At 39.3% G+C, this 250085-nt stretch overlaps 2 protein-coding genes and 1 non-coding gene across 10 annotated transcripts; 1 reads left to right on the top strand and 2 right to left on the bottom strand.

The window, feature by feature from the left end:
- Positions 1 to 10153: 10153 nt before the first annotated feature.
- Positions 10154 to 189543, bottom strand: ACYP2 (acylphosphatase 2). Of its 8 annotated transcripts, none has more exons than XM_027555282.1 (6): positions 189298 to 189543; positions 174068 to 174084; positions 172290 to 172399; positions 147413 to 147467; positions 13909 to 14014; positions 10155 to 10780 (listed from the first exon to the last, which is right to left on the bottom strand). In XM_027555282.1, exons 1-6 carry the CDS (start codon positions 189437 to 189439, stop codon positions 10767 to 10769), a joined length of 444 nt encoding a protein of 147 aa, XP_027411083.1. In that variant the 5' UTR covers positions 189440 to 189543; the 3' UTR covers positions 10155 to 10766. The 8 variants fall into 8 exon arrangements, with proteins under 8 accessions (XP_027411082.1, XP_027411083.1, XP_027411085.1 ...); XM_027555283.1 differs by having other exon boundaries at positions 10717 to 10783; positions 13913 to 14014; positions 189298 to 189542; XM_027555281.1 differs by lacking the exon at positions 147413 to 147467 and having other exon boundaries at positions 10154 to 10783; positions 13913 to 14014; positions 189298 to 189534.
- LOC113901979 lies at positions 46116 to 46243 on the bottom strand. The gene has a single exon (XR_003513635.1). It is a non-coding gene; the product is annotated as a U6atac minor spliceosomal RNA (small nuclear RNA).
- On the top strand, positions 62745 to 66496 carry TSPYL6 (TSPY like 6). The gene is made up of 2 exons (XM_027554364.1): positions 62745 to 62835; positions 63145 to 66496. Exons 1-2 carry the CDS (start codon positions 62745 to 62747, stop codon positions 64386 to 64388), a joined length of 1335 nt encoding a protein of 444 aa, XP_027410165.1. The 3' UTR covers positions 64389 to 66496.
- Positions 189544 to 250085: the final 60542 nt, after the last annotated feature.

Genomic DNA, 250085 nt, shown 5'->3' with positions numbered 1-250085 from the left:
CTGATAAAGTGACATTTACCCAGAGAGCAGAAGGAAGTGATGTCTGTGGATGTCTGGGAGAAGAACATTCAGTTCAGAGGAGACAGTAAGTAGAAAGACCTGGGGGCAGAGGGTGCCTGGGCGTTCAAGGAACAGCACAGAATTCCATATGGCTAAAGCAAGGAAACATGGGAGAGAGTAGCACGAGGTAAGGTCAGCCGAACAAGGCGAGGCTGGATTATTTAGGGCCCAGGAATGATTTTGGTTTTTACTGAGGGTAAAGTAGATTACTGTCAGAGAGTTTCGAGCTGAGAAGTGACATGATCTGATTTCCATTTTAATAGTATATCTCAGTGTTGTGTTGAGTTTGGACAGAAGAAGGGAAAAGGTGAAGCAGGAAGTTCAAGGAAGAGGCTACAATATGGTGACTGAAATCAAGGGTATTGCCTTAGAGTTAGAGATACTTGGATTTGAGCTTAAATTGTTAAACTTTTTACTATGTAAAATGTAAACAAAAGGAGAGGGAATGGTCTGAGGATCTCCTATGACTCACTAAAGAGGAACTAAAGAGCCTTTTGATGAAGGTGAAAGAGGAGAGAGGGAAAAGCTGGTTTAAATCTCAGCATTCAAAAAATGAAGATCATGGCATCTGGTTCCATCACTTCATGGCAAATGGATAGGGAAAAAAATGGAAACAGTGACAGATTTTATTTTTATGGGCTTCAAAATCACTGCAGATGGTGACTGCAGTCATAAAATGAAAAGATGCTTGCTCCTTGGAAGAAAAGCTATGACAAACCTAGACAGCACGTTAAAAAGCAGAGACATCACTTTGCCGACAAAGGTCCGTATAGTTAAGGCTATGGTTTTTCCAGTAGTCATGTAGAGATGTGAGAGCTGGACCGTAAAGAAGGCTGAGCACTGAAGAATTGATGCTTTTGAACTGTGGTGCTGAAGACTCTTGAGAGACCCTTGGGCAGTAGGAAGATCAAACCAGTCAATCGTAAAGGAAATCAGTCCTGAATATTCATTGGAAGGACTGATGCTGAAGCTGAAGCGCCAATATTTTGGCTACCTGATGTAAAGAGCCAACTCATTGGAAAAGACCCTGATACTGGGAGAGATTGAAAGCCAGAGAAGGGAGTGACAGAGGATGAGATAGTTGGATGGCATCACTGACTCAATGGACATGAGTTTGAGCGAACTCTGGGCGAAGGTGAAGGACGGGCAATTTTGGTGTGCTGCAGCCCACGGCATTGCAGAGTTGGACATGACTTAGCGACTGAACAACAATGACCCATTTTAGTGGTTGTCAACTCATGTTTAATCTTGTTTTACCTATAGCTCAATCCACTTCCTGGTCCGTCCTTCCTCCCGCTGGATTATTTTTAGGTAGATGATGGACATTTGCAGACAACAACAGAAAGAAGCTGATGATTTTTTTTTTTTTTTTTTGCCCTGAGTTTTTACCTTTAAGCATCTCAAAATAAAGTGTTACCACCATCTACAAAGGTGTAGAGTTTGTAGGAGGAGCCATCGGCTAAGGTGGAATAAGTCGATGGGAGAAGTAAATTTGGAACTCAGTTTGGGACATCAAAATTTGAAATGCCTAATAGAAGTCCAGTCGGAACTGTCGAGTAGGCTCTTGGTTAGATGAACCCTAAGTTGCGAGAATAAGCCTGGGTGTGACATGTCAGTTTTGTAGTTTTCAACATGTACATAATACTTGAATTTATGAGACTGGGTGATATTGCCAAAATGATAAGTACAGATTCAGAGGAGGAGATGTCCAGGGCCTGAGTTCTCAGATTCTCCAAAGTTAAGAGATTGAAGAAATGAGGAAGAATCACACAAAAGAAGACTGAAAGGGTGTGAATACTGAGGTAAAAGGAAAGTCAAGTCAGTGTGTGATGTCCAGGAAGCCAAGTGAAAACAAGTGCTGATAGTTAAAGAGGAAGACAGAGAACTGACCAGTGGGGTTAGAAACTCTGAAATGAAGTCATGAGGAATGTTGGTTGACAGGATGGGGAACCTGGTGGAAACAGATTCAAGAATGGCAGGATTGGATTACAGCAGGTATAGACACTGATTTTCCGGGGGGTTGTCTGTAAATGGAAGAGGTATGTGATTGTAATTCCAAGAGTCAAGAGAGGGAGAAATGACAGCACTGTGTGTCAACTGCTGGGAAAGATACATTCAGTGGGAAACAAAAACTGATGATGCGAAAGTGAGAAGGGCAGGGACAGCATCCTTGAGGTTATGGCATCCAGGTGTCCAGACAGTTCACCTGTGGTAACAGGAAGGAAACTAGAAGTACTTGGGCACTAACGTGAGTAGGTAAGTAAATGCGTAGGTAAGTAGGTAAGTCAAGTGGTAGAAGCTTGTGGAAGTTCTCTTCTGCTGGAAACAGAAATCAAAACCAAGGCTGAGTAAGGAGTGTATGGACAGGTTGTCTAGGAGGGTGGGAGAGTGAATGGATTAGAGACACAGAACAGGTACTGGGCAGCAAATAGGTCCTTTCTGAAGTGAATACTAGAGGGTTTTTCTTAATAATTTTTTACCCAGGCTTTATGTATGGGGCCTCTTTTCAGTAAATTTTGCTTAAAACCTAAGTTGTTCTTAACAGTTTAACTTTATACTGTATAGTTTATAGTTATATATGATAACCCAAGAAAGTTTTCTTCTATCATAACTGATTTTTCCTTTTGTTTCAATTATTCTGGCTTTTTCCCCATGAATTTCTATCATTGACTTTTTGATGGGCTCATTGACCTGCTCTCTTTTTTCTATATTAATAATTTGATTTTTCACATTTTCATCTCTTTTTCCTGATGAACTTTCTAGATTTATTCTCTAGACCAGCGGTTCCTAAAACTGCCAGCTTATCAAAATCACCCGGGTACATTTTTAAACATGCAGATTCAGGGACAAAACCCATAGAAGTCCTAAGTAATTCTGACAAGCAGCCAGGTTTGACGGACACAGGTCTATATCACTATTGAACTTCGCCAGTTACTAATTCCAGGATGTATTACAATTCTCCTGTTCCTTTTTGGGTTTCCTATAGTCTGTTCATGGCTTAGTGTGTGAGTATATGTGTGTTGCTGCCTTTCTTTGGAATATAATTTTTATATTCGATCAGTCGTGTCCAACTCTTTGCGACCCCATGGACTATACAGTCCCTGGAATTCTTCAGTCTGGAGTACTGGAGTGGGTAGCCTTTCCCTTCTCCAAGGGATCTTCCCAACCCAGGGATCGAACCCAGGTCTCCTGCATTGCAGGCGGATTCTTTACCAGCTGAGCCACAAAGGAAGCCCAAGAATACTGGAGTGGGCAGCCTATCCCTTCTCAAGCGGTCAGATTCCTGACCCAGGAATTGAACCGGGGTCTCCTGCATTGCAGGTGGAGTCTTTACCAACTGAGTTATCAGGGAAGCCCTTAGATTCAACTAATTTTCCTTAATCCATATCTTTTATTTTAATTTGAACATATTCTCCCCAATGGCTCCCTGCTCCTCTTGCAAAGATCAACATTCATTATATCCTGTTGAGGACATATGCAGATGTTTCCTTAAATTTTATTTTTTCCTATAGTAACACTGAGATAGGTACTTCCTCTGACTCTAAAGACTGTTATTCCATTTACCTTGGCTATAGTGCTTTTTTGAATTTCAAGGCTGACTTTTTTCCCCATTTATTCATCTTTGAATGAAAAGAGTTTGGTTATACACTGGCATTTGCCAGAAGATGGAGTGAATCCCTCTTGGGTCTAAAACCTGAGAATGGTTGATCTGCCCTAATCCAGTATTTTATTGTTTTGCTAAGAGATTTTTCAGAAACTTTAAATTAAAAAAAAATGATGAGATACATCATAGATACAGGATATATAAAATCATGTATAAAGTCTGAATAATAATAAAAGGAGCCCTTGTAAGGTTACCTTTCCTTGGCTTCCTTGCTTCAAGTAAAGGGACTACCCAGTTAGCTACTACCTGTTCCTTCTCTCCTATGTGTGCTATGATTTAGTTTTGTTATCCTAAATAATGGAGAAGGAATAGTGGTTGGGATGAGAGAAGGGAGAGAGGGGTGCATTCTTTTTTTGCTACCCTGGAAAATAATACCTGAGCAGAAGGATTTCTGTGTCATCTTTTTCTGATTGGTGTAGATGTTGTATCTTGGAAATAATTGTACATACCATCTACCACTTTATACCAATTTCCTGGCTAAATATTGCAGGCATGATTCTTCTTAATCCAGATTCATATGCACTGAATTCAGTGGAAATTCGGCCTTAATGCAAATGATCGAATGACTGACTCTGATCCTGATCTTTAGAATAGTTTTGAAACAGATACTCCATTTCCAATACGATGAATTTCATGCATCTTTTCCTTCTCTATGTGTCCTCTAGTATTAAAAAAAAAAAAAACTAGAAGGAAAAACAAAAAGATGCCACAATTAGAAACTTGTGTTCACTGATTCTTGCATAGTTCATGGTGGCAATATGGAAAATAAAACTAATGAAAGAAAAAGGTAGTTTGAGGATGAAATAAGTATCTTGGGCATTCAACCAAGAATGTTTATCCTCCTTTCAGCAGAGGAGAAGTTGTAAGTCTTGCTCTCTAGAAGGGGCAAGAACCTACCTTATAGAAAAATCTGCTAGTGAGATCACAGAGTAACTAGACTTTTTAATGCTAAAATTTTAAATTTTTATCAGACTTTGGTTTTATTAGAAACCAAAGAAAAGGCAAATTACCTTTTATACATAATTCCAAGTGTTAGCTTGACATCTCCAAGATATCCTTATAAAGTTCGTCCAGTACAGTTCAGTTCAGTTCAGTCCCTCAGTCGTGTCCGACTCTTTGCGACCCCATGAATCGCTGCACGCCGGGCCTCCCTGTCCATCACCAACTCCCAGAGTTCACTCAAACTCATGTCCATCGAGTCGGTGATGCCATCCAGCCATCTCATCCTCTGTCGTCCCCTTCTCCTCCTGCCCCCAACCCCTCCCAGCATCAGAGTCTTTTCCAATGAGTCAACTCTTCACATGAGGTGGCCAAAGTACTGGAGTTTCAGCCTCAGCATCAGTCTTTCCAACGAACAACCAGAACTAATCTCCTTTAGAATGGACTGGTTGGATCTCTTTGCAGTCCAAGGGACTCTCAAGAGTCTTCTCCAACACCACAGTTCAAAAGCATCAATTCTTCGGCACTCAGCTTTCTTCACAGTCCAACTCTCACATCCATACATGACCACTGGAAAAACCATAGCCTTGACTAGACGAACCTTTGTTGGCAAAGTAATGTCTCTGCTTTTGAATATGCTATCTAGATTGCTCATAACTTTCCTTCCAAGGAGTAAGCATCTTTTAATTTCATGGCTGCAATCACCATCTGAAGTGATTTTGGAGCCCAAAAAAGTAAAGTCTGACACTGTTTCCATTGTTTCCCCATCTATTTTCCATGAAGCGATGGGACCAGATGCCATGATCTTCGTTTTCTGAATGTTGAGCTTTAAGCCAACTTTTTCACTCTCCTCTTTCACTTTCATCAAGAGGCTTTTGAGTTCCTCTTCACTTTCTGCCATAAGGGTGGTGTCATCTGCATATCTGAGATTATTGATATTTCTCCCGGCAATCTTGATTCCAGCGTGTGCTTCTTCCAGCCCAGCGTTTCTCATGATGTACTCTGCATAGAAGTTAAATAATCAGGGTGACAATATACAGCCTTTATGTACTACTTTTCCTGTTTGGAACCAGTCTGTTGTCCGTGTCCAGTTCTAACTGTTGCTTCCTGACCTGCATATAGGTTTCTCAAGAGGCAGGTCAGGTGGTCTGGTATGCCCATCTTTTTCAAAATTTTCCACAGTGTATTGTGATCCACACAGTCAAAGGCTTTGACATAGTCAATAAAGCAGAAATAGATGTTTTTCTGGAACTCTCTTGCTTTTTCAATGATCCAGTGGATGTTGGCAATTTGATCTCTGGTTCCTCTGCCTTTTCTAAAACCAGCTTGAACACCTGGAAGTTCACGGTTCATGTATTGCTGAAGCCTGGCTTGGAGAATTTTGAGCATTACTTTACTAGCATGTGAGATGTGTACAATTGTGCGGTAGTTTGAGCATTCTTTGTCATTGCCTTTCTTTGGGATTACATTAAGCCACTAATTATATTTTTGTATTTCCTCTTGCATCTTTTTTTATTTTGGCAACACCAAAATAGAAAAGACAACAGAACATTAATTTCAGAAATATTTTAACTACTTTGGACCTTTATGGAGGCCCCTATGAAAATTAAAAATTTATTTCTAGTACTCACTCGTCACAATAGTGAAAATGTCTGCAGGTCAAGTACACCTACCACACTGACATGACAAGAGTGATCAAGAGAATGGGCAATGCATTTGAGTTTGGCACTTATAAAGATTTAGAAAAGACCCAAGGTACTAGATTTGGTGTCTTTGTTGTTTCTTTGTTTGAGGCAGAATTAATCTCAAACTATGTCTTCTGGAGAATCCTAATATAGGAAAGAAAGTAGAGTAGGGCTGCTCTTCTTGGAGCTCTCAGCTGTCCGGCTTCCTCATTCCCCTTCAGTAGCTTTCCTTCCACCTCCTGGGAGGTCTCTGTCTTAATGGGAATCCTGGGAGAAGTCCCAGTTCAGTCCAACTTCTTGATTTTGTGATTGAGGGCACCTAGGCATACAGTTAATCCCTGGGTGGGCTGAGCCCAGAATGCAGGTCTCCTGATTCCTAGACCAGAATACTCTCTACCATACCATGGTGCCTATTTTCAGTTCCTGAAATGAGTTCCAGACATGAAAATCTTGTCCTCTACTATATGAAAAATATTTCCAAATACAAGCTAATTTTTAAAAATGGATTGTTTGTTGTCTATATGAGTTTAGAGACATGTGCTTCTGAAAGATCCCTTTGATAGAGTTGAAAATGTTTCATTGTAAAAATGGTGACCACCTTCCAGCAAAGTCAAACTACTGAGGGTTGTTGCCATATCCACACCCATCGCTTAGTTTCCCCTTTTAGTGCTCTTTGTTACCACAAGTGCCTACTTTTGAAGCACGAGCCTTCTTCAGGCTGCAAGGAATTCCCCTTTACCTAGAGATTCCCAGTCTTTGATGAAACTTGAATTGCTTTTTCTCAAGCTTAGAAGCCTAATAGCTTTCCTAGTAGAAGAATCTCCCGTTTCTACCACACCCTTATTGCTTCTGTGTGCCCAATTTGCTAAAGGATCCATCTTTCACATCTTCCCTGGTAGCTTAGCTGGTAAAGAATCTGCCCGCAATGCGGGAGACCTGGGTTTGATCCTCGGGTTGGGAAGATCCCCTGGAGAAGAGAAAGGCTACCACTCCAGTATTCTGGCCTGGAGAAATCAATGGCCAGTATAGTCCATGGGGTTGCAGAGTCGGACAGCACTGAGCGACTTCGCTTTTCAGTTTCCAGTCAAGAGCTTTACTTTTCAGATTACCTTTTAAAAAAGGCATTTTTATATAAATATAAAACATAGTTACCTGCTTTAACAAATCATATTCCCCTAATTCCAGTGTGTTGCTTCTTGAGGAGGGTATTGGCATGTGGAGTGTAGAGACTCCCAGGTGACAGTCACTGGAGTAGAAACTCATCTTTTGCTTAGTTGTTTTATTCTTCCTTTAAAAAAAAAAATCCCCAATTTTGGAAAAATTAAAGCTATCAAGGTTTGTTATGAAACAAAATATATGTTTAATATGATAAATTATATAACATATTAAGATAAAATATGGTATGTAAATGTAAAAGTTCCTGCATGAGTTCAGTATGAAATTTGCCATATTAACTTCACTGTTAGGATGTGCTGTCTGGTCTCGATAACACATTTTTAAAATTGCTTTACCTTTTTTCTCTTTCTATCTACTCATAACCACCCATTTTTAATCATTGTCTACAACATTTTTCATCCAGTAATAGAACTTAGTTCTGTATTAATCATTAAGCAGCCTTGACTAATGTGATTCACTTTGTGCAGTCAGAAGATTGTGCTAGCAGAGTGTGATTTTCTTAGGAAGAGAGCAGGGAAGGGAACTACCAGAGGAAATCAGGGTAATAAAAAGTGACATATTGGTGTCACTTCTGAGATTGCATTTTTCTAAAAGCATTTAGCCTTTCTATGTGCAAAGAGATACAGATTTCATTTTCAACTTGACTGTAAGAGATGTCTGTTTTACTTTAAGTCAAATTGAGCCCACTTCAAGCCCCATTCTGGCTGGGAGGTGGGAAGTTGAATCTTTCATCCTCAAAAGGATCATGTAATAAAGAGTCTAAAGTAAACAGAACGTTGAGGAAAGACTTCTCTGGTCTCTTGTCCATACCAGTTCCATGACTGCTTTCCAGGCCACCGTATTCACTTGTAGCCAGGATGTCTTGCAGCACCTGTGGGGTAGCAATCTTGCTAGGGCTGGGAGCCCCTGCGCCTTGCATCCAGCTTCTCTGCGTGGACCATAGCTATTCTCTTCTCGGTTTTGGCCATCCCCTCAGAGGTGCTATTGGGGAGATAGAGGAAGGTCTCCATCTCTTGGGAAATCCATTGCCTTTAAAGTCTTGGACCATCTCCTTGTCCCCTTTGCTTTTGGCACTTCTGCTTCTCTTGTACCTGCTAAAGGGGTAGTGTTTGTCTTTTTCCTCAACTCACAACATAATGCCACCTTTAAAATGAAATCTTGGAAGAAAAGTTGTCTTCAGGGGATCTGGCACCAAAACCCTTCTTGAGACAAAGGAACTCAATGACTTGTCTACCTTCCTTGAACCAGGAGTAGCGAAATAGAGCAAAACCCAAGTGAATAACACAACAGAGTATCCTCTACATGATGAGGATATTAAAATAATAGGAAAGCTCTTTATTCCTTTAAGGGTATTTAGAAAGTTAAAAAAAATCTTTGTCATTCTCTAATGGCATGTTCTCTTATGTACACTTGATATTGGTATTATCATTAAATTAATCATTGTGAGTGAACAAAGGCAGCCCATGCTTCATCTCCTTAATTATAACTTTGCAGCGGATAGAGAAGAGTGGCCTGAAGTCTTTCTCTATGCCATGGAGTGTAGCAATAGAATTTTGCTCCATAGATAGAAGAATGGCTTCTAGTCTGCATTCCCAAGGCATTTGAAATTATTGGACAATTGCAGGTGACAAGATCCAGGAGGCAAAGTGAGACCAAGCGTTCAGGGCTCCACAGAACCCCATTTTTAGTCATAATGGTTGCCCTTTTCCACTTGCTCTATGTATTAAATTCCATGTAAATTGGTTTAATGGATTCCATTGTTACAAAAAATTGGAAATCACTGAAGAAATATGTGAATATGTGTGTTAATCGCTCAGTCATGTCAGATTCTGTGACCCCATGGGCTGTAGCCCGTCAGGCTGCTCTATGGGATTCTCCAAGCGAGAATACCGGAGTGGGTAGCCATGCCCTTCTCCGGGGGATCTTCTTTACCCAGGGATTGAACCAGGTCTCCTGCACTGCAGGCGGATTCTTCACCATCTGAGCCACTAGGGAAGGCCCTATGTAAGTATATATTGTACCTATAACATTTGAAATTCCCCAGTATTTGAGTTAAAGGTCTCCATTTCTCCAGAGTATAATTCTGTGGTGTAGAAATAAAACTTTCCGTTAAAATACTATGTGGCTTAATTATCATCTGTATGTGAGAATCCCCAGATGACAGGCCAAATTTCGGGGATGTACTGTGCTGTGCTAAATCGCTTTAGCGGTGTCCCACTCTGTGTGACCCCATGGACTGTGGCCCACCAGGCTCCTCTGTCCACGGGACTCTCCAGGCAAGAATACTGGAGTGGGTTGCCATGCTCTCCCTCCTCCAGGGGATCTTCCCAACTCAGGGATTGAACCCACGTTTCTTAAAGTCTCCTGCACTGGCAGGCGGGTTCTTTACCACCAGTGCCACCTGGGAAGTCCCCAAATTTGGGGGAACAGTGTGATTTATTTAGACTCTCAGTCCCTTTTCTGGTTCATAGGGCATCCATTATGGGTAGTTGCAAATATAAACCTTGCTGCTTGCTGTATACTACCATTGTCATTTCTTCACTCCTCTGTTCACCATACAGAAGAATATGGTTCCTAGAAAGCATTAAGTAGCTCCGATAGAAGTACTGAATCATGTTCTCATTCAACCAGAGTTTTTAAAGTTAACTCTTTATTGATTTTAAGGCTATGCTGATCATCATATACATTTATATCAAACTACTGGTTATTTTGCTGTTGTTAAACAAAGTACTCAACTTTAACAACAAATTATTATTCAGAGGTTTTAGAACTCAATTCAGATAATACCCCAAAATAATTTTTAAGTGGTTAACTTATTATTTTATGTCCAGCCAAATAACATGTATGTCATAATATTCATTAGAATTAAAGATTCCATGAGACAAGTTTAAATAAAATATTCATATTAAGTATTTTGTAATGACATTTAAAATTTTAGAATGCTAAATTTGGCTTGTTAAAAACATTGTTGAGTAAAACTATTTCATTGGCAAGCATTTTTAGTAACATAATGTTGCAGCTTTTGGAACAGAAAGTTTCTTTTTTTATCCTATTCTGCTACTGTCACTCTAGTATGCAGACTTAAGAATACAGTCTATTCTATTGTACAGTATAAGCATTACAATTTTAATTTAACTCCTATTAGTATCGAATATTAAAACTAGAGTATTCAAGTTTACAGATGGTTTTTTCATTGGAAAAGTTCGTGCGGTCAATGCGAGAACTAGGACTTCCAACCTTGCTCAGCCAGGACTTCCTACAAAAAATAAATAAATAAAAATTAGCATTTTAGTGTATATGGACTAGCTGAAATGATCCCACAATGACGGTGATCCCACATAAACAATGGGAGTGTATGTTTAATAAGCAACTTTTGCATGTAATATAAAAGATATACATGACATCTCTCTCTCAAAGTTGTTCAGTCATGTCTGACTCTTTGTGACCCCATGGACTGTAGCCCACTTGGCTCCTTTGTCCTTGGAATTCTCCTAGTAAGAATACTGGAGTGGGTAGCCATCCCTCCTCCATGGGATCTTCCCAACCCAGGGATGGAACCTGGGTCTCTCACATATACATATATATATGTATAATTATATACACAATATACATTTTATATCAAAATATCATAGAGTTTAACATATAATCAAATGTGGGCAAAGAAGAGCTAATGACCAATTAAGCATAGTCAACTCCTGATGATTTCATTGTGGAGTAATTTCCCTCCTTTTAAAATATCCAAGGTCATTATTACTGAGCTGTTATATGCAGCAACATAAAAATATTTTTTATAAAGAATAAAACAATTCACCATGGGTTTTTCTTACTACCCAGCACATGGTAGATTATATATGCAGGATGAGAGAGAGAATAAAAAATGAATGTGATTTTTCTGTAAATATTTGAACAAAATTAGATGAACATCTTTTCTTAAACCATTTTGAATATATATATATATATATATATGCAGGATGAGAGAGAGAGAATAAAAAATGAATGATTTTTCTGTAAATATTTGAACAAAATTAGATGAACATCTTTTCTTAAACCATTTTGAATATATATATATATATATGCAGGATGAGAGCAAGAGAATAAAAAATAAATGTGATTTTTCTGTAAATATTTGAACAAAATTAGATGAACATCTTATCTATTCAAAAACCATTTCATATCACATATTAGCAAAGTAACTGCATTAAAGAGACAAATGTTCTGAAATTTCCTTTGCTTATATAGTACAATATTTTTTCTTAATTTAGTAGTGATATTGTTTGTCTAATTTATACATTTGAGTACTTACCTGAGATGCTTCATATAAAATAAGATTACTGTAATATTGTTGACACCTTAGATATTTTAAGGATATTCAAGAATCTTTCTACCTATTAATAATTAGTTGGGATGAAAATTAAGTGGGACTACAGGTTAATAATAAGCATTTTTGTACAGTTGATAGCTGTTATCCCAGCTGTTGTAGAAACAGTAAGTTTCCTGATATCCCCAAAGGCCTTTGAGGCTGTGAAACTAGTGATGTGTATAGCTATGCAGTATTGTATGTAACAATCTCAATAACCTTGAATTAAAAATACTTCCTAAGCTACAGTTGTCTGATTAGCTGAAAATTACTCTTAACAGGCTGGAGACGAATTCCAGTGATTCAGATTGCCCTATGCTATTTAGGTATTTTTATCTTTGGGGCTGTACTGGGTTTCCATTGCTGCACGGGCTTTTTTCCAGCTGCAGGGAAAGGGGGCTACTCTCTAGTTGCGGTGCGCTTGCTTCTCACTGCGGCGGCTCCTCTTGTTGCAGAGATGGGCTCTAGGATGCGCGGGCTTCAGTACTGTGGCTCTAGAGCACAGGCTCAGTAGCTGGAGCACACAAGCTTAGGTGCTCCGCAGCATGTGGGATCTTCCTGGACCAGGGATCGAACCTGTGTCTTCTGCATTGGCAGGTGGATTCTTTACCACTGAGCCACCAGGGAAGCTTGCCCTTTTGCTACTTAACTCTTCAATTACTATTGGAGTATAGTTGATTTACAATATTAGTTTCAAGTGTACAACACAGTGACTCAATGTTTTTATAGACTAAAGTTTATTATAAAATATTGGCTATGTTCCCTGTACTGTAGATTAAATCCTTGTATCTTATTTATTTTACAAATAGCAGTTTGTTGTGACCCTCTTTTTGGTTCTTACTGTGACAGTTTTTCTGGGTAAGGTGAATGTTTACTTCTTTTTCAGAAGATAAGCCATCACCACATTTTCTTTTCTTCAACTCATTTAATTGAAATCTCAAAAATCAAAATTGCACATGTTGAAAAATAAAGTTTAGTTATTATGAAAAGGGCCGATGGCTTCAATTTTCCAAAATTTCCTTGAAATCCTCTAGAACAGAAAGACCAGTAACAATAAAAAGCTAACATTAATGAAGCACTGCCTGTTTGCTCAGCACTGCTGAATTCTTTACTGTTTCCTTTAACCCACACATTAACTCTATAAGCTGTAGTCCATTTTCCCTATTAAGTTATTGATAAGGAAAGAGACACAGAGAGTTAAGTAACTTGCTCAGAGTAGGAGCCGTGTTAGTGTTGACAAGGGATCAGATTCTGGATATATTGACTGTGAAGGTATAGTCAATAGATTTGCTGACACACTGAATGTGGGTACCAGAAAAAGAAGACTGAAGGATGATACTTGGGTTATTGGTTTGAAAAGCTACTAGAATAGGATTGTCATGTACTGAAATGGAGAGACTGTGAGAAGGGTAGATTGGGGGGAAAGGTGAGAAGTTCAGTTTTAGAATGTTAAATCTGAGATGTCTATTAAACATCTGAATAAGATGCTGAGTAGGCAGCTGGACCCTGAATCTGGCTGCAGAGATAAAATTTGAATTTGTCTGCAGATACACAGCACTGAAAGCCATAAGAATGGATGAGATCACCAAGAAAAGGAATGTAGATAGAAAAAGAAAGAGGCCCACAAAGTATACCATAGGGCATCCCAATGTTAAGAGCTCAAGAAGAAGAACCAGCAAAGGAAAGAATCCAGTGAGGCAGGAGAAAAACTGGGAGAGCAGCTGTGTCCTGGGAGTCAAATGAAGCCCTCAGGGAGCAGGAGAGATCAGTCTGGGCAATGATTCTGGCAGGTTAAGTGAGGTGAGAACTGAGAGTTGACTATTGTGTCTAGCAACATGCAGGTCACTGATGACCTTGACGAGAACAGTTTTCATGGCATGAAAGCCAGATCTGAATGGACTCAGTAGAGAATAAGAAAGGAACTGGAACCAGCGTGTGTGTGTGTGTATGAGACAGAGAGAAGTGGAGGGGCCCTCTATGCCATGGCTCCACACACGCCATCCATGTTGCCTGACCTGCCTGCTCACCTGAGGAGCGTTCCAGTCGTCTGTTCCTTGGAAAGATGTGCTCTTTATGTGCTGCTCTTGCCCTTGATAGGGGTGGCTCAGATCTGTAAATGGCAGAGGTGTTTTTCTATACAAAAAATAACCAGTCACAAATTTTTATCTAATTAGTGAGGATGAGATTGGAATGTCATAGTTTTGCAATCCCCCTTGATGTGAAAAGGAACCACATAGTCCAACAGTACCCATTAATTCATTTCAATAAATAACACTGCATGAAAGGTATATTCTAGATACTGGGATGCATACGTAGATATTTAAAATGGGGTTCTTTCCTCAACCTACCTTACATCTAAAGCAATTAGAGGAATAAGAACAAACAAAACCCAAAGTTAATAGAAGGAAAGAAAACATAAAAATCAGAGCAGAAATAAGTGAAATAGAGACAAAACAGCAGAAAAGATCAATGCAGCTAAAAGCTGGTTCTTTGGAGGAAAAAAAACAACCCAATAAAAAAAAATATTCAGAAGACCTACATTTTCTCCAGAGAAGACATACAGGTGGCCAAGAGGCATATGAAAAGATGTTCAACATTTCTAGTTATTAGAGAAAGGCAAATAAAAATTACAATGAGATATTATCTTATACCAGTCAGAATGGCCATCATCAAAATGTCTACAAACAATAAATGCTGGAGAGGGTATAAGGAAAAGGGAACCCTCCTGCACTGTCGGTGGGAATGTAAATTGGAAGGAATGATGCTAAAGCTGAAACTCCAGTACTTTGGTCACCTCATGCGAAGAGTTGACTCACTGGAAAAGACTCTGATGCTGGGAGGGATTGGGGGCAAGAGGAGAAGGGGACGACAGAGGATGAGATGGCTGGATGGCATCACTGACTCGATGGACGTGAGTCTGAGTAAACTCTGGGAGTTGGTGATGGACAGGGAGGCCTGGTGTGCTGTGATTCATGGGGTTGCAAAGAGTCGGACATGACTGAGCGACTGAACTGACTGACTGACTATGGAAGTTCCTTAAAAGAGTAAAAATAGAGCTACCATGCTGTGCTTAGTCACTCAGTCACGTCTGACTCTTTGGGACCCCATGGACTGTAGCCCACCAGGCTCCTCTGTCCATGGGATTCTCCAGGAAAGAATATTGGAGTGGGTTGCCATGCCCTCCTCCAGAGGATCTTCCCAACCCAGGGATTGAACCCATGTCTTCCACATTGTAGGCGGATTCTTTACTGTCTGAACCACCAGGGAAGCCGTATGACACATCAATCCCACTCTTGGTTGTATATCAGAGAAAACAATGGTTTGAAAGTATATATGCACCTGTGTTCATTGCACAGTGTTGTCTACAAGAGCCAAGACACCCTAAATGTCAAGCAACCCTAAATGTCCACTGACAGATGAGTGGTATTCCATGTCATGTGTGTGCATCCTCCACACGTGGTTGTACTTTCGTGTACTTTACAGTACTTTGGCTGTGCCACATGAGGAGCTTCCTAATGAAGACCTGATGGAATTGGAAGCCCAGAGAAAGGACAAAGAGGCACAAGGAAGAAGTAACTGAAGAATCAAAGAGACTGAGGGTGCAGTCCAGTGCTTTCATGTCATCCATGGCAGGAAAAGAAGAGCTACTACCCAGACGCCACTGGTTGTTTCTTCAAGAGGACATGTAGAATTGAATCCATCAAGGAACCAGAACCTGTGCCATCAGCATCAGGTGTGAGTGACACTGCAGCTTGCCCTCCAGCTTCTAGTGCTGATGACCCTTCAGCTCTACCATCTCCCACCTCCTCTCTCTCCTCCAATCAGTAACTCTTCTTGCCTGTTCACTTGATGCCAGCCCCTGGATGCCAGCTGTTGTACCATATTACTGTATTTTTCAAGATGCTGTACTGTTAAGATTTAAAAAATTTTTTGTGTTTTATATGTATTATTTGTGTGAAAATTATAGTACAGCATTATATAGCCGATTGTGTTAGTTGGGTACCTAGGCTGTCTTTGTTGGACTTCCGAACAAACTGGACTTACAAATGCCCTCTCGGAATGGAACTCACTCATAGGTAGGGGAAAGTGAAGTCCCTCAGTTGTGTCCAACTCTTTGTGACCCCATGGACTATAGAGTCCATGGAATTCTCCTGGCCAGAGTACTGGAGTGGGTAGCCATTCCCTTCTCTAGGTCTCCCACATTGCGGGTGGATTCTTTACCAGTTGAGCCACCAGGGAAGCCCAGGTAGGGGATCTACTATAATACTATTTCCAGCAACATGGATGGACCTAGAGATTGTTATTCTAAGTGAAAAACAGATGTCATATGATATTGCTTACATGTGGAATCTAAAAAAAAATGATACAAATGAACTTATTTACAAAACAGAAACAGACTCACAGACTTACAGAATGATTTATGATTACCAAAGGGGGACTGTTGGAGGGAGGTAAAGTAAGGAGTTTGGGACTGACATATAAACACTGCTATATTTAAAATAGATAACCAACAAGGATTTACTGTATAGCACAGGGAACTCTGCTCAGTATTCTGTAATAACCTAAATGGGGAAAGAATTTGAAAAAGAATAGATACATTTACATGAATAACTGAATCACTTTGCTGTATACCTGAAACTAACACTGTTAATCAACTATAGTCTAATATAAAATGAAAAATAATTTTTAAAAGTTATATATATTAAAATTATTCAGTATTGACTTTACTTTTCATGAATATTTATGAATAAAGGTGAAGTATTAAAAATGAATAAAGCAAGCAAATTCAATAATTGAATAATTTTTATTTATTTCTCACAAAGAACTGAGTGACTTGACCTCCTCTTTCAAAGATGCAATCTGCTGATCAATGTTTCTCAACTCAGGTCTCCCACATTGCAGGCAGACTCTTTACTCTCTGAGCCACCAGGGAATCCCCCAAAATCTTCATGATACAGTGTTATCTATAATGACTCTTTGCGACCCCGTGGACCCATTGAATTCTCTAGGCCAGAATACTGGAGTGGGTAGACTTTCCCTTCCCCAGGGGATCCTCCCAATCCAGGAATCAAACTGGAGTCTCCTGCATTGCAGGCAAATTCTTTGCCAACTGAACTATCAGGAAAGCCCTTATTTCTCATAAAGCAAGACAAAAAAGAAATCTTTGTAGACTGCTTTTAAAAACACACTTGGAAACCAATTATAGTAAATTAAACCAAATTATGTTTTTATAAAATATGTTCTCTTGACTGATGCTCTTGCATTACTTTGAAAAATTATTAAACTTCAAGAGTCCTGTATAAAAAAATAACTGTTTTGTCTACTTTTGTTCAAGTGTTTATGTTCCTCATTAAAATTTTGTTTGCTTCAATTCATACCCTGTATATTTCTTGGTAAGTTTATACTTAGATATGTACTGTTGTTTTGCTGTTTTGAACAAGATGCTTTTTAATTATCATATTTTTAAACTGGTACATACAGAAACTAGTGATCTCTCATCTTGTAATCAGATACCTTACTGAACTTCCTTGGTGATATAATAGTTTTTTCCTTTTCTTTGGAATGCCTAGGTTAACCACCCCATGTATTTTTAAATTCATTCTGTCAACTTTTAACACATTGACAGGATAATTTCAAATTGCTCTTTATTTTAGTCTCTCTAGCCACATTTTGGTGGCTCAGATGGTAAAGAATCCGCCTGCAATGCAGGAGACACAGATTCAATCCCTCAGTTGGGAAGATCCCCTGGAGAAGAGAATGGCAGCCCACTCCAGTATTCTTGCCTGGAGAATTCCATGGACAGAGGAGCCTGGTGGGCTACAGCCCATGGGTCGTAAAGAGCTGGACACAACTGAACAACTCACACTTTCACTTTTTTTTTAAAAGCCATATTTTGGCTATTTACATGCCATTCAGAGAACTGCTACAGAGAAAAACTGAATTATGAACAGTGCACCCAGCCAAGAGGCCAGCAAGATCATAATATACTAATACATGCTCTAATTCCAGCATATTTTACCTATCAGTTTTGTAGACTACATAAATACTGAATGGATGGTTGGATGTCTGGGTGAGTTATGCTTGCTTGAAAGAGATTGAAGTCCATTATTTCTGCTGTAAATCTGAGTTGGCTTTGTATGCATATATCTTTCAGATATTTTTGTTTAAGCAACATGATCCACTGGCAGGCTTTAAAAAAACAAAACAAAATGAAAGAAAGGATGTAAACTGGAAAATTCTATTGATAAAGTCATGTTACTTGAAAACCATGTCCTCTCTTCACTCTAATACAAGTAAGTGCCTCATATAGAGATTTTGAAAATGAAACTCATTTTTGTGAAGTATAATTCTCTTCCCCAAATCGAGGAAATAATAGAAGGAATTTTATTATGGATACATTTTCTTACATGGTTGATGAGAACCATACACAGTTGTGAAAACAATTTTTTATGAAATAGCAAAGGACGAGGATCTTGTACATATTACATTTAAGTGTTCTGCAGGCCATCTTTGCATTAAAAAGAAATTAATAAAACACAATGCTGATAAATATTAAATGACCAAGGAAAAATCTATTCGTTTAATAAATTAAGAATGCTGTGTTTTTCTGTTCCTGTTCAGAGAGTCGCCAACTCTCAGTCCCCTCCAGGTTTCCACAGCCTTGTCTCTAATTCGTGGGTGCAGATGGCACACACTTAGCCATCAAGTACAGTAAGTGCCACGTATTTATGGCCTTGGCAGCCAGCAAAGAGGCCAGCTGTGGCCTTCTAAAATGCACTTAGGTGTCTGCCCTCCCAGAGACCTTTCTTTGATGGTCTGTAGCTAAAAAGGGCCCCACTCCCATGCTGTTGTGAGCATCACGGGAATTAGCACATTCTATAATTGCTATGTTTATATGTTTATGTATTCACTACCTGCCTCCTCCGCAGTAGAATGCAAATTCTAGGAAGGGAGGATTCCCACCCTCTAGCAGGATGCCCAATGAGAGTGGGCCCTCAATATGTATTTACTGAATGAATTGAGTCTCTGTCACCTTTCTGCCCTCCTCAGGTCTGCCTTCCATGCATGAGAGGAAGGGGCATTCCTAGGGTCTGTGGACTCCACACACAGAAAGGAACCTTGAGCATGACCTGTTAACGCTTTGATTTTTATCTCACACAAAACAAAACCCTCGTGTATTTTTTTTAAAAACTCTTTGAAAGGTAAAGACATAGTTGCTTTTATTACAGAAAGTGAATAAATATTTTGCCTGTGGCCGTCTCCTATGAAATAACTCAAATAATGATGATATTCAGTCTCTTAAAGGAAGTTAAAGGCCTATGAAAGTGAAGTCGCTCAGTCGTGTCCGACTCTTTGCAGCCCCATGGACTCTAGCCTACCAGGCTCCTCTGTCCATAGAATTTTCCAGGCAAGAGCACTGGAGTGGGTTGCCATTTCCTTCTCCAGGGGATCTTCCCAACCCAGGGATCGAACCCAGGTCTCCCACATTGCTGGCAGACACTTTACCATCTGAGCCACCTAGGAACTGACCTAATAACCTGAATATAAGCCTGTGAACAAAGTTTATTCGTGCAATCTGTCCATGTATTTTTGCCAGTCCCTAAATTTTACGGTATTTCTTGTGACTGTGAGTTTACTCACTATATAAATAAACATAGTCACTGAACTTCACTCAGAGTTCACTGACCTTCACTCAAACTCTGAGTGAAGTCAGTTACTATTTGAACACCACAGGAGGGCCAAGTCCATCCTGCAAACCCACTCACGTAACATGCCACCACATTAGTCAGATTCAGCGCACAGCTGGTTGTATATGCTCATACATACTGTGATGATCCTTAGACATTTTCTTTATATCCCAAGTATGTACACACCTACTATTTATGTGCCGTATTAATTTTAAAAACTTATGCTTCTTTTTTTAAAAAAAAAAAGAATCTTCCCAACATAACCTTGCCCCAAAGCTTAATGCTTATAGCAGGAGTGAAGTGCTTCTTTGAACAAGGGAACAGTTGGGGTGGGGGTGGGTGGTGCAGAACCCCGCCCGTCACCCCAGGCCTTTTTTTCCACCAACTGCACCTCAGGCACCACTGGGAAATCCTAAGAGCTCTGAAGAGTACCGTTTGAAAACTTCCCTATCAACCTATCACTGAGCAAGGATACAGAAGCATGGCATGGAGGGAACTCCATCACAGGTAGAGGTGGAAATCAACAGAGGACCATCTGTTCTGCAACTCAAGCCAGTTAGTGCTTCCTGCAAAACATAGTAAGCTTCTGGGGTGGGGGGGGAAAATCCCGTCTAACAAATATCCTCTGAAACAAAGAGGTGAATGATCAATAAAGCATTAGAAAGCCAATACTATTAATAATTCATAGCAGTTCTATTTCCTAGGACTAAAGTGGGGCAGCATAATCCTTTCGCATATCTCTGCAGCACCAGTATAAAATGTAGACCATAGCAAGAAAGCAGACAGTAGGAAAAGACAGCTAATGAATTAAAAGCTAACGTGATACATGCTGGAAAATATTGAGTTGTCTGCTCATTTGAAGCTTTCAAACTAACATTAATAATGGAAAGACAGCATATAATATTTTTGCTATTCTCCTTATTTAGCAAGTTTCATTATTCAGTTACATGTGGACAAATACTACATATTTATTATCAATACAAGCATTTTGAAGGCATTTTGATATAATGTCTAGAGTTTCTGTTAGGTATTAGTTAGTTCAGTGATTATCAGGGGAATCCTAGAATATCCATAATTAAGCTGAGACCAGATTCTTCATCTTTAAAACAGGATAATACCACTTCTCTGCTAGTGAAAGGATTAAAGAGAATGTATATAAATTGCCTAAGGCAATGTCTGACACCCGGCAGGCCCTTAAGAGCAGTTATGTTACTGTTCTCTGCCTTTGCTAAAGACCATGGACAGCCTGCTTGGCAAACTGTGACCCTCCAGGGCACACACTGCAGTGCAGCTCCACTAGTAAAAACTCTTGTTCTTGGTGGAGCTGCTTCTCAGCTGCAGTGGGAAATGGCATGTCACTCAACCTCCTCATTTTGAGGAGAGTCTGCAAGAACTACCCAATATGAGCTATGCCCAGGACACTGAGAACCAGCCAGCTGAATCAAGGGCCTAGATGCAGAGAAGGCAAGAGTGAAGGCATGATCGAAACCTCCAGTTTTTCTGCCACACCACAGTTTCCAGGTCCACAAAGTGATAGATGTGCTCATGTGTTTCATTTAGTGGCAAGAAAATCATTGCTGGAGCACAGTGGTGATGGAGTGGACTTTAGGATCATTCTGCTTGGATGTGAATCCATCTACCATTTCCCAGCTGGTCATCCTGGGTAGGTTTCTTAAACTCTCAGTGCTTCATCTGTGAAAAGGAGAGCATGTAGCCTACCTCAGAGAACCGTTGTGAAGGTTAAACAAGAGAATCTGTGTAAATCGTTTGAAAGGCTATCTAGAGAATACTCTTCCCTGGTGACTCACTGGTAAAAAAATCTACCTGAAATGTGGGAGACGTGGGTTTGATCTCTAGGTTGGGAAGATGCCCTGGAGGAGGAAATGGCAACCCATTCAGGTATTCTTACTTGGAAAATTCCATGGATAGCGAACCCTGGCGGGGCTACAACCCATGGGGTCACAAAAGAATCAGACATGACAGCAACTAAAGAACAAACGACAACAGAAGCACTTAATAACTTTTAGCTATTGTATCAGTCAGGTAATGAAAACCACCTTAGCTAGTTTACATGGAGTTTAATATAGGGAATTAACTCCTTACAAAACCACTGAAGGGCTAGAAGAACAGATCTAAATGGGCCTGTTGGAGCAACTCATAGAATTGGCTGCTAAAGTATAAGCTGTTAAAACTGTGATTCTCATGCAAATACAATATGATGTGTCAAAGATTTCTATTCAATACATTAATGAGGGAACCTGGAAGATTCTGATTCAAAGGAGAATTTACATTTACAATACACATACATGTATATATTCATGCATACAATCAGGAATGCTGAATGTAACTTGCTAATAGATGCAGAACTTGTTAAAATTATACAAGGTGGCACTGTCCAACAGCTTCGTAATGTGAGCCTCATGTATAATTAAACATGTTCTAGGATCCACGTTAAAAGTAAAATAGGTGAAATTAATTTTAGCAATGTTTTATTTAGTCCAGTATATCCAAAATAAAGAGATATAATCTATATAAGTAATAAATGAACAAGCTATTTTACATACTTTTATGTCAAGTCTTTGAAATCTATTTTACATTTACAATTCATCTCAATGCCACATTAAAGTGCTCAACAGCCACATGCGGCTAGTGGTTTCTGTATTAGTGTAGTCCTAGAGGCTTTCCAGGGGGCTCAACGGTAAAGAGTCCACCTGTCAATGCAGGGGACTTAAGAAATGCAAATTTGATCCCTGAGTTGGGAGGATCCTTCTGGAGGAGGGCATGGCAACCCACTCCAGTATTCTTTCCTGGGAAATCCCATGGACAGAGGAGTCTGGTGGGCTACAGTTTATGGGATCACAAAGAGCTGGACACAACTGAGTGAGTATGCAGGCACTGCTGATATTCAGTTAACAAGAACTTCATGTACCCTACACTATGGGGTACAAAAGATTAGAAATATATATATTTGTTTCCCTTGTCCTGTATGATAACAGTTTTGTAAACTCTCTCTGACCCGGAGTTCTTCTTACCACTAGAACAGAATCCCAAGGAAAACCTTGACGGGCCAAGTGGCCCCTCAGAAGCAGATAGAGTACAGGTAGAAAGAGTTACCAAAGAAGAGGGAGATAACCATGAAGTGTGGTGGTAGTTTAGGGAACTGTTGACCGAAACCTCCTGCCTTGGCCAGGCATGATGAACTGTCTCCTGATAGGAGGTCCCAATAAGGAACATGGTGGTAGAGAAGGATGCCAGCCCATAATATATCCTACCAAATTCCCAGAATCCTTCACACCAGAACCCATCTTGGCTGAGATATGTGGATGCCACCAGGAAGGACCCTGAGTCAGACCAATACTGGGCCAAGATGACTGGCCAGAGACAACCTGCGAACTAACTCCATTACCATAAATCCTGAGCTAGGTGGCTGAGCAGGACTCCTGACTTCCTTTACCTTGTTGTTCTCTGCCCAGATGCCCCTTTCCAATAAAGTCTTTTGCTTTGTCAGCACATGTGTCTCCTCAGACAGTTCATTTCCAAGTGTTAGACAAGAGCCCACTCTTGGACCCTGAAAGGGTTCCACTTCCTGCAATATTGGAAAAGCTAAGTATACAGAATATTTTTAAGGAGAGAGATGTCAACTTCCAAATGCTCCTGAGACCCAAGTGAAAGATGAACTGAAGGATACCTTGCAGACCTCTCCAGGATCAGCTTCAGTCATGTGGTAGTGTAGAATCCTGATGAGAGTGGATTTAGGAGTGAGGGGGAAGTGAAGAAATGAAGATGGCAAGAACAGATCAGTCTCTAGAGCTGTCAGATTATGGAGAAGAAGAGAGACACAACAGCTTCACACAATGTTAAGGTTCTGTTCTTGGCAAGCCAAGCCTGCCTCTTCTCTGAAGTCAGTGTCTTCCGATATTTACAAGCATCTTGCCTCAGAACAATAGTCGAGGAGTGCTTTAAGGACACACAGTCTAGGATGTTTTCTATTCCGGATGTGTTCAAATCTACTCCTACATGGAGCCAAATTAGAAGGGAGTTGGCCAGACTCGCCTGTATTCCACCCCCCCACCCCTCACCCTGACCTCTCCACTCCCCCAAAATGCTCACAAGCAAATTGAGTTGTTGGGGCGATGCCATTGGCTGATAGGCTGATAGTTTAGAGCCAAACTGTGACCCACCCAGCGCAGAGCCCATTATTTAAGACATTTTTAAAAGCTTTGTTGCTGGCTCTGTTTTATGTCCCCACCCTTGTTTTTTATCCTTTCTCACTTGTAAATGTGCACTGTCTTGTTACAGTTTTACATAGCCTTACAAATCACTTCGAGTTGTATTGGGAACAAAGTGAAGTATTAATATAAACACACAAAGCTGTGAGGGTTGTGTTATGTTTTTTTCTTTTTCTCCTTGATGCTGTTCCCTTGATTTTTATGAAGGAAATCTTTGGAAGGGGGTGTGGAGATTTATTTACAGAGTTTTACTTTACAACTGACTTTGCTAGATATGTTTTCCATTACAGTGAGACACACATCGTTCTGAGGTCATAAAAACATATATCTACAGGGCAGCCTTCTCCGAAATTGCCCTCCTGACCCTGGCCTTGAAATTGGGACTGTGGGGGGCAGGGGAGGGCGGAGGGGGGTTCTGGTGCTGCGGTCCTCCACCTCCAGGGAAAGTAGGGCTGATGGAGATTAGAGAATGTCTGGTATTAGAATTAGAATGCAGTTTAATTAATTACATTTCTCTCTTTTGAACTGAAGGGCTTCCCTGGTGGCTCAGATGGTAAAAAATCTGCCTGAAATGTGAGAGACCCAGGTTCAATCCCTGGGTCAGGAAGATGCCCTGGAGTAGAAAATGGCAACCCACTCCAGTATGCTTGCCTGGAGAATCCCATGGACAGTGAATCCTGGTGGGCTATAGTCCACGGGGTCACAAAGAGTCAGACACAACTGAGCAACTTAGCACTTCACTTTCTTTTGAACTGAAAGCAACGTACATAGTAAGCAGCTGTCATATTTCGTTTTCCAAGTGACTTTTAGATGAGGCTATTCAAAGTAGGCATATAAATCCAAGCTCAGAGTGGGATGTTTGCATTTGAATAGCATTAAAAGTTTCTGAGGTCTCAGAAGTTAGAAGCCAGAAGATGGGTCCTGCTGTGAAGGAAACCAGACTCCTTGACACTGGGTCTAGAAAGCACTATTTATCCTGGCAGTCAGCCAGGTGAGGACTCAGGTTTGGGAGCCTCTTCTCTTCACACACTATTTCCTGCTACAGCTAAACCTACATCAAAGACAGCAGCTAGCTTCCTGTAGACTCCTATGAGGCATCATTACATTGGTGGAGACGCCAGTGGTCTTCAGTGGTCTAGGAAATTGATCTTAAAAGCTTTCTCTGAAATGATCAAGTTCAGGGGAACAAATGCATAGTAACCAAATTCATAGGTCAATTTATAAAAATGTAATACCATGTATTCATTTATATTGGGTGCTCTATTTGTCAAATATATCATCTTATCTATACAAGAATTTTCCATTTGGGGAAGCACACTAATGAGATAGAATTACAATAGATTGTTCTTTCTCCAGTTTAGGTGTATTTTGGCCTAGGAAACATATGTTAAAACCTTCTTCCCTAGAAAACACTGAAATGGAAATATTGATCACCTTTTAAAGAACTCTGTACCACCCACTGCTTTTCTCTTAATACCTCATTGCCTCACACAGGTTAATGAGACTGTGGTTTTCTTTACAGTTCCTTTGTTCCTGAGGACACTCTCTCTTCACTTGGACTATACGGAAGCATATCCTAGTAAGTCCTTGTTTCTAGGGCGGAGACAAGAAAAACCTACCACTTACTGTCCCGTGTTTACAAACCCCATCTTAAGGCAGTTCGCTTGGAGAAAGAGGTGATTTGTTCCAATTTTGGAAGGCAAAAGATTTCCTAGATTTAAGAAGGGTAAAGGAAGTGAAGGCCTTTCTAGCCAGTGGCTGCTGGAGTTGTAGGTCCTCGCCACAGAGAGAATTAGCCAGAAAAGGAATGTGCTGAAGGCTCATAATATTCTCCATGGTGATCAACCAATAATAATCGCATAGCAATGTATAGCCAATGTTCTAATTAGGGAATGTTCCCATTACTACAGTGGCTTCCTCGATGAGTCAGCAGTAAAGACTCTGCTGCAGTGCAGGAGACACAAGAGACACAGATTTGATCCCTAGGTGCAGGAAGATCCCCTGGAGGAGGAAATGGCAACCCACTCCAGTATTCTTGCCAGAATCCCAAAGACAGAAGGAGCCTGGTGGGCTATAGTTAATAGGGTTGCAAAGAGTCAGATACACAGCACTTTTTAGTATAGTTGCTACCCTCAAGCCTAGAGACTTAAAAGAATATCCTGCTTACAAGTCTACAGTGTGGATGGAATTTAGCAGGGAGAACTCATTTCTGCCATGCCTGTTGTAGAGGGTGGCTCAAAGCCTGAGGACTGGGATAACTGGATGGCTTACTCACTCACAGGTGTGGCGTGGCATCCTGAGAGAACTCAGTCACCTGGGGTTTGGCACAGCTGAGGCTCCTCAGGCATCTCTCTCCATGCCTGTGTGCCCTTCCCAGAATGGTGCTTCAGGGTAGCTACACTCCTTAAACATCTGTCAGCTTCAGGGGTCCAAAGGCACAGCGTCCAAGAGAACGAGCCAGCCAGGCGCAAGAGAATTGTATTCTAACCCAGACTTACTCCTTGGAAGGAAAGTTATGACCAACCTAGATAGCATATTCAAAAGCAGAGACATTACTTTGCCAACAAAGGTCCATCTAGTCAAGGCTATGGTTTTTCCAGTAGTCATGTATGGATGTGAGAGTTGGACTGTGAAGAAAGCTGAGCGCTAAAGAATTGATGCTTTTGAACTGTGGTGTTGGAGAAGACTCTTGCGAGTCCCTTGGACTGCAAGGAGATCCAACCAGTCCATTCTAGAGATCAGTCCTGGGTGTTCTTTGGAAGGAATGATGCTAAAGCTGAAACTCCAGTACTTTGGCCACCTCATATGAAGAGTTGACTCATTGAAAAAGACTCTGATGCTGGGAGGGATTGGGGGCAGGAGGAGAAGGGGACGACAGAGGATGAGATGGCTGGATGGCATCACCGACTAAAGGGACATGAGTCTGGGTGAACTCCGGGAGTTGGTGATGGATAGGGAGGCGTGGTGTGCTGCAATTCATGGGGTCGCAAAGAGTTGGACATGACTGAGTGACTGAACTGAACTGAACCCAGACTTGGAGGACTCTAGGGGAAGCTCCACTGCATTCTATTAGAATCCAGTCACTAAAGCCAGTCTCTCTTCAGGGTAGAGGGGAATGAGATCCCACTTTTAGTGAGAGGAATGTCAAAGAATTTGTGGACTTGTTTTAAAATTACCACAATATGTAGGTGAAGAATTATAGGAAAATACACCATCTATTTATTTACACATTCATTCAACAAATACTTATTGACTATTACCATACACTAAGTGGAGAAGGAAATGGCAACCCACTCCAGTAATCTTGCCTGGAGAATTCCAGGGACAGAGGAGCCTGGCGGGCTTGAGTCCATGGGGTTGCAAAGAGTTAGACACGATTGAGCGACTAATACACACAAACACACACACTAAGCATTGTTTTTTAACATTTAAAAAATATTTTAGATATTCTAGCTCGAGACAGCTCCCATTTGGACATGATTTTATGCATTGAGAAGCTTTTATTTTATTTTAGGCCTAAAGGACTCAAACCAGCATAAAGTATCAGATGATAACGAATCATACATTTCAAGAGGAGTATCATCTGAATAGCACAAGCAAGTTTTTATTGGAACTCATTAAAAGCCTGAGCTAACTGGTATAAATCCTAATTGATAAACAGACTCTAGAAAAGGTATTTGTGGAGAAAATTTGTATAAAAGCAAATCATCTTTCCTACCAGCTTTATACTTGTAGTGATTGACAGAAGAAGAGTTTTCCTTTACTTCCAAAATATTTCCAGTTGGCTGTGTGTGAATGGATTGGTTGGATAGACAAAGGGTTATCAGAGACCTCCAAATCCAAAGCATATTTTTTTTCCCTCAAAATATTTTCAGTTGGCATTTATCCTCTCCATCTTGGCTTCTAGAACATCATCTGTTGTCTTCCTTCTACCTCTCCAGGGGATCCTTCTCAGTGGGCGTTCTCTTACTTTGTTCAGTCCTTACTTGGTGATCTCTAGTTTTCTGCTCTTAGTCCTCTCCTCTCCTAATCTCCATCTACTCTTTGAATGAGTTCATCCTAGATTTAGCACAAAAGCTCCAGATTCATATAATCCACTGTCTATTCAGTCTCCACACTTGATTGCACCACACCCACCTCCACTTATGCCCTGTATCCCCTTCCCACCCATACCTCTCTCATCCAGTGTGCTCGTCCTCCTCATTCTGAACTTGGACAGAATCTAGAGTTCTAGATGCTCAACATCCATGCACAGTCGACCATAATGTCCCATTGAGTCTAACAGTCTTTCATCTCTTCCATCCTTATTGCTTTTGGTCTACCTCAGGCCCTTTTCCATTTGTCAGGAATATAGGTCAAGGTCAGCTCTGAGGTTTAGGGCCTTTATTTGAAAAATATTTGAGATTTTTGCCTTCTATCAATAGTATTTCACTCTGAACACCTCCAGTTGATGGGTCTCAGTGATTGGGTGCGGGGGTGGGGGTCCTTTGTCAGGAAGAGAAAATTACAGATCATAATGTTTGCATTTTATCTTCACAATAGTTGAAGTTTATCTTAAAACAGCCATGGAAGAAGATGAAGTGACAAAATGAAAAGCCCTGAGCACATGGTTATTAGATATCCGTTGTGTGATCCGGCTACAGAGACAAATGCAGCATGATCCCTGCCCCCAGTGGACTCACAGTCTAGTGGGAGAAGCAAACGATTACAATTCAGGATGATAAATGCAATGATGGAGGAATGTGTGAGGTGTTGTTTAAGGAGAGTTTTCATTGTCTTCATTATCGTAAACCTGAAAGGCAGTGGAGGAGGGAGTGATACCCTAAGAAGATAAATGGGGCTTCCAGAAGATGTAAAACTGCTCCCTCTTACCAAAATCATGACAGCTCTGGATCCTGACATTGGGAATTTGAGGAATTCTGCCAGCTGTTCTCTCAAGTTACTCAACCTATTTCATTCCCAATCTCCACATCTCTAAAATGAAAAGGTTGGTTTAAATCAGAGGTTGGCAAACTTTCTCTATAAAGGGCCAGATAGTAAATGTTTCAGGATTTGTGGTCAGTATAGTCTGTCATAACTATTCAGCTCTGCTCTTGTAGTGCAAAACCAGGCACAGACAATATGTAAACAGATGGACCTGGCTGTAATTACAGTACAACTCTTAATTACAAAAACGGGCAGTGGGCTGTATTTGGCCCATGGGATGTAGTTTGCCAATGCCTGGTCTAAATGATCTCTAGGATGCCTTCCAGACTTAAATCCATTGGTTCATGAAAAGGCAGTTCTCAAATACCTGACATACTTTATGTTGTTTTTTTAATTTATTTTTGTTGTTGGTTAGTTGTTGACTGGTTAGCTCAGTAAAGATGAACATGGGATTTAAAATTTAAGGTTTGGAGTTTGAGTCAGTGTGGGTCAGTTAGCTTCATCTCTGTTCCATGACCACAAACCACACCACAGACTTCAACACATCCATGCTCCTGCTTGGAGCTAGGTAATGGTGCATGCCTGGACACGTGCCATCCTTTCCTACTTCTAACACAGCTCCTGCACTTGCTCCCCTAATGATGGTGCAGCACACCCTTTTTACATATATCCCAACATCATGGAATTGTTTTCAAAAGAGCATCGTATTTTTAAGGAAATTTGTCAATTTAATAGCAAGTGTTAGGGAATCCCCATGAACGGAGAAGCCTAGGAGGCTGCAGTCCATGGGGTCACAAAGAGTTGGGAACACATTGGGAAATCTATAGGTAAACAGAAATGTCTCATCACCTTTTAATAAACCAAATGGGTTTTTATGGCTACTAAGCAAAAGAATCCTACAAAAGCATGCTGCTGTGCTTATAAGCAAAAGCAGAATCAAAAACCCACATAACGCAAATGCCAACAATTCTCCCCACTTTCCCTGTAGTTGACATTGTTTGTCAGTCCTAGCACTTTTCCACACAGATCCTGGATGTGCTCTCGGTATCCCTCCAAGCATACTGAACCAGGAAGCTACACTGAGTTGACCGGCATTCCTGTGCTAGATTAAAACTATTGTCCTATGCAACAAAAGTTACTATGCCTTATTTTTCCCATCACTTTCCGTCCCTACCACCAAGTTGCTGCTGCTGCTGCTAAGTTGCTTCAGTCGTGTCCGACTCTCTGTAACCCCATAGACAGCAGCCCACCAGGCTCCTCTGTCCCTGGGATTCTCCAGGCAAGGATACTGGAGTGGGTTGCCATTTCCTCCTCCAACCACCAAGTTACTCTTATTTTAAAAGATATATTGAGACATATAACACTGGATGCAGCAGCTATAAAATTCATGTGTACAAAAATGAATATAAATCTCATCTAGATGGGAGCATATATCAGTAAACTTTCATAGAGAAAAACTTGGCATTGTTTATTAAAAGCCTACATACTAGGTCGGTACTTGGGGCTTCATTATTCTACTTTTGGGTAGGTTTGAAGCCTTCTATTAAAAAGTCTTGGGAGAACAAGATGGCGGAGGAGTAGGTGGATGTGGAGTACATCTCTCTCCATGGATACATCAGGAATATACCTTCAGACACAGAAGTATATGCAGAACACCAGCTGAGAGTGGACAGGAGTACCTGACCAGAGGAAAAGAATATACAGAACCACGCAAAACTCAGTAGGACAAAGGAACTAGGGGGAAAAACAGGAGTGTTTGTAGGACTGGACCTGCCCTTGGTGGGTCGGGGAACTGAAGCAGGGGTCTGATCCCCACACTGGGGCAATTGTCTGAGTCAGAGGAGAAACATTTAAGGCTGAGAGTGAAACAGCTGATCTGTGCAGCCTAAATGGAATGAGAATCAGAGGGTCCTTGCTGCAGCCATACATACCCTGGACAGGGACGAGGGTCCCTGGAAGGCACAGTGGGCTGGGAGCTGGAGTTTGGGGAGTGTGGAGCAATTCCAGGGTGAGGGCTGCTGTTGACTCCAGAGAAATGGATTGAGAGAAGGTGAGGGAGGTGATTGTGGTGGGAAATGCCTGTGGAGAAAGCCGGGTAGCCATGGAAGCAAGGTGATACTGCTCAGTCAGGTGTAGGGGGTGGAGCCATCACCATAGCCTCTCTCTCCCCACACAGCAGCATCAGCAGCTGAACAATAGAGAAGCTGGCCCATCAAACGCCTGATGCACTGAACTACAGAGGAGGACCCCACCCAGGGTGCCCCTTTAAGTGCCTGATGCATAGATCTACAGAGTAGGACTCCAGCCAGGGGGGCCCCTCTATGTGCCTGACACACTGAACAACAGAGAAGGACCCCAGGCAAGGCAAGGCAAAGTTGCTCAGTCGTGTCCGACTCTTTGCGACCCCATGGACTGTAGCCCACCAGGCTCCTCCATCCATGGAATTTTCTAGGCAAGAGTACTGGAGTGGGTTGCCATTTCCTTTTCCAGGGGATCTTCCCGACCTGGGGATCGAACCCGGGTCTCCCACATTGAAGCCAGACGCTTTACCGTCTGAGCCACCAGGGAATCCCCGGCAAGAGAGCCCTCTAACTGCCTGAATGGGTGAAGCTACGGAGAAAGACTGGCCAAAGAGGCCTTCTGATCGCCAGCTACAAGAGGCTAGAAAAAGACTCTGATAGGGCCAAAACTCCTGTGGTGGAAGCAGTCCCTGTCCCTGCACACCTGGTGCAGCCAGGGTCCCTGTAAGCCAAGCAGCTGCACCACCTTCACGATCAGCTCTCACTGGGGCAGAGCTGCCACAGGCAAAAAGTCTTACATCTATGTATGCAGGGTCGCTTCAGTAGTGTCAGACTCTTTGCGACCCTGTAGACTGTGGCCTTCGAGGGAACTTTGTCAGGGAGGGGGGTTCTCCAGGCAAGAATACTGGAGCGTATTGGCCAACACTAGTTGCTGTTTCCTTCTGCTGCTGCTGCTAAGTCGCTTCAGTCGTCTCTGACTCTGTGCAACCCCATAGATGGCAGTCCACCAGGCTCCCACGTCCCTGGGATTCTCCAGGCAAGAACACTGGAGTGGGTTGCCATTTCCTTCTCCAATGCATGAAAGTGAAAAGTGAAAGTGAAGTCGCTCAGTCGTGTCCAACTCTTCGCGACCCCATGGACTGCAGCCTACCAGGATCCTCTGTCAATGGGATTTTCCAGGCAAGAGTACTGGAGTGGGGTGCCATCGCCTTCTCCCGCTGTTTCCTTCTAGAGCACTGTATTTCCTGGTGCCCTAGTCGCCAACTCCCTGAGTACCTGGTGCTGCCAAAACCCCTGTGACCCAAGCAGCTGCACCACCTCCACACCTGGCCCTCACAGGGGCAAACCCAAGTCCTCCAGGGCAGCCTCAGAAGCAAACCCCAGTGGATGACCCATATGCAGAGGTGGAAATAAAAACACAATTGAAACCCAGGGGCAGTGTGACTAAGCAAGAAGATCCAAAATCTTCCACATGATCAACTAGGCAGACTCTGTGTCTATGGAATATATAAAAGGTCATTGAGAGCTCCCACAAAAGAAAACACACTAGTTTTGATAGCTGTGGACATTGGAGGCAAGAACACACAGGAGTAGGACCAGATTAGAATCTGAGCTGCCCCCATAGCAGGTCCAGAGATCAGCACAGTGTTGGAGGGCATCCTAGGGAGGTGAAGTGGACTATGACTCCCAGCAAGGGAAAGGACTCTGATAGCAGTGACTCAAGAAAAACATTTATTATTCTTATGTCTTGACTTGCTCTGTAGATTCTTTTGGATTTTTTTTCCCTCCCCCACCCCCGCCCCCTGCCCTGTTGTAGTTGTCAGTTTTATTGGCACTATGAAATCTAATTAAGCTTTTGAGCTTTCTTTTTTTTTTCTGTCATATTTTTTACTGCTGTTATAAACCTCTGCCTCTACCTTGGGCCTTTGCAATTCTGTGGAGTTTTGCTTTTTATTTCTCTTTTTTTAATTTTAATTTTTTAAACCTATTATTATTTTTTCTACATTTATTCCTTTGTTTGCTTTTCCTACTATATGTTTCCCTTTGCAGTTAATCTTTAATGTATATAAATCTTTATCTACCTCTATTTAACTTTGCATATCTATTCTCTTTCTTTCCTTTCCTCTCAACGTATTTGTTAGTTTTGCCTTCATTGTTTTATTCCCCACTTTGCACCGTGCTCCAGTTTTGTTTTCCAGTTTGTGTTTTAGTTAGTTTTGTTCTGATAGATGTAATTTTTGGTTTCCTTTGTTTGCCAGGTCAATCTGTTGTACTTTATTTTTGTTAGACTGTTTCGATTTTGCTTATGGGTGTATTTGTGTATATTCGGTCACACTTTTTATTGTTGTTACAAACCTCTGCCTCTGTGTTGGGCTTTTGCAGTTCTGTGGCATTTTCCTGGTTTTTTTTTTTTTTTTTCTTTCTTTCTCTTCCATTTCTTTTTCCTTTTTTCTTTTTATAATTTTAATTTATAATTTTGTTAAACCTATTGTATTTTTTCTACATTTATTCCTTTGTTTGCCTTTCCTACGGTTCTTTTCCCCTTGCAGTTAATCTTTAATGTATATAAATCTTCCTCTACCTCTATTTAAATTTGCATATCTATTCTTTCTTTCTTTTCCTCTCAACATTTTGTTAGCTTTATTTTCATTGCTTTATTCCCCAATTGGCACCTTGCTCCAGTTTTGTTTCCCAGTTTGTGCTTTGGTTAGTTTTGTTCTGGTAGATATAATTTTTGGTTTCCTTTGTTCACCGGTTGATCTATTGTGCTCTATTTTTGCTGGACTGTTTTGATTTTGCTTATGGGTGTATATGAATATGTGTATATTCAGTCACACTTTTTGTTGTTGCTGTAAATCTCTGCCTCTGCATTGGGCTTTTGCAGTTCCGTGTTGTTTTCCTTTTTTCTTTCTTCCATTTTTTTGTCTTTTTTTATAATTTTAATTTGTTAAAAAACCTATTATATTTTTTCTACATTTATTCTATTTATCTATTTATTCCTTTGTTTGCCTTTCCTATTGTTCTTTTCCCCTTGCAGTTAATCTTTAATATATATAAATCTTCATCTACCTCTATTTAAATTTGCATATCTATTCTTTCTTTTCTTTCCTCTTAACATATTTGTTAGTTTTTTTTTTCATTGCTTTATTCCCCACTTGGCACCTTGCTTTAGTTTTGTTTTCCAGATTATGCTTTAGTTAGTTTTGTTCTTAACTGGTAAATATAATCTTTGATTTACTTTGTTTGCCGGGTCAATCTACTTTGTACTTTATTTTGTTGGACTGTTTTCCCTTTGCTCATGGGTATATATGTATATGTGTATATTCCATTATCTTAAATATTATTTGCCTGATTCTGTAACTGCCATTTGTTTCTTGTTTTTGGATATTTGTTTTAATCTCACTTAATGCCATAACAAACCACTTGTGGAATCCTCGTTCCTGACCAGAGATCAAGCACTGAGCCTTTGGAGTGGGAGCACTGACCCCAAGACCCTAGACGACCAGAGAACTAACTTGAGGGGGTATCAAATAGTGAGAACTCACACAAAGGAAACTACTTGCATACAAGACCTGGCATCACCCAACCACCAGTGGCACCCTGTGCAGGATGCCTCATCTAAACAACAAACAAAACAAAATACAAACCCAGTCATCAGCAGACAGGATTACCACCTCACTCAGTCTTGCCAATCAGAGGAAAAACAAACAAACAAAAACTCAGCACAAATCTCACCCTATAGGAAGCTTACACAAACCACTGGACCAACCTGAGGAAGGCAGAAACCAAAAGGAAGAAAGAATTCAACCTTGAAGCCTGGGAAAGGGAGACCCCAAACACAATAAGTTAAAAAAAATAATGAAAAGGCAGAGAAGTACTATGCAAATGAAGGAACAAACTAGAAACACAGAAGTCCAAATAAATGAAGAGGAAATAGACAAACTACCTGAAAAAGAATTCAGACTAATGATAGTAATAAAGATGATCAAAAACTTTGAAAACAAAAAGGAGAAAATGCAAGAATCAGTTAACAAAGTCCTAGAAGAATTAAAGAATAAGCATACAGAGACAAACAACACAATTACTGAAATTAAAAATACTCTAGAAGGAATCAACAGCAGAATATCTGAAGTAGAAGAACAAATCAGTGAGCTGGAAAATAAAATGGTGGAAACAACTTCTGAAGAGCAGAATAAAGTAAAAAGAATGAAAAGAACTGAGGATAGTCTCAGAGACCTCTGGTACAATATCAAATGCACCAACATTTGAATAATAGGGGTCCCAAAAGAAGAGAAAAAGAAAGGGTATGAGAAAATTTTTGAAGAGATTATAGTTGAAAATTTTCCCAACATGGAAAAGGAAATAGTCAGTCAAGCCCAAGAGGCATAGAGTCCCATACAGAATAAACCCAAGGAGAAACACACCAAGACACATACTAATCAAACTAACAAAGAGTAAACCACAAAGAAAGAATATTTAAAGCAGCAAGGGAGAAGCAACAAGTACCATACAAGGGAAATCCCATATGCTTAACAGCTGATCTTTCAGCAGAAACTCTGAAGGCCTGAAGGCAATGGCAGGATATATTTAAAGTATTGAAAGGGAAAAATCTACAACCAAGATTATAGCACCCAGCAAGGATCTCATTCAAAATTGATGGAGACATAAAAAGCTTTTCAGACAAGCAAAAGTTAAGAGAATTCAGTACCATCAAACCAGCTTTACAACAAATGTTAAAGGGACTATTATAGTCAAGAAATACAATAGGAGAAAAAAGATCTACAAAATCAACCCCAAACAATTAAGAAAATGGCAATAGGAACATATATATATCAATAATTACTTTAAATGTAAAATGGATTAAATGCTCCAACCAAAAGACACATACTGGCAGAATGGATACAAAAATAAGACCCATATATATGCTGTCTACAAGAAAACCACTTCAGACCTAAAGACACATATAGACTGAAGGTAAGAGGATGGAAAATATATTCCATGCAAATGGAAAGCAAAAGAAAGTTGGAGTAGCAATCCTCATATCAGACAAAATAAACCTTAAAGAAGATTATAAGAGATAAGGAAGGACACTGCATAATGATCAAGGGATCAATCCAAGAGGAAGACATAACAATTATAAATATCTATGCACCCAACATAGGAGCACCTCAATACATAAGACAAACACTAACAGAAGTAAAAGGAGAAATTGACAGGAACACAATAATAGTAGGAGACTTTAACACCCCACTCACACCAATGGACAGATCATCAAAACAGAAAATTAATAAGGAAACACAAGTCTTAAATGATACATTAGATGAGATGGATCTCATTGATATCTTCAGGACATTACATCCAAATGCAGAAAAATACACCTACTTCTCAAGTGCACATGTAACATTCTCCAGGATAGACCACATCTTGGGTCACAAATCAAACCTCAGTAAATTTAAGAAAATTGAAATTGTATCACGCATCTTCTCCGACCACAACACTATGAGACTAGATATCAATTACAAGAAAAAAACTGAAGAAACATAAACACATGGAGATTAAACAACACATTTCTAAATAACCAACAGGTTACTGAAGAAATCAAAAGGGAAATAAAAAAATTTCTAGAAACAAATGACAATGAAAACACAACTCAAAACCTATGGGATGCAGCAAAAGCAGTTCTAACAGGGAACTTTATAGCAATACAATCCTACTTCAAGAAACAAGAAAAACATTGAATAGACAAAATAACTTTACACCTAAAACAACTAGAAAGAGAAGAACAAAAATCCCCAAAATTAGTATAAGGAAAGAAATCATAAATATCTGAGCAGAAATAAATGAAAAAGAAATCAAAGAAATAATAGTAAAGATTAATGAAACTAAAAGCTGGTTTATCTTTGAGAAGATAAACAAAATTGAGAAGCCTTTAGCCAGACTCATCAAGAAAAAAAGAGAGAAGAATCAAATCAACAAAATTAGAAATGAAAAAGGAGAGGTTACAACAGACAATGCATAAATACAAAGGATTATAAGAGACTATTATGAACAATTATATGGCAATAAAATGGATAAATAACCTGGAAGAAATGGACAGATTCTTAGAAAAGTTCAATCCTCCAAGACTGGAAGAATTTCTCCAGGAAGAAATAGAAATAATGAGTAACACAATTACAAGCACAATTGAAGACATGATCAAAAATTTCCCCCAAAAAACAAAAATCCAGGACCAGATGGCTTCACAGGAGAATTCTATCAAACATTTAGAGAAGAGCTAAAGCCTATCCTAAAACTCCTTCAAAAATTGCAGAGGAAGGAACACTATCAAACTCATTCTACAAGGCCACCATCACCCTGATACCAAAACCAGACGAAGACAACACAAAAAAGAAAACTACAAGCTAATATCACTGATGAACATAGATGCAAAAATGCTCAACAATATTTTAGCAAACAGAATTCAACAACACATCAAAAAGCTCATACACCATGATCAAGTTGGGTTTATTTCAGGAATGCAAGGATTCTTATATATATGCAAATTAATCAATGTGATACACTATATTAACAAATTGAAAGATAGAAACCAAATGATCAGCTCAATAGATGCAGAAAAAGCTTTTGACAAAATTCAGCACCCATTATGATTAAAACTCTTCAAAAAATGGTCATAGAAGGAACCTACCTCAACATAGTAAAGGCTATATATGATAAGTCTATGGCATACATTCTCAATGGTGAAAAACTGAAGCATTACCCCTAATATCAGGAACAAGACAAGGGTGTCCACTTTCACCATTATTATTCAACATAGTTCTGGAAGTCCTAGCTACAGCAATCAGAGAAGAAAATGAAATAAAAGGAATCCTGATTGGAGAAGAAAAAATAAAGCTCTCACTGTTTGCAGATGACATGATACTGTACATAGAAAACCCTAAAGATAGTATCAGAAAATTACTGGAGCCAATCAGTGAATTTAGCAAAGTTGCAGGATACAAATGCAATACACAGAAATCACTTGCATTTCTATATACTCACAATGAAAAATCAGAGAAATTAAGGAATCAATCCCATTCACCATTGCAACAAAAAGAGTTAAATATCTAGGAATAAACTTACCTAAGGAGACAAAAGAACTGTACAGAGAAAATTATAAGACATTAATGAAAGAAATCAAAAACAACATAAACAGATGGAGAGATATTCCATGTTCCTGGGTAGGAAGAATCAATATTGTAAAAATGACTATACCACCAAATGCAATCTGGAGATTCAATGCAATCCCTATCAAATTACCAATGGCATTTTTCACAGAACTAGAACAAAAAATTTCACATTTTATATGGAAACACAAAAGACCCCACACAGCCAAAGCAGTCCTGAGAAAGAAGAATGGAGCTGGAGGAATCAACCTTTCTGACTTCAGATTATACTACAAAGCTACAGTCATCAAGACAGTATGGTACTGGCACCAAAACAGAAATATAGACCAATGGAACAAGGATAGAAAGCCCAGAAATAAACCCATGCACCTATGGGTACCTTGTTTTTGACAAAGGAGGCAAGAATATACAATGGGGCAAAGACAGCCTCTTCAATAAATGGTGCTGGGAAAACTGGACAGATATGTGTAAAAGAATGAAATTAGAACACTTTTTAATACCATACACAAAGATAAATTCAAAATGGATTGAAGACCTAATGTAAGACCAGAAACTATAAGACTCTTAAGAGGAAAACACAGGCAGAACACTCAATGGCATAAATCAAAGCAATATCCTCTATGACCCACCTCCTAGAGTAATGGAAATAAAAGCAAAAATAAACAAGTGGGACCTGATTAAATTTAAAAGCTTTTGCACAGCAAAGGAAACTATAAGCAAGGTGAAAAGACAACCCTCAGAATGTGAGAAAATAATAGCAAATGAAACAACTGACAAAGGATTAATTTCCAAAATATACAAGCAGCTACTATAACTCAATGCCAGAAAAACAAACAACCCAATCAAATAGTGGGGAAAAAGACTTAGACATTTCTCCAAAGAGGACATACAAATGGATAACAAACACATGAAAAGATGCTCAACATCGCTCATTATTAGAGAAATGCAAATCAAAACTATACCAGTCAGAACGGCCATCATCGAAAAGTCTATTAACAGTAAATACTGGAGAGGGTGTGGAGAAAAGGGAACGCTCTTGCACTGTTGGTGGGAATGTAAATTGATACAGCCACTATGGAAGACAATATAGAGATTCCTTAAAAAACTAGGAATAAAACCACCATATGACCCAGCAATCCCACTCCTAGGCATATACCCTGAGGAAACCAAAATCGAAAAAAACACATGTATCCCATTGTTCATTGCAGCACTATTTACAATAGCTAGAACATGGAAGCAACCTAGATGTCCATCAACAGATGAATGGATAAAGAAGTTGTGGTGCATTTACACAATGGAATATTACCCAGCCATAAAAAGGAACGTGTTTGACTCAGTTCTGATGAGGTGGATGAACCCTGGAACCTGTTATACAGAGTAAGTCAGAAAGAGAAAGATAAATAATCGTATTCAAATGCATATATATGGAATCTAGAAAAATGGTACTGAAGAATTTATTTATAGGGCAGCAATGGAGAAACAGACATAGAGAATAGACTTACGGACATGGGGTGAGGGGAGAAGAGGGTGAGATGTATGGAAAGAGAAACATGGAAACTCACATTACCATATGTAAAATAGATAGCCAATAGAAATATGCTGTATGGCTCAGGAAACTCAAATAGGGGCTCTTATCAATCTAGAGGGGTGGGATGGGGCGGGAGATGGGAGGTAGGTTCAAAAGGAAGGGGATATATATATATATATACCTATGGATGATTCATGTTGAGGTTTGACAGAAAACACAACAAAATTCTGCAAAGCAATTCTCCAATAAAAAAAATTTTTTTAAAGTCTTAAGAGTGTCCAATGAAGATAAAACTATTAACAGTAGTTGATAACTGATATTATATATAAGTAGGCTTCCTTGGTGGCTCAGCAGTAAAGAATGCAACTGCCAATGCAGGATACACAGGTTCTATCTCTGGGTTGGGAAGATCCCTTGGAGAAGGAAATGGCAACCAATTCCAGTATTCTTGCCTGGGAAATCCCATGAACAGAGAAGCCTGTTGAGCTACAGTCCATAGGGTCCCAAAGAGTTGGACATGACTTAGCAACTAAACAACAAAAGTTATATAAAAGTATAATCTAAATTAAGTGATAATGTAGAGCTCAAAATTCTCCAAGCCAGGCTTCAGCAATAGGTGAACCGTGAACTCCTAGATGTTCAAGCTGGATTTAGAAAATGTAGAGGAGAGGAACCAGAGATCAAATTACCAATATCCGCTGGATCATGGAAAAAGCAAGAGAGTTCCAGAAAAACATCTACTTCTGCTTTATTGACTATGTCATAAGCCTTTGACTGTGTGGATCACAATAAACTGTGGAAAATTCTGAAGGAGATGGGAACACCAGACCACCTGACCTGCCTCTTGAGAAACCTGTATGCAGGTCAGGAATCAACAGTTGGAACTGGACATGGAACAACAGACTGGTTCCAAATAGGAAAAGGAGTGTGTCAAGGCTGTATATTGTCACCCTGCTTATTTAACTTATATGCAGAGTACATCATGAGAAACACTGGGCTGGAAGAAGCACAAGCTGGAATCAAGATTGCCAGAAGAAATATCAATAACCTCAGATATGCAGACACCACCCTTATGGCGGAAACTGAAGAAGAACTAAAGAGCTTCTTGAGGAAAGTGAAAGAGGAGAGTGAAGAAGTTGGCTTAAAGCTCAACATTCAGAAAACTAAGATCATGGCATCCGGTCCCACCACTTCATGGGAAATAGATGGGGAAACAGTGGAAACAGTGTCAGACTTTATTTTTCTGGGCTCCAAAATCACTGCAGATGGTGACTGCAGCCATGAAATTAAAAGACACTTACTCCTTGGAAGTAAAGTTACGACCAACCTAGATAGCATATTCAAAAGCAGAGACATTACTTTGCCAACAAAGGTTCGTCTAGTCAAGGCTATGGTTTTTCCAGTGGTCATGTATGAATGTGAGAGTTGGACTATGAAGAAAACTTAGTGCTGAAGAATTGATGCTTTTGAACTGTGGTGTTGGAGAAGACTCTTGCAAGTCCCTTGGACTGCAAGGAGATCCAACCAGTCCATCCTAAAGGAGATCAGTCCTGGCTGTTCTTTGGAAGGATGATGTTGAAGCTGAAACTCCAATACTTTGGCCACCTGATGCAAAGAACTGACTCATTTGAAAAGAGCCTGATGCTGGAAAAGATTGAGGGCAGGAGGAGAAGGGGATGACAGAGGATGAGATGGTTGGATGGCATCACCGACTCAATGGACATGGGTTTGGGTAGACTTCGGGAGTTGGTGATGGACAAGCAGGCCTGGAGTGCTGCGATTCATGGGGTTGCAAAGACTTGGACACAACTGAGTGACTGAACTGAACTGATAGAGCTCTAACTCAGGTGGTAAAGAATCTGCCTGCAATGCAGGAGACCCAGGTTCAATTCCTGGGTTGAGAAAATCCCCTGGAGAAAGAAATGGCAACCCACTCCAGTATTCTTGCCTGGAGAATTCCATGGACAGAGAAGCCTGGCAGACTACAGTCATGGGGTTTCAAGAGTTAGTCACACTTAGCAACTAAACCACCACCACAGAACTGAAATCACTCAATGTCACCTTATTGTAGAAGGTTTTGTGCCTATGATTATCTAGCATATATAAAATTATAAAACAAATTTCACTATTGAAACCATTTTACTAACCATTTTACTATGCATACTAGATGATGTAAAAGTTTATAAATGAATGAAATATTTCTGTGAAATAAATGAAGATTACTAAAAGTACTACCCCACAGAAGGGAGAAGAATATCTAGAGGAAAAGCAATAGGGAGACTTATTTTTCACTGAATATCCTATTGTTCCTTTAGAATTTTTTTACATCTAGCATGTATTGTCTAATTAGATAAATAAAATGTGACAGCCTCACACTGGTCAGAATGGCCATCATTAAAAAATCTACAAACAATAAATGCTGGAGAGGGTGTGGAGAAAAGAGAACCCCCTTACAGCGTAAATTGGTACAACCATTATTGAGAACAGTATGGAAATTTCTTAAAAAAATAAATACAGAACTACCATATGACTCAGCAATCCCACTCCTGGGCATATATCCAGAGAAGACCATAATTTGAAAAGATACATGCACTCCACTCTTCATTGCAGCACTATTTTCAATAGGCAAGATATGGATGCAACCTAAATGTCCACTGACAGAGGAATGGATAAAGAAGATATCGTACATATACACAATGGAATATTACTTAGCCATAAAAGGGATGAAATGGGGCTTCCCTGGTGGCTCAGTGGTAAAGAATCTGCCTGCTAGTGCAGGAGACACAGGTTTGATCCTCAGTCTAGGAAGATCCCACATGCTGTGGAGAATCTAAGCCCATGTGCCACAAGCTACTGAGTCTGTGCTCTACAGCCCGGGAGCTGCGGCGCAGGTACTGCAGCTACTGAAGACCGCCTGCCTAGAGCCTGAGCTCTGCAACAAGAGAAGCCATCACGATGAGAAGCCCATCCACTGCAACTAGAGAGTGGTCCCCAGTCGCCACAACTAGAGAAAAAGCCCATGCAGCAACGAAGACCCAGCACAGCCAGAAATAAATAAATAAATAAGGGGCAAAATAATGCCATTTGCATTAACATGGATGGACCTAGAGATTGTCATACTAAGTGAAGTTAGGTAAAGACAAATATGTGATACCATTTTTGTGGAATCTAAAATTTTTAAAAATGTCCAAAAGAATTTACTTACAAAACATAAATACAGTTACAGATGTAGAAAACAAACTTATAGTTACCAGGCAGAAGAGGAAGGGGAGGGATGAACTGGGAGAGTAGTATTGACATACACACTACTATATATAATACTGATAACTAACAAGGATGGGCGGCATCCTATTCTCCTCAGTACTCTATAACAATCCACATGGGAAAAGAATCTTAAAAAGAATGACATATGTATAACTGATTCACTTTGCTGTACAGCAAAAACTAGCACTGTAAATCAACTACACTGTAATAAAAATTACTTTTTAAAATGTGACTCAGTGATTCTCATCCTAAAGTATCATTGAGGATATCAGATCAGATCAGATCAGTCGCTCAGTCGTGACCGACTCTTTGCGACCCCATGAATCGCAGCACACCAGGCCTCCCTGTCCATCACCAACTCCCAGAGTTCACTCAGACTCACGTCCATCGAGTCAGTGATGCCATCCAGCCATCTCATCCTCTGTCGTCCCCTTCTCCTCCTGCCCCCAATCCCTCCCAGCATCAGAGTCTTTTCCAATGAGTCAACTCTTCACATGAGGTGGCCAAAGTACTGGAGTTTCAGCTTTAGTATCATTCCTTCCAAAGAAATCCCAGGGCTGATCTCCTTCAGAATGGACTGATTGGATCTTCTTGCAGTCCAAGGGACTCTCAAGAGTCTTCTCCAACACCACAGTTCAAAAGCATCAATTCTTCGGCGCTCAGCCTTCTTCACAGTCCAACTCTCACATCCATACATGACCACAGGAAAAACCATAGCCTTGACTAGACGAACCTTTGTTGGCAAAGTAATGTCTCTGCTTTTGAATATGCTATCTAGGTTGGTCATAACTTTCCTTCCAAGGAGTAAGCGTCTTTTAATTTCATGGCTGCAGTCACCATCTGCAGTGATTTTGGAGCCCAGAAAAATAAAGTCTGACACTGTTTCCACTGTTTCCCCATCTATTTCCCATGAAGTGGTGGGACCGGATGCCATGATCTTCGTTTTCTGAATGTTGAGCTTTAAGCCAACTTTTTCACTCTCCATTTTCACTTTCATCAAGAGCCGGCTTAGTTCCTCTTCACTTTCTGCCATAAGGGTGGTGTCATCTGCATATCTGAGGTTATTGATATTTCTCCCGGCAATCTTGATTCCAGCTTGTGCTTCTTCCAGCCCAGTGTTTCTCATGATGTACTCTGCATATAAGTTAAATAAGCAGGGTGACAATATACAGCTTTGACGTACTCCTTTTCCTATTTGGAACCAGTCTGTTGTTCCATGTCCAGTTCTAACTGTTGCGTCCTGACCTGCATACAAATTTCTCAAGAGGCAGATCAGGTGGTCTGGTATTCCCCTGTCTTTCAGAATTTTCCACAGTTTATTGTGATCCACACAGTCAAAGGCTTTGCATAGTCAATAAAGCAGAAATAGATGTTTTTCTGGAACTCTCTTGCTTTTTCCATGATCCAGTGGATGTTGGCAATTTGATCTGTGGTTCCTCTGCCTTTTCTAAAACCAGCTTGAACATCAGGAAGTTCATGGTTCACATATTGCTGAAGCCTGGCAAAGAGAATTTTGAGCATTACTTTACTAGCGTGTAAGATGAGTGCAATTGTGCGGTAGTTTGAGCATTCTTTGGCATTGCCTTTCTTTGGGATTGGAATGAAAACTGACCTTTTCCAGTCCTGTGGCCACTGCTGAGTTTTCCAAATTTGCTGGCATATTGAGTGCAGCACTTTCACAGCATCATCTTTCAGGATTTGGAATAGCTCAACTGGAATTCTATCACCTCCACTAGCTTTGTTCACAGTGATGCTTTCTAAGGCCCACTTGACTTCACATTCCAGGATGTGAAGATCCTGGATCACTGGCTCTAGGTCAGTGATCACACCATTGTGATTATCTGGGTCATGAAGATCTTTTTTGTATAGTTCTTCTGTGTATTCTTGCCATCTCTTCTTAATATCTTCTGCTTCTGTTAGGTCCATACCATTTCTGTCCTTTATCGAGCTCATCTTTGCATGAAATGTTCCTTTGGTAAATCTGATTTTCTTGAAGAGATCTCTAGTCTTTCCCATTCTGTTGTTTTCCTCTATTTCTTTGCATTGATCGCTGAAGAAGGCTTTCTTATCTCTTCTTGCTATTCTTTGGAATTCTGCATTCAGATGTTTATATCTTTCCTTTTCTCCTTTGCTTTTCTCTTCTCTTCTTTTCACAGCTATTTGTAAGGCCTCCCCAGACAGCCATTTTGCTTTTTTGCATTTCTTTTCCATGGGGATAGTCTTGATCCCTGTCTCCTGTACAATGTCATGAACCTCATTCCATAGTTCATCAGGCACTCTATCTGTCAGATCAAGGCCCTTAAATCTATTTCTCACTTCCACTGTATAATCATAAGGGATTTGATTTAGGTCATACCTGAATGGTCTAGTGGTTTTCCCTACTTTCTTCAATTTAAGTCTGAATTTGGCAATATAGGTAAAGATTTTGCCTCAAGAATGTTCATTGTATGTAACAAGAAAATAGTTCAAGCAATTTAAATGTCCAATAATTAGGAATGTAAGTACATGACTGTATTTCCATATGAAGGACTACTAGCTGTTACAATTATTAAGATGAATTTTTTGATAAAGATGTTTGTAATATGGAATTGTTTTATAAAAGCAAGTTGCAAAACAAGATGTATAGTATGACCTCACTTTTGTAGGAAAATATACATGGAAAAATATCTGAAAGATGTACAAAGTGGTAATGATATCTCCTGAAATATGGGCAGTTTTTTTTTCTTTTCTCTTTGCTTGTTTTCAAATTATTTTCAAAATTCTCCAATGGATATGTATCAATTTTAAATTAATAAAAAGATTACAAATGTGTTTGAAAAATGCCTAAGAGAATAAAAACTTTTTTTCCCTTTCCTATGGGAAAGAACAATCTGAACACAGATCAAAATATAAATTGTGATTAAATGCTGAAATTTTATTGGCAATGTCTCTTCTTGGGAAGTAATGACATCCAGAGTTAACTACTATGCAATATTTTACCAATGGTGTTGTCTCTCTAAAGGTGTGTTATAGGTAAAGATGTGTGTTAGTCGCTCAGTCACGTCTGCCTCTTTGCGATCCCATGGAATGCAGCCCTACCAGGCTCCTCTGTCCATGGAATTCTCCAGGCAAGCATAGTGGATTAGGTAACCATTCCCTTCTCTGGACATCTTGCCCACCCAGGTGTTGAACCTGGGTCTCCTACATTGCAGGCAGATTCTTTACCATTTGAGCCACCACGGAAGTACCCGTGTTAACTCCAACATGGTAATACGGAGTGATTTCTCCCTGTGTGTAAATAAGTTTTATAATGTTGAAAAACTGTTAGACTAACATATTTATGATGTGTTATTAACAAAGGAAAATAGTAGCTAAAGTACCCAAACTAACAACATGGAGACACCAGACATTTTGAGTAGGAGACTGTTTTTTCTTTAAACAGTGGTTGTTAGATGCCACGAAGTAGGTGGCAATGCCTTAACCATATGGATGCTGTGAGGCCCAAGGGCCTCTTCCATTCTTGTCTAGGAGAGTGTGCTAACCTTCTCTCCTTTCATACAACACAAGTGGGAGATTCTTATAGATTAAAATGGATTAGCGAGGCTGTGGCTAGATGGTGGAGGGTCTTGTACAGCTTGCTGAGGACGTAGAATTTTTTCTGTAAAGATGCGAACCAAATTGTATTTCTGAATGAAGACTCAAGCTGTCTGTAGAAGATAGATTAGAGGGAGTAAATACTAAAAACAGTATACCTAGATATTTATAATTTCTTTAAAAAAATTTCTCCTATGAAGGATAAAAAAGAGCAAACATGTAAGCTATTTAAGTTTCAGCTTCAATTTTTTTTTCCAGAAAAAGATGTATGATATATATAAATACAGAACCCATAGCAACTGCTATGTAAACTGCTATAATGAATATAGCTAGTAATATGCTTAAAGTTGCATTTTACTTTGACTAAATATTAATAAGAAATTACATTAAATTGGAACTGACTTTGTCCTTATAAATACTCTATTAGACAAACCAGGCAGGGCTTGGGTGTTCATTATAAAACAGCACAGGCTGACATGCCAAATTCTCCTAAATGGAATTCACTTAATACACTAGATTCTATAAATCTGCTCAGTCATTTTCCAGAGCTTGGTATCCTTAGAAAGAGGATTGTTATTGTTAAATCCCTACATGGCTGCTCCACACTCTGAGAGCCGTCAGCCTCTCCTGGTCAGAGCCTCAGGAAGCACTTGCCAAAATAAAGCACGAGAAGATGTCCCTTTTCCTATCTTATTCCAAGATTTTTAGGGAAGATGTTTTTAAAATGGTTTTCTTTCCTGATCTAAAATCAGAAGTTAAAAATAGTCAAGTGGTATTAGTTTACTTACAAAATTTAGATCTGTTAAAAATATATTTATGAGAGTGCTACCTCTGTCACACAGTCCCACAAAGCTGATCCTCAGTTTCCTGTGGTTGGGAATGACATGGTGAGATACACGACAGATGATGAAATCCAAGTAGCCAGATGTTACTGAATAAGTAAACTCGGATCCAGGTTCACATTGGCCTGGCTCTCTTTTAGAGAATATAGCTGAGCTCACATAATTCAAGGGCTGGTCTGAAATTTACCTCGAGTAAATAAAGAAGAGCAGCCCCATTCAAGTCAGCCAGTAGAGCTGGATCCTTTTAACTCAAGGTCAAAATAAACTGTGTGTGTGTCCATCGTTCAGTCGTGTCCGACTCTATGCAACCCCATAGACTGTAGCTCTGCCAGGTTCCTCTGTGCATGGGATTTCCCAGGCAAGAATACTGGAGTTGATTGCTATTCCCTTCTCCAGGGCATCTTCCTGACCCAGGAGTTGACCCCTGTCTCCTGCATCTCCTGCGTTGCAGGCAGACTCTTTACCATCTGTAGTGTTTTGTGACTCATAAACCTTCCCACGGTTATATATACACAGTCATGAGCCTCCTTAAAATTTTTTGAAGTGACTTTATCACTTTTGCACAGTATCATCTGGCAGGATTCCAATGGAGAAAGGGTGGGAGGGGGAACTAGACAACCACTCTAGAACTTGGAACAGGAAATCCTGGAGGCCTGGTGGAGTCACGCTGTTCTAGCACAGAGATAAAATTTATCGGTATATTTATTCAGATCAAGGTTGCTTAGATGAGGAGGTTTTTTTTTCTTCTTTCATATCTTACCTTGCACAGAACTTTAATATTAGGAAGCCTGAAAGAAGTCTAAAGAATTCAGGACCATCTCAGTTCAGGTTGCCATGGCATTTTCTATAACTGAGCCCTGTACCTCTTCTTGTTGATGATGAAAAATTATGCATATGATGAATAAGTTACTACCAAAATTTAATTAACTTGATGTTTTCCTTTTCCTGTTCTGGGACAATAAAACTAAACACTATTACAAAGTGTAATATGTAAAAAAAAAAATGAAAGTAAAGTCATTTGTGACTTTATTGCCTGTTTCTCAGGTTACAACTAAATGCAGGTATTTCGATTTAGTTAAAGGATATGGAAAGCACCATCAATGATCTTTACTGTGGCAGCACAAACCTGCTGCTATGACATCATTCTCCTTTGTATCCGTGTTAGAGAAACTGGTCTGGTCTCTGTAATGGTTTCTTTTCCAGCAATACTGAGGCTCATAAAAAACTGACTCCTTATAGCTTTTCCCTCCATATGCTTCCTTTTATTAATATATAAAAGCTTAGTTTAAAAAATTTGACATTTCAGTAATTTTTGACAAAGATATTTCATTTCCCTAGATTTCTCTTTTAGTCTCAGACAACAGTAATTCTATAGTTCAGTATGATGCTGGTCTTTGTGAAGCTCAAGAGACAAAGCCACACACGTGTGCATACTGCAAACTCCTGTTTTTCTTCCACAAATAACCTTTGTAACTATTGGCAGTATAGGTCTCCTCTCCCTCCCCTCTTTGGCTGGGAATGGAGAGGTGGCAAGAAAGTTGTTGGGACATCTGCTCAGAAGTTTTCAGACATAAAGATTTAGAAATATTAACTAATGACTTCAATGAGATTTTAAGTTTAACATCAGTAATTACAAAATCCACAGATTCTATGCCTCCCGAAGGCTGGGTAGCTTCCTTTGGGATTTTTTTTTTGGGGGCATAAAAAGAGAACATGCTATTAATTAATATGCAAGTAATATAATTGTATCTTTTAAGGGTACATCTGAAACACTGTGTTTAAATTACAGGAACATAATATTTAGTAATTTTCTATTGCATGCCCAGAGATATTAAGATTTGTTCCGCATAGTTCATCATTTATTCAAAATTGATTTTGGACAGGCTCTAGTTTGATTACATTTGAATAGTCACAGTTTTGTCATACTGTTGCTAGACAGCAGCACAAAGATAAAAACAGCCAAAACAGCTTTGTCAGAGGACAGTCTACTTACCACAGTTCCCAACCTGAATCCTTTCTAGGCTTTCTGCTTTCCTAACCTCAGTTGTTCTTTTCAGATGAAGATAAGCTGACCCCTGCTAAGCATCTTCTTATAAAGAGGTTCATGACAAATGCTATCCTTATAAAAAAATTCCACAATTGCAGGGTGAAATGACCCTACAGGAACCTATGTTCTAGCACTGAAGATCTCCTGTGAGAAGAGCAATAAGACTCTTGTCTTCAGTTGATTGATCAATGCATTCATTCTGCATCAACAAATATTCATTGAGCATTTGTCATGTGCAAAGTAATAACAGTGATTCAAGAACATGCAAAATATAGTCTGTCCTTGAGGAATTTACAGTCTTGAAGAAGAGTAAAAGATGTATTCAACAACAGTTTGCCTGTCAGAACCAGATCATTATCTGACTTTTGCATTGTACAGATGAAGGAATTATGGCCGAAAGGCGAAATGACCTGCCCAAGCCACACCCCGGGCATAGAATCACTGGGAAAATGGCAAGACCACTGGCTATGGAGCAAGTCACGTATCCATTACTCACTGATGATACTGGACAAATTACTTAACCTAGTGAGCTGAGCCAGACCTCAAAAGGCTGATCTGGGTTGAAAGGCTGGTGAGAAGAGGAACACAGACTTCCTCCAGGACTGTTTTCACTCACGTTTACTGTGTGACCTGGAAGTAGGAAATGCGAAGTGTACGTACAAGATAAGGATGAAAGCAAGCTGATGCAGCTTCTCCATGCCTCCCTAGGGCCTCCCAAGGGCGTCCAACTTCAGGCCCTTGGCTGAAGTTCCGTTGCCAGGGCTCCACAAAGAGTGAAAAACCTGCCAGGTCAAGGACTCCAGAACCACAATCCATGGCCTTTCACACTCAGACTACCATAGACACTTCCATATTCCATTTCTCAATGCTCTTGGGGGCCTAGCGCAGGCCAGCCTTCTATACCTGCTCAACTTGAGCTCCCTAACCTATGATATTTAATAGTATATCTATTCTAAGCCTAAGGCAAGATGGACTATGTAAAGTGCCTAGTATGGTGCCTGACCCACAGAAGGTGCTTGCTAGATGGCTCTATTAGTTGAGGAATTGACAGTAGGATTCAAGTCTGATAGAAGAACTCAAGTCTGTCTCTCAGCCTAATGCTCAGCCATTTAATACACAAATGGAAACTGCTATTTAGGAAACTGTTATTCACTTTCGAATGATACATTAAAGGGAGAGATAAAACTCATTATTTGCAGAAAGCACTACATGTATAGATGTCCTAAGAAATCTGTTTAAATTTATTATCCCATGAGTTTATCAATGTGATCAGGTTTATAATGAATTTATCATAATTAGATGCTTTAAGTTCAATAACTTAACAGCCAGTTCAATAACATAATACAAAGGAAATAAATTCCATTCCAAAAAAAGAAAAAGAGATGGGATGGATAAATTTAACAGAATTGCCTATGACATTTATAAAGAAGATTTAAAGACTTATGAGCCATATATAAAGAAAACTATAAAGGTATATTAGAATGTATAAAACAAGATGAGCAAATTGAGATATATATTATCATAGGCAAACAAATTTTATCAAGTAAAATTTACTATTTGTTAAATGTTAAAATTCTGCACTAACAAGCCATAAGTTATGATGCTGATCTAGTTCCCAGGAAATTCTAAAACAAAGTATAATAATTAAATGATTAAAGTAAAGAAGTGTGGGACATATAGAAATAAATTTAATGTATCATATAACTATCATAATTAAGAAAGATAATATTTATTTAATAATTGCCTAATTCTATTTCATAATTGCCTAATTATGCTTTAATAATTGCCAGGGTAACTGGCAAACAAACAAAACAAAAAGTGATTTAGATAAGCTATTACAACACATTACAAGAGTAAGCCTCTAGTGGATTAAAAAGTAAATATTAGCTTTAATTCTTAGCAGAGCTATGAGGAAAAAAATCAAATATTATTGAAATCTTTAGAGGAATAGTATCTTTGAAAAGCTTAGGGCAGTAAAGAAAATCACAAAGGAAAAAATAAATAGCTCAACAACATCAAGTAAAACAATGGTTCTAACATAAAAAACTAACAAAATTAAAAGAAGAGAAACATAATTGGAAGTATCTGTATTGATCATGATAGAACAGTAGTATATATAATATATAAAGAACTTACTCAAATTTTCAAAAATGTTAAAACCTCAAGAGATAAACAGTCAAAGTATATAAACATACAATTCACTTGTGAAGAAATACAAGTAAACTGTATACATTAATCACTTCTTAGAAGGATATTTATAATAGCAAAATACTAAAAACAAAAAAAATGCCCAATATAAATAACAATTCAATAGACCGTTATATAGTCATTAGAACTGTAATTATGAAAACTTAAAAATTTAATGGTGGAAGGAGTCAAATAAAAATTCTGCTTTATAATACACATCAAAAAAGGCAACAATGGAAATCACTATTGACAAAGAATAGTGGAATCATGGATAATAATTTTTCTGTAAATTGAGAAGGAATAAGGAAACCCCTGTACTAATAGGTGAACAATACTAATTATTAAACATTATAGATTCTAACATTGGTTATATTTTTCAACATACAGATGAAAGCACAGTTAGAAGAAACCAGGAGTATTAGTGTCAAATGGTAAGTTATTAAGCTTCCTACAGTAAGGATCTTCTACTGCTCTAGAACCCTACAGAGAGCACTCATGTTTCCCAAAGGCACTAGAGAACGTGAGGCCACACCTTGAGAATCGATTGTGTGATTCTGCCACACCTTTGTCTGCGGAGCCTTGTTCTGTGCTGTTGATACTGTTTGTCTTCCTTATGCTGTATTTTCACCATAATACTTGCTTTAAAACTTTGCCTGAATTTGGACAAATGTCTCCTTTTTCATGTGAATTTACTTTTTGTAACTTCTAGTATGTTTCTATTTATTTTTATAGTCCTTGATCTTCTCTTTCACAGCCTCCCGTGTATAAGGCATAATTTAGATTTCAGTTCAGTTCAGTCGCTCAGTTATGTCGGACTTTTTGTGACCCCATGGACTGCAGCACACCAGGCTTCCCTGTCCATCACCAACTCCCGGAGTTTACTCAAACTCATGTCCATTGAGTTGGTGATGTCATTCAACCATTTCATCCTCTGTTGTCCCCTTCTCCTTCCACCTTCAATCTTTCCCAGAATCAGGGTCTTTTCAAATGAGTCGGTTCTTCACATCAGCTGGCCAAACTATTGGAGTTTCAGCTTCAGCATCAGTCCTTCCAATGGACTGATCTCCTTTAGGATGGACTGGTTGGATATCCTTGCAGTCCAAGGGACTCTCAAGAATCTTCTCCAACACCACAGTTTAAAAGCATCAATTCTTCGGCACTCAGCTTTCTTTATAGTCCAACTCTCACATACATACATGACTACTGGAAAAACCATAGCCTTGACTAGATGGACCTTTGTTGGCAAAGTAATGTCTCTGCTTTTTAATTTGCTGTCTAGGTCAGTTATAACTTTCCTTCCAAGGAGTAAGTGTCTTTTAATTTCATGGCTGCAGTGACCATCTGCAGTGATTTTGGAGCCCCAAAAAATAAAGTCTGACACTGTTTCCACTGTTTCCCCTGTTTCCCCATCTATTTGCCATGAAGTGATAGGACCAGATATCACGATCTTCGTTTTCTGAATGTTGAGCTTTAAGGCAACTTTTTCACTCTCTTCTTTCACTTTCATCAAGAGGCTTTTTAGTTCTTCTTCACTTTCTGCCATAAGGGTGGTGTCATCTGCATATCTGAGGTTATTGATATTTCTCCCAGCAATCTTGATTCTAGCTTATGCTTCATCCAGCCCAGCATTCTGCATGATGTACTCTGCATGTAAGTTAAATAAGCAGGGTGACAATATACAGCTTTGACGTACTCCTTTCCCGATTTGGAATCAGCCTGTTGTTCCATGTCCAGTTCTAACTGTTGCTTCTTGGCCTGCATACAGATTTCTCAGGAGGTAGGTCAGGTGGTCTGGTAGTCCCATCTCTTGAAGAATTTTCCATAGTTTTTTGAGTTAATAACTCAGAATAACAGACATGGATTTGAATCCTGACTCAGTTATGTGACTTTGGGCAAATTGCTTATTTGTAAACCTTGGAAATTTATTTTATATATTAGATGGAAATAATAATACTTCATAAGGTAATTATGAGGTTTACACTAAAGGAGATAATTCATGTAATATACTTGGGTGTTATACCTACTTGGAACACTGTAAACTCCCATGTAAAGACATATAAATATGGTACCTGAAACACTAATCAAAATTTCAACTTAAAAAAAAAAACTACAACTCACAACCTTAAAATGACTCTATTTCTTTCAATACATTTGATAGGTCAGATCTTGTTATCAGAGAGTCATGGCTTAATTGAAAAAAGGAATTTCCCTTATTTTTCTGTCTTGTGTTTGCCTTTTTAAAGATGCCTTAAATCCCTTATGGATCGGAGTCATGTATAAATTGATAGAGATACCAAGTTTCCTTAATCACAGCACCTAACTGAAATTTTTTATTTACTAAAATTAGAGAGAAGACAGAAAAAAATGCATTCATTCCATCTTGGCTTTATGAGTTTAGTAGTCTAACCACCTCATTTCACTACTGAAGGTTGTGGAATCATCAGAATCAAAATACCAAACTATTTGATACAGTTCATATTTAAACTTCTGCAATGAAAATGAATCTCAGTTGAAAAGTTCAAGTAGGGAAGAAGGGGCATTTTAAAGGAATTAAAATGTGGTGGCGCAGGTTCAAAGTAGCTATGGTTGGCAGAAGACCACAGCTTTCCAAGTTGGGTATTAGTTGTCAGTGACTGGAGTATAGGTTTTCTGTATATGTGTTTTTTAACACTCCTTGAAATTGATAAGTATAGCAAGAACATTACTTGGACTTTATTTGATTTTATTTGAATTTCAACAGCTACCAACAGATGTGCTTAGAATGAATAGGCCCTGATTCCCAAATAGCACAGTATTTCACATCTATTTTAGACTATGAAATGAGAGCCGACTTCAGGAAGACAGCTCTGAACCTTTTTTCCAGCTGCAGAAATAACTCCTCTTGCTGCCCCCTGACCTACACCAAGGGAAGCTGCTTGAGAAGATATTCTTTTGCCAGCGATCATTCCACCATTGCAAGCCACAAATGGAAAAATAAACTAATGTGTTCTCTTCAAAAAACTTATTCTCACGGCCCCCAGAACCAGGTAGATAAATAAGGAAAACCATAGATTTATTTTTAAATTCCCTTCTCATTTTCCAAAATGGTATTTTTATTACCTTAGAAAATGGGGCTTCTTTTCTGTACAATAGAAACTAACACAACATTATAAAGCAACTATACTCCAATAAAAATTAATTAAAAAAAAGAAAATGGGGCCTATCAACTAACAGGTCACTGTTAATCTTCTCCAAAATAAGTTAATTCATCCAAGAACACCCCCCACCCCAGATTCCTTGGGACTTTGCTCCATTGTTAATTCCCACTTGCCTCAACCAACACGCTGTCCCTCCCCTTGGTTCTCAGCCCTTACTTCAAGATGTACAAGCTCTACTCACTGGCAAGTAAAAACCTGTAACCTGAATTCTCCTCCAGCTGTTCCCCTAGCTTATTTCTTCCCTTTGCACCTGAGCTTCTGGAGATGACAAATCCCTATTGAGTTAAATGGAAACTCTGACTTTGCTTTCAGACATAATAATGACTTTATTGGGTGCCTCTCTGTGCCAGACACTCTGATAGGCCTTAACATATTTTTCTTGATTAAAAAATACATGAATAATTCATGCTCATTATAAGAAATTAAACAATTCAGAAACTGATAAAGGCAGTACCAACATCTTCCCTACGCAAGCTCCACATTATAATTGTTACAACCACCACTAGAGAGAAGACTTATTGACCATATTTCATAGATGAGAAAACTGAGGCTGAGAAAAGTTCAGAGTATACCCTGTAGTGTTTAACAGAAAGAGCTTTAGAGTCTGGTTATCTGGGTTCGTTTCTCAACTTTGTAATTTACTATATGTCTACTGATGCTTTCGAACTGTGGTGCTGGAGAAGACTCTTGAGAGTCCCTTAGACTGCAAGGAGATCAAACCAGTCAATCCTAAAGAAAATCAACCCTGAATACTTACTGAAAGGACAGATGCTGAAGCTGAAACTCCAATACTTTGGCTACCTGATGCAAAGAGCTGACTCATTGGAAAAGACCCTGATGCTGGGAAGGATTGAGGGCAGGAGGAGAAGGGGACGACAGAGGATAAGATGGTTGGACAGCTTCACCAACTCAATGAATATGAGTCTGAGCAAACTGTGGAGATAGTGAAGGATAGGGAACCCTGGTGTGCTGCAGTCCATGGGGTCGCAAAGAGCTGGACACAACTGAGTGACTGAACAACAACAACAATGTGTCTGTGAGCGAATTACTTGTTATTTCTGTGCCTCAGTTTGCCTATCTGTAAAATGGGGCTAATAATAGTATCTAGTTCATAGGATGCAGTGAGGATATAATATGCTAAAGCATAAAAATATCGCTGTTCCTTAAGAAAAAAATCAAAAAGAGAAATTATTTTAAAATAACTGCTAAGAAGAAAATGCTAACAGCAATTAGAGCAAAACTCTGTTCACCATTCTGCAACTAGTATAGAGTCTGAGTTTTTAAACCTGATGGAAATTTCAACCCCAAAACTACACTTGTATGGCAGTGATGACACCATCAGTGGACTTTTCTCTTTAAAATCACACTATTTTTTAAAAGATCCAATAAAATTATTTCAATTTTCATGATTAACTAAATTTCATTCATTTGTTATAGTATCAGTTTCATTATTTTTAATTTATCTCAGGCTAGAATGATTATGTATGTTTAACATTTAGATATTATTAATATTTTATATAGTGTTTTGACTCACATTTTAAATTTTTGAAATGGCTCTGTGTGTCCCTGGCTGATTTGGTTCCCCCTGCCATCTAGCTCTACCCGCCACCGTACACAGACCTCAGCCTCTTTACAGTTTCATTAGGCACTGGAATGTATATTTGCTGTCTGTCAGTGCTATAATGGTAGAAAACTACTAAATCATAATAATTAACTTTCCCAGGGTAAATCATTACCCACACCCTGTTAACTCAGATATTTTCTCCCTACTTCTCTATATTTATATGCTGGTTCTAAGAGGCAGCAGAGATGACCGCAGCTACAAAGCTACTTGGTTAATCACTCAAAACTTCTTTTTTACCATGTCCTTTGCAAACACAGTTTAATGGTCTTTCTCTGGGAAACAGAGGAAATTAACAAAGTGTACATCTCCTTCTCTTGTGTACCAACACTCTTTTGAGTCCTTAACATAATGCACTGATGCCCTTGGCTTTCTACACTGGGTGGCCTAGCCTGAAGAACAATATTTCTGTATGTTAAGTCACTAAACAAACACACTTGTTTAAAGAATTTAGGTCAAGAAAGAGATTCCTTTCAAAACAACTAAGAACCAAACAACAATATTTGAGGAGTCAAAGAAAAATAAGACTATACAATTCACAGGCTCTCTTCATTCATCTTGTATTTAGTTTTTTGAAACATCATGCTGTTTCTGTTTCCCAGAAAATTTAAATACTTCACAATTCGATGATCTACAGATTTGTAGCTAAACTGTACTCCCCTCAAAAAGCCACCTTCTTTCTTTACTCATGTTTCTTCTTTTCTGTCCTTTCTCTTTTCCACCCCCCGCCCTTTCCTCTTCCTGTCTCTAGTTAAGATTTTGTCCTAGCTCTCTTTGCTGTTGTTTAGTCGCTCAGTCACGTCCAACTCTTTGCAACGCTATGGACTGTAGCCCGCCAGGCTTCTCTGTCCACGGGATTTCTCAGGCAAGAATACTGGAGTGGGTTGCCATTTCCTTCTACAGGGGAATCTTCCCGACTCAGGGATCAAACCTGTGTCTCCTGCTTTGGCAGGCAGCTTCTTTATGAGCCACCAGGGAAGCCCACTAGCTCTCTTTACTCATCTTAAAAAAAATTTTTATAGTCAGAGTGTTTCAAGCCCCCCCAAAAATCATATTTTGTTCTTTTCAGCAGTTTCTAGTCCATACTGCAAGACACAAGAAAAATAAAAGACCCCCAAAGAGAATAACATTTCACACTGAACTCAAAGAATGTTATCACTACTAATTTTCCAATTAAAAAAACATACACATTTCTTATTTTTGATCAGCTAATACATGTGACTTTCTTCTGAACACTTTAAAGAAATATATATAATATAGGCTCTGTGACATTAATATGAAATTCTAAAGGTACCTGCTTTCTAACTAATATAGCCAAAGGTGGTGATGTTAGATAATTAATCTTAAAATACAGACCCAGCTTTAAATCTCCTGACATCAGTTTAGATCACCTAATGCCCTGCATGCTTGCTGCTCATGTCATTCCCCCTCATTTCTCAAGGATTCTAGCTACTGGCTTATTCTCACTTCTTTCAGTGATTTCAGTATGCACATTGGTGATCCTTCCCACCCAGGCCTCTTGGGTCACTGACGTCCTCCCCTACAATGACCCTGTCCTCAAGGTGCCTCATCAGAGGCCTAGTTGGATGGAGGAGTCAAGTCCTAACCATCTCCTGCAGTCCACTCTCAGACCACTCTCAGACCACTATCTCTCATCCTTGTAGCTTCCTTTGGTACTTGACCCCAGGGACCCTTCGATTCCCTGGGTATGGCGATCCACTGATCAGGCCACCTTTTCACTGCCTCCACCCCTATGTCTTTTATTGCTCTAGCTTAGATTCTCAGATCTATGATTGTAATCATTCTCTTGCCCTTCATGCTTCAGTTCTAAATCCAGCTCTGCTTCTTCATGCTGCACCTGTAAACTGAATGTGGTTGGCAGAAAAATTCACAACTGCACTGATGTGCCTCATTCAAATTCATGATCTTAATGCTGTTTGACAATCACAGCACATGTCATCGTCCTGTCACTCTTTGATCCTCCAGACAACTATTTCCTACTTGTCTCTTCCCAGAATCCTTCTGCCCCTTACCTCATCCCCTCTCTCACTTGAATTGAATCTTGCTTTCTCCTTTACTGAGTACACAGAAGCAATGTGAAGAGAATTTCATCGATTCCGTCATCACTTCTACCCACCAAACAGCATCTACACCCTCATACTTTGCCTTCCTGCTGGTTCCCACAGTGACCTTGTCATGTTCCTACTAAAGGCTGACTTTTCCTCCTCTACTTGGGCACTAGATTCCATCTGCTCTCACCTATTCAAGGACATCCCTCCAGTGATTCTCCTGTCTCTCTCCTACATCATTAATTTTTGCTTGCTGCTGAATTGCTCACATCAGCAGGCACACTTGTTTTTCTCCCATTTTAAAAACCTTTTTTGGAACCACTTTCTCCACCATCCATCATCCCATTTCTTTGGAGCAAAACTTCAAGAGTCATATATACTTGCTATTTTCACTTTCTCCCTTCTGAATTTTCTCTTAAAGACATCACAGGGCATCCCTGGTGGCTCAGTAGTAAAGAATCCACCTGCCAGTGCAGGAGATGCGGGTTCAATCCCTGGTCCAGGAGGGATTCAGACCCACATGCCTCAGATCAACAAAGCCTGTGGGCCACAACTATCGAGCCTGTGCTCCAGAGCCCACGAGCTGCAACTACCACAGCCCGTGCACATGGGAGCTTGTGCTCTACGATAAGAGAAGCCACTGCAATGAGAAGTCTGCGCATCACAACCAGAGAGCAGTCCTTGCTCAGCACGATGAGAGAAAAGCCCATGCAGCAGCAAGACCCAGCACAGCCAAAAAATAAATTAAAAAATGTAAAAGGCCATTACAGCCAAGCTGTCACCCCACCACTCCTCCAAAACAGTTTTTGTCAAGTGATGACTCCATTTATTTCCCTTTTGGGCAAATTCCTCAAAAGAATATCAATATTCACTGTCTCCAATTTCTTTCCTCCCATTCCCCTTAAAATCTATTCTGACCTTCATCACTTTTGTTGTAAAATCCATTGGTCAATTCTCATCTTACTTGACCCATCAGCACCACATCACACAGTTGAACTTTCCTTTACACGTTTGGCTTTCAGCATACTGCACGTTTTCAGAGTCCCTTCTCCTTCATTGGTCTCCCCTTAGTCTCTTTTGCTGGTTCTTCCCCTTCTTCCTGACCTTGTAATTTTGGAGCCCCTAGGGATTGGTCTGGTGGCTCAGAGGTTAAAGCGTCTGCCTGCAATGCAGGAGACCGGGCTTTGATCCCTGGGTCAGGAAGATACCCTGGAGAAGGAAATGGCAACCCACTCCAGTATTCTTGCCTGGAGAATCCCATGGATGGAGGAGGGCTACAGTCCATGGGGTCGCAAAGAGTCGGACACGACTGAGCGACTTCACTTTCATTTTCAGGGCTTGGTCTATTGCTACTCACATCCTTAGTGATTTCATCCTGCTTTAAATATTGCTTTAAATATGTGTGCTGATTACTTCCAAGTATGTATCCCCACCCTAGACCTCTCTTGTGTTCCAGTCTCATAATGCCCACTTGTTATCTCAACTCTCATCCAAAGTCATCTCAAACTTAACATGTCCAAAAGCAACTTCTGATTTTCCTGCAAAGGTCTCTTCTATCATAACATGCCTTATATCTGCGTCTGGCAGCTTCATCCTATCAGTTGCTCAGGTCAAAATTCATGGCATCATCCTTGACTTCTTTGCTTCTCTTATACCCTGTATCCAGTTCACCATGAAATCGTGCCGGCTTTACCATCATACTATATGCGCTACCCAAGTCCACTGTGGAATATCACCTTCACCTTGATTACTTTGATAGCCTTCTAAAACATCTCCCTATATCTATCATTGTCCCCACACAGTCTATTCTTCACTCAGGAGCCAGTGATCCATGCAAAATGCATCCAATTTTGAGTCCTCTGCCCAAAATTCTATAGTGGTTTCCCAAATCACTAAGAATAAAACCAAACTTCTTACAATATTATGTAATATCCTGCTTGATCTGGCCTCTCTCATTCACCCTGCTCCAGTCACACTGATCTCCTTCTGGTTATCCCCTGAATACCCTGAGCATGTTCCTGTCCTAAGGCTTCTGTTTAGCTCCTCTTTCTTCCTAGAATGCTCCTCTCCAGAATATCCACTGAGCTAAATCCTTCCTTCTTTGAATCTTTGCCAAAATCTTTTCAGTGAGGTTTCCTCTGACTGTGCTCAATCACATCCAACTCTTTGTGATCCCATAGACTGTAGCTTCAGATATGCAGATGACACCACCCTTATGACAGAAAGTGAAGAAGAACTAAAGAGCCTCTTGATGAAAGTGAAAGAGGAGAGTGAAAAAGCTGGCTTAAAACTCAACATTCAAGAAACTAAGATCAATGGCATCTGGTCCCATCACTTCATGGCAAATAGATGGGGAAACAATGGAAACAGTGAGAGACTTTTATTTTGGGGGGAGGGGGAGCATCCAAAATCACTGCAGATGGTCACTGCAGCCATGAAATTAAAAGGTGCTTGCTTCTTGAAAGAAAAACTATGACCAATCTAGACAGCATACTAAAAAGCAGAGACATTACTTTGCCAACAAAGGTCCGTCTAGTCAAGGCTATGGTTTTTCCAGTGGTCATGTATGGATATGAGAGTTGGACTATAAAGAAAGCTGAGTGCCAAAGAATTGATGCTTTTGAATTGTGGTGCTGGAGAAGACTCTGAGAGTCCCGTGGACTGCAAAGATATCCAACCAGTCCATCCTAAAGGAAATCAGTCCTGAATATTCATTGGAAGGTCTGATGCTGAAGCTGAAACTCCAATCCTTTGGCCACCTGATGCGAAGAACTGACTCACTGGAAAAGACCCTGATGCTGGGAAAGACTGAAGGCAGGAGAAGCAGGGGACAACAGAGGATGAGATGGTTGGATGGCAACACCGACCCGATGGACATGGATTTGGGTAGACTCCGGGAGTTGGTGGTGGACAGGGAAGCCTGGTGTGCTGCAGTCCAGGGGGTCACAGAGTGTCAGACATGACTGAGCGACTGAACTGAACTGAGACTGTAGCCTGCCAGGCTCCTCTGTCCATGGGATTTCCCAGGCAAGAATACTGAGTGGGTTGCCATTCTCTTCTCGAGGGGATCTTTCTGACTCAGGGATTAAGCCTGTATCTCCTGCGCTGGCAGGCTGATTCTTTACCACTGTGCCACCTGGGAAGCCCTTTTCTCTGACTACCCTCTCAAAACCACAGTCTGCTCCCAGTTCCCTACCCCCACAACTCTCAATCCCCTTACTCAATACTATGTATTGTTTTATCCATAGCACTTATCACTTTCTCATATGTTTTACTTTTTTTAATTTAAATTTATTTTAATTGGAGGCTAATTACTTTACAATATTGTCTACTTTTTTATTATTGTTTTTTCCTCTGCTAGAAACTCCAAGAGTGAAGAAATCTTTGTTCTGTTTAATAATATATATCCTAAGAGCCTAAAATAGTAGTAGGCATGCCACAGGCACACAGTCATGTGTTCCTTGAAGGTTAAGGAAGTATTTGTCTCAAACCATTTAGCCTCATGCTCATTTTGTAGGAAGTTTTTTGTTTTTTTTAACCCTTGATTCTGTTTATTTCTATGTCTATTTAGTTTTTTTCACTGCATTTCAGTGTTGAGTTATATTTCCATAAATTCATATATTTCATCCAAGTTTGAAAATGTACTAGTGTAAGTTTGTCCAACATATTCTCTTATATTTCCTTAAATCAGTACTGTGACTATATTTTCCATTCCAAATATTGTTCACTTATTCTCTCTCCTTTTATTATTAATCTTTGGTTGATACTTTCTATTTATTGTCTTTCATTAATTTCTCCTTTTATATTCATCATTACCTTTTCTCTCCTTTCTTTGGCCTAACTCTGCTGGTCTTGTACACACTACTCACCTTAGAGTCTATGATGAGTGATACAGTGCTCACCAGTATTTTCAGCTTCCTTCTCCTTGCAATCTCAGGCAAGGTTTTACTTCTCTGACCCCTTAAAGTTAGGCAAGGCCATCTGACTAGCTCTGACCAATCACATATGTCACTTTTAATGGAAACATTTAAAACCCTATGCTTGGGGAAAGGATGTTCCCTTCAATAAATACTGCTTGGTCATTCAGTCATATGGGGGGAAAATGAATCTTGACTCCTATCACACCATTGGCAAAAAGCAACTCCAAATGGACTGCAGATATAAATGAGAACAATAATAGAAAGGCAAGATTTCTTAACAGGGCACAAAAAGCACTGATCTAAAGGGGAAAAATGATAAACTGCAATATATGATTAAAGACTTTTGTTCATTAAAAGACATCACTGCTGTTGCTGCTGCTCCTGCTGCTAAGTCGCTTCAGTCATGTCCAACTCTGTGTGACCCCATAGACGGCAGCCCACCAGGCTCTGCTGTCCCTTGGATTCTCCAGGCAAGAACACTGGAGTGGGTTGTCATTTCCTTCTCCAAGATAGTGAAAAAGCAACTCAGAGGGGAAAAGATATTTGCAATACACAGATCTGAAAAATGATTTGTATCTAGCATGTACAATGGATTCCTACAACACAAAAAATACAGAATACGCAATAGAAAACGTGGAGCAAAGACTCTTAGACTTAACACAAAGCGGATATCCAAATGGTAAAATCAAAACCACGTGAAAGATTCTCAATTCCTCAGACATTAGGTACATGCACATTAAAACCACCGTGTGACAATATCACACATGCACCAGAATACTGAGAATAAAAAGGATGGCAGAACCTATAGAACTAGACTAGATGAGATGGAGAGTGAGTGTCTACAGACTGAGGGGTGAGTATCGGGAAGCTGAAGGGTGGGTCTCCTGAGACTGCAGGGTGGGTGGCGCAATCCCCTGGTTTGCATGAGTGAGTCTTTTGTGAGGAAAACAGATGCCAACAAACAGCTGGTCAGGCTGGCCTACATGAGCGTCCCTGTTAGAGCCAAGGGATCCTTCCTCCCTAAGCCCATACCTTCACTACTCCGGACCACGCCCTGGGAGAACCGGACCGCAGCAGTGCCAGAAGCTTCTAGAGGAAACCCAGGTGCTGGTGGAGGTGAGTGAGGGCAGCTTGGAAACTGTTGCGCTCCCACCGCTCCAGCTTCCGGAGGAGGGGGGCGCACGCCAGGCCCCGGTGGACTCCAGCCCTACTCCCCAGCTCCCAAGTGCTGGGGCTCACAGTCGTGGAGTGGCCCGAGTGGGACTAGAGGAGGTCGAGCCACCCAGGGAGGGCAGGGAAGCAACCTCTGCCTCTGGGGCAGCCAACGGCAGCCTGGAAAATGGTTTTCAGTGTGAAACTGGTGGGGAGAAGGCCCTAGAAACCTGTGACACTGGGAGATCAGAGTCTGAGCTGACGGCTGGATGGAAGGCTGCGAAAGCAAAGACCGAAAGGGGCCCCATGTTCTCAGAAGCAGCGAACCAGGAGGAGAAGGTTGAAGTGGAGAAGCAGGTGGGTGAGGAAAGGGAAGCAGTGGAGAAACACAGAGGGGTAAAGGAGGCAAAGGACAACGCAGGGCCCCCAACCCGGAGTGAGAGTCTCCACCTGAAGGCCCTGGACTCCAACCAGCTGGAAGTGGACGCTGGGGACGCTCAGGCTGACCCGGCCTTCCTCCAGGTGGAGCGCAGGTACAGGCGCGTGCATGATCACTACCTCCAGTGGAGGAAGCACGTCATTCGGCACATCCCCGGCTTCTGGGTCACTGCCTTTCGGAACCACCCGCAGCTATCTGCTCTGATTAGAGGCAGAGATGCAGAGATATTCAGCTACTTAGCCAGTTTGGAGGTGAAGGAGCTCAGACATGCTAGGATGGGCTATAAATTCAAGTTCCTTTTTCGAAGAAACCCATACTTCAGAAACAAGTGGCTTGTGAAGGAATACGAGGTCACACCCTCCGGCCAAGTGGTCTCCCTTTCCACTCCAATCATATGGCACCCAGGTCATGAAGCCCAGGTCTTCCTTTATAGGAACCAAGACCTCATGTGTGGCTTTTTTGCTTGGTTTTCAGACAACAGCCTTCCAGAGTCTGACAGGATTGCTGAGATTATCAAAGAGGACCTCTGGCCAAAGGCACTGCAATACTACCTATTGGATGAAGCGCCCCATAGAGCTAGACTTCTCCAGATAAGGGAACCAGTGGAGACCCCCAGGCCCCCTGGGTTCCAATCTGGCTAACCTTTGCTCTTGGGAATACTCCCACACAGGTCCCCTGCCACCTCCTGCCCGACCTGGGCCTTGGCTACAGCAAGGGTATGCCTTTTACTGGTTTTGTGCTGACCTTTCTACACCTTCCGTGGACATTCAGTTCTCTTAGCTTTCACAACTGAGACCTTCGTGGCCATGCTGCTCCACTTCCCCATGGTCTTCTTGATGTCCTGTGTTAACACTACATGCGGTACCATGGTGGCTCACCTTCTTCTAAGTCAAACAAATGTAGATTTCTCTGCCTTTGTCAGCACTGCTTGGACACTGTTCCCAAGGCTTCTGGTCTGGTTACTACCACCTGGATTTTCAGCTATGTTTAAGAGCCTGTTTTACTCATTCTGCTTTGCACATGGCCTGTGGACAACTGCTGGGCATTAAATAAAGTCAAGAGAGAACAGCAGTGGGCTGCTTGGTCTCTGATTTATGCAACCCCATCGCTCTTCCTGCTTCTCTGATCACCTACTGCTGCCTGCAACTGGATGCAACGCCCACCCCCTTAGGCTGCCCCCTGCTGGATGAACATTTTCTAGACCTTGTTAGGTCCACTTTCTAGTTTTTGGTAAACAAGAATCTTCAGAATTGGTGGTAGACCCAGGTTTCTTGCCAGCATGTAAAAGACCTTTCTATTTCTCCTCTGGGCTTTGCTGGTGGCTCAGATGGTAAAGAATCCGCCTACAATGCGGGAGACCTGGGTTTGATCCCTGGATTTGGAAGATCCCCTGGAGAAGGGAACAGCTACCCACTCCAGTATTTCTCCTCTAAAAGAACTCAATTCCTCACCATCACTCAGGAACCCTACTTTTACCGTCAGGCAAGTGGTTGAGGGGATAAGTTAGACTCATTTACATGGCAAGGATAATGATGGTGTCCTTGACAAGTATCAGGTTTTCTCAGCCTCAACCAGTAAAACCATACAAAGGTTAGATACTTTCATTTGTCTCCCTTCTTCATCCTGAACATGATGAAGAGCCAGCAGTGCCAGGGCAAACAGTTCCTCTTCTCTTTCTCCCTCTCTTTCTTATATCTGTCCTATCTCTTTTTTTAAAAATGGTAGCTCAGAAACATCTGCAGAAGCAGGCTTTGCGGTTTAACTTGTGCGCGTGCTTAGTCGCTTCAGTCGTGTCTGACTCTCTGCGACCCCATGGACCATGGCCTGCCAGGTTCCTCTGTCCATGGGATTCTCCAGGCAAGAATACTGGAGTGGGCTGCCATTTCCCTCTCCAAATCTGACCTGAGACAAGCCAAAATGACCACCACAAGGAGGCAGTTTAACTTGGGTCTTTACTATTTCAAGAGGCAGAGAGATGGTCCTGTAAGGAGACTACCAGAGCCCTTACTCCTCTCTGCCGTCTTCCCAGCCATCACCCATCCTAGCAATACCCAGACAGTTGGAAGAAAGGTAGATGTATATGGAATAAATGGATGGGAGAACTGAAGAGACTGGGGCGACTGCCCGCCCTAAGAAAGAAAACTGAACAGACGCCCAGAGGCAGAAATGACCCAGGGAAAATATGGGCCTAGAATGAAAACTGGATTGACTGAGAGCCTGCAAGGAAGGGTATCTTCTCTTGTCAGTGGTGATGGAAGGAGAAATATTTTTCTCAGGATTGGGATGGGAGAACTGAAGGTAGTTGAAATACTATGTTGCTGAAAGATGGGTTCTTTAAAGAAATTCAAACAATGCAATTATGTGGAAGATTAATACTATGTCCTTAATTTCACTAGTATTTAGTAAAACCTATTACTTTCTCTGTTTCTGTTTACTGGGAAGATGCGGCTGTATAGGTTTTCTTTGGCTTTCAGTTGAGAACATTTGAAAGGATGCTAATCTCTTTCTTGTACAATATGGAAATTTTTGTGAATATTCATGATGATTTTCAACTTGTTTCTGTTAAAACTGTATCTTTAGAAGTAAGATTGAATAACTTGGTCTTGCCAGACTCTGAAGACTTTGGAAATGATTGTCTTTATGGAAAAATAACACACAAAAATTTGTGGCTCTGACTGTCTTCACAATTTATCCTGGTAACAACTTAATTATTGATATATCTCTCTCTCTGAATGGCAGAAATACTTGGGAGGTTTCTCTGTAAAATTGGAAGTGTACCACTGGCATATTTTTCTTTCCTTATTTGCATGTTGGTAAAATAAAAGCATGTCAGTATAAAAAAAATAAACTAAAAAGAAAATAGCAAGGGTGGAAAAATACACAGAAAAATCGGGATGCATGAACACTACTCTTGGAAGAGTAGCTTGGTACAAATACTTCAGAAAATTGATTGGCAGCATCTATGCACACCCTCAGATCCAGCTCTGGGAACATACCCAACAGAAATACATACATATATATTCACAAAGACATGCATGGAAGTGTTTATAACAGCACAGTTCTAATAGAGGGAACTGCCCCCAGAATCCATCAACAGCAGAAAAAGTAAGTTTTAAAATAGTCACATGATGGAATGCTATGAGAAAATTTTAAAACTTTGCTTATATGAAATATTACAAAGGGATCTCACAAACATGAGCTTGGATGAAAGAAGCTAGATATAAGACTGCATGGATGCCAAGTTGCTTCAGTCATGGCCAAATCTGTGTGACCGTATGGACTGCAGCCCACCAAGCTCCTCTGTCCATGGGATTCTCCAGACAAGAATACTGGAGTGGGTTGCCATGCCCTCCTCCAGGGGATCTTCCCAACCCAGGGATTGAACCCGGGTCTCTTATATCTACCTGCATTGCCAGGTAGATTCTTTACCACTAGATTTCTTTACTTAAGCCATCTGGAAAGCCCCAGACACAGGAGTACATGCTGTACAATTCCATTTATATATGAATTTTAAAAACAGATAAATCTATGGTGGTAGAAGTTGAAATAGTGATTCTACAAAGAACAGTGAAGAGTCTGAGATTTTATTCTGCTTACAAACTATTATTTTAGTCTGCCTAGTTAATGGATGCTGAGTCATAGACAAAGAACCTTGCAACTCAAAAGTCTATGTCAATAGACTTCTTGACCCCTACTTCCTAATTATGCAATGTGAAGAAAGCCAGGTGACACCTGCACACATACTGGGCGGCATTACAGAAGAGGAACCTGAGTTTAGGTCACCACAGTCTTTCATAATGGGGAGTGAACATGCCTACCCTTTGCACTGAAGGGACACATCTTTAATTCATTAAACAGTATGAAAGTGTTAGTCACTCAGTCATATCCAACTCTTTGTGGTCCCGTTGGACTGTAGCCCACCAGGCTCCTCTGTCCATGCAATTCTACAGCCAATCCTTTCTCCAGGGGATCTTCCTGACCCAGGGATCGAACCCGGATTTCCCACATTGCAGGCAGATTCTTTCCCATCTAAGCCACCACAGAAGTCCCATCAAGCAGTATAATAAAAGACAATAGTAAGAGATACAACTTTTCTATATTTTCAAGACTTAAGCAAAACTGCCCTTTCCTGTAGAGAAAAACATTCTCTGTTGTCTTTCAAGGCTATCTAAATAAGCTTGAAGAGATACTCTGAACAAAGGCAGGCAGTATCTCTGCTCACAAGATAGGCAGAAATATCAGAGACCCATGATCACTGTCTCCCCAACAGCTGCAGAGGATGGGAGGGCTGGTATCCCAATGACTGGAAGGGAGTGTGATGGTAGATTCTGAAGGGCTGGAGATGTCTGTCTGATCTGGATGCTACATACATGGGTATATTCAATTTTCAGTGCTTCTTTGAGTTGTGCACTTGTGAAACGTATTTTTCTATATGCATATTTAATAAAATAAGCCTACTTAAGAAAAACAAAAATTGAAAAGAAACCCAAAGTAAGCAAAGAAAAAAAAAACCCCACCATTTTTCTGGAACTTTAATGTGAGAAGATGATTGGCCAATTTAAAAGTATGTTTCAGATTTTGGGGGGGTAGGCTTTATAGCCTATAGTCCATGTATTAGATTTCTAATAAGATCATTTTCTACACCACAAATGGTTAAAATCCATTTCCTGGGAGTAAATTTTTTATCTTGGTATGCGACATCAACCTTTAGTATTTATATTGCTCCTGCTCATTTTGTCAACTGACTTTTATCAGAGTTGAGTTGTAAACAGTTGATTAATCATGACTTGTGATAGTTCATTTTCAAAGCTTGGTTCTTCCAGCTAAATAAATAAAATTCACATATTACTTAACTCTGTTGTTCAGCAAAGATGATGCTATTTCTGAGACTTGGCCCCTTCATATACTTGCTTCTTAAAATGATCTGTATCAGTTTCATATCCTTTCTTCTAAGCCCTCCCTTTATTTGAGATATAAATATTTCACTGAGTTAAAAACAGAGTTTCAAACTATACCTTTGGCACATGCCATAGAAGACAGCAATATTAATAGCAACAAAATCTTCTGCAAAACTAAAGAAAGCATTTAGTTTGGCTTATTTGAACAAAATCTTTCCATTTCTGTATATTACAAGATATATTGGGACAATAAGGATACTTCAGAGCTTAAAATGGCAGATTTTTTAACATGAAGGATATAAAAACATGTAATAATATATAAGATCAACTAACTGCCTTTGAAACATAAGGTAGATTTAATTAGACTTTTTACAAACTATCAATTCATATCACACATTTTAATTTTAAATGGCATTCACATGGATGGCTCGCCCTGAATTTTCCAATGGCAAAATTTTCTCTTTGCTATTGGTAGCTGGAAGCAAAAGAGACATAGGATTCAATTTCAGAATCCTAAAATTCAAGTTTAGTCTGTCTTACCAAAATAGATGAGTATGGAAGAGGCGGTGGGTCGGATTTTTCAGTTTGGCGTTAAACTAGGGTCTAGAGTGTTAAACGAATAGTGCACTGAGTTGTAAGTCGGACACCTGGTACCTGGGTTCTAAAGGGCTCAGCCATAAACTAGTGCTGTGCTAAGTGCCAGTGCTAAGTCGCTTCAGCCATGTCCTCTGTCCATGGGGACTCTCCAGGCAAGAATACTGGAATGGGCTGCTATGTCCTCCTCCAGCCGAGCTTCCTGACCCAGGGATTGAACCCGGGTCCCCTGCATTGGTAGGCGGGTTCTTTACCACTAAGCCACCTGGGAAGCCCCCAAACTAGGCAAACCAATTAATTCTGAAGACACAATTTTCCTCATCTTTTCAATAAGTTTGAAATATCTTTTATTCTAAATCTGGATTTACTTACCCTTAAATATAAGCCTTCCCCAAGGTTCTGTAGCCTCCCCAGCTTACTTTATCTCTGCTCTCCCTAGGTGACCTTAGCCACTTCCAGAGCTTCTGCCATCACCTTTGAGAAAAGGACTCAAATTGGAATCTCCAACCCTCAGTCCAAGACCAGGGTCTGACCTGTCCATTTGCACAGTGTTTCCAGAATTGCTCTCTTCCTTTCTCTGTTTTTACTTCAACATCTCTTGTCTATATTATTAGAAATCTCCAGGCTTCCCTTCTTGAATCTGATCTTTGTCTTCCCATCATTCACACTACTGACAAAGTGATCTAATCCCTTTTGCACAAATATCTTTGCACCACTGTGGAGGAGACATGGGTTCGATCCCTAATCTGTAAGATCCCACATACCACTGAGTGAGTAAGCCCATGCGCCACAGTGATTGCGCCTGTGCTCTAAAGCCTGGGAACCACAACCCAAGTGCCGCAACTCCTGAGCCTGCGTGCCCTAGAACCTGTGTCCACCACCAGAGAAGCAACTGCAGTAAGGCCATGGACTGCATGCAACTAGAGAGCTGCCTGTGCTCGTGGCAACTAGAGAAAAGCCCACGCAGCAACGCAGACCCAGCACAGTCAGAAATAAAGTTACAAGACAAAAACACCACTGCCTACAGAAGACAGTCTTAACACCTTATAATTGCATTCAAGGGCAGTTCCAGTCAAGCCCCTGCCCAACACTCTTGCCAGAGTCCACTCACATTGGAGTCCGTGCTGTTCCTCAAGCAGCCCATACGCAGTTCTGCCTCTGTGCCTTTGCTCATGATGTTCCCATCGTGGATTCTCTTCCTCACTTTCTTATGTTTGGAAATCCGACCATTCCTTCTGAATTCAATTCAAATGCCATCTCCCCTAAATAGCCTCTGAAACCTCCTACTTCCCATAGAATTTATTTCATACAAGTTTATATCTGTTAGTTCTTTATATGTGTTAGCAGTTTATATGCCCTTTTTCTCAATTTTAAGGGGCAAGATCATGTTTAGCTATTTTTTTTTCTGTAATGAGTAATACATGGTCCCTGTCCTCAAGTAGCCTACAGTATTGCATAGAAGACAATGTACAGCATAAAATACTAAAATAAGGGCAACCATAGGGTTCCACAGGACTGTGCAAGAGCACTACTTCCCACATCAAAAGGTTAGGGGTACTAAGGAAGGCATATATTATATGAAGGTGGCTTTTAAGTGCCTTTCTAGATACCATATGGTAAGCTTCTTCACAGTGTGGAATTTATTTTTTCATCTATATATCCTTAAGGATACATATGTTTAGGAAAAATTACACAGTCCAAAATTACTTAATGATTGTGTAAGCAAAAAATGCCTGAGTCCTTTTTAGCTCTAATGTGTAGAGTATGCATCATATTAATCTTTTGTACTAGTTTATTCCACTGAGTGGACAATGAGAAAAAATTAATTGGCTACTGAAAACCTAATTTTAAAAAGGTAATAACATAATTTTAGGCTTGATGTTTTAGGTTAAGTGTTAATTTCCATACCTGTCCATATAATTCCCAAGAAACAAGAGCCAGGGCAGATTTCAGTCAAATCCTCACAAGTGTCTTAGTTCTAAATCTCAGAAAGGAGGTTATGTTGATAACTGAGCTGTTCTGCAATTATAGATCAGTTGAGTCAAAATTGTTATATTAGTTCCATGACCTGTAATTTCATGTAATTTAAAGAAAAACAGCAGGCTTTATTATAGCCCTTCAGTCCAGTTCATTTCAGTCACTCAGTTGTGTCCAACTATTTGCGACCCCATGGACTGCAGCATGCCAGGCTTCCCTGTCCATCACCAACTCCCAGAGCTTGCTCAAACTCATGTCTATCAAGTCGGTAATGCCATCCAACCATCTCATCCTCTGTCATCCCCTTCTCCTCCCGCCTTCAATCTTTCCCAGCACCAGGGTCTTTTCCAGTGAGTCAGTTCTTTGCATCAGGTGGCCAAAGTATTGAAGTTTCAGCTTCAGCATCAGCCCTTCCAATGAATATTCAGGACTGATTTCCTTTAGGATGGACTGGTTAGATCTCCTTGCAGTCCAAGGGACTCTCAAGAGTCTTCTCCAACACCACAGTTCAAAAGCATCAATTATTTGGTGCTCAGCTTTCTTTATAGTCCAACTCTCACATCCATACATGACTACTGGAAAAACCATAGCTTTGATTAGATGGACCTTTGTAGGCAAAGTAATGTCCCTGCTTTTTAATATGCTGTCTAGGTTGGTCATAGCTTTTCTTCCAAGGAGCAAACGCCTTTTAATTTCATGGCTGCAGTCACCATCTGCAATGATTTTGTAGCCCCAAAATATAAAGTCTTTCACTGTTTTCATTGTTCCCCATCTATTTGCCATGAAGTGATGGAACTGGATGCCATGATCTTAGTTTTCTGAATGTTGAGTTTTAAGCCAAATTTTTCACTCTCCTCTTTCACTTTCATCAAGAGACTCTTTAGTTCTTCTTCACTTTCTGCCATAAGGGTGGTGTCATCTGCATATCTGAGGTTACTGATATTTCTCCCAGCAATCTTGATTCCAGCTTGTGCTTCATCCAGCCCAGTATTTCTCATGATGTACTTTGCATATAAGTTAAATAAGCAGGGTGACAATTTACAGCCTTGATGTACTCCTTTCCCGATTTGGAACCAGTCTGTTGGTCCATGTCCATTATGTTTTTCCATAATGCCCATGTCCATTATAGCCCTTAACAACAGGCTATACTAATAACAGTTCTCATTCATTAAGGGCTACATCATAGTTTCACTTTCCTAAGCACTTCATGTACATTATTCTCTTAATCCTTATAACACTCTACAAGGCATTCCTGATTCCATTTTGCAGATTAGGAAAATGGGACTCATTTAAAGCCAGGATTCAAACCCAAGTGTCTGACTCCAGAATCCAGTAACTATACACAGGTAGAAATGCTACTAATATCTTTTTTACAGTAGAAAATAATTTGCCAAATTGATACGATTTTTCCCATTTGTATACAAATTTTCTTAGCATATAAAATGTTTACTAATTTTGATGTTTATTAATGAAAGTTATGACACATCAAAATCAGAAGTACAATACTTCTGATTGTTTTTTCCTTTAAGGATTGTAAACATGTTATGACCTAATTTCCTCAGCAATATGAATACCACCTACAAATGAATATAAGACACAGTGGCATTTTTTGACATATCTGTTGGTTCACATCTCTTTGCTAAAGCCACTGTCACAGCTGAAGCATATTTTCAGGTGTTCAAGTGGCTCCAACAAGCTTTTAGCCTTAATTCCAGGAGTAACCAGAAGTATTTGGAAGACAACACACTTTGTCCAAGAAGACCAAATAGCAGAGGTCTTCTGAGTAGGGAAGGGATTATGTCACTGTCTAAAAATCCTTAATAAACTTGGCTCCTTGGCAATGGGGAAGAATGCAGAGCCAAAGCACATATGAGATCCCAACAATATGATGGAAATAAAGGGATAAACAGGAAAATCTCAAGCAAAATGTACAACAGAGGAGAAAAATATTTATAAAAATTTTTCAGTGTTAATTTTGTGTATCCAAAAGAACACTGGTGTGAGACCAAAGATAAAATGATTTTTAGTTCCAGCTTGTTTTCTAGTCTAATTTTGTGACTTCTGGAGGAAGTGATTAAAATTTATTACTATGATTCAGTTTATTACTCATGATAGGATTGAGGTAGACTAAAAAGTCTTCAGTTTCCTTTTAGAACTTTGATCTTATCATGCTAGGGAGACTGCAAATACACACCCCTCAATGGCACCCCACTCCAGTACTCTTGCCTGGAAAATCCCATGGATGGAGGAGCCTGGTGGGCTGCAGTCCATGGGGTCGCTAAGAGCCGGGGACACGACTGGGAGACTTCACTTTCACGTTTCACTTTCATGCATTGAAGAAGGAAATGGCAACCCACTCCAGTGTTCTTGCCTGGAGAATCTCAGGGACGGGGGAGCCTGGTGGGCTGTTGTCTATGGGGTCGCATAGAGTCGGACACGACTGAAGTGACTTAGCAGCAGCAGCAGCAAGGCTTTATTATTTAGAGATAGGTTTAAACTTAATAAAGAAATTAGATGGACACTTTCTTATCTTGATAAAATATACCCTGGTCTTAAAGTGATCCATCATGACTACTGGGGCAACAGTAGAAGCATTCCCACTAAAGTCAGGAACAAAGAAGGATGTTCGCTTGTCACCACAATTATTTAACAGACCATATTGTTAATAAGAGAGAGAAACTAAAAGTATAGAAACTCAGAAAAGGAAATAAAATTTATCACAATTTGTGATCATTATGGAAAATCTGACGTAGTCAACTGGAAAAGTACTATAAACAAGGAAATTTAGTTAAGGTAGCATGATACAGAATTACTATATATAGATATCAATACATTTCAGATGAACAAACATAGTGAGTTTAAAAGTGAAATGGGGAAAGACTCCATCTGCAATAGCAACAGTAAAAGATGAAATATCTAAGGAAAAAAATGTAAGAAATATGTAAGATTTACGAATACAATTTTCAAGCATTCCTGGAGGAGACAAAGAGAACAGCATACCAAGTTTTTAGATAGGATGTTTCAACCTCATAAAGTTATCCTTCCTAAACTAATTTAGAAATTTATTGTCATTACACTATGAAGGCCGAAAATTGAGAAAGGAGTGAGGGACAGACAAGCATATTTCAAAATACAGTTTTAAAAAATGGCAAGGAAAGCCCCCAAAATAAATAGAAATGAGGGGTTTACACATTTTAATGTAAAGCTACATACAAGAGTAAACAAACGAATGAATAGGATGGAACAGGAAGTCTAGAAATAGACCCCGTGCATACGGAATATGGTGTATGATAAATACGGCCTCTGAAATCAGGGCAGAAAAGAAAACAGCTCAAAAAACTGTCTTCAGACAGCCGGAGAGTCATCTGTAATACAATTAAGCTGGATTCATGTCTCATGCTACACAACCAGGTAAATTCCCAAAGAGCAAAGACTTAAATCTTAAAAATATAAAATCCTAAAAATACTATAAGAACAAAGGAGACCTTCTTTATTAACTTGGAGTGGGGAGATCTTTCTATTATGTAAAATCTGGAGGCATAAAGGGAAAATATTGATAAATTGAAAAATTAAAAAGTTTTTAATCTACATGGTAAGGATAAAATCCATAAGAAAGTCAAAAGAAAAATCACAAACTAGAAATGCATAAATTCATAACAAGCAGATTTGTAGAATGGTGAGAAAGGATGTATACGAAAGGGCTGCAAATTACTGATTCAGAGATTTGCCAAAGAAGGAAGTTAACTTCAGATTATGCAGTTGGCCATCCGTATCCATCAGTTCTACATCCAAAGATTCAACCAACTGCAGACTGAAATATATATTTAATTCCAGGAAGTTCCAAAAGCAAAACCTGAATTTGCCATGTGCCAGCAACAATTTACATAGCATTTGCATTGTATTAGGTATTGCAGGTAATGTAGAGATGGTCTAAAATATTCAGGAGATTGTGCATAGATTATATGCAAACACTACACCATTTTATATAAGTGCCTTGAGCATCCTCAGATTTTGGTATCCACAGGGAGCCAATCCCACTTGAATACTGAGAGCTGAATGTATACTTTACCGAAAGCACCAAGTATACGTCAGATACAATCCTATTTCCCATATTAATGGAAGAAACCAATAATCACACCACCACTGGGGTAAAATGAGTAGCAAGCTTGCAGCTGTCTCAAGGACATCAGTGATGGGCCGGGTCACCTCAGGATTACTAATTCTGTAAACGTATTCTACTCATCAAAACCTGGTGGTTCCATCCTGTTTGGTACTATGCTGTAATTGCTGCAGACTGCAATGACTGCCCTGCGAAAGTCATTTCTGCAGTAGTATGTGTGCGTTTGCACAGATTAACTCAAATGTTATGAATATGGCCAACCAGCCATTATGTTCCCCAAGCGTGCAATGTCGTCATGGTGTCTGCATTTCTGTTGGGCCTGTTAAAAATACACAGGTAGCTTCTCTCATATACTATTAGCTCATCTGAAATAGCTTCATACTTCTAACAGCAATACATTCGATGAATAAATCGGTACTATATGATTTATCTCTTGAACAGAAATTTTATTTGATCATTCAGGAGAATATAACTACTTCCACTCCTCCTGACTTAAGTCTGTATCTCATAGAAGAAAAAATGTAAAACCGCAGAACTTTTTGCAGTATGTTCCCCCGTGTGACTTCATGTAGAAACAACACAATAATATCAGAGGTTTCAATTAAAGAAATTTGAGGGAAATCCCAGGGTTGTTGCACCTGGAATCTTTTCAGTTAATTTTTTTCAAGCTAGGCCTACCTCTTGAGCACCTGAGAACACATTTCAAATACGTTTTACTAATAGAAGGTTTCTTAGGTTCAATATCACATTTAAAGCAGCTGGAAATTTTAGAACAGTCCAAGTATATACTTGGCTATTTCCATGGAAATTTGGATGAGGGTCAGCTGGCATATGTCATAAATAGTTTCCCATGATATGTCAAAATTACAGATTAATTCAATTTATAATAACTGAATTGACTTAATTAAAAATCTTTCATTGGAAGGTGTTTGCTCAGAGGAGGCAGAGTGCTCCACTTTGGGACTCCTTGCTCCAAGGGTGAAAAGAATATAATCCATGGACCATGTCTATGGCCACTTGTTCTCCAGCTAGCCAAAGGCAAAGAAAAGAACAAAAATAAAGTGAAGTTTTTACCAAGAAAAACAAAAAGTTGTGAAACCTCTTTACTTCATTAAGAATCAAACTCATCCCTTCGGCCTGAATGTTTTCTTTCCAGAATTATTAAAATAAATTGCTAGATCTGGATTCCATGGCAAAGGTAAAAGAGATCTCATTTCGCAGCTTAAGCCGTTGAAGTCAGAAAAACACAGTCAAGGTCAGGCTGTTAGGTAATAAATCCCTAGGTCTAGCCCTCAGGCTTTCTGACTCCTATCTCATTGTGTCCCTCAATCCATTTGTGGAAGGGCTGCTCATTTCACAGAGATGCTCATCTTAACTGCAACCATTGTGAGACTTCCCTGGTGGTCCAGAGGTTAAAACTCCAAGCTCCCACTGCAGGGGGCACAGGTTTAATCCCTGGTCAGGGAACTAAGATCTCGCATGCCATGTAGCACAACCAAACAACGAGAAAAGACTGCATGAATTTGAATGTTCTCTGGAGAAACCCAATGCTCCATAACAACTATAAATTGCACCCTTATAAGCCTCAGTCTTGGGAATTTTTACTTGTTACGGTATTGATGAGGGAGGGAATGCTGAAACGACATTCCCTTATTGCTGAGGTTCACTAAAAATGGGAAAACTAAAAGTTAGAGAATGAGAAAAGTATTTATGTCTTTAAGTGTGCTATAGGAGCTCTGATTAGAGACAACTTTTTCAAGTTCTTAGAAAAAGAAACATCTCAACAGTGGACAAGGGAGTGATTTCTCCAGGCTACAAAAGTTATGAAGTGTTACTTTTTGGGAAAAGGCAATTTTCTTGTATGAGTCTCTGTTTGCCATATCTTGGAATGCATGCAGGTTGACTGCTGAATGAGGTGTGTTTTCCACCATAAATTAATAAACTGATAATCTACTTTTTCACTCTTAGTTCAAAGACTGTGGCTTCATTCCTCATGTAAAATTTAGCTTATAAAAATACACTACTGAGATATGGTGACACACTCCCTACCCGCTACACTTCTGTGGGTGTGCTCAATCCTACCCACCTTCATTACAATAACCCCAGACCCCTCTCAACCATCCTTGGGGTCACTCGGGTAGGAATACAATTTTATCTTCATTCTGAGAAGAAATTCCCACCTCTAATGACAGAACTCTCAGCCCCTGGGCTACTGGGGTTACACTTTCTTCCGGGGAATGCTCGTCATTTTTAATTGGTGAGTAAATGTACAATTTTTTATATAAATGCTTTAAATTTGGGACTTATTTTTAAGGTACATAGTTCTCACAGATCAGATCAGATCAGTCGCTCAGTCGTGTCCGACTCTTATAAGTTCATATGTAAACATATGACTATTTAGAAATATTTCCCAGTTTCTTCTTCCCTCTTCCACCATGAAAACAGCTTTTTGGCTTTCTGGTGAGCCATGACTAAGCTCCTCTATTTAGAGCTTGTCTGCCATCCCACCTTCTTAGGTCACCATGGGTGGTAAAGTAAGAATCATATTAAATTTTAGCTCAGCTGTGATAATGCTGTGTCCCTTTCTAACCCTGGTGGCTTAGACAACCCCCTGGGGTTTCTTAGTCATTATGAGCTCAGTGCTTCTAACAGGGACAGATGGCACAGCCCCAAACACTCCTCTAGAGCAGAGCAGATGCTAACAATCCTACTTCAGAGGTGAGGAATGAGAGGAGCAGTCAGGTGCTGGATGCTTTCCTCCTCAACTTTGCCACGAAGCACTTATTTACCTCATTATTCTAGACTAGAAAATACATGGGCAGTAGGGGAAGTTCTGAGTTGATAACTGTCGGTTCCATTTCTGTGTTGAAACTGACTGAAAGCATAAGCCAGAGGCCATGCTCGCTCTCTTTATAGGCAGCGAATGTGAGAGTGTGGCTTCTTTTCTTTCAGGCAGGATCCCCTTGAGACATTCCTGGAAGAGCAGCATAGGCCGTGAACATCAGGAAGACATGCTGATCTCAGGCTAGAAAAATACTGGAGGTGCCACTGAGGCAAAAATATTACTATTAGAGGAGTCAGTTCTCCAGCCAAGGAGCTTTGACCTACACTACGATTCTAAGTAGCTATAATGACAGCATATGGTGTGTAGGTCTAGGCATGGTAAGTAGATTTGTGATTTATTTAGGGAAATAAATTTACAAAAGATAAGTAGAAGATCAGAGTTAGGTTTTTGGCCTATAAAAAATGATGTGTTCACGTGAGTCCCTAAATAGCTACATAATAAACAGATACCTGGACAAACCACAAAGAAGTAGTAGCCCAGGCATTACCCAGGTGCTGGCCAATTTAGCCTTTGTACTTACAAGCATTCACAATATTTTGCAAAAATAATTAAGTTTTTTATGTGCATTTGCTGTAATTTCACTCTAAGACAAATACTTGAAGAGTTTTGAATGTACCTATTCATTAATTCACTGGAAAATAATGCATATTATTTGGTAGGTGCTATGAACACTCCCGGAGAAGGCAATGACAACCCACTCCAGTGTTCTTGTCTGGAGAATCCCAGGGATGGGGGAGCCTGGTGGGCTGCCGTCTATGGGGTCGCAGAGTCGGAACGACTGAAGCGACTTAGCAGCAGCAGCATGAACACTTCCAAAATTTGTACGTTGAAGCCCTAACTTCACTGTGATGGTATCTGGACATGGGGCCTCTGCGAGATAATTAGGTTGTATGATATCAAGAGCTGGGTCCCTAATGGTGGGATTAGTGCCCTTACAGGAAAAGGAAGAGACACCAGAGCTTGCTCTCTCTGCCACATGAGAACACAGTAAGAAGGCAGCCACCTGCAAGCCAATCCTCACCAGACCATGACCATGCTGGCACCCAGATCTTAGATTTCTAGCCTCCAGAACTTAGAGAAAATAAGTCTCTGTTGTTTAAGCCACCTAGTCTATGATATTTTACTATGACAGTCCAAGCTGCCTAATGCAGTAGGTTTAATTTTCTTTCATTAAAAGCCTTTAAAAATTTACGGAACATACGTCTAAACTAAATGATGAGACACCAGCTAATTTAAACTAATAAAAGCAATATTTCCAAACATGCTTATGTTCCATTTTGCTCTTTTAAGTGAGAATCACAGAAAGAACTGTGATCAATGACACTATCTTCACACACAAAATAACAAAATATGTTAGAATACTTGCTTAGTTTATTTCTCCTTGTCTGCTTTCTTCACTATCATGAGAGAACTCGATCTTCTTATATTCATCATCCATTAGTCATTCATTTGTCCCATAGTTGTTTATTGAGCATTTAACTCTACTTCAGATACTATTCCAAGGATTGCAATATAGCTGGGAACAAAAAAGTCTCCTCTCTCATGGAGTTTATTTTCTAATGAAAGGAGACAGAAAATAAACAAATACATGTTAAATATATACTGTGTCATATTTAATAAGTACTGTGAATAAGCTGAAACCAGGTAAAGGATTAGAGCACAATGTGGGTAGAAGAGGAGGAATCTAGTAATAATTTTGAAAACATGATCAGGGAAAGCCTCTCTGAGAAAACCACATTTTACCAGAGACCTGACTCAGGCAAAGGAATGAATCTCAGAGGGAAACATCAATAACCTCAGATATGCAGATGACACCACCCTTATGGCAGAAACTGAAGAAGAACTAAAGAGCCTCTTGAGGAAAGTGAGAGAAGAGTGAAAAATCTGGCTTATAAGTTCAACATTCAGAAAACTAAGATCATGGCATCTGGTCCTATCACTTCATGGCAAATAGATGGGGAAACAATGGAAACAGAGGCAGACTTTATTTTTTGGGTCTCCAGAATCACTGCAGATGGCGACTGCAGCCATGAAATTAAAAGACGCTTACTCCTTGGAAGAAAAGTTATGAACCTAGGCAGCATATTAAAAAGCAGAGACATTAGTTTGCCAACAAAGGTCCGTCTAGTCAAGGCTATGGTTTTTCCAGTAGTTATGTATGGATGTGACAATTGGACTATAAAGAATGCTGAATGCCGAAGAATTGATGCTTTTGAACTGTGGTGTTGGAGAAGACTCTTGCGAGTCCCTTGGACTGCAAGGAGATCCAACCAGTCCATCCTAAAGGAAATCAGTCCTGAATATTCATTGGAAGGACTGATGCTGAAGCTGAAGCTCCAAGACTTTGGTCACTTGATGCAAAGAGCTGACTCATTTGAAAAGACCCTGATGCTGGGAAAGACTGAGGGCAGGAGGAGAAGGGGATGACAGAGGATGAGACAGTTGGATGGTATCGCCCACTGAATGGACATGACTTTGAGTAACCTCCGGGGTCTGGTGATGGACAGGGAGGCCTGGTGTGCTGCAGTCCTTGGGGTCACAGAGTTGGACATGACTGAGGGACTGAACTGAATAACTAGATCTAGGAAATCTTAACCTTTGGAAAGAATATACAGTTGTATAGTTTTTAGGGCTGTTATAAAATATGGAGGTAGTCGGATAAACACTACTTGCTTTTTATTTTTTTCCTCCATGAAATAAAAGACAGGACTAGCAAATGAGAACTATTTAAATAAATGATTTTCCAAACTGAATATTCACTGTGTCTTCTAAGGATACAAATCTAGAGCTCCTCAAATTACAGATATCCTCCAATAGTTATTATAAACATCAGAAACAAGTAATATGAATAATTAAACAATTTTGTATTCAATTATTCTTCCTAATAATCTTCCAAATGGCTTAGCAAAATCTACAATCAACAAATTACATAACATACTATGGTTTTTAAAAAATAATAAATAAGAGTAACAACTTTGATTATGCCATAAGACATATGTGAAAGGATTCTATTGAATTTTTCAATTATGGTATGAAAATTCATCTCCCTGTTCCACAGTCCTTGAGTATTTCAATGTCATTGCTATATGACCTCCCACCATCTCCCACAGAAGCAGGGGCTGCTGTAGTGGAGAAATAATATTAGTAAAATTAGCCTCTTGCCAGGAACTCTAACCCAGTTGGGTTAATTTGTAATGGCCTACCTGGCTCCCTGCCCCTGCTTCTTTCCGTCTGAGCCGAATCTATTAAATTAACCTGACTCCAAGTTATGCATCTGACTCCAGGGCCAACTCCAGCCCTCAGCAGGGGAGATAACATAAGAAAACCTCTGTCAAGATCTTCCTGCCTCTGCCCTGAATTACTGTTTCTCTGATTTTTACTCCAGTGCACCATGACTGGGTCCTTGTCTTGGATCCCAGTTTCCTGTGGCTGGGTTTCTCACTGCGAAGTCTTAATCTCTTGGTTACAGGTCCCTAATACTTAGTGGGAGACTCCCATACCAAAGTCCTTTGGGATGAACTTTTTTTTAGGATTACCTTGATATTTAAGGTATTTGTGCCACTTCCTAAAGAATCTAGAACTTCGCCTCTGTTGGGGCCATATTCCACCAATCTGCACCAAACCCTCCCCATTAACACTTACGGATGGTCTAGACTTTCAGATTCATGGGAGGCAGTATGGCATTCTGGTTAACGACATGGTTTCTGCAATCAGGTTCCCTGGATCTAAAAGCTAGCAGAGCTGTGAATGACCTTAAATAAGACTCTTAATCTCTTTATACCTTGATTTCTTCATCTCCACAATAGGGATAAAGACAACATCTGCCTTGCAAATGGATATCTAACCAATAGATAATATATATTACTGTATCTAATAAACATTGAGCACTCTTTAAATATTGTTGTTGTTTAGTCATTAAGTCATATCTGACTCTTTGCTACCCCATGGACTGCAGCCCTCCAGGCTCCTCTGTTCATGGGATTTCCCAGACAAGAATACTGGAGTGGGTTGTCATTTCCTTCTTCAGGGAATTTTCCCGACCCAGGTATCAAAGCTAGATCTCCTGTATTACAGGCAGATTCTTTACCGCTGAACCACTTGGGCAACACTCTTTAAATGTTAGCTTGTTGCTATTATTATGGTTCTTATCTACCCATTTATAGAATTATAGTCTGTATTATTATTTTACTCCCTGTTTAATGCTGAAGATCTGCCTGATCCTATATGTCTAATATTTTCTGATCTATTCTGTACTTTATGTAAATTCCTCCTTCCTAATTTATAGCAAATTTGGAAAACTCAGCAGTGGCCACAGGACTGGAAAAGGTCAGTTTTCATTCCAATCCCAAAGAAAGGCAATGACAAGGAATGACCACACAATTGCACTCATCTCACACGCTAGTAAAGTAATGCTCAAAATTCTTCAAGCCAGGCTTCAGCAATATGTGAACCATGAACTTCCAGATGTTCAAGCTGGTTTTAGAAGAGGCAGAGGAACCAGAGATCAAATTGCCAACCTGCGCTGGATCATTGAATAAGCAAGAGAGTTCCAAAAAAACATCTATTTATGCTTTATTGACTATGCCAAAGCCTTTGACTGTGTGGATCACAATAAACTGTGGAAAATTCTGAAAGACAGGGGAATACCAGACCACCTGACCTGCCTCTTGAGAAATCTGTATGCAGGTCAGGAAGCAACAGTTAGAACTGGACATGGAACAGCAGACTGGTTCCAGATAGGAAAAGGAGGATGTCAAGGCTGTATATTGTCACCCTGCTTATTTAACTTATATGCAGAGTACATCATGAGAAACACTGGGCTGGAAGAAACACAAGCTGGAATCAAGATTGCCTGGAGAAATATCAATAACCTCAGATATGCAGATGACACCACCCTTATGGCAGAAAGTGAAGAGGAACTAAAAAGCCTCTTGATGAAGCTCAACATTCAGAAAACGAAGATCATGGCATCTGGTCCCATCACTTCATGGGAAATAGATGGGGAAACAGTGTCAGACTTTATTTTGGGGGGCTCCAAAACCACTGCAGATGGTGACTGCAGCCATGAAATTAAAAGACGCTTACTCCTTGGAAGGAAAGTTATGACCAACCTAGATAGCATATTGAAAAGCAGAGACATTACTTTGCCAACAAAGGTCCATCTAGTCAAGGCTATGGTTTTTCCAGTGGTCATGTATGGATGTGAGAATTGAACTGTGAAGAAAGCTGAGCGCCAAAGAATTGATGCTTTTGAACTGTGGTCCCTTGTCTGCAAGGAGATCCAACCAGTCTGTTCTAAAGGAGATCAGTCCTGGGTGTTCTTCGGAAGCACTGACCAGAGGCTGAAACTTCAATACTTTGGCCACCTGACGCGAAGAGCTGACTCATTGCCAAAGACCCTGATGCTGGGAGGGATTGGAGGCAGGAGGAGAAGGGGACGACAGAGGATGAGATGGCTGGATGGCATCACCAACTTGGTGCACATGAGTTTGGGTGAACTCCAGGAGTTGGTGATGGACAGGGAGGCCTGGCGTGCTGTGATTCATGGGGTTGCAAAGAGTCGGACATGACTGAGCAACTGAACTGGGCTGGATTTATAGTAAATGTGATCTCTTTCCCTAAAGAAAGTAATAAGGCACTGAAATTCATTACTTCCATCTATCTTCCTTTCCTTTAAAAGAGGAAGGGGCTGTTCTATTGTTCAACCAGTCTGAGTCTGTCCATATTTCTCTTTATCTATGAGATTCTACTTTCATAGCCACTCTGGCTTATCTTGAAGAGCAGCTGGGGTTTAGCTTTCTGAGAAGATGATTTGGAAGTTTTGCAAAAATCAAACCATAATGGTGGCAGCTTTGAGTACTGGCCTGTTTCATTCGTATAAGGCCACTTAGATCCTCAGTCCTGGAGATTTTTAGCTCTGAGCTCAGAGGTGGAATCTGAAAACAATCATGTGTGGAACTCTGCACCTCACTTCATAGTCCCAAATATTTGTGGAATTTTTATAAAATATGAAAAAGAATAAGGATTAAATGATACAACACCCATTTACACAATTCTGTTCTTATTCTATGCAATGTTGGTACCAGTATTCATGCACATAACAATACCTTAGGTTAACAAAGTCATAAAATATCACTATTCCAGATATTTTAAAACTGTATCATAAAGAGTGTTACATGTGTGACAGTTTCAGAAGCAGGGGAGCCAGAATAAGTGTGCATATGCTATAAGTCAAGTAAGAGAAATAAGAGATAGAAAAAAGGATTTACTCCAAACTCCTAAAGAAGAATCAAACAAAAACCCCAGTCCCTAAACATCTAGTACTAAGCTAAACTGCCCCAGATTAGGGGGTTGAGGAGGAGATTGTTACTCATTCTTTGAAAAACAGATACTCTAAACACACATAAGTATTAAGGCTGGATTTAAAACTGAATGTATCCTAATACTAAGTCCAATCTGAAACTGTGAAGCATTCAACTTCCAACTCAGTCCTTATTCAGTATTTGTACCTAATGGCTTGCAGATAGATCTTCACATATATGTGCCTTCACCAAAATAACAGGCTCTTACCCAATTTCATAGACATGGGCAGTTTATCATTCTTCCAGCAAAATGTATTGATAAAAATTCTCAATCAGTGTAGAAAAATTGTATTGCATTTCCTTAAGCATCAAAATGAGTGTGCTACAAAGAGTTAGCCGGGGTAGTAGGAATGCTGCATACTTTTCAATGGTCATTTCTGAAACTCTAATGTTGGAGTAATTTTTATCCTGTGCTCTCATAGTTACTGATAAGTGTTGATTCATTATAAGGGAGTGGCAGGGCTTAGAGGAGGGAAGTGGCCTCTGCCAAATCTAAACCTGGGGCAGGAACACAGAATTGTAAAAGACTCTGTGTTCTAACCCAGGGCTGAACTCTGTCACCTCCTTCAGTATTTACTTCTCCTCTCTGTGGTTTCACTTAGGGATCGATTACTCAAACTCATCTTGTGACCTGCAGCCCATGAATTACCCCACTGTTACTTTTCAGGAGGAGATCACAGAAAGTACATTCACAGCTGTTTAAAATTAACACTTCTTCCTTATCAGAAACGGCCCCACTCTTTTCCTGACATCAACACATTATTGAAAATTCTGTACTGTAATTCTTTGTCTTTCCTGACTCTGCCCTTTATTACTGCCTACGGCCAGTAATAGCAACAGATTGTCTGTCAGAGGAAACTGTGGCCTCACCGAGGCACATAAAAATTCCAGGCGCTCAACGTCTTTAAATGATGGGTCCAGACTTAGCTAGGAGAATCCGTTTTTACTCACTTGTATATTAAAATATTTTTGGTTTTGATTATTGAATGTGCAGTTGGCTGCCATCTCCCAAAGCATCCAGGACATCATGTGAATTTACGGTAATGCTGAGTACATGGGTTGCACTGGACTGACTGGGGTTTCTGCATAAATACAAACAACTGAGACCAGTGTGTTTAGACAAGACTTCATTTTCTCACAAACTTTCCTGTATTTTCTCTAAATATTTAAGTTAAAGTAGGCACCAAAGTGGCACTCTACTGGAATAAAACATTAATTAGATACAGTGGAGAACTTAATTCAACACCAGATTCCCCACCCTCCCCTTCCCAGCCTCCAGATTTTCTGCAGTGAGTTTTTAAGCTGAGGTTAGCTTCCCTGTATTACTTGGCATCTTCTGGAGTATGCTCCCCCTCATTGTGCTAGCCTCTGAAAATGTTCTATTGTATTATTTGTCTAAGAAAGAAATAAGTAGGGAAAAATCCTTAAAGCATTCCAGAGCCAAAAATGATTACCACTAATTGGGAGGAATCTATATCACTGGATCCTCACTCATACGAATAATGGAGTATCCACTTGTTTCCTTTTAAAACTGTCAAAGATAAAGATCACTAGCAATTTAACTTTTGAATACAAAATATGAAATTAAAATGATGCCGGAAGACTTGGTGTCCTGTAACAAGAATACAAACAAGCAAAAGAGTAGTACCTCATGGTGAGGACAATGTCCCTGAAACCTAAAAAGAGCATTTAAGAAACCTGAAAGGGGATAACCCTGTACAAAAGCAGTGGTCCTGTCACTCCCCGTCTATTAAAGGAAAAAAGGTGTTACTACAAGATGTTGTTTGTGACCGTTTAAACACCCGTACACTTTTTCTTTTCTGTGTGATTTAAACAGTTAAACATATAAATAATGGAAATATCTAGAAACAAATAATGAAAACATGATGACCTGAACCTATGAGATGCAGCAAGAGCATTTCTAAGAGGAAAGTTTATAGCAACACAATCCTACCTCAAGAAACAAGAAAAATCTCAAATAAGCAACCTAATCTTGCAGATAAAGTAACCAGAGAAAGAACCACAAGCACAACCCAAAGTTACTGTAAGGAAAGAAATTATAAAGGTCAGAGCAAAAATAAATGAAATAGAGACTAAAAATAAATTTTAAAAAAATCAATGAAGCTAATTGCTGCTGCTTTGAAAAGATAAACAAAAGTGATGAACCTTTAGCCAGTCTCATCAAGAAAAAAAAAAAACAGAGAGGACTCAAATCAGTAAAATTAGAAATGAACAAGAAGTTACAACTGACACTACAGAAATACAAAGGATCATAAGAGACTATTAGAAGCAACTATATGCCAATAAAATGGACAACCTATTAGAAATGGACAAATTGTTAAAAAGTATAAATTTCTTGAACGAGGAAGAAATAGAAAATATGAACATATCAATCTCAAGTAATGAAATCAAAATGGTGATTTAAAATCTTCCAACATTATTAATGATTAATAATGGAAAGAGCATGCAAGATGGAGTCACAAGAACTAGCTTCTTCACTGCTCCAGTCACACTCTGCCCATCCTTCTCCTGGCCCAGCCAGAGAGGCAGAGCTGTGTTGTCCACAGAGGGACTGCAAAGTTTTGGAAGGCAAAGGACTTTATCTTGTCATACTGTGTGTCCCTAATAACTAACATGGTGCCCAGCATATGGTAAATACTCAAATATTACCTGAAATGATAGGGAATGATTTCACAAAGGCAGTAAAGAAGCCCTGTCAAGGCTGGGCCTCCGGCTGGTAGTCCCCTTCCTGGCCATCTTTCAACCACTGAGGATTTGAGGACTATCCCTTTTCAAACACACTGCAGGAATACATTCAAGAGCAACCTTCTTTCTCCTCCTCCATCCTGCCAACACTTTTGCCTCACAAACACAATCACTAATGTCTATAGGTTCTTTACAAATCACTTTCACATGCAGTGTTTTATCTAACCCTTACAACAACATTCTGAGTTAAGTAAGGGCTTCCCTGGTAGCTCAGCGGTAAAGAATCCACCTGCAATGCAGGAGACTCGAGTTCTATCCCTGCATCAGGAAGACCCCCTGGAGAAGAAAATGGCAACCTGCTCCAGTATTCTTGCCTGGGAAATCCCATGGACAGAGGAGCCTGGCGGGCTACAGTCCATGGGTTGCAAAGAGTCAGACACGACTTAGCTACTAAATCACCACCACCAAGGCAGACATAGTCCCCAACTAACACATAAGGAATGAAAGGTTTAGGAAGATTAAAGAGTTTGGTCAAGGTCACATAATGATAAAATGCTCTTTTTTGCAACCTCAGTATTAAGACTAGACTAACAGTAACAGACGGAGAAGGCAATGGCACCCCACTCCAGTACTCTAGCCTGGAAAATCCCATGGATGGAGGAGCCTGGTGGGCTGCAGTCCATGGGGTCGCTGAGGGTCAGACATAACTGAGCGACTTCACTTTCACTTTTCACTTTCATGCACTGGAGAAGGAAATGGCAACCCACTCCACTGTTCTTGTCTAGAGAATCCCAGGGATGGGGGAGCCTGGTGGGCTGCCGTCTGTGGGGTCCCACAGAGTCGGATACGACTGAAGCGACTTAGCAGCAGCAGCAGCAACAGTAACAGAACTTAACCCCAGTGTTCGTATGTGGACTCCTGAGACATCCCACTTCCAAAGGCCTCACATTTGGGGTCTGCCCCATCTTTCACTCTCCCTTACAACTGCTTGCATGTTAGAAACACATTCTAATGCAATGCTTTGCTTAATAAAGAAAATAATATTTGCTAAATAAAAAACAGCGCCACTATAACGGAATATAAGGAAACACGAGTTCCTCAAAACACCACTAAGGCAGTATCTTCAGTAAGGTTTGACTTAAAGGAACAAATGCCTACCAAATTACTAGGGAAACTGCTTCCTAAATAAAAGATGAACCAATTAAAATTACATTAGAAATGAGTGAGAATTAAAGTTGTTTTGGTCAGTGGGTTTTCAGCTTTCTCCCCTTTAAAATAATTCTGACAGGAATTAAAACTTTAGTGGCACATTGTGTAAGACAAGACAGTCTGGGCTGGATAGAAGCCGAAAGCAGTTCTTCAACCATTTCTAACATAGGGTTGTACAACCAAGTGCTTCAGACTATTTAAATTTATACCAGCATCTATATTCTGGGCTCATAAACAAACCAAGCTCTCAAACTCCTGAAATTCGCTCTGAATAGCTAATAGGAAAAGTGGTCTGGAAAAAAATCACAGAAAAAGCTTACATCCAGATTTATTCTGTAATTTTTGTAAATCACATTTTTGGAAAGAGGTAGGAAGTAAGTAAAATTCTAAAGATAGCCTGTTTCTTAGTTATGTAAAGTATTTTATTCCTAATCTGAGAAAAATAGCTCTTTCTTGTATTAGATGTTTTCAGTTCTCACCATTTAAGGTTAGTTGAACAAAATTGTTGATGTTGAAATGTCAATGAAATTCAAGTTAAAACAGAGCTAAATGAGGGCTGTCAGACTAATTCCAAATTTTGTTTTTCCAAGAGAAGCTCATCATTTTTGCTTTTAATGAGATAGAGACAAGGAAGGCACACACTAACACTCTAGCTTGGGGGAGAGATGTGACCCCCAGAGTTGTCAGGTACCTGGAGTACCATGGTTTCAAAGGAAAGGGAAACCTATTCTACAAAATAGATGGAGAAGAATCTGGGGGCAGGGGGATGGGGAGGGGAGGCAGGGCATTACAATTAAGGGGCAAGGCTAAGAGGGAAAGGACATCAAATGCTTAGTGAAGGCATGTGCTGTAGAAGCTGGAAAGGATGGCTTTACACCCAGATTGACATGGCAAATGGAGGTGGCCTCCAGACAAATACAGAAGGGGGATCATATGAGTATAAGACATGGGAATTAGATATTGTAGGGAGAGTTTCAGGCTTCCAAAAGCTATAAAACCACTTGGGTCTAAGTTAATTATAGAGAAAAGACTGAGGCAATTTCCAGGTGATATCTGATATAATACAGCAACAGATTATTAGGAATTGCACATCAGTACATATTAGGTATATCAGTTTGTAAATGCTATCTTTTCTTGCACTTCTACTCTTCCAAACACTAAGAACCCAGTGATGATAATCATATCATCTCTCAAGTCAGACAGACAAGTCAAATCCTAGCTCCACCCTTTCCTAGCTGTGAGACTTGACCTAGTCACTTAACTTTTCTGAGCCTCAGATCAACAAAAAATAGGACATTACAAAATAAAGACTTATAAGAGACAAGAAAGGACATCACATAATGATTAAGGATCAATCCAAGAAGAAGATGTGACAGTTGTAAATATTTATGCACCCAACATAGGAGCCCCTCAACACACCAGGCAAATGCTAACAGCTATAAAAGGGGAAATTGACAGTAACCATAATAGTGAGGGACTTTAACACTTCACTTACACCAATGGACAGAAAACTAATAAGGAAACAAAAGCCTTAAATGAAACATTGGACCAGATAGACTGAATTGATATTTATAGGACATTCCATCCAAAAGCAGCAGAATACACTTTCTTCTCAAGAGCACACGGAATCTTCTCCAGGACAGATCACATCTTTGGGTCACAAATAAAGCCTCAGTAAATTTAAGAAGATGGAAATTGTTTTCTGATCACAATTCTATGAGATTATAAATCAATTATAGCAAATAAAAAAAGAAGTTAGTTACAAGAAAAAAAAAACCTGTAAAAAACACAAACACATGGAAGCCAAACAGTAACGCTACTAAATAAGCAATGGATCGCCGAGGAAACAAAAAAATATCTAGAAACAAATACCAACAAAAACATGATGAACTAGAACCTGTGGGATGCAGCAAGAGCACTTCTAAGAGGAAAGTTTATAGCAACACAATCCTACCTCAAGAAACAAGAAAATCTCAAATAAGCAACCTAATCTTGCATATAAAGTAACTAGAGAAAGAACAACAAGCAAAACCCAAAATTAGTGTAAGGAAAGAAATTATAAATGTCAGAGCAGAAATAAATGAAATAGAGACTAAAAAACCAATTTAAAAAAAGATCAATGAAACTAACTGCTGCTTCTTTGAAAAGATACATAAAATTGATGAATCTTTAGCCAGTCTCATCAAGGGAAAAAAAAAAATTGGAGAGGACTCAAATCAGTAAAATTAGAAATGAAAAAGAAGTTACAACTGACACCACAGAAATACAAAGGATCATAAGAGACTACTACAAGCAACTATATGCCAATAAAATGGACAACCTAGAAGAAATGGACAAATTCTGAGAAAAGTACAAACTTCCAAGACTGAACCAGGAAGAAATAGAAAATACAAACATATCAATCTCAAGTAATGAAATCCAAATGGTGATTAAAAATATTCCAACAAAAGTCCAGAAACAGAGAGCTTCACAGGTGAATCCTATCAAACACTTAGAGAACAGCTAATACTTATCCTTCTACAACTCTTCAAAAATCATTCAGAGGGAAGAATACTCCCAAGCTCATTCTACAAGGCCACCATCACCCTGATACCAAAACCAGACAAAGATACCACAGAAAAAGAAAATTACAGGCCAATGTCACTAATGAACATAGACACAAAAGTCCTTAATAAAGTATTAGAAAACAGAACCCAATGACACATTAAAAGGATCAAACACTATAATAAGGGATTCATCCCAGAGATGCAAGGATTCCTCAGTATAAGCAAATCAATCAATGTAACACACCATATCAACAAGTTGAATAAAAACCATATGATCATCTCAATAGCTGCAGAAAAGCTTTTGACAAAATCCAACACCTATTTATGATTAAAACTCTCCAGAAAGTGAGCATAGAGGGAAGCTACCTCACCTAATAAAGGCCATATACAACAAAACCAGAGCAAACACTGTGAAAAATGAAAACATTTCCTCTAAGATCAGGAAGAAGACAAGGATGCTCACTCTCACCACTATTATTCAATACAGTTTTGGAAGTCCTAGTCACTGCAATCAGAGAAGGAAAAGAAAAGGAATCCAAGTTGGAAAAGAAGAAGTAAAATGTCACTGTTTGCAGATGACGTAATATAATGCATAGAAAATTCTAAAGATGCTACCAGAAAACTACTAGAGCTAATCAATGAATTTGGTAAAGTTGCAGGATACAAAATTAGGTATAGAAATCTCTTGCATTCATAACACTAACAACAAAATATCAGAAAGAGAAATTAAAGAAACAATCCCATTTACCTCTGCAACAAAAAGAATAAAACACCCAGGAATAAACCTACCTAAGGAGGCAAAAGACTTGTACTCAGAAAACTATATAATACTGATGAAAAAAAATCAAAGACCACACAGATGGAGAAATATACCATGTTCTTGTATTGGAAGAATAAATATTGTGAAAATGATTATATTATCCCAAAGCAATCTTTACCAATGGCATTTTTAGATTTGAGCAAAAATTTTTACAATTTGTATGGAAACACAAAAGACTCCAAATAGCCAAAGCAATCTTGAAAAAGAAAAAGAGCTGGACAATACAACAAAGCTATAGTAATCAAGACAGCATGCTACTGGAACAAAACAGAAATACAGATCAAAGGAAGAGAATAGAAAGCCCAGCGATAAACCTACACACATATACTCATCTAATCTATGACAAAGGAGGAATGAATATATAGTGGAGAAAAGACTGTCTCTTCAATAAGTGGTGCCGGAAAAAACTGGACAGCTCCAAGTAAAGAATGAAATTAGAACATTCCCTAACACCATATAAAAAAATAAACTCAAAATATATTAAAGACCTAAATGTAAGGCTTGGACACTATAAAACCCTGAAGAGGAAAACAAAGGCAGAACAACCTTTGACATAAGTCACAGCAAGATCCCTTTTGACCCACCTCCTAGAGTAATGAAAATAAGAACAAATGTAAACCAACGGGACCTAATTAAGCTTAAAATTAGACTCTTTTGCACAGCAAAGGAAACCATAAATAAGACAAAAAGACAACCCTCAGAATGGGGAGAAAATATTTGCAAACAAAGCAATTGACAAAGGATTAATCTCCAAAATATACAAATAGGTCTTGCAGTTCAATAAAAAAAAAAAAAAAAAACACCTAACCCAATCAAAAAATGGGCAGAAGTCCTAAATAGGCATTTCTCCAAAGAAGATATGCAGATGGCCAAGAGGCACATGAAAAGATGCTCAAATCAAAACTACAATGAGGCATCACCTCACACTTGGCAGAATGGCCACCATCAAACAATTTATAAACAATAAATGCTGGAGAGGGTGTGCAGAAAAGGAACCCTCTTGCACTGAAGGTGGGAATGCAAATTGATACAGCCACTATGCAGAAGTGTATGGAGGTTCCTTAAAAAACTAATAAAAGAACTGCCATATGACCCAGCAACACTACTCATGGGCATATGCCCAGAGAAAACCATAATTCAAAAAGATACATGCACCCTAATGTTCATTGCAGCACTATTTACAATAGGCAGGACATGGAAGCGACCTAAATGTCCATCAGTGGAGGAGTGGATAAAGAAGATGTGATACATATATACATTGGAATATTACTCAGCCACAAAAAGGAATGAAACGGTGCCACATGCAGAGATGTGGATATGCTTAGAGACTGTTATACAGAGTGAAATGAGTCAGAAAGAGAAATTTGCATAATATTACTTATTATGTGGAATCTAAAAATAGTTAGAGATGAATTTATTTGCAAAGCAAATATAGAGACACAGATGTAGAGAACAAAAGTATGGATACCAAGGTAGGGAATAGAAGGTGAGTGAATTGGGAGATTGGGATTGACATATATACACTGCTATGTATAAAATAGATTAACTAACGAGAACCTACTGTAAAGCACAGGAAAGTCTACTCAATGCTCTATGGTGACCTAAATGGGAAGGAAATCCAACAAAGGGATATATGTATATTTACAGCTGATTCACTTTCTTAACAGCAGAAACACAGCATCATAAAGCAACTCTATTTCAATAAAAATTTTAAAAACCCAAACAAAATAAAATTAAAACTCTTTCAAAAATAAATAAAAGAGTAATACCTTACTTTAAAAAAAAGGACAATGCACCTTGCAACATCTGGCATATGGTAAGTGCTCAATAAATATGTGTTTACTGATTGACAGGTTTGCTATAAAAGAAGATGTGGTATGAATGTCAAGCACATGTCTGGCCAGGCCCACAATAAATGTTAGCTGTCACTCCTATAATCATTCCCTTTAGTGATGACCTGAAGTACCAACCAAGTCTGTAAAAAGGAAAGTCTTCATATCAGGCATTTTACTTAAAATTTGCAATGGCCACTAACCACAAGAAACTCCCAATTGATTAGTATTATATGCTATTATTTTGCAACTAATAAAGTAGGCAACTGATAATCTAATCATATATTATTATGCATTTTCTTAATGAAAAGATAAGGACATATTTTTTATAGACAGTATATATCAGCTACTGCCACAATAATCCTACAGAATAAAGCACCTCAAACAAAATGCTGGTTTATCCTCATGCTCACGGGTCTATGTGTTACTGGAATAAGGCTGGTCCAGGCTGGGCTTGGTTAGGTGGCTCTGCTTCCAGCTGTGGGTTGGGCTCAGGTTCATTCCACCTGTGTTCACTCTGGGACCAGGCTGAAAGGACAGCAATTCCCGGGGAAAGCCCTTCTTATGACAAATTACCAGTGTGAAAAACCAAAGCCCAATCATGAAAGCATACTTAAAAGTTTGTGTCACATCCACTAACATCCCATTGACCAAAGCAAGTCTCAAGGCCAAACCCAACATCAGTGGGTGGGAGCTGAACAACAGTCAAAAAGTATCCAATAATGAATACGGAAATTTTAAGTAGTTGGGTGTAATTGCATTACAGTGATATATCTGTACTTCTACATGGATTTAAATTCATATTAATGGGCTCTAAAAAGAAAGATCTTATGGTAATTAAGGAGGAGATTCTGAAGAGATGAGGTACTAATGATGAAAATTTCTGATATTTCAATTACTAAATAAATGAGGTAATTCAAGCTTCAGATGTTCATTTATAATTACACAGGAAGTATTTCAAGCATGTTTTATGTTTCAATTGAATCAGTCTTTTACTCAAACTGCTATGTCAAACCATTAAAAGTAATTGATATTATTAAAGTAGAAGATAACATATCCTCCTATGTTGTGAGATTTACAGTTGAATAAATACATGTCATTTTTTAGAATTAATATCTGTCATTTAAAAAAATTCATGAGTATATCTAGGGAAAGCTCTAACACACCTCAATTATTCAAAAAAAAAAAACCTTTGCAAAATGTATTAAGATTGATTTTAAAAGGAAAATAAAACATTGAGTCAACATAATTGCTTTGAAGTTTAAGCATTTTCAACAAATTAAACATTTTGGGGTGAAGAAATAGACAACAAAAATACACTTAGCCAAAGGAGCGCCAATCTGTTTTCAATCTACATTTTATAAATTATTCAGTGCAGGCTTAGAGAAATGATTTTAATTAAGAAAGATTACACTTGGGTATTAATATGATAAAATATTCTGACATAATATTTTAAATCCATGTGAAGATAACAGAAACAAAGAATTTCTTGGCAATATAAAAAAATAAGTTTAACAGAAAATTTGAATTTTAGAGCTCCATTGTTCTGTATCTGGGGCTTCAAGTGAAACAGTATTAAATGTCCATTTTAGGTATTGGAGCCTCCTTAGAACCAACTGCTTTGGTAAAAAATGCTATGAGCTATCTCAACTACTGGATAGCAAGTATGGCATTATATATTAATTACTTCTAATTTACTAATCTATGAATTACTCTTTTAAACTCTAACATGTTATCATTTCTATTCTACTTTCCCTTATGATTCCTCTTTTCAGAAATCCCCAATCGATCAGCTGATATGCTGCTGTTGCTGCTGCTAAGTCGCTTCAGTCGTGTCCGACTCTGTGCGACCTCATAGACGGCAGCCCACCAGGCTCTGCTGTCCCTGGGATTCTCCAGGCAAGAACACTGGAGTGGGTTGCCATTGGCTTCTCCATTGTGTGAAAGTGAAAAGTGAAAGTGAAGTCGCTCAGTTGTGTCCGACTCTTAGCGACCCCATGGACTGCAGCCTACCAGGCTCTTCCATCCATGGGATTTTCTAGGCAAGAGTACTGGAGTGGCTTCACATCGGCTGATATGAGCAAGTCTCAAATCCACGCTCCTCATGGTGGCACACATAATCCTCCGTTATGTTGTCCCAACATATTTTCCATTGCCCCTTGGTATATAGGCATTACTCCTGCCAAGCTGGTCTAGTGATTCAAAAGTATTTTAAGTATATAATTCCTCACTTGCATAACAGGCATCTAGTACCTCTGTATAATATTTGACCCATCTTTTACTTCATTCAAGGAGAACCAACCAGTCTATTCTAAAGGAGATCAGTCCTGGGTGTTTTTTGGAGGGACTGATATGAAACTCCAGTACTTTGGCCAACTCATGTGAAAAGCTGACTCATTGGAAAAGACTCTGATTCTGGGAGGGGTTGGGGGCAGGAGGAGAAGGGGACGACAGAGGATGAGATGGCTGAATGGCATCACCGACTCGATGGACATGAGTTTGGGTGAACTCCGGGAGTTGGTGATGGACAGGGAGGCCTGGTGTGCTGCAGTTCATGGGATTGCAAAGAGTCGGACACGACTGAGCAACCGAATGAACTGAACTGAACTTACTTCATTCAAGTTCCACCTCTTATATTAAAGATTTCCTAGTTAACTCCATCTTGCAGGGAGCTCTTCTACCTCTAACCTTTGAAAGCATTTTATTGCCTGATTGTATATATGTAATTTATCACATAGGAGCCTTAAACTGTTGAACTTGTCATATGTATCTTACCATCCTTTTGTAGATTATAATGGCTTTACGTGTAACTTCCATAACCAAGACACAGACCCATCCAAGATTCATTCTCCTTTTTCTACTTATGAATAGAACACTATTTTTCCTTGGATGGCAATGCACTCATTTAAAAATACTCACCTTCCAAAATCCCTGGTAGATGGAAATATGCCCATGTGACCCAAGTGCTGGCTAAAGAAATAAGGCCTCTATTTATAGAGGTCTCCAGTGAAGATACTGTTCATGACAGAAAGGGACATAAACATGAATATGAGGCTTGGAGGTGGAAGAGCCTCATGTGACCACAGGGGCAAGAGCTATACCTAAGGACCAAAAAAACCTGCATCACTGACGACTTCATGACACCACTGTAACAGCCCTAGACTGTCTACCTCTACCCTTCTCATTACTTGAGAAAAACAACTGTTGGGTTCAGTTCAGTTCAGTTGCTCAGTTGTGTCCGACTCTTTGCGACCCCATGAATCGCAGCACACCAGGCCTCCCTGTCCATCACCAACACTTAACTGGATTTTCACTACATATGGCAAAACATGTAGCTTTGTGTAAGAACATTTGAGATATACTCTCTTAGCAACTTTCAAGTGTAGAATATAGTACTGTCAACTATAGAAACTGTATTTTATATTTTTGATGAGAAGATATAAACATGTCAATCTCTCCAAATTAATCTTTACATTTAACACAATTTTAAGAAAAAAATTCAAGTTACAAAAAATGATTGAAACTTGACAGATTATTCTCACATTTGTTGATCTGGAAGATGACCAACTGTCAGACTAGCCAAAAAATTTTAAGAGGTTTGGCTCAACCAGACATCCACTGAAGCATACTATAAACACTCAATAATTAAAACAGTATGGATCTTGCAAAAGAATGGAATAAATCAATGAAACAAAACTTTAAGGCCTAGGAACAGATCCATTTATTTATACAGATCATTGTTTATGACAAAACTGGCAGAGGCATAACTTATTTAAAGGATTTAGAAATAAATAGATTCCTGTCTCATAATATGTAAGATAAATTCTATATTGGTTTTAGTTTTAAAATAGAAAATACCAAAGTACTAAAAGACCACAGAAAAATAAATAAATAAAAGAACACAGGCCTGAATAATTTTAAAATATTTGTATTGTGAAGGAATTACTAAGCATGATCCCAAAGGCAGAAATCATAGTGAAACCAACAGACTGGATTCATAAAGATGTAAGAATTATGTATGGTACAAACTCCAACATAAGCAATTATCAAACAAGTTTTTAATGGCCTAATTTTTAATCATCTAGCTTTGTTAAATTTATTTTATAATCAAAACAACGGCATGTCATAAGCTATTAGTAATAATGATAGGGGTATATATATTTACTGACACAAAGATATTTACAAAATAATTATACCTAATTATGTATGGTATGCTTCCAGTTTTATAAAAAATTGTGTACCTCATCATAAATTTACATATTTTATTATGTAGTTAAAATTCTGGAAGAATACATATCAAAATCTTAATATCAACTATCTCTAGATGGTATTTAATGAGTATTCTTTTTATTTAACCTATATCATCTAATTTTTCTAGAAGTAAATTTATATTACCCAGATAATTTTAAAAAATGTATTTAAAAATTTTTTCGTGGTGAAAATAGCCAAGACATAAAAAAGAGATAGTTTCTATTAAACTGTGGTTATTTCTAGGTGGTAGGATAACAGGTGACTTAAATTTTCCTCTTTACATAAAGTTTTTGAATATTTCTATACAGGAATATATTTATTCATTTAATCAAAATGAAATGAACTTGATTTTTCAAATGCATCTGACTATTGTGCAGCTACAAATTATACAACTATTGTATAAAAGGAAATCTGCTAACCCAACGGGGGAACTGACTAATGAAGAATGCAGCACATGAGCTCCTCAGTTTCACACTTATCACCAGGGTCATATGGAATAAGCTGTGTGTGCCATGTCAGAAATAAAGCCATTTTCTTTGTACTCTTTTAGTGTTTTCACTCCTGTTTTGATGCTGGAAGCAGGGAAGTAGATAGTAAAGGCCTACAATGACAAACCACTATTAACATGATCATAACCGGGTTATTCCAGCCCCAGTAAAGCACAGAGAAATTAATTCAGTCAGCAGTCCAAGGAAAAAAGAGATTACATCTGAGGCTCCAGGATGATGGATGAACTCAAACTAAAATTAAAAAGCAAAACAGTAGAAAGTCTATGCGCAATTTGATGCATTATCTATGACAACTGTTTCCTCTAATATGAAAGGCAACCCATCCACTACAGTTATACAGAGATCATGTTCTCCCTAAGTGTCATTAGCCAGAGGAATTAACAAATTTTCCAAGATTTCAACATCTCCAAAAATAAATAAAAGCTTAGGTAACATGAAGATCAGTTAACAACAACAAAAAAAGTCTCCAGCTTCAAATGGAAAAACAATCTAAACCATGCCCTGCTAAAAATCTAACATGGTTACACCATCGCCCCTCTTACTACACCGAATACCAAATTCATTCATCATTCATTCATTTCTTCATTTGTGTATCTCTTTATTCACCTACAATGAATACCTACTATGTGCCAAGTTCTAAAGCAGGCAGTAGGTGCAGCTTACAACCATCCCTTTACCAAATGTAAACATGTTAACACCCCTGGTTGAAATCCTGCCATATATAAATTAGCTAAAAATAAATTAGAAAACAAAAAAGGACTAAAACAAAATTCCTGGCATCGCGTGAGATACAGGTTTACTCTAACTAAATTTTCAAGCACTGATTGTTCTACCCTTCAGATAAATTAGAGATAGAAATAATGAATTTTAAAGTTGTAGAAGAAAGACAGCACTGTAATGTAGAGAAGTGGTAGATGTAAAGGGTAGGGGAAAAAAACTGGTGAGCCTAGAGTTAAATTTATTCTTTAGTAAGTGAGTCACTTATAATATCTAGGAATTATATATAACCAGTAGAATCTGGAAATTGAACATCATGTCTTCAGAGTAAAATAAAAATTATATTCTCAAACAGAGAAGTAACAGCACTGCCCATAGCCCGGTCTGGTTATAGAAGACATCAAAGACAGTCTTTATAGTCAGTCTTTCACCTCAGCTAAGCAGAGCATAATGCTCACAGCCTCCATAGAGCAAGAACTTCCCCTAGTTAGGCTTGTCTCAAAACCTAGGACATACCTAAATTCTTTGTATTTCATGTCTGGTCCTGGACATCAAATGTAAATAGCAGTGTAATGTTGTACTTTAATAGTGGATCTAGAATTGAGAACCTATTTACCAGCATACGCAGATAGAAATCTGGTTCTCCCCATCAGGAACTGCTGAGTACCCGATAGCAGTATTTCTCAAACTAAGGTCTATGAATATTATTAAAGTCTTATGATATTAAAAAATTTTTTTATTTTTATGACCATTAAAAAAAAAAGAAGTTTTAAGGATAGTCTGCCTTTCTGGGATGACCCTGTGCAACTGCGTATTGCTTTATGATTTTTATGCAGTAGTTTGTATGTGCAACTGAGTTGGTTGATTAACATCTAGGAAAGCTATAACTAGAAGGCTTTATATAAGCAAAGAGGTGGAAGAGACTAGCAACATCTCTGACTGTGTCAACTCATATCAATTTACTAGAAATAAGTATGGTCTTCATTTTCCAAAAAGAGTTTCTGTACCCCTGATCCTTAGCAATAGCTGCATCAGATACTAACATAATGAATGTATCAGTTAGGCTAGCTTTTTTCCCAAGTAATAAAGCTTTACACAGTGGCCAAGTGATACATCTTTAATGTGCTGTTTCAAGACTACTCATTGGCAAAGGTGAGGTTTGGTTTGCCTAAGTTCCAATCAGAGACATAAAGCTTTTAATATTGTTTGAATAACATACTATGTAAACAGGCATTTGCTGAGTAAGTATTATCAAAATCCAAATACAGAAAACAGATGAACCATGGAAGCACAGTTAGGGTGACATCTTTCTGCTAAAATTCTCTATATCAATACTGTTTCAGCAAAGCAGTGTCACCCATCTCACTAAATCCATGTTGATTTAAACTCAATTATAATGTTCATCTGAACTGTAATGGTGTTGTCATATTTAATTTCTACATTTGTTTTGATTTTATGTAGCATAAGTTATAAGCATAAAATACATGTGTGCACGCTAAGTAATATATTCTGTGCATACTAAATAACATAATACAAGAAAAATGAGCAATTTAAGTAATATTGTAATAGTTTCAGTCAATACAAGAAGTCCACAGCAGTTTTATTCTTCAAGAAGATAGGATACGTCCCTCAACTTGAGGAACTCTGCTTCATGACATAGGTTAGCTTTATCTAGGATTTAATAGAAAAATAGCATAGTACCATGGTTCTCTTTTTTATTTCAAATGAAGTTGTTCTGCATCCTTGCATCTGTTTTGTTTCCCAACTTCCAAGCTCAAAGTGGCAGGCCATCTGGAGGTGGCCAGAAACGGACACCATCAGGAAAAGAAACCCTTTTGTAACAGTAACTATACTGAATATAGCTGCTGTCATTTTTGTCTAAACTGTCAATTTCTGTAGAGACAGGATGGCGTCAGAGCCTGTCACAACTGGAAGGCTTAATAAATGTTTGCAAAATGAAGGTCATTTTCTCAGCTCTTTTTACTCCAGTCTGGTTTAAAGAAACTGTGTCAGAACCCTGTCTTAATATAGTTACTTTAGCTGTGTAAGAAATACTCTACAAGAAGAGGATAATTTTGTTGATGGAACATATAGTCACAATCTAATAGCAAGTATTGATATCCTTAGAGACTAACCTCTATAGAAGGCTCTCTGAATGATAAGAAACAATTCTAAAATGATGCAAATAGTACATTCAAATTTTCCAGAGAAAATAAAAACATGAGTAACTTTTACCTCCTTTCCATAAAAACCATTAACTGTGAAATAATAAATTCCCCAAACAAGTCAAATCTTCAATATGGAATGAAAAAAGCAGTATATTCAAAGACAGTATTTAAAATACCTTATTTAAATATATTTTAAAAATCTACTTAGCCAGAATAAATGAAAAAATTCCCTATCTCCCCTACAAAAAAAAGAAATATTTTAAGAAAACAGATTTTTTTAAATTCCTGGGTGGTACTAACCTGGAAGCCAGCACACATTCCTAGCTTCGTTCTTAAGAACTGATGAAATACATCTGCAAAAATAAACAGCTTGAAAAAGCTGAGCTTGCCCAAAGAAATTAATTAAAAAATAAACCCAAAACTTGTTTTTGTCATTTCCTCAATACTTTTCTCTAATAATGGAGAAATCAAAGTATAATCAACATATACAATCACAATAGGGTATAAGGATACAATCTTACAAATGACTAATCCTATAAAATTTGATTTATGAGACAGAGTATTGCTCAATACTATATGAAAGTCACATTTTTTTCTTTTTACTGTTCCCTGTAACTGGGATCTATTGCAAGACCTGGGGAAAAAAAATCTCTTCTTCCTTTCCAAAGTCTAAACATAAATTCTTATCAGCAGGCTTCCTAATGAGTTAAATCAATCACTAAGCCACTATTTCAATTTGTGTTTCTGCAGCAGAGCGGCTTTGGAGCTAAGAAAATCACTTCTGTTGTATCCTGCTATTTTGGACAAAAACTAATTTCCTGCCCAACCCTGGGAGTCACATGATTCCAAGCTAATGGAAAGTCTGCTTTCCATCATAAAATGAAAAGTCATGTAGAGATCAAGCTCCAACAATTAAAAAGATACACACACACGCTTAACTTCCATTCACCATTCTAGGATTTAATAACAACATCGTAGTATTCTCAGGGAAAACAAGACTGTCATATAAGTTGAAAATAAGAAGTCCAAGATTAAGGACAGTATATTATTAATATCAGGATCAGCACTTAAAGAGAAAGAAGAAAGGAGACAGAGAGAGATCCACTCTAGGGCTACAGGGGAAAAAAATAACTAAAATGATTTTTAAGTGAATTAAACTATGTAAGAGAAAGAAAAACTTAGAGACAAAAATAAACAAACAAAAATATTAGAGGATGAATCCAACTAGACGACCTCCAACTGAATCATGCAAGGTCAAACAAAAAGCAAGCTCGACATCTCTCCGAGTTGGAAGCATACACCAACCACAGGAGGAACATAGCCCAGAAGATACATTTTATGGATATGTGTGAGGTCCTGGAACATTTTGTGTTATAATAATTTTAGGATTTCAGAAATTCCACAGGATAGCAAGTTTTTCAACCTTCTTTCTCTAATCCACATTTTGACCACTATTCTAATTATGTGTTCAACAATGCCCAATTCTGAATGCACAGAGAACTTGAAAGCTAAGCTTCAAAGGACAAACTGAAATAACACTATTATAGATTACCTCAAAAAATATTATGGAAAAAGTCCAAACTGAAAAGAAGGATAGTTTATAATCAACAAGGATATATTGTACAGCACATGGAACTTTATTCAATCTTCTATAATAATGTATTTGGGAAAAGAATCTGAAAAAGGGAATGGATGTAGATATGTGTATAACTGAATCATTTTGTTGTATACCTGAAACTAACACAATATTGTAAATCAATTAAACTCCAATAGAAAATAAAATTTTTAAAAAAAAGAAGGATGGCATGACTTGTATGTTTTATGTTCCACCCACTCAACTTTGGAGTACTAAAATATACATTTGAACCTTTATTACTAGAGAGTTGTACTAAATTTTGAGTCTAAGCTACTCCAAAAATCCAGCTACTATTATCTTTAATTGTGATTCATACCTACACTGACAAAAATGTATGCAAGATGCTACTGATAATTAATTTTATGTGTCAACATGGCTAGACTATGGTGCTCAGTTGTTTGGTTAAACACTTGACTAGACGTTGCTGTAAAGATTTTTAAGATTTGATTCATATTTATAATCAGTTAACTTTAAGTAAAGCAGATTATTCTCCATAATGTGGGTGAACCACATTCAATCAGTTGAAGACGTTAGGAACGAAGACTAAAGTTTCTGAGAGAAGGAATTCCGCCTCCAGCCTGTGACTTAACTATTTTACCTGAATTGCCAGTCAGCCTGCCTACCCTACAGATTTCAGATCTGCTAGCTGCTACAATAATAAACCTCTTTCTCTTTTTCCATATATACACACACATATGGATGCCCATGAATGCTGTGTGCATTGTGCGTATATACATACATTAGTATACCACATACACATACTATAGATTCTGCTTCTCTGGAGCACCCTGATTAATGCAATGCCCAAAACCATAATAAAAAGTAAGTTTATTGCATTTACTCTAACATTATGCAGATTTTATAACTTGAGGAAAACACTGGCTATCAAACATACAAGATTTTCAAATCATTTGAATAACCTGTGTTAATATGGAGGAAGCCTCTGAATGTTCCCTCTATAGTGCTAGCTCTCATTACACATACTAAGAGTTTAAAACAGATTGCACCCCCTACAGGGGAACATTTAGTTTGCATTTCCAAATTACATTTCAGAGTAAGTGAATTTCACTTACTCTACAATTGTGGAAAAGATCACAAGAGGATTCAATTGAACTAAAGTAAATGGATTGGTACACCTGTTTCAGGAAACAAAGACACACCAATACTATGGAGAATTTATATAATGCTAATAGGCAGCAGGTATAAATAAAGGATATCATTCGTGAAAACTACGAGTCTGAGGTCTGTCAAAGCACAGAGGATAAACTATCTTGTTTTCAAAGTGCCGTTTAGTATGTTCATTTTGAGCCAGACAGAATAAAGGAAGAATTTACTAATTATACCTTTAGCAAAGTGACAGACAACTTAATTAGATGAAAACATATAATAATATGTTTGGGATATAAACATTTTATAAACATCACAAGTCTTGGGGAAAAAAAACTTTTTAATTAGGTTGGAAAACAATTCAAAGTCACTCTCTAAGCATAGCCAGCAATGATGGTAAATAACAGATCTAAACTGCAATTCATGACATGTGCCTCTAGTTCACAACATTATCCATCATAAATGTTTATGAAAAATATTTGCAAGCAAATTGATTGCAATGACATCTTGAGGCCAAGGTCCCAAACTTAAAAGCCAAATGTGTTCAAGGAGAGGGGATTTGACAAAAATGTGGGAAGTGTCAGGTGTAAGAGAGGTATGGTGGGGGGCAGGGTTTGCATGTCCCATCAAAAGGTAAGCTTATATCTGGGACTTCCTGATGGTCCAGTGGCTAAGACTCAGAGCTCCTAGTGCAGGGTGCCCAGGTTTGTCCCTGGGTCAGGGAATGAGATTCCACATGCTGCAACTAAGTAAGACCTAGCACAGCCAAATAAATACTTTTTTTAAAAAAATGAAAGGTAAGCTTACATTAAAACAACACAACAGCTTTATTCTTTCCCAACAGTATGCATCAGTCCCAGGTAAACTTCAACAAACTGCTGCTACCATGTGATACTTGAACAAGAACAGAAGTAAATTAGAACAGTAAATACATAAATTAGTTAAAGAGAATATGACCGTAAATATCTAGAAAATTATCTTCTAAAAGGGAATTTGCTTGATTAGTACATTACTCATAATTATTTCGGAGAAGGCGATGGCATCCCACTCCGGTACTCTTGCCTGGAAAATCCCACAGACGGAGGAGCCTGCTAGGCTGCAGTCTATGGGGTCTCGAAGAGTCGGACACGACTGAGCGACTTCACTTTCACTTTTCACTTTAATGCATGGGAGAAGGAAATGGCAACCCACTCCAGTGTTCTTGCCTGGAGAATCCCAGGGACGGGGGAGCCTGGCGGGCTGCCATCTATCGGGTCGCATAGAGTCGGACACGACTGAAGCAACTTAGCAGCAGCAGCAGCAAGGACAAGAACGAACAGCAGTCCTCCCTGTCAAGAATGGAGGTTTCTGCCCCTCACATGGCCTATATGCTTCTCTTTAGCGTTACCTCTTCAATGCTGACTAGTTTCCTCCTGGTTCTTCATCTTGCCTTTGACTAAAATAGCCTCTTTACACCCCAATGTGTTTCAGTTTTTGAGCTCAGTTCCTGTGGGTTATTGACAATATCCACTGTGCCCCGACAGACTTCACCACACCTCAGGAGCTGTTAGGAAGAACACACTCCTTTGACCTAAAGAAGCAAAGAAACTTCATAGACATCTGATAGACTACATAACCGCTCAAACTAGGGAAACCAGAATGGACAGAATACGCACCTTCTACCAAGGCCAAGTCAATGCAAAAAACAATAACAGTGTAAGAAGAATGTTTAAGAGGCTACCCAAAGAGAATAACTATAAAAAATTTTGGAGGGGCTTAAAAAAACATGAAAGCTGGGGTTAAAATTCCAGTAGAGGAAGAAAAATGGCTAGTGATGAAAACTAAACTAGTAAACTGGAAAATGAAGTAAAGGAACTATTATATAATAAAGCAAAAAATACAAAGAAATATAAATTACTGGTAAAAATATGAGGCATTCAAGACACATGCAGAAAGCCTAATATGCAAATATTCAGAAAAAGCAAAAAGAACAGAAGCAATGATCAAATAGAAAAACTTCTGTGCTGAAGAAAGAATTGAATTTTCAGATCAAAGGAGTTCACCAAATGCCAGGTATTTATAATTGGGGCAGGGGAAGACACATAACTGACAAATTATGATGAAGTTTTTGTAGTTTAAGAGTAATAATCAAGTCATAAAGAGAGCGAGAAAAGACTACCCACAAAGGTAAAAATAAATACACTGCCACTGGATCTTTCATAAGCCACTCAGGAACCTGAGAGATGTATGTAGGTTTTAAAGAAAAAAGGACTGTATTCCAAGAACCCTATATCCAGGAAAGATATAATCTATAATGCAAATAAAAAAATTTCAGACTTATAAGGAAATTCATAAAACAAATCACTTTTTTTTTTTTTTAAGGAAAAAGCATTGCAAGAGTACTCTAAGCTGATTCATGTTGATGTTTGGCAGAAACCAACACAATTCTGTAAAGCGATTATCCTTCAATTAAAAAATAAATTAATTTTTTTTAAATTTTATTTTATTTTTAAACTTTACAATATTGTATTAGTTTTGCCAAATATCGAAATGAATCTGCTACAGGTATACCTGTGTTCCCCATCCTGAACCCTCCTCCTTCCTTCCTCCCCATACCCTCCCTCTGGGTCATCCCAGTGCACCAGCCCCAAGCATCCAGTATCGTGCATCGAACCTGGACTGGCGACTCGTTTCATACATGATATTTTACATGTTTCAATGCCATTCTCCCAAGTCTCCCCACCCTCTCCCTCTCCCACAGAGTCCATAAGACTGATCTATACATCAGTGTCTCTTTTGCTGTCTCATACACAGGGTTATTGTTACCATCTTTCTAAATTCCATATATATGCGTTAGTATACTGTATTGGTGTTTTTCTTTCTGGCTTACTTCACTCTGTATAATAGGTTCCAGTTTCATCCATCTCATTAGAACTGATTTAAAAAGACAAAACAGAGTACCCTAGGTTCAATGTATTTTTTATTTATTTTTAATTGGAGGATAATTGCTTTACAATATTGTGTTGGTTTCTGCCATACACCAACATGAATTAGCCATAGGTATACATATGTCCCCTCCCTCTTGAACCTCTATCCCACCCCCCACCCCTTCCCACTCCTCTAGGTTCTCCAGAGCACTGGGTTTGAGTGCCCTGTGTCATACAGTAGACTTCCACTGGCTACCTAATTTTACATATGGTGATGTATATGTTTCAGTGCTTCTTTCTCAGTTCATTCCTCTTCTTTCCCTCTGGTGCCCACAAGTCTGTTCTCTACATCTGCATCTCCACTGCTGCTCTGCAGATAAAGGGCATCAGCTGCTGCACTGCTCTGCACTTCCATCTCTCTAGATGCTGTATACATGCATTAATATATGATATTTGCTTTTCTCTTTCTTACTTACTTCACTCTGTATCTAGGTTCATCCACCTCATTAGAACTGAGTCAAGTGCATTCCTTTTTAAGGCCTGGTAATATTCCATTATATACATGTACAACTTCTAAAATCAATGCAATACATTATATCAATAGAAAGAAGGAAAATCAAAACACCTGACCAATTCAACAGACACAGAAAAATGGGTGGACAAAATCTAGCACCCTTTCATGATTAAAAGCCACTCAACAAAATAGGAATAAAAAGGAGTCTTTTCAACCTTCTGAAAGACGTTTATAAGAAACCCATAGCTAACATTATTCTTAATGGTGAAAGATTTCCCCCTAAGATTAAGACGAGATATCTGCCCTCACTACTACTTCTACTCAACCTTGTATTGCAGGTTCTAGTCAGGGCAATTAGGCAAGAAACATAAATATAAGACACCCAGATTGATAGCTCAGTTGGTGAAGAATCTGCCTGCAATGCGGGAGACCCCAGTTCAATTCCTGGGTCAGGATGATCCGCTGGAGAAGGGATAGGCTACTCACTCCAGTATTCTTGGGCTTTCCTTGTGGTTCAGCTGGTAAAGAATCCACCTGCAATATGTGTGACCTGGATTCGATCCCTGGGTTGGGAAGATTCTCTGGAGAAAGGAAAGGCTACCCACTCCAGTATTCTGGCCCAGAGAATTTCATGGACTATATAGTCCACGAGGTCGCAAAGAGTCAGACAGACTGAGCGACAGTCACTTTCACTTTCAGATTGGAAAGGAAGAAGGAAAACTATCTCTATGTGCAGATGACATGATTCTGTAGACAGACAATCCTAAGAAATCCACTGAAAAGCTATCAGAACCAATAATGGGTTCAGCAAGGCTGCACAATACAAGATCAAATCCAAAAACCAATTGTATTTCTGTATATTTGGCAATGAAAAAATCTGAAAATAAAATTAAGAAAACAATCCTATTAACAATAGAATCAAAAGGAATAAAATACTTAGGGATAAATTTAACAAAAGAAGTGCAACACTATGCACTAAAAACTATAAAACATTGTTGAAAGAAATTAAAGAAGACCTAAATAAATGAAAAGAAATCCCATGGTTATTAATTCCAAGACTTAATATTGTTAAGATGTCAATACTCCCAAATTGATCTACAGTTTCGGTAAAATCTGCATTAAAATTTCAACTTCATTTTTTTGCAGAAATGGACAACCTGGTCTTAAAATTTATATAGAGTTGCAAGGAACTACAAATAGCCAAAAACATCTTCAAAAAGAAGACTAAAGTTGGAGGTCTCACAGTTTCCAATTTCAAAACTTACTATAACCAGTAATCAAAACTGTGTGGTCCTGGCATATGAACAAGTTATGGACCAATAGACTAGAACTGAGGGTTCAGAAATGTGTCTATGCACCCATAGTGAATTGATTTTCTACAAGGGTATCAAGATTATTCAGTGGGGAAAGAATAGTCTCTTTAACAAATGTTGCTGGGAAAACTGGATACCTAAGTGCAAAAGGATAAAGTGGGATCCCTAACCATATACCATATGTAAAAATTAACTCAAAGTGAATCAAAGACCTAAATATAAGAGCTCAACATATAAATGCTTAGAAAATAATAGGTATAAATTTTCATGACTTTAGCTTAAGCAAGATTTCTAATATGTGACAACAAGAGCATGAGCAGCAAAAGAAACATGAACATCATCAAAATAAAAGAATAGTGTGCTACAAAGACACCATCAAGAAAAGGAATCCATAGAAGGGGAGAAAATATTTGCAAATTCTATATCTGATAGGGGTCTAGTATGCAGGATGTAAAAAAAAAAAGACAGAAAGAACTCTTACAACTCAACAATTAAAAAGACAAATAACCTAAACGTTTTAAAGACAGTCAAGAGATTTGGACAGAAATTTCTCCTAAGAGTATATACAAATAGCTAATAAACATATGAAAAATGTTCAACATCATTAATCACTGGGGAAAAGCAAATCAAAACCAAATGAGATATCACCACATGCTCACTAGGGTGCCGAAATTAAAAAGACTGGAATAAGCATTAGTGAGGTTGTGGAGAAAACTCTTATATACTGCTTTGTAAAATGGTACAGTCACTTTGGGAACCAGTTTGGCTACTCTTCAAAAAGTTCAACATAGAGTTACCAAAGGACCCAGGAATTTTAAGAGAACTAAAAACATGTCCACATGAAACTATGTCATGAATGTTCATAACAACATTATTCATAATAGCCAAGAAGTGAGAACAATCTAAATGTCCAAGAAGTGATGAATGGGTAAACAAGATGTGGTGTATTCATATGATGGAATATTATTCAGTCACAAAAAAGAATGAAGTATTCATACATGCCACAACGTGGATAAGTCTTGGAAAACATTATGCTAAGTAAAATAAGTCAGTCACAAAGGACTACATATTGTAAGATATCATTTATATGAACAGGCAAATCCATAGAGACAGAAAGTAGGTTAGCATCTGTCAGAATTGAGGTACAAGAGAAGGGGGAGTGACTTATATAATGGATATAAGGATTCTTAATGGGGTGATGAAAATATTCTACAAAAAGATAATGGTTGTACAATATTGTAAATATACTAAAAACCACTAAATTGTTCTCTGTAAATGGCAGAAGAGGACATCAGATTTGAAGCACAAAAAAGGATTCAATGCATAGTTGCTGGCTTAAAGACAGAGAGAGCCACAAGGCTCCTGAGAGTTGAGAGTTAACCCCAGAAAATAGCCAGCATGTAAGCAGAAACCTGGGCTTCCCTGGTGGCCCACACAGTCTACAAAGCAGAATCTGTCTACAGTGCAGGAGACCAGGGTTCAATCCCTGGGTTGGGAAGATTCCTTGGAGAGGGAATAGCAACTCACTTCAGTATTCTTGCCTGGAGAATTCCATGGACAGAGGAGCCTGACAGTCTACAGTCCATGGGGTCACAGAGTTGGACATGACTGAATGACTAACATAGACACACACAGAAGCAGAAACCTCAGTCCTACAACCACAGAAAACTGAATTCTGCCAACAACTCAAAAGTGCTTGGAGGTGGGTTTTTCACCAGTGCCTTCAGATGAGAACTCAGCCCATTCAACATCTTGTTTTCAGCTTTGTTTTGCCCCAGTCAGAGAATCCAGCAATGCCATGTGTATGATCAGGCCACCCAAGATGGCTGTTCTCTTGTTCTCTGCACATCTCCTACTTGACCAGTCCCTGCTCCACCTACATGCTACTCACATGACTGACCTACGTTCCTAACCATAGAGCCTAGTCAGTCAGTGCCTACACACTTGTCCCAGCCCCAGCTATGATTGTTCTAATCTGTAGATGAGAACTTCCCTATGATAGCTTATCAAAGGAGTGGTGAGGGGATGTGTTCCTCTGGTTTCCCTGGTAACTGATGAGCCAGCCTGATGATGTCAATTCCCTCCTCCTTCCCCAATCCCTCACCTGACATCCTGCCCACCATCTGCTACACAGGGTGGGGTATTGCTCTAGGACCTTGCTTCAGACATGTAAGCTCCCCCCATCCATTAGACCACTGATGTCTCTGTTGCTGATTCTGGGCTCTTTCTTTACTCTTGAGGCTGGGCAAGGACATGACTTGAAGGCCTGTGGGGTGCAGTCCAACACCATGTCAAACATCTGACTGCAACACTCAATGAATAAATGGGTGTTTTAACATTAATTTTGTCAGTCAGTTCAGTTCAGTTGCTTAGTCACGTCCAACTCTTTGCGACCCCATGGACTGCAGCATGCCAGGCTTCCCTGTCCATCACCAATATCTAGAGCTTGCTCAAACTCGTGTCCATCTAGTTAGTGATGCCATCCAACCATCTCATCCTCTAGCATCCCCACTCCTCCTGCCTTCAATCTTTCCCAGCATCAGGGTCTTTTCTAATGAGTCAGTAATTAATTAACTTTGTAGTAATTAATGAACAAGTGTTATTTTAAGCTATTAATTTTGTAGTAATTTGTTACATAAGGATAGAAAACTAACACACTCCCCATGGAAAAAGTGGCTGGGTCTTTGTGAACACCGTTCATCACTTTTATCAGTAAAGGCAAGGGAGTTTAATTCCCCTGGAGAAAACCAATGGGACAGTCGGTAGAGAAGTCTCCCAGCTTCTCCCCAGCCTAGGGAATGGGGAGAGGGAAACTGTCCTGGAGATGCATTCTTCATGGTTCTTCAGAGGGTCCTCAGAGACACAGTGCCCCTGGCCCTATGGTAACAGAGCCCAACTCTACAGCAACCCTTCACTGACTTTTCTTGCTTTCCTATTTCACTCTCCCTTCTCTATTATTCTGCTTCCTGGGATCACCTCCCAGATAAATGGTCCACACCCAAGCCTGGATTGCAGACTCTGCTCCCTTGGGAATTAAGTTATGGCAGAAGTCTCTAGATGGCCCATATATACACATTCAGCCCCTTTTCTGCAGTAAGAGAACCCTAGTTTTACTTGACATGGCAATATGCCCAGCTAAAAGCATTTATTTACCACCCTTTCCTGTGACTAATGAAGCACAAGTCACTGAATGGAGCTCCTAAGAAATCGCTTTAAAGGCAGATGACCCAGTCAGGCAGGAAGCAGGTCCCTCTCTTCTTTCGTCTTGCTGCCTGGACTGTGGATGCTAAAGCTGGAGCTGTGGAAGCCACCCTGCAACTATGAGGAGACACAGAGCATGAAGTCTGGGTCCTTGTGACTAGAGAACTGCCACGTGAGCCTTAACTGTATCCTCAGGACATCTCTTACGTAAGAGAAAAACAAATCTGTGTTTTCTTTCAGCCAGTATTACTTGGGTTTTCTGTAACATACAGCTAAACCTATTCCTAACACTTACTCAAGAAATAAAATCTATGAACCACACAAAAGATGACTAAATGTCAAAGAAGATTATGTTAGAAGCACTGAAGGAACTGACAATAGCAACATTCCAAAGGAACTAAGAAAGCTAACAGCAGAGAAATGCCAACTTGTAGAGTGATGCACATACTATTTTTGAAAATAAAAACCTGCCCCTGAAAATTTAATTAAAAACGAGAGAGTTATACAGCTTAGCCACTTTTGAGTTTTGAGGTCTCTAGTCTGATTTAGTTTGAGGTCCCCAAAATAAGCAAATGCATGTGGTTCTCTTCTCCTGCTTCCACTTGAATATTCATTATCAGAAAGCAAAAAAAACCTAAAATAGCTTTTAGAGTTTTCATTGTGATACTGACTGAATATTTATACTTTAAGTAACATCACAGTCAAATGACCACCTACTGCATGGATAGCATTTTAATTAGGTGTAAAGGTGTATAAAAGAAGAAGATAATTCATTCCTAACTCAAACAGTTTTCATATCTAACTAGGGACTGAGTCCTTTACCTGTGGAATCTGATTCTATTCCAGGAGATAGTGTCAGAATTGAGCTGAATTGTCAGACACCCTGCTGGTGTCTTTTCACTGTTATACAGTGTTCCCCAAAGAAAATGCTAATGGGGTGAAGGATAATCTGTCTTGAGGATTATATATATATATATATATATATATATATATATACATATATAATGCCTATTTATTTATTTTAAAATTTTATTTTAATTTTTAAACTTTACAATTTGTATTAGTTTTGCCAAATATCGAAATGAATCTGCCACAGGTATACATGTGTTCCCCATCCTGAACCCTCCTCCCTCCTCCCTCCCCATACCATCCCTCTGGGTCGTCCCAGTGCACTAGCCCCAAGCATCCAGTATCATGCATCGAACCTGGACTGGCAACTCGTTTCATACATGATATTATGCATGTTTCAATGCCATTCTCCCAAATCTTCCCACCCTCTCCCTCTCCACAGAGTCCATAAGACTGTTCTATACATCAGTGTCTCGTTTGCTGTCTCGTACACAGGGTTATTGTTACCATCTTTCTAAATTCCATATATATGCGTTAGTATACTGTATTGGTGTTTTTCTTCTGGCTTACTTCACTCTGTATAATAGGCTCCAATTTCATCCACCTCATTAGAACTGATTCAAACGTATTCTTTTTAATGGCTGAGTAATACTCCATTGTGTATATGTACCACAGCTTTCTTGTCCATTCATGTGCTGATGGGCATCTAGGTTGCTTCCATGTCCTGGCTATTATAAACAGTGCTGCAATGAACATTGGGGTAAACGTGTCTCTTTCCCTTCTGGTTTCCTCAGGGTGTATGCCCAGCAGTGGGATTGCTGGATCATAAGGCAGTTCTATTTCCAGTTTTTTTAAGGAATCTCCACACTGTTCACCATAGTGGCTGTACTAGTTTGCATTCCCACCAACAGTGTAAGAGCGTTCCCTTTTCTCCACACCCTCTCCAGCATTTATTGCTTGTAGACTTTTGGATCGCAGGCCATTCTGACTGGTGTGAAATGGTACCTCATAGTGGTTTTGATTTGCATTTCTCTGATAATGAAGTGATGTTGAGCATCTTTTCATGTGTTTGCTAGCCATCTGTATGTCTTCTTTGGAGAAATGTCTATTTAGTTCTTTGGCCCATTTTTTGATTGGGTCATTTATTTTTCTGGAGTTGAGCTGTAGGAGTTGCTTGTATATTTTTGAGATTAGTTGTTTGTCAGTTGCTTCATTTGCTATTATTTTCTCCCATTCTGAAGGCTGCCTTTTCACCTTGCTAATAGTTTCCTTTGATGTGCAGAAGCTTTTAAGGTTAATTAGGTCCCATTTGTTTATTTTTGCTTTTATTTCCAATATTCTAGGAGGTGGGTCATAGAGGATCCTGCTGTAATGTATGTCAGAGAGTGTTTTGCCTATGTTCTCCTCTAGGAGTTTTATAGTTTCTGGTCTTACGTTGAGATCTTTAATCCATTTTAAGTTTATTTTTGTGTATGGTGTTAGAAAGTGTTCTAGTTTCGTTCTTTTACAAGTGGTTGACCAGATTTCCCAGCACCACTTGTTAAAGAGATTGTCTTTAATCCACTGTATATTCTTGCCTCCTTTGTCAAAGATAAGGTGTCCATATGTGCGTGGATTTATCTCTGGGCTTTCTATTTTGTTCCATTGATCTATATTTCTGTTTTTGTGCCAGTACCATACTGTCTTGATAACTGTGGCTTTGTAGTAGAGCCTGAAGTCAGGTAGGTTGATTCCTCCAGTTCCATTCTTCTTTCTCAAGATAGCTTTGGCTATTCGAGGGTTTTGTATTTCCGTACAAATTGTGAAATTATTTGTTCTAGCTCTGTGAAGAATATCGTTGGTAGCTTGATAGGGATTGCATTGAATCTATAAATTGCTTTGGGTAGTATACTCATTTTCACTATATTGATTCTTCCAATCCATGAACATGGTATATTTCTCCATCTATTAGTGTCCTCTTTGATTTCTTTCACCAGTGTTTTATAGTTTTCTATGTATAGGTCTTTAGTTTCTCTAGGTAGATATATTCCTAAGTATTTTATTCTTTCCGTTGCAGTGGTGAATGGAATTGTTTCCTTAATTTCTCTTTCTGTTTTCTCATTATTAGTGTATAGGAATGCAAGGGATTTCTGTGTGTTGATTGTATATCCTGCAACTTTACTATAATCATTGATTAGTTCTAGTAATTTTCTGGTGGAGTCTTTAGGGTTTTCTATGTAGAGGATCATGTCATCTGAAAATAGTGAGTTTTACTTCTTTTCCAATTTGGATTCCTTTTATTTCTTTTTCTGATCTGATTGCTGTGGCCAAAACTTCCAAAACTATGTTGAATAGTAATGGTGAAAGTGGGCACCCTTGTCTTGTTCCTAACTTTAGAGGAAATGCTTTCAATTTTTCACCATTGAGGATAATGTTTGCTGTGGGTTTGTCATATATAGCTTTTATTATGTTGAGGTATGTTCCTTCTATTCCTGCTTTCTGGAGAGTTTTTATCATAAATGGATGTTGAATTTTGTCAAAGGCTTTCTCTGCATCTATTGAGATAGTCATATGGTTTTTATTTTTCAATTTGTTAATGTGGTGTATTACATTGATTGATTTGCGGATATTGAAGAATCCTTACATCCCTGGGATAAAGCCCACTTGGTCATGGTGTATGATCTTTTTAATGTGTTGTTGGATTCTGATTGCTGGAATTTTGTTAAGGATTTTTGCATCTATGTTCATCAGTGATATTGGCCCGTAGTTTTCTTTTTTTGTGGGATCTTTGTCAGGTTTTGGTATTAGGGTGATGGTGGCCTCATAGAATGAGTTTGGAAGTTTACCTTCCTCTGCAATTTTCTGGAAGAGTTTGAGCAGGATAGGTGTTAGCTCTTCTCTAAATTTTTGGTAGAATTCAGCTGTGAAGCCGTCTGGACCTGGGCTTTTGTTTGCTGGAAGATTTTTGATTACAGTTTCAATTTCCATGCTTGTGATGGGTCTGCTAAGATTTTCTATTTCTTCCTGGTCCAGTTTTGGAAAGTTGTACTTTTCTAAGAATTTGTCCATTTCTTCCACGTTGTCCATTTTATTGGCATATAATTGCTGATAGTAGTCTCTTATGATCCTTTGTATTTCTGTGTTGTCTGTTGTGATCTCTCCAGTTTCATTTCTAATTTTATTGATTTGATTTTTCTCCCTTTGTTTCTTGATGAGTCTGGCTAATGGTTTGTCAATTTTATTTATCCTTTCAAAGAACCAGCTTTTGGTTTTGTTGATTTTTGCTATGGTCTCTCTTGTTTCTTTTGCATTTATTTCTGCCCTAATTTTTAAGATTTCTTTCCTTCTACTAAGCCTGGGGTTCTTCATTTCTTCCTTTTCTAGTTGCTTTAGGTGTAGAGTTAGGTTATTTATTTGACTTTTTTCTTGTTTCTTGAGGTATGCCTGTATTGCTATGAACTTTACCCTTAGGACTGCTTTTACCGTGTCCCACAGGTTTTGGGTTGTTGTGTTTTCATTTTCATTCGTTTCTATGCAAATTTTGATTTCTTTTTTGATTTCTTCTGTGATTTGTTGGTTATTCAGCAGCGTGTTGCTCAGCCTCCATATGTTGGAATTTTTAATAGTTTTTCTTCTGTAATTGAGATCTAATCTTACTGCATTGTGGTCAGAAAAGATGCTTGGAATGATTTCTATTTTTTTGAATTTACCAAGGCTAGCTTTATGGCCCAGGATGTGATCTATCCTGGAGAAGGTTCCATGTGCGCTTGAGAAAAAGGTGAAATTCATTGTTTTGGGATGAAATGTCCTATAGATATCACTTAGGTCTAACTGGTCTATTGTATCGTTTAAAGTTTGTGTTTCCTTGTTAATTTTCTGTTTAGTTGATCTATCCATAGGTGTGATGGGGTATTAAAGTCTCCCACTATTATTGTGTTATTGTTAATTTCTCCTTTCATACTTGTTAGCATTTGTCTTACATACTGTGGTGCTCCCGTGTTGGGTGCATATATATTTATAATTGTTATATCTTCTTCTTGGATTGATCCTTTGATCATTATGTAGTGACCTTCTTTGTCTCTTTTCACAGCCTTTGTTTTAAAGTCTATTTTATCTGATATGAGTATTGCTACTCCTGCTTTCTTTTGGTCCCTATTTGCATGGAAAATCTTTTTCCAGCCCTTCACTTTCAGTCTGTATGTGTCCCCTATTTTGAGGTGGGTCTCTTGTAGACAACATATGTAGGGGTCTTGTTTTTGTATCCATTCAGCCAGTCTTTGTCTTTTGGTTGGGGCATTCAACCCATTTACGTTTAAGGTAATTACTGATAAGTATGATCCCGTTGCCATTTACTTTATTGTTTGGGGTTCAAATTTATACACCATTTTTGTGTTTCCTGTCTAGAGAATATCTTTAGTATTTGTTGGAGAGCTGGTTTGGTGGTGCAGAATTCTCTTAGCTTTTGCTTGTCTGAAAAGCTTTTGATTTCTCCTTCATACTTGAATGAAATCCTTGCTGGGTACAATAATCTGGGCTGTAGGTTATTTTCTTTCATCATTTTAAGTATGTCTTGCCATTCCCTCCTGGCTTGAAGAGTTTCTATTGAAAGGTCAGCTGTTATCCTTATGGGAATTCCCTTGTGTGTTATTTGTTGTGTTTCCCTTGCTGCTTTTAATATTTGTTCTTTGTGTTTGATCTTTGTTAATTTGATTAATATGTGTCTTGGGGTGTTTCGCCTTGGGTTTATCCTGTTTGGGACTCTCTGGGTTTCTTGGACTTGGGTGGTTATTTCCTTCCCCATTTTAGGGAAGTTTTCAACTATTATCTCCTCAAGTATTTTCTCATGGTCTTTCTTTTTGTCTTCTTCTTCTGGGACCCCTATGATTCGAATGTTGTAGCGTTTAATATTGTCCTGGAGGTCTCTGAGATTGTCCTCATTTCTTTTAATTCGTTTTTCTTTTATCCTCTCTGATTCATTTATTTCTGCTGTTCTATCTCCTAATTCACTAATCCTATCTTCTGCCTCTGTTGTTCTACTATTTGTTGCCTCCAGAGTGTTTTTAATTTCATTTATTGCATTATTCATTATATATTGACTCTTTTTTTATTTCTTCTAGGTCCTTGTTAAACCTTTCTTGCATCTTCTCAATCCTTGTCTCCAGGCTATTTATCTGTGATTCCATTTTGATTTCAAGATTTTGGATCAATTTCACTATCATTATTCAGAATTCTTTATCAGGTAGATTCCCTATCTTTTCCTCTTTTGTTTGGTTTGGTGGGCATTTATCCTGTTTCTTTTTCTGCTGGGTATTCCTCTGTCTCTTCATCTTGTTTAAATTGCTGATTTTGGGGTGTCCTTTCTGTATTCTGGCAGTTTGTGGAGTTCTCTTTATTGTGGTGTTTCCTCACTGTGTGTGGGTTTGTACAGGTGGCTTGTCAAGGTTTCCTGGTTAGGCAAGCTTGTGTTGGTGTTCTGGTAGGTGGAGCTGTATTTCCTCTCTCTGGAGTGCAATGAAGTGTCCAGTAATGAGTTATGAGATGTCTATGGTTTTTGGGTGACTTTGGGCAGCTTGTATCTTGAGACTCCGGGCTGTGTTCCTTTGTTGCTGGAGAATTTGCTTGGTATGTCTTGCCCTGGAACTTGTTGGCCCTTGTGTGGTGCTTGGTTTCAGTGTCGGTATGGAGGCGTTTGATGAGCTCCTGTCAATTAATGTTCTTTGGAGTCAGGAGTTCCCTGGAGTCAAGGTTTGGATTTAAGCCTCCTGCTTCCAGTTATTGGTCTTATTTTTACAGTAGTTTCAAAACTTCTCCTTCTATACAGCACCATTGATAAAACATCTACGTTAAAGATGAAAAGTTTCTTTACCGTGAGGGTCACCCAGAGAGGTTCACAGTGTTACATGGAGAAGAGGGAGGAGGGAGTTAGAGGTGACCCGAATGAGATGAGGTGGAATCAATAGTGGAGAGAGTGGGCTAGCCAATAATCACTTCCTTATGTGCACTCCACAACTGGACCGCTCAGAGATGTTCACAGAGTTATACAGAGAAGAGAAGACGGAGGAAGGAGACAGAGGTGGCCAGAAGGATAAAAGTGGGGAATGAAAAGGAGGGAGACAGATCCAGCCAGTAATCAGTTCCCTAAGTGTTCTCCACCGACTGGAACACACAGAAATTCACAGAGTTGGGTAGATTAGAGAGGGGTTAGGGAGGAGACACAGCCGACCTGGTGGAGAAAGAGGAGAGTCCAAAGGGAGAGAGAGCAGTTAAGCCAGTAATCTTGTTCCCTAGTGAAAAATGGGTACTGAAGATTGGGTTCTTAAAGGTACAAAATTGGTAACAAATACATAAAAGCAAAAATTAAAAATCCAGAGTAGAGTTTGGAATTTTAAAAATACGATGTTAAAGAAAAGAAGAAGGAAAAGAAAGAGATAAAAAATGAACAAACAAAAACAAACAAGATCGTGAAAATTATAAAGAAAATATAGGTACAAAATTGATAACTAATACCAAAAAGCAAAAGTTAAAAATCTAGAGTAGAGTTTGGAATTTCAAAAATACAATGTTAAAAAAAAGAAGAAAAAGAAGAGAGAAAAAAAATGAAACAAAAAAAAAAACAATGTCACAAAAATTATAAAGAAAATACAGGTACAAAATTGATATCAAATACCAAAAAGCATAAATTAAAAATCTAGAGTAGAGTTTGGAATTCCAGATATACAATGTTATATAAAAGAAGAAGAAAGAAACAGAGGAAAAAAAAAAGTCACAGAAATTATAAAAAAACTATAGGTACAAAATTGATAACAAATACCAAAAAGCTAAAATTAAAAATCTAGAATAGAGTTTGGAATTTCAAAAATACAATGTTAAAGAAAAGAAGAAAAAAAAAAAAAACCAAGGTCAAAAAATTATTAAAAATATATATATATGAATTTTGCTGAAGAAAAAAAAATAGGGTCTTTTTTTTTTTGCAAAGTAATAGGTTATAAAAGTGAAAATTAAAGGAATAATAGAGGACTTAAATTTTTTTTAAATTTAAAAAAAAAAGAAAGAAAGAATGATCGTAAAAATAGTAAAAATATATCGAGGACTTTCTCTGGTTTTGTTGTGAGTATTGTGGGTTCAGCTCATTTTTGGCTAGTTCCTTGGTCCAACTTTTATTTCTCAAGATCTATAGGCCCCTTCCTATGTAGTCGGTAGTAACCACGGGGTTTTAATCTATTGCCTATAGCTTCCAAGGCGGTTCCTTCTGTTATAGCTTCTTCCGTTTGCTGGTCTCTTCAGTGTCTGGTTTCCGCCCTGACACAAAGGGGACGGTGGAGGACACTTTTCTTTTTTTTTTTTCTTTTTAGGCTCACTTGTTCAGTCGCACTGTGGGGAGGGAGGGAGGGATGCTGCAAACAAATAACACTGGAGTGTGCTCGCAGTGCCTCAGCCTCACTGGGTCTGCCCCAGCTCACGGCGCGTGTAGCCTCCCTGCCCACACTGCTCAGGCTCTAGGTTGTTCTGCCGGGAACCATCCGTGGCCGGCCCTGGGCTGCCTGTACCTCCCAGGTCCAAGCCGCTCAGGATCAGGCACTCGGGTAGTCCTCAGAGGCACAGACTCGGTTGGGCCTGCGTTTTGTGCCCTTCCCAGGTCCGAGCAGCTCAGGTGATGAGGTGTTTAGCGAGCGCGATTGCTGCGACTTATCGCCTCCCCGCCGCTCGGTTATCCGCGTACAACCGGCGCACCTTCTCAGGGAGATGTTGACCGTCCAGACCCCCAAGAAGTTTTAGTTAGCAAAGAAGCCTGCTTACAGTTTTATAGATAATGTCTCTCTGGGGCTGTGATTGCCCCCTTCCGGCTCTGGCTGCGTGTCACTGGAGGGGGAAGGTCTGCAGCCGGCTATCTCTGTTCAGTCCTTTGTTCCGTGCGCGGGCTGGCGGTGTCTTAGGTTAGTGCTGGCTTTTCGCGTGGTAGATATCCCACAGTCTGGTTTGCTAGCCCAAATTATTTCGCTCAGATAGCGCTCAGGGTATTCAGGCCAGGTCCTTACTCTAAGCGATGCAGCCTGAGCCGCGCCTCCCTGCCCAGCCCCCGCTTGCTAATGGCGTGTGCAGGCGTCTGCACTGCTTCTCCGCTGGAGGAGTTACCGTAGGGCTCGCAATCTGAGAGTTTTAATTATTTATTTTTTCTCCCTGTTATGTTCCCTCTGTGCTTCCAAAGCTCAGCACAGATTTGGCAGTGAGAAGGTTTCCTGGTGTTTGGAAACTTCTCTCTTTTTAAGACTCCCTCCCCGGGACGGAACTCCGTCCCTCCCTCTTTTGTCTCTTTTTTTGTCTTTTATATTTTTTCCTACCTCCTTTCGAAGACTTGGGTTGCTTTTCTGGGTGCCTGATGTCCTCTGCTGGCCTTTGGAAGTTGTTTTGTGGAATTTACTCAGCTTTTAAATGCTCTTTTGATGAATTTGTGGGGGAGAAAGTGTTCTCCCCGTCCTACTCCTCTGCCATCTTGGCTCTTCCTCCTATCATGCCTATTTAAAACTCTGATTTTCAAATATTTTTGAACAAAGCACAAATAAAATCAAATGAATGAATTATTTTACTCTATAATTTAAAACAAATTAAGTCAACCATAAATCACAATATTTCTATTTTCTCCGAATTCATAATGTCAACTACTTTCTAACATATTACTTTTGTATTTTTATTGTATTGTATTTTGTAATATTATTTTTGTATTTGCAAATACAAAGAAAATACCCTAATTACAAAACACATAAATTGCTGCCATTACTCCACTAGAATGGACTTTCTGTGAGATAATAGTTGTCAATCATTACAGACTACCTTCCAGACAATATTGTAGGTTAAAAAATATAAGGTTGATTTTTATCATTAGTATAAATCCACATAATTATTAAATGAAAATTTGACCTTTTAAGCAAAACAAGAACACACTTGAAAGAAAGCAAAGAGAAAGAAAAGTTTTGTTTTACTTTGAGCACTAATTGTGACTGTGTGCCAGGTTCAGGAATTATGTACATGATTCAGACTCATGGTGGAGTCAGCCCTGGGAGTACATTTCAGTTCTACAATCTACAAGTGATGCCTGTCTCAAAAGTTTCTTCACCCTCCCTACTCTTCAGTTTCCTCAACAGTTAAACTTTAATAACCACCATTTTAGAGAGTTAGACTTGGAATTAAATGAGATAATAACTGTATTAATGTTTTAACAAATACATAAGCATTCAGCAAATGATACCTATTATTTCTACAGCTCCAATACTTTGGCCACCTGAATCAAAGAGCCCACTCATTGGAAAAGACCCCGATGCTGGGAAAGACTGAAGGCAAAAGGAGAGGGGGCGGCAGAGAATGAGACGGTTAGATAGCATCACGGACTCAATGGACATGAGTTTGCGCAAACTCCAGGAGACAGGGGAGGGCAGAGGAGCCTGGCATGTTGCAGTCCACGGCGTTGCAAAGAGCTAGACATGACTTTGTGACTGAACAACAACAAAAATTATGTTATAATAAAGCTTAAATGCGCATTATTTGATAAATGGAGAATGTGGACCTTATTTTCTTTAAAGGACAGCAAAGACCTCAATAGATTAAAACTTAAACCAAGTCCTTCAACCTGAAACCAAGTGTAGGTTATGGGAAAGGCTTTTTGTTTTCATGCCTAAGTCATATCTCTGATACTTTTATTCATAATATGACCTAGTAATTGAAACCTAGATTTCTTCTTCCATTTAAAAAAAATATTCTAAATCTCTATTTTTTTAAATAACAGGCAAATATAATGAATACAGTGCCAGCAAGGGTTTTTTATTAATAACACAACTTCCCAGGTTTTTGCTGGAGTTAAAACCTGATATCAATAAAACTGGATATGTTATCTACATTTTTATTTGGAGCCATGCTCAGATTTTTGGATTTCACCAGAGGAGTAATATTTTTAAAATTTTGAGAAGCACCATAAGTTGACAACATTTTATATTTCAGAAATATTTTAATTAAATAGAGATAGAAAGGATATTTTAAATTAGAGCAATAAAAACAGGAATACTAGGGGAAATTGTAAACTATAATCTCCTATCTAAAGCATTTAATTAAAAAAAGAATAGTTGGACACTCTAAGAGGAAAAACATACTTTTGGGTTAAGAAAAAATGTTCTTTCCCAAACAAGAATAGCTGGCCTCCCTATACTGATTTATATATGCTCTGTGTGTTTATGCTAATTTGCCTTATTTCTCCAAAGATTAGTTCTTGGATTTAAATTTGAGAATCTTCAAGTACTAACAAGATTTGACAGATTTAAGATCTTGTGTCTTTAACTGCACATGCCAGATACTATTAGCCAGAATGATTCCCAGCTCTCCTTGGAACCTACATTCTAGTGGGTAGAGATCAATATCAAACAAATTAACAAACATGTTCAGATATTGATTGGTTTTAAGAAGAAAAATGAAGCCGGTTAAGACACAGAGACAGAGCGGAAGGAAATGTATTCAGAGAAATCTTCGACTAGGACACATCCAAGTAGAGATTCTAATAAAATGAGGGAGTGAGTCATTTGGAAACCTGTGGGAATAGTGATGGTTAATAGTCATAAAGCATTTTCTCCTGTGCCAGTCAGTATCCTAACTGCTTTACACAGGTAAACTCATTTAATCCTCTTAACAATTGCATACAGGTACTATTATGATCCCTATTTTACAGAGAAGGAAACTGAGGCTCAGAGAATTAAGGTAACTTGTGTAAGTCACACAGCTAGTAAATAGAAGGGTTGAATTGGGAACCCAGGGAGTCTGACTCCAAAATCTTTCTCTTAACCATCATCACTATACTCTGCCTCTCAGGAACACGAGGGGCAAAGACCCCAAGGTGATAATGCATGTGTCTGGCATGCCCCAGAAACAGCAAGGAGAACCCAGAGTGGCTGGAGTTGGGGGTAACAAGAGAGACTGAAACACATCAGATCAGAGAGATGGTTGGTACAGTGGAGGAGGGGACCAGTTTATGTGGGACCTTGAAGTACACCATAAGGACTTTGGGTCTTATTCTGAGTGAGATGACCAGTCATTGAACCATTTTGAGCAGAGGAGAATCAAGACCCACCTTGTGTCTTGTAAGGATCACTTTGGCTGCTATGCAGAGAGGAGACTATATTGACTGTGCTGTGCTGTGCTTAGTTGCTCAGTTGTGTCCGACTGTTTTGTGACCTCATGGACTGTCGCCCGCAGGCTTCTCTGTCCATGGGGATTCTCCAGGAAAGAATACTGGAGTGCGTTGCCATGCCCTCCTCCAGGGGATCTTCCCAACCCAGAGATGGAGCCCAGGTCTCCTGCATTGCAGGTGGATTCTCTACTGTCTGAGCCACCAGGGGACCCCGACTATACTGGGGACATAGATAAAAGCAGGAGCCAAGTCTAACAGCTCTGCAATAATCCCAAAAGATAAGTGGTGGTTTGGACTTATGTGATCACTGAAGTGGGGGGAAGATTATGGATCTATTTTGAAAGAAGAAGAGAATTTAGTGATGGATAGGAGATGGGAAAAGAAAGAAACAGAGGAGTCATGGATGACCAAGGTTGTGACCTGAGCAAGTAACTGTTAAGAAAGGGGCTGGCATTGCTTGTATAGGAAATACTGGCTAAGGAACAGGTTAAAGTGAAGATGCTGATTCAGGAAGTCAGAGTGGAGCCTGAGAATCTGTACTTCTAACATGTTCCCAGGAGATGCGGACGCTGCTGTCCATGGAGCACACTTGTGAACAACAAGGCTCTACACTTTGTTTTGTTAAACAATTTCTTCCTGATTTTAAGAGAAAGAAGTTCATCTTAAAAATATGAAAATTACCATAAAATAATTCTATACACAGAAATACTGTTAATATTTTGAGGTACATCTTTCCAGGTTTTTTGATGTTTACATGTTTATGTACATAATAGGAAATACAATTTAAGAAAATTAAAATCCCATTGTACCCTACCACTTGTTTTTTAAATATAATGAACACCTTCCAGTTTCCTTAAACATTTTAAACTATTATTTCAATCAGATGAAAACATACAAACTAAAAATATTTAACTTTATTGAGTTTCTGTGCCAGACTGTTTCTTGCTCTATAGCTCCCATCTCTAGTAATGGTGAATGGAAAATGTTACTTTTTAAAGTAAGTGGCATTTTAAAAAGAGGCATTTAAATATTTTCAAAATATTTTAAAGACTGTGTTTTGGGTAAACATGCTATCATTTTAAGGCTCAAACTCTACTGGGACTGTGTTTCTCTCTTCCAAAAAGCTCCCTTCCCATTCCTTTTCCCCGCAAGATGGCACCTGACGGCAAGGCAGAGTGTGTCCTGTGCTGGTGACCGAGGTGGAGAGCCTCTGGTCCAAGGGCAGCCCTGTGGGCCCTCACCAGCCTCCACTGAGATGCCCCTTGACCCTCTGGCTCACCAGGCAGTACTGCTTGCTGGGAAGCAGCTGGTTGCAGGACTAGGCGGGCACATGTAGGCCTTGGACCCTGCCTGCTGTTTCTGGTCTTTGGCTTTCTCATCCTTCCTCGGTTCTCTAGCAAGTTACTTATTCCCTCAGCTTTTCTGTAGGCAGCCCCGCCCAGCCTCGTGTGCTCAGGTTGTGGGCCCCCCAAGGCACGTCTCAAGCCTGCCACCCAAACATCTCCCTCCAGCCCTGCATTCCCAGGATTTGGGCTGCATCAGGGAAGTCCAGTACCATTCCTTGCTCCTGATACTCCACGTCCTGCTTCCAGGTTTTTAACAAGAAGGCAATAGACTCTCCCATCTGAACCCCTGCTCCTCTCTGTACCCAGCGCGACCTGAAAGGCTTCCTTCCTTCCTCCTTCCTTCAGATGGGAAGAGCACCTACATTAGATCAAGTGCTCGCCTACTTTCTGGCTTAGAGTAAAACTATTCACTCAGACTGCTGCGTTTTTCTCCTAAGACAAAGAGGCGCTTTTGGAAATTAGAAACAAAGGCTGACTTTAAGATGGTTCCCTATGGATTAAAGAGCAATACTTTGAAATTTAAATAGCCCCTTCGTCTTCCTTTTCCCATGGTGTAGTATCTCAAAAATATTATTTGGTTATATGACTTTTAGTGAGTGAACAATATTTCATTATACAGATACTATAATGTAATCCTCTATGATTGAACACTACAATTGGAATTTTCCCCATTAAAAATAACTTGCTTATACATAAATCCAAGCACATGTAATTATTTCCTAGGTGTATATTCCTATAAGTGGAATTACAGACTGAAAGGAAAAGGTATGATCACTTTCAAGGTCTTTTTTGGTACATACTTCTAATTTATCTTCCAGAAATATTTATACCAAAGCAAACTGAAGTGGCTGAGAAAGGCTATATCTCCACATACTTCCCATACTAGATATTATCATTCTTTTTTTCTCCCCTCTTTCAAAATTGTGTTGAATTTCACAAAAAGTCAATCATTTTACTCTTGCCTGGAAAATCCCATGGATGGAGGAGCCTGGAAGGCTGCAGTCCATGGGGTCGCTAACAGTCGGACACGACTGAGCGACTTCACTTTCACTTTTCACTTTCATGCACTGGAGAAGGAAATGGCAACCCAACCCCAGGGTTCTTGCCTGGAGAATCCCAGGGATTGGGGAGCCTGGTGGGCTGCTGTCTATGGGGTTGCACAGAGTCAAACACGACTGAAGTGACTTAGCAGCAGCAATAATTTTAAAGTGAACAATTCAGTGGCACTTAGAATATTCACAACATTGTGCTGGTATTCTATTTAATCTTTGCCAATTTGATGGTTGAAAAAACTTTAAATTTGTTTACTAGGGATATGAAACATTTTGCATTTATTTGCTAATCAATGCCTTTTCTTTTTTGTGAACTACCTGGCTATTTTTTTCTATTTGTATTTGGGGGTGCTGTGTTTTATGCAAATATTTATTATATATACTTACAACCTATATAATGCAACTATATTGACAATTTACCTTTTGACCATAAATTTTGTTTATGCTGTCCCTTAGCATATAAACTTTTAAATACTTCAAAATCATTCTGCATTTCCTTCACATTTTATTCAACTTTATCTATAAAGCCCTCACTAACTCCAAGATTTGATATCTATATTTTCTTCCTGTTCTTTAACGGTTTCACTTTGACACTGAACTCTTAATCTGGACAGGGTTTATTTGGTAGGAGGGAGGAAAACTTATGTTTCTAAATGGTCTCAACATTGTTTACTAAACAATCCATTTTGATCATAACAGTAATTACATAAATCATAAATTACATAAATCTGAACTTTCTGTTCTATTTCATTGACCTACTTGGCCTGTATTTGAACTATAATGCTAAAATTACTGTACTATTTTAAATTCTCTATTCTTCTAAATACGTTTTAAAACACTCTGCTGTTTCTCTAAGAAACATTGCTGGGAGATGATTAGTGTATTAGCTAAAAAGTGCTAAGCTGCAAAAAGACTAAAAGTCAACTCAAAGAGGCTTAAACAAAAATGAAATTGACTGGCTTTCAGCTGAATCCAAAAGTAGATCAAATATGAGTGTTGCTTGAAACAATGGCTTATCAATGTCATTAATAACCCACGTATTTCCATCTCCCATTTTCCAGCTCTGCTGTCCACTGTCTCAACTTCACCCCATAGCTAGGTCTCCTCATAGTGTAGGATGGCTGCATTGTATCCTCACTCACATGTAGCAGAAGACTGGAAGCCACTAGCAAACTGTTTTTTGTGTGTCCTGTCACCAATTCTTTTTTAACCATTCACAACTAAGAAGGACAAGATTAAAATTATTTGCTTGTATTAATTAGGGGCAACCACAGATCTGGCATGGAATGGTGTTGGAAAGACAACAGTTTTTATTAAAATTAGAATTTCTTTAAATGCATTAATTAATTTGAAATGAACTGGTATCTTTATAAAATGAACTGGTATTTTTATTGGCATATAATTGTTGATAGTAGTCTCTTATGATCCTTTGTATTTCTGTGTTGTCTGTTGTGATCTCTCCATTTTCGTTTCTAATTTTATTGATTTGATTTTTCTCCCTTTGTTTCTTGATGAGTCTGGCTAATGGTTTGTCCATTTTATTTATCCTTTCAAAGAACCAGCTTTTGGTTTTGTTGATTTTTGCTATGGTCTCTTTTGTTTCTTTTGCATTTATTTCTGCTCTAATTTTTAAGATTTCTTTCCTTCTACTAACCCTGGGGTTCTTCATTTCTTCCTTTTCTAGTTGCTTTAGGTGTAGAGTTAGGTTATTTATTTGACTTTTTTCTTGTTTCTTGAGGTGTGCCTGTATTGCTATGAACTTTCCCCTTAGGACTGCTTTTACCGTGTCCCACAGGTTTTGGGTTGTTGTGTTTTCATTTTCATTCGTTTCTATGCAAATTTTGATTTCTTTTTTGATTTCTTCTGTGATTTGTTGGTTATTCAGCAGCGTGTTGCTCAGCCTCCATATGTTGGAATTTTTAATAGTTTTTCTTCTGTAATTGAGATCTAATCTTACTGCATTGTGGTCAGAAAAGATGCTTGGAATGATTTCTATTTTTTTGAATTTACCAAGGCTAGCTTTATGGCCCAGGATGTGATCCATCCTGGAGAAGGTTCCATGTGCGCTTGAGAAAAAGGTGAAATTCATTGTTTTGGGATGAAATGTCCTATAGATATCACTTAGGTCTAACTGGTCTATTGTATCGTTTAAAGTTTGTGTTTCCTTGTTAATTTTCTGTTTAGTTGATCTACCCATAGGTGTGAGTGGGGTATTAAAGTCTCCCACTATTATTGTGTTATTGTTAATTTCTCCTTTCATACTTGTTAGCATTTGTCTTACATACTGCGGTGCTCCCGTGTTGGGTGCATATGTATTTATAATTGTTATATCTTCTTCTTGGATTGATCCTTTGATCATTATGTAGTGACCTTCTTTGTCTCTTTTCACAGCCTTTGTTTTAAAGTCTATTTTATCTGATATGAGTATTGCTACTCCTGCTTTCTTTGGTCCCTATTTGCATGGAAAATCTTTTTCCAGCCCTTCACTTTCAGTCTGTATGTGTCCCCTGTTTTGAGGTGGGTCACCTGTAGACAACATATGTAGGGGTCTTGTTTTTGTATCCATTCAGCCAGTCTTTGTCTTTTGGTTGGGGCATTCAACCCATTTACGTTTAAGGTAATTACTGATAAGTATGATCCCGTTGCCATTTACTTTATTGTTTTGGGTTCGAATTTATACACCGTTTTTGTGTTTCCTGTCTAGAGAATATCCTTTAGTATTTGTTGGAGAGCTGGTTTGGTGGTGCAGAATTCTCTTAGCTTTTGCTTGTCTGAAAAGCTTTTGATTTCTCCTTCATACTTGAATGAGATCCTTGCTGGGTACAATAATCTGGGCTGTAGGTTATTTTCTTTCATCATTTTAAGTATGTCTTGCCATTCCCTCCTGGCTTGAAGAGTTTCTATTGAAAGGTCAGCTGTTATCCTTATGGGAATTCCCTTGTGTGTTATTTGTTGTTTTTCCCTTGGTGCTTTTAATATTTGTTCTTTGTGTTTGATCTTTGTTAATCTGATTAATATGTGTCTTGGGGTGTTTCACCTTGGGTTTATCCTGTTTGGGACTCTCTGGGTTTCTTGGACTTGGGTGATTATTTCTTTCCCCATTTTAGGGAAGTTTTCAACTATTATCTCCTCAAGTATTTTCTCATGGTCTTTCTTTTTGTCTTCTTCTTCTGGGACCCCTATGATTCGAATGTTGTAGTGTTTAATATTGTCCTGGAGGTCTCTGAGATTGTCCTCATTTCTTTTCCCACTGCTGGGCATACACACTGAGGAAACCAGAAGGGAAAGAGACACGTGTACCCCAATGTTCATCGCAGCACTGTTTATAATAGCCAGGGCATGGAAGCAACCTAGATGTCCATCAGATGAATGGATAAGAAAGCTATGGTACATATACACAATGGAGTATTACTCAGCCATTAAAAAGAATACATTTGAATCAGTTCTAATGAGGTGGATGAAACTGGAGCCTATTATACGGAGTGAAGTAAGCCAGAAGGAAAAACACCAATACAGTACACTAACGCATATATGTGGAATTTAGAAAGATGGTAACAATAACCCTGTGTACGAGATAGCAAAAGAGACACTGATATATAGAACAGTCTTATGGACTCTGTTGGAGAGGGAGAGGGTGGGAAGATTTGGGAGAATGGCATTGAAACATGTAAAATATCATGTATGAAATGAGATGCCAGTCCAGGTTCGATGCACAACACTGGATGCTTGGGGCTAGTGCACTGGGACGACCCAGAGGGATGGTATGGGGAGGGAGGAGGGAGGAGGGTTCAGGATGGGGAACATATGTATACCTGTGGTGGATTCATTTTGATATTTGACAAAACTAATACAATTATGTAAAGTTTAAAAATAAAATAAAATTTAAAAAAAATGAACTGGTATTTTTATAATATTAAATCTTTTAATCCAAAGACATTGCATCTCCCCTATTTAATCAAGTTTTCTGCTTTTCTATCATGTATTTAAATAATGGCTTCTTTACATATATTTTATACATGTGTCTATTTATTCCACAAGTCTATTAAATTCTTGAGCATTTTATTTAAGGTTCTATCATGAATATGATCTTATTTTCTATTATATTTTGTACCTAATTGTATGATTTGAGACCTATTTCTTTTTTTAGTTTTAGTTTAGTGTCCTTCCTTCCTTTCAGTTTAAACTAGCTTAAGCGGGAAAGAAAGTTACTGGGTTATATAACTGGGACATCCTAGGCAATACTGCCCTTAGGCCTCAGCAAAAGTCCCCCAGCCCTGGGCTCATATCCTATAGCACCCCCACATACAAAAAGACAAATAGATTTATTGCAGAATGAAAGAGTAGCCTCTGTTACTCAGGATATGGCACTTTAGTACTGCAAATGCAACTTGTAATGTTGAACATTCACTCTCATGACTAACATTGTTCAGGCCCCTGGAATGTTTCTCTCTATTTCTTGCCCTGTGTCCTTAAGAAATGGTTATTTGAAAATACTGTCCCACTGTGACCTTGGAGACAGACCCTGATCCTAATTAAGAACAGTTTCATTGAAAACAAACTTATGGTTACCAAAGGGAAAGAGGGGAAGGGATAAATTAGGAATTTGGGATTAATAGATACATACTACAATATATAAAATAGAGAACAACAAGGACCTACTGTATAGACGGGAACTATACTTAATATCTTGTAATACCCTATAATGGAAAAAAAATGTTTAAAGAATATGTATAACTGAACCTCTGTGCTATACACCTGAAACACAACATTATAAATCAAATACAAGATTAAATTTTCAAAGGATTAAATTTTAAATCTTCAAATTTAAGTGGTTTTCAAAAAAATTTTTGTTTTTTTTCTTTTATTTTCTTTTATTTTTTTTTAATTTTATTTTATTTTTAAACTTTACAATATTGTATTAGTTTTGCCAAATATCAAAATGAATCCGCCACAGGTATACCTGTGTTCCCCATCCTGAACCCTCCTCCCTCCTCCTTCCCCATACCCTCCGTCTGGGTCGTCCCAGTGCACCAGCCCCAAGCATCCATTGGAGGATAACTACTTTACAATATTGTATCGGTTTCTGCCATACATCAACTTGAATCAGCCATAGTTTTATTAAAATTTGGTATTAATTATAATGGTAACTCATCATTTTAAAGATTTTAGAAGTAAGCAGCATTTTGTAAAATATTTTTATAACATTTAGTCTTTCAAATTTTTGCAATTACTTTAACTTACATTTTTGCTGAAATATATTCAAATTAGGTATATTTTTAAATTCTCTTTATAAATTTTTAAATATTTTGTATTACTACTGTGAATAAAGCAAAAATTAAGTGAATAAGTTTATTATAATACTATCAGTGATTTTGCTGAAATGGAAGCAGGGAAATAAATTTTAAGGAATGAATTATGACATTATTCTATATTACCACTTATCCTAAACTTCTGGCCCATCCTCAGAATGCCTAGGTTTATATTGTAAAACTCAACATAAGCGTTCCCTGGTGGTCCAGTGGCTAAGGTCCTGGTGCTCCCAGTCCCGGGTCTGGGCAGGGAGCCCAGGTCTGACCTCTAGTCAGGAAACTAGATCCCACATGCCACAACTAAGAGTTCCCATGCCGCAACTAAAGATGCTGTGTGTGCAACTAACACCCGGCACAGCCAAATAAATAAGTAAAAATAAATATTCTTGAAAAGAAAGAATAAAATTCAACATATAAACATAGAGTTTCTGGACTTTCATTTTTACTCTTACCCAGACCCTGTAATAATTAGGGGAGGACTGACCCTTAGTTTATGTAGCCTATTCATGGGTGGTTCCAAGGATTAAATGACATTGTCAAGGTAGGATGTCTTCTCACAGTCCAGTCATATCCCAGGCCAGTAGAAAGTGGGCTTCTTTCTCTCAGTGTTTGTTGTTAATCCTGCTTGGACCACCTGCTCATCCACCAGATGAACCATGGTACTCAGCCAAGTGGGGCCACGATCACAAGAGCTTCTCAGCTGGTGCTCTGCATCTGGAAGCTGGGGGGCTCATGGAGTGGGAAACAGGTGATTTCTTAAAGATGCTGGCAGTTAAAATTAAGTCCATCACATTGGAACCTAAGGTAGGTACTTAATTTTGCAAATTTATTTTATGGCGTCCCTCTTATCAAACTCTCTTACTAATTCTAACAGCTTTTCTGTTGGTTTTGTTGGTTTTCTAGGTAGATAATGTCATAAAATACAAATAATGATAATCTGTCTCCTGCTTTACAAGATTTTATTTTGCTTTTATTATATTGCCTTAAACTGTCAAAGCAGGGTTCAATGGTGGTGATGGCAAATCAGTTCAGTTGCTCAGTTGTGTCTGACTCTTTGTGACCCCATGGACTGCAGCACGCCCGGCTTCCCTGTTCATCACCAACTCCCAGAGCCTACTCAAACTCATGTCCATCGTGTTGGTGATATCCCTACCTTATTCCTAACCTGAACTGGATTTGCCTTTAGCATTTCAGCATTAATGATGTTTTCTTAAAGATGCTCTTTGTTCTTTCCATGTGGGGTCTTTGCAGAACTTTATGGCCAGGTCCACCTGCCAAGTTTTGGGGATCCCAGGTCTGTGGGCACTGCTACTGTATATAAATAATAAACCAAGAAAAAAGAAACAACTCCCAACTGGATAAAAAAACTGCTCTAAGTTGAGTCATTGCTAGTCATGTAATTTGCATGACTAAATCTCTACTCCTCCAAACCCAAAGCAATCCAAAAGAAAGGCTGTCCAAACACCAAACAGAGATCATAAGCCTCATATTCTATTTTTCTGCTTCCTTTGTTACTGTTAGTAGAGGAATTGTAGAATTTTTTAACAGGCACATAAATAAGCATTTGGGGGGACTTCCCTGGTGGTCCGGTGGCTAAGACTGTGCACTCCCAATGCAGGGGGTCCAGGTTCCATCCCTGGTCAGGGAACTAGATCCTACATGCCACAACTAAGAGTTTGCATGCCGCAGTGAAGATCAGAAGTCCTGCGTGCCACAACTGAGACCCAGAACAGCCAAACAAACAAACAAAAGCATCTGGGGCTCTGTAAGAGAAGGCTCAGATTTTAAGATTTATGACCTATATTTTAAGCACTTTGTACATGTTTATTTTATTTCACAACAAAAATTTAACATAAAATGTCCTTACTAATGGGGTGAAAAGTTGTTACCACTAGTCAGAAAAATCAATGGCAAGAAATGGCTTGTGAGTCACAGCCAAATAAGATCACTAAGTGAACTCTGACAAAGCAGGATGGTGTCCACTTTACTCACTATGTATATTACCAAGGGCTGGCACATAGTAAGTGCTCAGTAAGTATCTCATTAGTTAAATTGATCATTGCATAATGGGCATCATAGAATTCAGGTTATATATAATTTTAAGACAAGAATACTAATTGTATAATTTTAAGACAAGGATACTAATGTGTATTTGTGGCCTGGTAGAAAGTAATGCTTACAAACTAGGAATCTTCTCTGATTCAATTCCACAGTTACTGCAAGTAGTGAGCATTATTGTCATCTATGCTCAATCTGATGAAAGTGAAAGAGGAGAGTGAAAAAGTTGGCCTAAAGCTCAACATTCAGAAAACGAAGATCATGGCATCTGGTCCAATCACTTCATGGGAAATAGATGGGGAAACAGTGGAAACAGTGTCAGACTTTATTTTGGGGGGCTCCAAAATCACTGCAGATGGTGGCTGCAGCCGTGAAATTAAAAGACGCTTACTCCTTGGAAGAAAAGATATGACCAACCTAGATAGCATATTCAAAAGCAGAGACATTACTTTGCCAACAAAGGTTCATCTAGTCAAGGCTATGGTTTTTCCAGTGGTCATGTATGGATGTGAGAGTTGGACTGTGAAGAAGGCTGAGCACCGAAGAATTGATGCTTGTGAACTGTGGTGTTGGAGAAGACTCTTGAGAGTCCCTTGGACTGCAAGGAGATCCAACCAGTCCATTCTAAAGGAGATCAGTCCTGGGTATTCATTGGAAGGACTGATGCTGAAGCTGAAACTCCAATACTTTGGCCACCCCACGCAAAGAGTTGACTCATTGGAAAAGACCCTGAGGCTGGGAGGGATTGGGGGCAGGAAGAGAAGGGGACGACAGAGGATGAGATGGCTGGATGGCATCACCAACTCAATGGACTTGAGTTTGAGTAAAATCTGGGAGTTGGTGATGGACAGGGAAGCCTGGTGTGCTGCGATTCATGGGGTCGCAAAGAGTCGGACACGACCGAACAACTAAACTGAACTGAACTGATGCTCAGTCTGTGCTGGTGTTCAGAGAGGTTAAGGAACTTGTATGAGCTGAGCTTCACATTTACTCCCTCCCTCTACTACAGAAGGCTACCTTCCATATCACACAACATGAGGTGTATATTTACCCCTTACCTTCCAATGTTAAGCGCTCTGCCGCTTTTATTTTCACCATCTTATTTCCTTCTAGTGAGTGAAGTGAAAGTCACTCAGTCTTGTGAGCCCATGGACCATAGCCTGCCAGGTTCCTCTATCCATGGAATTCTCCAGGCCAGAATACTGGACTGGGTAGCCGTTCCCTTTTCCAGAGGATCTTCCCAACCCAGGGATGGAACTCAGATCTCCCACATTGCAGGTGGATTATTATCTGTGCCACCAGTTTGCATGATTATCTTGTTCATTTATTCATTTGTTATTATCTGACTCTCAAGAGACAGTGCTATAAGAGTAGGTAAACTATTCAACTTGTTCCCAGCTATATCCTGGTGCCTGGAGCACACAGTTAAGTGCTCAAAAAATATTGAATGTGTTGAATGAATGAGTGAATGAATGAATTGACTGAAGTACTTATAATTAGAGAAAAGTTAACTTAAGTAAAGAAACCTTACATGAGGCCACCAAATAATGAAGAAATCTAGGAGAAGGCAATGGCACCCCACTCCAGCACTCTTTGCCTGGAAAACCCCATGGATGGAGGAGCCTGGAAGGCTGCAGTCCATGGGGTCGCTAAGAGTCTGACACAACTGAGCGACTTCACTTTCACTTTTCACTTTCATGCATTGGAGAAGGAAATGGCAACCCACTCCAAGGTTCTTGCCTGGAGAATCCCAGGGACGGGGGAGCCTGGTGGGCTGCCGTCTATGGGGTCACACAGAGTCGGACACGACTGAAGCGACTTAGCAGCAGCAGCAGCAGCACCCCAGAGTTTTAGAATTCACAGTTACTTTGTTCCAGTCTCATAGTCCTTGATTAAAACCCTACTGTCACTCTTTTCAACTATGGTGCTATTCTTATGCAAGCTACATGGTGATCAAAACTATATTCTCCTTCCAATTCTTTCCACTAAATGATTTATATTTTTTCTAGAATTATGAGCACATAAGCAACATAAAAGTGTCACCTAGTCTATTTTGCAGTATCCAAGCAAAGCCTGGCCCAGAAAACAGAAAAGTAAAAAAAGTAAGTAAAACTGTTGTTTATACCAGCTGAACTGTTTTAAGAGCCCAGAACTAAGGACACCGAGGTTGTGGATTTGAACCACAACCTTGCTTTAGTCTATGGGAGCTACAGAGCAAAGCCAGCCAACCATCTTGAAAATACATTTCCTTTGTCAGTATAAACACTATATAAAATAAATCAGATGAATTAGAAAAAAAAATCTCCATCACTACTGAATAAACAACTCAAGGAACATGCTCTACCTATACATAATATAGTGGTTATTTAAAAATTTTTTACTGGGAGTTTTTAATGGCATTATAAATGCTTTGATCGGAGAAGGCAATGGCACCCCACTCCAGTACTCTTGCCTGGAAAATCCCATGGACGCAGGAGCCTGGTAGGCTGCAGTCCATGGGGTCGCTAAGAGTTGGACACGACTGAAGCGACTTAGTAGCAGCAGTAGCAAACGCTTTGATATGTTAGGATCAAAAAAATCAATAAAAAATTATATATTTACTCCAACAATAGAGAATTGTTAAAAAAAAAAAAAAAAGCCACTGGTAAGTTTATATGATGGAATTGTATGTGGCAAATAAAAATCACATTTTAAAAGAACACTTACAGGAGGGGAAAATGCTTTCAGTTCATCTTTGTATCGGTCATGGTGCTGCCAGGAAGCAATGGTACATTCAGATGGGGTGATTGAGAAGAGTAGCCATTTACCAAGGATTGGGCAGGGATAAAGGAAACAAATGAGAGATGATGAAGCACCCCAGGGTGCTGGCATCACTGGGGAGTCATCACCATCCAAAGGATGGAAAGGAAGGGAGGGAACCATTACCTGAACACAGTAACACCTGTAGCTGTCCAAGAGGGCTTTGTGGCAGGACCTATGGCTTCAGGTAGAGAAATGATGACCCTTCCAACCCACAGCCTGGCAAAGAGGGACCTAGGGAATAAACACCCAAGTCTTTCTATCCCCTTCCATTTCAGAACCCAACTGGAAGGTAGAGACTAAGGGAGCCCACCGATGGAGTCCACAAAAGTCAGTTTTCCAGAACAGAGCTGGATGGGACAGGGTGAAGCATGGATCTGGAGGAATAAATGGAAAACATCCAGCATAATATTCAGTGAAAAATCAGACTGCAATACAGTATTACAGGGTAATTCCAAAATTGTAATTATATACATAGGTCAGGCTCCCCAGCAAACAGACTATGATTTGCCTGCAAGAAGTCTGCTGTGGAGTGCTCTTGGGAATGGTTGCTGTGAGTGGGGACAGAAGCAGGGTGGGCAGAGGGAAGAGGCTGAACTGTAAGACGGTTACTACAGAGGACTCTGCTGATCATAGAAGGAACGCTGGAGCTGGGATGGCCCTGAAGAGTGGTCCCAGCTGAGGCAAGAAGGCTGGGCTGTGTAGTCCCTCAGCAACTGATATTGAATACAGGCTGCCCTGTGAGGCCAAGGGCAGTGCGTGGACAGAGCCATTAGCTAACCTGCTGCACTGAGCGTGCATCCTCCTCAAGGGGGTGGGGTGGGGGCGGGTAGGGAAGGCCACCATGTCCACTGAGATCGCAGTCAACAGTGACTGACTCTGGGTCAAAGAACTATGGATAGTTTCTTGCTCTGCTTTTTGGGTTTTTTAAGTACTTTTATGCTGTTCCAAATGTTCTAAAATCTATTACAATATGTACTAGTTTGATACTCAGTAAATTTTAGTTTGGAAAAAAAGGAAGTACACGTTATTGCTGTATGATAATCTGCATATTCCTAGAAGATTTAGAACAGAATTTGTCTTCCCTTGTAATTCTTATAATTCCCAGTGTGATGCAGATGTATGTGAGAGAAGGTTGGTACCTGTGGTTACACACTTCATAGCACAGACTAAGCACTGAAGTTAGAGGCGACTGTTACACTGTCTATTAATACTTGGTTGACCAAAAGGTTCCTTTGGTGAGTGAGCATACTGTTTATTAAAGTTCTCAGTGAAAAAGAAAAATGTCTTATTTGTACTTAAAACCAAATGAACTTTTTGGCCAACCCAATACTTCAGTGTCATCAGTGTGATATCAAGTACACGCCAGTCAGTTTAACGTTTAATGCTGGGAATGGTCAGGTAACTTGCTATCAAGAATCACAATTCAGAGTGGTCAGTTGGCATTATATAAAAAAGGCAACATTCCAGAGGCAGCTTCTACAGATCTTTCTGCCGTTCAATGAATAACACTTTGCTATTACGCTATTTTATTAATAGGATTTTATTCTTGGATTAGCGGCGTATTAGCACAATGTGTTCAAAATATATTATTACTGGTGAAATTAAAAATATTCAAAGGACTTCCCTGGTGGTCCAGTGGCTAAGACTCTATGCTCCCAATGCAGGGGGCCAGGTTCAATCCCTGGTCAGGGAACTAGAGCCCATATGCTACAACTAAAAGACCCCGAAGATCTCTCATGCTGCAAGTAAAACTTAGCACAGCCAAATAAATTATTTTTTTTTAAGTATCCAAAATATGTGGATTGGTTTAAATGACTTGGAAACACCCCTCAATCACCCTTGTACAAACATAAGAATCTAGCAATTACAACGTGTGCCATTAGAGACATTAGGGGGTTGATTCTTTAATTGGTCCCATATCTAGCTACTGGCTTCAGAAAGAATTCTGACTGCATGGCTGCCCTGTCTTTCTCCAGTGGATTTTGCATAGAGGATGAAGTGTAAACACTTAAAAGAATCCCACAGAGCAGCAGAATTCCTTTGAGTTTACATAAAGTCTGAATGAACTGCTTTGAGCCATTTGTTAATAAATATTTAGTTAATAAATACCTTTTGTGTCCCTGAGCTTTGCCTGAAGCCTGCTTTTATTATTACCTGGTAGCAAGTGTGCGAGAGAGTAGCTAAACACACCACCTCCTTTACAGTTCTTGCTGCTGCTGCTAAGTCGCTTCAGTTGTGTCTGACTCTGTGCAACCCCAGAGACGGCAGCCCACCAGGCTCCCCCGTCCCTGGGATTCTCCAGGCAAGAACACTGGAGTGGGTTGCCATTTCCTTCTCCAATGCATGAAAGTGAAAAGTGAAAGTGAAGTTGCTCAGTCGTGTCCTACTCCTAGCGACACATGGACTGCAGCCCACCAGGCCCCTCCGTCCATGGGATTTTGCAGGCAAGAGTGCTGGAGTGGGGTGCCATTGCCTTCTCCGTTACAGTTCTTACTATTCACCAAAAAAGCCATGCATGTCTAAATTGGCTTAGGCTTATTTTGCAACATGTACTCTACTAACCAGGCTGAATACAGAGGACATCAAAAGAGGATATTATTATCCTTCTGGAACAATCTACTGATTCAAGAATACTGTCACATTCTGTTTTTAGGAGTAAATATATCGACTTCTTCATGTAATGATTCCTCTCTTTCATTCTATTAATTAACTCATTATAAGCTGTTGGTAAGTTCCAGCCAATCAGTATTCTTAATCAGGAGTTCATGAACTACAGCCCATAGGTCAAATCTGTCCAGCTATCTGTTTTTGTACAGCCCACAAGCTAAGCACAGTTCTGAAGTGCTAAAATGGTTAGAAAAAAATGAAAAGAATAATGTTCAAGTCATGTAAATTATGTGAAATTCAGGTTTCAGCATTCATGAAGAAAGTTTACTGGAACACGGTTTCATTCATTAGTTTACATATCATCCATGGCTGCTTTTATACTACGGTGACAGAGTTTGGTAGTGACTGAGACTATTAGGCCCATGAAACCTAAACTATTTGCTATCTAGTTCTTTACAGAAAAAGTTTGCTGATGGCATACATTGTTGAACAAGTCAGGATATAGGCTCAATTGTCCTATGAGTGCAGGTTCCAGAGGGAGACGGAGGACAAGCACAGAAATACCCAAAGGCAGGAAGTGCTATGGGAAGTAAGAGTGACGTGATAGAGACTGACACGAGGTCCACTGACATGGAGCCCAGCTGAGTCCTCTCCGAGGAAGTGACGTCAGAGAGGAACTGAAGGACAAGAAGACGGCCATGTGAACACGAAGACCCCTCAAGCTTGAACTAGGGAAAGGAAAAAAGGGCAGATGGGCAGGTGTGTGGACAACAAGGGAAGAGTGACCACAGAAGCGTGGTATGTGCTCCTCTTCTTTCTAAAGACTGTCAGCAACAGTAAGAATCTCCCTGGAAGCTGGTGACGACAGCTGAAGAGTCATTCATAACTACTTGGTCAACATAAAAAACTGTCAAAAGGGCAGACAAGCTGAGAGATTCTACCATTTCCCTCAGTTCACAGCCCCAGAAGAGGCAGCAAATCATCTGTGAAATTCCCCTCCCTCCTCCCACTTTTCATCTGCAACAAGGTGAGCGAGGAGAGGAAATCAAAGTAACAGAAACCTCTCAACGTCAAGGTGCAGGAGCTACAGACTAGAGCAGGAGCGAGAGACATACCTGCGGCTCAATTTCCTCCCTTTCCTTCCCCCATCCTCACACTGCTCCTACTCCAGGTGAGGAAGCTAATTGTGTATCCACACTCGTTTATAGCCATAAGTTGTACACACTGTTGTGTGGTTGAAGATCTGGTGAAATGAAGGAAATTCAATCTTACTTGTTACAAATGTGTTCACAAATCATAACACAGGATCACTCTGAACAACTTCAAAAGCTTTACATAAAGCACCTGACTTTTGTGCTCTCTCTTTGCAAGCATTTATATGTATTTTTAATGACTATGGTTGGAGAGAATATGAATTTTTAAAAACTGATATTCCTATTGATACAAGTAAAGAAGTCAGCACCTTTTTAGAGAAAAACAAGCCTCTCCAGAGGGGAGAAAGAAATGTAATTAGAAATGTATTAAGGTTTAAAAAGCTGTTTTTAACTTGTTTCCTAAGAAACCAAAAATAGAACTGACAAGTACAACTTCCAAAGAAGCTTAGATCTACTTACTCTATTATTAAATTTTCCACTTCCAATTTTTTAGAATAACTAATTTGAGGTTAAAAAAAAAAAGCTCTTACATGAAATAAAATTAAGTTCTCCAGTTAATTGTGTTTGTGAGTCTTTTACTAGAGAAAATTGACCTCCATGAACAAAGAAATTGCCAGGGTTGCTCTCAAACAGGTTAATAATGTATTTTGCAATCATTGTAATTCTGAAATAACCATAACTGCCACCATCGTCTGCTGAATTTGTGCAGTAATTTCCTGGCAGCTGAATTTATTTAATACGAAAGTAAATTAAAACTTAGTAGAGAGACAACTGTAAAGTCATTCTTCTATAATACCATTTCATCCCATTCAGTGTCTTCAGTATGAGAAAAAACGTGATTGAAAATTGAGCTCGTATTTATTTTTAAAGTTCTAAGTAGTTGCATGACATGAAAAGGTCCATATTTGGGCCTGGACAGAACAGACATGAAAGACGACCAGCAGGGAACTGAGAATACGTGATCAACCCAGGAGCCTCAAAAGTCATGTGCTTAGCCTCTTGTGCTCAGGCCCTAGGACTGAGCTGAAAAACAGCAGCCATAAAAATTTAGCCATGAGTGAGAACCCTCTGCCCACATTTGACTGCCTAACTATGTCCCATTTCAGAAGCTCCAGGGCTTCAGATAAAGAGGTCAAGAGACCAAGAGTCTAAAGCATATTCTCCTATCTTTTGCCTGTCTGAATCCTAACCTTTCTTTTTCAAATTCCCTCTTTTTTGTGAAGGCACATTCACAAATCCTGATCTTCAATCTAACCAGAGAAATGAACAGGCTTCCAACCATCTAAGGGACTGTGTCTGTTCTGATGAAATATTGTAATAAAGTGCTACAGGATTTGGGAATAAAAGTTTTCCTCCTGCATAGAATTGACAACCAAGTATTATCATCATCAAATTCTGAAAGGAGAAATGAACAATTGAAGCCAGATTGCTCCTTGGAACCTTAAAAGGAAGATGAGCAGTTCTGGACCTGCAAAGGCAGCCTCCTAAGTGCCATGTTCTTGAGGAGTACACTACCTCACTCAGTGGTAAACACAAAGTTCTAAGAATATGAAAACTGGCTGCTAATTTCATTTAACCAGAAGTCAGGTGCAACCATACTGGGGAAATGAGGGAAGGAAAGTGTGGTATAAGTAGTAAGAGTTACATCTTCATCTATCATAATAGAAAGTCAATAGATAATGCCTAAAATTAATGATTTAAGAGACACCAGTTTGAGAGCATTATTTTGAAATCAGGAGGCATGCCCAAAGAAATCACTAAAACAGTGACTGAGGAGTAAGAAGGGATGGGTTGGAGTGGGGTGCCTACCTTTTCAAAAAAAATATTTTAGTACTAGTAGACTTTTTCAGCATGTGCAGGTATCAATATTATTTTATTAAAAAACAAAATTAACATATAAAAACATTTTATTTAAGGAAAAATCTAACAATTTTTTGTGGATATTTTCTGTGTGCTATTTGTCAAAAATGCCTAGGGTAACATGGGTATATCTGATAGATCATAGTTGGTTTTAAATTCCTACAGATTGAAGTTTAGTGAATATTCTAATGTGGGGGCCAAATTAAGAGGAGCATATCTGTATATATGTCAGTAGAGCCCATAGATTAGAAATCAAAGTAGGAGTTTGGGGGGCTGGAAGGATGTCATGGACAAGCTCCAAGTCACAGAAGCAGATAAAAACCAGGCAGACCTACGCAACAAAATAGAGAAGAATAATATTCAGGGACACAAGAGCACAGCGGCCATTTGGCGTTGGCACAAATGGTGCTATACATGTTAATTGGCCTTAGAAGATTCATTGCTAAAATTATAGACAGAAATCGTCACCAGGAGAAGGTTAACTTCTGCTAAATAGCTTCCAGTTTTCTTCCAAGAGAAAAAGGGACGAGAGTAAAATACTTTGGAGAAAGAATACCATGTAAAATGGTTTAGGTAAAAAAAAAAAAAAAAGAGAGATTTTTTTCCTGTAAGATTCCTATTTGGCTCCTCATGCAGAAAAATCAAGTTTTACAAATCCCAACAAGTTTAAAGGAGTCAAAAGTGGCACCAAAATAGAGCTTTGGCTTATCTTAACGTTGATCATTTTATATGGGATTTAAGTGAACATATGCAATACAAATTTTGCCTTTATCATCCTTAGCTATCCAGAAAATGACAATACTTAAAATTTTATTTCTAAGTTATTATAGACACTCAGACTATAGAATTAATATCTCATCTATAATAATCATACTCTACACTAGCAGTATCTTCTTCTTACTCATTTTACACTTTCCCAAGAGATACTTTATATTCATTCTCACAGCTCTTCCTCTTTATTAACTTGAATTTCTCCTAATTTAATTCAATGATTACCATATACATATTTTTAAATAACTCAGCCAATATAAAACAATAGTTGACTTCTACTATACTTGTCTAAATATTATCCAATAGTGTGTCTAAAATTATGTTAATAACTATTCCTTTGGTAATATCCAACTGCTTTTCATGGTTCCTAAGTCATCATTCATGTTGCTTTTATCCTTTATTGGACAATCTGATGTAGGACATTTGACTCAGTGGTTTCGCCTGGGGCATGTTCTGATAGAGCAAAGAGGAATATGGACATTTTGACAAAACGCTTTTGAGAAATCTACACCAAAATATAGACACAGTTTTTATTATAAATTATAGTAACACGAGTGGTGGAGAAATGGGATGGAATGAGGCTCTCAGATGGCAGGGGGCCCAGGATCAGGTGAGGATCCTGATTTTGCACATTGCATGGTACTTTTTAAAAGTTGGCTTGTTGTTTAGAATTTATTGAAATATTCTATTCTCAAAACAATTGCATCAGCATAGACTGACAAAGACCATTTAGCTGTTATTCTGATTCTTTAGATATCGCCTACCCAACTTTCTTCCCATTGGATTTTCACAACAATCTCATGTACTATAAGATTACAGACATCACTTTTCACCCAAATAATTCGGAACACTGAATTTTAAAACACATTTTCCTACATAACCATGATGTTACTACTAGACCTAACAAATTTGGCACTAATTCCTTAATGTTCTTTAATACCCAGGCCATATTCAAATGCCCCCTATCAGCACCTCAAATATTTTTTATAGCTGGTTTGTCCCAACTAGGTAAAAAATCTGTTTGTGACAGAAATATGGAAAAATATTACAACTGCAAAATCTAGATATAGATGTTCATTATGCTATTCCCTTAATTTTGCGTGCATTTGAAATTTTTCATAATGATGTAATTCTTTTAGACATTCTATCTTTGCAAATATGTCTATATACGTGAACAAGGTGGGAAGTTTCTAACTCATGCTACTGAGCCTTGTCCTGTTTGATATTGTCATAGTTGGATAATTATATAGAAAGGATATTTATCGTGTCTCTTAGTTGATGTGTGGGGAATAATGAATGTGTTACATAGCTGAATCAAGATTCAAAAATATAACAAAGACTAGTAAAGAAATGATTGGTGATACACTGGGTATATTTTTATGTTAAGTAAGAGTCAGAGTAGAAGGTCACAGGTCACTAGATATAATGATGAAGAAGGGACCTAAGGAATACCATCTAGCTTTTGTGGCAGCTAGAGCAAATGGAATTGTTGCAGGTATTAACAAAATAGGGTTTTTCCTTTATTAAGAGGGGCTGGTGCCCTCCCTGCCTGTGAGCTGTATCTGTGTTTTGTCAGAAGATGCTACCATGGGCACTGCTCCCATGAGCACTCGGGTGGTAAACATGCAAGTAGGGAAGGAGTGGGAGTGACATGGCAAGTGGGGCTACAAAAGCCAAACTGCTATAGAATCTTCAGTTTCCATTGTTGTGGAAGGGAGAGACTATATTACCTTTATATCCACAGTTTCCAGCACTCTGATATAGCAGATACTTCACAGTGTTCATAGAATGAATGAGTGCTTTCCTAAAGGCTACAGGCAATAATCTATTCATCAACAGAAGTAGAGATGCATAAATAGACTTAGCCATCTGGATGCTCTAAGGCAACACCATGGCCACATGGAATATACACACCTTAGTCTCTTTGGCTGCAACCAAATATCATGTCAATAATTGAGGCTGTACCCAGAGAAGAACATCAACAATGAGGCACCACTGGCCCAGGCTCTAATTTTACTGGATGACTGTCTAAACCGGAATGTAAAGCCACAAACATCACAGCAGAGAGGGTCACATGAGTGTGTTTTGGCATTAAGACATTGTGTTTTCTACAACAATTTAAGTTGAGTGGTTCAGACTCTAATACCCTTACATGGGTTCCAAGGATTTGGGGAAAGATAATATTTTGCAAAATGGCCAGTATGTGTAAACTCATAAGCCTCGCAGTTAAATCCTTACCAGTCTGGCTCTGGCTCACTTTTAAAATCTCTCCCAGTCAGAAAGTCTAAACTCCATCGTGGTGGTGGTGTTCCGTCACTCGTCATGTCCGACTCTTTGCGATCCCATGGGCTGCAGCATGCCAGGCTTCCCCGGCCCTCACTATCTCCCAGAGTTTGCTCAAACTCATGTCCACGGGGTTGATGATGCCATCCAACCATCTCATCCTCTGTAGTCTGAACTATTTCCATATTCCCATGTGGTTCACTTCTGGAAGTTGCACCCTGGTCCTACCACCCTGTCTTTTATGAAGCTCCCCCTCCACTTCTTCACTCTGCTCTGAATATCCAAATTCTACTCACCCCAAAGTCCAAATCAGACTCCATAATTTTAACCTCCTTTGATCTCTTGAGGGTCTACCACACTTCTCTACCATTTAACAGAATGCTCTCTGTATAGGTAATTAAATTTCATAGGGAACGGTTTTATTTCCTCAGGTAGATTATAATCTCAATGCCAAGAATGTTTAATTTCCCGACATGCCTAGCACAATGCTTCGCACAGGAGGGGTGCTAAATAAATATGAAGCACTCAGTGAATGATTCCAAACATTTGTGAACCACTTCTTTTTGTCTGAAACTTTGTCTAAAACAAACTTCTAGTCTTTCTGGCTTCATCATGCCATGAATAAATTTCTCAGCTAAAAAAATAACTCAATCCTCAAGTGTTCCTGCTGCTGCTATAATAGAGGGTCTCGGAGACAGAACCTGGCAAACAATACCCTCTTGTCGCATTTAATAAGGGTGAGTCACTTTAAACTAGACAAGCGAGCACTGTATTCCAGAAATTGTCTCTTCCCACTGTGACTGAAAATATTCATTGATTTTAGATATATTAAACTAAAAACACACTCAGAAATAATAAGTAACTTTCATATGTGTGTATGAGTATGGTTGATACCCTCCATACTCAAAATGTGCTCCATGGATAAACAGAATCCATCTCACTTGGGAGCGTGGATTAGAAATGCAGAGTATCAGGCTCTATCTCAAACTTACTGAATGAGAATTCCTGTTTTTTAACAGAAACCCTAGGTGATTTTAAAAGCCTTGAACAAGCCCCAAATGGGCAGAGCTGGTTGCACTGGAGTTTTTTATGTAGGCTCCCGAGAATATAGGCTTTCTGTCCTTTCAAAATAGTCTATACCCATGGTTCAGCACTTGCCGGACCCCACTGCCAGGGTTTCTCATTTAGTAGGTCTGGGATGGGACCCCAGAATCTCCATTTCTAACCAGCTTCCAGGTGATGCCTGTGGTGATGCTGCTGGTCCAGGAATCACAACCACTGACTCACATCACCTAAAAATCACATGTTGCATATTCAGGGGATTCTGCTTCAACTGCACTCCCAGGAGAAGGGGGAATATTAAGATAGCAGAGAGAAAAGAGCAAAAGAAGTGGCAGCAAAACGTTTCATTTGTGTTACAGGAAGATAGCAGTTAAACGTTCCTTTGTACACAGTGGGGTAAAAATAGTTGAAGAAATTACTATAGCAACAGCTGTGTTATCCTCTAGGTTTTTCTCTACTGACAATTCAGAAAAGGAAGCCTGTCTTCCCATCTTACAGAAATTGTTTAAACACTGAGCCTTATCAAAAACAAAAGCCACAGGAAACAGATCCCATTCGTTAAGGACTATGAGGTAACAATACAGATTTAAGATGCATTTGAAAATGACTCTGAGGCCTGGATTTGGATTCTTTGGTCAAGCAGTGAAACAAAAGTCAGTTTTTTATATCTATGACTCTAAAACCAGAAAAGGACAGCAGAACGATGTTGAGAACATCTTACCAATTTTTAAACTTTAAAAATAATCTCAGTTCCTATTTAAGAGTCTCAAAATTATAAATAAAACAATGTATGTATGTATAAACCAAAGAGCTCCACCTAGAGTTGAAAAAAAAATATTACTTAATGCACACAAATAGAAAAGCTCCATTCATCCATATCTTATGTATAGTCTTTTTTGTTGATGTTGAAAATAACTATTTTTATGAAATCTTTACAAAAAGGATAACTTTCTGAAATGTGAAATACTGTTAATTAAAGGAGAACTGAGTTTCAAATAATGCTGTAAACTACTTACTTCTAAAAATCTGACAGTAATATTTGTTATTATGGATGATTTAGAAGCCATTGTCTTAAAGCAAAGTATTTGAATCATGTTTAAAGCATCATAAAGAAGATTAAAAAATGGATTCTTACCTGAACTTGCTGTGACCTTGGGCAGCTCACCTTCCAGCTCTGAATTTTCTCACCACTGAGGATTAAACAAGATCAGTGGTTCTCAGCCTGACTGCACTTTGGAAGTACCTGGGAATATCAAGAAATTGATGCCTGGGTCCTACCCCTAGAGATTCCAATTTAGTTGTCTACTATAGGGCCTAACCTAGTTGCCTTTGAAAAAGCTCCTGGGTGATTCTAATACACACAGAGGCTGCTTTGGATCAGCTTGCTCAATTGCACCCCCCAAACCTATTACTCTAGTTAGTGGTTCTTATGCTTCAAGTACTTCAGAGTCACATGGTAGTCTTGTCAAAATACAGATTGCCGGACTCACTGACAGCTCCCCCCAGCCCCCGCCCCCCGTGGCTAGGGCTTCTGATTCTGTGGCAGCCCAAAATTTTGTATTTCTAACAAGTTTCCGGGCTTCCCTTGTGGCTTAGCTGGTAAAGAATCCCCCTGTAATGCTGATACTACTAGTCCAGAGTCATAGTTAGAGAATCTCTTCTACATGGTGACCTCAAAACTACACTTCCCTAACTCCCCAGATTATTATTCCTCTATTTTATCAAACCACAGTATGATATTGTTAATTAGTCTCCCCGATTCCCGCCTCTCTACCTCCAGTTCTTAGCCTACACTACCAAGTTAATATCCTAACCCCCAAATTCTGTGCTGCTCCCTGACTGAACTTTTTCAATGACTCCCCAGTGCTGAAAGAAGACAAGACCAACTAACACAACATACAGGATTTTCACAGTTTGACCCCAAACTTCCTTTCTAATCTCAGTTTCCAATAGTCCCTGACATTTGCCTGTGCTCCAGTCACTTGTATCCAAACACACACAAAGGCTCAGTGCCTTTGTGCCTGGTATTCCCTTCTCCTGGCATGTCCTTATCCCACTTTCTCTTTTCGACATGCATATTCTGTCTGTTCTGTGTGCCAGGACCTGTGCTAGGCTTGGGGAATTCGGGGAGAACAGGAAGACCCCTTCCCTTCCGGAGTCTTGTGATGTGGTGGGCATTGTTGAGCAGTGAACCCACACCACTACCCACCCCCCTCTTCTACTGTATATTTTCTCTATATTATGAAGTTTTTGACATCTTAATAAAACCTTTCTGGCTGGAGACAGGCTGCCCCTCCTGGAGGCTTGCCAATTCTTAGAGATAGCCCTGAGCTTGTCTTTAATGCAGACTAACCCCTCTGAGCCCTACCCCCTCCACTGGGCCCCGCATCCCAACAGGCAGTAATCCTTTCTCTTAAATATCCCTCAGGCTTCCCAGGTGGCTAGTGGGAAAGAACCCGCCTAGCCACAAAGGAGACGCAAGAGATGTGAGTTCCATGCCTGGGTCAGGAAGATTCCCTGGAGTAGAAAATAGCACCGCGCTACAATATTCTTGCCTGGGAAATCCCATGGACAGAGGAGCCTGGTGGGCTACAGTCTATGGGGTTGCAGAGAGTCGGACAGGACTGAGCAACTAAGCACTTACTTAAACGTCCCAGGGCCAGATTCCAGGCAGCTAGGGACAACTCTACAGTCCAAAGCCCTCCACAATGATTCCAACAGCCAACCCTAAACTTTTCACCTGCCCTGCCTTGCCTTCCTACAGATACCCCCAACAAAGGCTCTGGCCTAAACCTTCCCCTCGCTGCCTCCTGATTCCCCTGCCATTGTCTCTTTGACTGTGCAAGGCATGCCTACCTAGCCTTCTGTCTCCAGGACCTGTGAGCATAGTAAACTTTTCTGTGAACTTTAAATAGGTGGCCCCACCAAACTGACCATCTCATAAAAGAACACTCACCTTGGTTACCATGGCTGGGAAGCTGGTTTCAGCTAGAGATGGCCCATGTTGCACACAAGGAAATGCACTGCAGGCTGGTGGGGGCAGGCAGAGGTGGCAGGGAGGTGTGAAGTTTGCTTCCCAGATAAAAGGGAATTGACCCAGGGCCATCCCCTCCCTCCAGCCTTCAGCCACGGTGCTGGAAGTTGGAGTAGTCCTTTTACAACCATGAGGAAAAAAGATAAGAAAACCCCACAGACCCAGGCCCTGACACTGAGGACCAGCACACAGAATGCAACATCCACTGACCTCCAAGCCCCTTTATATCTAAGAACAAACCCCCTCACCTGTTGGAGCCACTTGCTTTAAACTTGCACTACAGCTGAAAGCATTTTCTGGGGGCGAAGATAGGGGATAGCAAGTAAGTAATTCCTAACAGCTGTGCTAAGCGATGTGAAGACGCAGAGCACAGGGTGGGTGAGAGTGGAGAGCAGATAACAGCGTGAGTGGGGGGTAATCAGCGAGGCTTGGAGGTAAGGAAGGCAGAGGGGAGAGCATCTGAGAGTCCTAAGAGAAGAAAAGCATGGTATGGAGGAGACTGAAAGGCCAGTAACAGGGAGAGTGGCTGATGAGGCCAGAGAGGCAAACCCAGGCCCATCCCCTCAAGGTAGGAGGGAGCACCTTCCACCGGGCACCCCAGCTCTCCAGTCCCAGGCTCCTCCCTTGTATCTCCCAACCTGTGCTGAATTCACCTGCTTCCCTCTTTCCCCCAGACAGTTTGGACGTTTCACAATACCTTTAATCATTTTGTACTCTCAGCAGGGAGATGGAAAGACACTGAACATTCACTGAATGAAAAAATTATCATGATAGGCTACTGTAACTGTTTAATCCAGTAAGAGGGCTAATGTATGACTGTTTGTGAGGCCCAGTTCTGCAGTCTAACCCTACCACCCACCCAGGCTGCCATTTGTACGTGACCGGATGAGATGCTTGCCCCATTTGAACTTATTGCTATTAAACTATTAGGTGACCTTCAATGAGCCGGTCAGCTCTAATTTCCTGATTTTCAAGTATTTTTTAAAAGCACAAAGAGCTTGATGTTAGCACCCCAGCCAAAGAAACAGAAATACTTCTATTAGGCATTGAAATATTATCCATATTCGTTTTTAAATAGCAGGTTTGGAGTAGCTTTATTTAATTTCAATTTCTTAATTTTTATAATTGACTTGATTCACTTAAAATCAGTCCAATTGTTTACTTACAAATTACAGAGGCAAACAAAACTTTCTCATCCATGAGTCCTTATTTGACTCAGTATTTATTTGAAAAATACTTCACAGACTATAATAGAAAGTGAATCACCAAGTTTAAATTTAAAACGCACTCATGTTTAGGAATCAACAGTTTAAAAATATTGGGCAAAGCACACACTGTGGTCGGGGAGGGCAGCAGGGAGCAGTATTTTAATGGTCTGTGTGCTAAGGCACTCAGTCGTGTCTGACTCTTTGTGACCCCCATGGACTGTAGCCCGCCAGACTTCTCTGTCCATGGGATTCTCCAGGCAAGAGTACTGGAATGGGTTGTCATTTCCTTCTACAGGGAATGTAAACCATAGGCTTTAGTTAATAAAAATGTATCAACACTGGCCATCAACTGCAGCGAATGTATCACAGTAATGCAAGATGTTAATTACAGAGGAAGTGACTTACGGAGAGATATATAGGCACTCTCTCTACTTTCTGTTCAATTTTTCTGTAAACCAAAAACTGCTCTAAAAAGTCAAGTCCATTAATTTTTTAAAAATGTGTTGCATTGTGCGTTTATTAAATATGATGAACTAAATTCACATAAAGTGTAAACTTTAAAGCAAAAGTCATGCATCTAAGTACTTTTAATAAAGATGTTATATTACAGAAGAAAAGCAATGACTTAGAATTTGAGGTCTAAAACCTGATATTAGAACTCTCACTCTACTGTAGGTATTTTTCATGTTTCTAGTTTTCCAACAGAGTAACTGATATCAAATAAGTTACATTAAATTTTTTTTCCAAAATTACATCTTCTCAGTGAATTTTTGTTCTTCTGAAAAATGTCTGTCTTCCATATCTCCATAGAACATGTCATGAAAAACACACACACACAGATAGAACATCTAATGGAACTTTCTTAATAACACTGCTGCTGCTGCTGCTAAGTTGCTTCAGTCGTGTCTGACTCTGTGCGACCCCATAGCTGGCAGCCCTCCCTGGGATTCTTCAGGCAAGAACACTGAAGTGGGTTGCCATTGCCTTCTCCAATGCATGAAAGTGAAGTCGCTCAGTTGTGTCCGACTCTTATCCACCCCATGGACTGCAGCCTACCAGACTCCTCTGCCCATGGGATTTTCCAGGCAAGAGTACTGGAGTGGGGTGCCATTGCCTTCTCCAATGCATGAAAGTGAAGTCGCTCAGTTGTGTCCGACTCTTATCGACCCCATGGACTGCAGCCTACCAGGCTCCTCTGCCCATGGGATTTTCCAGGCAAGAGTACTGGAGTGGGGTGCCATCGCCTTCTCCATCTTAATAACACTATCAGTTTGTAAAAGGATTTAAATGAATAAAGTATAAAAATACTAGCAAAGCATTTTGAGATTCTCAGATGATAAAGTTAGGAAAAACTAGCAAGTCTGTTAACAGAAATTCATGCCACTAATGGTCTGTCAGAGAAAAGTTATTTTTACAAATATTAAATAACTTTGAATCTGACACTATCTAATGATTCATGAAATCCATTGCTTCATTCCCATCCACTTCTGTAACCGCTAGAAATTTAAAACAATGGCATTTCATAGTCAGAGCAAAAGGCTGTTATTATTTGACATTCCATACAAATGCTATTTGTGAAAAAATAAATACAATTATATCAACGAATACATCTATTCTACTTCTGACTCAAACTAAACACATTTAAAGTATATATATATATGTTATCAACTCTGTATTGAACCATAGAATCTTAGTTGGACAGATCTTTGAGGCCACCTGTACCAACTTAATGCTTCCCAGGTGGTGCAGTGGTAAAGAATCTGCCTGCCGATGCAGGAAATGCAGGAGACTTGGGTTTGAGCCCTCGGTTGGGAAGATCCCCTGGAAGAGGAAATGGCAATCCACTCCAATATTCTTGCCTGGAAAATTCCACGGAGGAGGAGGAAAAGTCCAGAGGAGCCCGGCAAGTTACAGTCCACTGGGTTGCGAAGAGTTGGACATGACTGAGTGACTGAGTACACACACTCACAGCACATACTACGTTACTATCCAATGAGTTAGATCTTCTGTAACACCCTTGACTCTTCTCTATACCAGGAGTCTGAAACACTTTCTGTTAAAGGCCTGATAGTAAACACCTGTTGTCCATCCAGTCTCTGTTGCAAATACTCATCGCTGCCTTTGTAGCACAAAAACAACAGCAGACAAAACCGGAACAAATGGACATGGCTGTGCCCCCAATAAACTTTTATTTATAAAACAGAGAGTAGACCAGATCTGGCCAGAAGGCCACATTATGCCAATGCCTGATAGAGATCCCTCCCAGTTACTGATAAAATTCCATTAGATACGTTTGACGCCTTCAGAGGAAAATTCTCTGCTGGGGTGATTGAAATAAGCAAATTCACCCATTGCTATAAATAAATATTGCCTTCTGAAACAACACAGAACATCTATCCTTTGCCTTGTATCAGTCCTCCAAGTACTTGAAGTAAACAATCACAATTCCCTCAAGTAGTACTTTCTTCAGTCTAAATACCCCCATGCCGTCAAGCATTCCTTCTATTATGACCCAGTTTTCCAGACCACGTGACCAACTGATCATCCTGTTGTATACATACCCGAGTCCATTACCCTTTGAAGTGCAGAGTAGAGATACATGACATATGGTTTTCAAAATACGCAGTAATCAAGATGGAATTTTAATTTTAGAATTTGGCTCACTGTCTCCAAATACAAATGTTTTTAGTTTCCTGGGGGTTTTGTTTCGACAAAATTACTATATAGTCTTTAAGAAAAATATATTTTGTGTAGATATGGCCAAAGGTTAATGCCCAGTGTCATAACTCTATATATTAATTTTAAATGATTACCAAGAAATAGAAAGTATTTTTTGTTTCATTTTAAAACCAAAAAAAGTGGGCTTAATAAAGCAATGAATTCGAAATAGTTCCTACACATCAAAAAATGTTGGCAGAACTTACCTCTACAATTGGAATCATAGTGCAATTTACAAAAGAAAACCATCAGTCATTTTTTCAGAGAAAATGAAACACAGAAGAGGAAGAAAAACACACACACAAACACACACATCTGCAGTGTGTCCTTGGATGTTTCTGGCCTGTTAGCAAGAACAGGACATGGTTGCTATAGTCAGAGCCAGGATAAACCTCTAAATGATGGTCCTTGTTTTATTTCACATTTCAATAACTTTGGAAGAAAACATATCCATGTTTTAAAAGACAATTTAGTTCTAATTTCCATTACTTATTATCATAGCATTCTAAAAAATGTTTTAATAACTAGAAAAAATAATTTCATATTTATATAGCTATAAATGTACTACATTTGGTCTGACTTTATCACCCATTTCTGTAACTTACTGTACTTTAATTTTTTGATCATTCAGTACCTTAAAAAGTATATTGCACATAGTAGATGCTAGAGGAGTAAATTCATTGTTTAAAGTATAAATATTTTTATTTGTACCAACATCACAATTTATGTTTGTTAAGTCTGATTTAAACTCTCTGGTGTCTGCTTCCTGCTTGCTTTATCATCACAAAAGCTCTCCCTGGGTAATCCCATCCATGTACAAGACTGCAAACACTCCCTGGGTAATCCCATCCATGTACAAGACTGCAAACACTATCCACATACAGATGACAACCAAATTTGTTTCTCCAGCCCAGTTTCTCTGCAGGGATGACCCACATATCTGAGAGCCTAGTGGCACTTCCACCTGGCAGTCCAACCGCCACTAAGACAGCGGGAGCAAAGATGGAATACCCTGGGTGATCTCATGAGTGTGTGCTGATTACTCATGAGGTGCCATGTGCTGTGCTCAGCGCTTCATACAGATTTTCTCACTTAATCTTCACAGTGCAGTTAAACATGGCATTTCCTTTTACCTGAAACCCCATTCAAATGATAGCATCCAAAATATGAAATATGTAACCAACATCATTCATTAACTACGTAGTACCCATCCCCTTGCCCTTCTTCCTGGACGAATTGGAACAACAATTTGTTCAGAGCATCAACATGTCAAACCAATTTCTTAGCCTTCTTTGCAGCAAGGAGTAACTATAGGACCATATGAGCCAGTCTGTTTTGGGAAGTTCAGGAAACAACACAATCCTTATCCTTTCCTTCCTTCCTCCTGACTTAATAATGGATATTATGTTCAGCTGCACTTTTTCATTTTTTTTACCATCAGGGAAAGGCCAAGAGAAGCACAGAGACACTAGCCTTCATATCACTGAGCTATTGAACCAAGGCCAGTAACCATCTACCTCCATACTTGTTATGAGAAAAATGAACTCCTGTATGTTACAACCATTTTCAGTATGGTTTTCTACCAACTTTGGGTTTTCTACAGCCCAAGTGTTTGCAGTGTGTTAGTTGCTCAGTTGTGTCTGACTCTGAGACCCCATGGACTGTTGCCCACCAGGCTCTTCCGTCCATTGGATTTCCTAGGCAAGCATACTGGAGTGGGTAGCCATTTCCTCCTCCAGAGAATTTTCCCAACCCAGGAATCAAACCAATGTCTCCTGCACTGCAGTCAGATTCTTTACTGTCTGAGGCACCTGGGAAGCAAAATCATCAGAAACAAGTTGACTTACTTCATAGAACCCATGGAAGACTGGGGATTTGGAGGCACCAAGGCACCAAAGTGCTTCACTCAATATGCCAACAAATTTGGAAAACTCAGCAGTGGCCACAGAACTGGAAAAGGTCAGTTTTCATTCCAATCCCAAAGAAGGGCAAAGCCAAAGAATGTTCAAACAACCACACAATTGCACTCATTTCAAATGCTGGCAATACTCAGAATCCTTCAAGCTAGGCTTCAGCAGTAGGTGAATCAAGAACTTCCAGATGTATAAGCTGGATTTAGAAAAGGCAGGAATCAGAGATTAAATTGCCAACATCCACTGGATCATAGAAAAAGCGAAAGAATTCCAGAAAAACATCTACTTCTGCTTTATTGACTACATTAAAGCCTTTGACTGTGTGGATCATAACAAACTGCAAAATTCTTTAGGAGGTGGGAATACCAGAACTCCTTACCTGCCTAAGAAACCTGTATGCAGATCAAGAGGCAACAGTTAGAACCAGACAGGGAACAACAGACTGGTTCAAAATTGGGAAAGGAGTACATCAAGGCTATATATTGTCATCCTGCTTATTTAACTTATATACAGGGTACATCATGTGAAATGCTGGGCTGGATGACTCACAAGCTGGAATCAAGATTTCTGGGAGAAATATCAACAACCTTAGCTATGCAGATGATACCACTTTAATGGCAGAAAGTGAAGAGGAACTAAAGAGCCTTTTGATGAAGGTGAAAGAGGAGAGTGAATAGGCTAGCTTAATATTTTACATTCAAAAACACTAACATCATGGCATCTGGTTCCATTACTTTATGGAAAATGTAAGAGTGGTGGAAGAGTGGAAACCATGACATATTTTCTTTTCTTGGGCTCCAAAATCACAGCAGATGGTGACTGCAGCCATCAAGTTAAAAAACATTTGTTCCTTGGAAGAAAAGCGATGACTAACTTAGTGTATTAAAAAGCAGAGACATCGCTTTGCCAACAAAAGTCCATATAGTCAAAGCTATTGATTTTTCCAGTAGTCATGTATGGATATGAGAGTTGGACCATAAAGGCTCAGCACCAAAGAACTGATGCTTTCAAACTGTAGTGCTGGAGAAGGCTCTTGAGAGTCCCGTGAACTGCAAGGAGATCAAACAGGTCAATCCTAAAGGAAATTAGTCCTAAATATTCACTGTAAAGACTGATGCTCAAGCTGAAGCTCTAATACTTTGGCTACCACATGTAAAGAGCTGACTCACTGGAAAAGACCCTGATGCTGGGAAAGATTGAGGGCAAGAGAAGAAGCGAGTGACAGAGGATGAGATGGTTGGGTGGCATCACTGACTCAACAGACATGAGTTTGAGCAATCTCCGAGAGACAGTGAAGGACTGGGAAGCCTGGTGTGCTGCAGTTCATGGGGCGGTTGAGAGCCAGTCATGACTTAGAGATTAAACAACAACAACGACAAGGACTGCAGAAGACAAGACCTAAAGATTTAGCATTTGGAGCTCCCCAACAAAAAGCCAGCTCTCCATCAGTCACCACCATTCCTCAAGTCAACAAGTCTGCAATTACATGTTTGAAAATTTCCTTAAAAACCTGTTTATTCTTGGCTGTCTGTTCATATTTATGAGAAAGTCACTGAAATATAATTGTAGGGGAAGGCTGGATATGAAAGAGAGAAGCAAAACAATCAGAAAAAAAAAAGACAAGGAGGGGTGAAAGGAAAAAAAGAGAAACTTAGAGGAAACAAAAACAAAGCAAAAAGCAGAAGAAAACTGCAAAATCACATTTTCCTCAGAGAAATATGAAAACAAAAACAAAAACCAAGAACAAGGCGCTATGAAGTAGAACAACCAAAATATTGCAGCAGAAACAAACAAAATTAATGGAAGTTTGGAAGATGAAGTTGAGACAATTTCCCAGAAAATGAAATTTGGAGACTAGGTAAGAAAAGTCAAAAATTAGAAGATTAGGGCCACATAGAAATCTCAAAAGACAAGAACCATGAAGTGAGAGAGAGGAACTTCCCTGGAGGTCAAGTGATTAAAAATATGCCTTCTAATGCAGGGGACTTGGGTTCAATCCCTGGTCAGGGAACTAAGATCCCACATGCTGTGGGGCAGTTAAGCCTGCATACTGCAACAAATGAAGCCCACAACTAAAGAAAGCGTGCATGCCACAACGAAGACTCAGTGAAGCCAAAAAAAAGAAAATTTTAAACAGTGAGGGAGAAAGAAATTGTCAAAGGAAGACAATTCTTCTCTAAGAGCCCAACATCTAAAGTGGAATTAAAACATTCATGAAGGTAGATGACTGAAAATGCAGAAAAAGAGGAAGACATTGAACATCTAAAAAGTTTTCTGATAGGAACAAACAGGTGTGGCTTCCAAACCTTTGTATGAAAATGACATCAAATCTCTCAACACAAGAAGTCACGGAACTATGCCTTCATAGTTCTGAATGGAAGATGATTTGGGGCATAAGATTTTATAACTCCAACAACCGAGTATGAGGGCAGATGAATGCAGGCAAAGACAAAAACTTTTTGTCTCTCAGGAACCTTTTGGGGGGAAGCATAGGAGAATTAGGTTTCAACAAAATAAGGGACTAAATCACTAAAATAAGGGACTAAAGGAATGAAAACACATGACTGAGGAAAAGAGAAACCCACTCTATGAAATGGGCAAGGCGCTAAACACCAGAATGACTGCTGTTTAGGAAGAGAGGAAGACAAGCTTCTGGGGAAAAGTATAACTGATAGGTTATAAGATGCACTCGGACATTTGGAGGTAGATCTTCTCTGGGGGTTAGAAAAATAGTTTGATAGGTATATGGAGTTTCTTTTAGAGAAAAACAGTAAAGTGTTAGATTGAACAACATGAAATTTAAGTTTTGTAGTTCCAAATTTTGTCCAACATTGGCTATTTTATATGGTTCAATGTAACTTACAAGTAAGTAACATGATGCAGGAAATCTGCATCAAAAACTCTAGCAATAACAAAAGAAAAGTTGGAGGAATATGTGAAATAAGAATGTCAGATATTGTTATTGAAACTCGGTAACAGACACACGGGGTTGGTTCATTGTCCTGTATATATCTGAACATCCCATAAGAAAAAGGAGTAAAAACAAAAGAAAGAAAGAAAATCATGACAACAGAAAACGTGCAAAAGTTCAATAATCTTTTAAACAGCAATGCTCAGATGAAATCCAGTTACGGGACCACTGGACACAGAAAGAAAATGTCAATGAAGGCCCATCTACACTAGACCGTCACTCACAGTGGGTCAGGCAATGTCAGGGATGTGTCCCATCCCCATTCCATCCTTGAGAGCGTCCCAGGTGGAACAGTGGTAAAGAATCTGCCTGCCAATGCAGGAGACATGGATTTGATCCCTGGATGGGAAAGATCCCCTGGAGTAGGAAATAGCAAGCCACTCCAGTATTCTTGCCTGGAAAATCCCATGGACAGAGGAGCCTTGCGGGCTACAGTCCACAGAGTCTCAAAGAGTTGGACATAACTTAGCTACTGAGCATGACGGTGGCAATTCCACCCCTTCCTTTATGTCTTGACTCCAGTGATTCTAGGATTGCTCTGCACAACTTAACAGTACTGACAGCTTAGATCTAACGTTGAATAAGGCAATCATTTTTCACTGCCCATCAGTTTCCTCCCAGTCCATTTCTCTTCTTGTCCAAACCAGATTCCGGGATACATCATTCTATGCATACCCTGTAAATACCCTTAAGTCTTGGCTCTCTCATTTCTGGTCTTTGTAGCTAGCAACAACCAGACCTGGAATGAACCCTACCTCCTGCCTTCTCTGCATCTGTACACAGAGAACTAAATATTACTGGAGAAAATCACTTAAAGCAATTAACAGGCTTAATGTTATATTTATTATTGCAGATCATATACTGGCAAGTTTACTCTTGTTGCTGTTTTAAATGCACCTACGTAACTTGAAACAAAGTGTAAAAAAAGAAAGAAAGTGTAAAACCAACAGCCAATCTCAAAATAAAGCAATGGATGCCAAAATACTGTCATGGCATCCACAAGGAACTGAAAAAATAAATGGCAAGTTAGAATTCTACTCACAGCAAAGATATTTTTCAAGAATGAAGGTAAAATAAAAAAACATGGAGACAAAAAAAATCTAAAACAGTTTTGAATCACCAGCAGGCCTAAATTAAATAAAATACTAAAGAACATTCTTTTGGCGGAATGGAAATATTCCTACACAGATGCCCAGAGAATTTAGGAGGGAAAGGAGCAATAAAAATGGCAAATATATGGAAAAATCCCCCAAATACTGACTTTTAAAAATAATGTCTTATGAGATCTAAAATATAAAAATTAAAATATACCACAAGAGCATCCAAATAAACAGGAAGATAAATGGACATAAAAGTTTCTATAGATCTAGCATGGTTGGAAAAGAGAATAAAGATACAAATTAATATCAAATTTTGATAAGTTATACTTGTATGTTGTATCTCCAGGGAAAGAACTAGTAAAAGAAATAGAATATACAACTTCTAAACTAATAGAGAAAAAAAGTAGAATATTAAAAAACAGTCAATTCAAATGAAGGCTAGGAAGAGGAAACAACACAGAACTGATAAAGCAAGTGGAAAGGACATAGTAAGATACAAATTTAATTCTAAATATGTCAGTAATTCCATTAAGCTTAAATGGACTAAATAGCCTAATTTTAAAACAAAGGTTATATGACTACATAAAGAAACAAAACTCAACAATATGCTGTTTACAATGGACACATATAAAACATAATGAGGAAGAAACATTGAAAATAAAACAATGGGAAAAATTCTTTGCGAATACATTTAGAAATTAAACCCATATAACTCTATTAATATCAGGCAAACACACACACACACAAAGTAACTTTAAGGCAAAAACATGATTAAAGATAGAAACACTTGACAATGATAAAAGGCTTAAGTCACCAGGAGACTACAAGTCTAAATTCGCACATGTCAAATATTGACAACATGTACTAAAAATACTATACATTTGTGTATATATAGTATTCTGTCAATTTATATATATATATAAGTTTATATTTTTGTCAATATATTTATAAATATATCTATCAGAGAATATATATGTGTGTGTGTGTGTGTGTGCATATATATATATAAGTTTAGTTGCTCAGTCATGTCTGACTCTTTGCAACCCCAGGGACTGTAGCCTGCCAGGCAGCTCTGTCCATGAAATTCTCCAGGCAAGAATATTGGAGTGGGTAGCCATTTCCTTTTCTGGGGGATCTTTCCGACCCCGGGATGGAAACTGGGACTCCTGCATTGCAGGCAGATTCTTTATACTCTGAGCCACCAGGTAAGCTCCAGTATACTAATATTTAAATATACGTAGTTTATGGGGTTGCAAGAGTCAGACATGACTGAGCAACTAAACAACAAAAGTAGTACCTACAAAAAAATTATATCAAGTGTACTGTTTACAAGTAAAATGTTGAAAGTGTGATATCAGAAACAAGACATAGATGCCAGTAATCACTCCTGCTTCTACTCAATATTGTACTTAAAGCCCTAATCAGTTTAGAGAGCAAAAAAAGAAATAAAATGTGAAAGAATAGGAAAGTAAAAAATAAAACTCTCATTATCCTCAGATGATAAATATACAAAATTCAAAAGAATCTTCATGTAAATTATTGCAGTCAACAAGTAGGTCTAGAAAAGTCTCTGAAAATAAGGTAATACACAAAACTCAATTATATTTCTATATATTAGCAACAAACATAAAAAATGTTTTTAAAGGTCACATTTATAATAGCATCAAAACTACCAAATACCTCAGGAGGAAATATGTAAGACCTTTATGCAGAAAATTATCATATACTATTGAGAGAATTAAAGAAAAAATAAATGAGAGATTTATCATATTTATGACATAAATTTTAACTAAATTTATCTAAAATTCAGTTCAATCCCAGTCAACAAGTTATTTTGTGGAACTTGATCTAAAACTTACATGGTAATGAAAGGCACTGAAATAGCCAACACAAAGTTGATGAAGCGTGAGTTAGAATAACTTGTCTACCAGATGCCAGGACTTAGGAGAAAGCTACAAAAACTAATATGGCAAGGCAGTGATGCAAAGATAGATAAATAGGCCAATGAAACTGAATAGAGAATCCTGAAACAGACCCATGCATATGACCCACGGACACTTGATCCAAGGTGATACTACAGGAGAAAGAGATTTCAGTTCAGTTCAGTTCAGTTCAGTCGCTCAGTCATGTCCGACTCTTTGCGACCCCATGAATCGCAGCACGCCAGGCCTCCCTGTCCATCACCAATTCCCAGAGTTCACCCAGACTCTTGTCCATCGAGTCAGTGATGCCATCCAGCCATCTCATCCTCTGTTGTCCCCTTCTCCTCCTGCCCCCAATCCCTCCCAGCATCAGAGTCTTTTCCAATGAGTCAACTCTTCGCATGAGGTGGCCAAAGTACTGGAGTTTCAGCTTTAGCATCATTCCTTCCAAAGAAATCCCAGGGCTGATCTCCTTCAGAATGGACTGGTTGGATCTCCTTGCAGTTCACGGAACTCTCAAGAGTCTTCTCCAACACCACAGTTCAAAAGCATCAATTCTTCAGCGCTCAGCCTTCTTCACAGTCCAACTCTCACATCCATACATGACCACAGGAAAAACCATAGCCTTGACTAGACGGACTTTTGTTGGCAAAGTAATGTCTCTGCTTTTGAATATGCTGTCTAGGTTGGTCATAACTTTCCTTCCAAGGAGTGTCTTTTAATTTCATGGCTGAAGTCACCATCTGCAGTGATTTTGAAGCCCAGAAAAATAAAGTCTGACTGTTTCCACTGTTTCCCCATCTATTTCCCATGAAGTGATGGGACTGGATGCCATGATCTTCGTTTTCTGAATGTTGAGCTTTAAGCCAACTGTTTCACTCTCCATTTTCACTTTCATCAAGAGGCTTTTTAGTTCCTCTTCACTTTCTGTCATAAGGGTGGTGTCATCTGCATATCTGAGGTTATTGATATTTCTCCCGGCAATCTTGATTCCAGCTTGTGCTTCTTCCAGCCCAGAGTTTCTCATGATGTACTCTGCATATAAGTTAAATAAGCAGGGTGACAATATACAGCCTTGACATACTCCTTTTCCTATCTGGAACCAGTCTGTTGTTCCATGTCCAGTTCTAACTGCTGCTTCCTGACCTGCATACAGATTTCTCAAGAGGCAGATCAGGTGGTCTGGTATTCCCATCTCTTTCAGAATTTTCCACAGTTTATTGTGATCCACACAGTCAAAGGCTTTGGCATGGTCAATAAAGAAGAAATAAATGTTTTTCTGGAACTCTCTTGCTTTTTCCATGATCCAGCAGATGTTGGCAATTTGATCTCTGGTTCCTCTGCCTTTTCTAAAACCAGCTTGAACATTAGGAAGTTCACGGTTCACATATTGCTGAAGCCTGGCTTGGAGAATTTTGAGCATTACTTTACTAGCATGTGAGATGAGTGCAGTTGTGTGGTAGTTTGAGCATTCCTTGGCATTGCCTTTCTTTGGGATTGGAATGAAAACTGACCTTTTCCAGTCCTGTGGCCACTGCTGAGTTTTCCAAATTTGCTGGCATATTGAGTGCAGCACTTTCATAGCATCATCTTTCAGGATTTGGAATAGCTCAACTGGAATTCTATCACCTCCACTAGCTTTGTTCATAGTGATGCTTTCTAAGGCCCACTTGACTTCACATTCCAGAATGTCCGGCTCTAGGTCAGTGATCACACCATCATGATTATCTGGGTCGTGAAGATCTTTCAACCCATACATTTATATATTATACATTTTTCTATGTATGTGTTATAGGTGAAAGTCACTCAGCTGTGTCCACCTTTTTTGCAACCCATGGACAGTAGCCCCCAGGCTCCTCTGTGATGGGTTTTCTCCAGGCAAGGATACTGGAGTGGGTTGCCATGCCCTCCTCCAAGGGGTCTTCCTAACCCAGGGATCAAACCCAGGTCTCCTGCATTGCAGGCAGATTCTTTACCAACTGAGCTACCTGGGAAGCCCCTTGTATGTGTTATAGTTCACTATAAAAAAAAAAAACACAAGCATATTGATGATTAAAAGTAATGATAGTAAAGTAATACAGAAGAATAAAATCGCTACAAACTACTATTACACTGCTGCTGCTGCTAAGTCGCTTCAGTCGTGTCCGACTCTGTGCGACCCTATAGATGGCAGCCCAGGCTCCCCTGTCCCTGGAATTCTCCAGGCAAGAGCACAGGAGTGGGTTGCCATTTCCTTCTCCAATGCATGAGAGTGAAAAGTGAAAGTGAAGTCGCTCAGTTGTGTCTGACTCTTAGCGACCCCACGGACTGCAGCCCACCAGGCTCCTCCGTCCATGGGATTTTCCAGGCAAGAGTACTGGAGTGGGTGGCCACTGCCTTCTCTGACAGTTACACTAAATATAAAGAAACCAAGTTAGTGTATAACCAATTACACTAAATTTGAAGCACTGAATTCTACCACTCAAAGAGAAAAATTTTCAAAGTGTGTTAAACAACTAAACATAGCTCTATGTTGTTTATAAAAAGCACCCTTAAAATGATCAAGAAAGGATAAAAATACAAAGGTAAGCATAGAAATACGAAAGAAATGTAAATTTAAAAGAAAGAAGGGGTAGCAAGGTAGAAATTAAAAGCATTAAAATGTATAAAGACAAGCAATACATAATGAAAAAGACACTGTTTATGAAGATGACACAAGTTATAAGTCTGTATGTATCAAACACAACAGCAAAAAATATAAAGAAAATTAAATTGCACTGATAATGATGAAAATAGTTATACAGAAAGAATTTGATACACTTCTTTCATGCGAATTCCTTGTCAATCCAGTGATTAAGACTCCACACTTTTACTGCCAAGGGCCTGGGTTTGATCCCTGTTCAGGAAACTAAAATCCCACAAGTCCCATGGTACGAAAAAAAAAAAAAATACAAATTTTTCACAATTAAATGGATTTAGTTGTCAAAGAATGGAATAATATAATCAACACATTCACAGATAAAGAGATAACTAGCTACCTACATAGATAGATAGACAGACATAGAGATATGAAATCTTTTCAGGTCTTTCTTACAGCCAGCATTGTTAGGTGTCTCCCTAACAGCCATTCCTGTCTTCCTTTTTAAAAAGATAATATTTATTTATTTATTGGCTGTATTGGGTCTTCACTGATGCTCGGCTTTTTCTAGTTGCGGTGAGCAGAGGCTACTCTTCATTGCAGTGCAGGGGTTCTCACTGCAGTGGCTTCTCTCGTTGCAGAGCACAGGCCCTAGGTACACGCACTTCAGTAGTTGTGGCTCATGGGCTCTAGAGCACAGGCTCAGTAATTGTGGCGCACAGGCTCAGGTGCTCAAAGGCATGTAGAAATTTCCAGATTAGGGATTGAACCCATGTCTCCTGCATTGGCAGATGGATTCTTTACCACTGAACCACCAGGGAAGCTGTCTCTTCCTTCTTGATACCAAATCCTACTTTTTAGAAGGAAAGCTAAAAATGCTAAAGTGAAAGTGAAGTCGCTCAGTCGTTTCCGACTCTTAGTGACCCCATGGACTGCAGCCCACCAGGCTTCTCCATCCATGGGATTTTCTCGGCAAGAATACTGGAGTGGGTTGCCATTTCCTTCTCCAAGGGAATCTTCTCAACCCAGGGATCAAACCCTGGTCTCCTGCACTGCAGGCAGACTCTTTATCACTTGAGCCACCAGGGAAGCTAGATAAAGATGCTAGATACTTCCCTAACACCACTTGCAGCCAGGGCACAGGCCTGAGACCTTGCTCTGTCCAGTGGGACCTGTAGGGAAATGTGCCAGGGTCTTTTAAGAATATTCTCTCTGAGAAGAGAGCATCACGTGATGAAAAAGCCTCACATGCCTTCTGCTTTGAATTGGTCCTGTGAGGATGCCAAGGACTTGCAGGAAGGCAGAAGAGATAGAAAGTTTGCAGGGTCCCAGAGAAACTGACCCCAGAACCCTAACATAATGGAGCCACTGAACCAGCTGTGGAACTACTACCTGCCCCAGTCTTTTTGGAAAGTAAGCAGAATCAGCCCCTTCATTAAACTACTTTTAATCAGATATTCTATCTCCTGCAGCCTACGGCATCCTAACTGGATCACCCATTCTAACTGATCTATCCAAAATAAATCATGTCATAAGAACGGTTTAACAATTTTTTAAAGTAGAGATCTTTTAGGCCCCATTCTCAGATCTTCAGCAAATAACAACAGACATATGTAATAAAAGGCAACTAAAAAACATAACCACTGGAGACTTAAAAAAACACATAAACTGAATGTCATTGGATATTTTCTCAGAGAAAATAAAACATGAAATTACAAACTATCCAGAAAACAATGAAAATAACACTTTTTAACAAAAACTATGGAACAACACAATGTGTTTAGGTGCGTGCTAAGTCGCTTCAGTCGTGTCCAACTCTGCAACCCTATGACTCTGCTAACCTATAGAAGCCTGCCAGGCTTCTTTGTCCATGGGGATTCTCCAGGCAAGAATACTGGAGTGGGTTGCCACACCCTCCTCCAGGGGATCTTCCTGATCCAGGGATCACACCCGCATCTCTTTTGTCTCCTGCATTGGCAGGCGGGTTCTTTACCACTAGCGCCACAGAAATGCCTGCGTGCGTGCTTTAGTCACTTCAGTCGTGGCTGACTCTCTTTGTTCCCATAGATCGTGGCCTGCCAGGCTCCTCTGTCCATGGGATTCTCCAGGCGAGCACACTGGAGTGGGTTGCCATTTCCTTCTCCAGTGATAAGTAGGAAGTGAGTGAAGTGAGTGAAGTGAAGTCACTCAGTCGTGTCCGACTCTTTGTGACCCCGTGGACTGTAGCCTACCAGGCTCCTCCGTCCATGGGATTTTCCAGGCAAGAGTACTGGAGTGGGTTACAGAAATGCCTAATCACCATCATTAACCTAAAAAGACTAAAACTAAAGGCAACTGCCACTCATGTTGAAGACTTAGAGGCCAAGCAACAAAGAAGTAAAAAAGAGGGAATTAATAATAAAGATAAAGGTTGAAATTAAGGAAATGGAAAACCAAAAAAGTAGAAGTGATTAATAAGTCCAAAAACTGTTTTTCAAGATATACCAACAAAATAGATAAATTTCTTCTGAGACTGATTAAAAATGAAAGTGAAAGTGAAAGTCACTCAGTCGTGTTGGACTCTTTGTGACCCATGGACTACACATTCCATGGAATTCTCTAGGTGAGAATACTGGAGTGGGTAGCTTTTCCCTTCTCCAAGGGATCTTCTCAACCTAGTAATCGAACTGGGGTCTCCTGCATTGCAGGTGGATTCTTTACCAACTGAGCTATCAGGGAAGCCCAAAGAAAAATGAGGAGAGAATAAAACTTTACAAGATTAGGAATTTTCGAAGGAGATATAAACACAGATACAAAAAAGATTTTTAAAATTATAAAATCTATGACCACAAACTTGAAACCCTAGAACAACTGGATAGTTCTTTAGCAAGATATAAATGAATCTGGGAACAAGTGGCAAACCCAAATACACCAACTACAATAGATTGGAAAGGCCTATTATTAAGAAGGAACTAAGACTGAGTGATTTCAGCTAACCTAACAACAGTAATTCAGCATTATTTAAATTATCTTAGAATGAATGAAAAGGGAAACATAATACATTTCATGAGTCAGCAAAATTTTTAACACCAAAACCTGATACGGTAACCACCCTACACCAAAAAAAGGAAACTATAATATTACTTTTTAAGTTACAGATGGAAATTTTCCAAATAAAACATTGGGAAGCAGTATTTAGGAATGACTCAAGACAATAACACAATATGACCAACCAGAGCTTCATTCAAGGAATACAAGAGTGAAAGTCAATGTAATGAAGTATATTTACCAAAAATCAACAGCACACATCAATATGCTTAGTGAAAAAAGAAAACCATTTTGAATAAAATCGGAAATCAGACAGGAATGCTTGCTATGGCTATTATTATTTAACACTGTCATGAGGAGGTCTGGAAAATGAAATAAACACTGGAAAAATGATATACTATTTTTGCTAATTACAGAACTGTATACTTAGGAAATCCAATAGACTGTAGTTTACAAAAAAAAAAAAAAAAACAGCAAACAGTCATATCTGGTAAAATTAACAAGAATATTTGATAAGGTAACTCTATGATACAAAATAAATTTACAAACATCATTAGGCTTTTCATATTCTGGCATAAACACCCAGAAACAAAAATGGGGAAAATATTCCATGCACAATAGTGAAACAAGCAATATAATATTGTTATAGACTGAATGTATCCTCCCCAATTCACAGGTTAATAACTTCATTTCCAATGTGACAGTATCTGGAGGTGGGGCCTTTGAGAGGTAATTAGGTCATGAGGGTAGAACCCAAATAAATTAGATTAGTGTCCTGATAAGAACAGGCCAGAGAGTTAGCTAGCTTTCTTTGTGCCAGTGGAAGGCAACAGTGAGAAATCAACTGTCTGCAACCCAGAAGAGCACTCTCACCAGAACCCAACCATGCCTACACCCTGATCTTGCACTTCCAGCCTCCACGACTCTGAGAATTTCTGTTGTTTATAAACCACCCAGTCTAGATGCTTTGTTATAGCAGCCCAAACTGACTAAGACAAAGAGGAATAAACTCTGTAAGAAAAGCATAAAACCTATATGATGACAACCATAAAATCACACTGAAGGATAAATTTTAAAATCTGAGCATATGAAAAGATATCTATATTCTTTTTATATATAATTAAATTTATTTTTTTAATTTATTTCTTTTCAATCCAAGGATAGTTGCTCTACAACATTGTGTTGGTTTCTGCCAAACATCAACATGAATCAGCCATAGGTAGATATCCATATTCTTAGATGGAAAGATTTAACATCAATTCTCTTAATATCATAAAAAATGTGCAATTAAAAAGCAAGTAAGATATGGGCTCCTAAAAGGGAAAAGAGACATTAGGTATTATAAAAGCTGAGGAAGTTAGAATAAACTATGGACTCTACTTAATACCAGTGCATCAGTACTGGCTCATTAATTGTAATATATTTATCATACTAATATAAAAGGTAAATGGGGAACATGTGAGGAGTACACAGAAACCCTCTGTACTATCTTCACAATTTTTCTGTAAATCTAAAACTGTTTTTAAAAATAAAGTTTTATTTAAAAAAGATTTGTTAAGACAACTAAGTCTTTTTTACAAAAACCTGTTCTAATTAAATGGATAAAAGCATCTAAAAGTTTAGAGAGAAAATAAATGCCTAAGAAAGCAAAAAAAGAATGAAAAAGAATAATGAAAGAAAATATACTATAAAGTCCCTGTAATTAAATCAATATGGAATATTAGTGTAAGAATAGATACATCAAGCTATACTTGGTCATCTGATGCAAAAAGCTGACTCACTGGAAAAGAACTTGATGCTGGGAAATATTGAGGGCAGAGGGGAAATGGGGTGACAGAGGATGAGATGGTTGGATGGCATCATCGACCCAAGGGACATGAGTTTGAGCAAACTCAGGGAGATAGTAAAGGATAGGGAAGCCTGGAGTAGTGCAGTCCATGGGGTCCCAAAGAATCAGACACGACTCAGCGACTGAACAACCACCACAACATCAAGATATATCAATCAGTGGACCAGAACAGAAGACCCAGAAAAAAATCCAGTTTATATGAGATTTTAATAAATGACAAGAATGTATTTCAATTCAATGGGGAAAGAGTGACTATTTAATAAATGGTGCTGGCACAACTGGTAAGCCATCTGGTAGAAAACAGTCTTCACTCTTATAAATAAAAAACAAATTCCAGATGGAATAGATGCCTATTGTAATAAATACAGCATTAAAAAATTAAAAGGAAAGCTAGGAAAAACACTTACAATCTGTTTTCTAAACCAGAAAGAAAAGACAGCCATATTTGAGTTTATAAAAATGAAAAACAATTTATGTGACAAAAGCTTTTATAAACAAAACTAATAGGCAAATAATAGATTTAGGAAAATACTTGAAAAAGAGATAAGAGATAATGAGTTAATAGTCGTCACCAATATACAAAATGCTCTTAAAAACTGGCAAGAGACAAACAATCCAGTGGGAAAATTGGTAAAAGATCGAAAATGGAATCTATGAGAATAAATCCACACTGCATGAAGATGCTCCAACTAACCAGCAATTAGAGACGTGCAAATTACAGTAAAAAAAAAAAAAAAAAAATTCCTCCACACCCAATCAGATAAAAGAAAATTGAGAGAGCAACAACCGTCAACAGGATAAAGAAAAAAAAATTTGTTTACCGCTGTTCTGAAAAGCAGCTGGGCAAATATTTTTAAATTAAAAGTACACTGACACTTCAACCAACAAATCACACTCCTGGACATCAATCCCACAAAAACAAAATCACAAATAAAATGTTTATTACAACATTGTTCTTACTGCAGAAAAAAATAAAAAGTAACAAAATGAGTTCACACTATAAGGTAATAGATAACGACCCATTTATACTGTGGAATGTTAAGCAGCCATTAAAAAGAATGAATTAGTGGTATATCTTTGACTTGGAGGGATTCTCCTGGGAGTATTTTTAAATGATAAAGGCGAGATGCATAGAGGTGGATACACCGTGATCCCATTTTTAAACAGTAAACATTGAACAAAACCCCCAAAACATATGTGCACCTGAATGTGTGTGTGTGTGTGCAAGCACGTGTGTTGTGTGAATGTGAATTTGGAGACAAACATGGAAGGAAACACACAAGTTGCTAACAGAGATGACTGACAGTGTGGTGAGGAAGAAGGGTTTCTGGGGCTGAAAAGGAAAAATGGGCAGAATATATGCTATGATTACATTGATATTAAGGAAGGTAACGAAAAACTTGCTACAACATGGATTAGGGTACATCATGATTGGCATGAGTGTCCATCCTCCACATGGTCCCCATTCTCAAACTATTTCACAGTCATCTAGCATTTTCTCATTCATTGAACTAAAAAAAAATATTAGTTCTGCATGTCAGCGGTAAAGAATCTGTCTGCTAATGAGGTGGGTTCGATCCCTGGATTGGGAAGATCCCGTGAAGAAGAAAATGGCAACCCACTCCAGTATTCCTGCCTGGGAATTCTCATGGACAGAGGAGGCTGGCAGGCTACAGTCCAAATGGTCACAAAGAGTTGGACACAACTTAGCGAATAAACAACAATAACACAATGTAAGTATCATAGTCTTCTCATTTGTGCATTTTGTGACTACTGAAAAATATAATTTTTCCATTAAACATTACCCCACATGTTATCAAATTGAACTTTGGATCCCACTCTTCAAGTTGAGGTATGGTTTAAGCACAAATGCAAATATGTACTTATATATAAAGAAATTGGAAAAAATAAGGAGTTGGTAATTATATATTTCCTGATTGTTGAACATCCATATAGTAAAAAAAAAAAAAGTAGTAACAGAAAAATATGCATAAAGCTTCCTATTTCAGTAAAACAAGCAAAACCCTAATTATAAATGTACAATTAAATATATATTTTTTAATTTTATTTTATTTTTAAACTTTACATAATTGTATTAGTTTTGCCAAATATCAAAATGAATCCATCACAGGTATACATGTGCTCCCCATCCTGAACCCTCCTCCCTCCTCCCTCCCCATACCATCCCTCTGGGTCGTCCCAGTGCACTAGCCCCAAGCATCCAGTATCGTGCATTGAACCTGGACTGGCATCTCGTTTCATACATGATATTTTACATGTTTCAATGCCATTCTCCCAAATCTTCCCACCCTCTCCCTCTCCCACAGAGTCCACTGGGCATACACACTGAGGAAACCAGAAGGGAAAGAGACACGTGTACCCCAATGTTCATCGCAGCACTGTTTATAATAGCCAGGACATGGAAGCAACCTAGATGTCCATCAGCAGATGAATGGATAAGAAAGCTGTGGTACATATACACAATGGAGTATTACTCAGTCATTAAAAAGAAAACATTTGAATCAGTTCTAATGAGGTGGATGAAACTGGAGCCTATTACACAGAGTGAAGTAAGCCAGAAAGAAAAACACCAATACAGTATACTAACGCATATATATGGAATTTAGAAAGATGATAACAATAACCCTGTGTACGAGACAGCAAAAGTGACGCTGATGTATGGAACAATTAAATATTTTAAGTGAAAAAGAAAGCTTCAGAAAGGATTCACAAAGTCAAGGGCCCAGGTTACATAAAAAGGAGGGAAGTAGAGGGGAGGGGGCGATTACTAGCTTTGCTTTTATACCTGTACGCATTTTATTAGTTCATTTACTACAACAAGCAAAAAAGTATTGCTTTTGAAATCTAAAAATATTACGTAACTAAAACAAAAATAAATTGCAAACAACAAAATAAATTGGGTATTAATGAGTACCTATCTTATAAGATCTATTGTGTAGATTAAATGAGATAACCCATGTAAAGTATTTAGCATATTACCTAATATGTTGCAAATGCTCAATAAATAGGAGCTATACTACAAAGAGCAGTGAAAATCAGGAAACTGAAACGATAAGGTCTCTGAAAATGACATTGTGTGCACAAGACACTTTTCCTCTATGACTGAATCTGATGCCCTTTGCACTCCAAGGACTCTTACTATAGTAACTATACAGCTCATCAAACATAACTTTAATTGACAGTACAAATAAAATTACAATTAGACAAATAAGATAATTAAATAATACAAAGGAAATGGCAACCTTTTTGCCTTGCAGGTTCTTTAAGAACTTCAAGAATCATTCAGAAGCACTACACTCCTGCTCCTGTCACAACCACTTAAGATGAGAAATACTTGACCCTGGATGTCTCCCTTGGATGATAGGAGACTGACAGAACACAGTTCATACAGATTGGAGAATGATGCTACAGTCTTTTCTGAGGGTCTGCCCAAGTGGGAAATCCATTCCTGAAAGTAGAAATTCCACTCTCAACTCTAAGAATTTCTTTGCTGGTCTGCGTCAAAACATGTTAGTTTAGTTAGTTTCGTTCTACAAACGAAAATTGGTCCATCAATTCTATTCTTATTGTCCAACCAAACACTGAAGTAAGTTCATAAATCACACGAGTGTGTTACTAGTCTTATTACTTACATGGAATTGACTTTCTCTTCAGGGCCTTGCACTTGGCCTGTCACAGTGCCTTTGCTGGTATTCTTCACCCAGCCAACCACTCCAATTTTCCTAGCCTCATCTTCAGTGTACTGGTTTCAGGAGAAAACAAGAGAGACAAAGTTCAGCGTCACACTTGATCCTAACTTTCAAAAAAGTATGGTCACAAAAAAGCTGATTATTTTTTTTTCTAAAATATAGTCTATGCCAAAAATTATGTAGCTAACCTCTGGTAATACCTACATTTACAAGAACCTTCATTTAAATGGTTTTTGTCTTGTTTTGCTAAATTCCACATTCAGTAAAGACAAGCATGTTGTGAGAAAATAAACTGATGGTGGGAATTATTTCAGAAAACAATATCCATGATTCTTTTGGAATCCATAAAACTCAGTTGCATTGCTCTCACAATCTCCTAATGCTAAGCTACTCTGTCAATCTGGGTTCCAAATGATGATCACTCCAAGATACTCAATCACTGAGGAAAAATATCTAGTTACAATCAATACAAAGTACTGAAAGAGAAGATTCCGACGTTTTCTCTTGACTCTGTACTTGCCAGAAATATTATAATTGTCTGAGTAAATTTATTTCTCCAATCATTCTTTTTTAAAGTTCTTTTTCCCAATTCCAAATTTAGTTATGCTACTGGCACATGAAAACACAGAAACATTCTGATTTTGAATTACTTTAACTACACCACAACAAAATTCTGTGGAACCAGTCTACTAGCACTTTTTAGAAACATGTTTTTCTCCTCTTTGGAGGCCAGAGTGACCAAGAGCTGTGCATTTTGTATGCCCAACTAAATGAAGCAATACAAATCAAGATGATTCAGCTAGGATTGCTTAAGGGCTGGTTCTGAAAATAAGTCTTCCCAGAGAATAATGAAAAAGGAAACAATCTGAATTCTAGGGGAGGGTCTATCTCAAAACACAGAGACTCAACTTATGGCAACCTGTTCAAACTCTCAGAGGTTAGGAAAAATAGATATTCTTAAAGTATTTTAAAACAAGTAGATATTTTAAAATAAATATTTAAAGACAACAAGGGGTTTTAACTTAAAAAACCTAGGGGCTTCCCTGGTGGCTCAGACAGTAAAGAGTCTCCAGTGGAAGACTCAGGTTCTACCCCTGGGTCAGGAAGATCCCCTGAAGAAGGGAATGGCTACCCACTCCAGTATTCTTGCCTGGAGAATTCCACAGACAAAGGAGCCTAGTGGGCTCACAAAGTGTGGGGTCACAAAGAGTCGGACACAACTGAGCGACTACCACTTTCTTTCACCTCGGAGTCACTTCCTTATTCAATGGGCATTTTTCATTCTGCATTTCAAGATGTGTATCCTTGTTCGGAGAGATTCTTCCATCCAGGACAAGTGGAAGATCCCACAATTTGTATTAAACATGTGTGTGTGTTTGCTCAGTCACTTCAGCATTAAGCATATATAACCAAAATGTTTAACTGGATCACCCCCAGAGAGGTACTTTTGAAATCCACAGAAATATTAATGAAAAACTAGGAAGGCTGTAATGGACTGCCAGTTTGTAACTAGTCTATTTTTTAATAGACTGCTTTTAAAAGACAGTCTTCATAAAAATCTCAGCCAGTAATTTGAAAGAAATACAAATATTTCTTCATTTGCGGCCAAGGATAAGATTAGAACTAAGTATATAGATAACTGCTCTGTCTCTGTAACTAGAAATAACAGTGGAGGGAAGGCAGAGATGGCAGAAGATAATAAACAGATTGTACTGACTTACCATCCTGAAGCAAACACCTGTATGAAAGAAAGATGAAAAAAAGAAAAAGAAAGAAAGATGAGAAGAAATGTTAGTTTGTCTACCTTTAAAAAATTTATATATTTCCTGACTTAGCTTTCTAGTTTATTAAACAGTAAGTAAATGAAATAAACAAAACCTTTAATATCTGAATGCCTTCAGAAAGTGCTTTTTAAAAAAATTCTTTCCTTTTAAAACAAAAAGAGAAAAGGAAGACTATTTTGGAGAAAAAGAACAATGTTCTGAAACCAAAGTACAATGAAATGCCAAACTGCATATCATTCTATTAAAGTGCTAAATAAAACCAAATAATTACTACAAGAAGAGTTGAGTATGCCGGCATAAAGTTTACCCACCCTCAGCTTTTAGAATGATCTCCTTAAATGCAAGGACTAAATTCCAGTTTACATATAATAAAACATTTCTATTTTAATTCCACATTCTGGAAAAGACAAAACTACAGAGACAAGACACCGATCTGTGATTGCCAAGGGCCAGGAGTGAGGAGAAGAGGGGTGCCAGAAAGGAGCACGAGGGAACTTTCGGGGGTGATTGGACTGTTTTATATCTCAGCTGCGCTGATGGTGCTTACATGACTTATTCATCTATGAAAATTCATTCAACTGTATACTAAAAAGGGTAAATCTTACTGAATGTAAATTATACCTCAATTATTAAAAATTAGGAAAATTATTGGCAAATCACAGGGGATAGATCAAATCCATTTCAGAGAGGTCCATTGCTTTTCCAAACAGCAATTGAGCCTGGTTAAAATGATACAGAAGATGAGATCAGTGGCTTAGATAATTGTATATAGTTTTGTAAGCGGATTTATAACAAGGAGTATTATTTGTTTCCTGAGGGGAGTGTACTGTGGTACCAGATGAATATGAAAGAAAAGAGTAGTGGTGCAATAAAGACTGAGTAGTATCATAAATGAAATGTTTATGGGGCTATAAAAAAGATTTTAAAAGAAACCTATAAAATGTGGAGGAATGATGAGTGAAGAATACTGATTTGAAGGAGAATCAGAAAGGCAATCTATTATATAGATGGAGGGAAAGACACAAGTTAGTAGATATATTTAAAAAGAATGGGTAAAAAACTCAAGAGAAACTTCTGGTCAACCAGACCATGTAAAATAGAGAAACAAAACAGGCAGAACTGTGGAGAAGCATGCAGTCATTGCATCCTAAGAGAGAGGGGATCCCAGAAGATGCTGACTGAGCAGAGTTGAAGGTTTGGGTCCAGGCATATTGTGCGTATCCCTTCTGAGTTTCTCAACAGTGAACAGTCCCAAATAACGTTAGCGCTAAGAAAAGAAAGCACATGCAACTAAAGTAAACAGAATCTGGAAACACAGCCCAGCTCTTTCCTACTCAAAGAGTGGTCCAGGAACCAGAGGCCATAGCATCCATCACCTGAGAGGACTTTTAGAAAAATCACTTTCTCAGGCTTCTCCCCAGAACTAAAGAAACAGAAACTCTGCAGGTTGCATCCAGGAATCCAGTTTCAACATGCTCTCCAGGTAATTCCTCTGCCCGCTACAGTTTAGAGGTTGCTGCTGCTGCTGCTAAGTCACTTCAGTCGTGTCCAACTCTGTGCGACCCCAAAGACAGCAGCCCACCAGGCTCCCCCGTCTCTGGGATTCTCCAGGCAAGAACACTGGAGTGGGTTGCCATTTCCTTCTCCAATGCATGAAAGTGTAAAGAGGTTAGCTCCGCCTTAAAGGAAGGTCTGGGAAAGGCTTGAAAAGGATTTATATTGCTGGTAAGGAATTGTATCACAAAGGGGAAAACTTCAACCTTGCAGAGTACTGCGGATCTGATGCGTTCCCCACTAATGTTGTTCAAATTCGTGTTGGTAATAAATCATATACCTGCATATCAACATTGCTTCAGCTACTTCACAATGCAACACTACATAGAAGAAACTACAGACAAAGAAAAGGCAAGAAATCCCTGTGCTGTACTCTAACTGGACATGGTGTTGGAGCAGAGCAGGCATAATCTATCACTCAGGTTGCTCGCTCCACCCTTAACCTCTTACTGCCAGAAACACAGGAGCTGCCAGAAAGGGAGTAACAACAAGCTGCCCATTCCCAAGCCCCACCCCACCCCACCCCACCCCCACTCCTGGTGAAGAGCTACATCCTTTCAACATTTATGAATCCCCAGCAGCCTTTCCACCAGCTATCTGTAAACAGATGACAAAAAGGCCATTTTCTTAAGGTGAGAGGGTTTGAGGAATTTTTCTAAGAGGTATCCAACACAGTGCAAGGTGAAGGAAATTACCTACTCTAGTCTGTTAATGAAATAGTCTTTTCACACAAATAATGTAAGAATTCGGCAACTCATAACAGGCACACTATTAGACATTCTAATTATCCACTTAACAAATATTCATTAATTGTCTAATTCTAAATGTGGAGAATGAGATGAGTAAATAAGATAGTCCCTGGCATCTAGGAGCTTACAGTCTATTGGGAAAGACAGACAAAACGGCAATTAAAATGTAGACCACAACAGATCCAAAATTTCAGTTATAAAATCATTAAGTACTAGAGACATAATATACAACATGATAAATATAATTAACATATAAAAGCCATGAAGAGAGTAAATCCTTAGAGTTCACATCATAAGGAAAAAAATCTTTTTCATTTAATTTTGCACCTATATGAGATGATGGGTATTCACTACTAAACTTACTATGATAATAATTTCATGATGTATATGTCACATCATTATGATGCATACCTTAAACTTATACAGTTGTTGTTGTTTAGTCTCTAAATCATGTCCAACTCTTTGCAGCTCCGTGGACTGTAGCATGCCAGGCTCTTCTGTCCATGGGATTTTCCAGGTAAGAATACTGGAGTGGGTTGCCATTTCCTTCTCCAGGGGATCTTCCTGACCCAGGGATCAAACCTCTGTCTCCTGCATTGGCAGGTGGATTCTTTACCACTGAGCCACCTGGGAAGCCCCCCAAAATGTATACAGTACTATCAACTATATTTCAATAAAAATGGGGGAAATTTTTTAATAAATAAAACAGAACAATTATGAGTTGTAAAATGCATAAGTCAGGATGCCAGTGGGAGTTCATAGGACAAACAAATGACAGTCCTTGGGTGATTTTAGGGAAGGCTTATTGAAAATATGCTTAAGAGTTGAGACTTGGATGATGAGCAAAATTTAGTATGATGAGACTGGAATAACATTACAAATGGAAGAACATGTGCCAAGTCCCAAAATCAAGTACATGGGTTATTTGGATACCATACATGGTCAAATATTCAAAATCATGTCATTGCACTCATTTTACCAATTATTTCTAGCCTCAAATTTCGTTTAAGATTTGCTAAAAAAAAGTTTCTGTTTTGACTGTTTCTAGAAAAATGGATAATAATGTCTTTACAGCCTAGTCCTAGTTATCCTAATCTCTCAACTGACCCACAGTAATGGCCCCCTACACTAGTCTCTTTACATCTAGCTCTGCCCTCCTACAGTCTAGTCTCCATAAAGCAGCCACAGTGGTTTTCTTTCCTTAAGTGAAATCACTGCTTCTACACCTTAAAACTCTCTGGTGGCTTCCCATTATACTCAAATATAGTCTGGTTACCACAGCCTCCAGGTCCCTTTCTAATCTTTGTCTCATCTATTAGGACTCTCCTTTGCTCATTCCATTCCAGCCAAATTTCTCTTTGTGCTCCTCAAAATGCCAAGCGTATTCCTGCCTCAGAGCCTTCGCATTTACTGTTCCCTCTGCCTGAAATGGTCTTCCCTCTGCTCTCCTCATAACTGGCTCCTTCTCATCGTTCATGTCTCTGCACCAATGTCATCTCCACAGAGAAATATTCCCTAACTAATTTCTCTATAACAGCAGTGCACCCCTATATGTTTCTGGGATATGCATAACACCAATTACCATATGATATTATTATGCATTTGTTTACTTTTTAAAATTTCCTGTCTACACTGTCAGTTATATTTGGGCCAAATTTTCTCTGTCTCACTCACCACTGTGTCCCCAACATCTAGACCAGACCTTTGCACATAGTTGTTGAATAAATGAAAACAACATAGTTGTTGAATGATAAAACAACTAGCTGATAAATATTTAAGTGAAATGTTTTATTGTTATTATTAACATTGCAAATATATATGCAACTATATTGATTAGAATTTAAATTTCATTTCAAAGTGATGATGATAAATTTACTGCACTCGAGGCTGGAAAAAAATTATAAGAATTCTGTGTTGATTCTAGTATAACTTTACTACTTTATCTAAAGGATTATATAGAGTGTTTGGTGTATGTGTCTGTGTATTTATATACTATATACTATAAAGGGTAGCAAAAAGTCACTAACTAATGCTTAAGTTGACAAATCAAGAAATACTAATATGAGTATGTTGCTTATAAATAACGGCTTAATGACCATAAAAATTGAAAAAAGAAATGTCTTAATTAGTTGTCTTATAGAACTTAAGAGGCCTTGGGACTAGGAGACTAAAGTAGGATATGGTGACTGTATTTGTAATCATGAATGGTAAGGGCACAAACACATTTATTAAACAAATCCTAATACAATAGAACTAAAGGACTGTCCTTTACATTTAAGAGAATTGTAGGCTAAGTTCATACTGCTTGACAAATTGGGTAGATAATACAAGTGTTACCCAATGCTTTAAGCAGTGGTTCAACTGAAAAAACATAAGACTGAGATAAATCATATATGAAAGATTCAATATGTTCAGTTCAGTTCAGTCGCTCAGTCGTGTCTGACTCTTTGCAACCCCATGAATCGCAGCACGCCAGGCCTCCCTGTCCATTACCAACTCCCAGAGTTCACTCAGACTCATGTCCATCAAGTCAGTGATTCAATATGTACTTAACAGAAATTCAGGTTGTCTTGGTTATAAATGAAATGTCTTGAGACTGAGACCGTGGAGATCAAAGGCTTTCTGAAATATGTCCTTTTGCATCAAGACTTGAAAAATAATACCAAATGTAATTACTATGCTGTTAAATGTAATTAATATATGAATATCCGTGGCAGACACTGTTAGTTGCTTACACAAAACCCACTTTCCCCTTCTTTTCTAACAGAATTTTTATGTTACTTTGGGACAACAACATGCTCTTCTGCATTTCCCAATCTTCCTTCTACAAGGAGGGACCATGAGATGTAAGCTGAGGCATCGGCTGAAGCTTTCAAGAAAGCTCATTGACAAGGGCTGACTCAGCCAGGGGTCCATCTTTGTATCCTCTCCTCTGACTATATGGTGAGCGTAATGACTGGAGCTATAACAGCCATCCTGAAACCATGAGGGAAAGCCCAAGGAAATCACAGAGACCTTGGCCATGATATCCCTGAGGGATGGGGCAGGTGAGGAGTAGGGAATGAAAGGAACTGTGGGGCAGGAATTCTTTGGTGGGGGGTGATGGAAATGTTATAAATTACATAGTGATGATAGCGGCAAGTGCTTCCCAGATGACTCAGTGGTAGTGAACCCGCCTGCCAAAGCAGGAGATGCAAGAGATGTGGTTCAATCCCCACGTCTGGAGGATCCCTTGGAGGAGGGCATGGCAACCCACTCCAGTATTTTTGCCTGGAAAACTCTATGGACAGAGGAGCCTGGCAGGCTACAGACCATGGGGTTGCCAAGAGTCAGACATGACTGACCTACTGAGCATGCACACATGTGCTGTAGATTTTACAGCTTATTTCTGGAGGAGAAAGTTTCTTTGCCCTTATAATAGTGCCTTTAATGAGGATAAATATCCATTCATGTGTCACTCCTGGCCACTCTTTACCTGTTCCTGACTCCTCGTTGGGGACATGCAGTCCAGTGGGTAAGTTTGGAAGGAGAAGCATACATAGGCCAGGTGCTTCCTCCTTTTCTTTCTGGGAACTAGATACTCAAAGGAATCACCCCTTCTGCTCCGCCCATAGATGAAGCCCTGCTGGTGTCTGGGGTGCTGTGCTCAATTCTGCAGTATAGATCATTATAAAGTTCACTTGCCTGAAGACTGACACCACATCCCCAAAACTCTGCCTTACTCATTGTCTTGTGTGTGTGTGTGTGTGTGTGTGTGTGCTAAGTCATTTCAGTAGCATTTGACTCTATGCGACCCTATGGACTGTAGCCCGCCAGGCTCCTCTGTCCATGGGATTCTCTGGCCAAGAATACTGGAGTGGACTTGTCAATAATTCACATAATGAAAAGTGGTGTTGTTTACTGGGCCCCTCAACCACAACCCTTATTTTAAAGCCTTAGAAGGAATGTGTATCAAGATGTGTCAGGACCTCCAGCCCATTAGCTTTCTGAAGCAGTGAACCATGCAGAAACCAACTGTTGAAATACACTTGGAATTTTCCCAGAGTCTTTCTGAAAATCCTGATCCCTAGTTTGAAGTATGCTGTGTAACAGAGGGAGGTCCATATAGAAAAAAAGTGAATGTGGCCACAGTTGATCAGCATTGGCTGGAACTGAGCACTCTCAGGACTGGGCTTGTATTGGAGATGATGCTTCCATGAGCTTACATGGCCTCTCTGCACTGCTTCCACCCTGCTTGCTAAAGAGAAGGGAAGCTGATGTGACACATGCAGGATTTTTACAGACACACTACTCTAGAAACTGGGACAGACATCAGCCGCTTCAGTCATGAGTGACTCAAATACAATATGCCACTCAGTCCAGGCTCAATCAGCTGCAACCGGACCTTGCTTTGTGAAAAGATGTGTCAGGCAGGAACTCTGAGGTGAATATTTGCAAAGCAAATCATACTTTCAATCCACAAAGAAACATTAGTATTTAAATAAACCATATGATGGATTTTAAACATCAGCGTCATTTCATGAAAAATCAAATTTTCATATTAAACTGTACCCCCTTCATCCTGGGATTTGACTGCGTGTGTCAATTTTGAATGCAGGAAGCCATGCAGTCATTACCTTACAAAGTAGCCCGTAATGACTTTAAACATCTTTAACTGTTAGAAAGGTCTTTCTTCTATGGAATAAAATTCTGCCTCACCTCCACCTTTCACCATCCATCTAGGATCTGTCCCCTGGAGCTACACACCATGGGATGTTTCAAATAGTCTAAACAGCCATTATACTACTGTTTCTTCTCTAAGCCAACTATCCACAAGCACTTCAATTTAATTTGAGATACATGGGAGTCCATATCAGAAGCACAGCCTGTAGGGGATATAAAAACAAGCTAGCTTGACCTTTAAAATACCATCCTTATTGTCTCGGAGAAGGAAATGGCAACCCACTCCAGTATTCTTGCCTGGAGAATCCCAGGGACAGAGGAGCCTGGTGGGCCGCCGTCTATGGGGTCGCACAGAGTCGGACACAACTGAGGCGACTTAGCAGCAGCAGCAGCCACCTTATTATCAAGTGAGAGACACAGATATGTGTATACAAATAAGTATAGTTGAAAAAAGAATGGATTTGGAGAAATAAAAAACAAGAAATAGAACAAAAATAAAAATCAAGAAATAGAACAGAATTACAAATGAAATGCTATAGGGAAAAAAATGAGAACGATAATTAATCATATTTCTTGACTTTAATGTATTAAAACTTTCAACCACTAAAACCCAACTTTTCCACCTACCTGTCTACATAGGAAAATCATGTACACCTAAATCATGTCGTTTCTAACCAAACTATTCAGTCAGATCAGATCAGTCGCTCAGTCGTGTCCGATTCTTTGTGACCCCATGAATTGCAGCACGCCAGGCCTCCCTGTCCATTCAGTAATTCATCTCAATTTTCATTTTAAGAAATCTTAAAGAAAATTACTATTTATTGTTGTAGTCCAGTAAGGTACTCCCATTCTAATCTGAGTCAACACCATCAAAATGAACTGTTGAATTTCTAATGTACAGGTAAACTAACATATTGCCACAATCCACTTCTACAAGTGTTGTTAGTACTCACCTGAGCATTGGTAAAGCATCTATATACACTGCTTAATCAGTTCCTCATTCAAAGTTACAGGTTATATTATTCTAAATAACTAATTATGTATAGGAACATAATAAACCATGCCATAGAGATGAACGCTCTAAAAACACAGGTCAGTCCCCTACTCCCCTGTCCCTCATCCTAAAGCCCCCAATGCAGCAGAAGTTGACGGGAAAAAACATGGAGCTTCTTGAGAATGTGTAAATAAAGTAAAGGACAGAAAGGGAGGTGGAAAAAAAGAGTAACTTAAGAGTGGACAAACACTGTCTCAGCCAGGTGATCAAGGTTTTAACATCAACAGTGGTAAGTCATGTGGGCAGTGTGTACATTTGATACAGTGTGAAGAGAAAAGCACTTTACCTGTGGTCTTCCTCCTGATAACCCACACCCTTGGTCTTATAACAAAAATACTAGACAAATCCCAGTTTGGGAGCATTCTACAAGGTACCTAGCCTCAAACCACTCCTCCAAAGCACCAAGGTCATGGAAAACAAGGCAAGTCTGAGACACTATCACAGCAGAAAGAAAACTAAGAGGACAAAATGACTAAATGCAATGTAATAGCCTAGATGAATGCTGAACCCAAGAGGACTTTAGAAAACAGACTTTAGTTAAAAATAATATATCAATGTTGGCTCACCAGTTCTGACAAAGGTACCATACAATGGAAGAAGTTTACCATAGGGGAAACTGGATGTGGAGTATACAAGAATTCTCTGTAATATCTTTCTAACTTTTCTATAATTCTAAACTGCTATAAAACAACAAAAAATTATTTTTTTAAAAAAAGGGAAGGGATGGAAGTTCGGCAATGGAGGGCAGCTGAAGCCTGATGGAAGAAATGCCCACATACTGAAGTATGGGGAAGTCATGCTGGCTCATCCAAGAGTTACCTTGACTTCTATGCTAACTAAAACAGTCTATTTGTGGGTTATCAAACATACACTGTATATGTGCTTTAACTATTAAGTAAAAGGGTGTATTACCAAGAAGTAAAGTATATTCATGTTAAAAATAAAGATTAAGGGACTTCCTTGTCCATCAAGTGGTTAAGACTCTGCACTTCCACTGCAAGGGGCATGGGTTACATCCATGGTTGGGGAACTAAGATCCTGCATGCCACACAGTGTGGTCAAAAAATAATAAAGATTAAATCCCTCCCTTTCTGGGACACCAGTGCTGGTGGTCCTTTGATGATAAGACTTTCTTCCCAGGTGCTAAGGTTAGTGACTCACTGTGTACATGGCAATCTATTCTTTGAAATCTTGAAGGAATGAATCCCTAATTTGTTAGATGTTCTTTGCTTCGATAAGATATAAAACTGTGCTGGAAATCATGCTTCTCCAGAGCAGTTCCTCAGAATTATCTGAGGGACTGTCTCCCAGGCTATAGTCCTTAGTGTGGCTGAAATAAGACTCTTTCCAATTCCTATTATAGATTGCTTTTTGATTATTTCTGTCAACAAGGCTACAGCTCTATGTGTAGACTTTGCAGAAGGGTCTGAGAAGTAAACCCACTATTTGTAATATTATTTCCATAAATAATTTTCCTGAGTTTCAAACAACCAACTTATAACTATTTCTTGAAATGCAATCTGTTTGCAAATTAGGGTATGTGTATTTGAGAACAAGGAAGAGTATATTTGACTTCTGGAACATTTTGACCACCATTTTGTCACCAAGGATGATTTAAATTCAAACATTCTAAATATAAATATTACAGCACAAATTTTTGGCTAGAAAGTATTTTCTGTCATAAGCTCCATCAAGCTAATTCATTGATCAATTTTCTATCAGGACAGGACAGTCATTTTCCATTTTTTCCATTTTAATTTTTATATAATTTAGGGAATTTTCATTAATAATAGTTTCATTTAAATATTTTAATGACAATTTATCAGTCTATATTTTGTCCATTTTACATGTCCTTATATCTTCCTCCATGGTAAATTTACTTTCATAACCATTATTTCTAACAAGCCAGTATTCACTAAGATTTTTATTATTCTACAGTTTTAAAAGATCTCTTTATTTTTCATTTTATATTATTAAATTCATTTTTTAAGTTTTTATTATTTACTGTCAATAATCTCTACACTATTATTATGACTCATACAAAAAGCTAATGGTTTGTATTTATTTCTTAGGTAAGCCACTAGAAAATTGTGAGCAGTTCTGTGAGACACAGAGGGACACAGGCTGGTGACACGGCCAACAAGTAACAGAGAGAGTCAGAGACTGCAGTTCTGAATGAGCTGACTGCTCACTGACCAGGTCAAATGTCCTTGGAGCCAAAATGACCATAAAAACATCCTTAGGGTCATCTGGAATAATCTAGATGTCCAGGTCCAAATGTCCAACATCAGTTTATGTACATGCTCAGTGCGTAGGTTAGGAGGAAGGCAAAATAAATATGGAAAGGGCATCGAGAGGAGGAGCAATAGGATATAGTGACTAAGAGCATGGGCTCTGGTCGCGGTTCAAATCCCACTGCCACCACTTAACTCACTGTAACCTGGAAGAGTTATTTCACTATGTCTTAATTTCTCCATTTGCTAAATGAGGAAGCTGCTTGAGGTCATAGGGTTGAGGATTAAATGAGTACAGAGCTTGGCACATCCTAAATCCTCAGCAAATGTCAGTGTATAGACGTGCAAATATGTGACTATGGGTTTGTCCCACATACTAGGCCTTGATAAGCCAATAGTATGCATGTACTCTCACAACTTAATGACTGAAAAACAACTCTCTTCCATTTAATACACTGTAAACAACAGAGGTCCTTGCACTAAATCTGATTTTTAAACCTGACTGTTTATGTATGGGGCTTCCCAGGTAGCGCTAGTGGTAAAGAACCCACCTGCCAATGTAGGTGATGTAACAGACTCAGGTTCAATCCCTGGATCAGGAAGATCCTCTGGAGAAGGGCATGGCAACACACTCCAGTATTCTTGCCTGGAGAATCCAATGGACAGAGGAGCCTGGCAGCCAATGGTCCATAGGGTCACAGAGTCAGACACAAACGACTGAGCCCACATGCAGTAGGATGCTCAGCACAGGGAACACTCTCAGTAAATGTCATACACGTGCGTGTGCACACACACACTCAACTACGCCCGTATCTGTCTAGTAAACAAAATACTTTGTCAAGTGACCTTTGTCAGCATTTTCATATTTTATGTCATATTTTATGTGCTTCAATGACTCTTTGTGTCCATTGTCAATGTAGATTACCACGTCCCTGGGTGCACCAAAGACACGGTAAGGCATGAGGGGTACAAGGCATGAATAACTTTAAGTAATCAATTTCTTTATCTTCAACTCCCATATATATATTTTTTCCCCTAAAACTGACCTGCCTTGAGGAGACAAGAGTAGTCTGTCTTTATTTTCTTTTCTTATGTCCCTTTCCAGTTACCCTTTGAAAAAAGGGCCTATTTCTTTACAAAAGACATACTTTCACCCATTCTTTAGCTTATTCAGGTACATTGCCCCAAGGTGCAAAAACCTCTAAGTACCAAAATACAAAGATAATTTAACCCTCTAATCAAGGTTTCATAAAACACCCCCAGCTTTCTCCTGAAGACATGAATTTCCAAATAAAATTACCTTCTAAATAATGTTTATCATACTTTTAAATGTACTTATATTATTTTCATCAAATGTATTCTAATAAGAGTCACAATAGTAACTGAAGCCAGAATTAAAAAAAAAAGAATAGAGCTTTATGATCAAAGGAAATTAAGAAAATATATTATACACACATATATATGTATATACATACTGCAGAAAAGTTCAGTGGGTCACCAATCAGAACCACTCAAGCATAACACTCAGGTAAAATTCTGTGGGAGAAATTGAATGGAAATCAAATTCAAACAGAAAAAAAGTATGATGCAAACTTGGGTGCAATCTCAAAAACAACAAAATGATCTCTGTTCTTTTCTAAGTCAACAGTAATCCAAGTCTATGGCCCAACCAGTAATGCTGAAGAAGCTGAAGTTGAATGGTTCTATGAAGACCTACAAGATCTTGTAGAACTAACATCCCCAAAAGATGGCCTTTTCATTATAGGGGACTGGAATACAAAAGCCAAGAACTACCTGGAATAACAGGCAAATTTGGCCTCGGAGTACAAAATGAAGCAGGGCAAAGGCTAATAGAGTTTTGCCAAGAGAACGCACTGGTCATAGCAAACACCCTCTTCCAATAACACAAGAGAAGACTCTACACATGGACATCACCAGACGGTCAATACCGAAATCACATTGATTCTTTGCAGCCAAAGATGAAGAAGCTCTATACAGGGAGCAAAAACAAGACTGGGAGCTGACTGTGGCTCAGATCATGAACTCCTTATTGCCAAATTCAGACTGAAATTGAAGAATGTAGGGAAAACCACTAGACCATTCAGATATGACCTCTATCACATCCCTTATGATTATACAGTGGAAGTGACAAATAGATTTAAGGGATTAGATCTGATAGACAGAATGCCTGAAGAACTACGGACAGAGGTTCCTGACATTGTACAGGAGGCAGGGATCAAGACCATCCCCAAGAAAAAGAAATGCAAAAGGCAAAAATGGTTGTCTGAGGAGGCCCTACAAATAGCTGAGGAAAGAAGAGAAGCTAAAGGCAAAGAAGAAAAGGAAAGATACACCCATCTGAATGCAGAGTTCCAAAGAATGATAAGGAGAGATAAGAAAGCCTTCCTCAGTGATCAATGCTAAGAAATAGAGGAAAAAACTGAATGGGCAAAGACTAGAGATCTCTTCAAGAAAATCAGAGATACCAAGGGAATATTTCATACAAAGATGGGCACAATAAAGGACAGAAATGGCATGAACCTAACAGAAGCAGAAGATATTAAGAAGAGGTGGCAAGACTACACAGAAGAACTATACAAAAAAGGGAGGAGGGAGGAGGGTTCAGGATGGGGAACACATGTATACCTGTGGCGGATTCATTTTGATATTTGGCAAAACTAATACAATTATGTAAAGTTTAAAAATAAAATAAAATTAAAGAAAAAAAAATATTTTCATGACCCAGTTAACCACAATGATGTGATCACTCACCTAGAGCCAGACATCCTGGAATGTAAAGAAAAGTGGGCCTTAGGAAGGAAGCATCACTACGAACAAAGTTAGTGGAGGTGATGAAATTCCAGTTGAGCTATTTCAAATCCTCAAAGACGATGCTGTGAAAGTGCTGCACTCAATATACCAGCAAATTTGGAAAACTCAGCAGTGGCCACAGGACTGGAAAAGGTCAGTTTTAATTCCAATCACAAGGAAAGGCAATGCCAAAGAATGTTCAAACTACCACACAATTGCACTCATGCTAGCAAAGTAATGCTCAAAATTCTCCAAACCATACTTCAACAGTATGTGAACCATAAACTTCCAGATGTTCAAGTTGGATTTAGAAAAGGCAGAGGAACCAGAGATCAAATTGCCAACATCCGTTGGATCATCAAAAAAGCAAGAGAGTTCCAGAAAAACATCTACTTCTGCTTTACTGACTATGCCGAAGCCTTTGACTATGTGGATCACAACAAAATGTGGAAAATTCTTAAAAGAGATGGGAATACCAAACCACCTTACCTGTCTCCTGAGAAATCTGTATGCAGGTCAAAAAGCAACAGTTAGAACTGGGCACAGTTAGAACTGGGAACAACAGACTAGTTCCAAATTGAGAAAGAAGTACATCAAGGCTGTATATTGTCACCTTGCTTATTTAACTTATATGCAGAGTGTATCATGCAAAGTGCTGGGCTGGATGAAGTACAAGCTGGAATCAAGATTGCCAGGAGTAATATCAATAACCTCAGATATGCAGATGACACCACCCTTATGGCAGAAAGCGAAGAACTAAAGAGCCTCTTGATGAAAGTGAGAGTGAAAAAGTTGGCTTAAAACTCAACATTCAGAAAACGAAGATCATGGCATCCAGTCCCATTACTTCATGGCAAATGTATGGAAACAGTGAGAGACTTTATTTTGGGGGGCTCCAGAATCACTGCAGATGGTGACTGCAGCCATGAAATTAAGACACTTGCTCTTTGGAAGAAAAGCTATGACCAACCTAGACAGCATATTAAAAAGCAGAGACATTACTTTGTCAACAAAGCTAGTCTAATCAAAGCTATGGTTTTTCCAGTAGTCATTATGGATGTGAGAGTTGGACTATAAAGCTGAGCGCCAAAGAACTGATGCTTTTGAATTGTGGTGTTAGAGAAGACTCTTGAGTCCCTTGGACTGCAAGGAGATGCAACCAGTCCATCCTAAAGGAAATCAGTCTTGACTATTCATTCTAAAGACTGATGCTGAAGCTGAAACTCCAATACTTTGGCCATCTGATGCAAAGAACTGACTCACTGGAAAAGACTCTGACACTGGGAAGGACTGAAGGCAGGAGGAGAAGGGGATGATAGAGGATGAGATGGTTGGATGGCATCACTGGCTCTATGGACATGAGTTTGAGCAGGCACCAGGAGTCGGTGATAGGGAAGTCTGGCAAGCTGCAGGCCATGGAATCCCAACGAGTCCAACAGGGAGAGTGACTGAACTGAACACTTTCTGTTTTGAATGAATGATGACAAATATTAAATCACCACCATATTTATATTACACTGGATAAATTTTTAGTGATTTTTAACATTTTAATTTAGAAATAATGGTAGTTACAACAAGCCAGACATTACATCCTTTGCAACGATTTAAACTTATGACGGAACAAAAAGAAGATAACAATAATTCTTTTAGGAGCTACACTGGCAAAAGTATTACCATCCTACAAAAGGAAGCCTCCAACACCATCTAGGAGTCTATTCTGAAACAATTTTACCACAGTAGTTTCAGTGGCAAGTAACGGGGATCACTAGTTCACGGACCCTCCACTTTTCCTCCCCCACTTCAGTTTGCCTTCTCGATCCGGACCCCTCGCACTCCCTTAGATGGCCCACTACCAGCGCCCGGCTGTTCCTCCTTCTCCCGGCCTTTCTCCCTAAGGCGTCTCAGCTCTCCTTCCCCGTCCACCCCGGCTCTCTTGCGCATGCTCCCTTGGTCTCCTTCCCGCCCGCTGTGCTGTGTCATGGCCGGGCGGAAGTCACAGTCACAACGGGGCAGGGGTTCCTAAAGATGGGCTGTGGTTGTCGCAGCTTTCTAGTCTTCCTCCCCAACACCTCTTTGATCTCCCGCTGTAGGGTGGTCCCCTACCCTGCACTCTCCCGAACACTTCGTAGTCCACGGATTTGAGTGGCCTGCCGGTAGACATGGCGGCGGCGAGCCCTCTGCCGAGGAGCCGGAGCGGGGATCGGGGCGCGGTGACTGCGGCGGCTGCGAGAGGGAGGGGGCACATGGGACCGCTTGGCGCACCCCGCGTCTGACACCGGCCCGGGACGCGACGCGCCGGGGTCACGCGTTGGGAGGTGGCAAATGAGACGGCGAGGACTGGGAGCGAGGGCAGCCGGGGATACCTGGAAGACAGAGGCCGCTGGGCCCGCGGCGGCCGGAGGGCTCCTTTCCCCCCCGCTCCCTGCTGGGGGAACCGGGCTCGCTTCCCGGGAGCGACGCCCGCTCCGCGGCCCTGCGGCTTAATGGACCGCGGCGCTCCTTCCTCTGTGTTTGTAAACAAAAGCCGGAGGCTCGGCCCAGATGTTCGTAGTTTGGTACCCTAAAATGCTTCTGAAATGAAAGATCTGCTAGCCCAGTATTTCAGAGTACTTGGTTAGTAAATTTTTATTAAACCTTTAGGTAACTGCCACAGTGATTTTGAGCCGTTCTTAGGGTGGCAACAGCATCTGCGTCTCTATTAAGTCAGAAAGGCTTTGGGCCTGAGTCCATATTCTAAATGGATTCTGATATATTCTAGGACAAGAAACTTTAAAAACCTAAACCTTTTAAACAAACAAAAAATCTTGTCTGCTGTTAACGGATATAGCTTTTTTTTAAGGTCTCTGTTCAAGCAACAACCCCAATTGCCTGGAAGGTTAAAGCAGTATATACTTTAGACAATTTTACTTCCTGGTGAGACTGTTAGTCTTAAAGCAACCCACCACTACAAAGAATGTGGATGCAGCTATTGATAATCTGCTGCCTTCTAGAATTACAAATCCTTTTACTTTTGAGAATTTGCGTTTTCAACATATTTATTGGTTTCAATACTTTGAATCTGCCACAGAGTTAAAACAATCTTCTGCAACCTGGTTCAACATTATGTGCTAATTCTATTAGTACCAAAAATGATCTAAAACTTGGTTAGAATATGGTTAAACCATTTTAAAGTTAAATATATTCTGGAGGTGCTAATCCAGGTAATTTTATGTAATGAAGATCATGGTTTGTTGCAGAGTCCTCAAACGTATTCTTCCTCTCATCTCCCTTTCAGTTCATTCCATGCAGATCCTAGAATCAGTGTAGGTCTCATGTCCATCTCTTCAGTGACATATCTTCAAAGTCTTTACAGTGCATTTCAAATAAAACCATCCCATTCAGTGGACATGAATTTGAGCAAACCCAGGAGGGTGAAGGACAGAGGAGCCTGGTGTTCTACAATTCATGGATTCACAAAAAAGTCAGAGAGGACTTAAGGACTGACCAACTTCAGCATCCACTAATCTCTTATTAGGACTTCCCTGGTGGCTCAGATGGTAAAGCGTCTGTCTACAGTGTGGGAGACCTGGGTTCGATCCCTGGGTTGGGAAGTTCCCTGGAGAAGGAAATAGCAACCCACTCTAGTACTCTTGCCTAGACAATCTCATGGACGGAGGAGCCTAGTGTCCATGGGGTCGCAAAGAGTCGGACACGACTGAGCAACTTCACTTTCACTTTCAATCTCTTATTACCTGCTTCTACCCATCCTGTAAATAGATGCAGAAACAGTGAAAACTGGCAGACTTTATTTTTGGGGGCTCCAAAATCACTACAGATGGTGACTGCAGCCATGAAATTAAAAGACACTTACTCCTTGGAAGAAAAGTTATGACCAACCTAGATAGCATATTCAAAAGCAGAGACATTACTTTGCTAACAAAGGTCCATCTAGTCAAGGCTATGGTTTTTCCAGTGGTCATATATGGATGTGAGAGTTGGACTGTGAAGAAAGCTGAGCTCTGAAGAATTGATGCTTTTGAACTGTGGTGTTGGAGAAGATTCCTGAGAGCCCCTTGGACTGCAAGGAGAGCCAACCAGTCCATTCTGAAGGAGATCAGCCCTGGGATTTCTTTAGAAGGAATGATGCTAAAGCTGAAACTCCAGTACTTTGACCATCTCATGCGAAGAGTTGACTCACTGGAAAAGACTCTGATGCTGGGAGGGATTGGGGGCAGGAGGAGAAGGGGACAACAGAGGATGAGATGGCTGGATGGCATCACTGACTCGATGGACGTGAGTCTCAGTGAACTCCAGGAGTTGGTGATGGACAGGGAGGCCTGGCATGCTGCGATTCATGGGGTTGCAAAGAGTCGGACACAACTGAGCGACTGAACTGAACTGACCCATCCTGTAGGTTTTATTGCTGTTTAGTCGCTAAGTCATGTCAGACTCTTGCAACCACATGGACTGTAGCCCGCCAGTCTCCTCAGTCAATGGGATTTCCCCGGGCAAGAATACTGGAGTGGGTTGCCATTTCCTTCTCCAGGGCAATCTTCCCGACTCAGGGATGGAACCTGCCTCTACTGCCTTGCAGGCTGATTCTTTAATCCTGCAGGTTATAGGTAGCCTATTTTAAAGACACTGGGATTATTCTGCTCTCTGAACACACCCTGACTTTTGAAAAACACAAAAAACCTTTGCTCTTGGATCTATTTTATCGGGAATAAAATAGATTTAAAAACTACCTACTCTAGTTCCCAAATCTTCCCCTAGCCCGTTCAGTAGCCTATGCAAGTACTTACCATATTTCATCCTAATTATTTGCTATCTTGACCACTAGTACTTTGCATTCTAAGAAGTAAGATCTCAAACTGGGTCCTATTCCTATCACTGATCTTGTCACTGACTAGAAAGGTGGACATTTTCCTTAATCTTTTACTTTTCTCCATGTGTACCCCAAAGTACCCTTCCCTGCCAATTATTTTGTAGCTGTATTGTAATTTTAGAAGTGCAATGGCAACAACTGACATTTGCTTAGCTAAAAAATTGACTGTGTCTGCCAACAGCTGAACATTAGTAAACAGAAACTATGTACCATTTCAGCGTGGATTGCCAATGATGTGTGATTCTAAGAATAAAAATTTTAAGTAAATGTTGCTAATGCTTAAGCTAACTTTAAACAATAAAACATTTGTGCATAATTAGAGAAAATTTTTAAAATAGAAGGAAAAAATCCATAACCCTAACACAACTTTTATCATTTTTGTATATTCTCTTATATTTGTGTTTTAAGTAGTTAAAAATCATAGTATAAATTCAACTTTTATTCTTCCTTTTTCCCTATTATAGTTTTTCCAATGAATATTTTAGTAATTTCATGAGATTCTATTAAGTAGGTATCACCATCTACTTGCCTGTTGTTACATACTCTGCCTCTAATTTTTCACTACCTAAAAAATACTGTGAAGGAAATATTCCTGCACACAGCTTTTTCCCCCATATTTAAAAATTATCTAGGGTAAACTGTAAAATACCAATTCAGAAGGTACAAGCATGTATTCTCCCTGATGCACATTACCAAATCAGTTTTCAAAGGGCTGTACTAACTGAAACGTATCATTGCCAACACTGTGTAAGTATATGATTATTTGGCTTCTGATACAAACAAATGTAAGCAAGCTCTTCACATACATGATTAAATTAGGTAAAAAGTTTTAATTTTGTAACCTCAGCAATAGCTTTGGAATAACTAGGCTTTGTGTTACTCTCAGTTCAGTTGAAAACTTAGTCATAGCATTCCCTTTTTGAACCCTTTGTGTGTGATGTAGATTCACGTTTAAGGTAATACACAGAAAAGGAAAATCCTGCCTGTGTGATATGCATGTAAAAAATGACTAGGTCCCAGAACCTGTGAAACAGGAACAGACAATACAGTCTCTGGGTCCAAATGACAACTGAACTGAGGAGGTGTCATCTGTAAATGACTATAATTTGTCAGAACAGTCAGTGGAGAGATATTCCTAGAGTGATTTCTCAGAAATTTGGTATTGAGATATAACTGATATCAGGGACGATGAAAATTACTTTATCCATGCGGACCCTAGAATCAACATAGGTCTCATGGGCATTCTTTTCAGTGATGTATGTTCAACATCTCTATAGTGCATTCCAAATAAAACTAACTGACTCAATGGACATGAATTTGAGCAAACTCCTGGAGAGAGTGGAGGACAGAGGAATCTGAAATGTTTTTGTAATTTTCCAGTAGTCATGTATGGATGTGAGAGTTGGACTATGAAGAAAGCTGAGTACCAAAGAATTGATGCTTTTGAACTGTGGTGTTGGAGAGACTCTTGAAAGTCCCTTGGACTACAAGGAGATCCAACCAGTCCATTCTAAAGGAAATCAGTCCTGAATATTCATTGGAAGGACTGATGCTGAAGCTGAAACTCCAATACTTTGGCCACCTGATGTGAAGAACTGACTCATTTGAAAACACCCTGATGCTGGGAAAGATTGAAGGTGAGAGGAGAAGGGGATGACAGAGGATGAGATGGCTGGATGGCATCATCAACTCAATGGACATGAATTTGAGTAAACTCTGGGAGTTGGTAATGGACAGGGAGGCCTGGTGTGCTGTGGTCCAAGGGGACACAAAGAGTCGGACATGACTGAGTAACTGAACTGGACTGAACTGAGCACTGAAAGAGCAGGATCTAACAGGATACAAGTCATTAACTGCTGCAGTTGAATCAGTTCAGTTCAGTCTCTCAGTTGTGTCTGACTCTTGTGATCCCATGGACTGTAGCACGCCAGGCTTCCCTGTCCATCACAACTCCCGGAGTTTACTCAGACTCATGTCCATTGAGTCAGTGATACCATCAAACTATCTCATCCTCTGTCATCCCCTTCTCCTCCTTCCTTCAATCATTCCCAGCATCAGGGTCTTTTCAAATGACTTCTTCGCATCAGATGGCCAAAGTATTGGAGTTTCAGCTTCAGCATCAGTCTTTCCAATAAATATTCAAGACTGATTTCCTTTAGGATGGAATAGTTGGATCTTCTTGCAGTCCAAGGGACTCTCAAGAGTCTTCTTCAACACCACAGTTCAAAGGCATCAATTCTTCAGTGCTCAGCTTTATAGTCCAACTCTCACATCCATACATGACTACTGGAAAAACCAAAGCTTTGACTAGACAAACCTTTGTTGACAAAGTAATGTCTCTGCTTTTTAATATGCTGTCTAGGTTCATAACTTTTCTTCCAAGGAGCAAGCACCCTTTAATTTCACGGCTGCAGTCACCATCTGCAGTGATTCTGGACCCCCAAAAATAAAGTCTCTCACTGTTTCCATTGTTTCCCCAACTATTTGCCATGAAGTGATGGGACCAGATGCCATGATCTTAGTTTTCTGAATTTTGAGCTTTAAGCCAACTTTTTCACTCTCTTCTTTCACTTTCATCAAGAGGCTATTTAGTTCTTCTTCGCTTTCTACCATAAGGGTGGTGTCATCTGCATAGCTGAGGTTACTGATATTTCTCTCCGCAATCTTGATTCCAGCTTGTGCTTCTTCCAGCCCAGCGTTTCTCATGATGTACTCTGCATCTAAGTTAAATAAGCAGGGCAACAATATAGAGCCTTAACGTACTCCTTTTCCTATTTGAAACCAGTCTAGTGTTCCATGTCCAGTTCTAACTGTTGCTTCTTGACCTGCAGCAAGATTTCTCAGGAGGCAGGTCAGGTAGTCTGGCATTCCCATCTCTCGAAGAATTTTCCACAGTTTTTTGTGATCCCACAGTCAACAGCTTTGGCATAGTCAAAAAGCAGTAGATGTTTTTCTGGACTCTCTTGCTTTTTCGATGATCCAGCGCAGGTTGGCAATGTGACCTCTGGTTCCTCTGCCTTTTCTAAATCCAGCTTGAACATCTGGAAGTTCACGGTTCATGTACTGTTGAAGCCTGGCTTGGAGAATTTTGAGCATTACTTTGCTACCGTGTGAGATGAATGCAATTGTGTGGTAGTTTGAGCATTCTTTGGCATTGCCTTTCTTTGGGATTGGAATGAAAACTGACCTTTTCCAGTCCTGTGGCCACTGCTGAGTTTTCCAAATTTGCTGGCATATTGAGTGTAGCACTTTCACAGTGCCATCTTTTAAGATTGGAAACAGGTCAACTGGAATTCCATCATCTCCACTAGCTTTGTTCATGGTGGTGCTTCCTAAAGCCCACTTGACCTTGCATTCCAGGATGTGTGGTTCTAGGTGAGTGATCACACCATCATAATTATCTGGGTCATGAAGATCTTTTTATATAGTTCTTCTGTGTATTCTTGCCACCTCTTCTTAATATCTTCTGCTTCTGTTAGGTTCATACCATTTCTGTCCTTTATTGTGCCCATCTTTGCATGAACTGTTCCCTTAGTATCTCCAATTTTCTTGACGAGATCTCTAGTCTTTCTCATTCTACTGTTTTCCTCTATTTTTTAGCATTGATCACTGAGGAAGGCTTTCTTATCTCTCCTTGCTTTTCTTTGGAACTCTGCATTCAGATGGGTATATCTTTCCTTTTCTCCTTTGCCTTTCATTTCTCTTCTTTTCTCAGCTATTGTAAGGCCTCCTCAGACAACCATTTTGCCTTTTTCATTTCTTTTTCTTGGGGATGGTCTTGATCCCTGCTTCCTGTACTGTGTCATGAACCTCCATCCTTCGTTCTTCAGGCACTCTGTCTATCAGATCTAATCCCTTGAATCTATTTGTCACTTCCACTGTATATCGTTAGGGATTTGATTTAGGTCATACCTGAATGGTATGGTTTCCTAGTGGTTTCCCCTACTTTGTTTAAGTCTGAATTTGGCAATAAGGAGTTCATGATCTGAGCCACAGTCAGCTCCTGGTCTTGTTTTTGCTGACTGTATAGAGCTTCTTCATCTTTGGCTGCAAAGAATATAATCAATCTGATTTCAATGTTGGCCATCTGGTGATGTCCATGTGTAGAGTCTCTTGTGTTGTTAGAAGAGGTGTTTGCTCTGACCAATGTGTTCTCTTGGCAAAACTCTATTAGCCTTTGCCCTGCTTCATTCTGTACTCCAAGGCCAAATTTGCCTGTTACTCCAGGTATTTCTTGACTTCCTACTTTTGCATTCCAGTCCCCTATAATGAAAAGGACATCTTTTTGGTGTGTTAGTTCTAAAAGGTCTTGTAGGTCTTCATAGAACCATTCAACTTCAACTTCTTGAAGGATTCCCTTGCGGAACCCATCTTTGCATGAAATGTTCCCTTGGTATCTCTAATTTTCTTGAAGAGATCTCTAGTCTTTACTATTCTATTGTTTTCCTCTATTTCTTTGCCTTGATCACTAAGGAAGGCTTTCTTATCTCTCCTTGCTATTCTTTAGAACTCTGCATTCAGATGAGTTATCTTTCCTTTTCTCCTTTGCTTTTAGCTTCTCTTCTTTTCACAGCTATTTGCAAGGCCTCCTCAGACAGCTAAATGCCTTTTTGCATTTCTTTTTCTTGGTGATGGTCTTTATCACTTGATCATTTTTATCATAGTCCAACTTGATATGCAAAACTCAGGAGTTCATTTTGCCTTAAAGCTGCTTTCTGCTCCCAGGTTGGGACTGCTTATGCAGGGATAGGAGACTCAGGCGTGGTTGCTTCCTCCCCTCGCCTTACTTCTTCCTAGATGAGAACTGGAGAGAACTGGAAGGAACAGGTATGTGTTGATACTTGGGGTTCCCCACGAATGGTAAATATTCAAAACTGATCAATTCTTTTGCAGCTCCTTTCTGGTAGGGGGACTCTGGTAGAGCTTTTCTTCATGAGAAATTCCTGAGTTTTGTTCCCTTGATAGACAAGTGCCTGCACTTTAGTTATTCACTCACACCCCATCCTAGCTCTGTATTGAATGCTGCACCTCCATCCTCTTTCCTATGAGATAGACTAGCCCCCAGGTAGAAGGCTGCATGGGAGGGATTTCTTTAAAAATGATCACAAGACCAGAACCTTCCTTCCCATCATATCTAATTATGAGGACTCATATCTCTGCCCTACTGTGAGAGTTGGACTATAGAGAAAGCTGAGCACTGAAGAATTGATGCTTTTGAACCGTGGTGTTGGAGAAGACTCTTGAGAGTTCCTTGGACTGCAAGGAGATCCAACCAGTCCATCCTAAAGGAAATCAGTCTTGAATATTCATTGGAAGGACTGATGCTGAAGCTGAAACTCCAATACTTTGGCCCCCTGATGCAAAGAACTGACTCACTGGAAAAGACCCTGATATCAGGAAAGATTGAAGGTAGGAGGGGAAGGGGATGACAGAGGATGAGATGGTTGGATGGCATCACCGACTCAATGAATATGAGCTTCAGTAAGCTCCAGGAGTTGGTGATGGACAGGGAAGCCTGGCATGCTACCGTCATTGGGCTTGCAAAGAGTCGGACACAACTGAACATCTGAACTGAACTGATATCTCTGTCCTACTATTGATAGAAGTCACAGTTTGCTCTGAATTCAACCATCTCTTTTTGCTTCACTTGGTAGGCATTATTCAGGTCATAGTCAGCCTCTTTACTTTCCATAAGTCTGGCCAGTCCATTCTAGCTTCAAGGAGTAAAGGCCAGGCTCTCAAAGTGGTTCTTTTAAAGACCCTCTCCCTAGGCATGCAGTGAAGGGAAAACACCCCATTTCTCTCTCCCATGGTGCGAGAGGGGCAAAGAGGGAAAAACCATAGCTTCCCTGAAACTTTTCTCAAAAAAATCCTCTTGAGCCTGAGAAGGGTGCTGGGCTCAGGACCTTAAAATCAGTTTTAAACACTCCTTTTGGACAACAGAGGTAGTTTAGCACCTCATAAAGTGGGATTTCCCTGGTGGCTCAGACGGTTAAGCGTCTGTCTACAATGTGGGAGACCCAGGTTTGATCCCTGGGTCAGGAAGATCCCCTGGAGAAGGAAATGGCAATCTACTCCAGTACTCTTGCCTGGAAAAATCCCATGGACAGAGGAGCCTGGTAAAGAGTTGGACGCGACTTCACTTTCACTTTCAAAGTGGGTGTAACTATTGTTTTAAGTCTCAGGTCTCAGATAAAACTGAGACAAAAATCCTCTTTTTCAGATCAACAGAATTCAATATAAACTTTGGATCCTCATTTGAATTTATAAGTTTAAGACATTTGTGAGACCATTGGGTGAAATTTGAGCACAAGCTGACTGTTAAATATTACAGAATTATTTTTAACATTGTTGTGGGTATATTTTTTGTAACAGCCCTGTTAGAGGTATGTAAGTGTTAGAGGTATCTATGAAACTGTATTTGGGACTTGCTTTAAAACCCTCAGGGTTGGGCGTAGGATAGAGTAGATAGAATGAGCTTAGTAAATTGGTACTAGTTACTGAAGTTGTGTCAGGGGTACATGGGGATTTACTATACTATTCTCTAATTTTTTTATGTTTGAAATTTTTATGTAAAGTTTTAAAATAAAATTTAAAAGGTAAGGATCCATTTTCATTCTGCAAAATATGTGACAAGTAATCTTCAAAACTCTCAAGATCAAGAAAAACAAAGATGTCCTGAGAAACAATAACAGGAGTCTCAGGAGACATGATGACTAAATGTGTATTCTGGATGGGGTTCTGAAACAGAAGAATGGACTTTAGGTAAAAACTGAGTAAAGCTGAATAACGGATGAACTTTAGTTAATAGTAAGGCATCAATATTGCTTCATTAACTGTGACAAAAAAATGTACCACCATAATGTATGACATTAATAATGGGAAACTGTGTGTAGGTGATTAGGGGAACTCTCTGTGCTAGCTTCATAATGCTTTTAGAAATTTAAAACTGTCCTAAAATAAAAAGTTAACTCTTCAAAAGTTCATTTTAGTATCTTGTTATATACATAATTAACATTTCAAAATAATTTCTCACTGTAGTGCATGAATAGCATGATTGATTTAAAAATATTTTTAAGTATTTCAGTGTATGGGACATGATTTAAATTTTTGATGAGCATGTAAGTCATGCTCACACTAAGGATTAAACAGTTGATTTTCAAAGCATTAAAGCAGATCTTAACTAGATGTGTTAGTCACTCAGTCACCTCTTACTCTTTGTGACCCCATGGACTGTAGCCCACCAGGCTCCTCTGTCCATGGAATTCTCCAGGCAAGAATACTAGAGTGGGTTGCCATTTCCTACTTCAGGGGATTTTCATGACCCAGGGATTAAACCCATATCTCCCACATTGCAGGCAGATTCTTTATCAACTGAGCCATCAGGGAAGCCCTTCTTAACTGGATAAAGAAGCACAAATAAATAATTAAATATATAATCATACCTCGATTAATGAAAAGAATGTATTACAGAAACCATTTATTTCTAGAAGAAGAAGTTATATAAAATGCAAAACATATTGGAGAAGTGAGGAAACTATAGAAAAGTATCATTTTGCTTAGCACTGTGTACTTTAGAAAACATGAAATATGCATCTAGAGGTCTCAAGTAACAGAAGGATAAAGTTAAGATTAGCTCAAGAGGGGACTAATCAGAGATACTGCTGCTTGGACACATTGCAAAGGCAACAAATAGCAAAGGCAAGTTTTAAACAGAATGTGCCTAGGTTCTGCTATAGCGCCAAAGACAAGGAAGAGAAGAAAGGAAAAGACACTAATTGAAAAAATTAGGCAACACAGACCCTTCCCCTCCTAATATCTCCCAGGCACAGACTTACAGACTTGAGCCAAACTCAGGTTTTCCTATGGAAGCAAGAAGCCTATCTGGGGAAGACGGCCCTTAAGATTCCTCTTTAGAATGTGCGCGTATGTGGGTCCGCGTGCACACACACACGCACGCATGCACTCATGTACGTTTCCCTTCAGATTCCTTCTTAAAGTACACACACACACACACAAATGCACACATGGAAGTTTATTCCCTGAGAGGTATAAATTACATTTACTCTCAGATCTGATCTAGTGTGACATCAAGGCTTCTCCAGTATTTAAAACAAATCATCTATTTCATGATGCTTTTGCTAGATCACAGGATGTATATACAGCATCCATCCCAATCTCTAGCTTGCTTTCCTATTCTCTAAAGTTGGACAGTTTAAAGTTACATCCTTGCAATAAGGTACTTTCTGTGATAGAGGATCAGACCATGCTAGATATGGAGGTGGGTGTGAGCGAGACTGAGGCCCTCTGCTGCTGGTTCTGTGATAAGCACAATGGAGGAGTTTAGTTTTTTTGTGTCATTAACTGAGGTCACCATGACTGCAGCCTCTTGGCACTGAGAGTGCAGGACATCCATTTGACTGGTTAGTATCACGTACCAAGTTCTGGAGTAGCAGTTTCTTGGGTGTGGCAGAACGTGGCAGCTTCCTAACGGTGGCAGGAAAGACAGTTTTAGAGCCCTCAGTTTCTCAATTCAGTACGTGGTTTCTTTTTTTTTATTTTTTTTTATTTTTAAACTTTACATAATTGTATTAGTTTTGCCAAATATCAAAATGAATCCATCACAGGTATACATGTGCTCCCCATCCTGAACCCTCCTCCCTCCTCCCTCCCCATACCATCCCTCTGGGTCGTCCCAGTGCACTAGCCCCAAGCATCCAGTATCATGCATTGAACCTGGACTGGCATCTCGTTTCATACATGATATTTTACATGTTTCAATGCCATTCTCCCAAATCTTCCCACCCTCTCCCTCTCCCACAGAGTCCATAAGACTGTTCCATACATCAGTGTCTCTTTTGCTGTCTCGTACACAGGGTTATTGTTATCATCTTTCTAAATTCCATATATATGCGTTAGTATACTGTATTGGTGTTTCTCCTTCTGGCAGTATGTGGTTTCTAACTGCAGAAGAATCATTTGCCCACACCACCCGCCCCACCACGACCACCCCCCACCCCCCGCCACAGTGGTCCAGTTCTGCTGGGAAGTAGATCCTAAACCATCAGACTCAAAGTGGTTCTCAACCCTGGTTACACATTAGAATCACCAGGGGACCTCAGTAATTCTACACATGCCCTGAGGTTTTCATCCGCAGGTCGGGAAAATCTGGAGAAGGAAATGGCAACCAACTCCAGTACTCTTGCCTGGAAAATCCCATGGACAGAGGAGCCTGGTAGGCTACAGTCCGTGGGGTCACAAAGAGTCGGACACGGCTGAGTGACTTCACTTCCTGAGGTTTTCATTCAATATGTCTGCCATGGATTCCAGAATCTACATTCCTAAAAACAACCCAGACGCTTGGGGCACAAAGCTAAGGTTGAGAACCACTGATTCAAAGATTCTTTCAGTAGTCCTCGCAATGATCCCATAAGCTACTTAACTGTTGCTGTTTAGTCGCTAGGTTGTGTCTGACTCTTTTGTGACCCCATGGACTGTAGCCCATCAGCCTCCTCTGTCCTTGGGATTTTTCAGGCAAGAATACTGGAGTGAACTTTACCAAATGCGATGTATAGGGGCAAAATCTTCACAATAGGAGTAGATCAAAGTTTAAGCAGAATGCAAGTTCAAATATGCCATCCCTCTCCTGCTCAATAAAGAAGCATTAAAATTTTCAGTGCTTACAAAGAGAATAAATAAAGATTGTAAGCAAAAAAAAAAAAAAAAAAAAACCAAGCCAAGAATGGTAATAAAGCCTAGAATTTTGAAAAAGAAATTGCTGTTGAAAGATTATAGCATAAAGGCTAGGTAACTTAGAGTCTATAAACTAGTTTCATCCTGCTTATTTACTTTTACTGTCTAGTTGCTTTGCAGCTATTCTGTTTTAGTCTGAAAAAAATAACAAAATGATAACATTAAAAAGAACACTTCCAATGCCCTGATTTGTTAAACTAACCATAATTTCTGGTCTGTTGCTGCCCCCTACCAACTATCCAAGGCAATGCAGGTCAGGTGGATATGATTACTATTCCAGTCTTCCCAGAGTGCTGTTCAGTTCTGCTCAGTCGCTCAGGTGTCCAGCTCTTTGTGACTCCATGGACTGCAGCATGCCAGGCTTCCCTGTCCATCACCAACTCCTGAGGCTTACTCAAACTCATGTCCATCGAGTCAGTGATGCCATCCAACCATCTCATCTTCTGTTGTCCCCTTCTCCTCCTGCCTTCAATGTTTCCCGGCATCAGGGTCTTTTTTAATGAGTCAGTTCTTCACATCAGGTGGCCAAATTATTAGAGTTTCAGCGTCAACATCAGTCCTTCCAATTCAGGACTGATTTCCTTTAGGATTGACTGGTTTGATCTCCTTGCAGTCCAAGAGACTCTCAAGAGTCTTCTCCAACACCACAGTTCAAAAGCATAATTCTTTGGCGCTCAGCTTTCATTATAGTCCAACTCACATCCATACATGACTACTGAAAAAACCATATCTTTCACTAGATGGACCTTTGCTGGCAAAATAATATCTCTGCTTTTTAATATGCTGCCTGAGTTGGTCATAGCTTTTCTTCCAAGGAGCAAGTGTCTTAATTTCTTGGCTGCAGTCACCATCTGCAGTGATTTTGGAGCCCCCAAAAATAAAGTCTCTCACTGTTTCCATTGTTTCCCCATCTGTTTGCCATGAAGTGATGGGACCTGATGCCATGATCCTAGTTTTCTGAATCTTGAGTTTTAAGCCAACTTTTTCACTCTCCTCTTTCACTTTCATCAAGAGGCTATTTAGTTCTTCTTCACTTTCTGCCGTAAAGGTGGTGTCATCTGCATAGCTGAGGTTATTGATATTTCTCTCGGCAATCTTGATTCCAGCTTGTGCTTCATCCAGTCCAGCATTTCTCATGATGTACTCTGTATATAAGCTAAATAAGCAGGGTGACAATATACAGCCTTGACATTCTCCTTTCCCAATTTGGAATCAGTCTGTTGTTCCATGTCCAGTTCTAACTGTTGCTTCTTGACCTGCATTCGGATTTCTCAGGAGGCAGGTAAGGTGGTCTGGTGTTCCCATCTCTTGAAGAGATGGAGTGCTTACAGAGGATGGTACTAATAGGAGTGCTGTTATTACCACCTAAGTTCTCTCTTATTTCAGTGTCGTACTTCTAGAATCATTTGAGGTGTGCACTAAATCCTTAAATAAGCATTTTAACTTTTGTTAGGGATCTTCACTGAACAGTTCACTAATATGAAAGTATCTTGACTTTCTCTAAGCAAGAGTACTCGAGTGGGTTGACATTTCCTCCTCCAGGGTATCTTCCCTACCCAGGGATCAAACCTGTGTCTCTTATTTCTCCTGCATTTGCAGGCAGGTTTTTTACCACTAGTGCCACCCAGGAAGCCCCATGGATGGCACAGGAAAAGCAAAAATTACAATAAAATTCATTCAGTAAATGCTGGTTGAACTCCCACTTCATCCAGCCCAGTGTTATGGCTGACACTATATTCATCAACTGCATCCTTTAAAAATTAGCCTTTTTAAAAATCACATGCTTCAGAGATATCTTCATAAATAAGATGGTGATTGTTTTGCAATATAAAAAATTTTCATCTAGAATTATTTACTTTTCATTGCCATTTATAAAACTTTATCTTAAAAAGGTTGATAATGATGATGAACATAGTAAAGTGTCAATAATTTAAAACATATTTTGCTCACTGAATATATGTGATTTCCTTCTGAATCAGTGAATAGTATACTAACTCACATTTGCATAGCTTTTTACATTATTAAGACCTTTTTACATATCAACTCCAATCTGATGTTTACAGGATTCTGTGAGTGCCATAGGCAAGGTGCCATCTCTATTTGAGAGGCAAGGCAATAGCCTCAGAACACTGAAGAGATTGCCCAAGATTACCCAGGAAGAGACCCTATCTAGAATCTGGCCTTATGAGGTAAACTTCAGAGTTGCTTCCACTATGCCACACTACCTTCCAGCAGTCTTTCATTCACTCATTCAGTAAACCTCTCAAGAGCTTACTGGGTGCTATGTGTGGGTGCTGGGGAGAAGGTGGCCTCTAACTTAGAGATGAGGTTGCACGGAGCATGGAGAGATTGTCAGGGAAATTCTCTGAGGAAGTGATACCTGAAAAGTGTCTAAGGAAACAGCCAGGAAGAAAGTGGGAGAATTTAATCCAGGCAGAGGGAATAGGATGGAGAAGGCCTGAGTTTTCCACGTAGGAAGAATTGAAAGAAGGTTAGCATGGCTGAAGCATTATTAAAAAGGGGAACGTGGCCTTTAATAGGGCCGTCAGTTCAGGCAAGTAGAAACAATGTTCACCAGGCTATGTAAGCCATGGTGAAGAGGCTCATCTCTGTTCCAAGTACAGTGGGAAGCCAGGGAAACGTGGTTGGCTGTGTTCCACGCTGCAAGTCGAAAAACATCCCCAAGTGCGAAACATCACGGTAAACTGTTCAGCTCACTTCAGTGCATATCCATTCTTTCCCAAGATCTTGTCATATAAAGTCCTGGATGCTCTAGTTCCTGTCCCATTCTTCAAATATCTGGATCTTTGGTTTGGTTTGGCTTTTATCCAGTTTTGGTAGTTGTCCTCAGCTGGTATTTGGTCTGATACAAGCTCACCTGAAACAAAAGTCTTCTCTCACTTTCTCTGAAGACTACAGGCATACCTCAGAGGTAGTGTGGGCTCCAGACTTCTGCGATAAGGTGGATAGCACGATAAAATGAGTCGCACACATTTTAGTATATAGAAATTATGTTGACACTATTCAGTATTCTATTAAGTGTGCAATAGCATTATGTCTAAAAAATGCACACAATTTAATTTTTTTAAATGTGGAGGGGGAGAGGCCAAGTAGAACAGGAAGACCTGGAGTCACATCCTCCCACAGACTCAACAAATTAGCACAACTATTGGTGAGAAAGGCCTGAAGAAGAGCAGGAAAGTTCTTCTACAGCTCAAGGTGTAAAGGAGGAACCATGGAACAGGTAGGAGGACATGGTTCAGTGTCCATATCCATGGTTCCAAGTCCATGGTTCCATGTCCATAGAACCATGGAACAGCAGTCTAGTCAAGACCCATACAGTCAGGTAGGCAACCAGCATTTGAGAAGTGAGCCCTACATTTGATGTGGCTTTTGCCCTTAGGATGTTTACCAGGTCTCAGGCTGTGCAATGGTGAGACGGCAAGAAACCAAAAACTAAAGATGCACAGAGCTTTCAGAAATTTCATGGTACTGGGTAGAGAAAAATTACAGTTTATTATTATAGTTTATCAAGGAAGAAGGGCCTTGATAGTGCTCCAGCTTTCTGTGAACACTCCTCAAGACAAAGGACAAATAAAAATAGACCAACTCTCACAAAGCCTGTAAAAGCCTAAAATTACCTCAATCCTGGAGAGCATCAATATGATCTGGCCCCACTCTAATTGCTGACAAAAAGAAGGTTTAATCCTTTTCGGGGAAGACAGCAGCAACCAGACCAGAGAAACAGGGAGAGATAGATCCAGATAGATAGATATTGGAATTTAAAATAATACCAGTCTTGTTGAAAATTTGATTAACCATCAAGTTGAGAATAAAAAAGAGAATTTTATTCAAGCCAAACTGAGGATTATAACCCAGGGGACAGACTCTCAGAAGTTCTGAGAACTATTCTACCTATTAAAGTTGAAGGCACAGTCATCCACATTTTTGAGACAAAGGATAGAACATCAAAATGGCATACTGACATTTTACATAAAGTTCACCAAAGATAAATAGTCCAGATAAATACGAACAAAGAGAACAGAAAGCCACCTGACTCCCACAGACTTCGGGAAAAATACTAATCTTTTAAGAAGTGACATTGCTAGTGTCTGAAGAAAGGGAAAATAAATGAATCTTTATGGTCGGGCAGGCACTCTCATCTTTGAGGAGGTCTGGTTAATGTGTAATTCAGATGCACATTGCACATTAGAGAGAGGGGGAGGAGGCCCACACAGACAGAGAATTTCATGTCTAAACTTTCTTGTCCTGCCTTAAAATACAAATTTTATTTCATCACCAGGAAATACGACTAAAAGACAGAAAAGTAAGAGAAAACTAGGCAATAAAAACAGACCCACAAGTAACCCAGATATAGCAGTTATCAGACATGGATTCTTTTTTAAGTGGGAGTATGAGCCTACCTGATAGCTCAGTTGGTAAAGAATCCGCCTGCAACGCAGGACACCCTGGTTCAATTCCTGGGTCCGGAAGATCTGCTGGAGAAGGGATAGGCTACCCACTCCAGTATTCTGGCCTGGAGAATTCCATGGACTGTATAGTCCATGGGGTCACAAAGAGTCGGACATGACTGAGCAATTTTCACTTCACTCACTTTACATGAGTTTATGACAAAAGTATTATGGGATTACCAGCTACACAAAATGTTTATCTGAGATTGAAAATGTCACAAACTTATGTTGATGCCAATCTCCTCAGTTGTGTGGTTCCCCGGCCCCCAACAATGCCATCCTACCCTTTGGACTTCCAGTGAGCCTTAGCCCACTTCTAACAAAGTCTCTAGCCCTGTGCTTAAGAATTCTTTACTCCAGAACTGTCAAAAGCCATCCTTGCTGCTGGGCTCACAACAGGCCTAAAGTGCTTCAAATAATGATTCTCAGGAAATGGTGAATAAAAGCCAAAGTAGGACAGTTCTGAGGTGTGTGTTTTGCACTGTTTCCCCATGGAAACTACTTAGGTGGCTGGCTTAATAGTACATCCTGTGCTGGATGTGTTCTCTCCCTTCACTTCCCATTTCTCAGCCAGTATAATCTATACTCCCCAAATTAACTCCTTTAACCCAAATCCTTGTTTCAATGTCTGCTTCTGAGGGAGTCAAAACTTAAGCTCTCACATATACTGGTGCAGGCTCAGAGAAATATGTCTAGAGTTGGAGTTTTGCCAGGTAAGTACAACCGAGAGAGGGAGAGGGGAAAGGAGCATTATTATAAATTTAACAGAAACTTGGGAAAAAGAAGAAAAGAGTATAAAATCACCATTGGATATATCCAATTTTCATATCAACTCCCCCCATTTACAAAATGCCCTCTCTTCACCCCCATTGCCAATTGAGGTCATCTCAACATCTGTGGAATATCTAAATTTTAAAAAATAACATTCAAAAATACCTAAATACTATAAAATTCTTCCAGAAACAACTAGATAATATGTAAAGAATTGTGTGGTTTTGGAAGGGAATGCTTGAATTATTCTCTGTGCCTCCGTTTGGCATGTTACACTGTGTAAGCAAATTTTCCCTAAAGATCTCTGACTTTCAGAGCTCACATTTTGTGCAAGGCTCTATCAGCCCTTTTAACCAAGCTGCAGGTTATTATCACTTGGGGAACATTTTTTACTACCTCCAGAGATTTTAATTTAATTAATGTGGGTTAGGGCAGACTTCAGCATTGTCTTTAAAACCCCTCAGGCAGTTCTAATATTTAGCCAGGGTTGTGAATCATAGATCTAAGGGATTGTGATAAATGACGTTTATGTAATACTTTTTCCTTTTCAAAGTGATTTTCATAAAGTGAAGCACAATCAAACTAAAATAAGCCCAAAACAGTGGTCTGCACAGGAAACCAAAATGCTTATCTGGTTGGCCACTCAGGCCCCAGAGCCTATCCACTTCAGAAAACTGTCTATGACAATACATGGGAAAGTTCTATACAAAGATGACAAAAGAACTTACAAAGCATGATTAAGCTCAACTTTTGAGATATCTGCATTTCACTATTTGTTGTTGTTTAGTCGCTAAGTCATGCCTGACTCTTTTGCAATGCTGTGAACTGTAGCCTGCCAGGCTCCTCTGTCCATGGGATTTCCCAGGCAAGAATACTGGAGTGGGTTGCCATTTCCTTCTCCAACATTTCACTATACATTAATATAAAAACTGGGACTTCCCTGGTGCTCCAGTGACTAAGAATCCACCTTGCAATGCAGGGGACGCAGGTTTAATCCCTAGTCCAGGAAGTAAGATCCCACATGCTACAGAGAAACTAAGCCTGTGTGTTCCCGCGAAAGATCCCACATGATGCAATTAAGCCTCAATGCAGTCAAATACATTAACTAATTAATTTTTAAAATACATTAAAAAATAAAGATCTGTGATCAACTACCAAAAGTACCTAGAGGAGGAATCTGAAAATAATTTCCAGTTCTTCCTCATTCAGGAATTTATGAAAACCCTTGGTCATTGTGATCAAAGGCATATATTCTTATCCAGTCTTGATTCTGTTTTCCAAAACTCTGCTGCTCTTCTTCATGTATCAAACTACTCTAGTCATAGAGCAGACGCGTGAGGATGTATCTTGTGTCAGAATACTAATTCTACTTGCAGAGAATTCTCAATCTGTATGTCTGGAACTGTTCAATGTTGATTTTAAGTGCCAAGTCTTTACCACCAAGAGAAGCTGTCCCCACAGTTACATCAGGAAAGACTGGCTGCCTGCTTTCTTGTTCAAGCTGGGGCTGGCTTTGGTCTGTTCAGCTTAGCCCTATAGCCCTGGAGCTCTCTAATTTGCAGGCTCTGACATCTGTGTTCTCTGTAGCTGAAAGCATTTCCCTCTGCCTGCTCCATGTCCTGGCTGGCTCAGAAAAAGGGAGAGAGTTTATTCTGCTCTATTAGGCAAGAGGAATAACTTCAAGCTGTACTTTCTACTGGACACTTGTTATGGGATACCATTAAATATCCTCTGGCAGCATTGACTCAGAGCATTGTTCTCTAATATTTTGTATCCACTATCTTGAGATCTATACTTTGAAATAAATTAATGCTATTTGATAGTCATACAATGTTAGAGGTAAAGGAAGAAAAGTTATTGCTCATTTTGCAGATGAGGAAACTGGGCAACAGAAGCTAAATCAGAGTAAGACACAGAACTGTTTAGTGCAAGAATTAGGATTAGTAACAAGCACAGCAAATTGCATGGATTCATATGCAATTTTAATTGTTTTCTTGTGTAAAAATATACATGACAGGGACTTCTGTGGTGGTCCAGGGGTTGAGAATCCACCTGCCAATGCAGGGGCCGAAGGTTCAGTCTCTGGTCCAGGAAGATTTCACATGCTTCGGAGCAACTAAGCAGCCGATGAGCCACAACTTCTGAGCCCCTGCTCCAGAGCCCATGCCCCACAATAAGAGAAGCCGCCACAGGAAGCCCGCACCCCAGGGGCAGCCCGTGCGCAGCAACAAAGACCCAGAGCAGCCTAATATAAAACACATAATTTTTTTTAAAAAGGTACATACCAGAATTAAGAAATAAATGATGAACTGGGGAAAAGATTCACAGCATGTACAACTGAGAAGGTTTAACACCAGTATGTCAGGAATTCTTGCCAATCAATAAGATAAAAGTGCTGCCCTCACAGCAAAATAGACAGAAAGCTCATTTAAAAAACAAATACAAATGGCCAACAAGTATATGAGCTGATGTTTATTAGCGAATACAAATTTAAAACGATGATTGGTGGATATTTTTCACTTTTTAATCTATGCAGTATTCCTTCTCCCCTTCTACTTTTTTTTTTGCTTATTTTGTTTCCACGTATATTTAATTTTTTAAAACCTTTTTGTTTTGTATTGAGGTATAGCTGATTAACAGTGCTGTGATCCTTCTCCCCTCTTTTTGATATAAAACATCTTTGTCCCAGATTCCAACTCTGTGGTTCTGGGAGGGCTGATGACACCTATAATAGACATCTGTTCCTTTTGTTGGTGCATCATTCAGCCCCCCTCCCCTGTTTCTCTTTTACAAACCCTTCACCTCTCCTGTGAGTCGTTCTGGTTTTGTTGCTGGGGCTAACATCTCCCTCCATCTTTGTGCCTGGGTGGTATCTGACCCAGTCCTAACTAATCAGAGTTTTCTCATCCTCCCTGCCACCATGATTGGCTTAGGCATAAAATGCAATATCCAAGTCAGGTCAACCAAAGTCTTCCTTAGAACCTTTGCTGCAAACGTCAAAACTGAGGCACATGTATAGAACAGTCTTATGGACTCTGTGGGAGAGGGAGAGGGTGGGAAGATTTGGGAGAATGGCATTGAAACATATAAAATATCATGTATGAAACGAGATGCCAGTCCAGGTTCGATGCACGATACTGGATGCTTGGGGCTAGTGCACTGGGATGATCCAGAGGGATGGTATGGGGAGGAAGGAGGGAGGAGGGTTCAGGATGGGGAACACATGTATACCTGTGATGGATTCATTTTGATATTTGGCGAAACTAATACAATTATGTAAAGTTTAAAAATAAAATTAAAAGAATAATAAAAAAAATAAATTAATTAAAAAAAAAAACAAAAAACTGAGGCAAAGCTGGTCATCAGTAATTGAGTTTGACACCCGAGGATTCAACCAACTGAATTAAATATATTTGGGGAAAAAAAATTCCAAGATGTTCCAAAAAGCAAAACTTAAATTTCCTGCATGCAGACAACTGTTTACATAGCATTTACATTGTAATAGATATTGCATGTAATCTAGAGATGATTTACTCTCTAAATTGGGAGAGGGGAGTTTAAATATATAAATTATATGCCAGTACTACACCATTTTACATGAGGGATTTGAGGAGCCTCAAATTTGTAATCTGCAGAGAGTCTTGGAAATAATTCTCCTTGGATACCAAGGAATAACTGTATACCCTCTTTGAGACTCATGAGACTTCTGAGTCATTTAAGTCTGGAGCTGCCAGGAACCATTTTGTCAACAGGCAGATAAAGTTTATTGAGAATGAAGCCCAAAACATGAGTGGGATGAAAGGTAACCAATTAAGTCCTGATAGCATTGTATGAGCCCGTGGATCTTGTTGTTCCTGAAAGCAACACTCTTTTCTAGGCCTTTCAGTTACATGAACCAACATATTCACATGTTTTGCTTTAATCAACTTAAGTTAGATTTTCATAAAGGAGATCAAATAAGCTCTGCTTAATGTAAAACTAAATAAAAAAGAACAAAGATTTCTCTTTCCTCCAGACCTCCTAGACTGAAATGATGTAAGCAGCTGCCTGCAACTATATCCCCCTCCTTAGAAAAAACTGTGTTCAGTAGAAAACCAATGAGGATAGCTCATTCTTAGACATCAACTGGGTTCCTTAATCAGGTCAATCCTGAGGTCAACAACCTGATGAATGATGTTCATTAATCTCATATTTTGCTTAAGCCAGCTTGTATAAATTCTCTATCATTGTAGCCAAGATTCCTAACAATGATATCTTACTTGTATTTGTCCTAAAAAAGAGAGATATCAATTTCCCTAAAATCAAAAATAACAATAACCAATATTATTGATGATGTGCCAAAATAGGGATTCTCATGCACTGCTAGTGTTTGAACACAAACATTTTGTACAGTAATTTGACTATAGATCTGGAAAGCCTTAAAAATTACACATCATTGGAGGAAGGAGAAAGGGATAACTAGGTATAAACTAAGGTATTTTTAGGGCAGTGGAACTACTCTCTATGATGCTCTAATGGCAAAAAAAAGACATCATATATTTGTCAAAACCCATAGATCTGTACAATATAAAGAGTAATGATGCTGATAAAAGCTGTGGATTTCCGTTAATGTATCAATATTCTTTCATTTATTGTAACCACAAAGGTACCACACCAATGTAAGACAGTAATAGGAGAAGCTGTGTGGGCACAGAGATGAGTATGGAAGCTCTCTATACTTTCTTTTCTACTGATGTAAAACCGCTCTAAGAAATAGCCTATTAATTTAAAAATGAAAGAAGAAAGAAAGACAAAAAGAAAGGAAGGCAGGAAAGGAAGGAATGCACATGGTTTATCCAGCAGTTCTGCAACTATAAATTTCTCCCAAGGGAAAAAAAACGGGCAAGGATGCAAAGAATATAAATAAAACAATTGTCATGGAAATGTTTGTTATAGTAAAAAACTGGAACTGGAATCTATTCAAATATCAATCAGTTTTCACAAAATGCTAAATAAATAATTCATATGCAGTCTAAGAGAATGAGGGTGTTGATCAGGGCTTTTTACCTAGGTCCAGGGATGAGCTTCAGGGGTTCAAATGCTGGCTTTCTCATGGAGACATTTGCAGGGTCTTTGGATGCCCTGAGGGGCCCTCTAATCACACAGCTCCCTGACATGGTGACACTACTGGGACAACCAGTGGGACTCTGGACCTCGCCCTGGCAGGTCACCCTCTTTGGGAAATTCCTTTCAAGAAAGCTTGAGTCCAAATACCTTGCACTGCTTAAAAACCCTCAAGAGCCTCCTAGGACCTACAAAGTCCACACTTCCTAGCATGGTATTCAATGGTATTCAAGGCCTTCTATTATAGGGTTTGAATTGCTCATTCCAGTCCCACTTCTCACTCAAAGAGAATTACTTTTTAAAGTCTAGGTACTTTGCTCTATCACTGTTCAAAACCATAGTCCCTTATGAATCACATGATGATGGAAAGATCAATTCAAATGACAGTTTCAATTATCATTCCTGGCATGGACCAAATATAAAGCAAATTAAACTGGCATGATTTTGTACAACAGGTAAAGCGATAAAAATTTTAATGTGACACTAAAGACATTCTCCTTTGACTAAAAAGGGTTCTTTTATTTACCTCATAAAGAGGAAACCAATGTAAAATAGATAGCCACTGAGAATTTGCTGTATGAAGCAAACTCAGGGAACTCAAACTGGGGCTCAGTAACAACCTAGAGGGGTGGGGTGGGGAGGGAAGAGGGAGGGATGTTCAAGTGGGAGAGGACATGGATAAACCTATGGCTGCTTCATTTTGATGTTTGGTAGAAACCAATGCAATACTATAAAGCAATTATCCTTCAATTAAAAATAAAAAAAATTTTTAATTCAATATTAAAAAAAAGAAAGAGAAAAAAAAAGGGGGAAACCAAAGGGTAATTGTTGGTTCTGCTGCTGCTGCTGCTAAGTCGCATCAGTCGTGTCCGGCTCTGTGCGACCCCATAGAGGGCAGCCCACCACGCTCCCCCGTCCCTGGGATTCTCCAGGCAAGAACACTGGAGTGGGTTGCCATTTCCTTCTCCAATGGATGAAAGTGAAAAGTGAAAGAGAAGTTGCTCAGTCGTGTCCGACTCTTAGTGACCCCATGGACTGCAGCCCACCAGGCTACTCCGTCCATGGGATTTTCCAGGCAAGAGTACTGGAGTGGGGTGCCATTGTTGATTCTACAGTGAACTAAATCTGATAAGCCACAATAACATAAATGTTCATATACTATTTTTTACAATTTTAGAATAAACACAAACAAATAACAGAAGACTAAATTATTACACTTGAAAAACTTAAAACTAAATTTGCAACTGACAGAGGTTGAAAAGTGAAAAGGGAGAAGAGCAGGTAACAGGGAACATCTGAGCACAACTGTCCTGAACAGGAGATGCTCTCTTGGTTGAAGGAACAGCAAATACAGGTTCAAGGATATTATCTGGGACTTCAGTGGTTAAGAATCTGCCTGCCAATGCAGAGGACACAGGTTTGACTAAGCCTGAGGGCCACAACTAGCGAGTCCGAATTCTAGAGCCCTCAAGTCACAACTACTGAAGCCAAGTGCCCTAAAGCCTGTGCTCCCCAACAAGAGCAGCCACCACAGTGAGAAGCCCCTGCACCGCGATGGAGTAACCCCTGCTCACCGCAGCTAGAGAAAAGCTCGAGCAGCAAGGAAGACCCAATACAGCCAATAAATACATAAACAAGTTTTTAAAAGGATATTATCTGAAATCTAAGTGTTGACTGGTAGAGGAAGCAGAGATTAGTGACAAAATTATGTTGGGAGGAGGGAAGTGGCAGAGGATGAGGCAGGAAAAGTGAACTAATTTGCACCCTATATAGGCGTGACAGCTATATCAAGAAACAACACATTTAGAGCTATCAAGGTAATCACAAAAAGAACTAAAAACAGAAACTGCTAAAAGTAGTTACCTCTGGAGAACAAGTTAAAAGGACATCACAAGGAAGCAATCAGTCAGGTCCAGAAATGGGACATTCTACTAGACGACTGACCTAGATTCTCTAATAAATCAATGGTGTAGGGGAAAAGTGAGTAAATCACAGGAGACACAACAATTGAGTTCAATGTGGAGACTTCATTTGGGACCTCTATTGGTACAATTTTGAAACAGAAAAATTGTATTATTAGCTGGATATAAAATGATGATAGGAGAAACTGTTAATTTCGTTAGGTATCATAATGGCATGTAGGTTAGATTTTAAAATGTCTTTTGTAGTTAGAAGCATAGTGGAGTATTTCAGGAAAAAATAACATGATGTCCGGGATTTGCTTTTAAAATACTTTAGTGCCAATCCCTCTTACCCTTAGAACATAAAGGGATAGAGAGAAACAAGATTGGCCAAAGGTGATAACTGTAAACGCTGGGTTCACAGGGTTCACTGTACCATTGTTTCTGCCTTTATGTATGTTTGGAATTTTCAAAAATAATAGACTGTTTAATTAAAAACAAAAAGCAGGTGCCTCTGGGGTGTGGGATAGAGCTTGGGGAGCAGCAGTGCAGATAAGATTGTTTTATGTTTTTCATTTATTCAATGAATGTTTATTGAGTCCCTATAATGTGTGAGGCACACTTTAGGCACTTTGGGGGATATAAACAGATCAAAATTTCTCTTCTAGCGGAGCTCACATTCCAGTCAGGGGAAAGAGACAATAGTTCATAGACATAAAAAATTAGTTTGATTTGTGGTTGTTTAATTATACTTATGGATTACTTTGATAAAAATAATTGAAAAAAGATCACTTTAAAAAATAAAATAAAATCTCCCTCCTTTTCATTCCTCTATCTTTACCTATCAGAATTCTCCTTTATTCTTCAGGTTAGCTTCAAGTGATCAGCTTTAACGAGGTCTTCTTCATCCACAGCTAGAATTAACTGCTGTTTTGTATTTTCTTGTACATTACTAGTAACTCTAACATGTATTTTATTCTCTCATATGACTCTTTATAGCTTTACTAAATGGTTTTATATTTCATTATTTTATTCATATAATAATCTTGAGTGGTTTTTATTTCAATATTATTATTATTTCCACTTACCAGATGAGAAAGTTAGAGCTTTAAAAGAACAATGACCTACATCAAATTAGTGAGAAACAGATGGTGTCTGAAGCCTAAATCATAGTCTCCAAATGCAAATGTTACTCCACTACCTCTCCATAGTTAGTGGTTTCTAACAGTCTTTTTCTTGTTAAAATTGATTTGAATCAAGTACTCTTAACAAATGATATTAAATCAGGTAGTTCAGAAAATCTTGGGAGGAAAAGCAAGTCTCCCACCTCATCAATCCCCAGTTATTTTACAAGAGCAATATTTTTTCATCATTTTCGTTTTTAGCTCCTTTGGTGGTCATCTGTGTAACTCTAGAGAATACATTCACATCTCCATGTATTGATCATTATCACCTTTAGATATTCTCAGCTGGCTGTCTCCTATAAAGGCGGAGGACTTAGCCATCTGAATGGCTTTCATGTCTTGGGTTAGGTTTCCCAACACGCTGACTCTGAGACAGAGGCTCCAGGGACAACCCTGGAGGAGTGAAAGCAGCAGGACTGAGCTGCGAGAGGAGCTGACCTGCTGAGCAGAAGCCTGAGCCTGTCCCAGGAGCTGGGAAAGTCCTTCATAGCTGTCATGAACTGAGACAAGGGGGCCGGGCCTCCATATCCCATCACTGACCATCAGCCAGTCATTTAAGTTGGAGAACATCACATTAGACAAGATACCTCTCCTCAGCTGAGACCCAATTCCAGAAAAAGGACTCAGAGGTAAGTTGGCAGCAGCCAATACTTCCATAACCAGTGGAGAATGAGCGTTTCAGCCCTGGTGTGGGAATGTGAGTAGACACCTACTACATGGCTTGGATCCATTTACTTCTTATAGCAAACCACCCCATTTGAAGTTCAGTTCAGTTCAGTCACTCAGTCGTGTCCACCTCTTTGTGACCCCATGCACTGCAGCACGCCAGGCTTCCCTGTCCATCACCAAATCCCAGAGCTTACTCAAACTCATATCAATAGAGCCGGTGATGCCATCCAACCATCTCATCCTCTGTCATCATCCCCTTCTCCTCCTGCCTTCAGTCTTTCCCAACATCAGGGTCTTTTCAAATGAGTTAGTTCTTCCCATCAGGTGGCCAAAGTATTGGAGTTTCAGTTTCAACATCAGTCCCTCCAATGAACACCCAGGACTGATCTCCTTTAGGATGGACTGGTTGGATCTCCTTGCAGTCCAAGGGACTCTCAAGAGTCTTCTCCAACACCACAGTTCAAAAGCATCAATTCTTCAGCACTCAGCTTTCTTTATAGTCCAACTCTCACATCCATACATGACTACTGGAAAAACCATAGCCTTGACTAGATGGACCTTTGTTGGCAAAATAATGTCTCTGCTTTTTAATATGCTGTCTGCTGCTGCTGCTGCTAAGTCACTTCAGTCGTGTCTGACTCTGTGCAACCCCAGAGACCACAGCCCACCAGGCTCCCCCGTCCCTGGGATTCTCCAGGCAAGAACACTGGAGTGGGTTGCCATTTTCTTCTCCAATGTATGAAAGTGAAAAGTGAAAGTGAAGTCACTCAGTTGTGTCTGACTCCTAACAACCCCATGGACTGCGGCCCACCAGGCTCCTCCGTCCATGGGATTTTCCAGGCAAGAGTACTGGAGTGGGGTGCCATTGCCTTCTCCAATATGCTGTCTAGGTTGGTCATAACTTTTCTTTCAAGGAGCAAGCGTCCTTTAATTTCATGGCTACAGTCCCTCTGCAGTGATTTTGGAGCCCCCCAAAATAAAGTGTGATACTGTTTCCACTGATTCTCCATCTATTTGCCATGAAGTGACGGGACCAGATGCCGTGATCTTAGCTTTCTGAATGTTGAGTTTTAAGCCAACTTTTCCACTCTCCTCTTTCACTTTCATTAAGAGGCTCTTTAGTTCTTCTTCAGTTTCTGCCATAAGGGTGGTGTCATCTGCATATCTGAGGTTATTGATATTTCTCCCGGCAATCTTGAGTCCAGCTTCTGCTTCATCCAGCCCAGCATTTCGCATGAGGTACTCTGCATATAAGTTAAATAAGCAGGGTGACAATATACAGCCTTGATGTACATTTGGATTTAACCCACCCCAATTTCTGTTTGGTTCCTTTGTTTGGAGAACCTTACAAGTATGTTGGTGAGCCAAATTACTGCCCTTGCCTCTGCACATGCTCTCAAAACCACATCTGAGACTCACTACTTCCCTCCTCTACTACCAATTTCAGACTCCCTTCTCTCAGCTAGCACATCTGCTGGTCTAGGTGGCTCAGCTGGGGCGGGGATGGGGAACCCCAACCTCCATTCCTGAGGAGTCTGAGTCTATGGTCAGCAAGCCTCCTCAGGTTAGGTTGGCTACACTGTCCACTTACCATCAAAACTGGGTGTGTGAGAAAGAAGAGAGGCTCTGCTGGATAAGCTGGATGCCAAACATATTCTTCCCCGCCCCACCATGAAGCTGAAATCTCATCCTCTTCTGATGATTGGCATCCATTATTCCTGCTGGGATGTGGTTCCTTTCCCTAGGCTTCTCTCCTTCACATCTCACATACTTGCACGTACCTCTAAGACAGCTCTAACTCACTAATCCTCAGCACAGCAAGTTCAACATCTTCACAACTAAACTGATTTTCTTCTTCATTCATAAACATGTTCTTTGTCCTTCTGTCCAGCTCCTATGCTGGAACCAGGTTCATTTTGGGTTCTCTGCCTCCTTCACCCTGTAAATATACCAAGTTCTGTAAATTCTCCCCCTAAATAGCTTCTAAATTCACTCTTATTCTCTGTACCTCCCCCACACCCCCTGCAATAGTCACTTTCCTTGCTCAGGTGGACTTTCTCACCTGGACTATTACAAAATCCCCCAAATGTTCTTCCTTTCTCCAGTTTCCCCAATAGTCCTCCCACCCACATTATACCACATCTTTTAAAAAGTATGCCCTTTCAGTGATTAAAACTCTTCTAATGTTTAGGCTCTTCACAACTTGGCCCCTTCTTCACTCACCTCCTCTCCACTCGCCCTGCACCTACTTGTTGCTCGTAGCTGCCCAAAGGTGACAGGCTCCCTTCATGTGTGCATGCCAAGTTGCTTCAGTCATGTCCAAATCTTTGCAACTCTATGGACTGTAGCCAGCCAGGCTCCTCTGTCCATGGGATTCTCCAGGCAAGAACTAGAGGGGTTACCATGCCCTTCTCCAGGGGATCTTCCCAACCCAGGGATCAAATCTGCACCTCCTGTGTCTCCTGCATTGGTAGGCAGGTTCTTTACCATTTTGCCACCTGGGAAGCCCGGCTCACTTCATGCGCCTCATGCCTTTGCCTGTTCTTCCTCTTGGCCCACAGGCCTCCTGGTGGACTCTACTTCTCTTTGAAGATTCACTTCATTCCATCTCTGACCCTTCCTGATAGGTAGAATGGGCTGCTTCTAGCCTCATGGTCACACTGCAGTTCTTCCATACCTTTATTAAAACTCTTATCACATTATGTTCACTAATTTGTCTTACACACATAGTTGACTGAAATATTTTTTTAATCAAAACGGTTTTGTACCATTCAGTTGTGAGTCCAGTGCATTGTATTACGTTCACAGTTCCTAGAAACAGTAGATAATCAAAAGATGTCAAATGAATGAATGAAATATACAAATGTTGTTCAGGGCATGATGTACCTGTCTCACCATCAGCAGCTGAGCAGATACTTCCCATCATTTCCCAGTACTGTTAACTGGATGTGTGCTGACTGACTGTGGGGCCTGACCTCAAGTGGACTGCCAAGATTTTCTGTTCATAGCCTAAGAATGCAAAACTCTGTATGTTCTCCCTGGACAATGACTCAATGGCTGTGAATCTGTTTTAGGGAAGGGATGCAAAAGCTAACAAAGCGAAGCAGGCAGACTGAAGCAACACTGGAGAAAGAATCACCGAGTTGATGAGGGCTTAATCATCTACTACTTACTGATCCAAAGTCTAGAACCATGACTGAAATATGGTAGGCATTCAATAAATGTTTGTTGAACAACTAGAGAAAGATGAGAAAGGAGTAACAAATGATGCCCTTGGAAGTGATGCAGAACCTGTAGAAAACTGTCAGGATGGAGAGAGATGAAGTCAGATTTTAAACCATTAAATTGTAAGCTGTTTACACTTAAGTTTGAATCTGGATATATCCTAAAGGTAGAAAAAGAAGACAAACTAAGAGATCCAGAATTGGAAACGTATCTGTTTAAACCAAGGCCATGAAATGTGCACCGAGGGAGACTTAAATGAAAAGATACTATACAGAAAGAGGCAACCATTTCCTGTACTTTTTAATCTCTTCTGTTATTTACCTTCATGATCCTAAATAATATATTTACACTACTATTCTGTTGACTTTTTTACATTTTAGAAATTATATATTGACTCCCCACTACCATGGAGGATAAAGATACCGCTTTCTTTCTGTGTCCCCCCACACTGAAATACACATTCTTTCCCCCATCCTCCAATACAGTTCTATTACAAATGTACAAAACCAATATTTGGTGTTTGCTTTATTTGTTCATTCATCCAGTAAACATGATTTTGAATTATTTTGAAAATTTTAATCAGGGTATATGATAACATTTGTATTTTCAGTAATTCCAGATAGCCTCTTCTGGGTGTTGCCTTTTGAAAAACATTAGTACAATTTGTCTGCCTATTTTAAAATATAAAATCAATTTTTAATCAATAAACCAACTATGTCAGTGCTTATTATGTCCAAAGCAATATGAGGGAGACCAAGATATCTAAAACAGCTGCTGCTACTGCTGCTAAGTCGCTTCAGTCGTGTTCGACTCTGTGCGACCTCATAGATGGCAGCCCACCAGGCTCCCCTGTCCCTGGGATTCTCCAGGCAAATCTTCACTAAAATATGTGTCTTAAAATGTATACAAGCGTGTTTTCTAAAGTCAGACTTTCCCATAGATTAATATCATTATTTTTATTTATTTATTTTTAAATTTTATTTTATTTTTTAACTTTACAATATTGTATTGGTTTTGCCATATATCAACATGAATCCGCCCAAACCCTCCTCCCTCCTCCTTCCTCGCACCATCCCTCTGGGTCGTCCCAGTGCACCAGCCCCAAGCATCCAGGATCGTGCATCGAACCTGGACTGGCGACTCATTTCATACATGATATTATACATGTTTCAATGCCATTCTCCCAAATCTCCCCACCCTCTCCCTCTCCCACAGAGTCCATAAGACTGTTCTATACGTCAGTGTCTCTTTTGCTGTCTCGCATACAGGGTTATTGTTACCATCTTTCTAAATTCCATATATATGCGTTAGTATACTGTATTGGTGTTTTTCTTTCTGGCTTACTTCACTCTGTATAATAGGCTCCAGTTTCATCCACCTCATTAGAACTGATTCAAACGTATTCTTTTTAATGGCTGAGTAATACTCCATTGTGTATATGTACCACAGCTTTCTTATCCATTCATCTGCTGATGGACATCTAGGTTGCTTCCATGTCCTGGCTATTATAAACAGTGCTGTGATGAACATTGGGGTACATGTGTCTCTTTCAATTCTGGTTTCCTCAGTGTGTATGCCCAGCAGTGGGATTGCTGGGTCATAAGGCAGTTCTATTTCCAGTTTTTAAAGGAATCTCCACACTGTTCTCCACAGTGGCTGTACTAGTTTGCATTCCCACCAACAGTGTAAGAGGGTTCCCTTTTCTCCACACCCTCTCCAGCATTTATTGCTTGTAGACTTTTGGATCGCAGCCATTCTGACTGGCGTGAAATGATACCTCATAGTGGTTTTGATTTGCATTTCTCTGATAATGCATGATGTTGAGCATCTTTTCATGTGTTTGTTATCCATCTGTCTGTCTTCTTTGGAGAAATGTCTATTTAGTTCTTTGGCCCATTTTTTTATTGGGTCATTTATTTTTCTCAAGTTGAGCTGTAGGAGTTGCTTGTATATTTTTGAGATTAGTTGTTTGTCAGTTGCTTCATTTGCTATTATTTTCTCCCATTCTGAAGGCTGTCTTTTCACCTTGCTTATAGTTTCCTTTGTTGTGCAGAAGCTTTTAAGTTTAATTAGGTCCCATTTGTTTATTTTTGCTTTTATTTCCAATATTCTAGGAGGTGGGTCATAGAGGATCCTGCTGTGATGTATGTTGGAGAGTGTTTTGCCTATGTTCTCCTCTAGGAGTTTTATAGTTTCTGGTCTTACATTTAGATCTTTAATCCATTTTGAGTTTATTTTTGTGTATGGTGTTAGAAAGTGTTCTAGTTTCATTCTTTTACAAGTGGTTGACCAGTTTTCCCAGCATCACTTGTTAAAGAGATTGTCTTTAATCCATTGTATATTCTTGCTTCTTTTGTCAAAGATAAGGTGTCCATAGGTGCGTGGATTTATCTCTGGGCTTTCTATTTTGTTCCATTGATCTATATTTCTGTCTTTGTGCCAGTACCATACTGTCTTGATGACTGTGGCTTTGTAGTAGAGCCTGAAGTCAGGTAGGTTGATTCCTCCAGTTCCATTCTTCTTTCTCAAGATAGCTTTGGCTATTCAAGGTTTTTTGTATTTCCATACACATTGTGAAATTATTTGTTCTAGCTCTGTCATTATTTTTAAATGCCTCATTTTCACTGAAGAGTCACAGTGGCTCCCAGAACTCTTACTGGCCATTCCTTCCCATACTTTACATAACATAATGTGTACAAAGCCTGCTTTTGAGAGAATAATTGTCTCTAGATTTTCATTTAATAGCAATAGAATTTCTTAGAAAATATTATTGTATGATTGTTTTAAATTGCTCTCCTAGTTGCATAATGGTGCCTATAGCATAATGTTCAATAAGTATCCTGATAAGTTTGGAAAATCTTATACTAAAAAGTCTTTAATAAACTACTGTGCTTTGAAGCTGAAAAAAACAATATAATACGCAGTGTTTCTAAACTTATTTGATCACAAAATATTTTTTTAAATATGATTATAGTTTAGGAAACAGTGATTTCATCCACTCCCTTGATGCAGTCTCCACTTGATTCAAATGTCATGCAAATGTGCATGCATGTGTGTATGCACCCCCCCAACACACACACACACACACACACACACACTACCTGTCTCCCCCAGTAGAAACTGCTAGGATGGCACTTCCTGCTTTGGGGTGTAACAAGTGGCTCTTTGAAACCAGGATTATGTTCTCAGGCGAAAGTTATAATTAATGATGTGGCAAAATATAAAAAAGAAAACTATATTAACTCCTAAACACCTTATGTCTTTAGATAATTCTTTGTGCTTAAAACCACCTCCCACATCCACCAGTGAGACCAGTGAGCCAATGGACCAGCCATCCAAGACTCTCCCTCTGCTATCTGAAGTCCTGTCCATAGCTGACTCTCTTGTTCCTTTTCTTTCCAGTTTTTAGAGGGGTAATGCCTGAACTAACTAACACCTAGATCACCAGATGCCTGGTGTAAAGGCCTTTATGAGTGTCAGTCTTCCACTTCTGAAGAATATGTAGAAGCAGTGCAAAGAAACTTCTAGTCACCAGAGGTCAGGGATTACATATTCTTTTTATAATTTTTTCACAACATTCATTTTTAAAATTTTCAACCCATCCAAAAAATGCAAAGAGTTATACAATTAATACCCATATAGTCTTCACTAAGATCATATCATTGTTAACTTTTGCTGCATTTGCCTATCTCTCACATGCCCCTCACCTTTCTCTATCTTTCTTTCTCCCCCTCTCCATTTATGTTTTTTTTTTAAAGTATGCTGCACATATCAAAATATTCACCCCTAACCTAAATATTCTACATGCCTCATCTAAGAATAAAAACATTCACCTATATAATCATAATACTACTGTCGCATCTAAGAAAACGGACATAAATTTAACAGCATCATCTGACATACAGTCTATATTTAAATTTGCTCAATGAGGGATTCTCTAAATATTGCCCCTAAGGGTACATAGATGGCAGAAAGAGGGCAGTAAAAGGCTAGCAACTGACTGTGTAGCGAAGTTCCTGGCAGCTGGAGCCCATTTTTGCTGACTCTTGTAGTATTCCTTTCCTAGGGAAATTTAATTAATATGATTAAATGGTTAGGAGTAATTAAACCTCTCACTTAAATGATTGTGAATGTTACTTGTAGTTTCAGCAAATCCGTAAGAAGAACATCAACTCTGCATGATTTATAACATAAGAGCTAAACCAAATACTAAGATTTGGATCTAATCCTTGGATAGACAGTCCTAAAATGTATATATATTCTCCAGGCTTTTAAGGATGCTGGCATATAAACCATTCTTGTATTTTTTGCAGTAGGAGGATTTAATTCATCAGGTGTTCCTTTCACCTAGAAAGTGGAATTTGCTTTTTGTTTTTTTAAGGGTATTTTTTCCCAGGGTCTAGGAGGCTGTTTGAGCATATTCTGTCCAGATTGGGGCTCTACAATTACCAGCAGGATCCTGGAGCCTCATGCCAGCTTATTCACAGCAGGCCAGACTCTTCTAATAGAGAACGTCATTCTCCATGATGTGTGTCTGGTTCTTTTCACCCTCCTAGATTCATTACACATTCTTTCCTACCACTCTGTTTACTACTGACCCTCTCCACCAGTGTCTGTTCTCTATAAACTTAGGACTTTGATTTCTTTTGAAAGTAACAACTCACTGGGACTTGTCTCCTCGAACACTTCGGGTTAACTGTGGGATTTAAAACCTTTACAGATGACAAGTAAATGTAATTGAACAAAGAAAGACAGGTGTGCTGCCGTAAGAGCTTCAGGTATAATGGGAAAGGAAGATAATGCGTCAGTCTCATATGGGCTTCTTTTGCTGTGGTCTCTGTCTAGGAAACTAGTGCATTTATTGATTAGTCCTCAAAAGAGACATCATTCACAAACTGACCCTTGGCTTGTGGCAGGAGATGAACATTTGTGTTAGTTTCAATAACCGTATGAACAAATTCTGTTGCTGGGAAGTCACAAGCAATTGTTGCCTTGACAACACAGCATGCAAGTCTCTAGTTCCCTCCGTAATTCCCTGAGAAGATGGTGATTACTTGTTAGTCCTACCTATGAAGCTATTGCAGAAGGATTCTTTACCATCTGAGCCACCAGGGAAGCACTACGTCTTGCCTACAAGATGAGAAATGTTAACCTATAACTAATTTGCTGGAGGTTTGTCAATACCTGAGAATTTCATCAAGATTCAGGTACACAAAGCCAACATGAAAGGCCATAATAATGTAGAACATTAGGTTTAAAACTTGATTACTGGGGGCAAAGCATCTTAATTTATTAAGAAAGCATTTTTGCTATAAAAGGATATATGTGTCATGGAGGCTAAACAATATGTTACTAAACAACTGAAGGATTACTGGAGAAATCAAAAATGAAAACAAAAAATACCTAGAGACTAATGAAAATGAAGACATGATGATCCAAAACCTATGGGATACAGCTAAAGCAGTTCTAAGAGGGAAGTTTATAAGGAATCCCCGGGCAGTCCACTGCTAAGGACTCCACACTTTCACTGCTGAGGACCCAGACAGAATCCCTGGTCGGGGAACTAAGATCCCACAAGCCACGCAGCAAGGCCAAAAAAAAATTTTTTTTTAAGAGGGAAGTTTATAGCGATATGAGTTTACCTCAGGAAACAAGAAAAATCTCAAACAAACAACCTAACATTATACCTAAAGAGAAAAAAACAAAGCCCAAAGTTAATAGAAGGAAAGAAATTATAAAATTGGAGCAGCCATAAATGAAACAGAGACTTAAAAACAAGCAGAGAAGATCAATGAAACTAATAGTTGCTTCTTTAAAAAGATAAACAAAATGGATAGTCCTCTAGCCAGACTCATGAAAAAGGGAGCGGGCCAAATCAATAAAATCAGAAATGAAAACGGAGAACTTCCAACTGACACCACAGAAATACAAAGGATCATAAGAGACTACTATGAGCCACTATATGCCGATAAAATGGACAACAAAGAAGAAATGGACAAGTTCTTAAAAAGATATAAAAAGATATAGTTTCCTAAGACTGAATCAGGAATAAATAGAAAATATAAATAGGCAAATTATCAGTAGTGAAACTGAATCAGTAATTTAAAAATTTCCAACAAACAAAAGTCCAGGACCAGATGACTTCAGAGATGAATTCTATCAAACATTCAGAGAAGTGTTAATATCTATTCTTCTCAAACTATTTCAAACGTTTCAGAGGAAGGAACACTTCCAAACTTATTCTATGGGGCCACCATTGCACTGATACCTAAGCCAGACAAAGATATCACACAAAAAGAAAACTACAGCCCAATATCACTGATGAACATAGATACAAAAATCCTCAACAAAATACTACCAAATTGACTCCAACAATATACTAAAAGGGTCATACACCATGATCAAATGGGATTTATTCCAGGGATACAAGGATTTTTCAGTATCTGCAAATCAATCAAGGTGATACACCATATTAACAAATTGAAGAACAAAGCCATATGATCACCTCAATAAATGTAGGAAAAGCTTCTTATAAAAATTAAACATCCATTTATGATAAAAAAATTTACAGAAAAATGGATATATAGCAAACATACCTCAACATAGAAGCATAGTAAAAAGCAGAGACATTACTTTGCTGACAAAGGTCTGTCTAGTCAAAGCTATGGTTTTTCCAGTGGTCATGAATGGATGTGAGAGTTGGACCATAAAGAAAGCTGAGCACTGAAGAACTGATGCTTTTGAACTGTGGTGTTGGAGAAGACTCTTGAGAGTCCCTTGGACTGCAAGGAGATCAAACCAGTCAATCCTAAAGGAATTTAGACCTGACTATTCATTGGAAGGACTGACGACGTTGAGGCTGAAACTTCAATTCTTTGGCCACCTGATGCAAAGAACTAACTAGCTGGAAAAGACCCTGATGCTGGTAAAGATTGAAGGCAGGAAGAGAAGGGGATGACAGAGGATGGTTGCATGACATAGCCGACTCGATGAACATGAGTTTGTGCAAGCTCCAGGATTTGGTGATGGACAGGGAAGCCTGGCGTGCTGCAGGCCACAGGGTCACAAAGAGTCGGACATGACTGAGCGACTGAACTGAACTGAATATCAACATAATAAAGCCCATTTATGACAAACCCACAGCTAACATCATACTTAACAGTGAAAAGCTGAAAGTATTTCCTCTAAGATCTGGAACAAGACAAGAATGCCCAATCTCACCACTTTTATTCAACATATTTCTGGAAGTCCTTGTCATGGCAATTAAAGAAGAGTAAATAAAAGGAATCCAAATTGGAAAAGAAGAAGTAAAACTGTCATTGTTTGCAGATGACATGATGGTTTAGAACATAGATAGGTCCTAAAGATGCTACTAGAAAATTACTGCTGCTGCTGCTGCTGCTAAGTCGCTTCAGTTGTGTCCGACTCTGTGCGACCCCAGAGACGGCAGCCCACCAGGCTCCCCCGTCCCTGGGATTCTCCAGGCAAGAACACTGGAGTGGGTTGCCATTTCCTTCTCCAATGCATGAAAGTGAAAAGTGAAAAGTGAAAGTGAAGTCGCTCAGTCGCGTCTGACTCTTAGCGACCCCATGGACTGCAGCCTACCAGGCTCCTCCATCCATGGGATTTTGCAGGCAAGAGTACTGGAGTGGGGTGCCATTGCCTTCTCTAGAAAAAGCTCATCAATGAATTCAGTAAAGTTTTTAGATACAAAATTAATACACAAAAATCTCTTGCATTCCTATACACTAACAATGAAAGATCAGAAAGAAAAATGAAAGAAACAATTCTATTTACCATCACATCTAAAGAATAAAATACCTAGGATTAAACCTACCTAAGGAGGGAAAAGACCTATACTCCAAAAACTGCAAGACACTGATGAGAGAAAGAAACTGAAGACAACACAAACAGATGGAAAGATGTACCATGTTCTTGGATTGATGAATCAATATTGCTAAAGTGACCATACTACCCAAGGCAACCTACAGGTTCAATGCAATCTCTATCAAACTACCAATGGCATTTTCCACAGAACCAGAATTATTTTTTTTAATTTGTATAGAAACACAAAAGACCCAAAGTAGCCAAAAAAATCTTGAGAAAGAAGAACAGAGCCGGAGGAATCACATGCCCTGACTTCACACTATACTACAAAGCTATAGTAACCAAAATATATGGTACTAGCACAAAAACATACACATGAATTGGTGGAATAGGATAGAAAGCCTAGAAATAAACCCACGCACTGGTAGTCAATCCATCTATGACAAAGGGGGCAAGAATATACAATGGAGAAAGACAGTCTCTCCAACAAATTAGAAAGCCATCTGTAAAAGAATGAAATTAGAACATTCTCTAAGACTATACACAAAAATAAACTTGAAATGGATTAAAGAAAATGTAAGACCAGATACGACAAAACCCCTAGAGGAAAACATAGGCAGGACACTCACTGACATAAATTGTAATGGTATTTTTTTGGATGTTTCCTAAAGGAATGGAAATAAAAGCAAAAATAAATACATGGTACCTAATTAAACTTAAAAGCTTTTATACAGCAAAGGAAACAATAAACAAAACCAAAACAAAACATACTACTCCTATGCAGTAGGAGAAAATATTTGCAAACAATGCTACCAACAAGAGATTAATTTCCAAAATATATAAACAGCTCATATAGCTCAACATAAAAAAACAAACAACTCAATCAAAAACTGGGCAGAAGACAGAAATAAATTTTTTTTCAAATAAGATATGCAGATGGCCAACAAGCATATTAAAATATGCTCAATATCACTAATCATCAGAGAAATTTAAATCAAAATACAATGAGGTGTCACCTCACACCAGTCAAAATGGTCATTATTAAAAAGTCTACAAATAATAAATGCTAGAGAGGGTGTGGAGGAAAGAGAACCCTCCTACATTGTTGGTGGGGATGTAAATTGGTACAGCCACTATTGAGAATAGTATGAAGGTTCCTTAAAAACTGAAAGTAGAGTTATCATATGATCCTGCAATCTAACTCCTGAACTCCAGAGAAAACCTAATTTGAAAGGATATATGTATCCCAATGTTCACGGCAGCACTATTTACAATAGCCAAGACATGGAAGCAACCTAAATGCCATCAACATTGAATATTATGAATATTTCTTAGCCATAAAAAAGAATAAAGTGATGCCATTTGTAGCAATATGGATGGACTTAGAGATTATCATACCAAGTGAAGTATGATATTACTTATATATGGAATCTAAAAAACGTATACAAATCAACTTATTCACAAAACAGAAATAAGACTTACATACATAGAAAACAAGCTGGTGGTTACCAAAGGGAATAGCAGGGGCAGGAAGATGTATAAATAAGGAGTTTTGGATTCATATATTGGAGAAGGCAATGACACCCCACTCCAATACTCTTGCCTGGAAAATCTCATGGTCAGAGGAGCCTGGTAGGCTGCAGTCCATGGGGTCGCACAGAGTCGGACACGACTGAAGCGACATAGCAGCAGCAGCAGCAACCACTATATACAAAACAGATATAAGCAACAAGGACCTACTACATAGTATGGGGAACTATACTCAATATCTTGTAATAACTTATAATGAAAACAAATCTATAAAAGAGTATATTAATCATTTTGCTGTACACCTGAAACTCACAACATTGTAAATGAACTATAATTCAATTTTCAAAATGGTTTAAAAAAAAGAACCGCATATGTATGCAAATTATGTATTCTGACTGAAAACTGATTTATATTTTCAAGTTTGGCTCCAGCACTAGAGATCCTTTAACTTCATATGCCTCCAGCTAGTTACTGTAATACACCTGCTGGGTTGGGGTTAGGGCTCTGGGAGAACAGCTTTAGACAGCAGCAGTGTAGAACTCAAGTATCAGAAAGGGTTTGTGAGGCCCGTGTGCTGCCAATCCGAGACGCAAGTAGACTTGAAAACTGCTAGTGCCTTAGAGCTTGTGCTCTCATGGCTCTTGGAAATGAGACTGCCCCATGAAGAAGAAGCCCAAGCTGCTTCCTGGAAGGTGAGAGACCCGTGTGATAATCATTCTGCTGTCTCTGCTGATAGCAGCACAGAGAGGTCATTCTACATTGTGCAGTGACCACTCAACCCAGCATTGATCAATGAACAACTGAGCTGACTCACAAAAGAGGAACCATCTCGCCAACCAGACCCTCAGAGGCATGAAAGCGTAAGCAGATGGCTAGTCAGGACAGAAACTCTCTCTTGTCAGGAATATACTTAACAATGCAGCATATATCATTTAAAAGGCACCAGGCTTTTTGGGGTTTTGTTTTTGATGGGAATCATTTGAGATAGAATTTATCAGAACCCCTGTGCTTATAGCACATAAAGCAGAGAAGTACTATAAATAAGAGTGAGGGAAGCCACATATATGCAAGCCCCCCCAAGATTCTGGTATCAATGAAGATAAGATAAAATTAATAATCTGCCACTACAAACAGGACACTGAAGACAATTGGAAATTACATGTGGTCAACTCAAAGTGCACTAGGTTTACACTTTTGAGATTTACAATTTAAGAGTATTGTTGCTCAAGAAAACTTGGAGTGTCCTGAAATCTTATAAATCATCTATGAAATGTTATAGAGTATTTCTCAAACTTGACAAACGTGTACTATTTGCATGTCATTAAAAATATGGTGCAGGGAGTTCCCTGGTGACCTAGTGGTGAGGATTCTGGGCTTTCACTGCTGTGGCCTGGATTCAGTCCCTGGTCAGGGAACTAAGATCCCACAAGTTATACAGTATGGCCAAAAATAAGTGTGTGTGTGTGTGTGTGTGTGTGTGTGTGTGTAACATAAAACTGAAATAAACTTTTTTGTTATTGAAAGAAAACAAAACAAGTTTTGATCAACACTGGGTTCTCTATAAGATTACAAAATCTTTCTAATGCTATTATCTTATGAAGAGCACATTGTCTTATGAAAAGAATATCAAAGAAAGTGGATCCCAAAAAGTAGGTTAAAAAAGTTCCATAGAGATGTATCAGGCAGATAATAAAAATATTGTTCTTTTAGGTTTGGGAATATTTGTGACATTTGTCAGCTTTTTAAAATTTGTGTTGGTGTGATTTCTTTTCTCATTCTAATCAAATATTTACATTTTCACGTAATTCTGCATTTATGATCTTGTATTCTTTTTTCTTAAAGAGAACAAAACTGTATAACCTTCAAGCCACTCCAAACTTAGAGCTGGATCTGCTTCTGGTCAGGATGTAAAGATAATTTGATGGGAATCACTTGACATAGACTCAACAATGTCATTAAGGATTTTCTTTCTTTCTATCCTCTGCTTTGATATCTATGATGTCAATATCATCTCAGTGCTTGCTTCCTTCATGGTGACAAAATGGCTGCAAGAGTGCCAACCTTCCATCTGTATTCTACTCTATTCAGGAGAGTGACAGCTGCCTTTCCACTGTTCCCTCAGATGAGAAACTTGAAACAGAAACCCCCTGTCTACTACCTTATTGATTACCTGCAGGTTCCTGAATCCAGTTGGCTTAGGTTTGGATTACTTGAATAACTCACTGTAGTAAGGTGGATGGAATTACTGCAAAAGGGTTAGTCTCCTCTCAAAACTTTTGGCTGGTACACAGTGAGAGTGAAAATGATTCTGAGGAGATGCCCACACACATGTCCTTTGGAGAGAAGACATGAGAAGGGTAAAATAGCTATTTATTTATTCAGCAACCATCTCCCTGGAACATACCATGGACTCAATTCTATGTTAAGTGTCAGATATAATGAAGATAAACATAAATAAGAAACAGATGCTTCCTGGCTCCTCCTAATTGGAGCAGATACTTCATTTTTAAAAATGAATTTAGGATATCTGATTCTAATACTACTACAAAATGAATTTAGAAACTTCAATAAATTCTACTTTTAAGTCTTCACTTATTCAATAAACACACAATACATGACTACTGTATATTCATCATGGAGTGGGATGCAAAATGCAGTTTCTGACATCATGAGTTAAAATGTTTATTGAAATGACTTAAACAAATGAAAAATTTAAATGATAAAATGTTTAAATAGCTAAAATAAATAACTATCTGTTAAAAAATGGCAATAGAAGAGATGATCCAAGATAGTACAAGAATAGCTTCTGATGACTGGTACAGATGGTAATGAAGCTACAGGAGTTAAAATTTTTTTTAAAATATCAGTTCAGTTCAGTCTCTCAGTCATGTCCAACTCTTTGCAACCCCATGAACTGCAGCACGCCAGGCCTCCCTGTCCATCACCAACACCCGGAGTCCACCCAGACCCATGTCCATTGAGTCAGTGATGCCATCTAACCATCTCATCCTCTGTCATCCCCTTCTCCTCCTGCCCTCAATCTTTCCCAGCATCAGGGTCTTTTCCAGCGAGTCAGCTCTTCACATCAGGTGGTCAAAGTATTGGAGGTTCAGCTTCAACATCAGTCCTTCCAATGAACACCCAGGACTGATCTCCTTTAGGATGGACTGGTTGGATCTCCTTGCAGTCCAAGGGACTCTCAAGAGTCTTCTCCAACACCACAGTTCAAAAGCATCAATTCTTGGGTGCTCAGCTTTCTTCACAGTCCAACTCTCACATCCATACATGACCACTGGAAAAACCATAGCCTTGACTAGATGGACCTTTGCTGACAAAGTAATGTCTCTGCTTTTTAATATGCTGTCTAGGTTGGTCATAACTTTCCTTCCAAGGAGTAAGCATCTTTTAATTTCATGGCTGCAGTCACCATCTTCAGTGATTTTGGAGCCCAGAAAAATAAAGTCTGACACTGTTTCCACTGTTTCCCCATCTATTTCCCATGAAGTGATGGAACTAGATGCCACGATCTTCGTTTTCTGAATGTTGAGCTTTAAGCCAACTTTTTCACTTTCCTCTTTCACCTTCATCAAGAGGCTCTTTAGTTCTTCTTCACTTTCTGCCATAAGAGTGGTATCATCTGCATATCTGAGGTTATTGATATTTCTCCTGACAATCTTGATTCCAGCTTGTGCTTCATCCAGCCCAGCGTTTCTCATGATGTACCCTGCATCTAAGTTAAATAAGCAGGGTGACAATATACAGCCTTAACGTACTCCTTTTCTTATTTGGAACCAGTATGTAGTTCCATGTATGGAGATAGATATATATATAAATACATTTTTATATATATTTATATATATATTAAGGAAGCTATTAATTCTGACTGAGTAAGTAGGTGGCAGGCATTGGCCTAAAGTAAGTATTTGAATTTTCACTTTCAACTACTAGGGATTGTTATCAGTGTGATAAACAGGAAGCAAACACAAACATGCACTTTGACCTGCTGTGTTACTCTCAGTACTCAGTTCTCTTGTTAAGGTGATACTTCCCCAAGTCAGAGGTGAGACAGAAAACACCACAGACACCACTGCAGTAGGCTAAGAGGGATTTGCATTGAACACTCTGAGTCTAGCACTTCATGACTTTGTCTGTTAGTTTCTAAAGAAGGTGAAGTGATATAATGGAAAGAATGTTACTCCAGGGACTGGAAGAATTGATTTCTATTTCCAACTCTACTTATTCACCTGATACCTTGGGCAAGTGATAGTCTTTCTGAGCCTTAGTTTACTCAGAGCATAGACCAATTTTCGATTCTGATCATTCCCCTCTTCTATACTATGTAGGCTCCTTAAAGGACTGCTTGTCTTGTAGGACCATTTTGCTGGACACTCTGACATTCAATTCATCTTCACAGAAATTCATCTGTGTAACTGCCACTTCCACTACTCAGAAACCCTCTTCTTTGTGTTCGTTGCTTTTGTGCTTGTTAGTAATTATTTGCCCACCTCCAGCAGTTATGCTCCATGTTCTAAGAATTGTCTAATCTCCATTACCAGCTTTTCATTTAACCTCTGTATTCATTTACTGCACAAATATTTATTGGTGGCAAAAAAAAGTAACTGAAAATTAGGATAGGTTATATTATTGAAAATTTTACTTATATGTGTATGTGTGTGCTTAATAAATTTAAATGCTGGTTTGTTTTGACTGAAGTCTAATTAACATACAACATTATATTAGTTTCTTGTATATAACATAATGAGATGATATTTGTATACACAGCAAAATGATCACTACAATAAATCCAGTTAACATCTGCCTTCATACATGGTTAAGATTTTTTTTATTCTTGTGATGAGGACTTTTAAACATCTCCTCTGTTAGCAACTTTCAAACATGCAATACAGTATTATTAACTACAGACATCATACTGTACATTAAATTCCTATGACTTACTTATTTTATAATTGAAAGTTTGTACTCTCTGACCATCTCGCATTCATTCATTTTACCCATCCTGCACTGCTTATTTCAGGCAACCACTAATCTATTCTCTGTACCTATGAGCTTGTTTCTTTCATATTTAGTGTATAAGTGAGATCATATAGTATTTGTCTTTTTCTGTCTGACATTTCACTTAGCAAAATACCCTCTAGATCCACCCATGGATCTAGAATGTTGTCAGAAATGGCAAGATTTCCTTCTTTTTTTATGCCTGAATAGTATTCAGTTGTACATGTGTGCAACATCTTCTTTATCCTTTTATCTAGTGATAGGCACAGGTTGCTTCCATATCTTGGCTATTGTAAATACATCTTTTCAAATTAGTGGCTTTGTTTTCTTTGGATAAATACTTGGAAATGAAATTACTGGATCATGAAGAACCTCTATACTGTTTTCCATAGTAGCTGCGCCAGTTCATGTTCCCATCAGTAGAGTACAAGGGTTCCCTTTTTTCCACATTCTCACCAACATGTTATTTCTTTTCTTTTTGATAATAGCCATTCTAACAGGTATGAGGTGATACCTCATTGTGGTTTTGCTTTGTATTTCTTTGATGATTAATGATACTGTGAGCATCTTTTCACATACCTGTTGGTATATCTTCTTTGGAAAAATGTCTATTCAGATCTTCTACCCAAGTGTTACTCATACTGCTATATGAGTTCTTTCTATATTTTGGATATTAACCCCTAACTCATGTGATATGCAAATATTTCCTCCCATTCTGTAGGTTGCCTTTTCATGTTATTGATAATTTCCTTTCCTGTGCAGAAGTTTTTCAGTTTGATGTAGCCCAACTTGTTTATTTTTGCTTTTGTTGCCTTTGGTTTTGAAGTCAGATCCAAATAATCATCACCAAGACTGATGTCAAGAAACTTACTTCTATGTTTTCTTTTAAGAGTTTTATGGTTTTAGGTCTTACATTCAAGTCTGTAAGAGTCAATTTTTGTGTATGGTGTCAGCAGTCTACTTTCATTGTTCTGCATGTGGCTGTCCAGTTTTCAGTGTACAGATCTTTCATACCTGTGGTTAAAAGTATTCCTTTTTGAAATTATTGTAAATGAAACTGTTTTCTTAATTCCCCTTTAGAAAACACCCTGATGCTGGGAAAGATTGAAGGCAGGAGGAGAAGGGGATGACAGAGGACAAGATGGTTGGATGGCATCACTGATTCAATGGACAAGAGTTTGAGCAAGCTCCGGGAGTTGGTGATGGACAGGGAAGCCTGGCGTGCTGCAGTCCATGTGGTTGCAAAGAGACGGACACAACTGAGGGACTGAACAACAAAAATAATAGTTCATTATTAATGTATAGAAAGAAAACTCATTTTTTATACTGATTTTGTATCCTGCAATTTTACTGAATCCATTGATTTGTTCTCACAGGTTTTTGGTGACATCTCTAGAGTTTTTTAATATATAATAACAAATTATTTGCAATAGAACTGCCTTATAATCCAGCAATCCCACTGCTGGGCATACACACTGAGGAAACCAGAAGGGAAAGAGACACGTGTACCCCAATGTTCATCGCAGCACTGTTTATAATAGCCAGGACATGGAAGCAACCTAGATGCCCATCAGCAGATGAATGGATAAGAAAGCAGTGGTACATATACACAATGGAGTATTACTCAGCCATTAAAAAGAATACATTTGAATCAGTTCTAATGAGGTGGATGAAACTGGAGCCTATTATACAGAGTGAAATAAGCCAGAAAGAAAAACACCAATACAGTATACTAACGCATATATATGGAATTTAGAAGGATGGTAACGATAACCCTGTATGCAAGACAGCAAAAGAGACACAGATGTATAGAACAGTCTTTTGGACTCTGTGGGAGAGGGAGAGGGTGGGAAGATTTGGGAGAATGGCATTGAAACATGTGAAATGTCATGTATGAAACGAAAAAAAAAAAAAGGCAGATCTAATCACTTAATTATTTTGTCATAGAAAGTATAAACCTGCTTTGAGCAAGCCCATTCATTCACTCTAACACTACCCACTGCATATGAATAGTGTAAACAGTGTTACAGGACAGCTCTTCATACTCTTGAACTCTGGTACTTTGATGCCCTCTTTTCTTTATTTAAAATTCCTATGGATACATTCTGACTTATCAATGTACAAAAAAAAAAAAAAAAAATAGTGACAGTTTTATCTCTTCCTTTCCAATCTGAATGCTTTTTATTACTTCTTCCTCTTCATTGCTTTGGTTCAGACTTCCAATATTATGTTGAACTGGAAGTGGAAGAGTGGGCATCCTTGTCTTGGTCCTGACCGTAGAGGGAACTATCAGCTTTTCTCTGTTGAGTATGATGTTATCGGTGGTCTTATCATATGCAGTATGGCTTGTATTTTGCTGCCTCTATACCCGTTTGTTGAGAGTTTTTAATCATACATTAATGGTGAATTTTGTCAAATGCTTTTTCTATATCTATTGAGATGATCATTTTTATCCTTCCTTTTATTAATGTGGTGTATGACATGACTGATTTAAGAAAACTAGACTATCCTTGCATCCTTGGAGTCAGTTTCCTTGATCATGGTATATGATCCTTTTAATGTATTGTTGAACTTGGTTTGCTAAATTTTGTTGAGAATTTTCATGTCTATATTCATCAGGGATACTTGCCTGTACTTTGCTATCCTTGCTGTGTCCTTGTCTGGTTTTGATGTAAAGGCAATATTGATTTCATAAAATGAGTTTGGAAGAGTTCCCTCCTCTTTCATTTTTTGAAAGAGTTTGAGAAGTGCTATGTACTCAGTCGTTCAGTCATGTCTGACTCTTTGTGGCCCTATGGACTGTAACCTGCCAGGCTCCTCTGTCCATGGAATTCTCCAGGCAAGAATACTGGCCTGTGTTGCCACTTCCTACTCCAGGGGATCTTCCTGACTGACCCAAGGATAACATCCGTGTCTCTTGTGTCTCCTGCACTGGCAGGCAGATTCTTTACCACTAGCACCACCTGGGCAGTGCACAGTTTGAGAAGGATTGGTATTAATCCTTCTTTGAATGTTTGGCAGAATTCATCTGTTAAGCTGTCTGGTCCTGGACTTTTGTTTTTTGGACAGTTTTTGATTACTGATTCAAAATCCTTCCTAGTAAAAAAGCAATTCAGATTTTCTATTTCTTCATGATTCAGTCTTAGAAGGTTGTATGTTTCTAGAAATACATCCATTTCTTCTAGGTTGTCCAATTTGTTGGTGTATAATTGTTCATAGTAGTCACTTATAATACTTTGTATTTCTGTGGTACCAGTTATAATGTCTCATTTTTTCATTTCTTATTTTATTTCTTTGCGTACTCTCTCTCTTTTTCCTTGGTGAATCTAGCTAAAGGCTTATCTATTTTGTTTATCTTTTCAAAGAACCAGCTCTTTTTTAATTAATCTATTGTTTTTCCAGTCTCTATTTCATTTATTTCTGTTCTGCTTTTGTTATTTCCTTCCTTCTATTAACTTTGGATTTCATTTGTTCTTCTTTCCTGGTTGCTCAGAGGGTAAAGCATCTGCCTGCAATGTGGGAGACATGGGTTCGATCCCTGGGCCAGGAAGATCCCCTGGAGAAGGAAATGGCAACCCACTCCAGTATTCTTGCCTGGACAATCCCATGGATGGAGGACCCTGGTGGGCTATAGTCCATGGGGTCGCAAAGAGTTGGACTCAACTGAGCAACTTCATTTTCTTTTCTTTCTTTTTCTAGTTCCTTGAGATGTAAAATTAGGTTCTTTAGAGATCTTTATTTTTCTTAATATAGATTTTATTGCTATGAACTTGCCTCTTAGAGTTGCTTTTGCTGCATCCCATAAATTTTGATATATTGTATTTCCATTTTCATTTGTCCCAAAGTATTTTTTAATTTTTCTTTTATTTCTTTGTTAACCCATTGATCGTTCAGGAGCATACCATTTACTGCTGCTGCTAAGTCACTTCAGTCATGTCTGACTCTGCGACCCCATAGATGGCAGCCCACTAGGCTCCCTTGTCCCCAGGATCCTCTAGGTAAGAATACTGGAGTGGGTTGCCATTTCCTTCTCCGAGCATACCATTTAATCCCCACGTATTTGTGAATTTTTCAGTTTTCTTCCTGTTATTGACTTCCAGTTTCATACCGCAGTGATCAAAAAAGATGCTTAATATGATTTCAATCTTTGTAAATTTGCTAAAACTTGTTTTGAGGTCTAATATATAATCTAGAGGATGTTCCATGTACAAATGAGAAGAATGTTTATTCTGTTGCTTTTGGATGGAATGTTCTGTACAAATCTGTTAAGCTCATATGATCTAATGAGTCATTCGAGGCTGATGTTTCCTTATTAGTATTCTTTCCAGGTGATCATCTGTTGATATATGTGGAGTATTGAAGTCCTTTACTATTAAGTATTATTGTATTGCTATCTATGTCTCACTTTAGGTCTGTTAATATTTGCTTTATATAGTTTGTGCTTATATATGGGTGCAAAAATATTTTTAAATTTTATATCCTCTTATTGAATGGATCCCTTTATGATTATGTAATGCTCTTTTATTATAGTTAGTATTTTAAAGTCTATTTTGTCTGATATAAATATAGCTATCCAGCTTTTGTGGAGAAAGCAATGGCAGCCCACTCCAGTACTCTTGCCTGGAAAATCCGTGGACGGAGGAGCCTGGTGGGCTGCAGTCCACGGGGTTGCTAAGAGTCGGACACGACTGAGCGACTTCACTTTCACTTTTCACTTTCATGCATTGGAGAAGGAAACGGCAACCCACTCCAGTGTTCTTGCATGGTGAATCCCAGGGACGGCGAAGCCTGGTGGGCTGCCGTCTATGGGGTTGCACAGAGTCGGACACGACTGAAGCAACTTGGCAGCAGCAGCATCCAGCTTTTGGGGGGGGTTCCATTTGCATGGAACATTGCTTTCAGTAGCTTTACTTTCAGTCGGTTTGTGTCCTCAAACAGTGTTTTATTTCCAAATAACACACAACTTAAAGATTTTGAAAACCTAGGTCCAGACTTAGAGTTAAACAGAAATAGTTAAATCTTCAAGCTCACAGAGGTGAACTTGCTGAGACAAATTTCAAGATTTAGTACAGGCAACTGCTAAGTGCTATCACAGATCAGATCAGATCAGTCACTCAGTCGTGTCCGACTATTTGCGACCCCATGAATCGCAGCACGCCAGGCCTCCCTGTCCATCACCAACTCCCGGAGTTCACTCAGACTCACGTCCATCGAGCCAGTGATGCCATCCAGCCATCTCATCCTCTGTCGTCCCCTTCTCCTCCTGCCCCCAATCCCTCCCAGCATCAGAGTCTTTTCCAATGAGTCAACTCTTCGCATGAGGTGGCCAAAGTACTGGAGTTTCAACTTTAGCGTCATTCCTTTCAAAGAAATCCCAGGGCTGATCTCCTTCAGAATGGACTGGTTGGATCTCCTTGCAGTCCAAGGGACTCTCAAGAGTCTTCTCCAACACCACAGTTCAAAAGCATCAATTCTTCGGCGCTCAGCCTTCTTCACAGTCCAACTCTCACATCCATACATGACCACAGGAAAAACCATAGTCTTGACTAGACGGACCTTTGTTGGCAAAGTAACGTCTCTGCTTTTGAATATGCTATCTAGGTTGGTCATAACGTTCCTTCCAAGGAGTAAGTGTCTTTTAATTTCATGGCTGCAGTCACCATCTGTAGTGATTTTGGAGCCCAGAAAAATAAAGTCTGACACTATTTCCACTGTTTCCCCATCTATTTCCCATGAAGTGGTGGGACCGGATGCCATGATCATTTTCTGAATGTTGAGCTTTAAGCCAACTTTTTCACTCTCCTCTTTCACTTTCATCAAGAGGCTTTTTAGTTTTTCTTCACTTTCTGCCATAAGGGTGGTGTCATCTGCATATTGAGGTTATTGATATTTCTCCAGGCAATCTTGATTCCAGCTTGTGTTTCTTCCAGTCCAGCGTTTCTCATGATGTACTCTGCATATAAGTTAAATAAACAGGGTGAAAATATACAGCCTTGACGAACTCCTTTTCCTATTTGGAACCAGTCTGTTGTTCCATGTCCAGTTCTAACTGTTGCTTCCTGACCTGCATATAAAGTTCTCAAGAGGCAGATCAGGTGGTCTGGTATTCCCATCTCTTTGAGAATTTTCCACAGTTTATTGTGATCCACACAGTCAAAGGCTTTGGCATAGTCAATAAAGCATAAATAGATGCTTTTCTGGAACTCTCTTGCCTTTTCCATGATCCAGCAGATGTTAGCAAATTGATCTCTGGTTCCTCTGCCTTTTCTAAAACCAGCTTGAACATCAGGAACTTCACGGTTCACATATTGCTGAAGCCTGGCTTGGAGAATTTTGAGCATTACTTTACTAGCGTGTGAGATGAGTGCCTTTGTGCGGTAGTTTGAGCATTCTTTGGCATTGCCTTTCTTTGGGATTGGAATGAAAACTGACCTTTTCCAGTCCTGTGGCCACTGCTGAGTTTTCCAAATTTGCTGGCATATTGAGTGCAGCACTTTCATAGCATCATCTTTCAGGATTTGGAATAGCTCAACTGGAATTCCATCACGTCCACTAGCTTTGTTCGTAGTGATGCTTTCTAAGGCCCACTTGACTTCACATTCCAGGATGTCTGGCTCTAGGTCAGTGATCACATCATCGTGATTATCTGGCTCGTGAAGATCTTTTTTGTATAGTTCTTCTGTGTATTCTTGCCATCTCTTCTTAATATCTTCTACTTCTGTTAGGTCCATACCATTTCTGTCCTTTATCGAGCTCATCTTTGCATGAAATGTTCCTTTGGTATCTCTGATTTTCTTGAAGAGATCCCTAGTCTTTCCCATTCTGTTGTTTCCCTTATTTCTTTGCATGATCACTGAGGAAGGCTTTCTTATCTCTTCTTGCTATTCTTTGGAACTCTGCATTCAGATGTTTATATCTTTCCTTTTCTCCTTTGCTTTTCACTTCTCTTCTTTTCATAGCTATTTGTAAGGCCTCCCTAGACAGCCATTTTGCTTTTTCGCATTTCTTTTCTATGGGAATGGTCTTGATCCCTGTCTCCTGTACAATGTAACGAACCTCATTCCATAGTTCATCAGGCACTCTATCTATCAGATCTAGGCCCTTAAATCTATTTCTCACTTCCACTGTATAATCATAAGGGATTTGATTTAGGTCATACCTGAATGGTCTAGTGGTTTTCCCTACTTTCTTCAATTTCAGTCTGAATTTGGCAATAAGCAGTTCATGGTCTGAGCCACAGTCAGCTCCTGGTCTTGTTTTTGCTGACTGTATAGAGCTTCTCCATCTTTGGCTGCAAAGAATATAATCAATCTGATTTTGGTGTTGACCATCTGGTGATGTCCATGTATAGAGTCTTCTCTTGTGTTGTTGGAAGAGGGTGTTTGTTATGACCAGTGCATTTTCTTGGCAAAACTCTATTAGTGTTTGCCCTGCTTCATTCCGTATTCCAAGGCCAAATTTGCCTGTTACTCCAGGTGTTTCTTGACTTCCTACTTTTGCATTCCAGTCCCCTATAATGAAAAGGACATCTTTTTTGGGTGTTAGTTCTAAAAGGTCTTGTAGGTCTTCATAGAACCGTTCAACTTTAGCTTCTTCAGCATTACTGGTTGGGGCATAGACTTGGATTACTGTGATATTGAATGGTTTGCCTTGGAAATGAACAGAGATCATTCTGTCGTTTTTGAGATTGCATCCAAGTACTGCATTTCAGACTCTTGTTGACCATGATGGCCACTCCATTTTTTCTGAGGTCTTCCTGCCCGCAGTAGTAGATATAATGGTCATCTGAGTTAAATTCACCCATTCCAGTCCATTTCAGTTCGCTGATTCCTAGAATGTCGACATTCACTCTTGCCATCTCTTGTTTGACCACTTCCAATTTGCCTTGATTCATGGACCTGACATTCCAGGTTCCTATGCAATATTGCTCTTTACAGCATCGGACCTTGCTTCTATCACCAGTCACATCCACAGCTGGGTATTGTTTTTGCTTTGGCTCCATCCCTTCATTCTTTCCGGAGTTATTTCTCCACTGATCTCCAGTAGCATGTTGGGTACCTACTGACGGGGGAAGTTTCTCTTTCAGTATCCTATCATTTTGCCTTTTCATACTGTTCATGGGGTTCTCAAGGCAAGAATAATGAAGTGGTTTGCCATTCCCTTCTCCAGTGGACCACATTCTGTCAAATCTCTCCACCATAGCCCGCCCATCTTGGGTGGCCCCACGGGCATGGCTTAGTTTCATTGAGTTAGACAAGGCTGTGGTCCTAGTGTGATTAGATTGGCTAGTTTCCTGTGAGCATGGTTTCAGTGTGTTTGCCCTCTGATGCCCTCTTGCAACACCTACCATCTTACTTGGGTTTCTCTTACCTTGGGCGTGGGGTATCTCTTCACGGCTGCTCCAGCAAAGTGCAGCCATTGCTCCTTACCTTGGACAAGGGGTATCTCCTCACTGCCGCCCCTCCTGACCTTCAATGTAGGATAGCTCCTCTAGGCCCTCCTGCACCCGCGCAGCCATGGCTCCGGGTAACTCCTCTCGTCGCGGCCCCTGGCCTCGGGCGTGGGGGCGTGGGGTAGCTCCTCCCAGCTGTCGCCCTGCTATCTCGCTTACCCTCTATTTGCTCACACTCCATGAAAGCCATGTTTGATCACCTGTAAGGGATCCTCGTCTGTGCACTGCCTTCACTCCAGGCCTAGCCAATGTCTGCTTACCCTCCCTCTCTCCTTGACCCATCTCTAGGCCCACCTTCCTTCAAAGACCCTTCTCCAAGGCAATCTGGTCTTCTTTCTGCTGACTCTGAAAAATAAAATTAAATGTATTTGAAATCTACATATTGATATTCTCTGAAATATAAGGTGTCAAAACTGTATCACATTAATCAGATCAGATCAGATCAGTTGCTCAGTCATGTCCGACTCTTTGTGACCCCATGAATCCCAGCACGCCAGGCCTCCCTATCCATCACCAACTCCCGGAGTTCACTCAGACTCATGTCCATCGAGTCAATGATGCCATCCAGCCATCTCATTCTCTGTCGTCCCCTTCTCCTCCTGCCCCCAATCCCTCCCAGCATCAGAGTCTTTTCCAATGAGTCAACTCTTCGCATGAGGTGGCCAAAGTACTGGAGTTTCAGCTTCAGCATCATTCCTTCCAAAGAAATCCCAGGGCTGATTTCCTTCAGAATGGACTGGTTGGATCTCCTTGCAGTCCAAGGGACTCTCAAGAGTCTTCTCCAACACCACAGTTCAAAAGTATCAATTCTTCGGCGCTCAGCCTTCTTCACAGTCCAACTCTCACATCCATACATGACCACAGGAAAAACCATAGCCTTGACTAGATGAACCTTTGTTGGCAAAGGAATGTCTCTGCTTTTGAATATGCTATCTAGGTTGGCCATAACTTTCCTTCCAAGGAGTAAGCGTCTTTTAATTTCATGGCTGCAGTCACCATCTGTAGTGATTTTGGAGCCCAGAAAAATAAAGTCTGACACTGTTTCCACTGTTTCCCCATCTATTTCCCATGACGTGGTGGGACCGGATGCCATGATCTTCGTTTTCTGAATGTTGAGCTTCAAGCCAACTTTTTCACTCTCCATTTTCACTTTCATCAAGAGGCTTTTTAGTTCTTCTTCACTTTCTGCCATAAGGGTGGTGTCATCTGCATACCTGAGGTTATTGATATTTCTCCCGGCAATCTTGATTCCAGCTTGTGTTTCTTCCAGTCCAGCGTTTCTCATGATGTACTCTGCATAGAAGTTAAATAAACAGGGTGACAATATACAGCCTTGACGAACTCCTTTTCCTATTTGGAACCAGTCTGTTGTTCCATGTCCAGTTCTAACTATTGCTTCCTGACCTGCATACAAAGTTCTCAAGAGGCAGATCAGGTGGTCTGGTATTCCCACCTGTTTCAGAATTTTCCACAGTTTATTGTGATCCACACTGTCATTAATATCATCCTGAAAAAAAGATACTTGAATACATATTTCAGTTGTTCCCTATAATACAAATTAACATGAAGAACTAAAAAATTGGGAAACTGCTTTACAAAAGACAATTGTGGAGTGCTGATACTAGGGTGTTTTCATATATTATAAAAAATAAAATTACAAGTTTGTTTATAAAACAACACAATCAAAATTATTGAAATACTATATAATTTAAAAATACAATAATATTATTTTAAATGTTAAACAATAAACTTACTTAAAAATAAGGAAATCAGGACAGATACATTATTTTTTATTGCTATTTAAGTAATAAGTGTATATATTCTTCACATCAGTTTTTAATATAATTTAAATGAGTTTAAAGCCCCCTTTGTACTTTCCACATTTTCTCAGTCTTAGTTCTTTTTTCATCTCCTCATTATTATCACTTTGCTATATCTCTTCCAGAACTCTCTCCTTGCATTTACATAATCTTTCTACAAGGGTTAATATTTTACATGTAAAAAACTAAACAGCTTTTGTACAAAGAAATAAGAGCTGAACTTCTTTTCTAAGGTATAATTTTCCAGGCAGCAACATTTTCATTTCTGGGCTCTAGTGAATGTTGAAGAAGCAATGTTAAATCTAAAATCAAAACACTTTTAAAAATGCAACATTCAACTATCTGCTACAAGGAACTCACAAAATGTAAACATTAGTAAAAAGAAATGTCAACATGAATGACATTTTAAAACCTTTAGTTGTGCAAAAAGTTTAGGAAAAAGAAAAATTTTACAGGCAGAAATTATGCCAGTTTATTACTAGGAATTATTTTTGTCATCCCATTATTAACTCTATTAATAACCTAATTAGTCTGTCAGGCACATACTGTCCATTGTACTTTTATTATGCACAGTAAGCTATATCTAGAGCTGCTTTTAAGGCAAATTAGCAATGCTGTGTTTCAGTCACTCAGTTGTATCTGATTCTTTGTGTCTGATTCCATGAACTGCAGTACACCAGGCTTCCCTGTCCTTCACTATCTCCCAGAGTTTGCTCAAACTCATGTCCGTTGAGTTGGTCATGCCATCCAACCATCTCATCCTCTGCCACCCACTTCTCCTCTTGCTTCGATCTTTCTCAGCATCATGGTTTTTTCCAATGAAAGTCAGCTCTTCGCATCAGGTGACCAAAAAAATTAGAGTTTCAGATTCAGCATCAGTCCTTCCAAAGAATATTCAGGGTTGATTTCCTTTAGGTTGACTGATTTGATTTCTGTGTTGTCCAAGGGACTCTCAAGAGTCTTCTCCAACACCACAGTTCAAAAGCATCAATTCTTCGGTGCTCAAACTTCTTCATAGTCCAACTCTCACATTCATACATGACTACTGGAAAAACCGTAGCTTTGACTATACAGACTTTTGTCAGCAAGTGATGTGCTTTTTAATATGCTGTCTAGGTTGGTCATAGCTTTCCTTTTAAGGAGCAAGCATATTTTAATTTCATGATTGCAGCCACTATCCACAGTGATTTTGGAGCCCAAGAAAATAAAGTCTGTCAGTGTTTCCATTTTTATCCCCAACTATTTGCCATAAAGTGATGGGACCAGATGTCATGATCTTCGTTTTTTGAACACTGAGTTTTAAGTCAGCTTCTTCACTCTCCTCTTTCACACTCAACAAGAGGTTTTTCGTTCCTCTTTGCTTTCTACCATTAGGTTGGTGTCATCTGCATATCTGAGGTTATTGATATTTCTCCTGGCAATCTTGATTCTAGCTTGTGATTCACGCAGCCTGGCATTTCACATGAAGTACTCTTCATACAAGTTAAATAAGCAGGATGACAATATACAGCCTTGTCATACTCTTTTCCCAATTTGGAACCAGTCCATTGTTCCATGTCCGGTTCTAACTGTTGCTTCTTGAGCTGCATACAGGTTTCTCAGAAGACAGGTAACGTGGTCAGGTATAATAGAAAGACAAAACAGATAGACAGACACACACACACAAATAAAGGAATCCAAACACTAAAGGTAGTCATCAAGTCACACTGGAAGAAAGCAAAAGAAGAACAAAAAAGAACTCTGCTGCTGCTGCTGCTAAGTCGCTTCAGTTGTGTCCGACTCTGTGCGACCCCAGAGATGGCAGCCCACCAGGCTCCCCCGTCCCTGGGATTCTCCAGGAAAGAACACTGGAGTGGGTTGCCATTTCCTTCTCCAATGCATGAAAGGAAAAAGAAAGTGAAGTCACTCAGTCGTGTCTGACCCTCAGCGACCCCATGGACTGCAGCCTAGCAGGCTCCTCCGTCCGTGGGATTTTCCAGGCAAGAGTACTGGAGTGGGGTGCCATTGCCTTCTCTAGAAACCTCCAAACAAACAACAAAATGGCAATAAGTACAAATCTATCAATAATTATTTTTTGAAGTAGAACTGACTTACAATGTTGTGTCAGTTCAATAAGTACTTTAACTGTAATAAACTAAATGCTCCAATTAAATGACGTAGAGTTGCTAAGTGGATACAAAACAAAACCCAAACATAATCTGCCTACAAGAGACTCACTTCAGATTGAAAGTTCGGAGACAAAAAAAATATTCCATGCAAATGGAAATCAAAAGACAGTCATTGTGGTAATACTTAGGCAAAAACTGTAAAAAGATACAAAGAAGAATATTACATAATCATCAAGGGATAAATCTAAGAAAAAGATATGACAATTGTAAATATATATGCATCCAACATAGGAGCACCTAAATACATAAAACAAATATTGACATAATGGGAGAAACTGACAGTAACATAGTAACAGTAGGTGACTTTCAAACCCCACTTATATCATCCAGACCAAAACTCAATTAGGAAACAATGGCCTTAAATGATACATTAAATCTGATGGATATATATATATATATATATATAGAGAGAGAGAGAGAGAGAGAGAGAATATTCTAAACAAAGTCTCAGTAAATGTAAGAAAACTGAAGTCATATCAAGCATCTCTTCCAAGCACAATGCTATGAGACTAGAAATCATTATAAGGAAAAACACAAACTCATAGAGACTAAACTATACGCTAGTAAACAACCAATGGATTACTGAAGTAATCCAAGAAGAAATAAAAAGACTTGGGGACAAACAAGAATGGAAACACAATGATCCACAATTTATGGGACATAGCAAAATCACTTCTAATTCTAAAAAGAAAGTTTATAGGGATACAAGACTACCTCGGGAAGCAAGAAAAATCTCAAATAAATGACCTAACCTTACACCTAAAGTAATTGGAAAAAAAAGAACAAACAAAACCCAAAGGTAGTAAAAGGTAATAAATCATAAAGAGCCAGACAGAAATAAATGAAATGGACTTTAAAAAAACAGAAAATACTAATGAAACTAAGACTTGCTTCTTTGAAAAGATAAGCAAAGTTGTTAAAGCTTTAGCCAGACTCATCAGAAAAAAAGAGACAGGGCCCAAATCAATAAAATCAGAAATGAAAGAGAAGTTACTATTAACACCACAGAAATACAAAGAATCATAAGAGATTACTAAGAACAACTATATGTCAATAAAATGGACAATCTAGAAGAAATGGGAAAATTCCTAGAAATGTATTATCTCCCAATACTGATCCAGGAATAAATTAAAAATACAAACAGATCAATTACCAGTTATAAAATTTAATCCATAATTTTAAAAAACTCCCATTAAAGAAAAGTCTATGACTAGATAGCATTATAGGCCAGTTCTGTCAAATATTTAGAGAAGAGACAACACTTATTCTGCTCAAACTATTCCAAAAGTTTGCAGGGGAAGTCACCATTACCCTGAAACCAAAACCAGATAAAGATACCACACAAAAATAAAACCATGGGCAAATATCACTGATGAAGATAGATGCAAAAATCCTCAACAAAATATTATCAAACCAAATCTAAGAATACATTAAAAGGATCAGAGGCCATGATCAAGTGGAATTATCTCAGGGATGCAAGGATGGTCCAGTGTCCACAAATTGATCAATGTGATATAGCACATTAACAAACTGAAGAATAAAAATCATATGATCATCTCAGTAGATACTGAAAAAGCCTCTGACAGAATTCAGTATCAATTTGTGATAAAAATTCTCCACAAAATGGGTATAGAGGGAACATACCTCAATATAAAAAGACCATATATGATAAGCCCAGAACTAACATTATACTCAGGAGTGGCAACTTGGAAGCATTTCCTCTGAGATCTCAAACAAGACAAGAATGCCCACACACTGCTTTTATTCAACACAGTATTGGAAGTCTTAACCACAGAAATAAGACAAGAACAAAAAATAAAAGGAATTTAAATTGAAAAGGAAGAAGTAAAACTGTCAAAAACTGTTTGAAGATGGCATAATACTATACATGGACATATGTGTTAGTCACTCAGTCCGACTCTTGGCGACCCCATGGACTATAGACCACCAGGGTCCTCCATCCATGGGATTTTCCAGGCAAGAATACTTGCCAAATGGAGTGAGTTGCCATTTCCTGGGCTGCCGTCTATGGGGTCGCACAGAGTCGGACACAACTGAAGTGACTTAGCAGCAGCAGCAGCAGCTCCAGGAAATCTTCCAGACCCAGAGATCAAACCCAGGTCTCCTGCATTGTAGGCAGACTCTTTACCATCTAAGCCACCAGGGAAGATAACACTATACATAGAAAATCCTAAAGATGCCACCCCAAAACTACTAGAAACCATCAATGAATTCAGTAAAGTTGAAAGATACAAAATTAAGATACAGAAATATCTGTTGCATTCCTGTACACTAAAAACAAACTATCACAAAGAGAAATTAAGGAAACAATCCCATTTACAATCACATCAAAAGAATACCAAGGAATAAACTTAACCAAGGAGGCAAAAGACCTGTACTCAGAAAACTGTTAAGACACTGACCTGATAAAATAAACCAAAAGAGACAGAAACAGGTGAAAAATTACCACGTTCATGGATTGCAAGAATTAACATTGTTAAAATGTTAAAATGACCATACTACCCAAGAACAGATTCAATGCAATCCCTAACAAAATATCAACGGTATGTGAACACTCAGTCAGTTCAGTTCAGTTCAGTTCAGTCACTCAGTCATGTCTGACTCTTTGCCACCCCATGAATCGCAGCATGCCAGGCCTCCCTGTCCATCACAAACTCCCGGAGTTCACTCAGACTCACGTCCATCGAGTCAGTGATGCCATCCAGCCATCTCATCCTCTGTCGTCCCCTTCTCCTCCTGCCCTCAAACCCTCCCAGCATCAGAGTCTTTTCCAATGAGTCAACTCTTCGCATGAGGTGGCCAAAGTACTGGAGTTTCAGTTTCAGCATTCCTTCCAAAGAAATCCCAGGGCTCATCTCCTTCAGAATGGACTGGTTGGATCTCCTTGCAGTCCAAGGGACTCTCAAGAGTCTTCTCCAACACCACAGTTCAAAAGCATCAATTCTTCGGCACTCAGCCTTCTTCACAGTCCAACTCTCACATCCATACATGACCACAGGAAAAACCATAGCCTTGACTAGACGGACCTTTGTTGGCAAAGTAATGTCTCTGCTTTTAAATATGCTATCTAGGTTGGTCATAACTTTCCATCCAAGGAGTAAGCGTCTTTTAATTTCATGGCTGCAGTCACCATCTGCAGTGATTTTGGAGCCCAGAAACATAAAATCTGACACTGTTTCCACTGTTTCCCCATCTATTTCCCATGAAGTGGTGGGACCGGGTGCCATGATCTTCATTTTCTGAATGTTGAGCTTCAAGCCAACTTTTTCACTCTCCACTTTCACTTTCATCAAGAGGCTTTTTAGTTTTTCTTCACTTTCTGCCATAAGGGTGGTGTCATCTGCATACCTGAGGTTATTGATATTTCTCCCGGCAATCTTAATTCCAGCTTGTGTTTCTTCCAGTCCAGCGTTTCTCATGATGTACTCTGCATATAAGTTAAATAAACAGGGTGACAATATACAGCCTTAACGTACTCCTTTTCCTGTTTGGAACCAGTCTGTTGTTCCATGTCCAGTTCTAACTGTTGCTTCCTGACCTGCATATAAAGTTCTCAAGAGGCAGATCAGGTGGTCTGGTATTCCAATCTCTTTCAGAATTTTCCACAGTTTACTGTGATCCACACAGTCAAAGGCTTTGGCATAGTCAATAAAGCATAAATAGATGCTTTTCTGGAACTCTCTTGCTTTTTCGATGATCCAGTGGATGTTGGCAATTGAATCTCTGGTTCCTCTGCCTTTTCTAAAACCATCTTGAACATCAGGAAGTTCATGGTTCACATATTGCTGAAGCCTGGCTTGGAGAATTTTGAGCATTACTTTACTAGTGTGTGAGATGAGTGCCTTTGTGCAGTAGTTTGAGCATTCTTTGGCATTGCCTTTCTTTGGGATTGGAATGAAAACTGACCTTTTCCAGTCCTGTGGCCACTGCTGAGTTTTCCAAATTTGCTGACATATTGAGTGCAGCACTTTCACAGCATCATCTTTCAGGATTTGGAATAGCTCAACTGGAATTCCATCACCTCCACCAGCTTTGTTCATAGTGATGCTTTCTAAGGCCCACTTGACTTCACATTCCAGGATGTCTGGCTCTAGGTCAGTGATCACATCATCGTGATT

This window comes from Bos indicus x Bos taurus, chromosome 11 (genome assembly GCF_003369695.1).
Source record: "Bos indicus x Bos taurus breed Angus x Brahman F1 hybrid chromosome 11, Bos_hybrid_MaternalHap_v2.0, whole genome shotgun sequence".
NCBI classification, from domain to species: Eukaryota; Metazoa; Chordata; class Mammalia; order Artiodactyla; family Bovidae; genus Bos; species Bos indicus x Bos taurus.
This window is presented reverse-complemented; position numbering and strand designations above follow the sequence as displayed.

Bases quoted from the DNA above. Each gene is read 5' to 3' on its own strand.
- TSPYL6 (XM_027554364.1), top strand. From the start codon at position 62,745: ATGGATTCCTACAACACAAAAAATACAGAATACGCAATAGAAAACGTG. The intron at 62,836-63,144 runs GTAAAATCAAAA...GGCCTACATGAG, and splicing joins ACAAAGCGGATATCCAAATG to CGTCCCTGTTAGAGCCAAGG.
- ACYP2 (XM_027555281.1), bottom strand. From the start codon at position 189,439: ATGTGCCCCCTCCCTCTCGCAGCCGCCGCAGTCACCGCGCCCCGATCC. The intron at 14,015-172,289 runs GTAAGTAATAAG...TTTTTTGTATAG, and splicing joins GAAGAGAAAGTCAATTCCAT to AAAAACACCTCTGCCATTTA. The intron at 10,784-13,912 runs TCAGGTGAGCAG...ATTTATTTTTTG, and splicing joins ACAGACGACTGGAACGCTCC to TAGGAAGTCCTGGCTGAGCA.